The 288,358-nt window shown below is 38.9% G+C and overlaps 1 protein-coding gene and 3 long non-coding RNA genes across 8 annotated transcripts; 3 read left to right on the top strand and 1 right to left on the bottom strand.

Annotated features, from left to right (window-relative positions):
- The first annotated feature begins 26,015 nt into the window (after positions 1-26,015).
- LOC135298078 (uncharacterized) lies at positions 26,016-31,183 on the top strand. Its single transcript, XR_010360049.1, has 3 exons — positions 26,016-26,154; positions 29,120-29,239; positions 30,173-31,183. It is a non-coding gene; the product is annotated as an uncharacterized LOC135298078 (long non-coding RNA).
- Positions 31,184-46,355: 15,172 nt separating this feature from the next.
- Positions 46,356-65,640, top strand: LOC135296572 (uncharacterized). Of its 4 annotated transcripts, none has more exons than XR_010358646.1 (5): positions 46,356-46,574; positions 58,347-58,422; positions 59,530-59,715; positions 63,735-63,885; positions 65,527-65,640. It is a non-coding gene; the product is annotated as an uncharacterized LOC135296572 (long non-coding RNA). The 4 variants fall into 4 exon arrangements; XR_010358647.1 differs by lacking the exon at positions 65,527-65,640 and adding an exon at positions 65,218-65,447; XR_010358645.1 differs by lacking the exon at positions 65,527-65,640 and adding an exon at positions 64,295-64,581.
- Positions 54,885-196,357, bottom strand: MAN1A1 (mannosidase alpha class 1A member 1). The gene is made up of 12 exons (XM_064413031.1): positions 195,530-196,357; positions 159,546-159,642; positions 150,254-150,369; positions 139,876-139,956; positions 116,889-116,983; positions 85,212-85,335; positions 82,868-82,961; positions 76,852-76,967; positions 65,601-65,820; positions 64,581-64,753; positions 59,089-59,204; positions 54,885-58,426 (listed from the first exon to the last, which is right to left on the bottom strand). The coding sequence occupies exons 1-12, from the start codon at positions 196,121-196,123 to the stop codon at positions 58,300-58,302; spliced, it is 1,953 nt and encodes a 650-aa protein (XP_064269101.1). The 5' UTR covers positions 196,124-196,357; the 3' UTR covers positions 54,885-58,299.
- Positions 196,358-256,690: 60,333 nt separating this feature from the next.
- Positions 256,691-266,730, top strand: LOC135296573 (uncharacterized). Of its 2 annotated transcripts, none has more exons than XR_010358648.1 (6): positions 256,691-256,894; positions 257,033-257,345; positions 259,193-259,309; positions 259,409-262,954; positions 263,809-264,842; positions 265,106-266,730. It is a non-coding gene; the product is annotated as an uncharacterized LOC135296573 (long non-coding RNA). The 2 variants fall into 2 exon arrangements; XR_010358649.1 differs by having other exon boundaries at positions 259,409-259,500.
- The last annotated feature ends 21,628 nt before the right edge of the window (positions 266,731-288,358 follow it).

The raw sequence follows: 288,358 nt of genomic DNA on the forward strand, positions 1-288,358 counted from the left end.
TGTGATAATGTCTTTTGACAAGTCTGAAGATGTCAGGAAGTCAGCAGCTTTTTCTGAAAGGACAGTTAACGAGAAATTTGACCTACTGGTCTTTGCAGGTTTGTGGTATTTAATTTGTAACCCTGCAGCTACAACTCTGAACAGAATTCTCAAATATTTCTGCACATGTGTATGAACAAAGTAACTAAATAATTAAAAATACAAAATATAGGAACTAGTTACTTAAAATACTGAGATTCTTTAAAAAACATTTTATTTCCACAAGAATTCTAACTAATAACTTATTATGTACATATCTTCAGTTTATATGCAGGTTTAATTTTTTCATAAAATAAGAATTCTTTATTAATTTAAAATAATATTATAAAATATTCAAAATAACAACACAGCTTAAACATATCTGTCATCCCTGCTTTAATTTTCTGGTCCAAACAAACCTGGTGGAATATAATAACTGAATAAGCCCATGGTGTCCTACTTTAACATAAAGACCTCATTGCTAAGGCTGAGGTTAATCTAGGATGCTGAGGTTTCTGTGTAAGAAATCATGCAAAACCATTTTGTTTTGAAAGTGTACAAGTAACAAAGGCTTCTTCTGTTAGCTATAAATAATTATATACACGGCCATATTTCCACATCTGTAAAGGATCAGCGTACCCAAAATTGTCTCACTGTGGTTGCACATACAATCCTGAAGAATATGTGGGGGAAGGAGAAGAACCAAACAAAAATAAAAATTAAATATTCTAATAGCTTTGAAATAATCTCATGACCATTTCATTTGTGGGTTGGCAAGACTCTGATTTATGGAAGATGAACAATCTGATCAACATTTCAGGATACTCCATCTGAGTAGTTCAGTCATTACCTTCTTGCCTCTGTGTATGCAAGTAAGATTTCAGTCAAAATGACCCAGTGACACAGGGTGACAGACACAGGTGTGTGACTCTGCCTGGTAGATCTTTGGTTTTTACATTTTTTGGTTTTATAATTTTATGGCTCCACACTGACTTGGTCTTCAAAACTTGGAAGACTCGTCTCCTGCAAATCTTGAACTTGTGTGTATATAAAACCTGACATAAATTGAATTTTTTGAATAAGAAAACAGAGAATGGTGAACACCTCTCTGATACAGATAAAGTTGTCTTTGTTATGTCTTTTTGCCCATCTAGGAAACTGTTAGTGTGACAAAATAATTTAGGTCACCAAATCCTAAAAGGACTGATGCCATTTCATGTGTGTGCCCAAACTGGAACTACTGTCAAGATACGATGAAGGAGAGAGTATTTTTGCCTGCAACTTGTGAAAAAGCATGTTTGAAAGATTGGGGTTTTTTGCTGATTCTTTGGTGCACTGCCACATAGAAAGATTCCCATGAGCAACTATCTCCAGATATTTCTCTCTTTCTTTAAATCTACTTATACCTTGTCTTGCACAATATTTTTATCCTCACCTGGAGGATATATCCTCACATGCAGTTAGAGGCATATGGGTTTTTATTAGGAAAATTAACAATAATCCACTCTTTTCCATCAATTGCTTTTAATCAGTAAAGACATTTTTATTATTTTAATTTCAAGCACAAAAGAGTAGTTAAGGATGAAAAAGTCGAAAAAGACCAATAAGAAAAGTGTAAGGCTCTTTCTTCTGATATTGCTCTCACTTTGAATACTTCACTCATAAGTTGTCTGGTTTTTAAGCTTGCACGCACATTTATTTTTAGCAAAGAAGTTTTATTTAAAAAAATAAAAATTACAGAGAAAACTGTTTTACAGACAAAGAAAAAAAAAAAAGAAAAAAAACCACCAAAACCCCAAAGCAGCAGAAGAAGCAGGAACAAAAGTAATGCTTCGGGAGAAACATCTCAGTATTACACCAACTATCCTGTAGAGAGAGAAGTCACACAAAGGAAGTATTGGTTGAATCCCTCAATGCTTTTCTGGAAGTTGCTGAGATACAGCTGGGGAAAAGACACTTCAAGAGTGTACCTAGTGTAAAAAGATTTTCTCTTCTTTTGGAAAAGATCTCATACATTTGTGTTCTCTTCAGCTGCACAGGTGGGGAAGACTGGATGAATCCTCAGTTAAGTATTAATCCTACTGTTTTTGTTAGTTATATCTTGCTCTTTGTTAAGTACTATTTCAGTCTGGTCCCTTTCTAGTTTATCAGGGCAGGAAAGCTTTTGCCAACATCAAGAAAGCAGCCACGCACATAAAAAAACCCAACTCTCTTGCTTTTCCCATTGAAAACTAAACCTACCAGTGCTCACCACTGGACAGAAAATGAATAAAACAACTGGTCATTACCAAGCCAGAAAATTCATGTAAATGGTAATAGTACTTGTATAGAATATTTTGTGCTATCCATCTGCACCAAGATGCAGCATGTAACCCTGTGGAACCTCTCAGTAACAAGTCCCTTCATTTCCAGCTTAGAGACAGTATTTTGAATGACAAAATATACTTTTTGAAGTAAGCCTTCTGACTAAATAATGTTTTATTTTGCCTTTTCTCAAGGTTTTTGAGTTTGCTTTTTTAATACATGATGCACATTTGGTTTAAGTTGTCAATAAAGTCCTTCAATAGGATATGACAGTCCTTGTAGTCTTCCATGTCACCTGCAAAGATTTAACATATAAGCTGGCGCTTCGAGCTTCTTCTTAACAAGGTTTCTCATTTTATGTTGTTCTCCTTTTTTAACTTGTGGATGTTATTCAGGTATTAAAAATTAGACCTAAAACTGGGAAGCTGGAAGCTTAGCCAAGGGGTGAGTACAGAGGAATGGTAGTTGGACAGGAGGAAAGGAACAGAGGGGTCTTAATGTTTAAGTTTGGGCCCTCTGGAGCAGAGTGGGCCTTTGTGACAAGGAATAAGAGGCCAAAGAACATGATTTTTCAAATCAGGCCTGCCCAGCAGAACTCTCACAGAGAATTCAGCAAACATTAAAAGAACTACCACCCTTTCCTGCACAACTTGTGTAAATCAACCTGGCTGATTTCACTCCCTGAAATATGTCAAACCTAATCCTGGCTTTAATGTTTCAAAGAAATCTTTCTAGATTAATACTTCAAATAAATTTAGGGATGCAGAGAAAGTTTCATTTAATTTCTCTGTTAAAACTCAATTTGCAGGCACATTTCTGCACAAGAAAATGCAAATTTATCAACATATGTTAAATCTAGCATACTTTCTATTATGTGGAATTATCTGCTGCAGAGGAGATGTCCAGTCTTGCATTCCACATTGGAATATAAATCTAATCATCTGCCTAAGACATTTTTATTCAAGTAGGTTAGAAGGCGTTTTTTGTTTAGCTCATGGACAAAATAGCAGATAGAACAAAATTTGATGTATTAAGTAAAGTTGAATTTGAAAGTCTTATTCATAGACTGTTAGACTTTTACATTCTTATGCTCCTCTGATAATAACTCATTAAGGAGACTGTTCAGATTAGAAAATGAATACATTTCACTTAATTCAATTAATACAGTCATATTAATCTTTTCTACAATGAAAGCATTCCTATTGAAAGGAGCAGTGACCTTTAGTAGACTATTGGAGTTTCTCCCAGGGATGCATTAAGTAATCTTACTAACTTCTGTAATGTTCCTCTAAGGACATAATTAAATGGAAGGGAGTGCTATAAGTGAGGCTCTCTTGTTTCTGATGCAAGTGCCAGAGTGAGCTCAGAAAGGAGACAAATACAGGGAAATCTGCATGGCCTTTTAGTAGCAACTGGTAAAGATTATTTTGGTATATTAATGTGACTTGCTCAGTTCAATCCTAACCTTCCTTTAGTATGCTGGATTTGTTTTACAGAAATGTACTTATTCTCTTTTTGGAGGAAAAGCAGCTTTATAGGCTAAAATATGAAAATCATTTTAACCAATAAAAATATTATTCAGATTAAAAGTATGTGATAAAAAATCCTAAACAACTGTGATTGAGAATAAGACACTGACCTTCTTGGGAAAATCTGGCTGGCTGATGATGTTTGTTTGATTTTGGCACCATTATTGCCAGTTGGTGTTTATTACATCTATTGTGCATTTTGAGGGAAAAATCCTTGGTAGGAAAAAGCAGCTAGAGAGACTGTCCCCCGTTGCTGAACTATGCTGCTCTCAGCACCTTGATCTAACATAGTGATATCTGTCCATGGTGCTGGAGATGACCCAGAAATGTGCATTCCCAAGCCAGAGAGCCAGCTGTATCCTGGGGCTGCATCCAAAGCAGTGTGGCCAGCAAGGATGATCAGAGGGATGGACCACCTCTCCTATAAGGAAAGGCTGAGAGAACTGGAGTTTTTCAGCCTGGAGAAGAGATGGAATAGGGGTAGCCTAATTGTGGCCTTCCAGTACGTAAAGGAAGCCTAAAAGAAAAACAGGAGGGACTTTATACAAGAGCACGTAGTGACAGACAAGAGGGAGTGGCTTCAAACTGAAATTAGGTTTAGATTAGAAGTCAGGAAAAAATTCTTTACTGTGTGGGTGGTGAGGCACTTGAAACCGGCTGTCCTGAGAAGCCTGGATGCCCCACCACTGACAGAGTTCAAGACCAGGTTGGATGGTGCTTGAGCATCCTGATTTAGAGAAAAGTGTCCCTCCAATGGCAGGAGGGCTGGAACTAGGTGATCTTTAAGGTCTTTTTCAACCCAGGCCATTCTATGATTCTGTGTTTGTAGGAGCCCAGGTACAGAGTTAAGCAGGACAAGGCTTTAGTTCACTATTTTTTATGCTGGCATTTATATTGTCCCTTATATGCACTTATTCAGATTTCAGGATGCCTATTCATGTGCTCTTGCAACAGGCATATTGGATGAAATATTTTTTTTTTTTCATGAGGTCATCAGTGGAAGGTTGGATGGGACAGCTGAAAGCCACACTGAGTGGCATAGTTTAACTACAGTGCATGTAAAGGCACCAAAAGCACCAGGACTGCTCAGGTTTTCCTTCTCCCTCAGTACCAATGGGATCACTTGGAAGCAGCCACAGAAATGCTCCAGCAGGAGAGTTCAAACAGATGGCTGGTGTAGCTCTGATCCTACCCTCAGGGTCATTCTGCTGAGCGACACAGACAACATTTGTCATCTGTATTCTCACTGTGTTATTGGAAATGGAGATTGGTTGCTTGAAGGGTTTTACTTTGAATGTGGCTAATTAATCTCCAACATTGGTTTGGGATTTTCTGTTCCACACACTTATCTATGGTCTATTCCCTGACACATAAGAATTCAAATTGCTGTATCTTGCCAATGTATTCTGGGGGATTTGAGCATTCAGATTTGGAGACTAGAGAGGATTTTGGTTATGCTTCAAGGAGGAAGAAAGATAGACTGGCATATTTCCAGAAAATTGACAGGTGTGCTAAAATTGTGTTGAAGCTCCAAAAGCTGTGCACAAGTGTCAATATTCAAGTAAAAAGGCTTTTGTAAAGGTTTTGTTACCCTCAAATAGGCAAAGGCTTCTTTTGAAATGAAATTTATTGAAAACTGCAATATTTTAAGATTTATTTGCATATGCAGGTTGCTCACTGAAGTCCCATTTTATAGAAGTGTTGCACAGAAATTGTGGTTAAGGGAGAATAAATAAGAGTACTTATAGGTTATTACTGGTCTTCAATTAAGCTGTCAAAATGAAGAAGCATAGCTCTTGATTGTGGTGTAGTCTAATGAAACGGATACAGTAACTAAAACCATCAGGATGGGGGAAACAGAGCAAAGTTATCTGCCCCAAATCAGATAAGCTGCAATTACTCTAAGTTCTAGTGCCCATGTTTATTATCTGCTGACTGTTCCATTATTATCCACAGTGGTGCTGATTTGGGACCTGCTTGCCAGACATCCGGATTTGAACTGAAGGGTGAAGAATTGTCTGTCATCAGTCTGGATTAAAGTGCAGCAGGCCTGAAAATGTCCCATTATGCTCTAATTCAAATCAGCAGCAACACAGCTTGCATTCAGCAGAATGGAGGTTCCCTGTTCATGACAGGGAACCTAACACCCTCAATAATACTTAAACCTTTGGAAGGGATCAGGATTAGTGTTGCATATGCTTGGTTCTGTAAGAGATTTACTTTGGGCAAGGGCTTCCTTGAAAGCTAAAATATATTTTACCCCAAATCAGCATAAACTTGTGTTTCAGTATATCATGCATTTACATTTCATAAATTAATTCATTTCATTTCAGTATGTCATGCATTTACATCATATCCTGTTTGGTGCATAATCAAGCTAGCTTATAAACACCAAAATGTCAGTATTTTTTTATTATTATGGGAAAAGGTTGTAAATGTATTGAAAAATGTTCTTAGGAATAAAACGTACAGATAATTTCCATGACAGAATAGTACTTAAAATTACAAAGTATTGCTTATGAAGTTTAAGAACAGAAAAAACAAATAAGAACTGTATTTTTCCACACAAAGCATAGAATATGCTCATGAGCATCTTTTGAAATTTATAACCACTAGGGAAAAATTGTAAAAATTATATATCACTGATAGTGGTTTTTTACATCATTATTCATCTTTACTTTACATCTTAGTTACAAATGCCCCTAATTATGATAATAAAATTTTGTTTACTTGCTTGTAGACATATCCTGTTACATATTAAGAAAATTATTCTGAAATAATTATTACAGCTCTTTGTAAACTGAGCTAGTTACAACAGTTTGTCAGCTTTCATATAAATTCATTGTTTTGCACATTAAAAGTTTCAAAACTAGAGCTACATAAAGCTAAATAAATACTTGCAACATTTAGAAAGGAAAGTCATAAAACGAAGCATTTGAATATCAAGAGTTATATATCTACAAAGAATTTTTTAGTCAAAGAGTGTGATGGAGCAATGTAGTGTCTCTGAAGTAGAAAACATGAAGGGCAAGGAAAAGAATTCACTTCAAGTCCTCCTCCACTTAGACTGAGCTTGGTGATTAGTGCCTCAATCCAGCAGGTACATTCTTGGCTTTGAATATTCAAGCAGGCTCTTTGAGATCAGCTTTCTCTTGATCAGTCTTGCCACACACTACTGGCCAAATAGAGAAACACATTTCTATGAGGATTTTTTTTCTATCTAGTATTTTGAGCCTACCATAGCTTTCAGAGAATTTTGGGAAGTCAGTCAGAGCAATAAAAAGAATTCAATCTTTTAGGAGCCCACTTCCCAGCTGACCTTTAGTCAAACAGTTTGTCAACACTTCACAGCAGGATAAAAGTTTTTTGATTTTGTTTTAATCAGGAGTATCATTTCTCCACAGTTGAGTTGTCCATGGCATTCTCAAACATCATTCAGGTATGACATTCATAGGGCTTAATATTAGTCCAAAGGGGTTTTTTTGTGGGTTTTTTTTTTTTTGTGGTTTTTTAAAAATTTTAAAATCTTTTTGTTTGTTTGTTTTTTCTTGTGAAGCATATCAGGACAAGTTAATTATTTGAGACTGAAAATCCAAAAAGCACAATAAACTTCATAGGAAAAATAGCACCTTAATCTTTTGGAGTCTAAAAATCTGTAAGCCTTGAAACATAGTATTCAAAACAAACTTTGAAGAAAATTTGGTAATTTAAGATTTATGAAAAGTCCGTTTTATCTTTAAAACACCCTCATTTCTTCTAAAGTACTCTAGGAAGCAGACCTGTGTAATTTCTAGTGCCAGGTTTCTGCATAGTTACTTGAGGACAACCTTTCATTTTCTAAAACCAGAGCACTGTTTAAAAGATGTCCTGTAATTAATAAACCCCATGTCTTTGGAGAGCTCTGTCTTCCTATGGATTGTGCAGCTGGTTTCTGCACTGCTTGCCACAGAAGCTTTTTGATGCTGGACTACACTTAACTACTTAATGAATACCTACTATCTTGGGAAATTTCCTGGGGAAAGAGGTCATATGCTAGTTCCACACTTTTATATTCTAAATCATATCAGCCTTCATAAAGATATCTTAAATCTCTAACACTTGGTTTATTTCAGGGTAAAATAATTTGCCTTTCTGAACCCTTTTTTTCTAAGCCAGAGCTTCTGCTGCAGCAGCACAAATGGGTCCATCATAGTTGCAAGCAGTTCTCAATTTGGCATGCACCCAAAACAGAGTGCAAGGCCAACCAGATATTGAGAAGTAAGCGACTGATTCTACCCCATGTAGCTGTCATACAGTGTGTTCTCTGGAGAGATGTCAAATTTGCCAGAGCAGGAATTGTAATAAAAATAGGCTCAGATCATGTCCTGCAGATATAGTGGAAAAAGCCTTGATGCTAAAAGATAAATCTCTATAATATACTAATGTTAAAGAACACTTCCAGGGTCACATGTAACCCATATATGTAAGGGGGAAGAATACTAACTTGTTCTTGCTTAGGTGGAAAGCCCTGTTAATGAAACAGTGATTTCTATTATTGCTCATAACTACCCTATTTAAATTCACAGATAAATGCAGACTTCCAGTTTAAATTATAACCTACTTGACATGCACAAGAATATGATACTTGTGCTCTAAAATAAAATTCTTGGAGTATAAATTGTGGCACAATTCTTATTCTATTTTTGAGAAACTGTGATATCTAAGTCTAGTACAAGATGTAAGTGATATTTAAAGAAAGAATATAGAGACTTTGTTGTTATCTGGTAGATATGCAAAGTATGAAAACTACTGGAAAATCTATACACAACTGTTTTTTCATTAAAAGAGTGTTTTAATTCTTCATGCAAGAAATTAATATTTATTTGATAATAATACATAATTCAGCTGCTCAGCTCACTTCTAACATCACTCAGGGATAAGTGTCTGATCCAGAAATACTGCCCACCGCTCAAACTCACTTTTCATCACAAACCAGTGCTTTCAGAATTATCAGTCAGCCTTACACGATTATCATGCTCTTCTCTTTGTGTTTGGTTTGTAAATTGTCTTCCGTTTATTTTCCTTTTCAGTCATGAGAATTAAGGAAACTATACTACTGCCCATTTCTGAGTCTAGTCCTCAATTACTTTAGCTAGCCCATAAATATTTAGTTAAATTGATTGGATATTTCTTGTTGGTGTTTTTTTGAATACTTTGGCGTCCACAGCTGAGGGAGTGCAGATTAGTATGCAGGTTCATGCCCTCTGTGTTGGTAAAGGACAAATTTGTTTGAATGGGAATACATCATGGTATTTAATTCCATGCTAGACTTCCCCGAATAATTCCGAACTGGACCTTAGAGAACTTGCTTTGCATTGTCAGATAGTAGTTTTTAGGAAAAAATAAATGAACAACACTAAAAAGAATATTAAGACACTTATTTTCAATTGATTTTCTTATGAAAACATGAGGAAATTCCTAAATATTATGACATCAGTAGGCTACCAATACCTTCAGTTATAAGCTGAATTAAATGCATTTCTTTTTTATTAATAAGGTTTACAGATCTAAAAATGTACAAATTATACCTTTGTACCTGTGTATAAATAAGAATTCACTTCCATGCATATATTTTAGAATTTCTATACTGTGCTATGTAGCCTACTTCTGTCTTCATCATTACCAGGTAGTCATGCTAAGGAAACAAATGCCATGCCAAACACCAAGTAATTTTAAAATAATTTATAATAAATTACTTGAAATATTTTATCGGATGTGCCATTGAAAACATGTTCTTCTCTCACACCATTTTTATAAAAATAAAAAGAGAGGAGAAAGCCATATGTAAATAAAAAAGATGCATTTTTATTCAGGAGAGATTAGTTCCACAGCTCCAAGTATTTCCATATTTGAGAAGCTAAGTATGAAAAATGGAATGTGTTTGACATGGCTGAAGAGAAAAATACTAAGCTCTATTTGAATTCCTGCAGCTTCTGCATTTTATTCTTCCTCAGTGATCACAGTTCTGAAGTTGCCTTCACCAGATACTAGTCCTGGACTAGAGGTATAAGCCAAACATAATTTCATCCTAGGAAAGGACCAAAATAAACTACCAGTATTGTGTTTGATAGAGAGATGCTACAGAATACTGCTGAGAAACCTCCTTAACTGACATCCAGCTCTTCAAAGGATCAATCATTCTAATAGTACAGATCTAATTTAGAATATAGATGACACGGTTATTTTTTGGTTTGGCATGATATCAGAGCATCTAGTGAGACTGAACATCCTCGTTTTTCAAAGGCAGTTTCAGATCTCCAGTTCAACCTGTGTCATCTAGAGAAAACTGTTTTACAAAGCTCTTACAAGTTCTTACTGATACCATTTTCATGTTGTGATCCCAAGACAAGTGTACTGAAGAACATAATACTAATTATGAGTAATTACATAATACTAATGTAATCAAGATTTGACATCCTGACAAGTGAAAAATCCATCTTAATAATTTTACATTACTTGTCAACCAAGTACTGCTACCTCACTGTTATATAATGAAGCAAAGATTTCTCTGATTTCTTGGATCCTTTCCAATTAGTTATGATATTTTCTGTACTTCCCAAACCCTTCAGGTAGGAAGAGTGTCTCTGTACAGCAATGCCTTTGGGATTACTTTTCAGTCTTGCGCACATTTATTAAAAAAACAAAACCAAAACCAAACCTCAGTGGTAACAAACCAGTCATCCGTTATTTCCTCCTAAGATATTTCTTTCATTATTATTTCCTTTCATTTTTCTCCTTTGCAGCACTTCTACTTGGATGCCTCTGTCTCCACTTGAAAACTAACATATTTTCACACAAAATCTATAAATTTAAACTTAAAATTCATGGATCAGCTTTAAAGAAATGCACGGAAAGTTATATTTAAAATAATTTGAGAAATTATACTTGTATTTTCTGGTAAAATGACTGCTAAGAAGCAGGATTACATATCATAGAAATAATTGATATATGTCTATGTTAATCCATTTTAGCATGACTTACTCCTCCATAGTTCTAAGGCAATAGATGTGTCCAAGAAGGAAAGGAATTTCATGCATTATTATATGCAAAACTAATTTCAGGCATTTTTCTTCACCATGCTACTTGGTAGGAAAAGACAGGGTTACACATGGAGGGCCAGGTGTTAGAGCAAACCATTTTTTACTGATGACAATTCCATTCTCTAATAGCTCTTACAAAGTCTTGTGGAATCTTAACATTAGACATGAAGTCAATAGACCACATCAGCTAAAAATCTCTTTATTAAAACACAATTTACTTCAAATATTTTTCAGCTAAGTAGTTACAACACTTAGTATTCATACCCAGACTGGTTTGTAATTATAAGCATTGCTAGAGTAAGTCAGGATAGAGGGAACTTAGGGGGCCCCTGGATGAACCTTCTGCCTTAACCAGGCTCAGTTGTGAGGTCAGGCTGTGTCAGGTTAGGGCTGGAAAACCTCCAGTGATGGAGGCTTCCCCTGGCAGCCTGCTGCTTCTCTGCCTGACTGTCCTCATGGAGAAAGCTTTTCCTCACATGGAGTTTGAACCTCTCTTGTTTCCATCTCTGCCACTGTCACAAATCCTTCTGCCATGCACCACTACAAGTCTGCATCTTCTTGATAAATCCCTTGTAGGTATTAGCACATTGCTGCTGGATCCCCCTAAGCCCTCTCTTCTCCAGGCTGAACATGTTCCAACAATGCATTTGCAAATCCATTCTGACTAGCTTCAAAAGAAAGCATCAGAAACAGCCACCAGCTTGCATTATTTATGGTTTTGGTTTTGGTTTTGGTTTTGGTTTTATTTAAGGGTTATCTGACATGTCCCTCCCTCTGGTTCCTTGATTTTGCTAGAACTGGTTGAACTCTTGGCGCATGGCTGTTGGGTTAAGCAGCATTATATCCTGCTGCAGCATTTATCCTGCAACCTTTAGCACATCTCATACTAGCTGACTCATCATCCTAAGTGATAAGCATTCCCTCTTCCTAACAAAGGACAATATCCAAAACAACAGATTATATTCTTAAAATAATAAAATTAATAAAAGAATAATTTAAAAAAAACATATCTATTGTCTGTGACTTTATTCTCCTAATTTAAGATCTGAAGTAATTCCATCACCAGGGTTTGAGGAGCAAGAGGAGGAGAGCAAAACTCAAAAGATGAGTGTTTTTATTTGTATCAAGTCTTATGGAAAGTTTTTTTCCTTTAATTCTGCCTGTGTGGGAGGTGGAAAGATGATGGGAAGAGTTCTTTCTCAGACGGATATCATGTATATATAACACAGAAAATTGTTATGCAAACAAAATAGTTGCATCCTTCCCAGATGTGCAGGATGACACCAAAGCGGAGCCTGACCAAGACAGCAGAAAAGCTTTCATATAAAGTCATCATATAAGGTGCAAGATGCCACTTTTTGTAGAGCTGTTGCTTCATAGCCCTGTATAATATTTGCTAGACAGCCCAGAATCCACAGGATTAAATTAGGGCTCTAAAATAAGGTTACCAAAATAAAAACTTTCTCATCAAGAAATACTGTCACAAACAATCCTTCACAACAGAGGTACTGGGAAGTCACCTGCTGTCTCTCTTGGCAACAGAAAAGTGCAGGACAAAACTAATAGTGTTTTTCTAACATATTAAATACTGTTTTGGTGAACCAGTTATAGATTGATGTAAACTTTCTCCCTTATTTTTGTAAGGTTTTGGCAGGGGAAATTGTTAAAAATATCAACATTAGGGAGCTGGGATCTCTCTGGTTACTTTGGCTAAGACACCCTGTCAGACTCATGTTCCTAATTCCCATACAAGCAAGAATTAATTCATTCGGGGACATGGAGAACTGTTGTTGACTAAAAAATTGTCCTCTGCAAACGCTTGCAGTAATAAAAACCCATCAAGTTTTTTTCAAGGTGGTATTACAATATTTTTAAAAAGTAATTGCATCATTCGGCTGTCTCTTTCTGTTATAAAACTTCTTATTTACCACTTTCAAATTTCAGTCTTTCTTATGATTTGTCAGAGAATTTTTACTGCTGCTCTGTGGTGAATATATAGGATGAAACTAGGTCACTTCAGTAACCTGGGGCTGTCTTTGCTCTGTCTCAGTGAACACTGTTGGTCCATGGTGAATGAATTATTTCTTTCCTTGACTGACAAGAGGAAAAATTATTTTAGGAAATTTTATGCCCATTTTAGACTGGTTATATATTAATATGTAGACCACTAAGGCTTTGAAGACTGGATCAGAATACAGTGGGCATTGCTCAGTGAAGACTACCTGGGAGAGCCCCAGAAAGGTCAGTCTTTGCTTTACTTTTGCATAATTTTTATGTGAGCAAAAGTAGACAGATCTTGAACTCAGGTAGCACAGAGGTATAGACAACACTTGGGTTCATCTCTCCTGACAATGTACAGTGATATGACAGCCATCAGGAAGGCAAAAGGAAGCAAATTGAATAAATTTTTAGCCACAATGAGCTCTTTGCCCATGACACCCATGAATAATATTTTATATTCTGCATAGAAGAAATTACGGCACTCTGGGTTACAGAACTGACTTAATCTAGAAAACAATTATACTGTGCTCCCACAGGACTTCAGCAGTGGCCTGTAGCCGAAGCCAGCAGTTTAGGAAACAGCCTCATCTGAAACATGCATCGATGACAGTGACTTCTATGAGCAAAAGTAGACTTTTGCTGTTCCTGACACTGGTTTCCTTCACAAAGCCCCACATTTGGGTTTAAGTCCTTATTTTCAAAGTTCTAACATTCAGGAGATGCTTGTGGATATGAAAATTCTTGGCCAGATTTAGAACTTCAAGAGAAACTTTTTAGCACTATGGCAAAACCTTAGTGATCCCTCCAGCCTCCCATGGGAGGCTTGTGCTGGAATAGGCTCTTGGCAGGGACTTGCAGACCTGTGGAGGGGGGAGCCCACATTTGAGCAGGTTTCCTGGCAGGACTTGTGACCCCATGGGGGACCCACTGAAGCAGCCTGTCCTTGAAGGACTGCACCCTGTGGGAGAGTGACCCACGTTACTGCAGTTTGAGGAGGACTGTGCCTGTGGGATGGGCTCACACTGGAGTAGTTCTTGGAGAACTGTCTCCTGTGGCAGGAGAGCCATAGGAAGGGGCAGGGGAAGGACTCCTCTCCCTGAGCAGTGGCAGAAACAATGTGTGATGAACTGACCATACCCCCCCATTCCCTGTCTCCCTGTGCCACTGGGGGGGAAGAGGGGAGGGTAGAGCTGGAAAGAGGGAGGGGTGGGGGGCACGTGATGTTTTTGAAAAATCCTATTTTACTTCTCATTATCCTGATCTTATTTTTTGTAATACAATCAGTTCATATCTCTAATTCAAGTCTGTTTTGCCCGTGATAGTATTCAGTTAGTGATCTCTCTCTGTCCTTAACTCATCAACCCTTTGTTATATTTTCTCTCCCCTATTCAGCCGTGGAAGGGAGTGATAGGGTGCCTTTGGTGGGTGCCTGGCGTCCAGCCAGCATCAACCCACTACAATGGGCATCCTGTAAATGCCAGTGTGCTATGGATAACACGTCCCAAAATGGCTGTAAGGGCTGAAACAAAGCCCCTCTCTGGTCCTGACTTGCTTACTCCAGCTGGGATTGTCAACAATTGTTTCTAAACAGTAGCCACCAGGTCCCTCTGAAATCAGAAAGAAGTGGCCAGATAGTGAGAAGAAGAGAGTGGAAATTTTTATAAATTCAGGACTGTATCTCTCGCTGAGCTGGGGCATCCCACACAGTTTTAGCACAAACAATTGAAGGCTTCCAAAATTTGTTCTTTGATTGCTCATTGCTGTAGTACACTACAATTTAGTTTGTTCAGTCATTACTAAAGCCATCCACCCACTTACAGCTATTCTTATAGAAAATAGCATCCTTTCCCACTGATGCACATAATTTGTATCTTCTGATAATTGTACATCTGATGCATGGAGAGAAGACAATAATAGATAAGGACTTCAACTTGATTTCTGACATGCTGCTGAAAAAAGGAGGCAATGGCTTTAGTTAATGTGTGCATACATTTTGCTTGAATGATAAGAAAGCAAATGGAAAGCTTCAATTGCACTATTCAGTAGAGCCAGTAATGTTCTGAGTTTATGAGTGACTGAAATGTTATTGGATGGACATGGATATGCAGTCACAGGCATAATGATTTTGCCTGTAAGTAACTTGCAGTTTTTAAAAACTAAAAATTAAAAAGCATGTCAGACTGCATAGATGCAGTTAAGAAGCTCCAGTTGTAAAATAAAATGTGGCATGAAATAATCTTTACAAATGTATTTTCTTGTTAAAGGGAACATTAACTTCTATTTGGTAATACTATAAGACTTCAAAAATTTTGTGTTACTTATGCAGTTTAATCTGTTTATCAAAATAAGGAAGCAGACATTTAAAAAAAAGACTTGTGCTAGCATTTGGAATTCAGATGCTTAGAAAAAGAAGGGGAAACAAACATAGAGTTATAAATCACAGGAGTTTGGAGGCTTGGAAGAATTTTCTGTGAACTTCAGGAAGTCCCTAGTGACTTTTGCAAAGCAAATTAAAAATCTGAGGAGCTGAGATACAGAACTTCATAATGAAGGTCTAGAATTATGGAATTATATATTTTAATGTCTACCTCTATCAATGTAGAGTTCTTCTGTGTTCTATATTCAGCTGACACGGCTGAGGATAAAGCAAACTGTGCCTCCCACCTCTCCACACAGCTGCCTGACCACCAGCTTGTGCCTCGCTTGGGGGCTGCTCCTGGGCAGAATAAGGAGGAGTGCCTGACACTGTGCTCACTTGTCAGCTGCGTTGGGGTGACTCCAACTCCTGCAAGCAGCAGGTAGCTCCAGCCAGCCTGAGTTCATGTGTGTAAGTTTGAAGTGTACAGACCTCCTCCTCCTCCTCAGAGCTGCCTTTGGCAACAGGCAGAAGAGGTTTCACCAGAAAATCCTTTGCATCTGTATGTGGAAGGATATATTATGTGTTTACACAGACATCAAGAAAAACACATCCTGTTGTCAGTACATATAATCCCATGCCCTTTGATTTATGCACATTCCATTAAGTAACATCATACAGATCTTTACTGTTCCTGACACAGAAAGTTTAATGTCTTGTGATACTATGGAGTGCTCATGGAAGTCAGATAGGTGGAAAGTACCGAATATGTTAAAATTATATGTGGAAAAAGAAGGAATGAAATTTTTCTGCCAAATATAGGTCACCTATTTGTACAAGTTAGTTTCATAGTTCACTGCTTAACCTCTTGCTTTTTCACCTAAGGAGTGTTATATAGTTAACCCAAAATAAATATATGGTACTTAAGCTGTTCTAACGTTATTTAAATATATTCTTGAGGAATGAAATTGAGAGTAATACAGCTGAGTAACAAGAAATACATCAGACTATTAACATGATGAAGTTAGTGTAAGTATATACGATTAAGTATGCTTACAGTTATAGCAAATGCATAGTTGCATTATTTTACAAATGCTATGTTGTCATGTATTCTAAAACTTCATTTTAATATAGAAGCCAAAATGAACTTTTTGATGCTGTTAAATTTTAGGCAATAGACATTTAAAAATAAAATAAATAAAATAAATAAATTCCTTGTGCATGACAGTAGGGTACTACTTCTATATGTAGCTTTTTGAAGGACTCCAGTCACAGAGCTCTTGCTGTGGATGTTATTTAAATGCACTCACTTCAGAGACTTAGGGCAAAATTAGAACGGTACCAAAAATTCCAAAGCTTAGCAGTGAATTTCCACTTTATTATGAAAAATATATAACACAATTTCTGATAGAACTGAAAAACTGTCTTGGAACCTATTTCTTTTTTAACCTGGATGAGTTCTGTGGTAAGACCCACTGGAGAGCAGCACAGAAGGCCGTGACAGCCCCATGTTGTGGGTCGGTGGTGGCAGAGGTGCTGCTTTCAGTAGCACCGCCAGTCTCTGCTGCCTTAAGGTGTTCATTTACCCACAGCTGGGGTGTGCAACTCCTCAGTGACCGAGGTCAGGCCAGGTTGGTGCTGGCACAGTCCCACAGCACCTCCTTCCTTCCCTCAGCTGAGCACTCTCACCTTCCTTTCCCTTGGCACTGGAATTTTACTCACCCCTTTGAGAGCTAGTTGGGACAGCAAAAGGAGCAGAGAACTATACACTTTTCTTACTGATTTAATTTTCTGCGAAGAGAGCCTTCCAAACAGACGTATCAAAAGGTCAATATGAGCCCTGTGGGTGGCAGCATGAGACCAGTGCTGTGGGTGGGATTGCAGCATCTGACCTGAGTTGTCTTAAATGGTCCTGGAAGTCAAACTGCTTTGTGGCAGTCAAGGCTTACCAGGATTAAGCTGCAGTTCTGTGTTCATTTTCCTGGCTGCACGTTCCTGCAGACATTGGCATACATGGAAATTGCATTGGTCCAGGGATCAGCTGAAAACTAGCTACTCTTTTTTGCTAAGTAAGATTAATTTGCAAACGGTCTGGCTGCTGAGCCAGCTTCCTTTCTGGTCACATACACACCCAACCAGGCTTGTTTAAACTGCTATGGAATTGCATTGCAGGGCGATGTGGTTTATGCACTGAAAGATCTCTGTTGCAGGAAAGAGCCTGGAAGCGAAAGCAGGCAGAGGCAGGAGCCCTGCAATGTGTGAATTGCTCCATCCCTCCTGCTGGCTGCTTTCTCTTCCCAGAGGCGATGCTGGTGTCCACTGAGCCTGAAGGGTAAGCCAGGAGAAGCAGCGTTCCCTGGGTGCCTGCTGAAACACGAGGAACAGCACAAGTTCACCTTCACAGCAACACCTTCCAGCGCCTTCCCGAGCTCCCACCCCAGTCTCCGGGACATGAATGCTGTCATCCACCCAGCAACGTGACAGGCAAAGGGGAGGCTTTGCTGTCCTGGGAGGGAGAGCATTCTGTGACCTGTGTACCTTCTGCAGGCTGCAGCCTGCCCCTGTCTCTGACTCACTGTCCGTAGGCAAAAATATTAGATGCACCCTTGAACATACAAGTGCTGACAGCTGCAAATAAGGCAGATTTTTCTAAAAATCCCATCTTGTGAGCAATGTGGCTTCCAGGTACTGTGAGGCTTCCTTTTGAAAAGTGCCAATGGATATGCATAAACATGATTATGCTAAACATACATAAATAAATTGCATATACAGTAAGTTAACTGTAAATAAGCATAAAATAGAAAGAAAGGAAAAGAAAAGGGAAAATGTGTATTTCTGTCACAAAATGATGTTGGGGAGTGAATCTGATATGTTTTTGCCTTTCTAAGGGATCTAAGCATTTTTCTGGAAAAGCATATAAGATATAGTGAATTTTAAGGGAAAATATTTTCTTTGTATTTACTGCCTCATACATACTGAACCACAGCTTCCCCTGAGGCTGTTTTATTTATAAATTCATAGTTATAATTTCCATAGAGTTACTCTGAAAAAATTACAAGACACAGTAAGAATAATTAAATAAAAATACAGTATTTTTTACAGGAAATACAGTGAAATAATACCTACAATTGCCTTATAAGCTACCCAGTCTCACAGACTGTATTTAGAATATAAATAACACTGAAATTACAAATGTGGGTGTATCAGATTTTACCTTTTTTCAAAACATATTCCCTGGGGAAGGCATGTGCTGCCCTTCTGCTGCTCTTCACAGCCAGGGCTACCTGTGTTTAAACCCATTAATTGGTGTTGTAATGGTGAAGAGCCTGGGGGCTTCAGAAGGAACCAGTTGTTTTGTTTTCAACGAAATTTTGTCAGAAATCTGTGTCAACCCAGAAAAAAGTAATTGCATTTTTGCATCTGCAAATATGTAAGTAGGAACCTGTTTTGTCTACCCATACTCTGTGATATGTGACAAGTGTGACATAGGTGTGTATGTGTCCTGTGTGTGTCATGATACCTGTCTCCAGTTCTAGGCTGGCATTTCTCAGCTGCCCTTTCAGGGACACGTGTGGTGCTTGTGAGGGTCCCAGGACGAGGGAAGAGATGAATCTGATTCCATATTCTCACAAGGATGATATATATTATGTTATGTTATGTTATGTTATGTTATGTTATGTTATGTTATGTTATATTATATCTATACTAAAACAATACTTGAAGATAGAGAAAAGGATACATCAGTAGGCTTAACAAGAATGAATAATAAAATCCCGTGACTGACTCCTCCGAGTCTGACACAACTGGCTGTGATTGGTCACTGAGAAAAAACAATTCACATGGAACCAATCAAACATTCACCTGTTGGTAAACAATGTCCAGACCACATTCCAAAGCAGCAAAACACAAGGAGAAGCAACCAGATAATTATTATTTACATTCCTCTCTGAGGCTTCTCAGCTTCCCAGGAGAAGAAATCCTGGTAAAGGGATTTTTCAGAAGATATAATGGTGACAGACATGCATGGTGCAAATGAGGTGACTGAGGGTCAAAGACAAAAAGGGACACAGGACTGACCCAGTAAGAACCAGACTGTAGGTTTTAACAGGTTTTTAACAGGTTTATTGTAATTTTTGAGGCATATTTTTATTTGCTTTATTGTTAATTCCAGGTAGGGTGCCCACTGCTTGGGTTCATGAAATGGCTTAGGCTCCTGGTCAGGGCACTACAAACATAGACACACATTCTCTTTTCCCACTGCTGCTACTGGAGCAGCATACCCTGGCACAGGGACAGTGCAGTGGCTTTGGATCTCCCTGCAAGATTTGCCAGGGGGCATCTGCCAGAGCCCAAAGAGGTAACAGCTGCACAGGGCAGGGTGGAAAATTTTGAAAGAGAGCAAGTACTGATAAGGAAAGAGGACAGCAAATTTTATCTGCCTAGGGCAGCAAAAAACCTTGCATCAGCTCTACTCAGTTTTATTACAGATTTTATTCTGGTTTTGTTCAGTTTTCCTAGGGAATGTTGTGATGTGCATTTGCATTGCATCTGCTCACCTTACTCAGTTTAGGGAAAGGTCTTCTAAGCAGAATACATTTTAGAGTTGCTTTTCAGAATGTAAAGCACATCAACCTAATGAATAGCCTCTGGAAGAGTCCTGCACCCAAAAAGCCACATACACTGATGCCTAGCAGTTGGAAGGCAATACTTAGGGAAATGAAAAAGGTCACAAGTGTTAAAACACATACCAGGAAAGGAAAGAGATTAAAAAAAAAAAAGAAGAAAATAAAAGTGCTGCTATTATATACTGAGGGAAAAGTACATATCTGAAAATTGCCAGCATTTAGTGGGAAGGTTTGACAAAAGTTGTGCTTCTCCTTTCATACAAAAGCCTTGGTGTTTACTGAATAATTTTAAGCATGTAACTCTCAGAATTACTATAGGATGTAAAACAAGATAGTGCAAGTTCAGTGTAGAGAAGTTAGTGTTGATGATCCTCAAGAAACTGTAGTCTCACAGTACTGCTCAGTAAGTAAAAGGAGCTGTCACTTTTGTTGTTCTATCAATTTGTTCAACTCCACACAGAGTCCTCCATGCAGATGGAAATAAAATCAGATTTCCTCAAGTGGACCTTAAAGATGTTCAATATGCAGATTGGGTTTTTTCTTGAGTGTGCCATGTCAAGCAGTGATGACAGAAGTCTACATTACCTGCAAAGATGCTAATGAAACTTCAGAGCTTCTTAGTTCTCATTATCTGCTTATCACGAGTCTTTCCTACAGCAGTTCTGCAACTCTAATGTGAGGAGTAAGGTGTCCTTGCCTTTCCTTGGAAAGCTCATAAGGAAGCAGCAATGCTAGCTTTTCATCATCAAATATAAATACTTCTTTTCCTGTTTGTTTTTTTTCCTTGTCTAGGCTCAGTGAGAGCTGCTTGCTCCTTATGGGAGGATGACCTGGGTTTAGCTATGCCCTCATGTGCGGGTGTGTTTGACCATAGTGGGCAGAGCTGGGGGACTTCACAGGGTTCAGTGACAGCCCCTGAGATGGATAGTGAAGAACCAGGGCCAGGGACAATCCAGGAGCTCCCATCAGGAGCTAAAGCAGAATGGGCTGGGGGCAGGACCTGAGACAATGCAGTGATGAGGAGTTTGAAGTTCATACAAGGGACGGGGACAGAGACTGGAAACAAGGTGCAACATATGACCACAGAGGCCATCCAGGAAAAAAAAACAGGTCCACATGTTGGAGCCCAGGACATCTCTCTGGCAGCCCTGGCAGGAGCTCGGAGACCCTGGCAGGAAGCCAAAGACACCTGGAAATTCGACCTTAATTCATGGAGCAAATTGCCAACCTTATATGAAGAATTACAGGTCACAAAAGTTTAAGTAGCATAGTAGTAGGAATCACAGAGTGAAGGGAAAAATTTTGCAGCACTGTACAGGGGGGTTTTGTATGTTGTACAGGGGGGTTTGGAATTCTGTACATGCGGGTCAGGGGTTCTAAGATGGAGGGATTTGGGCATGCCCTGTCCTTCTTCTTTCTTCTCCTTGGCATCCATGTTCAGGATGATGTTGGCATGTGTGGATTGGTTCACAGTGAAAGTGCACTTACCAACAAGGGCGAAAAGTATTGGAAATTAAAGGTAAATATCTAATATGTAGTTTTTACTATAAAAAAGACAACTGCCCCGTGGGCGGGAGAGAGTGCCCTTGGCTGCCTTGCTGATCAGACCTCGGCTGGACACACAGAAAAACTTTGTAGATAAGGAACAATAAACTTAACTGAAGACCAAAAAGCAAGAGTCCAGACTCCTTCTTCAAAGCGCGGCCTGCCCAGAACCACCTTTTCCCGTGCTGGGGCAGAAACGAATGACAGCCGACCCCGACATCCACAGACATCCAGATGGCAGGGCCAGAGACAGAGGTGAGAGATTGGCACTGCTTCCACACAGGTGAAGCAGGGATTGTCACGGGCAGGAGTGGAGGAAGGTCCCAGGTGTAGCTGCTCAGGTCCATTATAGCCTATGTATTCCCACAGGACCCTGACATTTCCAAAGGAAATCTTCTTGAATGGTTCTTCCCATCACTCCCAACAGCCACCCAAAAGATGTGGCTACTCTTGTCTTTCATCCTCCTTCTGTTACAGCAGCAGCACTGACATGGTTAGGCAGAGCTCCCAAGTCTCAGTTCCTGCTGGACTCTGTCCTCAGGAGTCACATTGAGGCAAGATACCAAGAAAAAGTAAATTAAAAGCAGAAAGAATTATTTTGGGAAGCATCAACTCCAAAGTTCTGCCAAGTTTCTAAAAGCATGCTTTTTATTCCTTATTATTTGGGAAGCAAATAAGCTGTTGCACCAAAACTCAGAGTGTCACTGGGTTTCAGATTTAGTATGAAATCCTCACTGCACTAACTTCAGCAGCAGTTCTGGGATTGACTTCAATATTTTTTTCCACCTGTTATCGTCTTATACTTAACAGGATGTATTTGGTACTGAGGAAGCTACAAAGAAACCATGCATAAGTGCTGAGAATCAGCTCATAGGCCTGTTTCTCAGCTGATGGATTTAAAGCTCTGTTGTATGATTTCTGAAATCAAACTGGATTTTCAATGCATAAATTGCATTTTGATAAAGCTTTGCATCACGAGTAAGGCACATTAAGGCTCCTGTGATCTCCTGGCCATCAAGAAAGAAAAGGAAATAAACCTAAAGGAAGTTTAAATAGAAATACCCACTGTGCTAGGGAAAATGATAGGAGTGTACATAAGAGGGTAAGGAAGGAGCTGAGGTAAAAGGGAATGGCAAAGACAATAAAGAAACATGATCAATTAACCTACAACAATTAATTTTGCTAATAGTTACCTATAACTAGTACCTACTGGTTTAGGAGAGAGTGGATATGTGTTGCAAATATCTTTAGGCCTGTCTGAATATGACAAAAACTGTATTCCACAGCATGGGCAAATAGAAGTTGTTGGCCTGCCTTTCACTTAAACATGAACCCAGGGCTCCCTCTGTATGAGAGGAAAAAGAGATGAGTCTGAAATTCCCCTCATGTGGGTTAAAATACGAGACCTGATTTGATTAGTGTTTACAGCTACATTGTCTCACTGCTCTTTTGTTTCAGAGATGGACTGAATGTTGCATCTCTACTACTGTAAGTTGTCTCAGAAAAGTACAGAAACAAAAAGGCAGATGTTGAACCAATGAGACAAGCATGTCCTCATAGCCCAAGGCCATGAAACAATTCCATATATACGCTCAAATACACTCCAGGAAAGCACCATTTAGGCTATATCCTGGGGTGAAGCTTTTCCTTGTTCTCCAAGACCACCTTTTCACTAATGTACCCGCTAAGCTGCTGAGTTTAGACACATTCAATTATCACCCTTTTCTTGGTTCCAAGGTCCTGCCAGCACATGTAGCACCTCCCCAGCTCAGTAATTCCTCACAAGCCCATCCCTCACTGTGGCCCATGCACTGTGTCACACCATCTGTTTCCCCTGTGAAGCCAGATGTGGATTGTCTCCCAGTGTACAGATGTTTGGGCTGGTCTCCTGGGTGGCAATTTTGCTGGCTCCATTTTGATTATTATTTATCTCAATAACAGTGTCCTCAGTAGATGTCCCCCAATTGTTTTGAATTAACTAATGAGGCAAGGACACGTAAATGTCCTGTTCTACCAGACTTTCTTCCTCCTGCTGCTGACTGCAGAGCTGCAGGGACTGCTAGAGGGCCTGACAGAAGGCAGGGAGAATCTACAGCCCATGCTCTTTGTCATTTTTTTCTGTGACTTTATGCAAGTGATTGGCACCTTCACTGGGAGAGCTGTCACCTCTCATCATCCTCTGACATTTGGATGTTTCTAAACCATTTTGCATGTTTCTGTGAGCTGTGTAACCTTCTAATTTAGCAAATGTGTTCTTATCTTAAAATAGTTTTGTTTATTTCTAACACAATAGAAAATGTTTTTTGATTCTTTGTATATGGAGCAAAGTTTACCAGGGTTAGACTACAGATATATTTGGGGGTTTGCTGCCATCTGCAGTTGAAACTTAATATTAATCCTAGTTTGCATGAGTGAATCTTCCCTGTCTTCAAAGGCCTTCAAATCTCAGCAAGCAACAAAACATACAGTGGTGAACTATCATTCTATTTTGACTCTGCTCTAGCAGAAGGAATGAGAAGTTAAATAAATTTAACTCCTCCTGGCTGTAAAATTCACTGACAATTTGGATAGATAGTAAACTCTTGTAGTCATCTCTTCAGCTCTCCTTTTGGTCAATTTGTTCAGTTTCTGGTCCATACACGCTCAAGACACAATCCCACTGTTTAAACTTTGAGTGAAAACTGTTCAGAAACTTTACAGCCTTAACATATAACTTGAATGGTTTGGCAGTGAGTGCTGACCATCTGCATTTCTGAACTGGACTATCTCCTTGTTTCATCTCTAAAAGAAAAACAGCTGTTGATATGTGATACCTCTTCCCACACCCCTGTGTTGGGTTTTCTCATTGAGATATATGGTAAGTCTCAGTATAGAAGATAAAGACATTAAAGCTTGCTGTGTAAAACAAAATAAGAAAAGTAACTGTAATAAAATTTACCTCTACAGTACTGAAATCATTCTGGGCACCAAAAGATCCTGAAAAATTTAGATGCATCATGGGATGTTTGAGATAATTAAAAAAAACTAAACAAACACTCCCCAAAACCAACCAAACCAACCACAAAACATCAACAACAAAAACTCCATAAAACTCCCTAAAATGACATAATATTTCTAAATATTTAATGATTTAGTAAATAATGCATATAAAATAGTAGGAGAGTAATCCATGCAGTTCTTCACACATCCTTCAGGTAATTACAGAAACATGTAAATAATTACATAAAAGAATGGGAATGGCACAAGTGGAGTGAGTAGATGTACTAAATTGTTGTGGCATGAACAGCCTTGCATTTTTTTTTCAATTTAATCTACTCAAGCAACTTTACTGAGGTCTTAGTTTAAGAAATTGTTTATCCTGCACTCCACTAAAGGAACTGGTACTGGTTTTAACTCCTCTATTACAGCACATTTGCCAGCTAAAAATCTCTGTACTCATAAGGATATAGTGTGACAATATCTTCTGATTTTCCTATCTCTACAACCCATAGCAAAATCAAGAAGTATTATGCCTGATCCTCAAGGACCATAAATCACTGTATCTCCTTGAAGCCAGTGGAGAAACAGAAGATGTACCCCTAGATTTTAAGTGTTTCATAAACACTTCACTCAAACTGAGAGATATAAATGATGATTCAAATGATAGTTTTCCTTACGCATATTATCGTTTATGGTCTTTTGCCCAATTTGCAGTACTTAAAGTATCAGCAAATATAATAAAGTATAATATAGCAGTGATCAGCATGAAGTACATCAAATTACTATATTTAAATCATGGAGTGGACTGCCAACTTGTTTTTGCAGTCACACAAAAGCAATGTCTTAATCTCTTCTGACAAATGGAGATTGTTACTTATGCAGATGGTGTGTATATGAAACATGAGTGCTAAAATTTTGCCAGCGTATCTTTTCCAAAAGAATGCTTAACAGAGCAATTCTAAAGTTCTCATGATAAAAAAGTATTTCTGTGCTGAGATCTAGGTCAGAAATTGTAACTACTGTCAATCCAGTGTCAACAAATCGTCTGTATGGCTGAGACTTTGTAGTAAGGCATTCCAGGGAATCTGGGAGTATTTCTGTTCACTAGGGAAATGGACTTCATCTTGTTTGCATTTATTTTCTCCACTTCCTGCTCATGGGAAGACTTCACAATCCTCACATGTGTAGAAGTGCTCAGGTTTCTTATTCAATATCTGGGAATCATAGGATCAAGTCTGGGCTATCCTACTAGCTACTGCTGGACTTGAGGCACATCACTTATCTTCTTTTTAGTGTTTAAATTTAGGTGTCAGTTTTTTCACTAGAAAGTCTAACATCACTGTTGAGTCAGAAATGACACAGATAATGAGTGACACACATACATTGTCGGAAGGCGGTAAGGGCAAAAAGCTTTGTATTTGTTGAGACATCTTTTAGATCCTTGTCTGACACAGGTGGACCTGATTGGTCATTTAATCAATACATTTCACATGATTGGCTAATTAAGAAACCACCCTTTGGTAAACATATTTCCATAACACATTCCACACGTTCACAAACACCAGGTGCATTTAATTCTTTTATAATTATTTTCTCTGAGCTTTTCCCAGAATGATGCCTAGGAAACTATCCGTTTCTCTCTCTCAGCATCCATGAGTAATACCCAGGTGACAAATTTATTACCAGCTTGATCATTCTGTTGATGAAAATGTTAAAAGGTATTTTTACTTAGTGTACCTTAAAAGCTCTTACTATGTATTACGTAATTTGTCTATTGATGAGGACATTCAGAATTCACAGATAGAAAAATTATCTTCTGTAAAATTTGGCTACTAAATGAAAGTTTTTATTGTAATGCATTCAGATTACATCTTGGAAAAAAAGGATAGATCAAAAGATGTTTTTGCCAGATTGCATTAGTGAAGAGTATAACCTAAACAAATAGTGAAAATAACCTTAGCTTGTCTGTTTCTTAATTAGTGGTACACTTCAGAGGGCCCTGCAACAGCCTACCAATAAAAGGAAAAGAGGAGACAATACCTTACATTCTGTATTAAACTTCTCAGTGACTAAATGGTGTTGTTTCATCTAGTTCTCTACTACAAAGTCTAAGTTACAAACTGAGAGACCACAAAGGTTTAGTTTGTAGCTTGGTTCAAGATACAGTATCTGCAATAAGCTCAGTATGTGTGGTTTAGAACTCCAGCTTCACTTAGATTTAAGCTTTAGGTTTTGGACATGTGTTCTGACTTTTGAATGTTGAATTGAAAAATTCCTATCTTAGGAGAGATCTATGACTTTAATTTTACATAAATCAAGCAAAGCTCTCCTTTACTTGTTTTATGATCTGGTGCAGTTGACAATGTACATGACACATGGGAGAGAAAGAGGGAATAAAATATTACCAGCTCATTTGATAAAGAGGTGAGATTGCTCCCATTCCTCCAACACTTAACCAAAGTAAAGAAGGGAGGAGAGGAGGGAAATAAAAGGTCCTTAAGTGTCATCTGAATTGCAAGATTAGGAGGGAAAAGTAGCATGAACTCTCAAAATTGTACCAGTGTTCTGGGGAGAAAACACAAGTTTGAGTAAACAGTTTGAAGTAGGATTTGGGAAAAGTATTAGAGAAGGGTGGAGCTAAAAGGCAGATGTGAAATCCTGTAACATAAGTAATGGTGAGACCTTATAATTGAGCGTCAAGGCACTTGGTTTAATGTCCTTGGGAATATAAACAGGCTTTGTTGTGGATCTAGTGAACAAGGAGAATTCAAAAAGCAAGAGAACCAAAATGTACCAATTTGGTTTTATAGTCCTAGGTTTTCAAGGGTCAGGAAGAAGAAAACTGATAGAAACTCACAAGAAACTGTGTCCACAGGAAATCTGAAGACTTTATGTGTAGCCTAGGCCTTTTTAGAACTGGCAGCTCTCTGGAACAGCAGCCCTGACTGTGTGATGGGGTAACTGGCAGCATTTCTTGGGCATGTAGCTCTGCAGCATGTGCTCACCTAGTCTGACACCCCTGGGAGCCAGTGCCCCTCCTGTACATGTGCTGCAGGTGACAAAATACTCTGCAGTGCATGCAGTCAACACGTCCACCTGCTTTTGGAAGCATTATTCTGGCTGTGGAACACTGATGGGTGTAATTGTGCAGAGATACGTCAACGAGAATTACAGAATAACGTGAAGTGGTGGCTACTGCTGATGCCTGCAGGCCTGGACTGAGCAGCCAGGTGGGGGAAGCAGGACACTTGGTCCATCTCTCTGGGTACCCTCTACCTAGGCAGGGAGCATTCTCAGCATTCTTGCCCAGTGCCATGTAATCAGCACAGGGTGTTCTGTTTGTTGTCCTGCTCCAGCTGTGATGATCAAGTGTAGGGATGTTTCACAGGCTCCCCCAAACAGCAGCAGGCTCGTGAGCAGGGCATTGCATCTTCATCTTTCCTGGTCCCCTGTCCCCTGCTTTGTTTCTGGGTGAAGGAAATTTGCTGGTTTGTTGTATAGTCGTGGGTTTGACACAGATTTAGTTCCCTTTTGTGAGTTCTGTGTTATGAATAAACTAATAACCTTGCAGCTGACTTGATGGGACTCCCTACTTTTGCTGATAGAGCTAGATGCTGAGGGTAAATGGGGCAGAGCCAGCTGAGGGAAAAGCTTTAGAAAGTCAAATAGCTGGCAATTACTGAGATGACTGAGGAATAGAAAGCAGTAAATAAGGATGTTTAGAGGAAATTTGTTCTTACTGAAGAGGTAATTATCTTTTCTGAGGGTACACTATTTTATCTCTGTGGTTTTTTTTGCTTAGTTTGTTGATAATTCACACACTATTTGAGAGCTGGATGCTGATGTAAAGGTGGAGCCTTCATAGCTGAAGCATCTGGAAGTATTTTATCTATGATAATAGCTGCAAGACCTGATGAGTAAAAAGAAAGGGAAGAGCTGAACTAGGTAAAAGTAATCAAACCTAAAGTGTAAATAACTACTGTGGCCTATTAAGTGGACTGATAGTTGGACAAAAGTTGCTGTAGCTGGTGTGCTTGGAAGGAGCAGTAAATTAAGAGAAGGAGGGCTGGTGTGTTGGTACTGTGCAGTAGAAACAGGCTAGCAGCTGGTGTTAGCATGGCAGAGAACAGAGGGAGCAGTTTGCCTTAGCTTTTAGTTAAGTAAAGCAATAAAGTACAGCTAGAACACAGTTAAATGAGGCTAAAATCAAAGTTTTCTATGAGAATGTTTGAAAATAGAAGTTAATTTGGTTTAAAAAGCTTACAGTCTATCCTAAAATAATAGGGAAAATAATACATATGTTACTAATCAAATACTTGTAATCCATATTGCTACAGGCTTGTTTGACTGCCAAAATATAGAAGCCTTTATAACCAACTTGGAAACAAGAGTATGTGGGAACTTGCACATAAATAGAAAATGAGATGAAATGTGATGCATTTGTTTACTAACAGTACTTTGTGTCGGGCTGACATGCTGTTTTTTATTAGTCCTCTGCATCACTTGATACAATTCTAGGGTGTAAATAATTATCTGAAAAGACATAAATTAGTAGAAAAATGTGGAACTGGAGTAAGACAGAGCACACCTACAAGCACACAGTGGTAAGAGGGGAGATAAAGGACACACAGTGCCACAAGGGAAAGTCTAATTAGATGTTATTAAGTGTTTTTTCTTTCAAAGTGGGCAGTGTCAAACACTGGATCAAGTTGTCTGGAGATAAAATTCTACCCTTGAAGAAGGTCAGAATTCTGCTGGAGTTGTCAGACCTAATGTCCAAGCTGACCCTGCTCTGAGTGAGAGGTGGGATCAAATGATGTCCAGAGATCCATTTTAAATTAAATTATTCTAGAATTCTTTGAAAGATCCTTTTCTAAGGCAAAAATTATGAATGAAAGGGTGCTATCAATCTATTATTGCAAGCATGGATTTTTGGAGCTCTTCAAAGTGTTTTCACTTTTTCTAGCTGTAGAATTCTGAGAAAATTTGGGAAATACTTCCTTGTACAGGAAGATAAGTGTATAGATCAGAAACAAGTAAGACTGTAGTTATAGCAGTGAAACTCTTTTGTACATTGCTATGTAAAAAGCTAGGAACAATAAGAATTTTTAAGGGATAAAACAGATCAAATGAGGATGTATGAGCTGATTTTCACCTGACTAGGCCACCAGTGCTGATGCAGTCATGGCAAAGGCAGATATGGTTCTAAGATGACAGTCAGGCACTTCCAGTGGCCATTATCAGGAAATATGAGTTCAAACCTAAATAAATTAATCAGGCATTGAGGGATTGGAGAGCTTTTCTTGAAAGGACTTGACTTAGTTTAGAAAGATTAGACTGAATGCTAATATGTTTAACAATTTAAATTCATCAAAGCTTCGTGATAGAAGAAAGCCTGTTTAAGATACAGGATAAGATATTTGGCTCAGAACTGCTAGGTATAAGATTAGTAAACATTGAATAAAGTTACAAACCACCACATTCAGCATTTAACTTCTGAAATAACTTCCCAGAAGAAGCAACAGGGCCTTGACTGATGCTTGATCTGCTGTTAAAATAAATTATTTGATATGGCTGTGGGGAGAGCAAAGGACAAGAGCTGATGACTTTGAAACATAAGACTGGGAAGGACATAGTCTTTTAGAAATATAAGCAGAGCAGTTTGATGAAAAGCTACAGTAAATCACTCTGATTCTTAAATGTCATTAGTATTAAAGGGTTGTTATTTCTCCAAAGGATCTAGGACATCCAGAGCTACTGAAAATGTGAGAGCTATTTATTACCAAGGAGACTTAGACTCAAGAGCTGCCTGCACCAGCATCCATACAGCTGTCATGGCCCTCCACTGTGAGGAGCTGCATGGTAAATGATTCTGTTCTGCCTTGGTCCAGGGGTAAGGTTCCTGCAGCTGAAGAATTGCTCTGCTTGCTGGTGTTGACAGAAGGCAGATTGTGTGCGGGAATCCCTTTGTCTGAAGGACAGACTGCATCTGAACCAGACCTGCTCTAACAGTTGACTCAGCCTTGTCCATTTAAAGCCATTACAAGGGTCCTGCCCTGCCAGGGAGATAGTCAGACCTGTTGACTGCATCCAAGGAAAGCAAAGGCACTTTTGAATACAACAACAACAACAAAAAAATCTGCATTTTGATTGTTTTCATTTAGTCTGAGATCTGGGCACTTGTCAGAAATTATTCTAAATAGATAGTGCATTGAAAGTTTCCCTAAATTTCACTGCTCTGCAGTGCTTGTATTCTTATATACATCTCTTGTTTGCAATGATCGTCTTGACATTTCCTGAAGGAAAATTTCACTTTTCTATCTGACCTCACCATTTTTTAAAAATATAAAATAAACTGAACTTCTACCATGAGTGACTGAAATATGTAACTGTACTGTTTCTGAAGTAGCAGAAACAAAAAACTTTGTTTTTTGGAAATTATTTCAGTAGTAGTCCTTAAGTAAGAGTTTGAAATTGCTCTGCTTAAGAGTTTGTAGATGCTATTTTGAAATATTGTGATTTCATTTATCTCATGTAAATACATGTAATTTATATGTGGTAACACTGAAGCCACCTTTAAACAGGCAAGTATAGAATGCAGGTATGTACAAAGTGTGAACCTGATACATTTGCTGTATTGTCTGAATGAAACAGTGCAAGACAAGATTTTGGTGAGGGATGCTGTGATGTCTTGAATAGGATTATATTATATTTCTTTTTCTTTCAGAATAAATTATAAATGTCACAGTTCTTCACAGCTGAAAGGACTGAATTAATTAGCGTGTCACCTGAGAGTTTTCGCCCTTTCTGGGAAGGAATGAAGTGATTTGAAAGAGCACTGGAAAAGGCCCTCATCCTACTTGACCTTTCCAGAGATGCGGCAGACAGATCGATAGGGAAGTGACTGCACTGAGCTGGCACCTTGCAGAGAGGGTGTACTTCAGAAGTGCCAAAATAGGTTGTAAAAACACAGAGGCTGACTGCTTTGTTTTATGTAGAGCCTCTTTCTTTTGGTAAAGGCTGAGGTAGCATCCAACCATTTTGTCAGCACCCTGACTTTATTTTGTTTTATTTTAATTGCTTGCATCTTCATCAAAATCAAACCCTTCCTCTTTCGAAAAGATTGCTGGTGGGAATTTATGATAGCTAATTGGGGGATGGAGGCAGTGAATGACCTGACAAAATTGGAAACAGGTCACTGAGGTAGAAGTTTTAAAGATAAATTGGGCTTTCTATCATTGTTTTCCTCATCTTTTTTTTTTTTTTTTTTTTGGCTCAAAATCAAAGCTGAATCACACTACTGAATGTCATCAAAGCAGAAATGTGAAATGTGCCTCACTGGTGTTGGTAATCTCAGGATCTCCTCTGGTCTGGTCTGGTTGGGAAGATCCCAAGGTGTGTCTCTGTTAAAAGTCTCTTTTCCCCAACCCAGCAGCCGAAGGAGATGAGAAGTCTTCGGTTCATGTTCTCAAGGTTGTTTATTATTTCTTTATCTCAAATATTTTCTATCTGGCCTGCCAAGGTCTGTTCTGCAGGTTGGTCTGAGGCACACACTCCGCCTTTAGGGCTGGTGCTATCTTTTATACTAAAAACTACATATATGATGTTTACAATAATGTTTCAATACCTACGACCTATGTTAGACAGTGACTTTCTATTCTAAACTAATTTGTGAATGATAACAGCATCTTGAACATGGATGCTAGGGAGAAGAAAGAAGAAGGATAGTGCACGCTTAAATCTTTCTATTTTGGAATGTTTGATTCTTATGTATAGAATTCGAAACCCCCCTGTACAAGGTTCAAAATTCTCTTGTACAGTGCTCTAAAATTTTTTTCTTCACCTTGTGATTGTTACTACTATGCTACTTAAATTTTTGTGGCTTGTAATTCTTCATATAAGGTTGGCAATTTGCTCCATGAATTAAGATTGAATTTCTAGGTGTCTTTGGCTTCCTGCCAGGGTTTCCGAGCCCCTGCCAGGGCTTTGAGACATCCAGGGCATCCAGAGAGATGTCTTGGGTTCCGACAGGTAAGAGTTGGTGATGGCTACAAGCACATGCACACACTGCTGCAAGGCTCATACTCCCTGTGGGCTATTGATGCAGAGGTTTGTTCCTGTGATCCTTGGACAGCTGTTTCCTTGAGGGGAAATCAGTGTGGTTGAAAGTGTGTGTGCTAGATTCTTGGGCTGAGGGTGAATTTCACCACATCAATCTTTTAATCTTCTCTCCCAGACATTTGTCTTTCAGTGTTGAAGCCTGCTTGTGGGGAGTGATGCAAAATAGCAGATAACACGTGGGCTGAGAGTGTGCCACCTGAGATGCTGCTCCTGAATCCCCTTTGATAAGCTTTCATGTAATGACGATTTAAAAATATTTAGTTACAGGTGCCAGGGAATCCTATCCTTCTTCACTTGTTTTCCAACAAGCACATTTATATATTTAATTTTTTGTTGTAATCTTTTTCTTGTATCAGTAGGCTCAGAACAGCTAACTGACCAGGGGGAAAAAATAAGGCATCAAGAGGTGCAATGCAAAACTAAGTAATTATCTTGGTGATGGTAGACAAACCAGGTGTATTTCTCCTAATCACTCCAAAAGGAGACAAGAATACCAGAAATGAGTTAATAAGTGCAATGTGAGTACCTTTCTAAAATTCGGTCTTCCAGCAGCTCAGAACTGTGTGTCTGCTACACTGATCTGTAGTGCTGTGTATATGACTGGCAGAGAAGTGAGTGAACAGGAATCATAAATTGGGCCCATACAGGAACAAGAAGTTGGACACAGTGATTATGAGGATGATTAAGATTAGATTTATAGATAATACAGTGTTCAAATATTGCCAATGTACCTTAGTAACAGCTCTGTTGTCAGTTTTAGTGGATTTAGTAGAACCCATTCCTGGTCCCTCCTGTTGAATCCTGAGCTTTGGTGAGATACCCTCACTTCCTCAGCTTTTCAGAGAAGCCTAAGTGTGGCTCAATCCACTTAGTCTGAGATTTGTTCAGCAGTCTGTGACTAAAGGGCTATGATATAAAAAGTTTGAGCTAGAAATGTATAGGTTTTGCTGTAGATGTGGCTGGTCTGGAACAGTTGATGTCACAGAGAGCAGGCTTTGGCATTATTTACCTTTCTGTGTAGGAGTAGCCATCATCTCTTCTAGATGGGAGACAGGCTGAATCTGATGGAAATAACAAACTCAGCTATTGTCTGGTGTGTATAGACATCAGGTCACTCTTTTGCAAGGTGATGCTCTAAGCTCCAGTCTTTGTTTTGAGGAATTTTCTGTATTGAAATTAAACAATTAGTGGAGAAGGGGAAGAGAATGATTCCTTTCCCCCAGTAGACTGGAACTGTAGCTTACAGTTAATGTAGAGTTGCAGTCTTTTATGCTCTTCTTCTGGCTCATTTAATCTTGATTTCCACTTATTTTACGCTGAGTGACTTGACCAGCAATAATGGAGTGAGTCTTTACTTACAGACATCCTGCTAGACTGGTGATTAGGGCATTTGTGTGAAACAAGGATTCATAATTTATTCATGTTGTGCATCTAACTCTGACAAATTGTCTTGAGGGGTAAAATGAAGGATGAGGCTGAAATTACTGGATTTATAGGCCATGATTATATTGATCAGTTTAAAAGTTCAGTGTTCTGATATTCAGTGTAGGACAGAAAGCTGGATACAGGAGGCCTACAGAAAGACACATGAGTTATTTGTATTAGCCAGCACACTGTGAATGCCACCAGTTATGGAAAATCCCACTTCTGGTGTGGTACTGGCAAAAGTTTTCAGTCTTACCTCTTGAGAAATGATGATCAATGGCTACTGCCTTTCTAGGCATGAAACACTCTAAGGTGAACAGTTCTCATACTCAGAATAATATGGGTACCAAAGGAGAAGGTTTCCCTGTATGTTCTATCTGTGTACCCTCCCTGAGCATTCTATGAACAAAACTGTGACACTGTGTTGCTGTGATTTCTCATCCATCCCATCTTCTAAATAATCATTCTAACTTTGCAATCTGCTGGAGGAGGTTTTAGGGGTACTGCTGCCTAGGAACTTGTCCAACTTATTCAGTGTTGGGCCTTGTTTTTTGCTCTTGCCCTCTTCTGGATGTGAGGAGGGCAGTGCTGAGAATGACTTTTATCTTGAATTCCTCCCCCTTAACAAATAAAAACAAAGATGAAAAATTTTCTTAGAATTTGTGCTTTTCTTACCAGTCTTTCTCTTATGAGATCTCACTATTTGTAATATTTTCTTTTGCATTGAAACAAAATCTTTCAGTTTTAATCATCAACTTGCTCCTGCTGTTCTGTCAGTGAAGGAGATAATCTTCAGTGATCTGTGGAAATTCTGCAGAAACCAGAGAGGTTTTTAATGCTCCTAAAATCCAGGTTATTGCCTGAAAAGGATCTTGGCAGAGAAGAACACCTGGGCTTCAGGTTGAACACTATTATCTTACTTCATGGAAGTAGCAGAAGTACCTGAATATCCTTGTTATAGAGGTTCTTTCCTTAATCAGGCAAAATGGGAAATAACCTGAGCTGCTGTTTTAAATGTAGAAGAGCTTGAAGTTCTGTTCAAAATATAGAGTAAAGAAGCAGTGATGCTTTCTGACCTGCTGGAGAGGAAAACATTTTATTTTCATTTTTCTGCTAGAACTTGACACATGGTCCAATAAAAGGTTAATAACTCCTCCAGGGTGAAATGTAACCTACCTAAAAGTCTAGAACTGCTGCATGAGTACTGCACAGGTCAGTCACTGTGCCTCACATTAATTTTTAACAGGATCTTCTGTATGTGGTGTTCCAGCTTACTTTTCTAACTCACCTGGTTTCAATTTTTCTCCAGGAATAATAAAAAAACCAAACCCCTCTTGGTAAACTGTCAGCTTGTTGTTGGTGTGCTAACAAGCCTGGCTGAAATAATCCAACACGTCCAACATGCTGTTGCATTGGTGACCTTCTGGCAAAAAAAGAAAAGAAAAAAAAAAAGAAGGGAATATTCAACTTGGACCTATGTTCCTAGGCCTTTCAAGTGCTGCACAGTGCCTAAGAAAAGGATTGTTGGGCACCAGTGGGAGAAGCAAGGCATCTAGAAATGCCAAAACTAAGTACCTAATTAAGACAAATAGGTGCCTAATTCCTCATGTAATTCACAGTTGCATACTCTCTTGGAAAGAAGGCTGGCTTTTATCTTTCAGACCATGGAAGAACAAAACTCAGTTCGTTGCAATGTATTGGCCATGGTCAAGTCTTTACTCAGTGGTGTAGAAAACCTGCCAAAGGAATTTCTAAATACTGTGAAATCACACACCAGATGACTGCTCTCTTTTCAGGACTTATAGATTTGTATAAATAAAGTGACCCTCTTTCCTCCCTTCCCAGTCCCCCACCCTTTTTTTTTTTTTCTTAAGATTACATGTTTTGGGGTATTTTTGCCTTGTCAGACATGTCAGAAATGCTGGACAAAAGAAACAGGTATATGACCCAGTCCATATAAATTAGAAAATGAGAGAATTACACTCAAGGAACAAGAAGGCATCCCCTGCAATGTAGAAGACTAAGGTTTGTATCTCCACTAACAAGAGAAGCTCTGATCTCAGGTTTTTCATATTATATGTGAGGAAGCATGACTGGCCTGGAAAGAAAATACTGCAATACTAGAAAACCCACACTAACTCCTGATGTCTGTGCTGGCTTTCAGTGTGATACAGTTAATTTTCTCCATGGTAGCTGGTGTGGTGCTGTGTTTTGGATTTGTGCTGGAAACAGTGTTGGTAATTCAGGGATGTTTTGGTTTCTGCTGAGCAGTGCTTGCACGGTGTCAAGGGCTTTTCTGCCTCTCACACTGCCCTTCAGCAAACAGGTTGGAGGTGCACAAGGAGCTGGGCAAGGACACAGCCAGGACATCTGGCCCTGACAAATTTAAGGGATTTTTCCCTACCATATGGCATCATATTCAACATATAAAGACAGGGAAAGAAAGAGGAAGAGGGGTTGCTCAGAGTGATGGCATTTGTCTTCCCAAATCATCATTAGTATGATAGAGCTGTCCTTTCATGAAGACAGCCAAACACCTGCCTGCCCATGGGGAGCAGTGAGTGAATTCCTTGTCTGGCTTTGATTGTGCGTGTGGCTTTTGCTTTAACAATTAAACAGCCTTCATCTCAACCTGTGAGTTTTGTCACTTTTACTCTGCCCACTCTGTCCCCCACCCACTGGGAGTGAGCAGCTGTGTGGGGCTGAGTTGCTGCTGGCTGTGGTTAAACCACGGCAATGTCTCCTGCCCTGGTTAAATTGCAGTCCCACGCAGTCTTGCTGGTTTTGAGTGGCTGGGAGCATTTTAGGTGTTACTTATTATTTCCAGCTTGTGTCTGCCATGTCTATTCCATCACACAAGTCCCTGAAGTGGCACTTCTCATGGAGCAGGTGATGACTGTGAGAAAACAGAGGTCTTGAGAGATGCATGAAACAACATTTCAGGAACGCTTTGAAACGCTTTCCTTAATTTGTTAAAACCTTTTGCCACAGACAACTTGCCAGAGACATATATTTGGCCATGGGACTTACGGAAACAGAGAAATATAGGGCCACATGCTTGTTTAAAAATAGTTAACAAACACATCAAAATGTTTAAATTCAGTGCACCGGGTTTTTTTCTTTTTTTTTTTCAGGTTGATGTAGCTGAAGTAATGTCCAGTACTAAGACAGCTTCAGCAATCCAATAGGCAAGTGCAGATTGAGTGTTAATTTTTCTCTTAGAATAGAGATCTGATTAAAAAAATCTCTTCTACAAATCAATGTACTAATAAAACTAGAAAAATCTCCAAACTATCTTTCTTGGATCTTGGATGTTTTGTGTTCATGAACTGGATTTTTGCAGCCTGCAGTGCCAGCTCTATGAGGTATTCAATAACAAAGTAGGCAGTGCTCACTGTGCAAAAGCAGTTCTCCATACAGATAAATTACTAGGCTATAGTGTAAGCATGCTTATTCTGACAATGAATTTAAATTATTGCCTCTAAAAATGGTGCATCTGTCCAAAGCTGTGAAACACCTAATTTTTAATTTTTTTTTCCCTGAAAATTTTCATAGGCAAAATAAGCCACATGTAACAAATCCTGGTTTGCTAATTTTTACACTATTCCACAAGAAATCACAGAAAGTTCTTTGGATTCATCTCAGCAGCAGAAAAGAAAAATATTTGAGCCCTCTTTAGATATTTAACCTCCTTTAGTGGCTAGAAGGAAGGATAGGTTTGTGGGTAAAGGACTAATCAGAGAATTTTTCACTTGGCTGTAGCATTCCTGAGTTACTGTGGACAAATCAAATACTTCTTTTTTTTATTATTCCCTGTTGGATTTTCTGTAATATTGTTACCTATCTTCCTATAGTAGGCTATATGAGGTATTCAATAACAAAGAGACAGAAACCATCTAGTATAGGATCTATACAAGATACACTGATGCCAACTTCTAGGCAGGCAACAAACTAGCTTGTTTCTGCTCCTGGTCCTTTTCTAGTATGTTTATAACTTCTCAGGATTTAAAGTTCCTTTAGGTAAAACGTTTTCAATATATATATTGGTGTAACCTGTTTGAAGTTTGTTCCCTTTTTAGTGAAGAGCTGCTTTACTCAACCCTGAGGAATATAAGTGTGTAAAGTGTGAAAAAATTTGTGGTTTTTTTTCTTTCTCCTTTTTTCTTTTTCTCTAAGGTGTGGCTTTTGCCTCTACAAGAAGTTATATTTACTATCATAACCCTTTTCAGTTATCTGCACCATGTCATTAGTATAGAAATTTGTTATATATTCCTTTTTCATCTTCTTCATCTACTTTAGAAAGACATATAATTTTCTAGCCTACTCATGTAATTCAGAGTAAAGGAAAGAGAAGTTTGCTATGACATCCTCAAACTTCCTCGTTGTAAACCTTTTGAATGTAAAATAAGAAATATAAATTATTAATTAATTGAAAATGATGGCTAGAATGGCAAAGAATATAAGGGGACTCTCTGTCTCTTGAAGTACAATGTACAGAACCTTCCTGCTTGTTTTGTATGAAACTGACATCTTTTTGTAGGCCAAACTTTGGGGCATCACAAACAATCTCTTAGAAGTTTGACTTGATTTCTTGGGAAGCAGAGGAAGCAGGAAGGACTTTGCTTATATCTTAAATCCTTCTCTACCACAGAAGACTTTGCACAAAGTTTTTGTTACACTTTAAGGTCACAGTATCAGGTACCTAGATTTTATTTCTTTTTCTGCTATATTTCTGCAAGTTTTTCTCCTTCCAAAAATCAAGACAGAACCTTGTTCCAAACTATTCACATGGGAATTATTGATGGGGCAATGACATAGCTATGTTTAGGATGCTGTGTTTGAATCAAAGATCTTTTAAGAGAAGAAAAACTGTGGTGTCTCTGAATTGTTCCCCACCTTACAAAAGCCCTAAATTTTCCTTCAGTCCTTCTATGAGTAGGGTCTGATCTCAACTATGCCTTTCCCTATCTCGCTCTATCACCAAAGTCTGTCTACACTGATTTCACTGGGAGTTTCATCAGAAACAAGAAGAATCTTTAAGAGTATCAATAGTAGTAATTTGCTTCTACCCACTGACATTCAGAGGCCCTTCTGGGGTTTCCGTAGGCTGAAGGGAAAATACTGTTACTCTGCTCTGATTCAGATTTGCAGCCTGAAACCTTCACTCCACTTACACACTGCACACATTGCATTTTACAGCCATTGTCTTGATTACTGAGCTGCAATTGATTTACTACAGAGCAAATTGAAAAATTATCTCCAGGCTTCTCTGTAAAATTACCTCTGATAGCAGGAGCATTAGACAGTGCCTTAGTACTAACAGGAGGCTGTCAGCCTGTCACTTTCCTGGCCAGCTAACTGACTGCTAGAAGAAAATTTAAGTCCAGTCTCAGAAGCTACAGCCACTGACAGATTGCCTCCTAACAATGGCAAACTATGGGATGGCAGATTGAGAGGGAGGGAGGGAGACACTCACCTTACTTTATTTGAGCAATTGGGGTGCTTGGTTGGCCCTTTAAATAACAGTGATGAAAGAGCTCTCATGCCAAAGTTGGTAGGAAAGAGCAACATCCTTTTTATTTCAGCATCTGTGGGTTGCACACATATCTCCTCTAGTGCACTGCTACTCATGTGCTTTTTTGTCCCCCTCATCAGGAGTAAGAGACACACCATAAAACTCAGGCAGCAGCTTTAGAGCAGAGGAGGCAGTAGTCTTTCACACTGTATTCAGTGAAGATGGAGACCTCATTGTTACAGATGTAGAAGCTCAAAGTACAAATAATTTTACATGGAAATGTGAATTTTTTTTTCCTTTTTTCAATATGTTCATGGGAGATAGAAGATTGAGAACAGATTTTTGACCCACAGGGTTTACTCAACTGTCATGACCCAGTCTGAGCACGTTTATGAATAAGGGTGTAGTTGAACGAACAAATTGAGATGAGGTAAAATAAGTTAAACCAGACCAATACAAACCTCACTAAGGAAGATGCTGTCTGGAATTTCAGGAGAGATTTTGGTACTGAGAAGGATGAAAGCTGAACTGGAAAGAATTAGACAATAAGTATGATAGAGAAATGGTATTGAGATAATAGTTGGAGATAAGACCAGTGGAGCCTCAGGTTTGTGTTGAGAGCCAGAGGGGAAGGAGAATAAAGTCAAGACACTGAGTTCATGGTGGTGATGCACTTTGTGGTTTGATTTGGAAAACCAATCTTTTTGCAAGGAGAAAAGCTGAAGGAGCTGTGTCAGAGGGCCAGGAACGTTCTGTCTTCTAGGAGCTATTTTGAAGTTGCTGTTGAGCAACAGGAGGACAAAAGCAATGTTTGCTTCTTTCTTAGGGTCAATGAATAGAGGCTATTTTCATACAAGGCTGTTTTTTTCCTCTAGGAGAGAGGCTGCCATTGGTGTAAGTGAAAATGATTCCCTTCTGCAAAAAATTTTATGTATTAGTGGGGATGCAAGTGAACACATGCATTACTCATATCTCCTGGGGCTTTCTAAGGTTGTGATTTTAAGATCTCCAAGTGGAGTCACACCTATTACAGTTTTTACAATGTGTTTTTAGCCTCACAAATCCATACACAGCTAGAATGTCTTTAGATCTCACCTTTACCTGTGCACGTGGCTGTGTGTATGTGTGCACACACTGCTTGGTATGGCCCTTACAGCTTGTGTTAAAGTCACAAGCACTCACAAAGGTGACCTTCCTAACTGTAAGATGACAGTGGTTTTGTCATTGTGCTTGGCATGACTGGGAGCTGTGGCTGTGAAAGGGCAATGCTTGCTTTTCTGTCCTTCCCTTCCACCTCCCACCCAAACACAGCTCAGCAGCCTGCTAATGGGAGGCTGGCTTTAGCAACTTTGTAGTGACCCCTGGCCAATTTATGAACTCTTCCCTGCCCAGGAAGGAGAGGCTGACACACTCCCTTGTGTCTTCCTTGAATTCCTTCCACAATTTCTGCTTTCTTTTCTTGCCAGACTCTTTGACACCATGACTTATTTTTACACTTACAGCCGCTTTCTGCTGAGAGCCCTAATGAGTGCAAAAGGGCACTTATGACTTCCAAACATTGCAAAGCATAATAGTGCTGTGGGGGAGACAATCTAAAAATGAGCAGAAACAGCAAAACACTGAAGGGCAAACAGGGCAAAGCCATCTAGAAATAACTACATACCCTGGAATGACTTTGTCCCACCCTGAAGGTCTTTCCCCTCCTCTTCCCTGTAGTTTGCAAAGCTCTGCCTAGGTGTTTCAAGTGTGCCTAAAATTAGGCTTTACAAAGCATTGGGGTGCTGCTAATACCATGTAAAAGTGTCTCCATGTAAGCTTGCTGCTTTGTGGTAGAGCATTGTTAATGCTTGACAACCTTTTAAGAAACAGCTTTCTTTGGACTCCAGCTGTTGTTGTAGGTTACAGTCTGTATTTTCCCTTTCCTGGGGAAAAAGAACACAAAAGAAAAGTTTTATTGGCATTTATCCTTCTTTTCAGCTTAATGATCTGCTTTATGCACTTCTTTCAGAGCAGACAGAATCCCTCAAAAGAGGCATTGTCAGTTATTATGGAAAAGTGAGTTTAACAGACTGAGGATGCTCTTGGGCTGTTTATATTCTGTTCAGGTCTCCAATGTCACCAGCCACAAGGCTCCTTTCCTTGCTGTTATATAGCTAGGCTAGAAAGGTGTGTATTTGAGGTGTGAAGAAAGGCTAGAGGCTAGAAAGGTGTTTGTCAGAGTTTATTAATCTGGTCTTTCTTGTCAGGGTTCTTGATTTCTGGACGAAACCAGCTTAAACGTGGAACTAGAAGAGTTACTTGGCATTGAGCTGAAGGGTTGGAGCCAGGCACTCTCTAGGCAGGAAGGTGGAAGTTGTTTTGCCATTCCTCGTGATTAAGATATTGCTCCATTCCTTTATGGTTTAGGGTCTGTGTTGTTTTTCAAATATCCGTCTATATTAAGAGCTCCACTGCCCCTCACAAAGTCACAAATGTGCAGTTGAAATCCTTAAAAAAGTCCCGTCTGGGAGAGGATCCTGTGGACAAAATATCCTAGCTATCAATTTCACAGAAAATACCCAGGGCCAGTCAGTGCCTGTCAGTGTGGCAGGGAAAATCCTGAGCCTCCCTTTACAGTGACAAGCCTTGCAAAGCAGTGCACCTTTGGGACATTTTGGGACGTGCAAGGGAAGGAGCCTTTCTCCAGTTTCAAACATGAGTCATACTGAATAAACACACACTGAAATCCAGGAAACGTGGATGTAACAATGCCTAAGTTTATTTGTTTCTAAAGGCTATCACGGGGTAAATGTGGGCTAATAAAGCAGACCTGGTGACCTTAAGGACCTAAAGAATATCACCACAGCAGAATTGGTTTGGTCTTTATGACTGTGGGGTCAACTTTGGGTTTTGCTCCTTTTTTGACATGCTGAGTGCAGCTGCAGGTACTCACAAGCTGCTTCATCAAGGCTCTTCCTCTGAGCTAAGACTTTTTAGCACCATTTGTGGTGCTGTAATCACAGTGTTATGGATAGCATAGGATGCTCAGCAGACCTTAATATGTTTGGGAAGTGAAACAAGATTCTTCATGCTCTGATAGCTCATCAGCTTCTTGCACGATGTAGAATTTAACCTTCCCAGATTCCCAGGTTGAGGAGAAGTTAATTTCACCCCAATATTAACTGCTGATACTTGGAGGGCTGAGGACAGAGGGTGGCAGCACAGCCCTGTCAGAGCTCACCCACACACGCTGTAGAGGCTGTGGCAGTGCTGAGTGGCTGTAAAACAGTTCACACACACTTGCTTCTAATTAAATGTACTTTTTTTTGTTGTTTTGCTTCACAACAGGGCAAAAGTAACTTCTGTTTGCTTAGTGTGTTTTAAGCTCTGTCTTATTGTTTGATTTAATGTTATGTGGTGAAGTTTAGAGCCACAAGTTGTGCGTGTAGTGTATGTGCAGGGAAAACCTTGACTCAGAGATCACCCACTGATCTTTAACTTATTGAATGCTCTAACTGATGCTCTTGCTGATTGTCCTGACAGCAACTAACAGGCCATTTCTTAGTGTAAGGCAGATAAGCAAGAAACTGTGGTACTGAGGATATAACCAGATCTAGCTTGGGGGCAGAGTGAAGAATTTTGGTACAAATCATAGCAGTGAGGAATGAACCACGTTTGTAGAAGGAGGCATGCTTCCAAGAGCCCTAAAATGCTTCATTTTTCATTTTGTCTCACTGGAAAAACTGAGATAACAAAGTGCTTAATGTGCTACTGTACCAGGTTGGAATTTTACAGCGCTGAGTGCAGGACTAAACCAACCCCAAACCCAGTAGCTCCTAAGCCTCCTAAAACCAGATCTATGTACCTCACTGAAAAACTGCTGCAATCTTTATTCCTCTCTCACTTTCCCAGATAAGTGCAATGAAGGTGCTGGGCTGTTGATATAAATACATGCCATGCTATCAGAATATGCATATGTTGAAAACCTTTTTCCCGAACCCTCTTTGTTCTTTGATGAAAACAACTGTAGGATTACTGAAGGATCATTCAGAGTTCTTAGCACTAATAAAAGGTTTCCTGAATGAGTGTCAAAAACGATCTTTTCTTAAAGAAGTTAGCAGAGCATTGAAAGGAAACCTTGCCCATTTCCTTCATTAACAGGAATAGTCTTTGTTTTGCATGTTTTGAATGAGAGGTCAATTTTCAAACAGCAGACCAAAGTTTCTGGGGCACACTGGTCAAAGCTCAAACATAAAAGTTTAGTATTGTTGAAAATTGGTGGTGTGATTATATTGTTTCAAGTGTTATATTGTGCTTATTTATATTGTTATGAATTGATTTGGACCTCTGAAATACATTGATGTTGTACCTTGAAATCCCTGTAAATCTGAGATAACAAACCTAACTACCAAAGGATGGTTACTGGAACTCTATGAAAGGAAAAAATAATTTATTTATGACTTGTGCTGTAATAAGAGCTTTGAAAATGAAGAAGCATACAGACAAACACTGGGCCACTTTTACAAATGCTTTTGTCCTCATTCATTTTGTTTAACACTTCAATGTTTTGCTGAGATGAGATATTATGTAATCTATGCAAGCTTTTACATCTGTTGGTTTACTTAATCTTGTCTTGCTGGGCTCTTCTGACTAATCAGGAAATACATCACAATCTGTTTATTTGTGCAGGTGAAATAATTTTATGTCTGCTAATTTCAGGAGAGGCTATTTCAATTCTGAATTGTCTCCAGAAGCCTTAACTAGCTTACTGGGAAATAGAACCAATGTTTATACCTATTTTGTATTGGTCATAATTTTAGATCAGAAGAACATAAAAGAACATTCCTGAGCTGAAGATATAATGTGCCTTTTTTCAGCTGACAGAACATCTGAGTTTAAAACACCAGAGGAGAACATTTTCCATCTCAGCCCTCTTTGGATGTCAGCTCTCTAGATCTATTAAAAAAGACATTAAAAATCCTTGAAAGGACAAAGGTCAGATCTGAACAGGCTAATTTATATATAAAATAGAAAATGGTATTAGACAAGTCAAGACCTGATTGATAGAAGTCACAGCACATATTTTCATTGGAACTCCATCTTTGTAAAAAGAATCTGAAATATTACTGAGAGAACATTTCTAGTTACACCTTTAAACAGCAATTTGATAATGTCATGCAGCTGTGCTAACATTATTGCTGGAACCTTATGCAGTTTTTTGCTGACCTCACATTTCTTAATAAGTACCCTCTGATCCTCACAAATCAGACAAGATGTTGAAAGAAATATTTGCAATGACCCATTTTCTGCAAATAAAGTGTTGTCTGTATTGTCCTCCCTATGAGCCACTGTTTTGGAAAAGCTTTGTCTGCCAGAAGCTGATGAGGGGTGTCTCCAAAACTTTCATAAGGTGTAAATTATATATGATGACACACATTCATTGCCCTTCCATTTCTGCAGGGAAGGTTCAAACAAAGTAGGAAAGCCCGTGATTTTGGGAAGGTTTGCTTTGTAACTGTTTGGTAGCAGTAACATTGTCCTGACTTGAAAGGTGGGATCATCCACCTGGGGAAAAGCAATTTTGAGATGGAAAGGGATGTGAGCTACAGGCTGTGATGTGATAGTGGGGGCCAGGCAGGTAGGTGAATGTGTAAAGCAGCTGTCTCTGTTTCTTTGCTGCAAATAAGATTCGTTTTTAGATAGGTTCACATTGTGCTGGGAGCCAGAGCAGCTCCCTAGAATTTAGAGAAGTCATTTGAGCTGAGTTCAGGAAGACTCAATAATTGTGCCCTTAGGTTCTGAAGAGCAAGAAATGTTTTGAAATAATTATTCCCAGCGGAAGCTGTAATGAGGTTAGGTTAGACACGATGAATAATTCTAATTCCTTACTGTGTAATGACACAATTTAAAATAGCATTTCAGACATGAGCCTCCCAGGTAACTGGGTTAGATCAGCAATCTCCTGCTCTGATAGAAACTCTTCTACTCATTCCTCAGTGTTGTCTCTTTTTGTGACTGACTGAACATAGGCTTCATGGGTTTCAGTGCAGCAATATGACTATCTTATTTATTCATCATATTGCAACCATATTAATTAAGCAATAAAATACTCCAGATGACTTGTTGTTAGGATTATTTACATACCATGTGTGTTAAAGGGGGAGGAGGAGGAGGAATTAGTGGCTCCATCTTGAGAGGTAACTAAACACTAGAGGAAACAATTCCAGGCATTTTATAGCCTTGAATATAGTGCCTACATTTTCTCCCTATGACTGTACATATAGACAAGATGCTTATTTGAGGGCAAGGAAGAATACAGTTTTCAATACAAATATTTTGGTTGTGGGAGAAAAAAAAAAACATCTTTGAAAGTGATTCAGGGGAGGAAGATCCTTTTGAGCAGCTGTATCCAAGGTTAGACAGAATAACTACTGCACCCTACCATATTATCACCCTGGTGGCTGAAAATTTTTTTTTTATTACCAATGAAGTCTCCTTCCTCCAAATAGTCTCTGAAGGGAAATCAATAAAATAGTATTCTGTTGCAAGAAAAAAGATGTGTATAAACTTTGCAATAGAGAAAATAACAGTTTGTCCATAGCAGTGAGGAAGTCTGTGCTCTTAACTACCATAATATACATGTAGGGCTCCCAGCAGGACTGACTCTTCCTCATACAAACTGCTTTTATCTGTCTTCTGTCCTCTCAAGCATCATTCTGCTGCTGATGGTCATGGACACTGAGGTTCCACCTTCCTCTCTCAGCTGTACTTACTCAGGCATCAGTTCCTCATTGCTCTGCAGGGACTGGCTGATACATCGGATTAGGGAGCCTAAAACTATGAAGAAAAGCTCAGGTGGTAATGGTTCATCCTTCTCCAAAGGAAAACAATTAGGAAGTAGTGAAGGCACCTGGAGCACAGATGCAGTTGTCTCAGTAAATTACACAGGTGTGAGGGCCTGACCTGTGTTAGTTCACTGCTTGGGAGATCTGCGGTGTCCCTTAAATATGAATCCAGCTTCAGCACAAGCAGAGTTTATTTCTTTCCTTCTGGAAGAGATTATGGAACTATCTCTGCTAAACTTGAAGAGAGTATGAGGTGAGTGAGCTCTTTTTATGTAGAGAAAGAAAATTACTTTCATATTGCCTCTGTTACCCCAAGTATTCAAGCAAGCACCTGTTGATGAACTCCCTCCTCTCTTTCCTGCTCTTAATTTCTGTTTGTTAAATTTGCTTGTATAGACAAAATTCATCTGTGTCGTGCACACCACAGCTCTGTAATAGCAGGCAGGGCTGGCCAGCCAGTTAGATCAGTGATGTGACCTCTGTTGTGCTCCCTTGGAGGCAAACCCAGTGCCCCCCCACCCCGGGCTCTGTATTTTGCTGCCCAAGGTCGCACATCAGTTATATGGCAGCGTGAAGAGTGGCACAACTTCTGCTTGGGAAGGCAATGTGTTCCTTGGCAGGGCCCCCAGAAGGCTCATCTAGATCTGTATCTGTTTGTCCTCACTGTAGTGATCACCTTGTGGTTGGTGCAGATGCCTGGCTTAGTCTTCTTAGCAGGGTCAGAGAGGGGAAATTTCAGATCTCCTTATTCCTCTGTTTGCCTTGGTTTCTCAGCTTCACAGGGGAGATAACAGCAGCACTGAGACAGCCAAATATTTGCTTGTATGAGTACATATCTTAATTAGCAGAGCCCTTTGAAAAACTGACTGTGGCAAGTGCTCCAACAGCAAAGAGGAATCCTTCATGCTATAAAAAGCCTGGCCTTATTTCCTCTAGACTTTAGACACTTCTCAGGATGGAGATACTAATTTCTTCTCCTCCCCCTTTAACAACCATGGTATGTAAATAATCCTAACAACAAGCTGTCTGGAGCATTTTATTGCTTAATTAATATGGTCTCAATATTCTGTCTCAATATTCTGAATAAATAAGATCACATTCAGATTGTGAGTACAGTAAAGTTAAGGGGATATGATCCAAGAAGGAGTCTCAAATCCCTTCGCATCTGTTCCTCTATTTTGTTGGATTAATTTTATGTTCTAAATTAAATTATTCTTATGAATTTGTTTCCTCTGATGTTCTGCCCTCCTCCCCCCATTTTTTCATCATCTGTCTGCTCAACACCTTTCCTGCTCTCTAGCACAGGGAAATAAAAGCCACTTGACAGCCCAGCTGGCTGAGCAGGTCTGTGCTGTTCCTCTCCATCCCTTGTGGGGCTGCTGAATGTGATGGGTTTGGAAAGCTCTGGATTTATTAGTCTCTGTTTTCAGATGAATGCAGGCTTTCCAACTGGCATTCATTGTTACTTTGATCCAGGTTTTAATTGAAAACTTGGGAATTCTAAATCCATTGAACTGTAGTAGTTTTACTTTTTAGTAGAAGATCCTTTTCTTCCCCTCTTACCTGCCCTTAAATAAAACTCAAAAAAAGCCAAACAACTCCCAGGGCCTTGCTTATTTCTGTTTAGCGAAGGAGAAAAAATTGTTAAGTCTTCATCTTTTTCATATGGTTCTTACAAGGATTTTTTTAAGTTTTGGCTACAGAAATGCTGATGTGACTACAGTTTCCAAGTTATCAAAGGAGGTCAAAAACAGCCTGAAAAAGGTCACAAGACTGGGGAAACAAGAAAAACCTCATAGACATAAGAAACACTTATTTGGTAATTCATTTTCATTTTGTTAAATTTTAAACTGCCAATGCAGAGAGTCTCCTCAGGCTAGGAGAAGGACCTGGCACATTTTGGGCATTCCCTCAAGGGAGAAATAACTTGGTTACAGGTATAGATGCTAAGGAGATACTTGTTCTCTTTGGCTTAAAGAAGAGTCTTTGCTCAAAGGTTCTTCCTTGCAGACCTGAGCTTGCACAGCACAACCTGCTAATTTCCCTTGCTGCTGCCTCCAAAACACTGCAGCTCCTCCTGGGGTGCAGCTGCCTCCCCACCCCTCCCTGATACCCCTCTTGCTGAGAGCAGCCAGCAGTGCTGCATGAGTTACTGACATCTGACTGTGTGGCTCCTATTTTTCCTAAAGTGAGCAGCTCTATATTCCCAACTCATTTATCACCACCACCACCACATTTGACGGGATCAAAAGCTTCATAAATACCCTCTCCCTTTTCTTAATGTTGTATTTTTATGGTGTGTGATTGTTAGTGGAACTGGAATACTTTGGTAAGAAATTGTCTGAAATCAACCTGAGAGGTTAGAGAGCCCTTGGAGAGTACAAACCCACATGGCCAAACTAAATCACCATTGAGAAATAGGTTATGGTTAGAAATCAAATGTTTTTTCCAGGAGTGTTGTCAGGCTATGACCATTTACCTGCTGTCCTGTCTCATTGTGCACAGTAGAAGACAAAGATGGGTGTCTCCTGGTATCCCTTTGAGTAAATCTTTGCACCAATTTATTTATGGTTATTTTTGCACTCTTGTGTTGCAGACTCCTGACTGCACCCAACTGCTCTTGGAGCAATCTGAATGGTGTGTGACTTTTCCTCCTGCCCTCTCAGGGAATGCAAAAAAAGGATGCAGGAGGCTTCCCACATGTTAGTCAGCTCTCACATGTTGAGGGATATGTGCTGTCCTTGTTGCTTCATGGTTCTGTCTGTTTGAGTCTGACTCCTGAAACCTTTTCCCATTTAAGGCATGTTAGCCATAGTCTCTCCACTTCTAATTTGTAAAAAATTTTTGCTTGCTGTTACTACTTACACTTGTCTCTTCTCTGATAGTAAAAGAAACAGCAAGTTAATGCAAAATAAATCATACCTGATTTATGCTTGTATAAACAGCGTGTATCTCTTCACATACAGGTAAACGGAATTATAAAGACATTTGTGAATAAAATTTTGAGAAATGAGAGAGTTCACTAGTAACTCATTTACAGTGACAGGAGATGAATAGAGGTAATTTAGTCTCATAAAAGTAAAATTGGCTCATGTCTTACATGGGGATGGGAAAAAGATTATTGTTTAGCAGCTGGAAAGCCGAGTGGAGCTGAGAATTGGCAGCTGTGCTGAGGGGGTTTGCCTGGCTCTGTAACCTCGGGTGAGTCATTCAGTGTGCATGGTGTGCATGCTGCCTCCTGTAAATACAGATCTAATTCTTGGCTAGTTTGTAGAGGGATTTGCTCTCCCCAAGTGAGGCACCAGGAAATAGGACTCTGGTGTGGTGCTGCTCTATTGCTGTGTTTGAATAAGAGCATTTCCTTCTCTCCTTCTCCTGTGGCTGATATATTTGTTCCAAGTGTATTTCAGTCTTCACATCTTTCCTGGGGACAGAGTGGAAAGTAATCTTGAAAGAAAAGCAAATATCCTTTGGTTTTAAAGTTATATAGTAGTAAGATGAAAAGATTAGGGCCTGTGGGAGTAGGCATTATGAGACTCAGATGAAGTACTTCATCTTCTACCTTGTTGGACAAATAAGCTGGACTGAAGGCACAAATGAAATGTGCTTGGGAACTTCCTTCCGGGACTGTTGCTAGTGAAAATGTTGTGAAAATCTCCAAGTTAAAGGAGGGTCAGGGCTCTGCTCTGTGGTGTGGGCTGAACAGCAGCTCCCTCTTAGGGTTTAGAGGTTGCCTGAAATGAGAGACTTGGGCAAGAATGAGGTAGATGTAAAAAGAAATTTTAAAAAGGCATGAAAAGAGGTAAAGATGTTGCATTGCTAACTTTGGAGAACCTTGAAACCTTGTTCTGCCACTGTAGAGAAGGACAGCAGTGGTGGTGTGTGTTTTATTTTTGAAGGCGGAATGAGAGGAGTTCTGGATTGGCTCTGAGATGGCCTCTGGCTTTCAAAGGTTCAAGCAGGTGCTTTATAAAAATCTATGGGACTAGCAAAAATGCACTGGTTCTGCAGTGTGGGTAATGTTTGCTTGGATTTAATCCCACAAAATGTCCATTTTTGCCTAACCTGGTCACTTTCAGCATTTTTAGGTTCTTAAGAAAGCTAAGCAAGGAGGCTGGCTCATTCCTACTGGTGTTTTGTTTCCCAAGAAGTGTTTGCATCAGTCTTTTTGAAGCTGGGCTATTATACTAGGAAATGGAGTTGCTAAACCTTGCATTATCAGTAATTAATATAATGATTATGTTTCTCTTTTAATTTTTGTGGGCTTTCTGGTTCCTCTGAGTGGTGATGATGTGCAGGCTGCCCTTTCTTAATGAATTTTTTACACATTATGGCTGGTAACTGGAGACTTTGTGTCTCTTTATAACATTCCCCTAAATTACTCTGAAGATGCTGCTGTCTCAGTACTACCACACATGATACTTCTGGGCTTTAAATCAGCTCATCATGCTGCTGATCTGCGAATACTGTTGTTTACAACAATTTGGGGCTCTTGGCTAAAGACTGCAAACAGCTTCAGCCTAGGACTTGCTGAAGTCCCCAGTGATCACTTGAGCCCGAGTGCTAATCCTTATGCTTTACAGCCTGGGTTGGGATTTGCCCCCAGGATTTTTAAAAAAGCCAATTCAAATATAGGAAGCTGTACAAACGCTTGAGGTCTGGGTAGGCAGGGAAGAGCTGTGTGAGTTCAGGGAAATCTCCGTCTCTCCTAACCTTTAAAGGTCTGTGCATCTTTGGGTGATTTACTTGAAGAATGCCTCTAGGTTCCCACCTCCAAGTGAAAGGACAAATCCAGGGAGGAGTTCAAGTGAATGTGAAGTGTAGAAACTAAGGATAAAGAGTTAATAACCCAAGAAAGGAAAGCTATGCACAAATAACTGCAGCTTCTCCTAGTGTCGTGGTTTAACCCCAGGCAGCCGCTCCCTCATTCCCCCACAGCAGGATCGGGGAGAGAACTGGAAGAGTGAAAGCAAGAAAACTCATGGGTTGAGATAAAGACAGGGAAAGCATAAGCTGCACACACAAGCAAAGCAAAACAAGGAATTAATTCACTGCTTCCCATGGGCAGGCAGGTGCTCAGCCATCCAGCAGCCTCCTGTGCCGTGGGGAAGCACAGAGATGTATAGATACACCATGATGAGAAAGGGGAATTTTGGAGTTGTGAGAGGACAGAAGATTATATTGTGGTGCAGGGTAATATTTGAGGAATGGTTTAAAAGTTTTTTTTTATTTCTGGTTGTAGTAAATGTTTTCAATGACTGATCTCAACATGTGATTTTCGAAGTCAGTGTCCCTGCAGATGCAGAATGGGCACATTACAGCTTCCCTCCACAGCATGTCTGCTCTGTGAGCTCCAGTCCTTGAAAGGAGGTGCCATTTTTCAATTCTTGGCTGGTCTGAAGATGATGCTTTTGAAGTGCCTAGCTTGTGACTGATACCCATTGTCTCTGATTCCTTTTCCTCCTCCATTCTGAAGTATCTCACTGTTCTCATGGATCATCCTGCCTGATGTAGTAGCTCCTGTTTATAAGTTAGGTCATTGTTTCTTCGCCATCTTCCTTTCAACCCAATGCTGTGACCCATTTTGTCTTACTCTTTGCCTTTTCACTGCTGATCTCCCTACACCCTTTTTGTGTTTGAATAATTGCCCAGTGACTTAGATTTACCTTATCTCCTATTATAAAAATTTTCAGGAAGAGAATGTGTCTACATAACTTGCTTTACCTTTATGGCACTACAGAGTAGAAATGGTTGTTATTAATAATGCATACCAAAATGGCCTCTTATTTGACAAGTGTACTTCTATTTTAACATATAATATTTATGTCATGCTTGTAAGTAGTTGTCAGAATATTTCATAAAACGAATGGAGTCCCACAAAATGGGAACTCGCTACTGTGTCTGGCTGTAAAATTTTTGCTGGGAAATGGAAAGAGGCTGCAGGATTTTGTATGCAAAATATGAAAGCCAAAGATTTGGCTTTGTGTGTATTTGGCAGCCAGTGTTGGAAACAGAGTGATGTATGTGATATATTAAAACACTTTAGAATGATAGTGAAAAGAAAGCTTCAAATTTTGTTGAAGCTATTCAAGTTAAGACACGCACACTTTCATTAAAGAAGCCAAGCAACAGCTGAATTGAAGCCACTGATTTGTTTTCACTGGGAAAAAAACAGCTCTGAGTGATAAGAAGATAGAGAGTTTGCTTAGTAAGAATAAATTCATACATGATGTTTATTGTCTAAACCATATCTGAGAAACAGATAATCTGTAGGATATTAAAAAATAAAAGAAAGAAAAGATAAACATAGCATAGCATGTCTGCTGCCTTTCCCTCAAGCATTCCTTAAGCTCAATCCACTCCACAAGTCTCTATGTAAAATTCTATGGAACTGTTTTCTCTGAGAGAAAAATTGACTTTGCTTAAATGAACAATTTTGACACTGACTTAAATGGAGCTGGTTCTCTTGCTGTACAAGTTATTTTTAGAAAGAAAAATATTCATTGATGCAAGAAATTTCTCCCTGTTAGCCTATTTTTGGTGACACCACAGATATAAAGATGGAAGATTGCCCAAGCAGGTTTCAGCCGTGACCAGCCAATTAATGCTCTATTGGAAAATGTTAATATACTTTGGTGGGCACTGTTGCCTTGTCTTTTTTTTTTTTTTTTTTTTTTTGAACAGAAAGAAGTGAGAATTAGATACTGAGAACTATCTTACAGTCTATCAAACCCTATGGCAGAAGTGGATAGTTTGTAAGGTTTGCTTAGATCTGTAAATATATCTTAGTATAAAACACAAATAGAGTCTGCATGTTCTCTCACTTTTTTTAGTGAGAAATGGTCAGGTTTGGGATTAAAGATGTGGACAATAGTATTTTTTCTGGACAAGATTGTTACAGTACATTAAAACCACACTGCCAATTGGCTTTTTTTCTTTAATTAACTTTTTTTTTTTAATAACTTTTATTAGCTTGAGGTGCTCAAGACTAATAATAGCTCTGAGCTGCTATGGTTGATGATGTGAAAGCAGCACACAACTGGAATGAAGACATAAAATATTAATAATGAGAGGGATCCTGTAAAATGTCAGCACGAGAATGTGGAAGGTTGTTTGCCTTTTACCAACCTGCCCACAAAGTATGCACAGAGTTTGGAGAGCATGTGAAAGTTTAAGAGGGGCTTCCAGTGGGAGGGTTTATTTGGTGAGTTTACAGGGTGAGTGAGAGCTGGTGCAGACAGAGGAGCAGGTACCTGAGACACGAGGGTCAAAGTGCTGGCTTTGGAATAATGCTGCGTGCTAACAGCCTGCTGGGCTGTGCATGTATGAATGCATAAAGCCAGGAGAGAGCAAATCCCTGTGGTTTGCCTCTTGTTGCAGTATTCAGAGCAGAACTCTTGAATCTCAGTGACCATTTCCTGGGTTGGGCAGTTTGCTTTTTGATGTGTAATCTCTCCTCCTGCATTTGAGATCAGCTAGGACAGACTAAGCCCAAGATTAAGGTGGCTCAGATGAAGGGCTGTTTCCATAGCAGATGCTGCCATGCGAGCACTGAGTTCCTCTTGTGATAGAGCAAGGCCATAGGGCAATGCAAATGGGGCAAATCCTATTTGTCTTTACTAATTGTCAACTCAGTCCTAGTTCCCTTCTCCCCTGCAGAAAACAAACTGCACCAAGCATCCAATTAAGGAGAGTGAATTGGCTGACATTCTAACCCAGGCTTGCGTTTACATCTCTTCTGAATCAGAGTCTGCAGGAAGGTTTGCCTTAGTTCATGTTTGCCTTGTTGAGTAGCAGTTTGTCTAGTCCTGGGGCCAGCTGCAGGAGGGCACGGTCTGCTCACTGCCCCAAGGACTTCACTGTGTAGCTGAAACTGCTGCAAAAAATCTCAGAGCTGCCCTCAAAAGTGATTTAAGCAGGTCTAATGAGTAAGTATTTTGACAGAAATTGATACTACTGAGACTGTTCTGTGAAACCACAGCAGTTTATTTCAGTATCATCCTGGGAGGAGGCTTTCTACTAAACAGAGAAAACAAGGTTATCCAGGAGGTGTAGCTGTTATTTCAATATTTAGATTGGAAATCTTAACGTCCTTCTGAAACAAAATATAGTTACAGTTCCTATGACAACTGTTTCCCTCTCCTCTGGAGCATGGGCTAACGACAGGATTTCATTACATGGTCATGTAACACTGGGCACTGTGACAGCCTTGTCATCTCCACTGTGCTGTTTGCTCCTAAATGGCATTTAGCTTTGCCCACTTGTGTTGTGCAGAGCATGAATTGTAGTGACTGACCTTCACTGTGCTTATTGCCTGCCACCTCCCACTTCCCAGCTTCCCTCTTTTCATTAGCAGGCTCATTTTCTACCAAAATACATGTGGTATGCTGAATTTTGTTGACAGAAAATTCCAAGAAACTTATTTCAGTGGTAGAAATTCTATACGCTGACATTAATTAAGAACAGCATCTTAACAAGTACACAGAGTACAGCAGCTAAACCAGAATATGCAGCAGATTCCTGTAGTTACTTCTGCAACACACGTAAGAAAAACCATAACCAGTTGAACAGATATATTAAAAGACTTTATTCACAATAGAGAAATTTTTACAAATATAAGTTCTTAAAAATTAAGCATCTTGATCTATTATGTATTCCATAATTTCAGTTTATATAAAGATGAAAAGACTAAGTGGAATATGTACAAATCAAAACCAATTTAAATACATGATAGAAATGGATATGTATGAAGTTACCATAGAAACAGTGAGCTATTGGGCATTGCAAAAATCTCTGTATAACCAACACATATGCAATATTTATCTCACCAACAATCAAAAAAATATTTTTTTTCCATGTGAAACAATGTTGGTGCCATTTAAAGGGATCTACCTCCGGGGACTGAACATATGTGGATTCAAATGCATTATTATACTACAAAGGAATGGAAGAAGTGTGGGCAGTGTGCATCTTTATGCAAAGATAATGTGTCCATGTCACTGTCTTCTCCCCCCCTGCCACACCCCCCCACCCCAACAATGAGCAATTTCTTCTGCTCTTATAATGACTGGGAACACAGAGTCACCATCACTAGCCACTTCCATGAAGTTAGTCAAGTGAATGGGAATTACAATGCATGCTGTCTTGTTATCTTACTGATCTAACAAGCAGTGGTAAATATGGACTGTTTTAAAAATGATTGCTCTAACTTTGGTGTTTTGGGGTTATTTAAAAAAAAAAGAAAATTTGATATATTCTCAGTTTATGAAAAGTTTTTTCTTACAGCTGGCAGATCTACACGTTGTACAATCTTCTCGTCTACTTACATTACTTTACAAAAAGTACAGTATAGTGCAGTTTGTACATACAACCTGAATACCAATACCACATCAAATTTGTGCTCTTTCAAATCATCCTAACTCCCACGCTAAGAAAAATTCATAAGAAATGCTGTTTTACAAGGAAACAGCCATGATGCTTATATTTAAGTACATAAGACCCAATGCACATAGAGCTGTGTGACTGGAGCCCGCTTTTCAAAACCTGGAGAAGACCTGTCTGGTTCTCTGCTCATCCCTTCAGCTCGCTAAGTCCCAGCAAGATCACTGCAGACAGCTGGGGGAAGCAAACCTTGGTGAAGAAAACCACATAGAAAGTGGCTTAGAAAACACACTTCTCAAAGACTGTTTCTGTCTGAGCTTTTGTAGTTATTTAACTGAGATGAGGTCTAAAGCAGCACATACATGTGGGGGGCAGTAGCAGCAGGTGACCCAGTAAGCATAACTAAGAAAAAAAAATATTTTTTCATGTTAAAAAGAGATGAAATATTTTGGTTTTATTCCACAGCTATGGTGGTTCAGGGGATGGAAAAAATCTCCCTTATAAATACTATTGATAAAGAAATACAATGAAGTATAATCCTCCAGTGGTATAAATTCTGGAGAATCAAAAGCAGCAGAATTTCTGATTTTCAACGAGGAGAGAGTCAAGACCTCATCCTTGCTTGGTTGGGTTCAGAAACCTGCTGGGCCATGAGGGGAATACATACTTTAAAAAAGAAAATAATAATTAAAAAAACAGTGGAGCAAAAAGTTTTGAGCTGCTGTGCTGGCTCTGTGTAAGCAGGCTTTACCTGCACATCCATTTCTATCCATTCTCCCAGTGCTGGGTGGCCCAGGCTCACCAAGGTACCCCAGTAACTCCCATATAGGAATGCCCAGCTCTGCCAAGCCTGTGCTGGAGCATCAGTGGATCCTTGCCTTGTCCCCTACACCAGTGTCTTTGGCAGCCTGTGTGGCACGTGCTATGTCCTCTTTCAGCAGGCAGTGCTGTCTTTACAGACTTGAGGGCAAGCTCTACGGGTCAGCTTCCAGCTGCTATATATAAGTGTAATTAGTTATTTTTGGCTTCTACCTAAGCAAACCTCCACTGCAGACCTCTATCAGCATAGAAAAAATGTACTCTAAAGCCTAAACAAATGTGTTCCCTCAGCTGTGATTAGCAATGCTGGACATGTGAGCTATCTTACTAAATACCATTCAAGAACGTCCTGTTCAGAACCAGATTTGTTCCACTGCAGTCCAATCAATGGATAATGTTCTTTCTCAGAATGGGAAGCCAGGTATTTCCTACCTGAAATGCATGGAAGTCATCCCATCACTAAATGAAAACAGGTAGACTTAAAAATCATGTAAACCACTTCAAAGAAAGTAAAACAGGAATTAATTGTGCCTCATTTCATTTTCCCTTTGGTGATGCCACAGAGCAAAACATTTTTGGCAAAGCTGTTACCTTTCTTAATAAGCCTCTACTCTAAGGAGTATTTTTAAGCACATTGCATTTCTGTTACTTAAGACAAGACAGTGTTGTCAGAAAGTTATAGTTCAATGCAGGATAACTTCCTCTCTGAATGACTTCTCTTCTTTTGAGGAGGCAGGTTTCCTTCAAGGCATTTGAACGTCCATCTTTATTCATACAGAGACATTAAATTGCTTTGTGACAAATAACCATCAAGTCTGGTGTCAAGTCTGGACCTACCTAAATCTTTGCAAAAGTAACAGAAAAACAAACAAACTGTATCTGATATAATTCTGAACTTCCAGGAGAATGTTGTTGAGTGGATTCTTTTTGCCAACCAACCAAATGAAAGCTACTGGACTTAATATATAAAGAAGGTTAATAGACCCTTTCTTAATATGAAATCATTATCTTATTTTACTCCATAGTAGCTTGACTAAAGACATAAGAATAACACCACCTAGAAAAGGGAGGAAACAATTTATTCTATTACAATATTCTAATCAAAACCTGAAAAACTAAGGTCAGCTAACTAATGTGCTAAATCCATAGAAACTAGTTTAATCTAACTTCAACTTATACTGCAGTTTCAGAGTTGTGTCTGCATGAGATGAAATACCCCTATGTCGACTTCATTGACAGTGAAATACATCAGATACTCCAGCAAGTAATGATAGACCCGCATAGGAAGAGGCTGTCACAGTCACAAGATTTGTCCTGGATGACACACAAAACAAACTAACATAGAACATAAAAAAAAAAAAAAAAGCAAAAAAAAAAAGCTCTTTATACTTAATTCAATATGGCTTTTTGCAACATGGCAAAATATTACAGCTTAAAGCATACATCTCCTCACAGAGGAGAGAAGAATTTTGCAGTCAAATTAAAAGCATAACAGGAAACAAGTAACATGCAGACCTTCTGCTTTTTTTGGTCAAATGATACTGCAGCCTAAGAGAATCTGGGAAGATACCCTATTTCACTTCTAAGAAGGTATTAATCTGAATTAGAGGATTAAGGTTTTATCATAATTAATTGGGTACAGTCATAAAAATTTACCATTAAAGAAAACAGACTGCAAAACACTTGATTAAAAAATTTAACTTAGGAATTTAAAATCAAGTCATGTGCCCAAGTCCTGGAAACGTAAGGAATGAAACAAAGTATAAATCAATCTTCATCTATTTCTGGTTTTCTTCTTTATTCCCATCATCTTTGTGAAGAACAGGAAGAGGATGAGCCTCTGTGTTGAAGACCCAGTGTTCAAATGGAAGAAGATCATCTTCAGAAAACAGCAAATACAGGTACCTGACAAGAAAAAAAAAAGGAGGAAATGAGACCACATCAGGGAAGTGATTTTGAGGAAAATACATAATAATTCATATTTAATTTACTTGAGTACTAAACTTCCTGTTGAGATGGCATGACTGATTTTTTTCTTGCACAGCAAAAAAAACCCCAAAAACCAACCCAGAACTGAAGAGATCAAGACAAAAGTTTAATCTTATTAAAAATTTAGGAGCTGTTGATGGATAATGAAAGCTTTTGTTTTTTTCTCTTAGCAGGCCCTGCAAGCTTTCCATGGAAATTGTTTTGTCTTCTTTTTCTAAAGTTTTAAAATGAAAAATATGCAATATAAGTCTGTTAAGTTCTATGTCTAGTCAATTTGTTTCATTAATGCTTGCATATATAATTAGATCCTATCAAAGACAGGAGATGCAATGTCTCAAAAACTATCAAGTACCTTTATAAGAAGTAAAGATAATTTGCAGAAGTCAGGGAATTTAGTTTATTGACCCAGATTGGAAAAAAAAAAGGCAATTTTGCTTCCTGTCACTTAAGAAGAGCTCTGCTATTTCACTCAGATTTTGTTACGTGAGAGTGTCAAGGGTACTAATAATAAATACTTATCAGTAAAGATTATACACAGAACTACTTCACACTAATGAAAGTCAACTTTCTTAACTTACTTGAGTGTCTCTGAAAGGAAGAAACTTTGCTGCACATCGTCATGGCTTTCATGATTGCTATAAACATCTCTAATGCCAGAATAGCCGCCGTCTACTCTGCAGTGTTTTTCCAGTGCCTGAAGCAGGGAAGAGAACACCCAAATCACCCAAATTAACAAAATTAATATTATGTCAGTTTTCCTGTTTGGCAATAAAACTAGCAAAAAACAATTGCTACAAATCTTTTGATAAAGAGATGAAAACTTGGTAAATGTCTAGACAGAAAACTCTTTAAAAAAAAGACATAGGCATACTGGTCTAATTTCATATTCAGGAAGAGAAGCAAAACAATAAATGAATAAAAAGTGAACACAAACCAGCTTTCAGAAGGAATGATGTATGGGTATAAGGATTTAAAGACATATGGATTTTTACTTATATTCTTTTTCCTCTTTTTAATAGGAGTAACAATAGCCTTTCTCTCCCAATCTCCCAGCCTTTGGAAATTGTGTTACTTATACCTCTTCTGGTCATATTTTGCTACTTGAAATGATTGTGACATAATTGAACACCATACTAAAGATCAGTCTTCTCCTTACCTCCTGCAAATCCCTTCAAGAAAAGGAACAGCAACGCTCAATTTTCTGTGTAAGTTATAACATATATATGTAACTTCTCTTTGCAGTTATTTAATTTTTCAATTAACCACTGATTGGGCTCTGACTGAATTTCTCTTGTGCAGCAGTCATATTTTTCTTTGCTACCTCTCTGAATAAAGCTTTGTCTCTTACACAGGTGTAGACAGAAAGCCAGAACTTAACATAATTCGCTGTAACAATAACAAGGTGTTTTTCTCTAGCTAGTTTCCAAACTCTTTATTCAGTTAAAAGGTGTAAAACAGATGACTGATTCCGATTTCACAACAAAAAGGAGTACATGGGCCACGTAAAAATACAATTTCTTTCTGCCCACACGAATGTCCTATATTTATGAAGAAGAAAAAAGATCAGATGAAGAGTATCTCTAAAAGGGCAAAAAAGATGCTGGAAATGTAGAAGGTATATATAGTGAGATTATTCAATAAACTTTGTTGCTTTCCTTTATCTTAGGTGTTTGCAATAGAAAGGTGGTACCTATATGCATATATATGAGCCATAACTTTTTAAAATATACTGCTATCCAATACTTTATTTGAATATTTGTTATCTTATCACTATTATATTTAAAAATATGAATTAATAGGGTTTTTTCTTTATAATTTATGTATTTAACAAGGCCACAAGTGTTCTTACTCTATTAATTTTTCTTATTCTCTTTTACAACAACTCTCTGGTATCAGACAGTATAAGGAAGGAGTGAAGAGAATTTAAGATGATTATATTTAAAACAACTCATTATTCAAAACCAAATTCAGAAAATGCTACTTAACCCTACATAACTTCTTGCAATGAAAATTACAGTAAGGGTTGTGGATGGCTGCATTCACTCAGGACCACATTACTGTAAAACAAGGTGTTTTCTGTGCAGATGATATTGGAACAACGACTTTCAGGCAGAAATACCTCGGGCTTTATCCCCACCAAGAGAGAGCCAGGAGATAACCATTCCTCCCTTTCTGAAGTTACTACAAATACCACTGAAGTGAGTACAGGATGTGTAGATTTTATTTAGGGAAAGATGCTGCATTTCAAAACACACAAGCTAAAAATCAAGGCAGAGGATATATCTAAACCAGGCAGAGTAAGTATTTTCTGAAGACAGATGGGACTAAGAGTCACTAATAATTACTGAAGTATTCATCATCTTCCCCTGCTCTAAAGGCTCTTTAAGATCTGTGTTTTGCTGTGAGTAGCTATCCTAAATGTCCTTGATTTTGCTGGAGTCCCTGTAGCTGTCTGCACACATTTGGCTTGCACATCAGGATCTCCATAATTTTCACTGGAGAGTAAGCTGCCTATCGTATATTTAAAGGGGATTTTTTTTTCCAGAAGAGATCCTTTACAATATAACAGCCTATTTGTCTTTTTTTATGTGTCTTTAAGTTCTTTAATTTTCCTGGACACTTTTACTAAATGACAAATATACTTAAGTTTAAATAAGTCATTTCCTCTGGGCTGGTATTCCTTCCCTCTTGTCTACTTCAACCTGCAACAAATTCAAAATGCTGCATCTGTGTCTGGATTTTCAATGTCAAACAAAAGATGACATTTTTCAAGGCACAGCAGAAGCAGAACTTGAAGGATAAGGCTACTATGCAAGGAAATATCTGCATTCTATACAGGGCGAGGTATAATAAAAGCAAATTGAATTTACCATTTATATGCTCTAACTTACTTTGAGCATTCTTTGAGTTCAGAGGCATCATAGATACCTGGAGGCACTGCTGTGATGTAAACTAAGGGGTTAACTTGCCCCATGTTTGCCTTCTGGTGGTATCTATCTGCTTGATGCAAATATGAAGCATCTCATCCCTCAAAGCTACTTTCCACCTAACTAAAGGAACAGGACATCCACCTGCAGGATTAATAGGATAAAAAGGCTCTAGGTTGTCAACCATCCTGGCAGTGATGGGCTTTTGTGCCCTTTCCTGCACTTTGAGAGAACAGCGATGTTCACAGCGATAGGGGTAGTGGTGGGCAGGAAGAAACAATCAAACACACTTTAAATAAGTAGTTCTCAGGAAATGAGGGCGGCTAGGATCAGTTATGATACAGTAATGGAAAACATCAAGCACAGTGAAAACTGGCTGACAGTCTCAAACTATCATAAAGGGAAAAACAAAGGAAGTGCTACAAATTTAAAATATGTGCCACATTTATAATGCAAAAAGGGAGGCTTTCATGAGCTAAGCTGATAAAACCTTTCTGACTCAGTAACAGTGGATATTGCTGGTGGTCATAACTGCATTTTCTCCAGTTGCTGAAGTACATACAAAATTATCTTGGACTCAAAGCAGCAAAGCAAATTCACAAAGAAAAAAAGGAGAGGCTATAGCATATTTTTAGTTTATAAAGTTAGAGAAAGACTTAAGAGACTTGTCAGAGAGTTTAGAAGTCACGACTCTAAAACTGCCTCCTTTTCTACTACAAGGGAACTGGGAAAAAACCTAATGAGTTCTTATTGCCAGAGTAATGAGTTAGAAGTGGACATGAAAGACATAAAGAACAACTTTTTTTGGTCAAAACCCCAAATGGTCTGATCAATCGTTTCCTCTTTTTTTCGTGTTTCAGTCTCAGGTTCCCTTTTGTGCAATAAGTACTAGTAACTAAACCAATGACTCCCAGTGGTTGGGGGCTTCCCCAAGGACAGAATGGGTCAGGTGCCCTTTGGGGCAGCATTAAGGAGCAAGAGGGAACAGAATTTATGACATAGTTACAAAGCTAGCATGATATGTGCTGTTACAAAAAAATACTGTATTAGGTAGAGCTGTATAGCTATAAACACCAAGAGAGAACAGGATGAAAAAAGATTCCAAACCTACAACTGACTGCATAAGTTCTGGAAAGCTGTAAGATTTATTTTTGTGAAACACCCAACTAACTGCACGTTAGGACGGTGGAAGACGGGCCCCGGGCAGAACGGGACCAGCTGCATCTCCCACACCCATCTGGCTGTGCTAGAGCCAGCTTGACAATAACCACAGGAATGTTAAACAAGGGACACGTGGGGAGTGAGGAGGAGGTAAACAAGTGTACCAACTTGAAAGAAACAACAACAAACTGAACCAAATGGGTAAAGAATAATAATAAGGAAACATTTCAATTGTTTATAACAATATTATCAGTGTGGGCAGTAACAATGAGTCAGGAAAATCATCTCCTGGAGAAAGAACAGTTGGCATTGCTGAAGCCTGATGGGATGACTTCCACAAACAGCTATTGTAAATATGCCAATTACAACCTGCCCGGGAAGATTCCAGTAGTAAAATGTGTGCCTATGGGTGGTGTTAGCAAAGAAGAAAGTAAGGGAACAGCCCTCTAAATTAGAGGTTTTAAAACCCAAATTGCTTTGGAATTAGTAATTCAGAAGCATATTATTTCAGGGCCCCCCAGAGTCAGCACCTTAGGGAGGCAAATACAATGTCCTAAATAACTGCTCTCTACCTAGCTGAATACAGTGCTCAGGGCAGGCACACAACAATCGTGAATATTCAGGCAAGAAGCTTGAGAGTATAAGCATAGGTAATACTACTATTCTTTTTTTGGAAAGCAGATTTTGCCTTAAATTTAATTCCTGAAGGATATCTAATTACCAGACTTGAAATAACCTCTTTTTTCCATAATGCTCAATGGCATTTGCACAACATTTCTGATAGGATCAATATCTACACAGTGAATACTGAATACATTTACAGATCCTGGTTGCTGTGGAGGGAGTTGGGTTTATGGGGTCATAACCCAGTAACAGCTCTTTAGTAGGGTCCCTTAGGGACAAGAAATTGTAGGGCACAAGTTCTACCCGGAGAGTAGATCAACCTTCTGTAAGTAGTGATGCAAGCCCCTCCAAGAAGATTGTAATCATACACTTCTAGAAGCAAAAGGTGTTAGGTAAACTGACAAACAGGATATTTGTGAAATCCTGAAAAGCAATACCTCTGCACAGGAGAGGTCAGTGTGAGAAAAAACTGCAGAGAGTTTTGACTGATTTTTTTTTTCGTTTTTCTTAAGTACACAGAGCCAGAAAAATAATGTTCTTCAGCATGCTGTACTTCCTATCAGATGTCAGCTAATTTAGCAAGGGCAACATCAGTGTGAGGAGGACAGAAGTGAACTCCAGAGAAGTGTGTAATAAGGACCCATACCTGGAGGATGAAACAAGGTAAATCTAAAGGCTCTCAGCCTTACGAGTAAGAGAGATTAACTGCTGAAAAAAGGGAAACAATGGATTTGGCAAGCTCATTCTTTGCAGTGCAGACAAGCTGCCCTTTTGCAAGGCTTGTGCTAGACAAACACAAATAGCTAGGTTCAGCATCACTGCTTGAAGCTCAAAGGCCAGTGGGACAAAAAAAATTCAAATCTAGAAGAGATTATTGTTTTTTAGGGAGTTTTGTCGATGTAATTTATGTTTCTTGAAAGTAACATGGTTTTATGTTCGGTACTATGCAGTCCTTCATCCTGGCCTTTGCCACCTTAATTAAAATCACCTTCATAGTATTAATTTAATAAAACTTATCTCCATATCCAAGGCTCAAATCTGACACATGTATGTACTTTCCATTCACATGCAGCAACACTCAACATCTGGGACAGTACATGCAAATGTCACCCCTAATCCTAGAAGTATTTAAGATGGAGAAATAACAAGGTGCTTTTCTGTTATACAATATCAGCAATTTTTGGTTTTGTCAAAATGTCATCTATTTGGCAAATGAATTCCTGGAAATCTGAATTGATATGCCTAATTTAAAATAAATATTCAGCTTCCAACTGCTGAACAATGTCCAGGTATCATTCAATAGCTCACTTAACAACATTACTAGGATTTGACAACAAAAAAGTCCAATAGAACATTACCTCAACAGCTTCCCATCCCCACTCCCTGTACTTTGGATCGTGAGTGAGGCGCCACATGTACATGTAGGTCTCTATGACTTCTGGTCGTAGGATGTAGTATTTTTCATTTTGTCTTGTAGCAATGGCCTCAACACCGCCATCAAATCTGAAGGCTTCTGGTCCCAGTTTCATTCCTAGCCAATAAAAAAGCACAGACTAAAATAAAGGCATTAAAAAAGGTTTCAAATTATGTAACCAAATCAAACTCCCCAAATTACCAAATCAACTTAGGCTTTTATGTGGCACAAAGCCAGATTACCCAGAACAATATAATTTATGAAAGATACTGCAGCTCCTCCTGTTTTTAATATTTTATAAATAATTTGGAGTAGGAGAGAGCTGCTCTTCATCAATGCCTTAAATGGCACTTACAGTTTGAACAGTGATGCTAACATTTATATTCTGGAAGACTTCATATAACTAGCAACAAGTGAAATTTTGCCTAAAAGATGAGGATATTTACTTTCCTATATCAAACTGGAAAATACACTCTGGGATCTGAAATGCTGCCAGGGTTATTTCTATAAGAAGATGATAACATTCAAAGAAATTTTCTGTACAGAAATCCACTTTCTTTGTGCAATTCTATTGTTTGCAGCTTCGTATCAACAGAACTGAGTCTAAAATATTCTTTTGTGCATGAAACATGAGTAATACTTATACTGATTCATCAATGAACAGAGTCCCTCTCTTACTTGTATTCAGCTATACAGAAATTGGCATGGTGAAAGCAGCTTGTTAATTACTGTTATGTAACTGTCATGTCAATTACTACAGTGAGGAGATACGCTTCAGGTGCACAGAAATTATTTAAAAACAGAGCATCCATTTTAAGTTATTCTTAAATCAAGGCAGCATTTGCTCAGAAGGGATGAACACTTCTCACTGTGCTACAACTTTCATTCAGCTTGATGCAAAACCACCAGTGGATGCCTTCATGAAGGCGAGCAGTGCAGCCAAACTCTGCAGCATGGTACTCACGTGTACGGTCATAGGATTCATGGCAAGTCCTGGCAATTTCAGCACCCAGCTCGATGTGATGGCCTGTCTTGTCACTGGGGGCTCCATCTGCTCCCAGAGCAAACATGCCTCCAGCGAAACAAGTGAGGTGTCCCATCTTGTGCTCCAGCAATCCGCCCTTCCACTCGGCGATGTATGTCAGGCCCCCGCTCGACTTTCGGATGAGGTGCGTCTCTATGGCCTGCAGAAGGACACAAACAAAAGGCCCATTTGGTAAAGTGCAAAGGACAAAGATTATTGGTTTCTCTGGGTCTGGACTGAAGGCTCTTGAGACGGTAGTTTCATGTTCAGACTCAGCTGTTTATTATTTTTTATCAGTAAAAGAATCTCACAACCAAGAGTTTGGCAGCTTTTCAATAGAAGGCACAAAATGGCTAACAATCTCTTGTTACAAGGTCTTTCAAGACTAAACCATCCAATTAAGAAAGGACGCCTAGATTATTTTCCCTTTTAACCCAATAACTGATCCCTGGAAGCATGCAATGCAGACTTTTCTGTCCAATTACAAAATGCCACCCAAACCCATGAAGAAGGAAGAAGCATAAAGAAGAAACTCAGGATGACAGCCTGTGCCCTCCATCTTTCTTCCATCCACAACATACTAAAAATCCCAAAACCTAAATTTCTCACCAAGTGATAAACCTACACTGCTCTCTATTATCTATTTCACACATTTGTATATTCTAGTCTATCTTGAAGTCTAGGAAACTTTCTCCAAGAATGAGGGTCAAAGTCAGTGCTCCCCTGGGGGTCAGGACACCCCAGAGGAGACAAGAGAAATATTCCTTGTGCCCTGGGTTTCCACAAAAGCTGTCTTGTATGTTGGTTGTTTGCTCTGTATTGCATTTGCTCATAAAATGCAATGGATAATAGTAGCCAGCATAACTTCAAAGTGCAGCTAAACCAAGATGAATATACATCAGTAACGATGACTAATTTTGCTTCAACTTCAAGCAATTTACAGGGTATGGTTTATAAAATGTTAGAAAGACCTACCAAATACGCTTCAAATTTTGAAATATTTTATTTTTCCCCCTTTTACATTGAGTAGTTTCAGGTAATTTAGCTTTCAATAGTAATTTAACTTTCAATAGTTATTAGCCATCACTTCAGCTTCTGTATTTCTCATTTTAATTCTGACTTAAAGGAGGTGGTTATTGATACAATTTCATGTAAATTATATGCAGTCATAACTCATATTCAAAACACATGACTCAGTGTGCAGTGAATGATGTTAGGCCTCTGAGTCTAGATGGCATTTCCAAAGTCCAGTGGGTTTCCCCTCCCAAGTTGAAATCCTCAACTTATCTATCAAGAGCAGGGTCTCACTGACATCTCTGGAAAAAAAAAAAACAAAACCAAAAACAAAACCTAAGCAGAATATAAATACACAAATCTAGAGGGAACTGGAAGTTGATGATGTTAGCAATGTATGGTCACTAATTACAAAATCCAGGAAGGCAACTTGCCATCGTGGGAGGAACAGAATTAAAACAACAGAGGAGATGCAGAAGAGCACATAATTAGAAGCCCACAAAGAAACTAAGGTATTACTCTTTAAAAAAGTACTGGAGAAGAGATAACTCTGTCATACAACCAGAGCTATCCATTAGTACTTGGTTGCTCTGTTGAAATCATAAGATCCAGAAACAGTACTCAACATGCATTATACAAGAGAAAAAACATTTAAAAATATCACTACAGACAACTATTAACAAAAAAGCCAGGATTTAAAAAAAAGTTTTCTAAACAGAAAGTAGTGATTGTAGTTACTTCTCCCCATTTAAGCATTTGTAAAGGTTGTTCCTATAAGCATGAAAAATCCTCTCTAAATTAGAAGCATCAGCAGAAAAACTCCGTTTTTATGTAGGTTTTTTTTTTTCTGCCAAGAACGTCACATTGAAAACTACACCTTATTTTCCAGTAATATGATTGCAAAGCACTTAGTAAGGATGTTTTCTGCCCAGATCCAGAGCCACTATTAGCTCAGAAAACTACTCCACCCCTTGTTTCCACCTTGATTGTATGCTTTTACTACTAGGTACTTACTGGAAAACATACCTAAATTTTAAAGCAGAAGTAAATAATGAAAATTCCTGTGCTTTAAACAAATCCTGCAAAATTTAACCTATAAGAAGAGGAATTAGATGTGAAAGGGGAAGGTGAGTAAACATACAATAATTTTGTAGGAAATAGCTTTCAGACCTATTTGGGCATTCTAACAACATGCTACCCAAAATCAAGTTGAGGAAGGAAAAACTTTAATGATATTTCATTTAACCTTTCAGCATGGTATCTCCTATCTCACCAAAACAACAGTCTAAAAATAGGCAATAACTCTACTGGTCACTTAGCTGTTGGATCAGAATTTATTTAAAAAGTAAGTAACTATAAAAATAGATTCATAAGTAAATTTACCTATGTTGCATTTATTTTGAAGCAATGACTGAAAACCAGAATGAAGTATTACTGTATTTGTCTGACATAACAACAATGATGCACTTTTGAACTATATTAACTAGACCAGAGTTGATTCTGGTCATATAAAAATGGATTTTGTGATACTAATTAGTGTTGGTAAGTTTTTTTTCCTCTCTTTTGGCTCATGATTAAAGTTCAGGCTCAAAAAGGATGACTGCTAAGAGTTTTAAAATTATTCTAACAAACTGGTGTTAAGAAACTAACAAATTGATGTTGATTGATACCAAGAATGTCATGAAATAAAAATATATTTCCAATTTAAGTATTCATGTTTAGTAAAGCAAATCATCTCTGTGTTATAAATGGTGCCTATTAACTAGTACATATGTCTATTAAAAGTTATTTTATTCTGTAACCACCTTATTTAAAGCTATTTTTATGAGGTAGTTATTAGATATATTACAGACTCTCCGATTGCCTTATCATGCTTTGTACAATCCTGGGTCCCTGAGTGCCAGATAATACCTATGCCAGTGTGTATGTCTTTATTCACAGCATGCTAGGTCACTGTGCATTCTTACCTAGATATGAAATCTGTAGTTTAAGAGCAGGATAGGAAGGAAGGGTTATGTTCCTCTAGTGGAATGCTATTTGCTGTGCTTTGGGTGCAGTTCTGGCAGGGAAATCAAGTGAGTAAAACAAGTTTTCATAAAAGGAGAATATATGTAGTGTGGTGACAAAGACCCACCCAAGTGAAAAGATCTGTCTAGTACAATTGATTCTGAATTTCATACTTAAAATAAACTTATTTTTATTTTGATATAATTATGTACTCACTTCAAGAGACACATTTATTTGAATTGCAGGTCTATTTCAACTTGCTCCCCAACTACAAATAATTCCTTCCTGCACTGTTTTCAGATCAGGTGGAGGGATGTAGCACCTCTCCTGTGAGGAAAGGCTGACAGAATTGGGATTCAGCCTGGAGAAGAGGCAGCTTTGAGATGACCTAACTGCAGCCTTCCAGTACCCAAAGACAGCCTACAGGAAAGATGGAGAGGGACTTTTTACAAGGGCATGTAGTGACAAGATAAGGGGGAATGGCTTCAAACTGAATGAGTGTAGGTTTAGATGAGATATCAGAAAAAAGTTCTTTCCTGTGAGGGTGGTGAGGCACTGGAACTTGTAGCCCAGAGAAGTTGTGGATGCCCCACCCCTGGAAGCTTTCAAGCTCTGAACAAGTGAAAGGTAGCTACAAATATATGTTACCAAAGGGAGCAATAGCAGATGCTACCTGGGAGTGGGAAAAAAAAAATTGAAACAAAAAAATTGAGACAACCTGATTTGAGGCTGTAGTGAACAAAAAAGGAGGGGGAAACTAAAGGTAAATAAACATTTTACGGACATTTAGAGAAATACATTTACTACATGTAAAGCTGGTATGGTATACAATATGTCATGTACCCATAAGCTCTTAGAGCCAGAGTAACTTTTTACAGCTAATACAGTTCCTGGCAATTTTTCTTTTTAAGCTTTTACCTAAGGCTTTGCTTACAGACCTCACTGCAATAAAGCCTTCAGCCAAATTACCTTTTTCTCCATCTTGTGGGAAATGATTCCTTCGATGCAACAACTGTATAAATGCTTGTGCACTCAATTAGAAACACCAACAGTGCTTTTTACAGTGTGAATTGTGACTCAAGTGCTCCTTGCATTACTACTGGCATCTTTCTCATGAGTTTGCATGTTAAAATATGCCCTTGCCTATCTGTCACAGTGAATGAGACATTAGGAATGGTTTCAACTACAGGACTGCAAATTGCATGTTTGTGTAATCTCTGTTATTGACAGCCTAAAGGAGAAACTCTTCAGTTTTTCCCAACTTGATTTCCTCCCCCTGCTGCCCTCATTGTTAAGGCAATATATTTTGCGTTCTCTGTTTATCAGTCTGTTCCTTAACCTATACATTATACTGCCAGTTCTTATCCTTGCAAAGTTAAGCAGAATTGGACCCTCCTAATAAATAACCTATTTGAATAATTCTTCTTCATTCAGTTCTTCACGTCTTTAAGGTTTTCACACGTCTTAAATTACGTCTTCACCATCCCCTTCAGTCCATCCCTGACTTGACTTTGTGGTTGCAAAGTCCTTCATTTACCCTTTGAGTTGTTTAGAATATATGGTTTATAGGGAAACGCAGAAGACCCAGAACTGAATCATCTCTCTGTTTAAATGAGTTGAAAACTAATCAATAAGCTTATTTTTACAGGTGTTCTCTTGGTGGATTACACTGACAGGTAACAAAAACACTAACTGAGATGCCTGCAGAGCACAGGTGGAGGCTTAGGAAAAACGATCTGCTGCTCAAGGCTGCTCAAATTCTAAACAGACATATGCCACAGAAGTGTTAACTCTGCTGGAGGAGCTGAGATAACAAATTACAAACCTCAAATGGCAGTGCGACCCCACAGTTATTCTAGCTCTTAGGCATTTTACCTCTTCCTTTACAGTATCTTCTTAATTATGATTAATGAGTTTCAATGATTACTGCTTTTAACAAAACCCAGGTGGTTTCATTTCTTGCCTCAAGATGTCACTGTAGCTGGAGATAAAACTGCTCAGCAATACAGTTCCATATTTCCACACCTTAATAAATTTAAAACTTCAGAAATATGATTCTAAGTTTCAAGGGTTTATAATGTCTGTTTTGGGGGATAATTACAACTCTGCAGGCGTCTTCATAACAAAGAACCATAAATTATCTCTGTTCAAACTTTTAATATATTTTTCTTCCCCTAGGAATTTTCATAAACAGTATTTTGATCATTTGAAGCAACTGTGAGGATGAAAGAGAATTCTATCATTATTATTTCCAATAATTCAAAGATGTATGATGTCAATTGCTTACTTATTTATTTTAATATTTACAGCTCGCACCAGTACATTTTATTGCTTTGAAACAGCCCAGAGCAGCACATCAGGATTACTGCGGGTTTACATTTTGTGAGTTTCTAAGTAAATTGTCTGCTTTCTTGTTACTTTTTTATTTCCCTTACATTTTCTTTCTTTAATTGATCTAATGCAATAGATACTTTTCTTTCTCAACCATTTCAATTAATCAAATTTATCCTTTATTGCAAATTCTAGTGATTGCATTACAAAAAGTTTATTGATGGAATAGGAAGTTCAAGCCCTTGTTACAAATTATTTAGATACATTTGCCAAAGAAAAATAGTGTCTTATGCTGAGGTCCTCACTGCTTACTAAATGAGCTTTAAAAATCAGAACTGAAATCTGAACACAGAAAAACTTTCATTTGGTTAAACACAAAATATAAGAAACATTTTAAAAGCACCAAAGCACTTCTTTTGGACTTTAGACATGTTATGTAGACATGTGCAATGAAATACATGTGCAATGTGCAATGAAATATGAGTGCTTATAATAGAGTGACCTATATTTTTAAAGGGGAATCATTGGCAAACATTTAACTACTGTGATACCTATTCATTTGATCACTAAAAAGATGATTAAGTTCTAGGGGAAAGCTGACTATTTACTTGTGTTTGAAAGTAATTATTTTTTTCCCTCTATAGATCTATTAGCATCTCTCAGAGCACCAATGTTCTAGCTCTAAATGTATTAAATGTTGTGTGTTACCAGAAGGATAAATTTATTAATATTTTAAAACAGTATTAATAGTCGGGCATGAATCAAATCAGGGCGCTCTCAAAATGTTGCATTGTGCATGTTCTGAACACTCTAGGATATCTGTTGATTTTGACAAGTTTGGGATTTTTTTGTTAGCAGAAAAGGGAAAATAGCATGACTAGTAAGGACATGGCTGCTCTGAAAAGAGCAAAGGCATGAGCAAAACCCATACAATTTCTCTTTAGACTTTTCTAGTTAAAATCCTCCTTAAAGACTTCTAACAACATTAAAGCTTGCTGCTTCTCCTGACAGTCCACAAACAAGCAAAAATTTGAATAAACACTTTATCTGGTCCAAAACTTAAGACATTATGCGGTTATCAGTAAATCACTAACAATAAAAAAATCTGGAGAAGCCTTGATGCTTTCTATAAGCATTTGCAGAGAATGTCAAAACTCATGATGAGCGGGGAAATTCAGTGAAGAGAATAAGAAGGAGCAGTGAGTCCTCTGGACGTCCTGGTCTGCTCAGTGTAATGAATCTTGTGTTCTTACATAATGCAGCCATACTATCACTATGTGCAGAACACCAGTGCAGCTGGGTGATAAGTATTTTAAACATGACAGCTGACAAAACTGCCTGTTTATTGATTTTAGCACATTTAACTTACATCCAGTTAAGTTGCCTCCCACCTCCTACACCAAAAAGAAACCAACCCCAAAACAAAGTATGCAGTGGGAATGCTGGGTACCAACTGTTTCATTCTAAGATGGGCTGCTATAGCAGCATCCTGCCTGCCCTGTTAATGCATTTTCTTCAATGCCAAGAAGTGCTCAGTATTGAATACTCAAGACATTAATCACTTTTAGCTTTACCTAGTATGACAAACCATTATATTTGAGTTGTTGCAGTTCTCTCATTGTCCACATCAGTTATGCAGTTTTTAAGACCACTACGATCACAAAGCAAACCACTTCAAGCAGCTTAATGGAGACTGCAGTCAGGAGAAATCTGCCACCAGACTGTCACCTCAGTTAAACAGATCCTCATGAAACTCCAGAGATGAAAAAAGCTTGTCTGCCAATATCATGTTTTCAGTTTGCTAACGACACTTAATTTTCCCTCTCCTTTCAAGGAGAAAGAAGTCTCCATGGATGTTTTTTATTTATCTGAAAGGCTGAAATCAACAGCTCTGAAAAATATTCACTACTTAATGCTGACAGTTAATTATACCCAAAAATCTCTCAATCAAAATGCCCAATAAATACACGCAAAATTCCCCAATCACTACCTTTGTCAGGGTGCAAATGGAGTATATATCAAAGCTAGTCTCCAAAGTTAGCAATGTGCCAAAAAAATTTAATCCCCCCCAAAAAAGTAATTCTATATATTTTCTGTCTGAATCCTGAGGCCAGAAATTACTTTTTCCTCTTTTGACCGAAGTTTACTGCATTGACAGCATTGCTTAATTGTGCAACCCAGCCTAGCAGCAATTTCTGAAATGGTGTTGAAATCTGGCAGAGTGGCCATGGCACTGCTTCAAACACATGTTCCTCTTTGGGCCACTTCCATTGTTTCCACTTCCATGTGCTATGTTCTGCAGAAATCACTTGTTTTCTTGTTAGGATCATCTGAGCAGTTGTTACCCATTAAGAAAAAATAAACAATCTTAATGTCTAAAAGGGAACTAGCTACCCTGAGTCAAGGTAAAACTGCAGAAAGCAGCTGCTTTACCTCACTGAAACCACAGGGCCACCAAGGGCTGCACTGAACTGAGCTGCTTGGGAAGTGCTGGTGAGGATTTTCCCTTTTCCTGTGAAGTTCTTCTGGGGTGAGTTACAATTCTCTTTACAGCCTCTGGATATGCCACTTCTCTAGAACTACACTGAGAAGGGGATGAAGGCAGAGTCAGAGAGAGAGAATAAATATATATGTAAGATGCAGAAAGATTGCAGAAATGGCCATAAATAAATGTAATGGGAAAACCAGGAAAAGATACCTGACCATCAGGCTTGAAGTGTGAGCAACCTATTTACAGGAATAGAAGGAAAATTGCCCTTCAGCTTAGGAAATGAGGCTGACACATTTAAGAGGGGAGGATTTGATGCAGTTGCTTGTGACACTGCTGTTGCTAGACTAGACATAAGTGAACCCACAAGGTCCATTTTTGCTCTAAATTATCATGTTCACTTATAAACCTACACAATTGTGTCTCAGAGATCAGCTTGTTAACTGAGAAGAGTGAGATGATTCCTGTCCTGGATACTTGCAAAGATTGATGGATTATTCTATTGGCAGTTATTTCTTCAAAATATAGCTAAAAGCTGAATACACATTTGTTCTGTAACTAAATGTCACATTGAAACCAGTTTAGAAAGATCTCTTATTTCACGTATTATGTGAAGCAGAACATTATTTGTATTACTTTTCAAAAGAGAAAAAATAACTTACATTAAAAAGACATTCACTTGTCTTTTTGTGTGAATTCTACAGTTTATGAATCCCTCTGATGGCCTTCTACATTCACACTATGCTCTGGTATTCAAAACAAGACTATCTTGGTCCCTTTTCCCATTAGAAATAAACTCCTTAAATGGCTTCAGCCATATATGCATTCTTTTGGCAAGCAGAAGCAGTTTTTAAATATAGCCTGACATCTTAGTTATTGCTTTTAACTTAAGTCATTATATAATCTATAGGTGATACAAAAATTCTAATGGAAAGCAGTCCTTTTTTTAATATGATTCACAGAACAATGTGAAAAATAACCCCTAAGCTCTATCTAAAGAGATTTCAGCTTTTCACAGTGAACTATATAACTCACCATATATTTTCATTTGTGGTTTCTGGATAGCAGAAGATATTGAATTAGGCATCAAGCCTTCACATCAGTCTTTCAGAATCTGGTGGGTATGTGCTGGACTGAATGGCCAGGAATAATCATGCTGTTCCCTTTGGCATAGTCTTAAAAAGATTCTGAGAGTGCTGGGGGAAATTCCTCTAAGAAAATACCAAGCAGCCTCAGAATGCCCAAACCCTGCAGCCTTTAGTTGTAAAGAAAGACTGCAGCTTGCACTGACACCTAAATCAGCTTTAATTTAGATAAGTAATGGTTCAATAGCAATGAAGTCAGTACCAGGATGGGTTTCAAATCAGGATAGCTATCCAGTGAGGAACCTGGAATCTCAGTGGGGCCCAATCATCCTGCAGCTTCTGTGAGGCTGAAGCTTTGCTGCTGCTTTCTGAACAAGCTACTTTACAACATCAAGCTGCATGTGCACTTCCAGCTCTGGTACAGATGTACCTCAGTACAGAAAACAGACAACAGGAATGCCATCAATCAGAAAATACTGGAAATAGCAACAGCCAGCAGCATAACGAAATCTGGTTTTAGTCAGATCCTCTCAAACACTAACATTCTGGTCAGATATGATGCTCAGACTGTTTCTGAGCTGGTACTACTAAAAATGTTAAGCAAATAGGTACTTTAAATACAGTCATATGCAACAGAGCTGAGACCCTGTCATTGATATTGTCACATTCAGTGATGCTGCTGAACAGGTGATTCTGCTCCTCCACCTGAAATCCAAGCAGGGAGAACTGGTCCTTTAATGTGGGGGCTGTCACCACTTCTGCTCCCTGCTGGGACCTCAATAAAAACCTGATGTTTTTAAACTAGCAGAAGGCTAGAAGCAGCTTTGAGGTGCTTCAAGATGTCTTCCACGGTAAGATGAATTGATAATTTCACACACTTTGTTCTCTCTGGCTGACAACCCAATGTCTGAGCTATTACAACAGCACTGTTCTTATGTTATAGCCTCAAATGCACTCAAACCTAATTTAAGATCCACCTTTTGCTCTGAAGTTGAAACCACGCTAGCAGCAAAGATGAGGCTGACTGCATCCAAATCTGCACTTACAAAATTAAAGGCAAGATTTCCTTAGCAGAGGACACTTGGTTGTTAAATTTACAACCACCAGAGATCACACCCTCCCTCAGATCTTCACACTGACTTCCCTCTCTAATGGAAAAAAAGATGGTTGCAATAAGCAACCATGGTTGTGTTTTTTTAATGCCACCACTTTTTGTGTATGGGAAGTAAGAGGAGACTTATGACGTCCCTAGGGACAGTGTGTTTCCAGATATATGAAAGAATAAGCAGATACTACTTAGCATCTCAAAGCCTTGTCTATAGAGGCACTGTAGATACACACAGTTAATAAGAGATAAAAGTCCTGGCCCTAGACAGCTTCCAGTCAAAACAGATGAAAGGATAGGGAAAAAAGAAGTAATATTATCCTCCTTTTTAATATATATCTATATATATGAAAGCAAGGGACTGATAAAATAGGTCATTTGCCCAGGATTGGAAGGAAAGCCTGTAAATATGCATTTAAACTGAATACTTCCCAAGTCTCAATCTGGTGTCACAAACCCATTATTTCTCCCCAAAACAGCATATTAAGGATATAACATAAATAACAAAGCAGATCCTGCAGACCAGCAGGATCATAAATACATATAGAAATGTAAGTATGAACAGTTCTGATTTTATAAAACTTTCTCTTGTGTCCAATTGGGCAGTTTTGCAGAAGCTGACAAGTATATGCTACTGTACCAAAAAGCTAGTGAAATGACACCCCCATTTCAATTTCTAATTTTCCACCATAACACATTGATCCATGTGTGGACCACAGTCAAAACACTTTTTATGGCTGAAACACGTGAGAGAATTGAACACAAGGGAGGAACTCCCTCCTGCATATAAAGGAAAAGGAGAAGACTAATATATATCTAGAGAAAACTCAGGAAAAACAGTTGAATGTCTGTCTGAGAGCTACTTGTAGATGTATTTTTTGTTGCTTATTTTATACTTCTCTCCTCCAGAGACAATTGACTATATTGCAGTAAAAGGAGAAAAATAGTTATGCTTCAAAAATTCTCCCCTTTCCCACAGTATCGGTATTCCTCTAGCACTTCTATTTGAAGAAGTCTTTTTTAGAACAGAAACTAATTCTTTGAAAAAATACCCTGTGGTAGCAAATACATAAATCTCTCATATTGTCCTCACAGCCTGTCTCTTTAGGATTATTATAGATTAGATTATTATGGAAAGGAAGATTTAAATGTCTTATTTACCTGAACAGCATCATAATACATTTTCTTGCCGTCTTCATCTGTCTTGTCTGACATCAGCCATGCCTTGAGCAGATATTCATAAAAGCTATCCCCAAGCCCTCCAATGGAGACATGATCTTAATAGGGAAGAAAGAGATTGAACACAATTTCATCTTCAGCCAGGACAATAAAATACAATTTCAGTTGAAAACAGTGTATTTAATGCTCTATTTCTACAACATCTCTAATAAACATAAGCCTGGAACCTCAGGAAAAACTTTACTGGTATATACAGAGAATTATTTCTTTTATTGCTATATTTTTAATCTAGCTAAAATGCCACAGTTGTTTAATATCCACAATGTGCCGCAGGAGGTTATGACAAAGAGAAAATAATTTATATGTGTCCATTCTAATTCATGTAGTCTATTCCATACAAGACCATGTCAAACTAAGTTTTTTCTTTTTTCATTCTAAAAAAGGTAAAGAAGTAGAATGTGTTCTCTGATTTGATAAAGGATTTCCCTTAATGTGCAGGCATTGCTCTTTTAGTCACTAACATCCCATATAAGTCACTTCATAAAAAAGGCTTTTAGCTCCTTACTGCAGAGTTGAATTTCAGGTTATTTAGTGGTATTTCAAAATGCTGAGCCAGATGTTTAAAAATAATACATTTTAAAACTTCTGACTGCTCTCAGAACTCAGCAGTGGTTTAGCAGGAAAAAAAAAGGACTTCACCTCATCTACAGAGGATTGTTGCTGTGACACTGCTTTATTCTGCCCTATGCTTACTATGTGAAGCAACCTGGTACTACAGCTGTGATTATTCAATTGCATCATTTAGTGACTCTGGAAACACTAGCATCACACAAGCCAGACATTCAACATCAGTTGCACCAGTGATGGGAAATTTAGTGATGTTGTCAGCAGCTTGTACAAGATTGCACTCCCTTGCTGTCCAGGAACCTAAAAGATGGGTTATCATGATTTCAGCATAGATTCCCTAAATACATCAAATACTACAACTATATATACATGTAAAGAGTTTTTCTAAGCTCCATTAAGTGAAGAAGAGTAACTAGAGGTTAGCTTTTGAAACTTGCTGCTGCCTGGCAAAATTAAGTGATTTGGCATTGAGTCTTCAGTGAAAAAGTTTGAAGTGCTTTACCAGGACTTCTCATCTATAACTGTCAATTTTACAGCAAAGGAGGGTTCTGCTAATTCCACTCAAGAAATCCAGGATGGAGATGTCATTACACAGATCACACAGCAACTTTCTGAGTCATACCACAAAATTCTGGCCATGAGAAAACAAAAAAAACCTGCATGGGATGATCCAGACTCATAAAGCGAGATGCAGAAGGGTTAGTGATCCTGAGCTCACACTTCCTGACACCTAACTCTGATCTTAGCTTCAAAGTTATGCCCATGTAGGTAGAATTCAAAGGAACACAGAGAATTTATTTTTATGCCCCTTTGTATCTTTTCTCCATGGAAAGCCTCCCTTCACCTTCCAGACAGTTTGCAAAGACATGCAAATCTTAGAAGATAGATATTTGTCTATTCCAACTACATCAACAGCATCCTTTTCCTCCACTAGCCTGTGACATGCAAAAAAAAAAAAATTTAGTGTTCTGAATGCATCCTGTCCCTTTGCCTACCAAGTATATTGTACCATGGAAGCTGGGTTTGAAAAGGCTTTTTTTTCCCTCTCCAACCTCTTTTGAATGAGATATATTGAAATTCTGGGAAGACTAGACCATTTTTAAAATTAAATGTTCATGATCCAAAAGGAGAAGAGATTTCTTAAAACAATGGGAACATTTCCTGTGATCAAAGGCTGATCTTTGAACAGCAGCATTTAAATGACCTTTACAGTTTCCTAAATAAATTACCATAGAAACCTCTGACATTTGCAAACTAAATAGCACAAGCAGAGTTTCATCAATAATAAGCCCTGTTATTATATACATTATTGCAGTAGACAAATCCAATTGACGCATGCTGCAGCAAATCACTGTCAGTTTACTGTCAAAATAACAAGGGCTAAATGAATTTACAGGAACAATAGCAGAGATCCATCAGTGGCCTTCACAGCTACAGCACTGCTGGAGAAGAAACATTCAGAAACCATTCCTCCCTCTCCACTTTAAGAGAAAATATTTCTGTCTTGTTCCAATTAAAGGTCTTGATTGTTTGGTTTTTCCCTTCTCTTGTAATCAGCTGAAAACAGCCTAGAAAAGCAATCACAAATAATATATTTTTCAAGTCTCACGTTCTGATCTTCTCAGTGGGCAAAAAATTATTTAATCAGTGTTCGTGAATGGAGGCGACTGATACGAAAGCGATGTAACAAGATGGAACTTGCCTCTGCTGCTTCAGCATGCCAGGGATAGACCTGCATCAACATCTGCATCCATCATTCACAGGCATGGGAAGCTATTTATTCATCAACACTGCATGCTATTGGAAAACAAAGCTCTTGCACACTATGAATTTTTCTGTGCACACCAACAAAAACTGGCATTTTGTGTGAATGAGGAGTGCTTAAGATGCAATTATATTAAAAATATGGAAATAACAAAGGCCATAAGGCAGAATAAGTGTTTTGACAGCTTTAAAATATGTAAGGCAGAGCTACTAATTGCCTCAGCCACTAGAAAGACCTGCTCTCATGAAGCATCAAAAAGCTGCTTCTGTGGCTAACAGAAGCCAAGAAAGGAGTTAACTGGATCTGTCTCATAGGCACTGAGGTTGTCTCTAATTAAATCCAGTACCTACTGCTGTAGGATTAACACTTCCAGGGGAGGTTTTTATGTCTTGCAAAGCTGTGGTGAACCGACACATGTTACAATTGCGCACACGTCTCAGATCTGTGAAGGGATGTCAGGGTTTATACCAACATGGAACCACAGTTGATGGTCATGCATGCTGAGCTGCCACAGGCCTTGTGGCACAGTGACCTGCAGGAAGCCTCACAGCATAGCAGACTGAGAAATGACAGGTGTACTTCTAATTCATAAAGGGAAATGGCATTTGCCTAGATGGGAAAATACAACTGAGCAGCACTACCTTTTTGAACACCATTTTAACTCAGAGTGACACAGAACTTCGAAAAATAGATTTTAATCAATAAAATCACAGAAATCACAGAATGGATCAGATTGGAAGTAACCACAATGGATCATCTGGTGGAACCTCCCTGCACCAGCAGGGTTATATCCTAGAGCACATGACACAGGACTGTGTCCAGACAGTTCTTGAATATCTCCAGTGAGGGACACTCCACAACCTCTCCCAGACAAAGGCAATTTGCTCCAGTGCTCTGTCACCTGCACAAAAAAGTTCTTCCTCATATTCAGGCAGAATTTTCTGTGCATCAGTTTCTTCCTGTTGCCTCTTGTCCTACTGCTTGGCAACCTGGAGAAGAGCCTGAAGGTCCTCTCACATCATCTCTTCAGATACTTAAGAGACATTGATAAAGTTCCCTCTCAGTTGTCTCTTCTCAATGCTGAACCAGCCCAGCTCTCAGCCTTTCCTCAAAGGAAGGATGCTCCAGTCCCCAGTCATGTTTGTCACCCTGTGATAAACCTGCTCCATCTGATAGACCTGTTTCTGGTCCTGAGGAGTCCAGAACCCCAGAACTGGATACACCACCTCAGTTGTGGCCTCAAAAGGACTTAGTAAAGAGGCAGGATCACCTCACTTGACCTGCTGGGAATGCTCTTCCTAACATAGCCCATGATGCCATTGGCCTTCTTGGCCAAAAGGGTGCTGCTGGTTCGTGGCTACCTTGTTGTCCACTAGGATCGCCAGGTCCTTCTCCTCAGAGCTGCTTTCAGCAGGCTGGCCTCCTGCATGTACAGATGCCTGAGGTTATTATTCTTCAGGTACAGGACCCTGCATTTATCTTTGTTGAGTTCCAGACAGTTTCTCTCTGCCCATCTCCTCAAACTGTTGAGGTCGGGCTGGAGGGCTGCCCTGCACCCTGGAATATTGGCCATTCCAGGTTTGTGTCTTCAGAGAACTTGCTGAGGAGGCATCTCCCCTTCATCCAAGCAATGGATGGATAAGTTAAGCAATACTAGGCCCAGTATTGACCCATGGGGGCACCACCACAGGCTTCCAACCAGACCCTGTGCCACTGATCACAACCCTCTGGGATCTGCTGTTCAGCCAGTTCTCAATCCACCTCACTGTCCACTCATCCAGGCCACACTTCCTGAGTTTGCCTAGGAGAATGTTGTGACAGTGTCAAAAGCCTTTCTAAACTCAAGGTACACAGTATCCACTGCTCTCCCCTCATCCATCCAGGCAGCTGCCACATCCCAGAAGGCAACTGGGCTGGTCAAGAGGATTTACCTTTAGTGAACCAATGCTGACTACTCTTGATCAACTTCTTGTTATCCATACGGATAGAGATGGCCTCTAATGAGGTTCTCCATCACCTTTCCAGGGTTTGAGGTGAGGCTGAGGGGTCAGTAGTTCCCTGGGCCATTCTCCTTGCCCTTTCTGAAGGCTGGAATTACATTTTCTTCCTTCCAGTCCTCAAGCATCTCTCCTGAACTCTCTGAGTCTTCAAAGATGATTGTGAATGGCCTGGCTATAGTCTGTCAGCTCTCTCAGCACTCATGGATGCATCCCATCAGGTCCCATGGACTTGTGGATATAAAGTTCGCCTAGATGTTCTCTAACTCAATCCTTTTTAACCAAGGAAAAGTCTTCCTTCCAACATTCCCCTACCCTGGGTGGTGCCTCCAACCAGATGGGCCTTTGTGCACATTCTCATTTCCCTGGTCCTCAGATTCCAGGGCCTCATAACTATTGTATGAGGACACCTGAGGTGTATTGGGTGGGAATTCTCCTGCCAGTCTGAGAAGAAACCTGTTTCTGCTCCTCTCTGTCTTTAAGGTCCCCTACTTCTGCCTGGTTGAGAGTGGGTAGGGGATCCATCGCTTCTCGTGATGTGGATGGTGGGTGCATTTGTTTGAGGCACAGTAGGGAACAAACACTTGTCTTTGCCTTTGTGAAAATTATCTATTCAGACTGGTCAGTCCCATAAGGAGTGCAGAACCTCATTTCTCCCTTAGCTACATCCTAAACAATATTAACAAACTTCTCCAGTCCTTTCGCTCTGTTCCATTGCCCTACCAGCTGACACTCTGATAATGTAGGAGCCCAGCTAATCTGCCTCTATCTTTTCAGACCATGACAGCATATCTTTTATTCAGCTTGTTTTTATTCAATAATGTAAGGAAGAAAAAAATAGAAAGACAGAATGTAAGGAAGAAAAAAATAGAAAGACTGAACCTAAGCAGGAAAAGTGGAAAAAGCAGTAAGTTCTCTAGCATCATGATCCTGCACACTGTGCAGACTTTCGACATGTTGTGGGGATCAGAGAAAGCTATGAACAACAAGAAAAGGCTCAGTCATCATGAAGGGGCTAAGAAATTCAAGTAATTCAAGTATTTTATCATCTTTTTCTTCTAATTTTGCTATCTTCAGTAATGGTTCCAAGGGGATTAATGCCATGACACATTTCTGTTTAGTTTGCTTCCTCAGTTGGTGGCATTAAGTTTCAACAGAAATCACAGCTGGGATTAACTGGAAAGACTTGTCTTATTACTTTTTCTTCCTTCACTGGAGCCACACAACTCTGAAAATGTGGAATTTGATTCAGACAAGCTGATAATGTTTCCTTATACAGCTACTTCAGAGAGCACTTTAGATTTTTGAATAAGAGACTTCTGTAGTCCACAAATTCCTTTCCAAAGTCATACATATTCATACATTTCCCTGCCTCCAAAAGTCACACTGAAAGCTCAGAAAAAGTATAGTGAAATGTAGCAAGTAAGATTATTATTTTTATATTTGTAGTATTTTTACGTTTCATAGAACCTCAGATATAAAGTGATTTTCTATACGTTATAAAAGTTCTTTTTACATAAAAACCACGTAACAGTGACTGAAAGAAGTTAACGACTGCAAAGAGAACAGTGATAGACAGGTCATAGTAGCAAAGACTTCAGCTACTTACGCTGGCCCCACTGGCCACTGCTGGGATTCAGGTAGTTGGGGTAAAGGCCCTCTGGTTTATCCAGGCGATTTAGAACTTTTCGGATATTCATTACCTAGTGGAAGGTACAAAACACTGAGCACTTATCTATTTCCCCCACAATATAAAGGAGTGTAAATATGCCTAAAAATAACTCCCCTGATATTATTCAACACATACCCCAAAACACCTCTGTGCAATCATATTACTATTGAAACATTGATATCATCATGCAAAGAAGTTCCTGAAAACCTCTGGAGTTTCTGTGTCAATTGTCAGCCTTGAAACAACACAATAGGAGCAAGCTCCAAAGTTCAGGACTTGCCATGCAGAGTATCCCCCTTCTCCACAGGACACTGAAATCCACTGAGGCTATTTGCCTTAAATAAGCTCAGCTACATCAGCATTTATATTCCTCGTATACCTAAATGAGAAATGCTATTAAATATTAAGCTTATCACCTAGTTCAGATGTGGAAGTGCACTGTAAAGGAGTTTTGCCTGGAAAGGAGAGCACGGCTGGAACTGACTGAGCTTTACACAACCAGCTTGCCCAGCAGCAGGGACCCAGGCAGCCCTGAGTGCTCCGCCGGCACTGCTAAGGAGCTCACTACAAATGAGATGCCCGGGGAAACAATTACAGTCCAGATGTTCAGCAGCTGGAGCCATCCAGCAGCACAATCCACTGCAGAGCGTATGAAATGAGTTATACTGCATTTTAGGATTCACAGAAAAACAAATGTAGCAGCTTGGAAGAACGTGGACCCTGAGCACTGCAGGCCAGAAATTGTAACAAAAAGGTACTGACAGCTTCATTATAAACCCCTGAGTGCCTGGAGACCCAGTGAAGTAGCTACTGAAAAAGAAGATAAATTAACTTATACCAAGCTGCAGAAGGATTTCTGTTGTGGTACACAAACTGCCTCCTGCATCTCAACTCTACTCACTGCCCAAATGCAGGCTGCAATGAGTCCAAGACCTCAATTAATGAGTTTGTCTATGAATACATCCATGCAAAGCTTATTCTACTGTTTCTTCTTCTTTATCAAATGTACCAGCCCTGGAATGGTTTGTCTCTGAGGGCTTTGGAATTGCAATCTCTAAAGGGTTTTAAAAATAGCTTACATAAACAGATTTCCAGCGTCTTGCAGCTAGAGCATGATGCCATTGTGTGGAAGAACCATGAGCTAGGATTTTTAAGATACACATTTTCATTGTCTCTTAGTAGAACAGATGCTATGCATTAAATTATCATAACTGTCACAAGATAATTAACTTATGTTGTCAACTTGTTTCTGGCTATTCCTCAGTGCTGCCATCCCCTACCCATCCACTCCTCCTCCCCAGTTCAAATTTAAGAGAAACTGTCCTTAAACTTAGCCCTAAATACATGAAAATTGCTAGGAGTTCGCTTCACAAAATTTATTCCAATGCTGACAATGGTCCTGCAGCAAAGACACTCAGTCCTTACCCAATAACAATTTTACATTTGACTATTGCTTTTAGACCTACTGCTAAACATTTGGAGTCTCATCAATAATTAGATTATTAAGTTGATAATACCAGCTTTAGATAACATGGAGCAGTTGTAGGAAGAATACAAAATCAAACAAGTGTATGTTTTCATTAGGAAATAAAAGATAAATGATAAAGTGTATTATAAAGAACAGGACTTGCTGGCTATTAGTATATCAAAAAGCAAAGCAAAATTGTTCAGGTGGGAGTTGAGGGGAGAAGGAGTTATTTCCATGGCTCATATATATAAAATAAAGTATCCAGAAGACAATGTTATCAAATTTTGGAAGAATTATATGCAAAACAACTGTTTAGTCTAAGGATGCGATTTCTTTTTTCCTTCCCCAAAGAGAGTTCAAAGTATATTTCTTATAGGTCAGTGCAATGAAAGGGTTTTCTGACTTTGCTGACAGCAGTCATATTATACAGCATTTTGAAGAGCAAACTTGTTGAATCACCATGGTGCTTTGCTTTCTCTAGGCATCAGTTATTATCCTGAATATAATGTCAGGTTTTGTTTACACCCCATTAAGTAAAGAACTGAAGAAAGCTGTGCAGTCTGATTGCTTAATGTGATACTAATGTAAAAGATAAACAGAAATTAAATGTTTTATGGGGCTATATACAAGAATATACATCAGAATAATTTTGGAAGAGACTTTTGACTTTTTAATATAAAAACATGCCAAGGTAATTAGGGAAAATATGACAAATGCTTACAACTGAGGAAAATCCAAATCTCTCCCCATTGATATTAGTCACTGAATACATGCTTTATCTTTTACAACATGATTTTGATGGAGCAGTCTAACCTTTTCAGCAAAGACAGGGTTTCCAGACAGGTGGCTCAAATGTACGAACTCCAGGTGCAAAGTCCCAAATTCTGCCAAAATGCTGCTTCCACCAGAGGCCCATGGCCAATTTCGTCCGATTCCACTAAGATGGGGGGAAGAGAAAGACAGAAAATAATCATGAGCAACTATAATGCAATGCTAATAAAACATATAGGCAGTAGCTATACTGTTATCATGAGAAGATAATTAATCTAAATGTACTTAATATGTATGTAAGGAGCCATGCTTCAGGAGCCTTCCATGACTCCCCCACAGAACCTTGAATTACTTTGGTCCAGCTCTGCTTAGGCTGTACAGTTGCTTCTTGCAACAACCCAATCTTTTAGCTCACAAATGGCTCCATCACCCTTATCACTGTAACAGTGTTTCATTGCAGGATATCATGCTTAAAGACAGGACAAAAACTCACTGACTATAAAAAAGCATTCTCATACTTCACCTGCTCTCCTCTGTACTTAAGACAACACTCTTCAATTCTAACTCTAATGCAATTGTTTATTAACTTAAATTAATGCATATATACAGAATAGGCTTCAAGTTAGAAGTATTGGATGCAGCATATACTCGCATGAGACTTTGATAAGGTAGGATAAGTATGTATTTTCTGTCTGGACACTTGTACCAGGATGAGTAACTTCAGTTTTAATTATGACCTAAAGATACTTCACAGCAAAATTAATCTGAGGATTTGTATTGAGAATTTGTATTGAGAGAAAAGCACATTTATTGCTAAATCCCCACTAGAAACTAATGCTGCTTGAGACTCAGGATGGCAAGTCTACTAAAGTTTCATTACAAAAAAGTGGGTTTTTCCCCCCCTTGAAATTTCCAGCAGCAATATTCAGAAGAAAACCCCCTGAAATTAGATAAAAGCTAGACAATGTTCCAGAGCACCTAGGTGAATAATGAAATATTCAATTGGCTTATTATTAGGATGAATGTTACATGTAAATACACTTATTAGGTACTAGAATGTCTTCCACATTTCCAAGTTATGAAGAGCATTAAACACAAACACATTTGTATATAAATAAAATTTAAATTTTACTTTTACACATAAGCAGCCACTACAGTCATCAACACAAGCAGTTGCACAACCATGAAAATATGGTATTCTTCCTGAGTTAAAATATAACGCAAAAAACCCCAAACCAGCAAAACCCCCAATAAATCAGGATGGAAGTTCTCAGATACATTAAAATCTCTTCTTCAAAAGATCATCTATAACTGAAGTTTAACCAGTGCATGGAAATTAAGACTCCATTAGGTCAATCTCCCTGCTAGCTATATTAAATGGTATTTTGAGACTTCTGCCACACACACAAAATAAAACCAAGTCATTAAACTTCAAAAGCAGAGAAAAGGCAGAGAGAGCACAAAGGAAAGCGTTCTGATGAGGCTCCCCTGGTTGACCATAAAGGTGCAAGAGGCAGGGACACATGTAAGTCCTCTGATGTAAATAATTGCCCAAAAAGTGTTTCTAATCTTCATAGCTGCAGACCAAAATCAATGACACAATGAAATCAGGGTACTGCAAAGATGCACGCAATCCCAATTTGGTAAGGTATTTGAGTGACTGAAACAGAACACAAGTTTTATGGTATCTTAATATCTCATTTTAAGATCTCTCTTACAATGATTAGAGTACTTTTTACAGAGTGAAAAGAAATCCACGCCTGGTTTACAAGCTGCCTGCACTTCAATCTACTGTGGCTTAGAATTTTTTTGGATGGTAATGTAAAAGCATCAGATATTACAGAAAATAGGATCAAGGTGAGTACAAGCAGACAACATGTCTGGAAACCTCCTCTCTACAGTCTGAAGAACTTACAGATTGATTATTCACCCAAGAGCAGACCCCGCCTCTGGTACAAGCTATCTCAAGTTCTAACTGCTGACTTCTAGATTAAGATATTTTATCCTGTTTCCAAATCACCCAGATGAAAAGAGCTGACATAAAGTTCACAGGAAGAAAAAAAATGAAAAGACCCCTCAGAAATTCAAAAAGCTACCATGTTGTGGTAGAAATGGAAAAAGCACATGTGCTTTTTTCTATGAAGTTTCTCAATCAATCTCAAAGTGAAAACATGGAGCTGTTCCTGCAGCAAGGCATCAACCAAAATTGACAGAAAACGTAATAGAGTTCCCACTTGCACTCTACCCCAGTGTCTGCTGATACCAATACAACCTGCCAGAACACTTTGATGTAGTGTGTTTTGTTAACAAGGAAAATTTCCAAACACAGCTGTCAAAAGGTTTTCTGCATGCAGCAATGTGTTTTGCCATGAGTGGAAGATTCTTCTTGTTTAAGATGGTTTGAAAATTACGAACTTGCATTCTTTGATCTTAATGCAAAAAATAAGTAGAAATAAACATAAATGATACATCTTATGTCCTACTAAATGGAGCTTTCATTTTTTTCATTTGGGTCAGGTGGTCAGGAAAAAAAGGCATCAACTTATTTCTGGTGAATCTGCAAAATAACAAGGCTTTGTGTTGGTTTAGCCTCAGATGCAAGCTCTGTCACTGAAAAGCTCATGTCAATAAGTGGTAGAACCCAAGATTTGCACTTCAGTCCCTCCAATATTTTTCATGCAACCTTCAGCTATGGATGTCTGGTATTTTCTCATACCATAGAATGGCCTGGGTTGAAAGGGACAGTAAAAATCATCTGGTTCCAACCCCTCTGCCATGGGCAGGGGCACCTTTCACAGGATGCTCAAAGCCCTGTCCCACCCGGCCTTGAACACTTCATGCCACAGCTTCACTGGGCAGCTGATTCCAGCATCTCCCCACCCTCACGTAAAAAAATTTCTTCCTGGTATCGAATCTAAACCTGATCTCTTTTAGTTTAAAGCCCCTTGTCCTATCACTACCTGCCCTTGTCAAAAGTCCCTCAGCTCTCTTGCAGACCCCTTTAGGTACTGAAAGGCTGCTGTGAGGTCTCTCCAAACACTTCTGCAGGTTGAACAGCTCAATTCTCTCAGCATGTCTTCATAGGAGGGGTGCTCCAGTCAACTGATCATCTTCACAGAATATATTTCATCTTTGGGAGCAATGGAACAGGTAAGTTTTCTATATTCCCTCACACTAACTGGAACAGCCACAGTACTGCTTCTGATTCCATTTAACTCCATCCTTATTTTAAGAAGACACTCCAGTGTGCATTATGCAGACAGTCAGCTCCTGAAGAGAGAGACCAGGAGATACTCAACAAAGCTTTCAGCATGCAGAATGCCAGAGATTTCACACTAATAATTTCTGATTGGGAAAGTAGACTTTGACTTTTGTTTAACAATATTTAGGCTTATTTAAAAAAAAAGGAAATGAAGAAGGTGCTCCTTTTTCAGCCCTGCCCTCCTCACCCTCCAAGTCATAAATATTGTATACTTTTAAACAAAACACAGAACTTTAAAAAAGAGAGAAACTAAACAGAACAAAATAAATGGAAAAAGACATCTGTGTCAGGGATTATAAACAATGAGTACATTTATAAATTACTTGAGGTGACCTAGAAAATAACATGCAATAAATAAATCTAACAGCTCAGTAAATCTTAATAACTAGGCATAGTAAAATACTGATTTCTGCCCATGCATGAGATAACATAACCAGTGCTCCCAACTCAGACATTTTTCAAGCTCTTCACCATTACCATTATCAGGGTGAACAAAAACTCCTGCAAAGTTAAAAAAAAAAGCAATGCTAAGTACCTATTTACCCTTCAGCCATAAAGTCAGTGCTGGGTATCTCATTACTCTTCAGTTATGAAGTTATGCACTGGCTTCCTGAAGTCTTGAGTTGCAAACCTGAGTCTCTGGTGAAAGTTTTTTATTTCTACTCCCAAGTTTTAGCAAACCTACATAATGTTGCAAGTTCCTACAGGTTTTTTGTTTTTTTTTTTTTTTGTCTGGGAATGCCCATTACTTAAGCCAAGAAACAACAGCAGCAATCTGAACCCAAAGAATGATCAAGGGCATTTGGGAGATTCGCAAAAAGTGGTTTATGACTGTGCCAATCTTATTTGCTGATCACTCTTCCCAATCAAAGCAAAACCTGTAAAGCACTGAAAACTTTTTGCATCTTATTTTCACTCAGTTTAATAGTTTAATGTCACAAATGCCTTGTAAGCTGACAAATGCAGTTTTCAGAAAGAGATGGAGGACAGCAAAGGGGGCTAGGTATGATACTTTTTATATTAGTTGCATTCCTCTGTCTTGCTTTATTTTTGTTATTTACCTTGCCACTGAGTTTTTCAATTTTTCTTATGTTGATACACACTACAAACTGCACTGTCAGTCATGTACTCACATCAGAGTTAGAAACAAAACTCCTACTATACACTTCAGGGAGGAAAGAGGGAAGGAGACACACCACTCAAACTACTTTGAAGATCCAGATGAGTACCAAAATAACTTCAGTTTATAGGATACTATTTTAACCTATCTGAAATCACCATTTCTAAACCAGTATATTTTACACTGCATAAAACACACAAAAAATTTCTGTAACATATTCAGAGAACTTCAGGACTTATTATAACTTTTATTATGTAAGTAAGACAAATTTGAAGTGGGATTCTGGATCAGAGATGCATAATATTTTGGTTTATAATATTTCTCACTGATTTAATAAATTTTGTTTCTGAACACTGAGTGCCACAGAATCAAAAAACCAGTGTTTGTAATTCTGCTGTCATTCATTCTTGGGAAACATAAGCCTGATTGACCTGGGCTGCTGGTAACTCAATTTAGTATTTTTCCAGCAGACCATTGTTGGTTCATCTGTACATAAGAACAGAAAGTATGAGATCACTAAGTCTTCAAAAATGTACAGAGTATACCAAGAGAGGGAACCACAGAGGAAATATAAATATTCAAAGGTTGCTTTTTAAAAAATCACTGAAATTCAGAAGCACAACCATATTTAAAAGAATTCTAAAAAATTATACTACATCCCCAATATATATAAAGCAGCAGCTAATTTTCAACTGAAAGGAAAAGCAAATCCTCAGGGAAACTGCACAAATACTTCAAAGGGTCAAAACACTTATCAAAATTCTTGTCATCAGCGAGCAGAACTGTTTGTCTCTGCAGACAACTTGTTTATTATACCCCAACCTTTCCTGGAGGATGGCAGGACAACTCTGCAAGCTGGAGGCAGAGCAAGAAGTCAGAATTTCAATATTTAATGCAAAGTGCACCAGCACAACAGGACAGTCAGTATCCTCCTGCAGCTCTAGCCAGCAAAAAGGTGAAAGGCCAGAATAAAAGAGACACAGCAGCAAAAATGTGATGTGTCCAAGTACCGAGAAAGGTTTCAGAATTAAATATGAAAATAAGTCCCAACAGCCCCTTTGAACTTTACTAAAGCTGATTTTTTTTTCTGTAAGAAACTACCCTGTGATTGTGGGTAAAAATGCAAAAGGCTGTGACAGAGAAATCACTGAGAGGGGTCCACTGACATTCACCAGAGCATGCAGGTTGTGCCTGGTACTTCCAACAGTGCTGAGGGGCCAAGGAGGATCTGCCTGGAAAATACAGATTGTGACTGGAACTGCTTAGGCTTAATCCTGTTTTAAGAGGATTTCTGCAGGAGCAGAGTGCTGCCCAGCCCAGTCCTCAGAACCTGGCTTATGTCCCTCCACACCACCAGCTGTCACTCAGATGCCCAGGAGACAGAGGGACCTTTCCAAATGGAGGTCGAGACAGAGGCAGAGGGTGTTGCAATGGACACACAAACTTTCCTGCAGCTTTCCCCTCCCAGCACCCCAGCATGCACTTCATGTTTGTCCTTGAGTCTTAACCCCCAGGCAAACATGCCTTGAAACCAGAAGTAATGTAGAATTATCAGGGTTTTTTTTTTCAAAGAAAACCACAAATAATCCCCCACTTTTTTCCCCAAAGGAAGCCTGTGGTCCCCAGACAATTTTGAAAGCATAATATGATTGCTTTTCCATGTTTTAGTCTTTAAATGATGACCACATGCCATTTGGCTGCACGGCTGAAACCCCAGACTGCAATCCAGCAGCCACGCTGTGTGCCAGCTACGGGTCTGACCACGAGAGAAGGCGGGGAAATGCGAGAGCTCTGCAACTCCAGCAAGGCCACGCCTAGAAATTCATCTCTTTGGGGCTCCCCTGGTAATCAGTACAGGGAGATAACAGAATTAAATCACTTCAGAGAGGAGATTAAACTGAAGATGGAGTCTTTCCTGTTACAGAGTAAACCCATGGAGACCAGTCTCCTACAGTTACCCCTTGCCAGGTGCCCAAATCTCAAAATTTCAATTAGTTTCACAGGTACCAGATGGGTTTTTAAACTCTCTACAGGCTAATACACATAACAAAAGGGAGGACTGGAGATAAACACTCTGTAATGTTATATTTTAAAATCTTTAATTACATAAAAGGTTTTTTCCTAGCTCACAATTTATCTTTAATGATTTTTTTAGGAACTAGATGATTTTTAAGGTCTGTTACAATCCAAATCATTCTACAATTTTGTCCTTCAATCCAGTTAGAACAATCTCCAAGGGCACAGTCCATTTTGACAGAATTGCTCATTATTCCTGTGTCTTCTTTTTATAAAAATTCAGTATAAATACACAGTGTCCAGCCACAGCATTTCTAATAGTGTTTATATATTGCAAAAGCCTTTAGTGTATAAACTGCCAAAGCCTTTGGTGTATTTCTTTTCTGTCACTACCAGTCTTTCATAATATTTTAATTTAATTAAATCAACTATGTCTCCTTAGAACAAATGAAGAGAGGTCAGAAAACCATCAGGTTTTTAATTTACATACTCAGTATCTATTTTTGATTTTAAACAAAATACATTTAAAAGATGAAGTTTCTCTAGAGTCATAGATGGCACAAAATACATCAAAATGCTAAATAAAACTTAATTGCTTTCAGAAATTCCTAGGCAAATGATTGAACTCAAACCCTAGCAATAATATGTTCTAAATATACACACACACTCAACTTTAAAAGAAGCAAATACCAGGGAAAAAGTATTTAATGGATACTACAGTGACATCCTCTGGGACAGTACTCCAGGATAACCCTGCTGGAGCAGGGAGGTTGCACCAGGTGATCAATCCACTGTGGTCCCTGCCAACCTGACCCCTACTGTGATATTGTGATCCCTTAGGAAAGGGAGACAAGTGGAAGCCAAAAAGAAGATTCTCAGAGGCCATTTTCATAGAGTATCTAATGTTTTATGCATTATTCAGGATTGCCACATCTGAAAATACTTTCATAAGAAGAATTTTTTGGATTGCCCTGAATGCAACCATTTGTCAACGTGCCACCAAAAAAATAAGTAAAAAGAAAAAAGAAAGAAGAGTGGCTTCTCTTCCCAGAAACCAACGTTAATCATTAGACACACATTTCTTCCTAAGAACCTGCTGAGAGGCTAAATCCAATACCACAGACCACACTGGGAGAGTTAAAGGATGAGTCTGGGGGAGTTAAAGGATGAGTTAATGCTTCATAGAAGAGGTTCCCTTCAAACTCCTGAGCTACATCTTTCTTCTTTTAGTACTGCAGCTAAGAATGTTAATAAATTATGCTGTATGATTTGAGTTTTAACTAGAGATTAATATTTTAAAGCAAAATTAAAACCAAACCCAACTATGAAGCACACAGGCAATGCTTGCTCAAAGTTTCAATTGCTCGCTTTGATAAATTAAATGCTAAAAAGATTTTTAAAAAAATTTACTTCTTTCTCCCCCATCCCCAAAAATAAAGAATATAGGAGCGTGGATCTTGGTTTAAGGGCCTGTCTTCACAAGCACTGACACTGATGATTTATTTATTTGTTAATGCTTCAAAGATATTCACTGTGTTTTTGTTTTCCCCCTAACTGGTAAATCATCCTTACCCTTGTTTGAGAGTACAAAGAAAAGTAAAGTACAGAAATCCCATCTTTGCACACATCACTGGCACTCACTCAATTTTTCCACCCAAATCTTGTGGTGGGAGCTGCCAAGGCAGGGTCAAACTGGGGAGCCTGTGACAGGACTAGCACAGTAACCGTGTATTTCTATCCCCAGCAGCAAGTGTGAATATCTTTCTATCCAACTTCCAGTAAATGACAGTTAACTTTCTGGAGGCTTAAGTGGTCCCAGAATGACCCAAGGCATCCAGAGTCCTGCTGGAGCTCTGACTTATCCACAGTATCCTTTCTCAGAGACCGGAAAATTATTATAATCTGGTCAAGCACCTCTCATTCACTGTCTCGACAGCTGGAGACAGCTGAAAAAGAAACTGAGAATTAGCCAGCTAGCCTGCAGGGTAGTTTTTGATGTCTGTTTTATTCCTCTTCTTAAGGAGGATCATGTAGGCAAATTCTAACAGCTGGTTAGTTTTTCAGCTGAGACAATAAATGTGTTAACTGCTGCCCTTGCTAACCACTGCCCAGCTGGCAGCTTCCTGCTCAGCCCAGCTGCCCTCTCTGAAACTGATATCAGCTCTTACCTGGAGAGATGATCTTTAGGGATGCTGACTTAGCAGGAGGAGGCAGACAGTGAATTAGTACCATCAGCAACCCCAGGAGGAAGACCAACACAAGTGGTTACTCAATTTTATGGGATGACAGGGAATAAAAAAGATTTCTACATATGTCTGCAATGTCAGACAAAACATGAATGTTTTTTACCGCTAAAAGTGAGATAATGAAGAGGTATAGCCTCAGAGCTATTAGTTTGAGAACATCAATTTTGTCTATTTGCCTATTCAATGCAGCGTCAGCATTAATATATGCTGATTTCCTGGCCACTTCAGTGATGCCAGTGCAGGAGATGCATCCATTTGTATTGGAGACACATGCATGTCATCATCTGTCTGGAAATGAGAGTAGGAAAATCAGATTGCTCTGGCTAACTGTTCATCATTAGAGAAACTACCAGCACAGCCCCCAAAAGACGCTAATATGCAACATTTTAAATATGCAAAGATTTTAAAACAAGATCCCTACTTTTCTCCATGAAGTTCATCAGGTCCTTCAAAAGCAATGTTTATAGTTACATTTTTCAAGAAGAAAAGTTACCCTTGTCCCAGCATTTTTACCTTTTATCTTTATAAGGAAACACACTCAGAGCCCTCTAAAGCTGCCCTGGAATGGTCACTGTCTCTTTACTGTACTTTCAGGCAAAAGAGTAAAATGTTCAAATGTTATCCAGTGGACTGATCTTCACCAAGGTGATCACCCAACAGGCAATTCCTCTTGAAACTGGACAGAACAGCAATGGAGACTGAAGAGCACTATCAATGTAAAAGCACAAGGTGAGCTGGAGGTACATGAAGTACAAAGTTTCCAGTACTAACTTGTGCTATGGCCTCTGCCAGGACAATTCCCCACCTCCCTGGAGGGTCAGCTGTGGTGGACACAGGGAAGGCAAGAGAGTTCTGTCTGCTCCATGTTCAAGTAATTCTACATGAAATCCCACTAAATATTCTCTGTTGTGAAAGGTATGATTACGTCAGAGTAGTGATGGCTCCTGGGGAACACTTATGTGAGAGAACTACAGTGAATGGAAACAGCAGACATGGAGCAGGAGAAGCCAAGACCCAGGTGGAGACCAAAATGCCAGAGAGAACCAAGGCGAAGAGGAAACAATCTCATCTGCCTCTGGAGAGCAGCAGAGAATAATCAAAGGCCAGTGAAACTGCCTTTGGGAAGACCATGCTTTGCTGTACTCATTGAAGTCTGACAGCTGCTCAGAATAAAAATAAACCACCTCCTCCATGGGCTCCAAAAACGACCAGATACCATCGTATACTTCTTTTGTGGTCTGGTTTTTGGACATCTGGATCTAGTAATACCGTGTCTATTGACACTTAAAATAATCAGAGTATCTTATTTTTATAAAACAGTCCATCCAGACCATTGGGCTGCTTTGTTTACATCAAATTCCTGTAACATTTCTCTGTGGAAAAAGACTGCATTTCTTTAGGATTTTACAGGCAGGGTTCGTACAATCCTTTCCTTCTGGCTGTCTGCCCCATGACACTTCTCACATTACTGCTGCTCTGAGGGACCATCAAAGCTTGTGGAACTGGCACTCTGTGGCAAACCAACAGAACACTGAGCTCACATTTATATGCCCACATGGAGAAAGGGAGGGACAATTAGTCAGGCATTACATGATCTGAAATATCAATATGACACAAGTAAAGTGTTTAAATGTAATTTTCAGTGTCACCATCTAAAACTGTACTAAAACTGTACTTGCTACCATAATAATTTCTGATAAAAGTTATCTGAGCACAGCACAAACCTACATGTCTCCCACAACACAGTAATGAATAAACTAAAAAAATTGTGCTTTCCATTACTTTATATACTAAGGTTTAATTAATCAATTCCAAAGGCTAAAAAAGCAAGAGGGAATAGAACACAACAGAGCAATGCCAGAGATAATAAGTACTAGCATGGACTACTTTTAATCAGATCCCCAAAGAGAAGTGAAAATAACAGGAAATGAAAGTAATGAATGGAATTCCACAGTTCTGCCATCCATGTGATAGGTTAAGACAGAATGAAAGAAGGTGGTAGTAGAATGAAACTCCCTGCTGTAGCAAATGTTGTAACTCAGTGCTACTGACAGTCAAAAACCTTAAAAAGCCAAACCCAAAGAAAAAAGCATCCTAAGCAAAGCAAGCAAAAACGAACTCCTGCTTTCTGAGAAGCAGATTCACTGGGCAGGAAAATAATTAAAAATTTTGGAAGAATCTATGAGAAACAACATTTCTCTCTGTTCTTGTGCTCTCTACCATGCCTTTTAATACTAAAAGACAAACTAACTGTGTAAGTTTAAAGCTTATTTTAGAACTTCACATTTCACGTTAAGGTTGCTTTCTGCCTTAAAACCACTGTAGCCATGGCATTTGGCACTTTTGATATACTTTAGTCAGTACATCCCTCTGTAAGACTCTGCTTCAAGTTCTACATCACTTTTCCAACATTCAACTTTTAGATTATCCTTTTTTTTTCTCCTGAGAATTTGCTATAAATCCCTGCTCCACCCTGATTAGTCCATTAACAACTGACTTCAGTTGTTAATAGATAGTTTCTATCCCACATTTGATTTCCTTTACTAGTAACTAATGTTCAAGTTCTGCTAAATTGTTCTTCTGCTGTATCAGTTGTATTATCCAAGTGCAAAGAAATGTTATTAACATCCTCTGTCTGTAAACTTTGTTATGAGGATGAGTGTTGAGGAGTTTGCATTTGGAGGTGACTAGGTAACATAGAAATAGGGTGGAGAATTGGTGCTAAACTCAGAACTTCCCTATTTCTTTTTCTTCTACTAGATGTGTTTGTTGAGCCTTTGTTTTGTTTTGTGGTTTTTTTTGGCTGCTCTGTTCTTTTCTGGTTTTGCAACTCTCTTCTTGCTCTCCCAGTCAATTCCAGATATTCAATTCCAAATCCCAGATATTCTTTCTTTTACTGCCAGTCAATGGAGATCAAGTTGTCTCCACACATCCTCAAGCGAAGGCAGCGAGATGTGTTTGTCTGGTGGAGACTGCAACAGCAGTCCCTCCAATTCAGGCTAAGGACACTCAAAACCCAATCAAGGGTATTAATATACTGAAGCATTGTGAAAATAATGGTTTCTCTATCAGAAGGGCTGTATCAGTTTTTCAAGAAAAGCGACTACTGATCTTCTGGACAGGACAAAATCCCAGTATTTGATCTTTTCAGTCTGATGAGGACTTAAAAGAACAGGTAAAGATTCAAAGCACCAAAGCACAGATGGTAAATGACAGCTATATGTAATTTCTCTGCCACTAATTTCCCCTTTCCCACTTCCTAGCACTAATTTTTCAATACCCTAAGTAATCTTAATCTCAATCTCAGTCATTTAAAATATATCCGTATCTCCATTCTCTATACAGTTCATATTCATTTCTTATCATCAGCCAGTAAATCTAAAAAGTGGATTTAATATTTTTCTTCTCTGAACCCAAATAGATCATATTAGCTTCTCGTGCCACAAAAATATTTTATGTGGGTTCACAGCCATTCAGGTTAAAGCCTTTCAAAGCACCTAGTCACATTTATTGTGCTTGATGCTGCATGTGGCGCCATTAAATGCTTGAAACATGGAATCAAAATCATGACACTAACGGCATGGCACCATTATTAAAAATAATGGGCTGACAAGTCACAAAGGTCTGTTTCAAGCCGTTTTGTAGCTACCAGACATTGCAAGGAGCCTACGTCAAAGGCTTGCTGACTGGCAGTCAATTATTTCTCCCTCTAATACAGCTGCTGGATCAACAGTGGTTTCCAATACTGGACAGCTTGTCACAGGACCTGCAGCTGTGATATTAATCAGCTATTAACATTAACTTAACTAATGCTGTAAATTACACTTGCATATGGTATGTGTATCAATCTAAACATGTACAATACAGAGACACTGTTGTTGAGGGAAACCTCTCTTCAGTATCTGCTGTCACAGATGCTGTGACAGCTGTATGAAACTCTACTGAAATGGCATTCTGGTTCACTGAAAGGGACAGCTTCCCTAGATTAAAAAAACTTAAGTAGTCTTTTTCAGACTAGTGTTGTGAAAGACATAATCTTCTTTGACAAATGCTTTAAGAAAAGTATAAATGTCCTCTTCTTCCAGTCTGCTTCAATCTTCTTGTTTCTCTTTACCCACACATTGCTGTGTCATAAAAATCCATTTGTTCTGGGATCAGATAAACATTTATTTTGCTCAGTGTCAGTCACTAGGGCCTTGATCCCTACTCACAGCCAATAGAAAGACTTGTGGTTGCTTGAACAGGGTCTGATCGAGCATTAAAATCCTGTAACTCTCATTAAAACTGTTGCAGAGATAATACATTAATATGAATGCAGAGCCAGACAGAAACACCTGTATCAGTGTATGAATCCTTTCTGTTAACATAATTCAGATTCAGGAACTGAGAGCTGGTTCTCTTTCTAAAAATCAGTGATACAACATAAAAAAACCCCATTTCTTTTCCGAGCAAAAGACACATTTGCTTATGCACAGTTGTCCTTCAATGCCTACTAACCACATAAACCAAAATTGAAGTCAATACTTTAAAGAAGTACTTACATGCAATTTACATCTTTTTCCTCATCTTTGTACATTTACAGAAGATACATTTATTCAGTATAATCCAGGCAATTTAACAAGAAAGGGCCATTCCTATTTTTCTCAAAATGACATTAGTTTCAGGCACATCACTAGGCTAGAGGAAGTTATGCATTGTCTTTATCAGAATCTGATTCTGAATGTTATGCTTTTGCTCCATGTTTAATAAATATCAAATTTAATTTTATTTGCTCACATTTGTATAAGTGATTCAAGCTCATTGCTGTTTGCATCATCACAGAAAATCAACCAACGGCTTAAATATGATCGAATTCATTAATTAAAGTAAGATCAAGAAATGTTCTACTGTATAGTAGGCAAATGAAACAAAACCCAAACCCACAAAGAAACCAAAAAATGACACATAATGTAATACACATCTGATTTTCACCTGAGGAAATAACACTATGTTTCCTGTGATAAGAGATGCTATTCAACTGTGTTCTATCTAACCCTGAACTTCATCAGTTATCTCCTTATTATTACTTCAAGCAACAAATACCTTTACACAGTTTCTGTTCATCTTATAGATGGAGCTATTTACAAGAAACAAATGATACTGGCAAGGCACAGCAAAATACAGTTTAATTCCCACATATGCACTAAAAATTATGATCCAGAACAATCTGAAAACATAATAAAGAAAAGTTGAAGAAGAAAAAAAAGGACAAATATTACCTCAGAAACTCAGGAAAGCCAGATTAGTCAAGATTCATATTATTAAAGAAAAAAAATTTTGTTCCATAATCTTTTTGCAGTATTAAATCACAATAATATCTCACTAGAGTAAATATCTTGAAGAAGGAAAGGAGTTTTCCACCCACTTACTTAACATCCCAGTAGAGCTGAAAAAGGCTGAAAAACATTTGTTACTTTGGTAGAGCAGAAAATGAGAAGTACCAAACATTTCTTCTAAAAGTACTTAAAATACATAATCACAATCCATGCACTAATGCTCATATTAGTGAGTTAAGATATTCCTTGGAGGATTTTGTAAACCAGATTATCAGATAATAAAGGACCTGGCATTGAGTAGTCAAATAAGCTTTTCTTAACAGTAATGGGATTTTAATCAATACAATGAAAATAATATAATAAAGGATGAAGTGAAATAAGCATGAAAAGATTACTATTTAAAGTAATAGAACAAAAAGGCTCAGAGAAAAACTCCACACTTCTGGAACCCTGCTGGAGACAATATGTGTACTTTTTGTTCCTGTACCAGCGCACAGTGTTTCACTAATCACCTTGAAAAGGCTTCTGCATATTAACAACATACAGAGGGAAAGTACATTACTATTTTTCTTTTATAAATTATCAATGAGAACAATGATGATACAGTTTTATAAAGCATTTAAGAAAATTGGGTTCCTGTCTCAATTCCAGCAAAACATTTGGTCAAAGGTTTTAAAGATTTTTTGTAATCCCTCACTGCTCTTGATGGCTTAAGTGAAAGAATCAGTATTTCAAGTTTTTTTTTATTCCTGCCTTTTTTTTTTTTCTTTTTTCTTTTCTGTATTTCCAGCTGTAGACTGGAATAATATAGCATGGAATATCTTGCAAGAATTGTCATATAAGAAGTACCCTATTTGTTTTTCCAGTGCAATGAAGACCATGTCTGGAATGCAGTATGTTCTGGATAGATATGGCATACTGGTTTGTTTTTTCTGACACTTCTGAAAGATAATGTCAGTGATAAATAAGTACTTTTGGTAACATGCACAATTGTCTTTTTAGTACCAGAGAGACCTTGAACTCAAAAGACACCAACATAAACTGTCTTTAGGACTATTATGAGTAACTTCTTGACACACTGCATTACGTATTTGGGAATATGAGAGCAACACACTGGCCCAAGTCAAAGTGATCAGAGAAAACAAAAAAATTGACGTGACTGCCCTTTCTCACTCCTGCCTCTTTCAGGAGGGCAGATTTCCAAATGGTATCTTCAAGGGCCAGCAACCAGAGGCCAAATTTTCTTTGATGTGTTGGTGAGTGCAGAAACAGAATGCAGAAGGCCGGGCTCCCTTCTCCTCCTTAAGAGGCAAGGATGAAGAACCACTTCAGCTGTGGTCTCTGTGGACAGCAACAGGACTTTTTCTCATCATCTTAAGTACCTAAGACATGTTTAGCCAATTCACCACCAATTAACAACAAACCAATCTGTCTCACTAACAAAATTTACTCATAAGTAGGCTTTTGTGAACTTGTACTGTTGATGAAAATCTCAGATGCCAGAAAACCTTAACCATACAACAGGCTGAATATTCAAGTGACTTATTTAAACCTTCAAAGACAAACCCAAAAGCTATTAGCCATTAAAAAAATGCTGACAAAGTTAGTTAAGCAAAACTCCAAAGGAAATTCTGGGTAAAAGATAGAGAAAACAGTTCATTTATGGCCTCCGTAGAACACTGAGGCATGATGAGAAACAACATTGCTGAAAGACTGAATGTTCTAATGCCAGTAGAAAATGTTCATTTGGAAAGAATTAAATTCAAAATGATGGTTTTTTTTAAATCTTTGCTCCAGTAGATGTCATTACCTAGAGAGGTTACTGTATGACATGAAATGGGCAACCTGAAAGGTCAACCGGAAAGACTGTCAGAGTTGCTGCACCAACCACAATTTGCTGGAATGTATTTAAAACACATGAGCCTCTCCACAGCTAAGAACTGAATCAAGACATTTACATTAATGGGCCTTTGACAGACTAATACTTAATTTTCTCATACTACATAGAAACTGCACAACATGAGCACCATTACAAGATATATAGCATATGGATACCATTAAAGCTCAATTATAAGGAATACTTGCTCATTTATTTCTCTAAGCACTACTCCAAGGAATGTAGCAGCAGTTTCACAGATGTCAAGTGGAAATAGTAGCCTTTCATTTAATTTGCTGAAAGATTGTTCCCTCCTATTAACTAATTTCCTCCTAAAGATGTGTCGGTGTTATAACAATAAAAACGTCATTTTAACATGAAGTTTAAACCAGTGAAGGCAAATTGCTGGAACAAACTACTTAGCTGTCTTGCTAACCTCTTTTTATTTCCTTCTCAATAGCTCTCAAACTAGCCCGTCATTGTACAAGTCTCATTTTGTCTTTACCTTTTGCTATATGAATTTCTACAGCAACATGCATGTATCTACAGCATTTACTGCTGGGGTTTTACTACTGCTTGTTTAATATAAAACAACAGATTTTTCTGGTAAGTCTTTTAAATTATATTCAGTACCACGTCCTCTAAGCCAGGTCTACTCAGTTAGGTTATGGTGTGCTACAGCCTGCTTATTAAAAAGAGGGAAACACAAGGATACTCAGTTTTTGATGTGAGATTAGAGAGAGAACACCATGAATTTTGGATGTTGGCTAGGCTCATCCACCTAACTCAACACTTAAAAGAGAGTCCACAACTGCCTATTGGATAAGAAGCCAGGCTGAAAGTTTTCCCCAACATAAAGACATGTTAGTGAGCTCCTACTCTTCCTTACAGAAGTCAGTAAGCTAAAAGTCAGTCAAGGCAGAACACAATCACCAAAGTGTTGCTCATTGGGTTATTAATTTTTAAGGTTGACTTGCCAGGCATTAACTCTCTACTCACTTTACTACTTATTCTCTACTGTAATAATTCCAAAATTATATGGCAATATTAGGGAAAAAATCCCAGCAGAGTCAGCCTACACAGCATCAAATTGGCCCTGTACTCTTCAGCATCTTCATAAATGACTTGGACAAAGGTCTCGAAGGGATACTAAGCAAGTTTGCAGATAATACAAAACTGGGAGGAGCTGTTGCCTCCCTTGAGGGGAGGGAGGCCCAGCAGAGAGACCTTGACAAATTAGAGCGCTGGGCAATCACCAACCATATGCAGTTCCAGAAGGGAAAGTGCTGGATTCTGTACCAAGGATGGGGCAACCCTGGATGTACAGACAAACTGGAGAATGTTATCCTGGAAAGCAGTGCTGTGGAAAGGGACCTGGGCGTCCTGGTTGATGGCAAGTTGAACATGAGTCAGCAGTGCTCTGGCAGCCAGGAGGGCCAACCCTGCCCTGGGAGGCATCAGGCACAGCATTGCAGCTGGGCAAGGGAGGGGATTGTCCTGCTCTGCTCTGCACTGGGGCAGCCTCACCTCGAGTTCTGGGTGCCACAATATGAAATAGACATTGAGCTACTAGAGAGTGTCCAAAGGAGGGCCATGAGGATGGTGAATGGCCTTGAGGGGAAGCCACAGGAGGAGTGGCTGAGGTCACTTGGTCTGCTCAGCCTGGAGAAAAGGAGACTTAAGGGCCACCTCACCACAGTCTACAGCTTTATTGTGGGGGAAAGAGGAGGGGCAGACACTGATCTCATCTCTGTGGTGACCAGTGACAGGACCCAAGGGAATGGCCTGACAGAAAAATTGAAGTTTTGCAATTAAGATTCCATAACTTTTAATGCTGTGAGGAAAAACCTCAGATAGCTACAAAAAGCCTTAAGGCATTCATGTACATGACTGAATTTGGAGGAGCTTTTGGACACTAGTACCCATGTCAGTTCTGCAACCACCAATTTCCTCAGCACATCTGAATGAGATACAGCACTGGATATCATTTAGGGTTATATTTTATCCCACATATCTATGAACTAACTCTTTAATGTGTACTCCTTGTCAGTTGTAGTATCTTGTAGTACATGAAAGCACAGAAAAAAAGTGCAGCTGATCTAACTGAAAGTTAGTGTGATAAAAATGATTTACAGTTTGGACTGGACTGCCTAATCCACCACAGAATGACTTCAAAGAATACATAAGACACTTAAAAATATGTCTTTGTCCAAAGGGCTGCATGTCAAGTAACTACTCTTGTTTTGCTATGTGCAAATTGAGCTTTATTAGTGCAAATACTCATGAAAATTGTGTTACATTGGTAACTTCAAAGAAAACAATTAGTAAATTTGAAAATAAAACCATTTAGAAACTTATGATATTGACAAAATGATTTGAAGTAGATTCAAATCATTCAATTATTCAAACAATTCAAATATAAATTATTTGTCACCATGTGTCTAAAGAGAAAGAAAGCCAAATTCACTATATTCTTTATTCATCTGATTAGTTCTAAAGTGATTTGTTCAATATAACTAATACAATAAACTGCAGTGCGGCCCATTTGTTAATTTTGAAGTCCAAGCTAGTTTATTCAATTAATTTTTTTTATATGAAGAACAAAATAGAATATTTCAGGGTCCTAAAACCACTGATATGCTACTGGCTGCAAAACACAAATCAATAGCCAGCATAAGATGGTCACCACCACCATGCATTATTCACAGTCATTAAGGTCAACCACAAACCTCAGACAATTTGCAAGTTCCATACTTAGTGTTTGAATTTTTATGATTGTTTTGGTTGGTTGGTTGGGGTTTTTTTGTGAATCTGAGAGTTATGCATAAAGCAAAACCGCCATGATATCTGCATGAATCTTATTCTCTTCCAATAAACCAACAAAATTTCCAAGTAGGTCCTTCCTAAATTCCAAAGCTGTTATTTGATTAAAGCCTCAGTAACTCACTTCCCCATCTCCCCCAGTCCCTTGTATATTTTATTGTCATTATAGAGCAGTCAAATCTTTCAATTTCTGCTTAAAATATTTGATTTAGCTAGCTCTCTGCTCAGATTGAGCTGGATCAAACAAAAGATATAGATGCCAGGTTTGTGATCCCCACATGCCCTGAGAACAAGCAGGTCAATGGTGCCAAACAAATATCCACTTTTCGGCACTTTTGAAAAACACAGCACAGCAAGTGGGGAACACCAGGAGAGGCACTTAAGAAGTTCAACTCCTGAGCTGAACTAACCTGCTAATGAAGACATCCACACTGATTCCTTGATCTTAATTATGCACAAGCCCTTAGGCATAACCTGCTCACTATTCACCTATCAGTAATATCCGATTTGGACTCTCTAGTTAATGCTTTCTTTTAAAGGAAGCAATAACCTAGGGAGGAAAAGCACATGTCTGAGAAGTGAAAAACCCACGCCTGCTGAATTCCTGGAGAACACCTCAAGTACTAGGAGAAAAGCTCCTCTGGCAAATGCTGTCCATTTTCTGTTGAAATTTTGTCACAAAGAAGTGAAAGGACAAGATTCACTGTACTGAAAACTCCTGGCTTTTGGTCTCCCAGAACACCTTCTCTAATTCATTCCTAATGAAAACATAAGAATAAAATTCCTAAAACAAGACAAGCAAATTCCCCAGAAGTCTTATGTAAATAAATCAGGTGGTTTTAACTATCTGTTCAGTGACAGTGTAAGGATACTGAAGAGTGTTAGACCATCATCAGCATCTGATCTACATAGATGTTTTCTGCTTTTTTCCAATCACTTGTTAAAAACAACACTAAATATAAACCATACTGAGATTACAATTCTTAAAAGATTTTAGTAGATCAGGTTTGATAGTTGCAAAACCAGGCGGTCTGCTTAAGAGCATTTCCTCTTATCAATTTTGCTGCTGGGATCCTAGTTGTAATTTCTGTTCAGTATCATCTAATTTCCTAATAGACAAGAAGCTTTGAGCATGGGGTGACCCACAATAACCTTCATGCCTCATAAAGAAAGCAAGAAGTGCACAAATACTCTCCCCCTCAAGTCACCTTGCCATGCTAATTCAACACACCTAGGTAATTTCTATTTTCTCCTTGCATTTATGAAAAACATATAGGGATAGATTATAAAAAATGTAGACTAGTATGACCATTACAGTAATTGCATTGGTTACATTTATTAATTTGTCAAAATTAAGTCAATAAAAGTTTTAGTAACACTATATTACTTGATTAGTTTTGAAAGTGGTTATCATGAGAACTCTATTTAATTGGAAGCATCTCAATTTACAGGATACATTAAATTCTCAGTAGCATTTTAAGACACTTCAACATATGCAGGTCAATTACCAGTAATCACAGTTTCATACAACTGCTTCAGACAATTTCAGTACAACACTGGAAAAGAATGATAGATGATTCTAAAAATTACAACTGAACCCAAGTTCTGAAAGATAAAGCTGATCTTCAGCTCATATTATTATGGTAAAAGGCCATATCCAACATCTATGCTGTTAAAACCATTCTGAAATGCTAAAGATTATAAAAATCTGAGCAAGGATTAGAGAACAGTTGTCTACCTTAAAACAGATGATGATAATTTGTGAGGACTGCCAAATTACTGAAATGCACTAACTGCACTCATGCCCAGCTGCACATTAATTACTAGATTAGAAAGTTATAATTAATTTTCTTAATATCACTACACTGCTTTTCTTCCTTGAGTTAATAAAAACAGATTGCAATCAATCTTTGTTAATTCACGCTGCAGAACATAACTGCCGTAGCTATTTCCATACGTGAAGAACACCGCGTGCACAGCTCTTGCACTAATACCCTGCCTAGAAGCTGAATCTTCTGACATTTTAATGAAGTGCTGTAATAAGGCCAATAAATTATAAATTATAATTTGACTTAGTGTAGCTGGTAGAAAAACCACAAAAGCTTAAAAATGAATTCTTAAAGAATCTTCTTAATGACAAAACTTAGAAGTGCATACCATGTTCCAATGTCTTTTGAACAGGAGAAGAGGGTTTACTCATAGTTACCTTGTTGAAAACCTTCACTGCTGAGACTTGTAAAATTTCTTAATCAACTGACTTTGTCATTAGAAATCATCAAAGTGCTCCAGACCTTTGCACATATTGCAAAAAATTTTGAGAACTAGCAAAGGAAAGCAACTTTATAGAGATACAGAGTAAAGTTCATCAAAGTTCTCATCAAAAGCATTCAGTTATAAATGCAGCAAAGATAATTAAAGGAGCATTCAAAGAGCATATATTCCTGTGTCCAGATCTGTGTTAGTAACAAAAGGTGTTTTTATAAGATGGAAGGGATTATTCATCTAAAGACAATGCACTGTTTTTTCATTTTCCATTAAGCCCAAAAGTTGGCTTATTTCTCCAGCCTCATTACTGCTTAAAATGTGTATTTTTTCCACTCCTAACTTTCCTTCCTTTGTAAAAGATGAGTGTAGAAATATGAGAATTATGACATTGTGGCATCCAAAGTGTGGCAGCCTGTTCTATTTTGGTCTAATATAAGTCTTCACATGGTCATTTTAAGTGTGAAAAAAAGAAAGGGAAGAGCAAATGTCAGCAACAAATGAAGGCTGACAATATTTGTTATTTTGGTGATTGTGATTTGTAATGTTTATGAAGTCTTCGGGGGAATGGTAAAGAGAAACTTTGTGTTTCTGAAAGACTAGAGATAAGAAAAGGGATTTTGAGAGAATATATAGCCTTCAGCAGCAAAGGCAGGCACAAGCTTTTTATTATGTATTTTTTTTTCTCCCAAGCATCCCTAGAGGAGCCCAATTTGCCTTACACTCCCAAATGTTATAAATACATTTTTTATACATACATGTAAAACATCTATAAGTTTGCGTTGAGGTACACACAGACACCCCTTCCACCCCCAATGTATACCAAAATACACACAGGCTTGATTAGCACTCTTTCCAGAATATTCAAATATTTCAATATATTTAAAATCTTAAGGAACAAGGTACTGGATGACACACTTGGACAAGTAGGATTTATGGATCAACTCTTCCATAAATGATCATACCTTAAAGCAGCACCTTTAGTATGTGTCCCATTGAGGGGCTGCAGAGAGCCAATCAACTAGGTGACCTCAAGAACATTAGGGATGTAGGAAAGCAAGGAGGTAAAGAAGGAAGGATGGACAGGAGGATGGAAGATAGGAAGGAGAGGAAATTAATAACAGTCTGCCCAGAAGTCTCAGAAGACATATGTGGGATAATACCCAGTACAATTCTCAAATATAAATTTTCCCATGCCATCAAACTGAAACATCTGGAAAAAGGCTCAGAGAAGCAGCCCCTAGACTGGGAAAACATGATACATCCAGGATTCAGATTCCTCTTGTGGAGGATGTGGGGGCAAGGACAGAATCACAGTTCACTTGAAAAAAACTACCCGAGCTGAAAATGATCACTGGTTTGTTTCTCTTCCAAAATCAAAATGGATTAGAAGAGAGGAGCAAGCATGGAAGAGGAGTAGCAGGGTTAGAAAATACACAGAGCAGGATCAAAGACAGATTGCAAGAGTTATGATTTACAGAAAGCATTCCACGTAAAGGAACTGGATCATCTCAGAACCTTGGTACTAAAATATTGCAACTTAGATCAAGGATCTGGATGTTTAAGGAACACTATGAGAAACCACGTAGCTGTTTTCCAACCAAAACTGAGCTGTTACAATGATCAACATCTAAATAACTAAAAGTAACAAACACAGCACTACAGGCATCTGTATTTAATGCTGAGATTATTGTTTAAAAACAATTAGGTGTTCTGTACTCAGCTGGGTGTATGAAGCTGGTCATAAAGCTGAGAAAATGCAAGTAATGATCACTAATTATGCAAGCAGGCAAGCAATTAATACTTACATCATACCTGAAAAGAAAGAAGACTCTTGAATTCTCACCAAATCTTAAACATAACTGAACTATTAAAAATAATAAAGTTTTGTTTCTGTTAAAAGGTAAAACAAAAAAATGAATCCGTATGAATGTTCTTATTATTCTGATAGACTGATTTCTAGGGCAAAAAAGATAGCCCATTTTCTGCTTATTTGTTTTAAATGTCAAGTTAAAAGTTTAAATGGAATTTAAAAGATTAAATGGAAAGATTAAATGGAAAATAGTACTGCAAGAGTATCTGACATCCATGAAAACACATATGCCATGAACTTCAGAATAACAAAAGTTGTCAGAAGCAGTTATGAATAGTCATCTTAAAATTAAACATGCTTATAAAAATGGCACAACACACACCCCTCAACACTGGTACAATGAAACCGAAAACCACAAAATTCAAGTTTCATGGTATTAATTAGATTATGAAGTGCTAAAAAGAGAAGCTGAAAAATCAGATAAGTATAACTGTTTGTGATATACATGATGCACTGGAACTGTGTCAGCTGCAGCAGGGTTTTGGCTGTCCAGCTGGGAGGCCATGGCTTGGTGGAGGTTAAGGAAAGAGCCTCTTGTACCAACAGCAGTAAGAAACCAGAAAATGATGAATAAAGACTTACAAATACAAACATCTATCTGTGTGTTTATCTGAAACCAAAGATGTACTTCGAGAAGTATTGAAGGAAATTGCTTTTTCAGCAAGGGAAAAAAAATCAGTATTCTTTGAAGATAACAGCAGAATCTGTTCTCAGTAATGATTTTTGAAAAAATACACTTAGCAACTCTTGCTCATGCTCATCATTTTAGGATGGTAAGAATGCAGAGTAACTACAAACACCAGTCAGCTATTTCCTTGGTCAATCTCAATTCTTACTATCTACCACATCATATAGATGCCTAAACCACTGCAGGAAAAATAACCAAACAACCTAACATAGCTGAGATTTTAACCAGGTGGAAGTATCAAATTCCAGCTAAAATACACAAGCAAAGACTGTAAATGTCCCACTCCCCTTCTCATGGTCATTTCAGGATTTCCCTAATGAGAATTGAGTCATGGATTTTGCAGGCAAAATCCTGCAAAAGTGCATAGATTGTAACAAATACACAAAGTAAACAACTCAAAAGTGGCTTTATAATTTGTTGGAAAATTCTTAGGTGGAATGATCCCTACACAACTATTGTTTTTAGATAATGTGTTTTTTCTGAGGTAAATTGAATTGTGGTGGAAGTGACTTCTGCTCATTTTATGCATTTAATGAAACCTGAAGTCTCTAGAAACTGATTCCCTTCCCTCTGAAGGAAGCCTCTTCTGACAGTCATATTTTGTCTGTTGTGAGATTATCATTTACTACACACAGATGAAAATTAGGTCATACACGGTACAAGCAATTAAAAGGGAAATGATCTTGAACCAAGTGCAAAGATTAATGTGCCTACACTCAGGTGTCAGCATTCCCAGCACAGTCAGCATCAGCTATGGAAAAGTCAGGCCCTGGGCACTTGATTTCAGGGCAGGATAAATGCTCCTCAAGCTGCTTCACAGTGCGTTTTGCAGTGTCCCTCTCTAGCAGGAGCTTGTTCCTGGCAAAATGCAAACATATCTCATCTGGAACTGAGCTTCATCCTGCACATCTTCGCAAACAACTCCAACTTTCAAACATGTCTGGCAATTCAACACTAAGGGTTCCCTTGCAACTCCTAGGCAACAGGAAGGTATGGCATAGAAATAACTCCTGATTATCTGCCAATATCGAGGTGATAACAACACTTACCCAGCTAAAGCAGGAGCACAAGCAATACCCTTAGCCATATGTTCATTTATAAAATCCTATTTTCAAGAAACGCAATTTCAAAAGCTTGCAGGGGAGAAAGAAAGGTTTAAAATCTCAGGAAGCAAACTGAGGATCTGATGCAACTTTCCCACCCTATGTCACAGCATTTCAGTGAAGGACTGGCAGGAAATTGGATGTACATGCTTGGTACCTGCCATCTATTGGCATATGAACTTCTTAGTCCTGGTTTCTTCTAGGGCAAAACACAAACCAGCAGTTCAACCTGCTTATCCTCCCCCTTTCTGGCACAGACAACCTTTATATCTTTATAAATAACATGCCAAAAAAGCAGTTCTCCATTTTTTTTAAGCCATCAAAACAAAATCTGATGATAGTCAGGGAAGGTTTTGATACCCTGGGGAGTGTCTGGTGATGAGGGGCACAAGGTCCATGAAGCGGAGCCTCCAGTAACCAGCTGGTTTCTGTGGGGCTGGCTGGCAGCAGGTTTGTTTGCTTTTGTGAAAGCACATTACCTATTATTACCATTACCATTGTTAGCACTACAGAGATCTATAAAGTGTTTGTAATTGTACATTTTGTGCTGTGGAGTACCATAACTAATACTCACACAGGCTTTTACACAGATAAGTAATATGATAATTATGAACTTGCAAGTATCTATACTCATTTTACATTGCACTAATAAAATGTGGGGAAAGAGTGTTTAAACTTAGAGTCTGGGACTAGAATCTTTCTTCTGGCTATAAAGAAAGCACTTAAACTGAGAAGGATATTTTGCAATAATAATAATAATAGGTCCCAAATTCTTCCTGTGTTATCCAGAGGGCGGCCTCCCACACAAATTCTGCATTACAATATTGAATTGAAGCTGCTAGTTGAATAATAAAGCCTATCATTATAGGCTATCACCAAAATAATATTTTTCTTGGTTCTTTTTCTTTCTTGACAAAGAGCTACATTCCTTGAACTATCTCATGAAATTTTTGTGATATTAAATGAGATTTTTTTGTGATATAAATGAGATTTTTTTTATATTGCTTAATGGTAAATCAGATACAACCACAGGTTATATCTGATTTGAATACAAAGCACTAGTCATGCAATATGGAACCAGCTACTCTTTTCAGCTGAGCTGACAACACAGCAAGGAATTCTGGATGAGGCAAAGACATGGCAAGGAATTTGTTTCCTGTGGTGTTCTAACATGTCCTAAAACATGGAAATTCCTAATTTTCTGTTATTTAGCATGTGTAACTATTTTTCCAGGTTGTTTTGCATTCAATACTGACTCAAGAAATGTAAACTTGTTTATGAATCATGCAATGATCTGAAATGGCTGTGCTAAAAAGATGTACCCTTTGCTGAAATCATCCTTGTCACTAGTTACTTATAAATCAGGATGCAATTAAGCTCCTCATCTCAAGATGTCAGTACTTTCAATTAATTGTGCAAGGTCTTCTTTAGTCAATGGAAAGAGATTGGTATATCCAGACAGCAGATCATTCTATGCAAAATTGGCTGTTTAACACAAAACAAGTAGTTTTTAGAGAGGCAAAGTTCAGCCAGGATTCTCTTTGCATCCAGTGCTAATGCAAATCCACACTGCAATCCAAATGCCTGAAGGCAAAAGTCTGCTTTCCATTGGTCTGTTTTGCTGCAGGGGAAATCTCAGTGTTTAACTCAATATCCAAATCCTTTTTTGTTTTTATTACCACTTTATTACATCAGTGGATTCATTTGCCAAAACCACACATACAAAGCCTTTATAAAGTATGTCTGCTACTTTTAGCTTTTTTCTTAGGTAATTTTGATTTCTTCCTCTAAAATTATGCCAAAATTAGACAGAAGGAATATAATTAAAGATTTCATCTAAACACACCTTCTGCAGGATGCTAACAAACTGTGCAGAGAGTATAAGTTTTTAATCTCTAAACTCCCTTTGAAAATAGGTTTATTTTTGCCAAATACAGTCAAATTTGAAGAATAACCTTTACTTAACGCTGCAGATCTCTGAAAATTCTGCAGATTTTTAAATTTTTTTTTTTTTTTTTTTTTTTTTTTAAAATTTATACACTGGAGTTAACAGTGCAAACCAGAAAAAATTAAATTATCCATCCTGGTTAAATCTCTGCAAGAAAGTGCTTCTTGTGTCACTTGGATGAGTAAAAGCATGAACTTCTAATTCTGTTAAAGAATATAGCATCATACAAAAATTTTGCAAAATAATGCAACAATCAATCACATTTCAGGCAGTTCTGACTGTAAGTGGGAGCATCAAGCTGTCAAAGAACTTACATGTTTGGATCCCTTTGTAATATTCTCAAACTTTCTCAATGCATTAAAACTCCTTACTAACTATAAAGGTAAGTACTCTTAGATGCACTGATTATGATGTTTTGGAGATGTCACAGAACTCAAAAAGAACCATTCTGTTTTTTTCTGAATTATTTCCATAAGAACACTGGAGTTTTTCTAATGAAGTACCACACACACAAGATATTTTGAAGACCATGAGACATCAGACATGTTTTGAAATTGGGAATTACTTTGAAACTTGGAAATATTTTCAAGCAAATTCCATTTTTTAAAGACCAACATTTCATACCTCCAAGGTGGTGTATTGTCCACATTTCCGCCTACATGGAAAGTGCTGAGAGAAGCTTCTTTAAATGCTTGCAACCTAAAACACTGCCACCAGCAGTCTGAAATACCAGAGTGAGTGTCCCATAAGATAACACCACCTGTGTGTGTCATCCCTCCAAATCACTGTAGCATTTTAGCATAAAACCCCTCTCCGAAGCAGCCAGGTTCTGCTGGGCAAGCTGAGATGGTGGGGAGAACCATCCTATTTAGCACTACTGTCACAGAACAGAAATCTTAGCTGGTGGTAAAAAGTTGTTCTAAATAAAAAAAGCTATGGGTAACTTTTTTTTTTTTTCCCCCAAGTGATTTGAAATAAAAAACAGTGTTTGAAACTGTGCTATGCGTGTCTCTCCTTGCTCTGAATACACAGTAGCTGCAAGGGCTCAGAAGTGCCAAGGAACTCTTGTTTCAACTTTAAACATTTTGAGGCCTGGAAAGACCTGTGGCATAACTTAACTATGCTGTAAAAATGTAGCAATTAAAAAAAAATAGGAATTTTGAAAGTCAAAGAGGACCCTGCTTTAAAATCATGCTGACAACATCTCAGTGACATAAATATTGTAGCTCTGTCACTTCCATCCTCAGTTACCTATGAATAACTACTTTGTGCAAACAATTTAGCAAGGCCCCTGCTATTTCACTTCCTAAAATATGTTCTACTGCATACAACTCAGATCCACTATTTATATACAATCAATATTAAACTCTAAAAAGCAAAGAATCCTGAACTAACACCAGACACAGTAAACATTCTACAATTATGTCAAGTAAATCTTACCACTCCCCGTGGTTTGATTTCAATACAAACTAATCACGTGTATTTCAAAATCCTCTTTTTCAACTTCTGTTAGGCTTTCCCACTCTGACCCACTCCAACAAAACCTCACAGCTTTTCCTTCTATACAACACTTCCCATGACCCTTAAGCCAGAAATTATTATATAATCTAGATTTGTCAGTGAGCCAGAAAAACAGGCCACAACAACACTTATGAACCTCCATTTCCAGTTTGTTATGTTTCCAGTATGTTATGTTTCCAGAAATAAAAATATTATTTACTCTAGTTGAAACTTTTTCATTAGGGCAAGGCATAACTACTTTCCAAGTTTCAGATGCACTTAAAGGTTATATGCTACATTGATTCTTCATAAAAAGGCAGGCACTTTAATGCCTAACAGTATTGCTACATCACAGCACACAAAGCACAATAAATAACCTTAAAACTACGCAACTGGTCAATGTATAAAGAGCAAACACTTAATGGAAAATATATTCTTTTATATAGAAATTCTTCTGGGTTCCCTACTGGCAAAGAGTAATGTGGTCTTATCAGAAACAGTGACTAAAAACCAGATACAGGTCTGCTTTTAAAGGGGGAAAAAGTGACATAAAGACAAAATTTCCATCTGAAAGAAAGAAAAAAAAAAGCACAGACTTTTATACTCAGATATTTATTCCTGATTGATTCAACAGAATAACAACAATCTGGGCTCTTTTCTGTATCTGACAGCGGGCATCATCCCATAAACACAAGCCCCATACAGCTTCCCCTTCAATAGTTACAGGGGTAATAATAAATACTTATGTTAAAAAGATTACTTGATCTTGCAAACTTGATGCAAATCTGGGTATTTGTTAAAATTACTTAACTCACTGAGTTATAATTTCACATTTTTTTAATTTCTATAAATCTGAGAGATAAATTACAGAAATACACAAGCAATCTGATTGATCAGTCATAAACTACTCAAAGTTTATAGAGAGAAAGAGAAATGACAGTTTTAGCATGGAGAAGCCAGATTGTCACAACTTACTAGGAAGAAGAAAGAAAGGATCTAGTGATATTTTCAGAAACTGTTGTAGTTGGCATTTTAAAAGTACTGCAGAGGAAACATCTAACCAAAAGACTTGTGTGAAAGAGGAAAATAAATAAGTAAGCAAATAAAAAATAAAAGTGGTTTTGCCAGTTTATGCTTCTTATCCCCCAAAATAAGACTAAAACATGTCTGCCAACCCACCACTGCTTTATACGCTTCCCCATCTACAGCCCTTTCACCCTTCTTTTAAGCCAGAAGAGTCCACAAGTGCTATACCACACAGTTTAATTAAATAAGCAAGTGAGCCATAGAAGGAACTTCAAATTTTGCAGCACAAGCAGAAGTGAAAAATAGATGCTAAAGGTGAACTGAAAATACAAAGCAACATCAGAAATGTGGAAGTGCAACTGAAACTTCAGAAAGAAAGAAAACGAAAAAAAAAAACCTACAAACCACTGATCTAATTACTTAAATTGTACTTTAGAGACCAAAGGAAGTTTTAGAAGCACACATACTCATGAATTGGCAAATATTTTTGGCTGAAGAATAGTACAATGAAGTTTTTATCATATTAGATAATAAGAGTTCCACAAACAAGACAGTAAGTGTCCCATGACTACTAACTGGTGAGGAAAAAGGCAGGATGAACTGAAACAATGGAAAAGATAAAGAGAATAATACTTCAGTTGGATGTCATTGGTATGCAAGGAGAAAAAAGCACACATATATTTTTACACACAGAGGCAGGCAAGAAGTGAGCAAGTCTGGCTATGATGATACTGGATGAGCAGAGAAAACCAACTATTTTCTGAAGAACATTTGCAAAGTTAAACAAATATCCAGCTCATCTCTTAATCCAGAAATAATAATTTAAAAATAACCACTGACATCCATAATCTATTGCGAGTGTTTTCCAATTTGAAGCATAAATCAAAATAAAATCAAACAAAATACTAATCAGAAATGAGGCATATTAGATCCGCAATGTATGCAGGCTTCAGTGGCTTAGCATTTCCTAAGCCTGGATGACAGCATATTTGTTTACTCACAGTATTATGGAAGAGTCATCTACTGAAGGTCAAAGCTAGGCAGATGTGCAAGGATTCAGAATGAATAATCAAGAATCCAGCATTTCATGCCAATTTTTCTGCCACAGCAAAGGAAATTTTCTCAGCAGAAGTCCTCTTTCACTTTTGTGCCAGGTAAGAAAAAATCCCTTTTGCATTACCACCTTGCACTGTTTGCAGCTGACATCTGTAGTGCCTCACAGCAATTGTGAGAAGGTAAGAATAAACCATGAAGATCTACCACATAATTTGTACTATATACAAAAAGAACATTGATATATTAACAGTTAAGGAGGGATTTAGATAAGGGCTATATAAAAGATGTATTTTTAGCCTGAATACTTCATGAATGCTTAAATATACCATGTAGAGCAAGGTATTGTTGTGTTGCAATTACAAACATATGCAAGGCTTTTGTATTCAGAAGTTTCTCTAACAGCTTAAAACCAAATTACCAACATGCCTCAAGCTGCTGCACTACTGAATTGGTGCAGAACTTATTAAAGCCTGTTGTGAAAAAAATGTTAGCATGCATGCCAAAGTCCACGGATCATCACCAGGCAGCAGTTAACCAGCCCCTTCAATGATGAGAAAGTTCAGGAGTCACTAACTCTCTGCTGCTCCCACACACAGACGTGCTTTTTTTGGCTTTCTACCTCACTGCTGTTTGAAAGGAAGGTGGAAGATAAGCCTGTCTGAACTGACATGCCAGAGGGTTTCTGTAGGACTGGCCCTGAGCAGTTTACTGGGAAGCTAGAAGCAAACACAGCCAATCAAGCAACATATCAATGTCCATCCCACTATGGGGAAAAGTTGCACTCATAAATACAGAGCAAGCAAGGGACAGCAGAAGATGCTGACTGTCAAGGAGGCAGACACTCAAAAAACCACATCACCATCACACAACACACACGTGAAATTTTTTTATCCACTTTCTTGTAATGAGTGATGCTGGGGTTTATTATCAGTATGAAGAAAGCTGATGGGTCCTTATGAATACACAAGTACACCCCACTGGTGTAATTTTCAGTGTGCTTCACCAAGCAGTGCAAACAAACCATTTTCTTTACCAGCACAGTATCACAGGTAGCAGTCCTGAGTTGGACCAAGGAATTGTTGATATGTCTGGAGCCAGATACTGGAGGCAAGAGTGACTTCAGGAAAGCAAGCATCTCCTGCAGAGCAGCAAACACAGTGCTGCCTTCAAACCATGACTGCCCAAAGCAAAATCAGTCCTTGGGAGAGGGCAAAAAACAGCGAGTCTCTCGTAGCCGGTATTCCTTGTTTCTTGTTATGAAGGACATACTTATACCACGTTTGAGAACAGGTAAAAATAAGAGTACAAAGTGGCTAGAAAACTTTCAAAGTAGCACATGTCCTAATGCACTTAGCCTACCTAAAACAACACTAAAAGGACTTCAGGATGAACAACATACTAACTGAAAAAAACAAACTGTTCTGAAATGAATAAATATATTTCTGTATTTATCCTTCTGTGTGCAACATATATCCTCTTAAATTTCCCAATTTAAACTATAGAACCAGAAGGACAAAAAACTCTGCAGCAATTGTAATAGTTTTGTGGCAAAGATGGATTCAACAGAATTTTTTATGTGTTTCTAGTAAAAAGAAGTAGTTTTACCTCTTGATATTAAGTAATGCCCAAGGTATCCCAGTGGGAGTGTTGAAAGCAGGTAGCAATTTCTCTCCAAGCTCCACTGCCTTTTTTCGGAAAACCTGGAAGTTAAGAAGAAACCAAGTGTTGGAAAATGCATTTTTGCTCCAACTAAATTAATTTAGCTAATATAACTATTGAGCATGTGGCACAATCCATCTCAGCACAATGAAGCATCCCTGCTCCTTTAGCGTGCCGCCAAAGGGAAGAAGCAGCACAGCCTGCTTTCCATTGCACCTGGTGAGGAGAGAACTCACACAGCAGGAACACACAGTGACAATGCCCAGATGACCTGCTCCTGCCACCACCAGCATCGAGCCAGAGCCACCAATACAGCCAGACCTGACCCTGCAGAGTGGGTCATGCACTCCTGGCTGTCTCTGCAGCACCCTGTGCTCAGGGAAGGGGCTGTGAGCCAAGGATGCTGCTGCACCCTGGCTGGCTGGCCAGCAGCTCCCTGCCCCAAGTGCCATGTCCTCCTGGAGCATGGGGACACAGCTGCAGCAAGGCCACCTTTGCTCTCTGTCAGGTTTATTCACAGGGCTCAGCACGCTGTGGGAGCCTGGGCTGTGTTGCCACATGGCTGCTGTGCTGCCAACCTTGCATGGGCAGTCTGTGGCAAAAACACCCCCCCCCCAACATCGACAAAAAAATAAACCTCACAGATTTTGCAGTGCTACATTCTTTATGGACTCAGCTGGCTTAGAGAGTGTCAGTGCCACAATTAATCAAAAAATTGGAATATAACCCTGTGGCCAATGAGACTTAACTGATACGCAGCATGTAAAGAGTTTCAGCTTCCATTTCAAAAACATGAAGCAGAAAAACCCCAAATGCTTACGATATGCCCACAAGAATGACAGACAATTTAACAAGAGGAACTTTTGTGTCCAGGTAAATAGTTAAAAAGCTGGAACAAAGAGGATTTTGCTTTCCTTCAACTGCCTGCTCAGCTCAGGTTACATTAACCTTACTGTTTGTGCACTGAGTGCTCTACTAAGAGAGTTTTTAATTAGAAACAATATTGTTCCAACTTAAATATAGAAACCTATTTAGTGATTTCAATATGTGGATGTTCAAGGCCTATCTGCTTGGAATTACACTGGGATCTTGTGCAACACTGAAAAGGATTATCCCAGGTGTAGTAGTCAAAATAGCAAAGTCACCTTCATTGTTCTCTCTTTCTAATAATGGTTCCTTTCAACTCGTTTTTTCTCCTCAGACATATTTATGATGGATTTATGTTTATTTATGTATTAGAAATCAGTTTGTACATCTCATGCATCTTGTGGTGCAGGCATGCATATATGTTGATGTGAATATATAAAGACATTTGCTAGGCAAAACAAGGTAATGAAGAAATTTCTTTCCACAAATATAAAATACTATTTGTAAAACACCACTTTCTAAAAGCCAAGCTGAAGGAAGGTTTTTATTATTGAAAAATATGTGATCAGGAGTAAATATAAAACTCTGGAACAATCATGTTACTATAAAGAAGCTCCAAACTCTCCCATGCCACAGTCTTTCCATAGGGTACAGATCTTAAGATTTCTCTGGCAACAGTCCAAGATTTAGAATTACAGTAAAAGATATTTTGAGGGAGGTTAAGTAATTTCAAGCCAAATTATGTCTGGAGTCAGAAAACTTTCTTGAGTGGATTGCATCAGAGTTCTGGGAGAAACTTGAAGCAAAGCAGCAGGGAAAACAATTTGCTTGGAAATCCCTTCACAATCCATAATAGTTCTGACTTCCCCATTTACCAATTATGTGGATTCTGATGAGAATTAGTTATGGATTTGTGATCTTTATCCAGCACATCATTCAGTCTTCCCGAGGCTTAAAGCCTTGGTGAACACTCAGAACATAATCACCTCTTAGCAGATTTCCTTGGGAGGAGCCAGGCACTGTAACCCACCTAGAGTGCACAAGCTTTCCCTTGTTTCACAGCCACGTTTTTCACCTTGGTCTGCTGAAACCAAACCTATCCTTTGCTCTTATAGCACAAGAGAGGCCTTCCTCAGCTTTCACAGCATATGGTGTGATCAACCCATCAGCCTCTCTGCCCTGAAACATTGAAGTACTGACAGGAGAGTGGTTACAATCATCCTCCTAAGCCAGGGGCACACCAGGACCCTGATACTCTGTAGGAGCATCTGCTGCACAGCACAAACCCCCTACTTTTAACCATGCATAAAGGGGCTAGATAGGTATCTCATGGAATGCTGTTAAAGGTGCCACATGTATTCTTTTTAGATGTTTATGTAAGGACAAGAGGAGATCTCCCCTTCAAAACACACACACTAAATCAGTAGAGGCAGCAAGGCTCAGTACCTGCTGTACCTTGTAGGCTGTATCAATCCTTCATCATTAGAAAGATTACATGCGAGCTCAGAATGAGATCTTTTACAATAATTGCTTCTGGACAAAAATTTGATGTAGAGCAATAATGCTTTACTTTGAAGTATTTCTACCAACACTAACATATTTTTAAAATTCTACTGTATTTATTTTACACATGACATAAATCCTCTCAAAATAAAAAATGCCTGCTTTATGGGAATGTCACAAATAATGGCTATCAAAACCCAAACACATGAGATACACAGCAGTAAGTATTGTTCCACGTATGGATATTGAAGGAAAAGGTAATTCAGTCCTGTCACAGCTAGTGTCCTGAATACCAACATTAGAATACACAGTGAAGCCAGGCATTCTAACTTCTTTCTTGTCCAAAATGTACCTCTTCTAATGCACTAAAATTTTTTCATTGTAGGCAATTAGGAACAAATGAATTTAAAAATATTTTTAAACAATCGTACAATTTTGAAACAAGTGCTGAGGTGAAGATGCACTTCTTGTTTTCATGAGAATTTCAACAGGTAATTACTAATGCATGCTGGTGATTTTCCTCCTTCCAAAGCTAAAAATAAAAATCAACTATGGACATTGTCTACTTTTATCTCTAAGTCTTATTTAACATGGCTGAACAACTGACAGGTAAATCACTATGTATGAAGAATGGCATAGACAATAATGACAAGACTACAACAACACTGAATGACTGAGCACACTAAATTGCAGCCTCATGCAGTAAAATTATACTCTTTCAGCAAGGGTAAAAGGGTGAAGATAAATAAAGAAACCCCTTTATTTCTCAATTTGCAACTTTAGAAGTTAATAATAATAATAATAGGAAAAGCAGGTTCTGCAATTATTGCACATCATCCACAATGTTCTGTATTTTTCTTCTGCGGAAACCTACAGTATTGGACAAGAAATAAATATTGTGCTGGGTAAGATTTTTTTGGGTAATAAAAGTAAATAAACAATAGGAACTTCTACTTATTATCTGTGCTTCTGAATTGAATTTCAACTTTTGCCAAGCCCTGATCCTTCCCCACTACCAGCAGTAAAGTGATTGTTTGGTAAGCACAAACTATGACAGCCATTACAAGAAACACAAAACAAAGGCAGAAATGAAAGAGCACAAAAATCAGAGACATTACATATAATAAAGGAAAAACATCCAGGGCAAAATTTCCCATCCCAGTGGTTATCTTTAGAGCCTCAAGGACCTTTCCTGGCATTACCTCATGAATGCTCATCCAGCAGTAATGAAAAATTACTTACATAAAGTACTCCAACTGGGTCAGACCTGGGAGAAGCTGTCACAGTCACATACCTGGACACACCCTTCACTCCATGCTTAGTTTAAATATTTGCCTACAAATACAAAAGTCTACAAAGCACTCCTGAGGCCTCTATCACTTTTTCCAATGCTCTATCATATCTAGACAGCTTACTTTTTAAAGAAGGGGAACTGTGGAGTTACTTCCTTGGCATATTGGCATTCCCTTTACCAGGTGGTGCACAGAGTAAGCCACATCGCCATCAATCCCTTCTTTTAAATTGAGGATTCACAGCAAAGTACCATGATTACCTTTAAGGAGAATGAAGCCACTAAAAATTGCACTGGTATTTAATTCAGCTAAACACCATTCTAGGTGAAGCACTGTGACTCAGAACAGAAAATAATTGAGACCAGTCCCAAATACATGATCAGTATTTAAAACTATAAAGTTGGGCAGGATATGAAATGCTTTCTCAAGCATTTCTCTTTAACCTAATTTTTGCTAGTAGTCAGACTCCAGATGTGAGATAATTATCTTTTTAAACTCTAAGGTGTTACTAGCATTTTTTTAAAGTATAATGCTGATTCACACTGTGTGAAGGTCCTGTGTAAGATGGACTCCTCCATGAAATAAATACAGACTCCTTCACACTCCACAGTCCTACTCAAAGTCAGCATAAAAACAAATTAGATACTTACTATAATCATACAATAGATTAGGCAGAAAACAGAGTTACTATACTTTCTATTTCAATCTCTGTTTATGTTAGTAGGCTGTGAATTGTTACAAACACAAAAGTCACGTCAGACCACCAGCATTACTCCAAGCCAGCAATTCTTTGAAGAACATTTGAGTAAGCACTGGTAGGTAAACAAGAAATCCACCTCACTGCTGCACACACTCGTCTTTCCCATTACAGTCCATAGGCAACACACACACCAAGCCAGGGAACAAGACATTATTTTCTCACTCATTAGACAGCCTCAAATATTTCTTAAATACATATAAGTATTTTTGGTCTTTATAAGAGAGAACAAACTAATTAACTAAGAGATCATATATCCACAACTGTGATGCTAATGTTAGAACACCCAATGCCACAATCAATCAGATCTTGCAGACTCTTCTGTCCATTAACAAATCTTATTAGGGAAAAGAGTGTTCCCACAGAGAAACAAGGCTCTGCCTGCAAAGATGCAACCACAGGGCAAAGACCAGACCTGTCATCTGGTGAGCACTGGCTTTTATTATACTGCAAGAATGTTATCTCCTCTGGATAAACAAAAATGTTTCCTCTGGCTGGAATGACAAATCCCTTTGAAAATGTCAGATTACCTCATTGTAGTTTTAATTGCTATTGCTAATCAGGAAGAAAAGAAAGCACAGGAAACAAATATCTTAGAATTGCGTATGTGGCACATCTAATTTTAAAAAAGGCATAACATGGTACAGCATCATAAATTAAAGAACAGCCAGAATTCTGCCTTAAGAAGTCCTCCACATAAAGGGAACCAGAAGTTAAAATTTAACATCAAAGGAAGGAATGCTGTATTTTAATATTTTTTTCAATTGACATAGACATTTTCTCAACATTTCTAATTCTATCAAATTAAGCGTTTCTCATTTTTGTTTTTATATTTACAGATAAAAACTGACAAGTCACTAAGTAAGATTTATTGCTTTCTTTCCTGTACCTGACTCCCTTTCCCAGCAGGGCAAGGAATGAATATTTCAGTGCAAAAGCAGAAAACGAGAGCAGAAAAATGAACAGGGACAGGCTGCTTTCCTGCTCTTCAGAACACTGAATAGAAATCCTCTCAGCATAACAAATGTTGATTTGGGTTCAAAATGATCAGCTAACAAAAAAAGAACCCTCTCAGAACAACTTGTTCCAATACCTTCTTTACTGATAGATAATCCAGGATTTTTGCTGTATTTATAGTTGTTTTATTTCTACAATGAAAGACTAGAAATGCTACAAAAATTGTGGTACTCTACCTGACATAACAGAACACTTGAAATAGTGTAAACTGAATTCTGCCACTGTCTGCAATACCAAGTGATACCATATCTAACAGTCAAATTATTTGAAACCTATTTCCTATAACACATTTTCAGTGTTTATGGCAGCTGGATAAGTTACCCAGATGCTGGTGTTAATTCATCAGCAACTAGTGCTTTTACAATTACTGTCACCTTGACACTAGCAGGTGCCAGTGAGTTGTATTTTATTCAGCACTCACTTCCAGCTGAGTTGAAGTAATTTATGAATATTCTGTGCTAAAAGGTGAGGAGACAAATTAATAACATTTCTGGAAACAAGCATTATAATGAATCACATCAGTGTGATCATCAGTGCCAACAGAAGAAGCCAAATGGCCTGCAAAGAGAACTTTCACAGCTGTAGAAGTATTTTGTACATCTAGATCCACAAGTGTCAAGAGTGCAAGAGTGTGTTTTGACCATTTTCCCCAGGAAAGAGACTGTTCAAGACCGATTTCCTGGCTTTGGGCCAGCCTCAGTCCTGCTGGACTTGAGCATGTGAAATGCCACACCAGCACGAGCCCACCTCCAGCTCAGGTCTGCACCCCGTCTCAAGTTTTCCTGCCAGGATACAGAAGAGGGGGACAGGGCATTCAAAACAAGTAGCTCCATCTGAGGCTACACCTACAGCAGCCAAAGATCAGCCAGAGCTGATCAACACAATGGCACACACTGACACCAGTCAGCATCACGCTCTTCACCACTCTGAGTTTTGGGAAGGCTTTCCAGTTTGCAAGCAGAACGTCAAACCCAAAGCATCTGCGCCCATCTGTACAACTCTTCTCAAAGCTTTTGAAAACAGTGATTGTAGAAATATGCAAATTACTTACTGGAGAGATTCAGGCAGCTTGTGGTATCTGTGAGCAACCACTCACCTGCAAACTGCTAGAACAGCACGTGTCTTTTTCATAACTACAGGAAGTGACAAACATGAGTAAGCTTTTAGATTTGTACTACCCTTTCCAGAATAATCCAGTATGCTGGTCACCAGCTCGTAGAAGAAAGTTCACATAAAAAAGCTGCTTATTGCAAAAATTAGATTAGATTAAAAAAAAAAATCTCTTCTCTTTTATTCAATTAGCTTTTTTTTTTTTGTTATGGTTTCACTGGTGGCAAGAAAATTAATTTTCTTTTCTAGCTGACTGATGTACCAAAGAAGTCACATAGTACCATGAAGAGTATCCCCTCTCTGGGAAAGACTGTAGAGAACTTAATCAAATGGAAGTAACTGGATTAGTGAGAGATTTCCAGATTTCATGCAAATGCACACAGCAAAAAGCACAAGACCCCTCAAGTTATCAGCAGTAGCTAACGTATGTAATTACTTCAGTTATTTTTTAACTAAAGAATTTCTAAGTAGATATACAGTGTTTGAAAATCTTATTTTAGGAAGGTCAGAATTAATTGGTATAAACTGTCAAAAAAGAGTGCAAGGCACAAACCAAAGAAATAATGTCATGTACAGTAAGTTTTCCATAACTCACTTGTACATTAAAACTTAAAAACGAAGACAGGAATTGCTAGATAACTGCAGAATTCAAAAAAATCATAAAGGAAGATTTGTTCCTGTTATATTTTGTTATCTTCTTTTGTGCTATTCATGTGTATTTAGGACTGCTTACACAAACTCCAAGAACCATTTAAGAGGAAGAACTTTTAGAACACACGAGAAAAAGCTACTGTTCATTTATCTACTAACGTCAAAAAGCATACTTTTTTTAAAGCTTATGTATACTTGAACAATTAGAAGCTTAGCTACAACCCATTAGCACTGGAGAGCTTATGAACCAACCACTGAATAATATCCCTGCTGCAATAATTCAAGAAAAGGCGGTGATGAATGCAGTAAACAAACTGCAATGATTGCCTATAATAACAAAAGGAATTTGTTACTCACAAAAGCCTTTGAGAATTCCTCACCCCAGACTCAGGGCAGCTTTAATTTTTCAAGAGGTGCGATAAGCTGCATGCACAAAGAGTAATGAGTTGGATTTACTGCACACGTACGGATTAACTGAGCGCTGGCAAGCGGCTCCCGAGGCTCCAAATACAGGTAAACAAGACTCACACCTGCAAAAACTGTGCTCAAATCTTAAGACTCTGAAATACCACACCACCCCAAATACATAAATTATGAAACAGCTCAGTGTCAGCAAATCAGTGTCAAAGATTTGGGATGCCAGCTGTGTGTCCTATCAGCAATAGAAAGCCTGGAACTGCAGGTCTCCAGTCAAATAAAGAATTTGTTTCAAGCAAGGACAGATGGCAAGCTAGCAGGCATTAAAAGTGTCAGCAGCCATGATGGAAGACTGAGCCCACATCTAAGAGCTAGTGGAAGTTTGAAATCTATGTTTTTACACAAAATCCACAAAAGAGGAACAGGATCTTAACCCATATGAATTAACACTAGGGTACGTCCTGCTTTGAACAACAGGCACCACTTAAGAGACACCATACAACTGTACAACTAAAGTATGAAGAGACACTAGCACTAAAAAACTCTTTCCCAAGGCCCATCTGTCCCCAATAAAATAAGTCTTCTGCAACTTGTAGAAGTCCAAACATGTTTGGATGCTGGTGAAAGGCACTGTCAGCCCTGGAAGCAACTCGTAAACTAACACCAGCCAAGGATGCCAAGAGTACAGAATGTGTCATGCATTTAGTAGTGAGGTCTTCTACAGTTCAGGAAGATGATACATGCATTTGAAAGTATATTTGATATAAGTGAATGTCACTGAAATTAAAAATATGGCATATAAAATGGAAACTCATTATATTGTGAAGTAATACAGAAAACATCTGGATGTCATCTTAAGAGGTTGGTGTTTTTCCTGATTAAGGAAACAGCTGCCTTAGTAAAATTACTCATATCCAGCAGTAACAAAGAGTATCTTTTAGCTCAATTCTTCTGTTAAGCCACAAGCATCTGCTTCCTAATTTTCTTTTTATTTAATCTTGTGTACCCAGCTCAAGTGCTGTAACAACAAATTTAAATAGCTGCCTCATTTTATATCTTGCAAGCTATCATGACTAAACAAAGAACAGCACTTTGCATATGAAACTTTCCTTTCAAGCAGGTGACCATTGAGGGGTGATTTGCAACACCATCTGTGTGAAAGCAGGGGGTGGGGTGGAGGAGCCTAATAAACTGCATGGGGAATCAATAATTACATCCTCAATGCAGCATGAAGTGCTTTCAGAAGATTCATTCCTAGGCTTGTAAATTTGACTGTATATTTTAATTCCAATACCATTAAGTGATTTAGAGTGATGCCTTCACTCTAAATGACACTCCTAGACCATAGTGGCAGGCACAGAAAAGGCTAAAATCACTCTGTACATAAAGGGGAATTCTATTTTCTTTTTAATGGTAACTTAGCAGCAAATGGGGAGCTGTTTGTTTCAGCCAATGTTATGTGACACTTGCAAGTTTCTTCCAGGCATTAATGGCAAGAGTTTTAAGTGCTGGTTATCAAATATACAAGTATAACAATGTGAACAGGATACCAAGGGTGCCTACTTTATTTGTTCTTCCATTAATTTTTTTCCTAACTTCATTCACTCACTTTAATATTTCACTCCAACACCAGAAAAACAGTTTAATGAAATTACTCTCCTCAGTTTGAATCAAAAAGGTCCTTGGACAAAGCATCCTACACTCAGGACTCCCATATTCTGCCATCTCTCTTGAACCAACCACTAGCAATCCTGAGCATCCTGATGAGCAAACGGAAAAAAGTAACTACTCCCTCTTTTTGCTCTGTTTGCCCTCAAAAAGATGGTCTTCCTCAATCACTACATAGTCTTGATCTGACATCATCACAAGTATTTTAAGTCAGTTACTTGTACCATTCAGAGTCTGGCCCTTAAACGGTTAAAATTTACACAGACTGTGTCCTCAGATGAGGCAGCACAGAGTAGGAGTTCTCCAGCCAGCTCAGGGTTTGTTCTTTCTGGAGTTACTCCCATTGCTCTATAGCAATTGTGCCGGGTCTGCAGCAGTAGTGCAGTACCAGTAAGAAGGAAAAGTTTTCCTTTTCCCTGCTGTTTTCATGCAAAGTGTTCCAGACAGCCAGGGGCTGTGTTTTTATAAAGCTCACAGAAGGATGATTGAGGTTGGAAGAGACCTGTGTGGAAGGAGTTCTGAAGGACATCTGGTCCAGCTGTGCTGCTCAAGCAGGGCCACGCAGAGCCTGTTGCCCAGGAACATGAATGTGTATAGATAGCTTCGGAATATCTCCAAGGACAAGGACTCCCCAACCTCGATGGGAAATCATTGCAGTGCCCAGTCATCCTTACAATAAAAATGTGTTTCATGATGTTCAACGGGAACCTCTTGGGTTTCAGTCTCTGCTTGATGTTGAATATAAATGTTATATTTTGGCATTAGGACATGGACAGGACAGGGTCATAGTACAGGCCTCAGTGACATGCTGTATCTTCAGCAGATGCTAAAACAAGGTATTTATCAAGGGTCTTGTCTTATTATTAGTGGTTTGATTTAGAATGAAGCAAGCAGTAAACCTGTAATAATAGCAACAATAAGAACAACTAATAACTAGTGAATTACATGTAATGCAGGCTATGAAAGGATTAGCACGAGGAACAAAGTATGATGAGAATCCAAACTGACAAGTTTGAATACTGAAGTTTTAAAAAGAAGCCATGATTTTAGGCACAGAATTATGGAGTTCCAGGCTTTACAGCCTTCATTAAACACAAAAAGCCTAAGGAGTTAATTTGCATTACTCTAATGTCCTTTGCCAGAGACCCTATGCTCCTCTTCATGCATAGGCAGTTCCACATTCCACTGCCCATTAGTTTGATATGCTCACGGATACAAGGAGAATAAATTAAATTAAACACTACTATTTTAGAGTGTCTCTTATACTATTTAAACATATATAAAATATAATGAGTATTCAATGGAAATTAGTGTTGTATATTATGGCTGTCCCATGTTTAAACAGTAAAGTGCTTCTTTTAATCTGTATACTAGGATTGAAGTCAACACAGGAATTTTCAGATTTTGTGATCACAGATACTAGAAAAAAGTAGAATAATCACAAGTACAAAGACAGTGCCCACAGTTCTTCTGTTAGATCTACAGCATGGCTCCCTTATGAACAAGCCATTGGATCACAAAACTCTCTCACAGAGCTCTCTCTACCACCAGCAGCTACAGCCTCCTTCTACCTCACTTGTATAGATACATGAGACAGAAATCAACTGTTTTAGCGTTTCAGCCCTCAGGTTTCAGTGGATGCTCAGATTACAAATAAACTTGTTTTGGTCAATTCCATTAAAAACAATGGGATTGAGAATGTGCCACTTGGGTAAGTGAAGCTTGGATTTGCAACCATGTGAACAGCTGGGTCTGACCCCATGACAGCTGAGTTAGGTAGCACCAGCAGTTGCATCGATGCATTCTTAAGTTGTTATTTTTCAAGGGGAGGAACAGGTTAAAATTTAGCTTACTCTGCAGGTTCCCTTCCCCAAAACACTTCTGACACACCATCTAGATGGCTTTTTATATAAGTAATGTAACAATAAAACTTCCTCTATACAGCAAGACAAAAAGATGATGGTTTCCTAATTCAGTGCTTTCTTTCTTATTACGGAGATTTCTCTGACAGAAAATAGTCATTGAATTGTCTGATGAATAATGGACAGGATCAAAATGAGCCTGAATAAAGTGCTTGAATATTTTCCTTAAATTAAATATAAGAGATGTGAACTCTTCTAGTTCTTTACATGTAAGCCAAACAGGAGGCTTCAAGAGGGAAGAACTATGATTTAAGAAGCTCCTTTTATGTTGTAAGTTAAATCATCAGGCAGACCAATTCAATTGCTTTCTGTTTACTGTAAGACTATTTCTCTTACTGGACAAGTCATAAAACTAAACTGTAGTTTAGTTTTACAGTTACTAAACTGCAAAATATAAGAATTTCCAATTCTTAAAGACTCAGAAACAAGTCCTCTGACTGAGCAGCAGGGCTGCCAGCACATCAAATTTATGAACAATTTAATTGCTTCTCTGAATTTCCTGCAGTTAAAACTATTTTGCTTTTTTGAGCTAAACCTCAAAACCATTCCTGTAATTAAACAGCCATAAATTGTACTCTCTAAAGATTAACACTATTTTTAAATGCAGAACATATTTGAAGGAAACAATGGTTGCAAGTATAAATAAAGACTTCAAGTATGTGTATTAGCATGTGGACATTGCTTTCTATGCTCCCACTTGAAACAAGAGGGGAAAAAAAAGGCATGACAACCATGTAAACTCTCTTCATTTTAAACAAATTCATTACATGGCTGTAGTGCTTTATTTTATTCTTTAGCTGAATACTAGACATAGCCACTTCTAGAGAGAAGGCCTTTCAGGCTTCACTAAATTATTTCTATATTTAATAGCATGTAAGTTAAAACATTAGAGTACACTAACTGTTATTTCAAGTCAGACCTAGACAGAAAAAAAGTCTTCAAAGTATGATTTAGAAAAAGGGCATCTTAGTCACCAGCTTCACTCACTCATTAATTATATTACCAATTGTCACAGTCTATCAAGAAAAAAATATGGCTGAGTAAGTCCTCCTCGTTATCTCAGTAAATCTTTACTTTTGACCTTGGGTCAGTTAATAACCATATTAACTTAAGACAGACCCTTCATGCAAATTAGAAAAGCTGATGGCATTTAACATTGAACTAATTCTGCTCAGGCGTGCTGAGAGCCACCACTGTAGTTTCCTGCAGCAGTGTGGCAATGATGGCCCAAAGCATTACAGCAGTTGTAAATCTTGCCTGGAATCAGGAAGATTATTTATTCTTCCCTCTAGAACATAAATGGAAATAAAAGCAACTCTGGAAAGAAAAGGCTGAGCACAGACTGAACCATGTTTGTAAGAGATACCATGCAAACAGCAAATGCTGATGAGAAGGTTTCAGTTATTCACTCATTTTGCATGATAAAAGGAAAAAGATTGAAATTGTCTGTATACTACAAATCGTGTTTTTACTAGCAAGTTGGAGAAAATAGCATCCTTTAAGAAAAATGGCATTGTAAGCTGCTGACTTTGTTCTGCAGCTGTTAGTTTGAATAAAACAACAAAAAAGAATTTTTAAAGAGAAATGGAAAGGAGTGAAATTCATAGCATATCCTTTTCACATGATGATCCTTAGGATCTATTGGACTGCAAAATCATCTAGTCATGCTTGCAAAAATTAAGGACAACTTGGCCCCCAAGGGACAGCAAAACTTTAAAGCAGTAAAAGGACTGAACCAGCTTCCAAAAACAACTAGTATGGTTCTTTTACTTAGCCTGCAAAAGCAGACTATTGCCTAAAGACTGAAGAAAAGAAACAAACAGGGCACATCTAGTTCTTCAGATAGACTAGTTACAGTGTATTTTTGCTAGTTCAATGCATTTGAAACATCAGAAACAACAGAACTGGACCTTTATGCCAGGAAGAAGACAGCTCTTAGTTAATTGAAGGTTGACTCTACTCCAGTAACACTGCTGCTGGAGTGATCTTCCTTGTTTGCTTTAGAGTTATGTCAGTTTACATAAGACTTGGATGTTAAAACATGCTCTTGAGCCTTCATGTAGCTGAATCACAAGAGTCCCCTCGTACTGTACTGTTTTAATTAGCTACTATTTGAAGGAGTTCATCAGGGTTGGGTGAGTTAATGAAAGCAATTAAAGGTGTTGAGTAAAGAATATCAGAGCTAAACGCATAAAACAAAATCCAAATTCTTCAGAATATTTTACCACCTCCTGACCTCTCTTGTACCTTTTGCTTTACTAGGAAATTAAACAGTCAGATGGCTGCCCAGCTAACACCTATGGGAATAGAAAAGCTTGTGTATCAGTTGACAAAAGACTTGCAATGTAAACAGTGAGCTAAGAAACTGAATCTACTGTTTAAGTACACCCTAAATTATTTTTTTCTTAAGGAAACCAAGCAAGATTTGTATGAGACAATGGCACTACATACCACTCCTTCTTTTCAGCTTTCAAATCTTCATGTTCATCCTCTTCTCAGTTTCTGGCTTAAGAAAAGTTTGCAGTTTGCCCAATTCTGTGCACTTAGCCCTGGGTAAAATGAACCCTTACATTTAGTGATTGGAGGAAAACAAATATTTGTTTTTCAAATGTTTCATGACAGCTCTGTTTAGGGGCAATCACCTGCCAAAACCACAAAACCCCATTGGCATCTATCATGCTGGAAGTGGCACAGGATTTTTTTATGTGCACATCTTTTCCAAATTCCTTCTCAATAATTTGCACATAGGGTGCATACACAGTCTGAGTATGGCAGAGACAAGCTTTTGTTACAGATGATACAGCAACTGGACTCATTTATCAACCACAACATTTTCCAACATTATCCAACTGTTGCATTTTTACAAATGGCAGACAAAGCATGAGGCTTTCTGCAGTTTTTGAAAGGTGTGGGAGAAAGCTCCCGACTCATCTTACAAATCTTTCAGATTTCTGTTGCCTGAAAATAACAAATGATCCTGCCAAAAAAAAAAAAATCCACAGGACAATTAGCCGTCACTATAAATTGATCCCAAGAGTTGGTGCTAACTTAAAGCAAAAGAACCTTGTTTGTGTCTGTCTCCTTTGATCTGCCGAGCAAGATATGTTGCAAGTGCAGAGGAGACTTTTAAAAGAGTATCTGTTTCACCTGCAGCAAGGATGCCATCATCTCTATCTATTGCTGGAGATGGGAAGAGCATGCAAGAGCAGCGATGTTGTCTGTCTGTTTCTGATTTCAGGCATTCACTCTTCTCAATGGTCTTCAGTTAGCTTGAAGCAGCAGAATTGGTGGGTGGCACAAAGTGGTGTTTTGTAATGAATTTCTAATCTGATCCTTTAAAGAGCTAATTGGATAAGAAACTTCCCAAATTGCATCAGACATTTCTGTTCACTCAAATTGTATTTATAGTATTAAGAATATGCCTACATTTTTTTTTTACTAGAAGTAATTTAAATTTTTGAAAAGAGATATGAAGATAGAAAGATTCTTTGCTAAAGTCAGCTTTGGGAATCTCATGGAATGTCTTCATAGCTTCCAAGAGAATCGAAAATGTGGTAATCTTCTACTGGATGGTTTATACTTTAAGCTAATAGGAGAAGGATGTTATCACCTACTTAACTCCCAAGTTAATGAAAAATAACCTCAGACTCAGTCTACGGAGACAAAGCACAAAATAGAATCTCCCATACACTAGTTACACATTGTGAAATATTTAGATGAAGAAATGAAGAGTTACTCCACACCTAGAGTAAAATAATTTTTTCATATATCCTTTTTTTTTTTGGTAAAAAAATCATTACAATGATTCAATAACATTTATTATTATCACCTAATTGAACATTTATACCACATCCACAGAGAGAATATACTTCCCAAATATTTCACATATCTCGGAATTTAAGCAATATACATTCATGCTGATCTATTCCCACTGTCAGCATTGAAGGTTTTTTTTGTTGCTTTAATTGCCAGAAAGAATTAAAATTCTTCACTGTAGTATTATACATAAGGATTGTAATTTAGATATGAATAGTATATTTGCAACAATCTAAATGCTGCTTGCAAATGGCTCCACCAAACCCTGTATCTAACCATATGTTGTACACTTTCTATTAAATCTGCACAGCAACTTCACCACCTCTTCAGGCAGCATGTGTTTACCCTCTTTTTACTCTTCTTTATTATTGCAACTGCATTTTGTGCTGCTAAGTGACAGAACTGGAAACTGAGATAAATAAAAGAGAGAAATATCTTGGAAAAAACTTCTTTGCAGGTGCCTGGTGATTCTGGACAGACTGTTAATAGTATGTAATTTCTTCTGTACAGTATATCAACCCACATGCAAATAATTCTTCTTTAGGGTCTATCTAGAGCTGCTGCTCAAAGGGAATGCACTCACACAACTATTTCTGACAGACATTCTCTCTCCAACTGTTCTGTAAAACCAGAATGAAGTGAAACTGTAGGAGCTAGTTGAAAGCCAAATCCTCAGAAGAAACAAACAGCTCCCTCTCAGCTGCCTGAATTCTACTTAATAACATAGCTCATGAGCTTGTGTCAAATATACCAGCTGTTACAATCACAATCCAGTATTTCTTATGTCTCATTACAATCCATTCCCCTTTCTAGCAATTTACCATCAGCCTACAGTAGTGTGGAGGTGAGCAGGGATTTTAGTTAAAAATAATGTAATGAGCAGTCAACTTTTTTTCTATTTCTAAAGTCAACATATGAATGCAAAAAACATGTCAAATAGGTTTACCATGGAACAAAGCAATTTTTTTTGTTGTTTGGAGAAAACTGCCCAAACAAACCCTTTTCTGCTAGGCAAATGGGAAACTACTAAATGTGAAGAACAGAAGTTAGGTACAGGTTAGAGTTCTAAACTCATGTTTCTCAGATCAAAATCAGGGCTCTGATTCCTGGTTTCATAGCAGGCTCAGTTATAGCAGCTGCAGCAGGCTGTCACCACAGCTTCTCAGTCCCCTGCTGTGGGTATTCACACTGATAGACAAACAAAATGATGACAGACAAACAAAAGCAAAACATACCCACTGCTGGACTCCAGCAGACAGCAATTCACTGAATTAAGGCAAATTGCCACTATTCCCACTGTACATTAGCAGAGTAGCCTGAGGGCCCCCATTCTGAGGCACGGAATCTGTTGGTGATGGCAGCAGATTGTGTGCCCAGTGCCTGATTGCGGTGCAGGGGCAGAGTCTCCATCAGGCTGCAGGTCCTGCCACCCCAGAAACAATTCCCTGTCAGTGTACATGTAGGTGGTATCAGCAACCCCACAGCAGAGTGGGAAGAGAAGGAAAACCTAGAAGCAGCATCTTAATTAAGTGCAAGACTGGAAATCCACAACTCTGTTACCATTCTTCCAATTTTCTTCAGAATTAAGTGTGGGGCCAGCTTGAGTGGCACAGTTGCTCAGAGCAGCTGAGCAACTAGCACTGGGAGAGAGGGGACAGAAGTGTTTGGAATGAGAAAACTTTTGGAATAAAGGGAACCTATTTGAGAGAGATGGGTTTCATCAACAGTGACAGTGTAATTGCACTGCAGGAACTTAAGAGACAGAAATAGAAGACTGAAGGGCAGTCTGCTTGCAATGGCAGAACAGTCTACATAAAAGAAAATCTTAGGAGTCAAGGTTATCTCCAGAATGTGAATCCATAGGGATTCTGCAGTACATTTTGATGCAGCTAGCACAGAAAGTGAACAGCATTAGATTTATTAAAGGTGGAGGAGAGACTGAAATAGTAATGGAGATTACAGACTGTGATTGTGAGGAACAGAGGAGATTTTAAATCCTTCTCTGTCCCTGAGTAGGCTGTTAAGTGCTACATCAGAGCTGATATAAACTTTGATTTTATACAGTGTAATGGCAGCTTTCTGCAGAAATTCAAAGTCAATAGGAAAAAAAGTAGCTCTTAACTTAGTTTGACATATTACTGTCAACAGGGGCCACATGCCCCAGTTCAACACATTCTTTTAAAAAAAAGGTTCACTTTGGTAATGTTTAAGTTTAGAAAGAGAATCAAGATGACCAGCTGAAATGAACTTAGAAAGAAACAGCCACAAGGTTAAATTGCTTGGAGATGATTTGGAGAACAAAAGATAAGGTTCACAGTCCAAAAATTCTCAAATCAAAAGGTTCAGATGACTTTTACCTTCTTTTGGTTTCACTGTAAAGAAGGTAATTAAAAGTAAAACTATATTGAGTCCAAGTGAGAATATAGAAACAGACAAGTTAAATGAAAACTCTTAAGTCAGGCTACATGTAATTTTTGAAGAACAAGTGTTTAAAGTTTAAAAAATAAAACAAAAAAAAAACAACAAAAACCAAAAAACACCGAGGCCGGCTAGAAAGCCAGGAGAAACAATAGGAGATGTCTGTTTAAAAGAGCATAGTGCATGAACCAAAGCCTTGCCAAAAAGATAAACTTGCCCCTGTGTTTGGTCTTGAAAAGCCTAGGAATGTTCCCATGCAAGAAGGTTCTCCAAAGAATAAGCCTAATGGACTGTTGCAACATTGAAGGTGGACTAGAAGATTTCTTGAGGTCACATCCAAGTTGAATGGGTCCAGAATTCAATGAAATATCGAGTTAAAAATCATAAATCTATACAAATGAAAGAGAGCATAAAGATAATTTCAGAGCTCTACAGGAACTAAAACATGACACTACTGAAACACTGATGTATTGCTTAAAAGTGGCAGCAGATGGATGGTAGGTGGGAAACAGGACCCAAATCTGAAAACAGGGCTGTAGAAAGCTACAGGCAATTGAAGTCTAGTCTGTACCACACAGGGAATTCTGCTGCCAGTCTGTGAAGATCATTAAGAAGGAGTTTAAGTGGCATTCACAGAGAAGTGATCAAGCTGATACAGTATGCCTGGAGTTTCAAACAGCATTAGAAATCAAGCTTCCATGGCATAAAAGAAAAAGTCCTCTTGTTAACTAGTGTCAAGTTAAGTGAGAGGAAGCAGGAGATAAAACATGTGGTCAGTGCTCACACTTGGTGAGCTCAGATCCCCAAGACACATACACTGGAACTTAATCACAATTTGCAGAAAAGGCAAATGCCTTTGTATAGGTGACAAAACCTTAATTCTCCTACCATTCCAGATTGCTAAATGATGGATAATTTTTTTTGTATTCATGGAATTTAAATATTCTCTCTGAAAAGACACCTTTACAAGAGAGGGAGAGACAGAAAGAATAGCTACAGCTAAATTCTGCAGAATGTCTCAGCACTATATGAAGTCAGCAATCTTCTGTGGTCAGCCTGGCAAAGGCAGTTGTAGATCAATAGCATCTCCATCATTATTTCATGCCTGCTCCTCATTAGGAAGATAGCTTGACAATCACTGAGGGATGGTGGTTACAGTGAGCAATGATTAGGTCTGTCTGAAGTCAGACAGGAAGCCAAGATCATCAAGTGAGGTTGAACAGTGGCAAAGTAACTCCAACTCTAAATGCAGATATAAGCTAATTAAGTATGTCATAACTTTTTCCCCACATTTTTTAACCTCTAATTGACAGCTGGTAGAGAGCAACAGATGATACTCTAACACCTATCATCATGAAGAACAGCTTGGATTTTTTCCTTTGTTAGGTTTTTTTTTTGTTTGGGAGTTTTTGGAGGTAATTTGTTTTGGGTTGTTTTTCTTATTCCTTCACCCTGATCAGAATAAATTAGTGTTCCTTCAAACAGGTTATCCTGCCACAGTAAAAAAAGTACAAATCTGTTATATTTCTGCTTCATGCCACGCAGAAAAATGGCAACATGAGCATATTATGCAGGAAGAACAGCTGCTGCATCCAAAATATTTTAACTCTGCAGGAAAAACAAAGCTACTTATCCCATTCAGAAAACAGAAAAGCTTCAAAGGAATCTGGGAAATTACCAGTTGAATCTGAAACTCACGCACTCGTTATTCACTTCAAAACGTTTTAGGTTAACTGTTTTGCTGCTCACACAAAGAGCAAATTAAAAGTTCCTTCTATTTCTGCCTATGCAACGCATCCCCTGATTGTGGAACCAACCTTCAAGTAAAACAGTCCCCTTATTACTTAGCTTTAGCAGTGCCTTTTAGAGCCAGTTATGAGTAAATCAGAAGACCTGGAGAATGTACCAACCCGACTGGACTAAGAGCAGGGCCATACATTTGGCATGACTTTCAGCACCAGTATCACACAGCTATTCCCAGGAGTAAAAATGACAGTGCTCAGAAGTCATGTTTGTAATCTCCATGAATTCCAAGAAAGATCTTAGTTACTGTTAGAGGGTTCAGTCCTCCAATTAATAAATTGTCTCCTTATATGACTACATTTGGAAGTGTAAATATCTGGGTCTGCAAAACAGAGGACCTTGCTGCATGCAATACTCCTGACCCCTGGTATACCAACATTTAACATCAAACTAGTAAGTACAGCAAGACAGTTGTAAAACAAATTTCTCCCTTATTTTTTATTTTTCACTTCAAAACAAAAAAAATACTTAAATAAGGAATCTTCCAAGATTCTAAGACATATCTTGTATTTAATCAAGGTTTAATTTGAACAAAATGATCAAGAAAGTTTGAAAAAAAAATCTGTCCCAGTCCTGTGGGATAAATCTATCATATTATAGTTTCCTAAAGATACTTTCATACAAACAAAAAGATTTTCAATATTAGCAGTACTTTTAAGGAGCCAGGTTTATTTTTAATAATCCTTTACAGCTAGTGACTTATGGAAAAAATACCAAGAAAAGCATTCACATGCAATATTATTAGGGACTTAAAACCCAAAAGAAGCCAACAAAAAAAACATGAACGAAAACAGAAAAAAGACCAGCAGTTAAACAGTTACTCACTTAATTTTAAGTTTTCTGATATATGTAGCTATTTTACAAATGAAGTTGATATTTGAATGAAACTCTTTTTGACTTGGGTTTAGACAGATACCACAGTAAAAAAAAAAAAAAAAAAGGCATATAACATTTCTAGCACTTCAAGGTATTTCATATTAATTCTAGTAAGATAGAAATTGTAGGAAGTTTAACAAAAAGCATCTCATGGCTCTATTTGCAGGTGAGCAGCACATATAGTTATCAAGGGGTAAAGTAGTCAATTTGTTCATTTTTAGAATGATTCACATTGGTGACTTTATCTAAATGAACTATTATGTGAGGAGGATGTTTTAGGAACTACTCAGTATGATAGCATATTCTTTAATCGTGATTAGTTAGACTTACAAATGATTATGGAACATACAATGTGTTGCAGCTTTGGATCATTACCCATGGAAATGTAATTCAGAAGCACAAACAATAATTATTTCCATCACTCCTTCTACCGAAACATAGATTTCTTTAATTAGAATACTGGTAAGTGAGCACAGCAAATATAAGATTTTTTTAATAGTTAATCTGATAAAGAATTAATTGAGCTTTTAACTGAGGAAGTTTAATCCTTCAATCAGCGTGCATACAGATTGTGCTACCTTTTTAGGAACACCCACTAATGTAATGGACTAACAGATTATTAAAGATATACTTTCTATAGTGCCAGCCAGCCTGTGGGACCCTCAAGCCTTTCCACACCTCTCAGCAGCAGCAGGGAAAAATGACCCACATAATACAGGAGAACCTCACCCTGCTGCATCCCATTCTGTCCATTGGCAGAGGTTGGCTATTGCCACAGCATCTTGGGATTTAGGAGACAAATCATGAAGTTTCCCCAAATCTGATGAGGGCAGAGCATGCTGAATTGCACTCTCTAAGCCACCAGAACAACTGTTTAGGGACATCATTCTATCTTGGACAGCAGATGCCTAACAGAGAATGTGAGAACCAGTGGCAAGAGTGGAGGATGCCCTTCCTGGCCTGCAAGAGCATGGCAGCCTCCTTAATAATAAACCTCTTCTCTGTATGTAAGAGTCCATTTTACTTTCATCACCAAGTCCATCAATTTTAGAATGGGCACTAGCATCGCTTAGCACCAATGTTCCACTGCAAAGAGTTCCATTTAATTATGTGTTGTGTGAAACATTTCTTTTGCTTCAGATGTCTCCTCATTAGATTTGTGCAAGAGTTTTACTGGAACACGAGTGCTGCTTTCAATCTAGCCGGACAGGTAAAACTGCCTCTCTGAGGATGAAGGAATGGTTGAGAAGCAAAGACTGGGTGTTATTTAGGAGGAACTATACACGCTGATTGAAAGTGAGACTGCACATTAACAGACACAGGACATAAACCATCAACATACATATGAAATCACCAGCACTGATGACAAAGGATTAAGGCACTTCCTGGCAGACAAACTGCCACTTGATGTAAAGGCCCATGAACATTCATTTACCAGCTTGTCTGCCAAGAAATATCCTCTGCTTCTGTCAGGACTGGATAATTAAAGTGTACCAATAGGTTATGCTAGAAAAGCCCACACCTGTTTCCCATATCTCCAGTGAAAAGAGAAGAAATATAAGTAAAACAATATCTAGCAAAGATCCAGATGCCTGCTCCCAAGCACCTCTCATTTTTTTTCATTGCTGTTAAGTGTCAGACTGCATTTTTTCCCAAACCTATGCATTTTAAGACATGAATGTCTTTTCCATACCATTTACACTCAGCACAGGTCCATGTGAAATAAGCAGGTTAGTCTATTAAAGACATAAAAGTGTCAGAGGACCACTGTCTCCTTATAACTGCTTTGTCAGGTATATGACCCAGCAGTACCTGCTAAAACAGCTTTAACATAATGATAAATTTTAGCAAAAAATAATCATGCACAGCCATAGAATTTAGGTAATTTAAAGTGACAGGTTCAAAACAGAGCTCTACCTAGAATTTGGGAAATTGACTTATGAAAAAAATTAACTTTCTTGGATTTGTGGAGTTTCCACGAGTAACTGCTTTGGATTTAAGGAATGAGAAATTCAATTTATGCTTAAAGAGTACCAACTTGTGTCATCCTGCAACAAAATACTACTATAATCCAGAGACAGAAACATGTGTTTAAACTAGTAAGATTAAAGACTTTTCATCTGCCAAACTAAAACTTGAAAATATCACAATATGTGCCATTTTAAAGGGTACCTGCGACTCTTTTGGCCTTCTCAAAAAATATTACACAAGTAATTGTATTTAGACAAAGCTCTAAGATGAAACTGCATCTTTGTTTTCTGCAGAAACTGTGACAGGAAATAGAGATTAATGGGTTATTAATGCTTTAATAACATTCACACGTATAGGTTTGCAGCTGCCTTTTCTTTCTTATCATGTCTTCTCCATGTGACTTGAAGCTCAGGTTCAGTGAGGCAAACACAAAGTAAGAGTTTAAAAGAGTTCAAGGGTACACTTGAAATACATTTGGGAATGTATTCCCAGATTCCATTTGGGAAGCAGGAAGCTGATGCACCAAAACTACCACTACCATATAGTAGGAACTCCATAATTACACACTCTAGCAAGAAGCCCAGTAAGACATACTGGGCGTGACTCCCACTCAGGAAAAAAACCAATATATCACTTAACACTTAAATGAAGTAATAGCTTTAGGATTTAAAGAAAGCAGCAGCAATAAAAGCAAGAAGACCCATTGGACTGGTCTCTACTGTACATGCCATTTTCAAAGTTGTAAAAGATGGATAAATGAAATGATTTAATTTGGATAAATAAAATTATAAAACTTAAATTGAATGACTTATCTAGATGATGATATGTCAGATAAACCATCTTACTTCTTCTCCTGAAAGATAGTAAGCTGAAAGTAGTCCACCGACGAATCGAATGTTGACTTCAAATACGGAAATTTCAGCATTCTGTTGAAATAAACATAAACTTATTTATATAGAGGTTTGTTTATACACACACGCACACACACATATATATATATACATACAGCTTTTAAGGCACGACAGCTGTAAATAGCAAAATACTAAAAAAGATGATGTAGGGAATGGTGACATAAGAATTTAAAGCATTTCTTTCTCTTCCTCACTTTGACAAAATAGCCTCTTCATTATCCTCATCCTGCTCAACTTTTCATCTCCTCTGTTGGCTATAAGGCTTTCTCTAAATCCATATATCTAAGTATTTATCATTCCTTGCAGATGATTCAGCATTTGCCCAAAAAGTGCTCTTGGATCACATGTCCCATGCTATCTCCCCTCACACCGTCTCAGATCAGTATTGATCAAAATGTCCTATCAAGTGTTTTCCTACTTCAGTCTAAATGCAGCTTACTGCAAAAATGAAAGTAACATTAGAATGAGTTAATTACATGCTCAGGAAAAATGTAATCATTATGTGTATTCACAAGGAAAATGATCTTTCGCTATTAGAGCTGGTATGTAATATCTTTTACCAATGATAAAGACTTGGTCCAGTCAGTATCTATCTCAAAACTCAAAGCACATTCTTCCCGGCCTTTTGAAATTCAACCATAAATGAGGAATCTGAGTCTCACATGTTTTTGTTCTTTTTTGAGGCAATTCCAATTTTACCCCAACATATACCATTTAACCTACTCAAGGCATTCAGTTAAAAAGTTAATCTAGTGAAGTTTCCTAATTTTTTTTTTATGTAATACTGCTTTTTATATTACTGTATTTCTGCAGAAAAAGGTACCCAAGTGTCCCAAAATTTCAGGCACATAAAAAAGGCATTTGACTTTCACATGTTCTGGGTTGCTCTTGCTTCTACTGAGTCACTTTTCCATTTTCTATTTGCCAACATACACTATAGCTATATTTAATATAAATCAATGCACGGTGGACCTGATGGAATTTCTTCTGAAAGGCTTGCAGGCTTTTTTCATTTAGCTAGGTTTTGTGCTTTTCCAGTTTAAGCATTCAGATGTCAGTTTATGTAGGAGGGAAGAAGTTGCTCCCTGTTTTTTATGGATTTTGAATTGCAGTAAACTGCCTTTACAGAAAAGATAAACAAACAAACCAGCACTGGGCTACTTAACAGAAATATTACTTCATGGTTTTCAGTTTCCAAGGTGTTCTGATTAAGAAAAGGTGTCTAGACATGTTGCAGAGTTCATGAGTTTTTTGTAAAATGTAAAGGTACAGGTTCAAACCACACTCTCAGGCTTGCTACAATGCTTGTTGGTTTACACTCAGAAATTTAACTTTTCTCCTCTAAAAAGTATTCTGCACTTTCCCCTCTAAAAAGAGGATATAATTTCCATTCAGAATTACTCTGATTAATATATAATTAATACAGTATATAGGTGTGTGCCTGTATATTTTTTTTAATGCAAGTGAGCACAATTCAAAGGGGCTGACAAAATAAAGCCATCACGCATATCTTGAAAACTCATACTGGCATCATGTGTTAAGACAGAAAAATTTTCTTGCTGTCTTACAGTGTTCAGAACATAACACTCTTACAAGTTTATTTTGAGTATTCTAGAAATCTGCAGTTTCTCCTCTGTTACTGCTCTCCCCCACTGGTCCTCTCCTTTCTAAGAGAAACAACAAAGTTTAATTTCTGCAGCTTAATTTCTTTTTCCAAAATGCCTTTTTTCCCAAATCTATTATTTATCTTTCCAAGTGTTCAGTCATTGTCTCACTGAATGCAGCAATAAGGAAAATGGAAACAGGTATTCACCTCAACTTCAACATTCCTATGCAGGTTTTTTTATAATGCCATGATCCACGTTAAACCTGGGGAGGGGGATATAAAAACATTGAAATTCTCTAGAAATATGAACTAACTAGGTGATGCATCTGTCCATCTGCTAAGCACTACAGTACATTAAGTACAGAAGTCTACCTTAAAATCCAACTTATAATACAGCTAGTAGAGAACTGGTTTGACTAAAGAAAGGCTGATCTGACCTGATCTGATTGAAGAAATGATGATCAAATGAGTGAAAGGGGTGGCTTCTCTTCCCTGGAGACTGAGCTAGCTGAAACTCCTATGAATAGTATAAGAATATGAATATGTGAATCTTCTTCAGAAATTCAGGTTCTTCCCATTTCAATCCTGAGCCTTAGCACATGTCAAGTACCTTTCTTTGATGTGGGAAGGTTGAAGCTGTAAAGTGGTAGGTGTCAGATGGAAATGAGTTAATCAGATATCCCAGACACTTGTGTTTCCTTTGAGAAGTGAATTAAATTACTTTTTGGTTTTCAATTGCTTGAAGTAAATTGAGTGCTGTATGATCTGAATATTTTGTCTCCAGAACTTTACATTGTGCCTTTCTGGATTTAAATATGACCACTTAACTCACAAAACCATTGCTATCTTTCAAGGAGAGCAAAGCCCTTTAAGGAAGGCTCAGTGTGTGTGCACTGACATCTGCTTCTGGAAATTGGTTACAGACAAGAAGACGACTTGGAAATAATGTGAATAAAGGTTTTACTGTTGAGCCACAAAGATTAATTGCACTGTAATACTGAACATGTGTTGAAGGGGTGATCCTTCAGGACACTTCTTGAAGGCAACGATTGTTCTAACGTTATCAGATTCCCAACAGGTCACTTGAACCTCTGAACTTTCAGTTGAAACACTTGCCTCTTACCAAAATCTTTATGCAAGCCACTGAAGCAGACAAACACTGAAACAGTCACTTCATTAATGGTATATTTGAAAGCTGTATGCCTGATAGTCACTCTTAAACTCATTGTACCAGGTTAATATTATTCTCAGCACACAAGTAAGTGGCAAAACAATTAAAGTTTTATAATTTCACATCAAGAAAACATGTCTATATGTCTTTGTGAAGTTCGTGTGAAGAAGTAGTCTGTTAAGAAAAGTGAACTTGTCCTAAAAGTGGATTTCTGCTACACCAAATTTACCCTTCTTCCTGGTTCGATTTTTAAAATTTTTGTACAATATGACATATTGAAGATGCCATATCCTGACCATTACACTCTTTTCATATATTTAATCATCCACACACAGTTTGCACAAATAAGTCTGTATATTTCTACTCAGCAGTCAAAGTCTAAGTAAGCAATACTATTTTTTTTTTTATTTTGCTCTCAGATCAAGCTATATATGAATACCTTATGATCCATTTAACAGTACCAAAATATATCAGAAAAACTTTCATCTGAACTTCCCAAAATTTCTACTTCACCATCTGTAGAGATGAGAATTATTTTTTACTTTAAATTTAGCCTTCTCCTTCAAACAGTTACTGTATCACCTACATAGCAAGTCTGAGAAGTGGTTGAATTAATTCCACTGCTTCTAACAGAAGTTCTGTACGGTGAAGTGACTGGGCATGTATATTTCAAGATGACTAAGATGTTCCCTTTTTAAGGTACCTAGTGTAAAAGACATCTCTGAACAACTGGATAAATAGACTGTGCTCTGTATGAGAATATCTGAAACACCTTTGTTAGCACACATCTCATCTGTGCTAACATCTAAACATCAGTATGATCTGATATTTGCAGGCCTCCCTTTTAGAAAGGATTCTGAAAGTCTGTAGGTACTTGGAAAAGAGTTATGTGTATTGGGAATAAGATGTTTTTGTTTTAATTCCAGGGCTTTTATGTTAATTGCTGAATGCGAGTAATGCAGTCTTTCATCTTGTATTTATTCAGTAATTTATCATTCCCTATTTGAACCATAAATGGAATATACCAACTATTATACAAGATCCAGAGAAATTGTGATTTCTGATCACTGTACTTGAGAAAACATAGAAAATAAAAAGCAATATATGAATGCAATATGTGGTGTGAGAGCAAAGCTGACAAGTTTCAGGAATTTAATTTGATTTTTTTAATTAGCTTCTAAAGATGAAATTACTTTGACACAGACATACAACATCCTTTACATTGCTAGCTAGACACATAACACCAAAGTTATATTAAAATTGCTTTTTAAGTAGAAGAAAACCTGTAGCTCAGAAACCCTCAAGATGCTGGAGAAAATTACAGATATAACTAGAAAACATATTATACTAACTCCTTTTAAAGAAAAGGAGAGTGACAATGCCTTCACAAGACCCATCTTCAAAAAGCAACAAATATAACCAAATAGGGATGGGACAGGCAGAATAAAGGGCCAAGACACATATTAGCTAGCCTGTGTTACTCTGCTTTTCTATTTTATTTGCAAATCTATGACAGGGCCAATTTGATCTCAGCTGCATCTCTCCACTCGACTTCCCTCACCCTTCCATAAACCAGAGGATTAAGGCTACAACTGGCAAACTACTGAGGCTTCAAACAGCAGGTATATTGAATATTGAAAGAAATGTTCAGACAGCAAAGTACTGTCAACTGGGCTCTCCTGAAGGCCTTTCCCTATTGAACTCCTCCAGCTTCCCAAACATCTGTATTCATATCCTTCTGGATCATTTCCTAATGCATCTCGTTCCTGATAATCTTCCTCTCCACAATTCACAGACCAAGGCGAAAACAATTCCCATCTGTATTTCCTCATGGAAAGTCACCCTCCATTATAAACACAACATTTGAAACACAACACTATTTTATTTATCCAGTGTTAGGTTCCACCTGGCACTCACCAGCAGCACTGGTTACATGTTCTGCCACTCAAAATTCAGCTGGAAAAAATACTGTGTGCTCTTTACACAGATGAATATATTCCCAATAACCAAGGCACCTTAATTTATATTTCATAAAAAGCTTACTGTCTTAGCTTTTATAAAGATTAAAAAAAAACCCCACGAATCAAACATGTAATTTGTTTCAGTCTTATCCATTGCAAAGATTCCTTCCAAAACTTTATTTCCTTTGGTTCTCCTGTTCTTGTATCATCAAGAGCGTACAGAACTTCAGCCCCTCATCTGCATTTCCATCTATTGCTCCTGTGTAGAAGGAATACAGTAACTCCCCCCATGCACACACACCATGGCAAGCAGCCCATACCCTGCAGTTTAACAAGCTGAGCAAGAGAACACCAGGGACCCTGTACTGAATAATGTATATAATTCTAGACTAAAAAGTGGACACAAAGGGCCCACATTTCCTGTGAAATGAGATGAACTTGTAATTATTATTGCTATTAAATAATAATATTCCCCTGTTGAAGCACAAAGGTTGGGAACAGCAACAAATCCCAGCATTCTCAAGCAACTCAGGAATTACTATAGAGTCAAAGATAACTACACTTACTACAATAGCTCACTTTTAACTGTTGTAATTAAACAAGATTTTAATTACCTGCAATTGTGGGGGAAAAAAGTTTCATTCATATTCCACAAATGAAAGTTTCTGGCAGCTTGCTGAAATATTCAGTTCCCAAAGACATGGGAAACAATCTTAGTAACCTTTTTATCACAAGTGTCAAAACCTGGTTATTACATAACATGTTATTTAACCTTGCTGAAGTCCCTGCATGGCAAACTGCAAGATCTTCAACAGGCACAAAAATAAAGTGCTACTGAAGGCATTAATAAACTCTAGCAGCAAAATAACTGTGTTTAGTAATGAATTTTCAGGATCTCCTTTTAGCCCATCAAAATTGGTTCTTACACATAATCAAAACAAAATCAAGTCACTTTGTAGTCTGGCATTTAGAGTGTATTAATAAGTTATGTGGCAAGCTGGTAATCAAATAGTCCCACAAACTAAAGAACCATTTTCACCTGCTGGCTTTCTTAAGATTTCTCTCTGACCCACGACTTGTTTTTTGTTTTTTTTTTTCCCAAATGGGAAAGTTGCTCCAAATACTTGTATTAGAACACTTTCTGATTTTCTCACTTGAAGAGGAAAAATACCAAGAATAAAGAGCCAAAAATCTATAATGTTCCAAGTTAGAACATTAGGTTGTGGACTGTTAAATACAAATCAATCATAATACCTACGGTTTGAGAATAGTAGGATTTAGATTTGTAAATGCTTAAGTTTGAAATAAGCAAACTGAAGTCTGGAAGTCTGTCCTGTTACCCCTTACTGCCACACCACAGATACAGCTGAGTCAATGATAAATGCTGGAAGCCTTATTTATGCAAATAATATTTGCTATTCTGGGCCCTTGCAAAGGGTCTAGTCTGTACATGACAGTAGACAAACCCCCATAACTTCAAATTTCTCCACTTTCACCATTTCTTTTCCAGTTCTCAAATAACAGACATATCACACAAAACTTCTAGGCTGCATGAAGGTGCTGACCAAATCTCTTTGAAAGACACTCAGATTTGCTGAGCTGAGCACAAAGATGAAACTCAGAAGTGCTAAGTTAGCCTTCAAGCTTCAGAAGTGGCATACAAAATCAGATACAAAATCAGTGACTGACTGATACTTAAGAGTATTGGTAGGACACAAGACCAAAGGTACCCTCACCTTCTTCCTTATTGCTTTCTCTTTATGCAATTCCTCAACTCATTACTACCTGTCTTTGAGAGCAATGAAATACTCTTCATACTTTCCCAACTTCCCTCTTACCTGAACAAGTGCATGGCTTTCTGCTCCATACCTTGCTCCCACTGTGATTCTGTCTGGCTACACTTCCATCAGCCAGCCAGCCAGTCAGTTGGTCAGGGTATGAATTCAAGCCCTGTCCTGTGTACAGTTTGATTGCCAGCACTTCTGGTCTTGGTGTGGGCCCCTGTGTTTCCAGTCCATGCCCAGACATGCTTTAGGACACTGTGTGGACCAAGGACTGCTCCCAGTAGGCAGTACAGGCAAGACTGCCCTTTTGCACAGAAGGAATTTAGGAAGGCTGAAGAGGAGGAGGATGGATCACTTGGTCATTCATCCTAAAGATACTGGGCTGTGTTTGGGCACAGATGCAGAGTACCACTAATTCCAATACTTAACAACTCCCAAACCCTCACTGCTGTGCCACGTAGATCAGCTCAGGCACCACTACTCCCCGACACCTGACCCCTTCATTTGCCTCATTAAGATCCCTTTTCCCCTCTCTCTCTTCCCAAGCATGTATTCAATGTTATATGGCTCTTGGACTACAGAGACCAATAGCTTTTTCCTCCCCATTGTGAAGCAGAAGTGGGGTGCTGGTACAGAAACTCCTACAGAAATCTCTGTATGTGTGTGCGTGTGTGTGTGTGTGCAGCTTCTGCAACAAATAAGAAAAAATAAGAGCAGAGGAGCAGGCAGCATGCATAGTTGCAGCTAGGAAACAGTCAAGATCCCTAGAAATCCCATGAAAGACTGGTTCCCTTTTCCTGCCTTGTAACCTGCAGATACACAGCCCAGCCCAGCTGCTGCAGCCTTGGGCTGTGCACTGTGAAGGGGCGTGTGGGCAGCAGCCTGTGTGGGGAGGTCAGAAAAGCCTTGGCTATATTAATTAGAAGAGCAGAGATGAATCCCCCAGAGAGATGAAGAGATTTAACAGAGAACAAAGCATATATCCATTGTGCTACTCAAAGCTAAGACCATGGATTTAACCGCTGCAAATGTCATCTCCTTCCAAAAGTACGTCTACATCTCTGATAATATTGACAGAATCATGAAATGCAACATTAATTCCTGAAGGAATGGCTCAGTTTAGTTCAAACTTCTGCAAGGTTTCAAATTAAAAAAAAAAGTCAGAAGTTGTGACATAAAAAAGCTCCAAGCATTGCAATGTGGGTATTTCAGTTATAAAATCACAGGGCTACCAGCTGTAGCTGTAATGAAAATAGCCTGTGTTACACCCCAAAAGGGAAAGCCTCTAAACATACCCACTGACAAGCCTACTAAAACGCACAAGTCTGCCAAGAAAGGTGCTGCTGACTTAACTAGAGTTTTCCCTCAAAATCAAAACCTATCTTTGGGAAGGTAAAGAAGAGCAACCCTGACATCTAATTCATTGAACTGAGAGATTGAAATCTACCGCATAAAGAGATGTTGCCATTTCCCATTAAGTCATCTTTATTCCATAAATCCTTTCACGTGGATAAACTAGTGCCTACTTTACAAAGTGACACCAGGCAACTTTTATGATCAGGTGTTGAGAGTGGTGTGAATGCTGGCAAAATAGTTTGGTGAGTATCTTCCGGAGTTTGTAAAATTTTCCTATATCCAGCTGCATTGAAAGAACATAAGGAGAAAAAATTCTGCTACAGAATACAGTCACAGCAATTTTTGTAAAGAACATTTTAAAGAAAATTAAAAGATTTGAAAAACCAATTCTAAGAATAAATGAAGAGAAAAATGTATCCTACTTATGCAAATAAAGGCCAAATATGCTGATTAAGCAGTCGCTGCTCAGGAAATGATCAGAAATGTCAAACACAAGTTTATACTACTCAGAAGAAATAACTCTTAAGGATATGTCAATGAGTCAGTTATTCCAAATAAATCACTTTCATGGGACAAAGGTTTCTAAAACAGAAGCAAGTATAATGTACATAACATTTTTGCAGAATATGTCATATAAGGCCTGGTAAATGATAAATGCTTAAACACAAAAGAGAACTGCTGTTCTTTAAACTGTAAGATATAAATACAAAATGGCATTTGAATCTAAAACCTATACTTAAAGTGGAAAACTAAACAAAAGTGCAAGTTGAGTAGCTTCCAACAATCCAGCCATTAAAGAAATGGACGTCCATTATTAAATTTGGCATCACCGTTATTTATTTTAATTTCCTTGTTCCAGTTTGGGAAAATTCATCTACTTGCTGCTGATGCCAATGCAAAATTCAATTACATATGATTATGAAGTATTATGAAAATAATTTTGTGAGGTGTTGAACTGCAGGCTTCTATTTACAGGAATATCAGTAACAATATACTGTTAGTGACGCATGTCAGTGTTATCTGTGAAGTTGCTTTGGTAAATCTGCTTGACTCCTGCATTGAACAACTAGTGGAATACAAAATTTCTGACATTTTCTTAGCTTATAAGCATTACTGAGAAAAAAACAGGTGCATTAAAAATAGGAAATGTAGGCAATACCATCTAAAAGTTTCCAGTACCAAATATAGCAAGATATATGTAAACCCAAAGATTATCATGTTAATAGTCATGTTAAACTCTACAATGTTCCTCCAAATAGAGCTCAGCTCATCCTTTTAAGTAGAGTTTGTTATTTTCTGTTGTCTTATCCTGGTTTTTAAACATCTAGATAATACTAAGCTAATAAGACAGGAATTCAGTATTACAAAAATACCTTTAGGGAAAAAAATTCTTATGCACAAAATAAAATTAGTTTATCTTTCAGGCTTTTGACACTACACAGGAGCACTGTTCAATATCCTCTATTTACATTATAAATGTAAATATAAATGCTAAATTACTGCTTATATAAACTATGTTAGATCCACTCCTATTAACTCCTTCTTAAAAGGATAATTAATTCTCAAGCATGGAAGAGACCTAATTAAAACTGACTTTTGCATAACTTATTAGAAAGAGTACTTTGTTTTCAGAAAGTGTTTCTAACATTAAGCATGTCAACTACAAGAGCTTTGAAGTGCTCAATGTACTGTGCTTACTTCACTACACTGATCAGAGCTGCCTCATCAGCTCTCTGTACCAACAATAAGTCCTCTGGCCCAAAAAAAACCCAAAGGAAAAAATAAGGAAAAATACCAAACCCAGGCCTTTGCCATTTAATTGAAGAGGTTCCTACTTGTTCAAGGCCTTTCTAGAGTAAAAGCTTCAATAATAAACTTTGCCCTCAGCTGCATATTTGCCACTCAATAGGGTGATTTGTATGTGCAGCTGTGAGGACCTGATGCCTCGTAAGACTAAAGCAGTTCAGTTGTGCCAATAGTTCAGCCTAACTCACGATATTCAACTTTACTGCAGGAGACAAAGGAACCTAAGTAGTATGTATGGCATGTGACTTTCAATAAACACAACTAAAATATGTGGAAGATTTCATAAAGGGAAAATGTAAAAGGTTTGCATAGTGAAAAAATCAACGCTTGATGGGTCCCAATTCTTCTATCCAGAAAAGCTGAAAAGGCCGTTTTTTACTTTATAATGGCAAATACTCTATTTCCTTTTTCCTTCCTCCAGTTCAGCTCATTGCCTTCCATCTACCTAAGACAGAAAAAGAGCATATAAACGGAGCAGTAGATTTCTTATCTTCCAGCTTCCTGCTTTATCTATCAATAATCTAAATTCTTTAGCCTTGCATTATGCGTGTAATACCAAGAACACAGTCCTCAGTTGGCCCCTGGAGACTAAACAGAGCATTAAAAGTTAATCAGCAACACTCCTTACCACATTGAAATCCAAGTTTTTTTCAACCCACTCCTTGGCTTCCTTGAACTCCTCTTTCATTTCCATGATGTATAATGTATCAAGGGCATCCACAATTGTCGCTCCTTGTATGTTACCTGAAATACATGAAGAGCCAGTGATTTACTTTCCAACAGAAGACTTTTCAGTTAGATCTAATTAATTTAAATTAATTCTAATTTCAAAATCCAATTTCAATTAATCCAATTAAAAACTGGGTGCATAAGCATTCAAGTGGTAACTAGTAATTCACAGCCCTTACTTTGATTCCCATGCCACAACACAACATCATAATATTTAAGTATTTCTTCCACTAATGAACTTTTGAAGAGCTGTTCTAATATACGGTATTTTCAGCCATAATTTTGCATTTTAAACCATTGATAGAACAGTTCACCGTAAAATGACATAAAACACTGTAAGTCTCGGTAATTGAGAAATTCCCATTCCTTCTAGTTTGGAATGGAAACAATCAGCTGCTTTTTTGTTTTTATAGTCAAAAATATACATAAAACTTTAAGAAGCTGGTGAGTACTGACCCCATTTTAGTTAGGAAAGCCCTTTAAGAAGTCTGCACAAGATAGCACTGGGGGAGGCAAAGCCAAAGGCAAATTTGCACATATGGATTTGTCAGCTCAGGAGGGGCTGCAAGGCACTGGTTTTCACAGCGAGTTCTGCTGGTCTGCAAAAATGGCACCTTTCTACCTCTGTTACAGAGATGGGTAAGAGCTAGCCTTGACCTAACTGCAAGATGGAATATCATCAGTATGTGGGCTTTGGAATGGATTAAATGTTCATCATCTTGTACTGAAAGGTTAATGCAGATGGTGAGGTTCAAGAAAACAGTCACTCAAAATACTTTCCTATGCTTACTCCAAATTTACCTTGACCTTTTCAAAACACCATTTTTGTCTAGGAATAGTTTCAATTCCTATTTATGGGATAATGTCAAAAATTCAATTTTGACCACTCTACTAAGATTTTCATTTCCTAACTTGGCTCCTGCAGTTTTCATAATGAAAGGAAAACCACTGTTATATTTTAGAAAAGACTCTGACACAGAAGGAAACATTTAGAAATACAAAATAATTTAGGTTGCAATCAACAGAGAAAGTCATTATGTCCAATCCCTGTCTCCCTCAGCAGGGCTAATGAGTCAGGTGAATAGCTGAATACTCATTCCGGAATTGATTGTACCAGGGGAATAACAAGATAGTAGCTACAACTAATTAAGGAACTTGATTATCATCTTGTCTCTGAAATACCTGATGAAAAAGTAAACTTAATTTTATAAACTTATCAAGCATCAGAATTTAATTTTTCATATTTAAGAAAGGTACTGCATCAATCAATTCTTGTGTTCACTGCCATCATGGGTTTCTGCTTCCACGTGAAACAGAGAGGCGATTGGAGAGCTCTACATAGCATATATTATATATATATATAATTTCCTTAAATTAAGGTTCCAGGCAGAAAATAATTTTCCATTTCCACCATCTTAAGCAAAATAATATTTGAGGCTGTTACAACAGTTATTTGGTACATTTAACAGAATCAGATACTTTCTCTATTTTAGCAGCTGTTTATACTACCCATTTTTGGAATGTCACTTTCCTACTCTGAAGGAAGGACTCTTCTACATTTTCCCCCAGATATTCCACTAATAAAACTGCAGCATACTTTGGTAAGAAAAACATAATATCCTCCAAGAGCTTATTTGGAACTTGGCTGCCCTTCTCTAATATTAAAGGAAAAGTATTCCTTTAAACTTGGCTAAGCAACTTATATTTTTCCTGAGCTTATGAGAAAGTGAGAGTGGAAAACTGCTGGAGGACATCTGCTTGAGATCACTACTGCATAAGCTCTGGAGATGTCTGGTAACTCCATACAACAAAAGCAGTTCCTAGTGAACCTTTACAACTGAGCTCTACTTACAGAAAAATCATCTATAACATGATTTGCTTCAGTGGATTGTGATAGGCTCACCATGCAAAGACATTCTTTGTGATAATCCTCTTGTAATACAACTAACACGACCACTAAACAGTTAAGCTTTCAATTTTAAGGATTAGTACTTGAGCTGCAATCCACTACTAAGTCAGAAGAAAAAGAGGAGAAAATGAAGAGAAAACTTATTGAGAAATCACCCTTGGAGTCACCTACTTACTATGATTTTTTTTTCCTGAATCTGGCCTATGTGGCCTGCTTAGAGCAGAGGCTGAAAAAAAAAGTTAGAATCTCAAGCAGATCTTACTTTATTCCAAATAATTTCTGCTATTATTCTGAAGGCTCCAGAAAATGGAATAAAACAATTAATGTGATACTTAGTCAAGTTTGTCTCAAACAGCTGTACTTCCGAGCTGTTGATAAAGGACAAAATAACAGAGAAAGAGACAGTTTAGAGGCCAGAATTATGACTTGTGAACAACTGCAGTTTACACTAAGTCAGCCAAGAGAATAACTTAAACTTGAAAGTAGTATGGAAATTGTGATGCTGAACAGTTCATTAATAACCAGTCAGACAAGCCAGTGGTGGGGCTGGGGGAAGGAGAGCAAAGAAATTAAATGAACATTCCTTATTATGGGATAAGACCAAACATTTCACAAGCCTATATAAGCTATGCTTCTCAAAGCACAGCACATAAATTATTAAATACAGTTATCACTGCTGTTCGTTCCTACACAACATTCCCAAGGAAGTACAGAGCAGTCATGGTCTACAAGAAGCAAAGATTATTGCTAGGCAATTACTGTACACACTCATTACACAGAATATTTGGACAAGAGGACTGTTTTCCTATACACCTACAGTACAGCTACAAATTTGACTAACAGTGAGCACTATGTTACAGAGTGCAAGCCAAGCTGCAGTCACCATGGTAGAGTTTCAGAGTTGCCCTAGGCAGGAGGAAGATATCACAAACAATACCTGGATAAAATTCATAGAGCTCAGGTAAATACACATATATTTTGCAGATAACTAAATATATATATATATATATATATATATATATATTCCAAGTAGAGAAAATTAACTTGTAACTCAGAAAACAGAAGCTCAAAGGAAGTAATTTTGATGATAAAAGAGATAACCAGATGTACAAGCCTACCAAAATGAAGAATTATTAGTCTCTACCAAAACCTCCTGACCATGTACTCACATATATTACATTTTACTTCTGTTGTTAACACTTTTATCACTCCTCTTTACTGACAGCATCATTTACTCCAAGGGATTAATAGAGAACACATAAAATAGCCTGCTATTAAGTGAAAAGAATGCAAAAGAAATGAGTCAACACAAAATTTTCAGTAGACTATCAAGAAACATCGACAGAACTTCCTTTCCAGTTTAACACTTAAAATCTTAGCAATGATCTGGAAAAAACAAAAAAATGAGCATATTGCTAACAAGATTTGTGGACTATTAACTACAACAGCTTATTGAAAGCACAGGTAGCCTATATCTCCTCCGGGTTATGCACAGTCAACCCATTTAAACTGCGTGCTTTTTAATATCTAACAGTGCCAGTGGATGCGCATGCAAATAAAAGAAGAGATTACATTAGAGAATGTAGTAGCATCTCAGACAGACTGCGCAGCAAGAGCAGAATAAGAAGAGTGATCAGAGGATGAATAACTTTGTATGAGTTTCCAGGATGCCACTGCAGGGAGAACTGCTCTGGATGTGAATGACAACCTTATTAGCACAGCTCTGTGACTGAGCTTATATGGCCATATGGTTTAAGAACCACACCTGGCTTATGGCCAGACCCTTTGGAGCGTGTGCCAAAATAAGTTCTCACTTGTCAAGCCCAGGCTTTTAGATATGGCCAGATGAATCTGAAATAGAATACTTCAGAATCAATGCATGTTGGAGCACTTAATAGTTTAAAATTTTCTCCCATCCCTTGCACACCAAGCTTGGCATTTGAGAATACATACAGGTTTGACGAAAGTAACATTTTGATTTATGCTGTAGGTTTCTTGGAGCGTTGCTTCAAAAGCTGACTCATATCTTAGAACAGTGTTTTCCTTTATTTAAAGTTCACTGAAAAGGTTCCTATGCAATATCATTAGCAATTTAAAGTGTCAAGAGTGATTAATTATTAAAGTGTACTATGCCAAAACATGAAACTCTTGACTCAAGTACTGGCAAACCCTTAGCAATACCAACACTTTTAATTTCAGTGACTATTCACACCTGGTAAGAGAGGAAAAAGAGCTATTAATTCAAATTTTTAGAAAATCTAGTTTTTCGTATGTGTAACATGAAACAATATAGTGATATTTCTAGAATGCTCTTCCAAATCTGCAGTATTTTATACATCTATGCATTTTATAGCCAGCTCTGGTGTCTTTGAATTTGATAAAGTTTAAATCTTTTTTCCTTCATTGCTTATCTCTGTGCTTCCTGCAGAAGCCTTTGGCATCCACCACGTTTCTGGCATTGTGCTGCTCAGCTACATGTTTTGTTATGAACCACCTTCTTTTGTTTGAACCTGCTGCCTAGTAATTTGCTATCTCCACCCCTTCCTTATAAAGGATATCACTCCCCACACGGAACAAGAAATCCTTGTTCATCCCATCTATGCCACTTTTTATGGACCCCCACGTATTGTTCTGGAAAGTTGTCAAACTTTACTACTTACTATGAGCTCAAGTCTGCCCTTTCTGTGTATTAACTCAGAATTTTATCCCCTGTTTCACTAAAAGCCAGTTTAAATTAGGAACATTTTCTACTTCTTAAGTGCAATTATTGCCTGTTGGGAAATCCTTCTGGGTTTGTGGAACTCTTTGCAGTTTGCCATTGTCAAAGCTACTCCAAATAACTCATTTGCACTGCCAAATTTCACTTTGGTCATTTAATTTTTCAACACCGGGATGAGTAATTTGAGAGTGTGGCCTCAGCAGTAACAGATTCCTGTGAGAGGCCAGTAATAAGCCTGAAAAATTTGTTTTAGAAATCTAAAATGACAATACACTTGTCTTTGTTGTGCAACATGACCTCCTCTCAAAAATGCTGTGTTGAGTAATTCATCCTCTATCCTAATGTTCATCCTAATATCTGCTAATGTTATTCTTTAAACAAGTTAATTTAGTTGCAATAGATGTCAGGCTTACTTCCCAAATTAAAACCACATACCAAAACACAAAATTTCAAGGAATACAGCAGGAAGAGTGAAGACAAACAAGACTGCGGTGGGGGGAAGATTTTGAATCCTTTCAATTTAAATGAATATATTGTTTAAACACATGCACAATTAATTGCCTAGGCTATATTAATAAACTTAGAGTTCGAAAAGACACATTGCTATACACTGCCAAGACTGTTTTGGATATAAATTTTGGCAGGCATTAAAAATATTTATACACCTCAACACTCCATAAAAGAAATTACAAAAAACAGTTCAAAGTGGGAGGAACAGGATCTTACTACATTACAGTACTTTAGGGTTTGCAGATAGTGAGTATTTATTAAATGCCTCCCTTTTTGCCTCCAGAAAAGGTCCTTTTTACTTGCAGAGATTAATTATACTATGCCTACAAGTTACAATATCAAACTGGCAATACTGCACATGAAACACAACTTCAGATAATTAAAAAAGCCCTTTAGTTACAATCATTTAAGTGCAGAAAACACTTCTAGAAAGAGTTCTCTGCTAGTGCAGCAAGACTCATTAGTTTTCAAATTAGTTCAGAAGGCTTAGAGAGGAATAGCTCCTAGTTTGAGGGGCTGGCGGTAGAGTGCTATGAAAAAAAAGCAAAATTGTGATTTTGCCACTTTCACTACAGGAAGGTAGATTAATAAATCTCTGCTTTAGCTAACAATGTTAACAGTAACCTGAAACATGAAAGTTAAAAAATTAAAAACTAACAGCACTTACTACTTTCTACTAGGAATAGTGAGAGAAGAATTAGTACTCATGGAAGAAGTCATACCAGGAGATATGCCCTGTTTTGCTAATGGACAGATATGGTGCAAACAGATGCTGAGCTATTCCAATTTATTTGATTAATCTTGAAACATTTGTACACTTCATGTAATTAAATCGATAAGAGTATTTCTGTCTTTTCAAATCGTTGCTACAACACGGTAAAATCTAACATGGCGTGTACAAAGGAAATAAAAACACTGCAGAGATATACAGAAGAGACATTGCCATTACAGAGGCATGTATGTGGCACTGGCTTCAAGGAGAAATCTTTCAGTGTTTCTCTAAAAGTACATTATTCTTGGTGTGGACACATGAAAGAAAGCACCTTCTGTTCATAACATGAATATATCTACAGTCTGCCAGTCTAAAGACTTTCTCAGCTTATCACATACACCCTTACATGCACACTGCCTGCAGAACACCAGCAAGACTCAGGCAGTTCCTTGATTTCAGAATTTTCATGGCTTGAGTTTAGGACCAAAGGAAAAAAAAAAAAGTAATTTCCAAGTCCAACAAGAAGCCTTCAGCTACAGAATAGCTCTACTACTAGTAGTTTGTACAAGGTGCTTAAGCAGGGTTCTTTTCCTTCCCCCAATATTAGAACCACCAGTTGTCCCTACCCTTTCTCCTATCAACATCCCACTGGCCATTTGCCTCTCCTCCTAGCCCTCATATAGTGTTTCTATTTCATGATGTTATTTCCTAAGCCCATCCATGTGTAATTACACCTCTCAAAAGCCATCTTATTTTTGTCCTTCTGAGAAACACAGCATGACAGTTATTACGTGCCTTCAAGACACAGCAGTCATTATAATCTACCTGCAAAATGGAGATTGAAAGGAGCCATGCATTTATACTTGCAAAAATAAACTTAGAAGCAGTACCACTTGAAAACAACTCTCGCCTTCTGTGTCAGGAGAGCTGTACTGTAACTTTTGCTACATAAAGCACCACACAGCAGTGGACTCTGCTGTTCCTCACAGTGAGGTATAAAAGTCTTTATCCCGCAACAGCCACTCCCAGTACGTGCAAAGTAATGTAAATACAGCAATTAATTCAAAGGAGGAGAAGTGCTTCATTAGGTATCAAACAGTGCCTAATGAAATGTGCTGTATTTTACTGATACCAAGACGATTTGAAACTCATATTTTTAAAACACTTGAGACCTGGCAGCAAGAAGAAAAGACAGTCTTGGCAAATTGCAAATAGTTATGATGGATGACAGTGAACTGAAGGTCCTACTTGATTTCTGAAGGTTGGGAGGAAATTCACAGGACACAGAGCTGAAGGTAACCTATTCTCCATTAATACAACTCAGAATTACCTTAAATTAGTCAACCATTTGCAATTTTTAGTGTTTGGGGTTTTTTTTAATAAGAAACCAGGAAGATAAGGAGACTTGTCCATTCTTTCATGAAGGAATGGGAAGAAACCCAACACACAAACAGATCACCCTTTTATTGTTTTATGAAAAAGGTGGCATTTGTTGAATTCAAACATGATGGTACAGATCAGATCTAATAAATCTGAGGACACTTAGAGAAACAAGGTTTTGTTTGTAAAGAACAAAAGGTAGTTATGGATTCAGGCAAGGGTAGGTTGTGAGGCAGACCTGTTTGCAGATATGTTGCTCTTTGGTATTCTGTAAAGCAATTCAGCAGAAAGGGACCTAATATTTATTTTGATTTGCAGCAAGATCAATAAGATTGAAGGGGTTTCTGAGGAAAACTCCTCAGCAATAAGATCACATACGAGATGACCATGATGAGAAACTGATCTGCATTTAGACTGACTCTGCCTCTTACTCCTTTAAATACAGTTTTATTTTTCAATTCGACACCTGTTCTGTTTGACAGAGAATTGCACCTGAAGTGACTTAAACTTATGCAACATCCACAGAACTCCTGCTTAAGAATTTCACAAGTCAGTGCATCTACAGCTTTTTCTGCAAATCCATGCAATATTATCATTAACTCAAACCTTAGAAATGTTTATACCACTTCTGATTTCAAAGGAAATTATATGAAGTGTTTTAATTGTCAAGAAATTTTATGACATTTTCTTATACTGCAAGAAAGCAGAATTCCATTAAATAGCTCCTCAGCATGCTAAATCACACAACTATCATTTGCCTGGAGACAATAAATAATTTTCATTTTTAGAGAAGAGAAGGAAACGGAAACATGATGACTCAGCCATGAAGTTAACTCAAACTACTCTGGTTTCAAAAACTCAAAAATAAGTCCAATAACTAACTAGATAATAATTACTTATTAACATTTCTGATATTACCTTGGTGTAGCCAAGCAGTGCAGCAAGATCAAAGTAGATGTTGTATTTTCCAACTTATTTCTGTAATCACAACTGCTGTCTCTAAGCAACCTCCAAATATAGTTGGGGATTTGATAAGTGCTCTATTTAGGCTGTTTTAGGAATGTTTCCACTTCAAGCTATCTTTTGCAAACATTCAACAAAGTAAGTTCCTGTTAAAATCAAAATAATGTATTGATTTTGTCTCAGCTATACAAATTAGTAATTTTTTCAGCTTTCTGTTTGGAAAACAAGCTATTTGAATAGAAAAATTGGTGTCAAACAGTTTAATTCTTCATTTTTCTGCAAAACTGAAGATAATAACAGTTCATAGGACTGTATTTATGCTTCCTCAGAATGCTGTTTCTCTTCAGCCACAAGTCCCACTTGGACACCGAGGAAGTCTTGCCTCATTACACTGGATTTCTGCAGTGTGCCTCTCCTACTAGAACTTTTCAGTCCCATATTTGTTCTAGACTGATAACAACTTGGGCTTTATTTAACACCTCCTGTGCAATATTTCGAAGTGCAAACAACAGTTATATTAATGAAAAAGAAAGCCTGATAAGGGGGTTTGGTACAAATGAACACATTTTTATAAGAAATGGAAATAAATGCCTAAAAACTGCACACAGCTTTAGCTACCTTCATGAGTGTAGAGAGTATAGTTTGTTCCTTGTAGAGGATTTCTCCTCCACCCCCCTCCCCCTTAGTTCCCTGTTTATTGAATGTGGCATCAATGATTTCCATAGTAAATGTTTAAGACAGGACAGTATTTATTGCAGCAAAACTATATTTTTATCATGCAGCAATGCCATGCTCCATTTATTCTCATTCAGACACTAATCTATAAAAGTCACAGAAAGCACCTACATTTACTGTTACTTTTTACACATAACAGAAGCAAGAAACATCATGCTCAATGACAGGGAGCAGAAAGAAAACATATTTATCACTTATAAGCTTTTCAGCTGATTTACTGTTTTATGCTAACGTCACTAAGCACAAAAATACACTGTACTCACCAAATAAATTGCTCGAATGTCCTTGCTTAGATATAGGTTTCAGTTCATTTAATCCCCACGCGTAACGCTTATAATTATCCCAGGCGTGCTTCATCATCTGTAGGGAAACGAAAGCAGGATTAAAATGTTGATTTAGCAAGAAGCCACAGCAAACACCAACTTGAGAATATTCTCAGTATTAAAAACATTTAATTCAATTCTTAACCAAATTCCTGCTGTATGCATTAGATCTATGAAATACTCAATAAAGCACAACAGTGGCACTGTTTTCCAGGTGGCAGTGGGACAGCTGCTTTAAGAATTACACGACTGTCCTCTACATTTCTGTTACCTGCAAGCTTATGGTCAAAAATAATTAATTTTTAGGAAAGGAATTCATTGTGTCATATATCAATTCAACTGAGATTTTATTTCCCTTGAGCATACACCTCAGAAACTGAGGGAAGTAACATTTTTAAAGAAGGTTTTCTCCCTAGAACCTCTAGATTCTTCAAGGTGAACATAAAGCTTATAGTAGTTTTCAGATTCTGGCAGAGACCTGCTTACATAAAACTAGCTGGTTCAAGCTCAGCACAGGTAGTAACAATAGAAGGATGGCAAAGTGGGCAGGCAGAACACCTAGAAAATGTTTTGAGGTTTTTACAATACTATCTTTTATGACTATAAATGCATCTGTAGCTACTTTCACACGTCATTTTGCACAGAGACGAAAACCTTTATGACTTAACATATCACCACCAAATCATATTTTGCACGAGAAGAGGTGCACCACAGATAAATACTGCTTTGGGAAATAGCCTTGCAGAGCCCAGCACAGAAGTGCTGTGGTAAGAGCAGGGGGCATCCACACAGAAGTCAGGGGAGTGCGTTGACTCAGGAACAGCTCACACTCTCCACCACCATCACCACACATATCTGGTGTGAACTGTCCTTTTTCAGTGCGGTCCAGGTGCATGTCCAGAAGCCCAAACATGTGGTGAGAAGAATGCACACAGCTCTGCAGGCCTGGTGACAAACCACTGCCACTCCAGCAGGTCCAACACCTCCCCTTGGCAACCACCAGTTTGAACACCTCCTCAGGAATAGTCCTCTTTAAAGGTCACCACAAGCAGCATTACTTTACGTAACAGAAAGGAATATTTTGCCGCCTTGCTGTTCCTCCTCCCCTCTTCCACAAGGCAGAGTAGGGCTGGGAATGCCAGAGGTCATCTTCTAGACAAAAAGTGACAATTTCAGACCTTTTCAGAGATACTGCTTCAGGCTGTCAGATGACAACACTGCTCTGTCCTTGCTTTCAGATCTCTTCTTGAGGCCTTGTGTGTCAAGGATAATTTTGTTAAATAACAGTTACAATCCTAAATTTAAAAGCAGCAGCCTTGGGACATGCTGATAATAGTAATCCTGCACTTTCTCCTTTCCTCTTTCCTTTGCTCAAACCTCAGAGAAATTATGTCAATTAAAAGTCTGCATTAAGCCATACTATAACAAATGACAACAGATTTTCTAGAATACTGCCATAGTTGTGAGAATAAACATTTCTCCACTATTAATGGGAGAAAAAATGCACATCTATCCTGCAGGAAAATTCACAGATGTTAATCTAAAATACATGTCCAGCTTTACAAATATAAAAAACTGACAATGGCAGTTAATATGAGCATTTTCAACTGAAATATTAGAGTGGCTCAGATGTCAGCTGAAAGGCAGCAAGTCAGAGGCCCTGTGGAAATGGTCTCAGGCCATGGATGGCAGTGATATGCCAGATGGCAGGAGCTGTGTCCATTGCTTGACTTCACTGAAGAACGGCTCAGGAGCTCTCCCAGGATGGAGCTTTTTGTCTCAAAGCAGAAATGGTAGTAGGCAGCCAACTGGCAGGCTTTATGATTATGGTGCGTTCTCAATCCCTGGCTACAAGGATCAAGACTGCATGAAACCAATAATTTGTCCACAGCATATTTTCTAATTTACCAATTGAAATTTTCTGGTGATTTTGCCTTATTCTGCCCTGCCATCATATCCCAGACCTGCAAGCTCAGCTTTAGATATCAATGCACAAATTCTCAGAGATTTCAGGAGGCTAAATCCTAAGCTTTGTCAAAGCTTATTTTCTCATGCAATCACATCAGAATCTTTTCATTTGCTTAATCTTAATCAGGGCACACCACACAAAAGGGCATTTTTTAAAAAATAAACTAAACTTGTAATTAAGTGGCCTGAATCAAAGGGCATAAAGATGTAGTATTATAACAACATTATAATTGCTCAAGCCACCACCGACATTGTCCTTCCCTTTTTCTGTCCTTTTTCTCCTAGCACATCTATGCTGTTTCTCTTGCAAAGGAAATGCAGCAGTCATCTATTCCCAAACCAAGTCAGTTCAGAAAACAGAAACTTTTGCAAGTGATATTCTTTGTCTATCAATTTTGTCTTGTCTGATTCCCCAAGTCAGATTGTCACAATTATCAGAGTTACCAAGAGGGAAAGGCAGAAACAGCTCCAGACCTGCTCAGTCCAGCCACAACAGTCATAAAGTGTGTGATGCTACAAGATGTTCTAGATGTAAGCATTTGCCTTTAGTTTTCCCCCATGGATTGACACTTCAATCATATTGTATCATAAATGTATGTGTGATTTGGTAGCAGAAACCACTCTGATTACCCTATAGCTCATCAACCCCTAGCTAGTAAGACAGGAAGATAACCCAGACAGTAGACAATACCTTCTAATATTTATTATTGTATGCCAATGAACATCAGATGGGTTGTTGGGGTTTTTTTTACAAAAATTTCCTCCCATTCTGCTAACTGCTATTCTACTCAGGTACATTTATCTAATTGCTTCCTAGGAAATTCCACAAGCCAAGCAGACAAGAAAAAAAAAAAAACAACAACAAAACCCCCAACAAACCAAAAAGCACTGCTCTGCCTAAACTTAGAGGAAGTATTCCAGTACGAAAAACCCAACCGGAATTTACTGAGCAGATCAAAATCATCTCTTTTGGCTTATCAAAGTGTTCTTTGAAACTCTTCCAGAAAGCCTAGATTTAGACAAAACCACTGAGATTAGTGAGTAAATTTACTCCTAAGAAAACACACCTTTAGGACATCCTTGCTTAGACATTTGGAGATTTATGGACAAACATTGAAAGCAAAAGGCAGCTCCAAAAGCAGTCAGTGAGCCCTCTAGTGTTTCAGAAGAAACGAGTCATTCCAACTAAACGCACCCATGAACTGCTCTTTACAAAAAAGTAAAAAAAAAAAAAAAAAAAAAAAAAAAAAAAAAGCTCATAGTGTTACTGTGTTACTGGGCAAAGAGCCCGCAGACACAGCAGCCAAAGAACCCTGCCTTAATCAACACCGCCTTGCTACACAAGCGACCTTGGGCATCTACCCTATCAAGAAGTCTCAATTTCTAGAATTGAGTACATTAGAAATACTCTACATTCTTTCCCCTCTGTGAAAATTACAAAACCATATTAAGTTTCCCGCTACATTAACTTCTTATCTGTAAATAGCTTAATTTTCTATGTAAGAATGAAAAGGTTCTAAAATATGGAGGAGCAATTTTAATAGACCCAGCTCGCCAAGGTAGTTCTTTGTTTAGACAAAACTCCTTGCACTGGTACTTTGGAAATTAATTTCAACAGTTTTTTGTTTGTTTTTTTTTTTGAGAAATCCATCCATCTTGGCAGTCTTTACCTTTTTGTTTGCATGGGATAGCACCAAATCATTATTTCCTGATTTTTTTTTTCCCGGTAATTCACAAAGAGTCTTTTGATCACATATCTGACTACTTGTACAAGTAGCACTTGTACAAGTGCTGTTGATCACTCAAAATCTCTAAAGGTTACAGTTACTGAGAACACCTGGTATATCAACACAACATTTCTGATGATCTTAAAAAGAGAAATTCCCAATGAAGAAGGCTCCAACAGCTTTTGACTAGATGATTCTTGATACTCAAACTCCTCTACAGTACAACTAATAAAATTATTTTAAATAATTCCATATTAGTCTTCCAGCATGTTAACAGGCAGAGCTACATTTGCATGTAAGCATCCCCCAGTCCTTCCAGTTTTATTACATGTTTAAAAAAAAAATCCCAGAATGGTTGGGATAGGAAAGGAAAGATGATCTGGAGATCAACCACTTCCAGCCTCTGTGCTAAAGCAGGTTCACCCACAGCAGGTTGCACAGGATTTTGTCCAGGCAGGTTTTGAGTATCTCTATCTCTAGAGAAGGAGAATCCACAACCACCAGCTTGTTCCAGTGCTCACAGTAGAGATGCTTTTTCCTCACATTTAGATGGAACTTCCTGTGTTTCAGTTTGTGCCCATTGCCACTTATCTTGTTGCTGGGCACCCCTGAAAAGTCTGACCCCATCTTGACCTTAAGATATTTGTATGCATTGATAAAATCCCATCTCAGTTGTCTCTTCTTCAGGTTCAACAGGCCCTTAAGCCTTTCCTCGTAACAGAGAGATGCTTTAGTCACTTCATCATCTTCGTACCCTTTTGCCAGGCCCTCTCCAGTAACTCCTGGTCTTTCTTGAACTGGGGAGCCCAGAAGGGTTCATTTGAACCTTAAACTCCAAAACAGACTGACAACTCTTTCTCTGTGAAAGCAGAAACCAAACCCTTTCCTGCAGCCATAATACTGGCCAACTAAAAGATGACAATAACGCATTCCCATTTGTTGGTATTTCAGTTACTGTCATCTTTCAAAGCACTCTAACACAACACTAGAGAGGACATATAAGGCACTTGAAATTTGCAAAATACAGTTCTATTCAAACGTTGACAGAAAAGAAAACAACAGCGATGCTGAATTAGCACAGTAATAGTGGTGCTCAGATGGAAACCCTTGCAGTACCAGGTGGAGTGAAAATAATAACTTAATAAGGTTTATTTTTAGCAGTTACATATAAGTGGGGAGATGCAAAAGAGGATGTCAGGAAAAGAATTAAAGCATCTTTTAGAACTGGGATATTAAAGGAGAAAAAGGATTAATTGCATGAAATAGTACCATCTTGACCTTCAACAGAGCCATTTAAATCTTGCCAAGACAGAGGAGGAAGGCAGAAGACGAAGGTAACTGAAAGTTCAAGAAATGAAGAGACAAAAAACCCCAAACAACTCCCTCCCAAATCAAACCTCCTCCTGCAACAAAGCTCTGAAGAAAATGTAACAGTTTATATAGTCTCTATTAACTCCCACCCCTGGCTTAAATAATATTTTGTTTCTCAGTTTATACTGATCTTTCTACACATTGAAGTTATTCTCACCTTTTAAACTCCTTACCAGAACTACTACTCAGGCTAGTCTCCCTGCATCTTCTCTCCTTGCTGCTGGAACTAAAACATCATTTTTCCACAGTATCAGCAAGGGTAAGGAAGTCCCTAAAATTAGTGAGAAACCTCAACAGGCACTCCACTTGAACTTTCCTCCTGTACAAAACAACTTGCATGGCTGAGGACTGCTCTGGGTCTGGCTGGGATGGAGTTAGCATCCATCACTGCAGCCCATATGGTGTTTTGAACTGCTGCCTGAAATAACGCTGGTAACACAACAGTATTTTGGCTGTTGCTGAACAGCACTTGTAAAACAGCAAGGCTTTCTCTTTTTCCAGCTCCTGCCCCTTTTCCACTCCCCTGAGAGGGAGAATGGAGGAGGTGGCTATAAGGTTGAGGGGGGGACAGCTGGGAGAGCTGACTCCAGCTGGTCAGAGGGTTATTTCCTACCATGTTAACATCATGTTCAGCAACAAAAACCAGGGCAGAGGAAGAAAGAGCAGTTTTCCAAGGTGACTGCTGTTCAGCGACTGGGCGTCAGTCTGACTGTGGGAGGATATGAGTGATTACCTTTGCACCATTTGTCCCTGTCCCCTCCCTCTTTCACCTAATAAATGGGCTTTATCTTGACCCACCAGGTCTCTGGCTTTCATTCTTCCTGTTCCCTCCTGCAGCCCACCTGGGCCAACAGCTGTGTGGAAGCTGGGCTGCTGGCCCTGGTGAACCCACCACAGTGGATCCTCAGTGCAGGAAGCTTGTGACCACAACACAACCTTCCAGTCTCTTTGCTCCCATGAAACATTACATCAACATTAGCAAAACCTCAAGTTTTAGAAAGCCTTATATTCTTACTTTCTGTTCCCATTACTGTTAACCAACAAGCTAACTATTCTGTCAACTATTCTGTATAACCTGTTCACAGCCACTGAGAACCAACCAAATTGCAGCACAGCTGAAAAAAAAATTATAAGAATTTATTATTAGCAAATGTAATACTACCTTTGAAATTATTGCCACCAATTAGGATTTCTCTGTGAAATCCTTCAGCTGGTTCACTATCACTTTCAAAAAGCTATACTGGATATATGAAAGCTTTCTTTAATATGCTCTTACTGAATCCACTGATTACCACAGTGAGTAATTTTTGAAAACACACAGCCTTTGTTTCTTTAGTTATCAAAATTATGCATTTGTGTTTCACCGTCTTCACAATGATATTTAGTGTACTATTGCACTTCAAAGAAATACAAGTTATTAACTGAGTTTATTGAGCTTCTCTGAATAACATGCATCTAGAAAACATGAAGTAATAGGTTAGTTTTCTCTTTCTCTCAATACATAACACTTTTTCTAGGATTAGTAAGCACAACTATATTGCAAATTCATTTGACTTTTCCCCTTGTTTCTGACCATGATCTTTGTTACCTTTGTCAATATTCACTGTTATTGCTTTGGTAGTGCTTTAAACCTTTTATTTCAATCTTTTCTTGCAGTTCTGCATGCAATCCTAACACATGCCAATGTCTTTTCTATCTGCAAATGTTTTGATCATTAATAACTACCTTAACCTTTTTTTTAAAGTAATTTTTATCAGTATCACAATGTGTTCAGACTTGCTCTATAGAGGAAATTCTAGGTGAAGATGTAAGGTGTTCTACTGTAGTTACTTCTTCACTGATTAGTTCATAACCTTATCTAAGCAAACATGCAGATCTGACTAACAGTGATACATGTCTGCTTTAGGCTCCTCCAGATACTCTGTCTACTGTTATGCTGGGCTGCTGACAGAATTCACTATAAGCAACTTTCCATAAAATGAAAACTTAAAGTTAATTTTTTAACCGACCACCAAGGTTCACTAGAAAACTAGTAAAAACCGGTTTATATCCAGATCACTGTTTTCTGTACATAGAATTGTGTCTCGAGTTTATTTGCAAACTAAAAAATACCAATTACAGCTGAATTTTATTTTAAACTATTTTCTGTTACTATTTCTTACTTCAGATACAAAGCTGAAGAAATAATCTCAAATGTATGAAGATTCATCTCAGTTTATACTGTTTATTTTTTTCTCTTGAATCTGACAGAAGATGATACAAATGACAGACTCCTTTTCTCTATTGGCAACAGAAATCTGTTTTTCTCCTTTGAGACACGTAAAATAAATCCTGCCACTATGAACCTTCATATAAATAATCACTTCTTATCTGTCAGCAGGAAGATTATGGCAAATCAGTAGCTTGACAGATTTTTGGTGTTTATAACCTCATTTCCTAATGGCTTCATGCTAAGTTAAAAGCAAACCACACAGTGTCAATGTTCGTGTAATAGTCACTGCCGAAGTGTCACCATTTCTAATTTAGCAGGTGGATGATAACCATGCTCTGAAACCCAGGCAGGCTGGAGGAGTTCCCATGAATGCTTCCTGATGGAACTTCCACCCAGCCAAGAAAAGCCACAAAGGAGACTTCAGTATTAGTTAATGGGCCAGCAACAAGGATTCCCAGTCACTGTTTCCCACAAAGCAGCACACAAGGGTTTGGGGAACTTTTAGGTGCTCACAGCTTCCTTGTGCACTGTGATAGGAATGAAGGACTCCCAACAACCTACAGGTTCGTCCAGCAGTGCTGCCCACAGGGCAGGGCACTGCCAGACACAAAGCAGGGGAAATACCCATACCTCCTACCACAACTAAGGTAGCCAAACTGGATGACAGGATTTCCCCTTAATATTAAACATGTACATCATATCATGGGATACTTTATAGGGTTCTGTATTTAATGATCTGCATTAAAGGGATATGCGAGCAAAATCCTCAGCATTTAAGTATCTTACAAATAATTCATTTCTTGCCCACAAGGACAAATTAAAATAAAAAAAAATCTAGCATTTGCATTTAAAAAAGGGAGTAAGAGAAAATAAAAATCTCAAGGCCTATTCTGAGAATTAATTCATCTTTTGTATTGCAAAGCACTTCAAACGCCTCAAATGGAAAGCCTTACAGAAATGCTAAGTATTATTCCCTTATGTGTTAAGTTAGAGATAAACTTCTATTCTTATATTTTCTTTTCCTCACAGTAGCTTGTAAGCCTCCTTAGGACTGTATTAAACTATCCAACTAATATTCATCATATGCCGTTCTGGGCATCATTTATTAACCAGGGACAGACTCTGCACAGTGCTTCATTCTGTTACTCATTTTAAAAGGAATCAATTATCCTGTTAATTCTGTAACAAGAATTCTAATTAAAAGGTAACTAAAGAGAACAGGAAATTTGCAGGTAAAGTATTTTCTACACTTAGTCTCTTTTTTCTTGTGTATTTGTGCATTAAATAAAATGTGCAGTAATAGAATATTTCATGTAAGAAATAACTAATAAGAACAGCAGCCCTTATGCTTTGATGTTGGTGTAAAAAAATAATTTGAAAAATGATTGTATGACATATGAAACTAGTCCATGATAACAAGTCACGTTTTACTCATTTGTCAGACGCACCTCTCTTTGTCAGCTGAATATAATTGAAATATCTCTCTTTGTTAACAGTAATGTACTGCTAAAATTATGAATTTACTGAAAAACTGGAGACACCAGAATATTTTACTATTAGTTTCTGAGAGCCGGGCTACAGTGCATTAACTATTGAATTGTTCATTTTAGTAGAAGACACCAGTGTGATAAGGCAGAGAAACCTGAAGGAAGACCTTCAGGAAGGAAGAGTTTACCTGCATATTCCCATATTAATATAATTCAGTTAGTGTATTATATTAGCCAATATCTACAGCCTGCTTCTTACCTGGCCATCTCACCAGTACAGCTAGAAAAAAACCAAACTATTTGGTGTGGCACAGAAATATCCTGAGACCCTTTCCTTTACTAATAAAAAGCTAAGAAGGCAAGAAAAATGTATGGCCCTTCCCACAAAGAGCACTGTCCTTGCACTTACAGTAACCAAAGGTCTGTTTAACTGCAGCCAAATGAAATCATCTATTTCAGGGAAATAGAAAAAAAGACGGTTCAAAATCTTGCCCATATAGTTACCCAAATAACAGCTTTCATCCTACCTTAAACCAGCCAGAGTACATCAGTTTTAGCTCAGTTTTAGACTCATTCACTCAATTCCAGATGTCTTCCACCAAAAGTATAGAAAACAAAATAGATATGCAAGAAAATGCTATTTCCTTATCAAATTGAGGGGTTTGAATAATCTTTTTTAAAAATTTTATTTCACCTCCTAGGTAAGCTAGGATTTGAGTATGTTCTCTAGCCATTTAAATAGTTTTTCCTGAAAATATCTGCCTTGAAAGCATCAATTAGGATATTGCTCAACTCTTTCTTCCTCCAACTCTCAGTTACTAGTGGGTGAACCAACCACACATTCCCACTAACTACAGGACTAAGTGGGAAAAGAAGAAATAGCACTGAGGTGCAGTATTGTGGAATTACACACAGTATAAATTAATAACGGAAAATCTTCTTTTTCAACTTATGCCACTTGTCATTTATGCCTGCATACATAAATAAGACAAAAATCCTGAACTGTCCAAGTCATCCAGTTCCAAGCAAACAGGCAATCTGAAGAGCAAGCCATACAGCCTCTACCTTACAACTTAGCAACTGTTACCAAGATCTGCATTTCAGAAAAAAAATGAAGCCTACAGTCTGTCACTCAAAACCACTGCATTTCTCCAAGGCTGTTTTCTTCAACACTTAATATAAAAAGTCAGATGGAGTCTTTAACAGATACAGGGATATTTCCTTATCACTAGCACAAGAGATAGATGACGTTTCTTCAGACAACCTATTATTTGAGCAGTTTGGATATTTATTTTTTTCTTAAATCTGTGGTGGATAAATCAGTGATGCTCTATTGTTCTGTTTATCTAAGGCGAGTAACTGCTAGCTATTTTTTAAACAACCGGATCCCAAAAATGTTTTGTGTTCATTAAACACCCATTAAAGGAAACACATCACATTATAAGGTAATGTGGAAGAACTTAGGTCATTGTTCATTACTGACAACAACCAGAAAGAAAGCTCAAATATTTTCACTTAAAACTGAAAAGCACTGAAGATTTGTATAAAGAAATTGCAGAACTAGTAGCAGCCTCTGAAGTTCATGCACAATTTGAATAATGTCATAAAAGGGAAGGCAAAAAGAAAGCAATTTGTGGAAATACTACTATTATGAAGAACAGTGGTATACACAGACTCATCCCACTCAGTGTCATTTTTTTTTTAATGTACTTATGACTTGCTACAGTTTCCAAGAACTCCCAGGCTGAACAGTGTGAACAGCTCAGCTCCTGCACCTGCATGATACAATCATGCTTTTATTCTCTTTTTCCTACTATTCTTTAAGAAATGATTTGTTAAGTTTTACTTCTAATTAGATTATAAATTATTCATGGCATGGACTGTATGTCCTACTTGTTTTTAGGTAGCTGGCACTCCATAGCCATGCTGCTAGTGAAGTTCCCAATCTCAGCAGGGGCAAGGCAAATAAAAAAAGTAAGCAGTACAATAATAAGCAGTGTTATGCAATGCAACACAGACACAGAAAGTGATTAACATCCAAGGTGATTCAAGTTGCTGTTGCAGAGCATGACTAACATACACAAAAATGAAATAAGATACTTTCACACATTTTGAACCTCAATCTCCCCTTATATGCTTCTAAGTTTTATTCTGCTGCTAAAGTCAGTAACAAAGTTTTGGCCACCTCGTTAAATGGAAATTGTCAGTATATCCAGGTCTATCCAGCATGTCTTTTAAGACAGGAACAACAACTAAAAAAAGCAGCAACAACCTTCTTGATGTTTCTCCCCCTTGCAAAATTAGTCTACATTCATCCCACAATCCTGCTTCCCTACCAGGCAATTGGAAGTGACAAGACAGTATCCTTGATGGTAAGAAGTTTCAGTGGTGAGATTAATGGCAAACGTGCATTGAAAGGCAACATTTCAGATGTATTTTCTAAGAGCAATGCTTCTTTAATAATTTTTGTTTTATTTACTTGTATTTGAAGCAGGTATTGACTGAAGCAGGTATTTTTAAATGTCTTTTTAATTGTAGTTTTTTTTCTTAAGAAAAATAAATTAAACAGTGAGCCATACATTATTAGTCGATTTGTGGTCATTACCAACTTAAATTAAATGGCTAATAACAGTAAGTAAAAACATAAACAAGCTACAAAAGCTACTAGAGCTTCCCAGTTAATGAGAAACTTACTAGAGCTTGATGCTGCCCCTGAAATCATGAAGTGCAGGGCACTTGGAGTTTTCAAAAATGCTGGGTACTGACAATAAATACTTCACCCATCCTCAGGCCATCAGCTTTGACAAAAGGCCAGCTCTTCCTCTCCCCTCCCTTCTCTCCAGCATCCAGTTAGAGAAGCTGAAGTACTCCACTGCTAAAGCTCATTACTGTGGCCACGGTGAAACTGCGCTTCCCAAAGTCAGAGAGCCTGTTTACTGAAGAGTATTTACATAGATTAATCAGATACACAGTTGCTGCATGGATCAAGGGCTAAGTCTGCATCATTACCACTACTGTCAGAAAGTCTCTTCAGCCTAATATCCTGGAATTAGGACAAAAGGATGGGACTGATTCCCAGCAGCTGAAAACCAGTTACACCTGGGTCAAGAACAGGTGACACCTGAAGAATATGAAATAGTGCAACCTTACCAAGCTTGTAAGCAACCATGTTGGGGTGGGGGAAGGAAATCCAACCTGGGAGCCAGGGCTGCTGCTGGCAGAGGTCAAAACAGTCTGGAGAACAGGCCAAGAAGGACTTAACGAAATTTAGCAGGGGTCAGATGGTGAACAAGGAAAGGGAGCCAGGGAGGCAGAGATGTGGGCTGCCCAGGGTGGCTGTGCCAGCTCTGCTCTGGGGGGTTCCAGCTCTGTGAAGGCACACACCTAAGCAGCTCTGTCTGACCTTGGATCAAGGACCTTCTCATACCTCCAGACCAAGTTATCCTGCAATCCCACCAAATTCAGTATGGATTGCTCATATTATGCACATTTTAGAGAGCAAGTAAATTGACTTGCTCTTTCTGATCAACAAGGACCAACTCAAATTTCAGCCCAAGATTGTGACTGTTTAAAATACTCCAGATGAAAATAATGAATTGTTAAAGCTTTTTCCCAGTCTTCAGAAATATTTCAAGGTATTTTCTATATTGAAAAAAAATATGCCAACTATGCAAAACACTGCCAGCTCATTTCTGACAGGAAGTAAGAGCTATCTACTTAAGGCATTTATTTAGAAAGATCCAAGAAGAACAATTAAGATAGTCAGACCCTAGCAAAATGTGATAAAGATCCAGTGCCATCTACAAATTCATGATTTCTCCCCATTTCACATTTACATCTACTTATCTTGGTCAGAATTTATCAAACAGCTTTCCTAGGGCTGCATTTGATTTCAGAAAAAAATATTATTTAAAAATATTATTATAAGAACTGTTTATTTCTGTGGCCCTATCTCCAGGAAACATGGGTTGTACAGTAGCAACTTTTCTAAGGTGAAAATTTCTTGCCGTAAATTAATCATCACATCTAGCTGTGCACACAATGAAATAACCACCAAAACAGGAAACGTGTATCAGCTATTTTCCTTCAGCAGTTTTATCACAGTATTCAAAATGGATACTGTAAACTGCCTAAACATTACCATTCTTTGTAGGGCATTTTTTTTTCCTCTCAAAACATTTATTTGATTAGGTGGCCTGTGGATCCTGACAAAATGCTAGTCAAGTTCCCCAAATACACGACACTCAGAGCTCATGCCTTTGTTTAATTCCACTAGCACATGATACAAAACAGCAGCTGGATTGGCAAATTAACTTTCCAGTTCATGTAAACACATCTGCAAAAATAGTAATAAGATACTTTCCCCATAGCCTACAGGTGAGATGTACCTACTGGTATCTATATTTCCTTCTGTCAGGCTGGAGTAATGATGGCATCTTGGAAATAATTCCTTTATACTGAAAAGTACAACTATGCCATGAATCCTTTTGTGGAATGGTGCTGCTTAAGAACAAACATAAAAATCTGAAGTCTGCTTTTATGTACTAAAGTTAATTTAACCCTTGGGTAGTATCTCTTCCAGTGCTATACGCAGCATATTAGTGCTTTACACAGTGTTTTTCTTATATATCCAAATCTTCCTCAGCAATAAGCAGATATAATTGACATAGAAAATCATAGGATGGTTAATAGTTCATCAGCTCCATGTGAGTTTGGGAAGAACTGTCACAGGCTTATGGAGAATGCCTCTGATCACGTTTTCATGACAGTCAAAAGAATTAGATGCTCAGTTATACGAGAAAATAAATGCCAAACCATAAAGCCATTATGAAATAAAACCAGCCACCAAGGATACTAATGGTCTGTTCCAAACATCTCCTGACAGTGGAGGATACAGAAGAAAAAGAAAGGATTCAATTAAAAGGCAAGAAGATATTTTCCTCAATGGAAAGGATGAAAAATGGGCAACAAGATAAAAATAAAGACATGAAAAAAGTAAGAACTGTTCCTGAATGACTTTCTAAAAGACCAAAGAAAGAAATTAAACACACAAACAATTAGGTTTGCTCCTGAAAAGGCAAACACTCAAGAATCATTGCCAGAAGATACAGTGACAACCTAACAGGACACTGAAGGATCGGAGAGAGCAGATGGTCAGAGAGGCCCAAACTTCATACTGCATTTCCTAAGCTGTTAACAAAAAGGGCGTCAAATGCAGTTTTCGCAGCACAAACGGAACATAATTTTAGTTTGCCCTATCTATAACACAGATAATGGCATGATGACTTTTATTAGGATATACCTTCTACCCCACACACCCAGGAGACACTTTAGAGTCATAGAATTGTTATGGTTGGAAAAGACCTCTAAGACCACCAAGTCCAGCCATTAACCCAGATCTCCTAAGGCCACCAATAAAATATGTCCCTAAGCATCACAACTACATATCTTTTAACAACCTCCAGGGATGGAGATTCCCTGGGCAGCCTATTTCAATGCTTGACAATCTTTTTGTGACAAAGTTTTGCCTAACACCCAACCTAAACTTCCAATGGTGCAACTTGAGGCCATTCCCCTTTGTCCTATTGCTTGTTACATGGGGAAGAGCAACCTTACCTTGCTACACCCTCCTTTCAGGCAGTTCTAGATAGAGAGTGATAACATCCCCCTCGAGCCTCCTTTTCTCTAGGGTAAACACCCCCATCTCCCACAATGGGTGAATATTTTAGCTTTACACTGCCACCTAAATTGCAGTTTCTCAGCATATACGGTGCCTCACACAAATACATAAGCTACAATAAAAAAATATAGAAAGTGCAATGTTTCTTCATAATACAATGCATTCAACAGCTACCTGTAATTTCTGACCCTTCCTAAGCAAGAACAGGAAAGCCAGCTACTGAGAGAAAGGAAAAACTGTGGATGTGACTTGCTTTCCAGCCACTCCTTCTTTTTTTTTTTAATTCTCTTGCTTTTTCCTGGCAGGTGTGTAAAACCACACAAGTCTCCCAGGACCTCTGTTGATTCCTCACCTGCATTTCAATATTCCTTAAGAGAACTTAATGTAAACTACAGTACATGCAAGATGAAGTCCTTGCTCTCCCTCAAACTGTTTTGGACAGTTCAGCCTAAAGTTGAAACTTTAGGGGCTTGGAAAGGTGATCTTTAAGGTTTCTTCCAACTCAAATCATCTTATGAAAATAATCTAGGGAGTTTGCTGCAGCTGTTTTCTAAGATATACTTCAAAGATAAGCATAATTATATGGCAAAAGTGAAAAGAAAGCATCCACACCATTACAATAATTTAAAAAAAAAAAAAACATGTTATGTCAGGTCACCAAGCTACAAAGTGTCTGGTAGAGTAAAGCCAGGGATGAAGTTTGCTGTTGAAAATCCACTTCCCATGTTTATAAACAGCTCTCCCTCAATGCAAGGAAAACAACCAACCTACCAAACATATACAAGCAAAAAACACATCAACTTCACTTGCTAAGGATAGAAAGATGAATTTGACAAGCCCCTTCCAGGCAGGCTGATGGTTGAGGAGCAGAGCAGGCAGGGACTGAGCTTCCCCAGTAGCCTACTTGACAGGTCCTGTCAGTTTTCATTTCTGGCTTACTGCCTGCCCACAAGCAGCTTTTGTAAATTCTGAAGATTCTACTTTTGGGTGAAACATTTTTTGAAAATAAATATATTGTTCTTTAGTCTCACATTTCTTCCCTAAATCTCAAATTTTTCCACCAGGAATGTTCTTTAGCAGCTCTGGGCATTTCCAGCTACCAAGTTCCCTAATCTCCAATGCAAAAGTGTGGTTATCCCTGTAGAAAGACTTTAGGAAACCTCCAGATACATAAACATTGAGGTATGTGTGAACTGAATTATTCTGAAACCTTTTTGGGGGTGCAGGTGCAAAGAATTACAGACTGCCAGACTCTCAGCGTGGCAGGGCAGCAGGGGACAGGCGCTGCCAGGCTGGAGGCGCTCTGCCGAGATAACACCACCAGCAAGCGCGAGATGCTGCAGATAACAGAGGGGGAGCAGCCCACACACACATGGCTCACCCTGTCCTGTGGCACCCCGACAAGACAGCAAGGGGACAAAGGGCAGGCAGGTGCTAGAGATAACAGACTGTTAGCTTCTAACAGGATTGAGGCCAGTGAGAAAAGTGAAAGCAGGCTGGTTAATTGGGATGTGATGAGGATGACAAATGGAAAGAACTTGGAAAGCAAAGAATGGGAGAAGGGAATGCAAGGAGAGACAAATCGGGTGTTTGAGGGCACATTATCAATGCAGTGTCCCTTCTCCCTCCTGCAGATGAAGGAACAGCTAGAAAGGATCTCCAGAGGTCTTAAAATATACCAGACGGAGCAGACTTTTCCCCAGGTTCATAGCTCATTAACTGGGCATTTGGGTAATACTAATGGAATTCTGTTCATGAAAGTTATGAATTCTGTTTGTACCATTCTGAAACAATACAAATAACTTTACTCAGGACTTTTTTTGATTGTTTTTCCTGTCTCAAAAATAGATTTCTCTCAGGGCAAGGCAGGCAACAACCATTCCAGTTCTCAGAAGATACTCAACACAAAAAATGACTGCTAGATCAGAGTCTAAAAGGCATATCTACTCAGTTTCCTACCCCTAACAAATGCTTATGAATAGTACAAGCAAATAAACACTTCCTATGAGTAATAGGAGTGTTCAGAGCTTCAGAGTGGAAGACTTTTGGAGCCAGATGTGATGCTTGCATGATTAATAATGCCCAGTAGAGTTTTCTTCCACGAAATTACTCAACTGTTTTCCGAGCTTGTTTGAAATTTTTATACTCATAACATCCTACAGAATGATCTCTACAGCTCTGCAACATAATGTGCAAAGAACGGGTTTGTTCTGGTTTTATCACCCAGTAGTTTCATTTGATGTGCCTTATATTCGACAAACAGGAATATTTCTCAGAATAGATGTAAATAACACCACTAAGTACACCATAAAAACTGATGTCTTACCTTACACCTCTTTCTCCCAATTACAGTGCTTTCCTAAAAAACACAGACTCTAGTTAATCTTAAAATTTTCAAACAAAGTATGCTTTTTATTATGCATTTTGGTAAAGACTGTTGTAGTGGAGAATAGACTTGACTTGACTGAAACATATGATATACCCCCTTCTAATTATCTACTATTTTTGAATTAGAAGAAGCTAATGTGCTTGAAATCTTAGTGCCTGCATTCTAATATAGGGAAGCAATTCTCATCTTCTCTAAAATACTTCATTAGATCCATCCATAAAAACTTTCTATAAAATAGCCATGTGTTAGCACAGTATCCAGTTTCCACACCATATTCATGAGCAGTAATTTTTGACTCACAGTGATGAGCAGATTACCTGCCTATGATCTCAGTCTCCATACATTTACTGATTTCAGGATCAAATTTCAGAAATCCATAACTTTTATCTTTTAGGGACTCAAATATAACATTTAGCATGTTAAATTAACATGCCTTAGAGATGATAGTTTAGGACAACAGAGGTTTCAGTCCTTCTAAAGATATAATATTTCACCCTAACTACACAAAGCTCCTTCTTGAGCACAGAAGTTGAACACATGAGCTATTTAGACAGCTTTTCACAATCTTCTCAAAACTGCAATATGTTTCATTCCTAGAACTTATTCTTTCACAATATCTCTGTTCCAAAATGAAAGAGGAAGAAATAGTTCTTGGTCTGATACTACTTTTTAATAAAAAATGTGAAGCATTTTACTCAAAGAATTTGAGCTTTTCGGTTCAAATGCTCTTCTGCTGCTGTTTGGGACTAACACATTAAAATTACATAGCTTTTTCATTCCGAGGTTTCCATCCTGTAATGACCACTTGAAAGAAAACTATCAGAAAAAAAACAACCTCCTGACACATCAGTTAAGTCTGTTTTGTCTGCTCACTTTCACAAAATGCTGAATCATATTTTCTCCACATGCAAAAGAGATGCCTGACCACACACAGAGATCTCATCTGAACATTGTGGCTTGGATCTGTAATTAGCAATGTCTTTAGATTGTTTGTTTTAAAACCAGGACACATTGGAAGGTTCTGACATAATTTGTTTAGATTAGGACACAATGTATCCTAGTTGTTTCCTGTTAATCATAACAATTCATCATTCCCCCCCCACCCCCCCCCCCCCACCGTGTCCCGTGATTTAGGGCTGCCAAGCACATGGAATAGCAAACCCTTATGTATTGGTGTCCTCATTTTGGCTGGGATGGAGTTAATTTTCTTCTCAGTAGCTGTACAGTGCTGAGTTTTGGATTCAGTAAGAGACTAACGTTGATAACACACCAATGTTTTCGCTGTTGCTAAGTGGTACTTATCCAAGTCAAGGACTTTTCAAGTTTCCCAGACTCTGTCAGCAGGTGCACAAGAAGCTGTGAGAGAGCATGGCCAGGACAGCTGACCAAACTGGGCAAAGGGATATTCCATATCATGGAACATCATTCTCGGTATGGAAACCAGAGCAGTCTGTTCCTGAAGGACTGTACCCCATTGAAGGGACCCATACTAGTGTAGTTCATGAAGAACTGCAGCCTGTGGGAAGGACTCATGTTGGAGAAGTTTGGGAAAGACTGCCTGCTGCTGGAGGAACCCCAAGCTGAGGAAGAGTTTAAGTAGTCTGCTCCTAAGGAGAAAGGAGGAGCAGAGACAATGTGCGATGAACTGGCCACAGACCCTACTCACTGTCCTCTCCACAGCTGGAGGAGGAGGAGGCAGACAAAATTAGCAGTGAAGCTAATCCCAGGAAGAAAAGAAGGGTGGAGGAAATGTATTCTAAAATTTGGGTTTACTTTTCATTACCCTAATCAGATTTGATCTCCCCACGTTGAATCTGTTTTGCCCATGACAGTGACTGGTGAGTGACCTCTCCCTGTCCTTATGTCTACCCACAAGCCTTTCATTCTATTCTCTCTCACCTGTTCAGCTGAGGAGGGGAGAGACAGGGCAGCTTTGGCGGGCATCTGACGTCCATCCAGGGTCAACCCAGCACACTCAGTTAAGCATATTTGCAAACTTTTGGCTGATATGGTTCATTGGGAGTTAAAAATTTACCTGCAGTAGCTAAGGAAGGCAATGAAGTACTGATGTGAATATTGCAGTGGAAATCTTATTGTCCCATCTGTCAGTCGTAAAAACAAACAAGCCAACTCTATCACTGCCTTACCCTGATGAACACAAGAGACTCATTTCCTTGTATTCTACTTGTACCCATTAATAGCCTATATTCTTTTAAGGCTGTCATTTCTTTGAGGAACAATCAGCTTTGAGCTTAGTCCTTTTACACTTACTAGTGTAGTAGCTTTGACAAGAGCTACTAGGCAGTGTGTTCATCTGCTCCTGACTCTGAAATAGGTCACTAACCATTGCTCCAGCTACATCAAAGCAGACCCCTCCAGAAGTGTCATACCAGTCAGGGCCCACAGCTGGAGTGCTGAAGAGCCTGGAGCTTTTTATGTCCCATTCAAGAGCAGCGAGATGTGGCAGGAAAGCCTTTGGGCTGTACAACACAGGAGGGAAGGCTTTGCTCTGGTGCGTGGTACTACTGGAACTGGTCTCACACCATGACCTCTGGCCAAAGATGGAAAGCTGCTATATTTAAAATATGCAGCAGCCCAGGCTTTCCATTTCTCTACCTGACTTCATACCTACCTTTATATACAATGTCTCTGCTACTCGCTAATAACGGTAAAAACTAAAATGGTAAAAAACAGATGCCAGAGCATGAAAATATCAAGCTTAAATACTGAGCAAGTATTTTACATTTTTTGAGGAAGTTATAAAGTCAGCATCAAACGTCAATAATGCCTGCTGGTGCAAGTGAGTGCTGTAATCAGACTGCAGACTAAACCCAAGGCAGTGTCAAGCAGAATGTAAAAGGAAGGGTCTGCAAGAGAGGCAGCACATCAGAAATACATCTGTATTTGAAGTTCTGTGACAGTATTAAATAAACTCAAATTCAAAAACTACAGTCTTCCAAAACACATGCCCTGAAAAACTTTTTTAATATTTGCAGTCTAGTGCCCTTTCCATTGATTTACAGTGAAATTGTTTACTGCTTACTTTTGGAGGAACAGCAGTCTGTGCAGAGCATCATTTGCTATGTTTGAAAGTGACAGATACAGCCATAAAGAAAGGAAACCCACTTTCACTGCAGCGAACCCTCTAATTCTGTCTTCACTCCCAACACTAATGAAGGGACATTAAAATGCTTCAAGAAATCATTGGGAAATGCCAGTTCCATGCCATCATGTCTCAGTTACCTTACAAGATAGACAGTGGCAGAGTTCAATACCTCACCCCAGATGGAGGGATTTCAGTGATTCCATCTCTGTACAATAACACTCTTCTTGGAAGCAAACTACTCTAATGATTTGTTCATGGAAGGTATGTTTTTCACAGATCAAAGTGGACTACAGTTTTTGCTTGGCTTTAGTCCACATTACAAAGTAAATAAAAGAATATATGTTCAACCTATGCCCAAATTTCAAGGAAAAGTACAAATATTCCACAATCTTCATTCACTTTCAGCAACGTTTGCCCCCTGTGCTCCAAAAGGCTTGGCACTAAGTGCACATGCCACGTTATTCTATGAATAACACCAGCACACACACTGTGACTTCAGAGAGAGATGATTTTTCAGGGGCAAGGTGTGTGCCAAAAAAGCAGTGGGGTTTTGGTGAATTCCCTTCCAGCTCTGATCTGGCAGAACCACAGCTGGTTGGAATTTTAAGTGTACTGCCAAAGTCCAGGGGAGAATAAAAAGAACATGAGCTTTTGTGCTGATCTGGGGAAAGTGATTGACTGTACAGATCTTAAAAGTCACGAAAATGCAAAAATATTTTTTTCCTCACAATACGTATTTTCCCTACTTTTCTGTAGAAACAGAAACAAGTGGGTTTAGAGACAGATGCTAAAAGAAATTAAATTCTGTTATAAAACCCTAAGTTATTTCTAAATTTGCCTAGAGGTATTGCTGAGGTCATTGCTACTTCAGTGATACTAACCATCTCACAAAAGCTGGAGAGCACGAGGGAACTGAGTGATGTCCCAAAGTGAGAAATTAACTGTGAATTAACTGTAGAAATTAATTTTTTATCAAGTACCTTGTATAAAAAGCTGATTGAGAGCTGCTGATAAGAATTTTCAGTAAGCTGTAAAATAGGGAATAAAATTTGTTTTTCAGCACATTCTGACTTGCAAGCAAATACTGCTCTTGCCCAAAGAGATCTATATTTAGTTAGTAATAGCCCTTCTGAAGACCAAAAATATTCTTTATCCCCAGCAGTCCAAAGGGTGAAAGGCAAAATATATGAGTAATACAAAATTTAATCAGAGTTCATACAATAGTCATCAGTCTACCTTTATATACAACTCCATACTAAGTTTCAAGAACTACCTTTCATCATCTGAGCTAAACACTTCCTCCCTACTCGCCAGCCAAAACAAGGGCCTTTCCCAGGCTTCAGTCTCACATACAAGCAGGAACAGCTGTGAAATACTCGTACTATAGAAAAGCATGCTATATAAAAATTACAATACCAGTTTACTTCTTTGGCAATAATTCCACGTATCAGGGTATGAGCTTTTTCCCTAGGGCTTTTTTTTTTTTTCATTAACAGACATAGAGATTTATATATCCAGACACATACAAATCTTCCTCCATTCCAAACACTCTTAAATGCTGATTTCCTTGGTAAAATGTATCACATTCACAACATTACTAGCTTTCAAATGAAAGATGATCAAGTTTGCCTTATCCCATCAGAAAATTCTCTCTCCTTCTTATATATAACATCTTTGTGGAATTTAGTAAAGTCCAAGAAAAAGGCTGAAATTGAAATTTGAGTGAGACTGAGGAGGCGGGGAGAAGAAAACATAACATGTAACAAATTCCCTCTTGTTTTGATTACAGCATGTACAATGCCACCCAGGATGCTTCCTAGAAATAGCATATTTGAAACCAGATATTACAGCATAGCAGGAATGTCCAAAAGAAATTATGAATAAGTTATTATCTTCCAGATAACAGCACATTCACAGCCTGCAGAAGTTCCCCACATAACACATGATTAAGGGCAACCAAGCTACCAAGCACAAGAGAATCATTATTGGTGATGCTGCAGTAAAATCAGCCACAAAGTTCTCAGGGAATGTTTCTATATGTGGACACAAGGTAGGGCTGGTAAAATAGACACTTCAGTGTGTTTGGCATTGAGGCAGCTGATCACGTCCACATTTATTTACACTGCAGTGTTCACATGAACACAGGGGACTTTTAAAGCTGGTTTGGAGACTTGTCTTTGGCCTCAGCCACTGGTCCTGTGCCTTTCTTAGAAAACATTCACATTTTGCAAACAGTGGCAGGAATCTGCAGTGAGAAAAACTCCTTGTGAAAAATAAAGAATAAAACTGGCATCACAAAAATACTATGCTCATACAAAAGGTAAGGAAAGACTCAGCAAAATCCCCCCATCAGAGAACATGGCAACTGGTAATTAGCACACCATGAAGCTACTGCAGAGGTACTCTGAAATGAACACATGTAATACCTCACAGTGCACTACTCTGTGTTTAAAATAGCTCCATCGATATTTGTGCCCTTCTAGGTTCTCATGATCAAGACTACAGCTGACAAAAGAAAAAAAGATCTTTCAGTGCCCACCAGGTGATCATTCATCTAAAACTTTCTTTTCACGTGCAAGAGATCAAAATGGTGTGACTTCACTAGCTTAGACTACAGGATCAGCCTTACGTAGGAAAATGCTGAATTTTTGATTCAAGTCACTGATCAAAAATGTGGAAGTGGACAGCTGCAGCCACTGGTCATGGTTTGGATTGCTGAACATCCAAAATAACTTACTTTCTTGATGAAAAGAAACCTCCATACTCGGATACAGTAGAAAATTTTTTTAAAAAATAGCCTAATGAAAATTAAAATAAGCTTCACTCCTCTTTAAAACCTCAATGCCCTTTCCTCAAACTTACTCGGTTCCTACCAAATGTACTTATTATAGGTTTTAAACAGCTACCTTTTCACACTTACAGGGCCAAATAAAAACTATGTATGGTCACTGTTCCCATAACAAAGGACCATAAATTTGGGGCAAAAGGAAGATTATATAGTCCCTGCTATAGCTAGAAGGAGCTTTGCTTCTCACATCACAGAATCAGAATAGGTATGTCAAATTGAAGCGATGCTCATGTATTTCTACAACACTGGAAACCAACCCTTTTAGAAGAGACTAGTGGGTCTGGACACTGATCATGTGGCAGTGTAAAGAAAGACTTCATTTTCAAAACCAAACTTCTGTAAAGCCAGATCTCTTTATGACATCAAAAGTGACAGAAAATCAAATACTGATGAGTTGGACTCTTCTGAATCAGTATGTAGTTCAATAGTACAACCCCACTGTAAAAATATTTACAGTTCCTCCTGTAAACCCCATAGTAAGTCACAAAAAACAGATGGAAATTTAATTGAAAAATACACGTTTATAAGCTAGCAGTTAGACTCTTGAAAAAGAACTGCACTTTAAACCTACTTTAACAGAACCCATGTAAGTTTCAATACGAACTCCAAACCTAGCAACTTTGAAATGACTCTGTTAGCTTTCATGTCCTTAGTTTCACATCTGCAATGTATAAACATCAGGTGACTGATATTATGATCAGAGGTATGCGGAGGAAAGATACTTCAAAACAGCACACAGACCATGTCAGTGTGCTAGTCACCCATCTACAGCCACAAAAGCGGCAAAAGCTGCAACTAAGAGCTTTGTTTTCCATCAAGAGCTAGTATTTCAAAGATTCTAATGGCAAGTCCCTGTATAAACCAAATCTCTTTGTCCGGTAAACATTTCCTCATCTTTAAAAATAAAACTATCTGCTAACATACAGTTGCCTGCTGGGCTTCCCCAGAGAAACAGAGAGGCAGCAAAATAGCCAGGAAAAGCAGCATTGGCATTTTCCTCCACCACTCCAACTCCCAGGATAAAAGCTTGCTTCAAAGCAACTGATGCATGAATGAGAAATGTCTAAACCCCAAGTCTATTTAAATGCTAGACAGCAGAGATTACAATCCTGAAAGAAATGCAGAAGGCAAGACCCAGAACTTCAGGGGAATGAGCTCAGTTTCTTCAGGGACCTGATCTGCAGGATCCTATGGGAGAATCCCCTGTAGGGCAAAGGTGCCCAGGAGATCTCATTGACCTTCAATCTGCCACATCAGGAGAGGAGGGTGGCTGCATAAGCAGCTCAGGTGGAGCACAAGCCCCCAGGGAAGAGAGGGGATGAGAAGATGTGGGGAGATATCCGAGAACAACTCAGAAACACTGGCTGGGCACCAGGGAAGAGGAAGCCAAAACTCATCTAGAAGCTGCCAGAGGACAGGAGGTGCCTTTACATCAAATGAAGGACCAAACCAAACAGGCACTGGTAACTGAGGATAAAAACAAGAAGGAAATTCTGGAAAATTACAAGACAGCTTTATTCCAAACCCTGGGAAGAAAATGGAGCAGAACCTCTTTCACTCTCTTTCCAGGAATATGAAGGACAAAAACATCTTTGCAAATGGCAAGGAAAATTTCCCAAAGGCAAAATGTATCAAATCAACCCAGTCACTTATGATGAAGACACTGGCTCTGTGGATGAGGACAGCACAGCAGACACAATTTCCCTGACAGGCTTTTTGACATACTCCTGCCTTAGCACTAAGCAGTGAATAAGGAATGGACAAGACTCATAAAAAAGTGGCTGGTTTGACACTCTCAAGACAGCTGTAAACAGGACAAAGTCTAACTAGCAGCTAGCAATGAGTGACGTGTCTCTGGGGTTCAATGATCAAAAGAGCAAACAAACACAGTCACCACCTTCACGTGTAACCCAAACTCCAGCAATCAAGAGGGTGGACAAGCGGGCTCCCACCTCAATGATCCCACGAGCTGATGGCCATCTCTTGAAATCAAATAAAGCCAAATGCAAAAAACTTATGCCTAAGTATATAACGGGAATTTACAGGCTAAAAACCAGCTTTGGGACAGATGTCCTAGAGGTCCTGGTGAACACCTGGTTGAACACAAATAAGCAAGGCATCCTTGCAATGATGACGGTGAACTGTGTTAGCATGAGTGCATGTTGGTGATGGGAAGCAATCAACACTTTGCATGTGACGTTGCTGATGTCTCAAATGGAAGCCCTGTTCCTGGTTTTCAGCTCCCCTGAAACAACTAGAGATTTTTAAAAAAATGATGGAGAATACAATGACCTACGAAAAGATGTAGATGAAGCTGGCTGGGTGGCTTCTTAATGACTTAGGGGGTACCTACGGAGAAAAGGTAGCCAAGATCATCTCAGTGGGGCACAATGAAAGGAGTAAAGGCAGTGGCAGTGTCATCAGCTGCAGCAAGAGAAATTGAATTTAGACACAATAACAATTCAAAAATCCTGCAATAAGGGTCTTCAGACATTGGAATATGTTTGTCCAGAGGGGCTGCAGAATCTCCCTCTGCAGAGATCTTCCACACTTCAGTGCACAAGACTGAGCAACTCAATTTTATTTTGAAGTCTGCTCTGCTCTGTGCAAGAGATCAGGCCTCCAGAGGTCCAGTGGCAAGCCTGAACCTCTCTCCTTCTTAAGAACAAAATTCTATGGTAAGCAGAAGGTTGGGAAAAAGAACAAATAGGACTACCAGTGTGCATAAATACAGACCAACTGAGTCTCCATAATGCCTACAGATGATAAGGCTACATATGAAAACTGTTTCCATGAAGTCTGAAAACTTTCTTAGAGAACATCTACTTTCTGCAGTATTTAGATTTATATAATACAAAAATAACTTGAGCAAAGCTGATTATTGAAACACAAGGATTTCTTTGCTTCATCCTAATGTTCTGAATTTTGCTTGTAGCATATATATAATTATATTTTCAATTTATATGATGATTTGTAAAACAAACCCTATGCCTTTAACTTTTTTCAAGGTGTTTTTTCAGACCACACAGAGCTTGCCCGCAGCAAACTGCATTCTCAGCTACAGAAACAGACCAATTGCACAACATACTTCACTTTTATGTAAAACACCCATGTGGAGAGAGATATGAATATATCTATCAATACATGAACATATTTTTTACAATACATGAAACTGCACGAAGATGTGTATGGGCTTTTCTTCAGAAAGGTAATTTCTTTGAAGTGCCCTTCTTGATCTGTGATGTCTCTTCAGCCCTTAACAAGATCACACACCATTCTATTTCAGTCAGTTCAAGTTTAGTGCCACACTTACTCTAGAGATTTACAGAATAAGACATAAAAATATCAGTCAATTTGCAGTTGGTCATAGTTTTTCCCGTGGTGATTCTTCAGATGATCTAACCAGAACAAAGAAAGTAGCATGCAGTTTTGATGTGGTATAACTTTTTAAATAAGTAACATGTATAACTCGTCTACTCTCTAAATGGTAATTAGGTTTTCTGTTGCTTGATAGGGGTGGGGGACAGAAATCCATTACTGCAAATGATTAACATCTATTTCTCTTCTTTAAGCTTTAAATAATTTACTATTACTACCTAGGTCCAACTCAGAATTCCAAGTGCAATTCTTAAAATCACAGATGGGTGGAGAACTACAACCACAGTAGCAAGCAACAGATTTCCCCACAGACAGCAGCATGGGCAAAGCTTTATGAGCAGTACCACCATGCACTGCACCAACAGATGTCAGTGCTCAAAGGCAGTGAGAAAAGCGCGAGCGGAGTTAAAGACTGGGTCTGCATCTGCATGTGTCTATCACTGAATAGTAAAATTACTATCTCCTTAAGCACTACACTTTGAAAGCAAAATGGCTTTTTTTTTAGCTTGATATTCTTTTACACTAGCTACTTCCTATTTCCTTGGAAGAAAGCAGTCCCTGAACAAAAGAAATTTCAAAAGGCAAAGATTCATATTTAGCAGGGAACTAAGTGAAATAAAAGTATGCAGATACTTTTAGAAAATAGTCTCGCAGTGGTCTGAATATTAATTAAGAAAGCAAGCCACACTGATCTAATGTAATTTTACTGCTATGTTTTAAAAGCAGACACTGACTTTTAATAAATAATTGAAAAAGAGGGTTTATGTTGCCAAGCAATATGATCACCCCTACACAAGTGAGATGATGTAAAATTCTGTGAAGAAAGTATCAGACATTATTTCTTTCTACTTTATTCATATGAAAAACACATAGTACTGCCTCTACCCTAAAATGCCAGCATTATATATCTTCATATGGAAATGCAAAGCTGCACACTTTTCCATTAAAATGGTAACTTCTGTTTCTACCCAGTATCAGAGGAAGAAGCTGATTCTTCTGTAAGTATTTTTGAGATGCACACAAATTCTTATAACAGCCAGATGTTCCACAGTCATCAGCTCATTCATTGCATAGAATCTTTTCAGTGTTTTGCACAGTATTGCCTACCATCTCTTCTGATTTTCCCCTACTTTCTTATCTGATTAGAGAGTTGCCCTTAAAAGAAAGGGCCCAAGTTTCAAATAAGTCAGAGTTCACTCACTTTCTGTATTCTTGAAACAAGTTTAAAGCCAAGATACATGCAGCTTCCAAGAAGGAATAGGAAGACAACTGAAAATAGATTTTACACTTGTAGTTACCCTTGCCCAAGAGACTGCATTTCTCAGTGTTCCCACAAGGACTGTGAATGTTTAATTTTAACAGTTATAAGAATGTAACAGCAGGTTATGTGCTCATCCAATCTGTTTGAAAAGCTTTTAAAATCAGAGGCATCAAAATGAGCAATACCTGTATCTTCATAAATACCAGCTATAAAACCCAACCGGCTTACTGTGGAGAGTTATAGCAAGTTGTCATATTATTTCATGCAAGCCTTTCTTGGTTACAACAGAGTTCAAACTGAAGATTTCAAGATGCAAGAAAGGCAAACTAGGAGTTTTACTACTCTACATGCCTTCTTTCATAACAGCACTGGAGCACAGCACTCAAAGTGTTGCTTCAAAAGCTTACAAAGCTGATAATCCAAACACAGAACCAGGAGGTTTCAGGTTTAACCTGTCCCTGCAATAAAACAATGCATTTAGCAGCAGTTTAGTGGTAAAGCAAAGCTGCTCATGTGCAACCATGAATCATACTCCAAAGCTCGGGTTTAAACTGACCCTAATGAACTGACACGTCCATGCTGGAGACCTGCAGCACAGGCGGGAGCAAAGACACCCTTCACCCAGCACAGAGCAACAGCCCCTGGTTTAGCGGGGAACGACCAAACAGGAACCAGGTCTCCACATTCTGCTCTGAAACCTGGCACACTGTGCAACCCTGTGTGAGTCAATGAACCGCTCTCAGCCCTAGAAAAGCACCCAAGTGCTTCCCCTCGACAGCAAAGCCTCCTGGACTCTGCAGGCAGGGCTGCCAAGCACTGCGATACAACTGCAGCTGAAGCACAACCTGTGAAAGGTTTCATTTGATCTGGTTCGGGGAAGCATGCGCTTCATTACTCACCAATTATGTTTTCATAACAGACTTGCAGACACGATTAAAAAGAGTCATGGAAAACAAAAAACCAGAAGATGCCTCTTAGAAGTGTGCACACAGTCTTTATATCACATGCTTTAAAAAGCCCAAACAACTCAGTGAAAAAAAGAAAAACAACAAAAAACAAACAACTCAATAATGTTGTGGATAAAGAAGATTTTCACACAAAAGGAACCAGTATATTGAGCATCTGGTACATTGCCCATATTGCTTAATTCACGGGCCCTCACCCCCCTGCAATTATTTCCCTCACTTGTAAAATCACATGTTTATAAATAACTTAGAAAGAGACCACAAAATCCTTCAAAACTGAATGTCTAAAACCTGCTTTACACAGAGACACATCAGAATACTTGAGTTTGTTACAAAAAAGACACACAGGCAGTGTGTCTCACATCTCTGTACCACCTCAGGTGGCAATTTATGGCCAGAGTAAGTGCTGCACTGTTAAGACAGAGCAAACACTGAATCAAAGCCACTTTCCTGAAGTATTACTCTTACTGTGCCAAATGAGTTAGGAAGACAAATTTGTTATTTGTAAATAAAGGAAATACTTATCAAGATATTATCTTTAAGATGAAAACCGCAGAAATTTCCTCTTATGCTGGCTCCCCAAGCTAGAAAACACCCCAACCTAACCAAAGAGGAAGTTAACATACAGCAACCCTTGGAGCAGTATGTTTCAGACAACTTTAAGAAAAGGTCTGTCCATCCAACAGTCACACAGGTCCTTCTGCAAGCATATTAATTATTTTCCACAAGATGAGCTATCTTCTGCCTCTCCATGACTTCCTTTTCATAAATCCTATCCTTTCATTAACATTCAAAGAAGGTATCAAAGCCTGGCTGTCTACCACTCTTATTTGCTCCCTGAATGAGATAAGACCTTTTTTTTGGTCTTAACAGTAGATTTTAATAAACAGGTAGAATTTTTTCTATTTCAGTTTGTCTGCAGCACAGAACTACAGCCTTAGGCAACTGTACTCACTAACTGTTATGATTGGCTGCCATAGGCTGCTATACTAGCATTAAATACAAAATCATCACTATGAGAATGTAACTTCTGCTGAAGTACAGGAGATATTCCATTTTAAGCTTTACCTCACATGTTTACATCACCTTATTTAGTTCTCATGAAGAGTCCTATGTGTCTGGAATTTACATTTTGCCTTCACAGAAAGATAAAGAATTAATCATGTGCTTGTTTTTGTTTATTTGTTTTTGGGGTTTTTTTTGTGAAAACCAGATGCTTTCCACCCAACATTTAAAGCCTTTTCATTTTCCCCACAATTCTGCGGATCTGGTTATAAAGGACATTCAGTTACTTGCGATAAATTTACCTGTTGAGAATATAGACCAAGTCTGAAGATAGGAAAATTAAATATTATTTACTACACAGAAAACAGGTGCAAGGCTGTCAAAACATGAACTAGCAAATTGGAACACACCCCATTCCAGTCAGATATGCACATAGTCATACAGTGAAACACCCCTCCAACTCATGATCCCAGTTCAAATCCAAGATCATTTGACTGATGGGAGGCGATAAGGTTCTCACTAAAAATCCCCAAACAAACAAAACAAAAAAACCCAAACAAGGCAGCACTTGAAACAACCCACCTGAAACAATGCCCCTCCCTAAAAAGACACTAGGGTGTCTTATCAGGAAGAACATTAATTTGGCAAATATATACCCTATTTCATATTTTGGGGACATAAAGATACCTCAGACCATTCTCCTCCATTTTCCTCTCCTTTGAAATGCAGGGGCTTAGTGGGGGTCCACTGCATCCACTGTGCTCAGACCTGCACTAAACCATTTCAGCTCCCTACCCTGTCAGGCCACAAACCCAACCAAAGCAAGAGTAGCTTCATGTCTGCTTGGCAAGCTGAGCTGCCTCTCCACAGGTTCTGCCAAGTGAGTCACTGAATCATGCTCAGTAACACAGCTGAAGCTTCTCTGCATTCTGTAGTGCCTTTAACCCTAAGCAAGTACTTTAACTTATTGGTTTGTGACATAAGGCAACCCTGGCCACCTCCAGATTACCATCATCATATGTGATTCCCATCTTTAGGCACTTTATTCACATCCTCAGTGACTTTTATAAAACCATAAAAAAAACCCCACAAACAGTATTTATCAGGAAGGAAAGCACTATCAAACACTGAAAAAGAAATAGCCAATACAAAAATACTGAAGATTACAAGTAAATAAACAAAGCTTTGGGTGAGAAAAAACAAGATTAATTTTAAACTTCAACAAACTTAATGACAACTATAACATGTCAGCATTAAGGTCACAAGATACTTCAGGAAAACTTCTTTCGAAATGCATTGATTGCATCATCAGCATGTTGGCAGGACTCACCACACTGCTTACTCATTACATGTCAACTCTTTTCCTTTCACTGAATCATGTTCTTAAAGAAATGTACCATCAGGGAATGTGGCTTTTTCTGTTTTAAATTCAAACCACCCAACACTTAAACTGCTGCATTTTAACTGTTCCCTCTCCTATGAAGGTGCTCACAAGTAAAAGCACTCTGAATTTTGCAGTAGCTGGGGCTTCAGTAATTCCTGTTTCTGTATTTCCTTTCTCCCCTTCTGTTATGAGAAGAGGGATTGGGAGGTAAAACTTCTGAAGGGAAATGCTTCATTCTGCTAAAGATGATTACAGTAGATAGAACCTTTGCTCTGCAAAAGTCTCATTGCAGAGATTCAGTTTTAATGGGGAACTTAGGCAAGAAGACCAGATACCAGGTGCTAAGACACAGCTTCTCAAAGAGATTTCATACCTTTCATCCACCTGTTCCCTCACCACAGCCAAAACCAGCACCAAGTCAACTCTTTCATTTACACCTTTGACTCACCAGCCTGACAGAAAGTTTAGCAGAAATCCATCCAGTTTCTTTTTTTGTCTTGCTCTGACAGTTTTTAGCTGACTTGCTGAGCTGAAGCAGCTTATGGAGGGATGCAGTGAAAGTCACAGAAAGTAGATAGCCGGAGAAAGCAATTAAAAGTGGTATGAAGAGTCTTCTCCTCCTCTTACAATAGCAAGAAGTATTAGTGAGCTCACCTTGTCATGTAAACACCCTCATAAGGAAATAAAACTCCATCCAGCTGGCACTGGACCTTCCCGAGCAGCAGCAGGCAGTGGGAAAGCAACTGGTGGAAGCATGCAGGAAGACACAAGGGGCCAACTGCCCTTCCACAGCAGTGAGTGACCATCCATAATTCTGCCCTCACTCCTTGTTAATGAAGAGATCTGGTTATGCCCAAGTATTTCATGTCAAGCACATATAAGATCTCTGATTAGTCTTTATTTCCATGCTCACAAGCTTTGTTTCCTCAAGATATTGTTGAACACCCCTGTAACATTACTGACACTTCCATCTAAACTGCATAAAAGCCACCATAGGAAATGAAAACTGAGGACTTAAAAGCTTCAGAATTCACACTGCCAATGCCACCTCAATTCATTTCTTTACACAAAGACAGGTAGGGAAGCTGCAGAGTCTGTTTTGCTGACTTGCAACCACTGCCCTGTTGAGCTCAAAGGACTGGCGCTCAAATTCCTCTCGGCAGGACTTGTACTACACGACTGCAACAGCTGAGAGCTGTGCAAGCCCTTAGAGCACTGCATGACCATGCTCTTTAGACATTGATTCCAGTTTACCAGGGAGGCTTTTATCCTGAAAACATGTCCAAACAGCTCTGATCAATACCATGAACAGTTTCCAAGCTAGTTACCTTGTACAAGAACAGCACAGCTGCATTAGTATGGTGCTCCACCAGCACCAATAGCTTGCTGTTCAGCAGGATTAATTAGTCTGGGCAGAGCACCGCACTAATGTGATTATATAGCTTCTAGTACCTGAGCTAGCTCACTCATCGTTTCTATTCTTCTGCTGTAAAATAAAAAGAGCTTAGGTTTTGCTGTTTTCTTAACAGCTAAGTAATTCCAGCACCATTTTTTTCTTGGAAGAGAGAGGAATGAGACTTGGAGAAGACTCAAAATCAGATTTTCCTAATTAAAAGAATGCATCTCCTGCCTTCATAGCCTCTCTCCACTATTAACATACTCTTCTAATAATTTCTTTTACTCGTATCAATTACCTATGCACCTGCAAGTCTTCCCTTGACATCAGGAATAATGATGTCCAGCCACAACCAACAGTGACAAAAGCAAAGACTGAAGACATTGCACTTGTGTGGAATGGAATCATCATTGCCTTCCACTCCTTTTTTCCAGGTAGGGAACAGATACCACAGGAGACACTTGCCACAGGCATACCAGGGACCCAGAGCACTGGAGGAGGACTGAAGAATGTAAGTTCTGGCAAATGTAAATGTGCTGGTATGCTCAAGTGTGCTTCATTGCTCGAGCCTCCCTGAGGCATCCTGCATGAGGACAACACCCAGGGCAGGCAACACGAGGCCATGCAGTAAAAAGTCAGCAGCCACAAGCAACTGACAGCAGCTCAACAGGAAGCACTGGGGAAAGCCCCACTGCTGGCAGTGCTGCTCTTTCCTCTGAGTTTGCCTGTAACACATCAACAGGAGAGAAACAGAGGACTAGCACAGCACCCATCAGTATTGCTGGTCTCTGGCTCACGTTCCTTCCCTGCACACAGCCAGGCCCCAGAGATGTGACACAGCGGGGCAGTTCCCACACACAGACCTTGAGAGAAACCATATTGTTCTGACAGAGTGAGAAAGAAGTGACAGCAACAGGATCTCTACTTCTTCATGTTTCCACAAGTATTTTACTCGCTCAATAAGTATCTAGCATTTCTTTTTTTATTTTTGGTAATATTATGTTGGCTTAAATACTAAGAGAGGTTCAAGAACCTTTATATTTCTTTCCTGGTATAAGTTTCACCCTCTTTGGGTTTTTTTCTAATATAAAAGAGCAGGCTGTAGAAAAAGTGGTTAAAATTTCTGGAACAAAACTTGGCTAAGAAATGCCATAAAGTCACAGCATTTCATTGCTTTGTGATTGCAAGTGATATTGTACTGGCTGGACTTCTGAACACACATGTCAACTTAAAATTTAAAACAGTAAATGGACAAAGCATCTTTAAGGTATCTCCTCTCTCAGCTTTATGTCAACATGTTGGCAGGACAGAGACCTTCTAGAACAGAAACACATGGAAGAACAACCTTATTTTTTGGCATTCTTTTCCTTTAGAGTAGCTTGCTTCCTTCTGTAAAAAGTATCACCAAGACTAGTTTCAAATTTTGAGTTCTAGATATATGACATAAATCATACAATGCAGATGCGAATTCCAGGCTCAAAAGAGTATGAAAGCAGAAAGATTTTTTATGTTTGCATCTCCAGCATGTAACCACTGGGCATAAAGAGAAGAACTTTAAGGGATAATTCTGGTTTCTGTGCATTTACAATAGAGTAAAAAAGTTCATACTTTAAAAAGATAGATTTAAAACTATTAAAAGTTTTAAAACTAAGCAAAAAAGACTGCAGATTAGAAATTCATCGTGACACTAAGGTAACAATACAAAAAAAGGGGGGTCTAAAGCTTGACAAAAGACAAAGAGAACAGCAACAAAAAAGCCAACACATGAAACAATGTGAAGGAAGTCAGCACAGAACAGAAACACTCTTTTATTGTCAATGGAAAAAACATATTCTTCAAAAAAGACAAAAATCAAACCAGGCAAAGTACTGCAAAAAATGCTAAAGCAAGTAAGGAACCAAGATGTTAAGATCACATGGTAATTTAGGAGGAAAAGAAACTCCCAGAAACAACACTTAATAAAACTGAGGTATGAAGGAAAGCAAAGATCTGGAAACCAAGTGCAGTTTCTGCCATCTCCTCTGCTTAAACAGCCAAAACTCCGTCTTGGGGAGGCTACTGTGAAACTGATGCTGTGTGTGAAAGTGAAGGAGAAAGAGAATGGAAAGGAAAGGGAGCAAGAAACTGAAGAGATACTGGCCATATGTTTGTAAGTACACATAGACATGCATATCCACATGTCATAAAAGGTAACTCAGACTCGCTGGCACACGGTGGGGCCAGCAGGACAGCAGTATGTTTAAGTGTTATCTTCCTCCTCCTGTTTAGTTACTTGTTGCAGTCTTCCGTACCACAGAATCACATACATCAGGTCTGGAGCCTCATTACTCCTAAATACTTCTACATGGCAACGTCACATAGCTGGAAAAAGAGTTTGCTGATATTTCCAACTTTCCATATGCCTCAGGGAGGCTGCATGACTAAACTAGAAGACAATATACTCTCTGCACACTTCAAAACGTGGTCTGTACCGTGTACTCTTAAGAGTTTCTCCCTTCAAAATACCTTTGCATTGGTACATGCCGCTTATGACTTAAAACTATGCTACACAATTTGCTGAAATAGTTAAAGTGACACGAGGACTCCAGAGCACAGAACACAACTTGATATTTGTGAGAGCTTATTATATATGCTCCTTGTGATATCACAGCTCACTTTTCAGAGCACTCTGTACAAACACACAATAAAAATAAATAATTTTAAATAAGGCTAACCAGGTTTCACAAATACTGAAATACTCTGTAGTAAGTCTCTCGCCTATCTCATTTCCATCACCACAGAACATGAAAGATATACTACTAATTAATTCATAAACCCTAATCTCTGCAGGCAGCTGAAATTGTCAGTTCGATAAAAAAACCAGCCAGCACTGATGGGAAGTTGAACTGTATTACCAAGGAAATTCTTCTTCTGCTAGAGGACCCTGTCAAGCTCTGCCCACGACAGCATTACCTAGACACAGTTTGGAGAATTTCTGTAATGAAGGATTTAAACCAGCACCTGAACCAGCCGAGCAGCAGAACCGAAAAAAGGCGGTTGAAGGAATTTGTCAAAAGCACACACTGTTCTGACACTTTACCGCTGCAACCTAAATTGACTATATTTCGCCAAATGCCCCCAACTCTTCAGACGGCCGAGTGAAGAGTGAACCGCACGGACCCGAGACAGACCCGACCCCTCTGGAGCGCCGCACCCGCACCGCACCCGCGCGGCGCCGGACAGCCGCGGGCAGCTGCTCTGCCGGGAGCGCGGCGCGGGCACAGCCGTGCCCCGCTGTCCCCCGCACCCCGCGGGGGCACCAGGCGCCCACCGGCGAGCCCGGGACGTCCCATGGGGAGCGCAGGCGGACCCGCGCCGCCCTTTCTGCCCGGCGCCGCCGTCCCCAGCCCTCGGCGCCCCGCGAAGCGATCCATAGCCTGCCAGCCCTCGCGGGGCTTCGCTTTCTCGCCGGGTTTCGGTGCAACAGCTGGGGGAACCCGGCAACGTCGGGAGGGAGGCGCAGCCGGCACGGGGCCGGCAGGAACGCATCGCGGGCTGCGAGGATGCAACCGCGGGCGACGCCGCCGACCTGCGCTGCGGCTACCGAGGGACAGCCGGCCAGAAAGACCCCTTTCCCGCAGGGAGGAGGCGGCAGGAGGGGCCAGGGGTCCCCCAACACCGCCGCCAGACCCGGCAGAGACCTGTTGCCCCGCGCGGGAGTGTCGAGGCGCATCCCCCGGAGCGGGACCGACAGCCGCCACCACCCACCTCTTTGATTTTCTCCCTCCTCTGCCGGACCTCGGGGTCGGCGGGCTCCTGCCCCACGGCGCCGACGGGCTGGCGGAAAAGGCGCTGGGGCAGCCCGGGGGCACCCGCCTCCTTCCTGCCGCGGGCGTCCTGCAGAAGTTTCTCCTTGTCCTGGCGGATGTCTCTGCGGATCTCCTCGGGCAGCTTCTGCAGCGTCTCCTTGGCCTCCCGCAGAGCCCGCTCGTGGTCCGCGCGGATCCGCTCCAGGCTGCCCGCCCCGTCCGCGGCCGCCGCCGCCGCCGCCGGGCCGCCTCCGGGCTGCGGAGGGGCGCGGGGCTGCCCGCCGGGCGGCGGCGGCGGCGGCTGCAGGGCGGCCGAGTGGAAGAAGACGCCGCTGAGAAGCTTGGAGGAGTCGGGCAGGAAAAAGATGGCCCCGAAGCAGAGGGTGATGAAGGCGCTGAACACCAGCAGCAGCACGAACTTCTCCGTCAGCCGGAACGCGCCGGGGCCCGCCGCCTTCCTGCCCCCGCCGCCCGCGCCGCTGCCCGCGGGGCCGCCCAGCGTCCCCGGCCCCGCCGCGCTACCGAAGAGCGGCAGCAAGCTGGCGGCGGGCATGACCCCCGCGCCGCCTCAGCGCCGCGCCGCGCAGGGACCGCACCGCACCGGACGGCTCGGCTCCGCCGCCCCCTCCCCGCCTCGGCTGCACAAAGTTTCCCCGGGCGGACGCGGCAACTTTTCCCTTCCCCGCGGCCGCGCTCCCTCTGCTCCCCCGCCGGCAGCGCTCGGCAGCGTCTGCGGGGCGGGCGCTGTCAGCTCCAGCCCATGCTGCCGCCGGGCCGCCGCCGCCGCGGGTGCCGCTCCCCGCTCCGCCCGCGCGGAACTGCCGGGCGGCCGGGGGCGGGGCGGGCCGGGGCGGGGCCGCCGCCGGCCCAATGGCGGGGGGGGCGGGGCGCGGGCGCTGCCGGACCGCGGGTCCCGGGGCTCAGCCGCGGGATGCGCTTCCCTGGGCGCCGCCGGAGCCCCGCGGCCGGAGGGGAGCGGCGATGACGGCGGCGGCGGGGCGCGCCCGCTTCGGCCCCGTGGGCGGCGGCGGCCCGGGGCGGGCGGGCGCGCGGCACCGGCAGATGCCGGCGGCGCGCCCTCGCGCACCCACGTGCACGCCGCTGCGCGCACCCACGCGCGCGCGTACGCCCGCGCGGGCGCGCGGCGGGGGCCTGCGCGCTCACGGGCGCGCGTGCACAGGCGCGCGCACGGTCACTGGGGGCGCGCGCTGGGCCGGGGGCGGTGCGAGGGGAGCGGGAACACGGCCGGGCCGGGAACAACTCCTGACCCCCCGGTTAGGGCGAGCCCTCATATGTGCTTTGTATGAAAAACAGGGTTTAATCTTATTTATTGGGGAATTTTTTTGTTTGTTTTGGGGGGTTTTGTTGTTTTGTTTTTTGTTTGTTTTTTTTTTTTTTCTGTAGGTGAAAATGCACCTTGTCCAAGGAAGCAGTGTGTATATCTGTGCAATGTGAAAATCCGACTTTTCATTACACTCGTACAAATGAAAAGACCATCATGTGTTGGCACAAGGAAATACCGTGTTTGATAGTGGATCAAATTACTGCATCAAGCACCCCAAGCATTAAGCAAGAGGGAAAGTTTAAAAAAAAACAAGCCAAAAAAACCCCGATATATTATTTTTGCCCGTGTTACAGAGCAATGCAATAAACATCAGGCATGTGAGAAGAATAAAATGTTGTGTCACTTTAACAGAAAAAGGGAACCCAGCCAGCATCCAGGGGTTTATCTCCAACTCTTTTGGAACATACTCAGAGTCTACCTAGAGTTTCACAGCAGTTCAGCACTGTAATCTTAAACATTTCCCCCAAAAGGTTAACCACACAGTCAGAAAGAAAACAGTGAGATATGTTGGTCCCAGAAGTTAGGATGCTGAGGTTTGTTTGCGTATTTGCATGGCTTTATTTTGCAAGGAATTAAAAAAAAAAAAAGCCCACAAAAAACGACAGTAGAGGGAAGTCTATGCTTTAAGCAAGGGCAGGGAGAAGACATTGTGTAAGCCTTAAAGACATGATTTTGAAAATGGGCTTGGCATAGATCTAATTCTGCTCCCAGTGGAATTAAGGGGAGTTTTACCATTGACTTAATAGGAATAAAGCAAAGCTGCTGCCCAGTGCTTTTCCAAATCCCTTTCTTTAGAAGTTAGAATATGTAACAGATTAATTAAGAACAGGTTCAGAGAAGAGAGTGATATAGAGTTATATATAAATGATGGAGTGAGTCCTGCAAAACTCCCCGAAGTATATAAGCAAATTCTTCTGTAAAATTTCGGGATTTTACATGAAACTGAAGGATAAGGGGCCCAACTTCATATTCAGTGAGATCAGTAATTCAATTTAGTTTTTATTCTGGTTTTCTTTTAAATCCTATTTTTTTCCTAAGCTGGATTTCCCCACATTTAGATGTGAAACTATTGCTCAAACCAAACAATGAGCACTCTGACTTTGACACACATTTCCCAGAAATGTTTAACATAGCCTAATAGCTGTGCCAAGACAAAATTGTTTAGGGTTGAATAAATCAGACTGCTTGGAAAAGGAGATAAGAATCCATGGTGATTTTGGTGGTTTTTTTTTTTTTTTTTTTTTTTAGCAACATTTAAGGTAGCAAATATGGGGTTTAGCTGTTGAAAGACAGTTGACTAATGGAAAAGCTTCCTAAATGGTGAAATACCACTCTCAGCTTCAACGAGCATATTCTGCTTCAGTCACTGCATATGTGGGAGTGCAATATTTCTCACAGATTGCCCTCAAAACTCATCACTACTTATATGATAATATTTGGAGGCAGAAGTTATTGCTGGAAGAAATGCCTTCCTTCAGTATTCTGAAGTCATTCCTTAGGTTGCCGTATTTCTATAGCACTTGATGAATGGATGCAGGAGTAGAAAATATCATCACATGGGGTTCTGCTCCTGTGTCTCCTAAAATGAGAGACACATCATCTTTTGCCTTCTTTTGGTGTTCATCCTCAGTTCTAGGGGCCAAGTGTGGATTCATGCCAGGAGTTTCACTGCCATGCTCATCACTGTCTTTTGGGACATCCTGAACATGAGGGAAGCAACAACCAGGATTTGCTATACAAAGATGGAAATTGTGAAATTCTCAAGCCTTTGTGATGAGATGATCATTCCTCCTTCTCTGAGCAGGATGCAAAATTTTGTATGCAGAGTGTTCCTGTTGTTAGCACTTAATGTTACAGTTACCAGTAAGGTCATGTGGAACTATTCAGTGGGACTGTTGAAGCATGTAAAGTTACTGGCATACAGACCTGTTCACTACGTGAGGGCAACAGAGACTGAAAGACAAAAGAACTGCTTCAACCCAACCCTGATATACAAGTTCCTCGGGTTTTTTGTCACTAATTTACTTCAGGCACAAGGTATTCCAAGGACCACGAAAATACAAGGAGTAGCTCAGAGTAAAATACCTTTGATTCTAAGTGGCAAAATGAAGGGCTGTGCAATGCTCATTTTCAACTGGCTGTGTCCAACAGGCAGTTCAGCTATAGAGTTAAATCATGTTCATAGGCACTTAAATAGTGTCCAAAAGTCCAAATAAAATACAAACAAGAGAAGCTTGGTGTTTGCATTAATCTAGAGACAGCAGTGGAAAGCCCACATGCCTGCGCCAGGACTTGAATTGGGAAAGCCTCTTTGTACACAACTCTGTCAGCACATCCACCTAGTGGATATGAACTGCCTGCTACTTTGGGCTGGGTATTTTTTGCTAGACAAGCTGCATTACTTCCTGGATAACATCAGGTAAAATGGGAAAAAAACATCTCTGGGCAGTTGTTTTGCTGTGCTGGGTCCTACCCATTTTGGTTATACCAACAAAACACTGGACTGTATTCCTCCCATGGAGGGAAATACTGCTTCCGTGGATTCAGCTGCAGAATCAGGAGTAATTTTCCAGCAATCATGCACAGGTCAAGCATTTATAGAAACATAGAACTGATACATGAGAGGTGGTCAGAGGGAGATTTGCATAATAAGGAACAAGACTCTTTTCTGTAATAAATGTTCTGAATGGGGAAATTTGTTACATATGACTGAAAGGTCTGGAAAAAAATCAAACTCTTATAATTTTTTTTATATATATATCTACTTATACCTAATTTGTCATGGTTCCAGCTTTAGATCTTGTCTAGTGATACCAGTGATAAGGAATTATCCAGCTTGATCTGAAAGATACATGCCACAGATAAGAAGAGAATTAACAGTTGTCCCACTTTTGAGCCCATTCAGCTGAGGCAGAGATACCTACTGATACATCTTCTTGGATAGTGAGTTTGTAACAATGCCACTCCCTTGAAAGGGGTTGCCAGTGTTATGTTCTAGTTTAGATTACTGTAAAAACACATTGACAGCTTCCTTTTGAAATGCAATACTTTTACACAGCATTCAGAGATACTTTTAATATGTTTGCCTTTGGGAATGTGACTCATAAACCCAATTTAGACATCCAGCTCTTCATAGATTAAGTAACGTGGCACAGACTTAGGGTTCCCAAGGCACACAAGCTGGATTCATAACACCCAGTGAGCTGTTTGGAAGGAGGCTTCGACCATTTGAGGACCAGATGTGTATGAAATACTCTCTATCTATCTGATTTTGGCAGCTGGCTGAAGTTCTGAATTCAGTCTGTGAGGAAAGTGTGATTCACAGACACAAAAACTTTGTTCAGTCTTCAGTGTTTTGAGAATACAGGACTGCCCGATGCTTTTCTTTAAGAGCTCAGAAGAAAGAAGTGTTGACCACTTCTCAGAAGAGAGAAGTGTTGACCAGGAGTTGGAGATCTGTCTTTGACATATTTTGTAGTCTTGGGGGATTCAAATTATCCTCTTTTGCAGTGGAACATGTACATCTCCCACCACTATTCATTTTGAAGTAGTGCTATGACTCAGAGACAAGTGCAGGACTTTGAAGGCAAAGAGGAGAAAGGTTTTCCACTGGGCATTGCTTAACAACCTTGAAGTAAGACTGCTCCACTCCCAGAGGAGCCTACAGCCTAAAGAGCTAGGGCGCTAGTCTGAGAGATGGAAGACACCACACTATCCCCTTCCCAGTGAGATGGGTGTTGGAGATTGGTCTCCTATTTGAGGACAAAAAACAGAAGAAAGAAAATTAAATTTTCTCACATCCTTTCTCAAACTTTTCCTCTAGCCTAACACATGACATGATTGTGGCTAACCAACTCAACTTTATAAATACTGTAGAAATAAATGTATCAGGAACACGAAACTGTAGGCTCACAAACCTTATAAACACTTTTTCAACTCTTTCCTGGCATGGCTGTCAATTCTACAAGAGGTCTCTTTTCTACCAGTATAATTGGAAATATCTTCCACCCCTACCTGAGGGAGAGGATCATTCATTTCTCCAAAAGAAATCTCTTTAGTGCATGCAGCTTTCAGTGTTTGTTGGGAAGCTTTGCTGGAAGCACTCAAGTAAGCATCCAGCTAAGGCCAGAAAAGCTTTGCCCTTTCTCTTCTCCCCAAGATTTCAGAAGGCACAGAAAATGAACTGCAAGAAATCCTGTCTGAAAAAAATATTTGACTCTTGTTCTATTAAAACATCAAAGATTAAAATCATTGTCTTCAGCATTGCAAGAAACCTGAATCTAAAATGTGAACTGTGGCTGCTTCTAGTATTGTATTCAGCAGTAGCATAAAGTGTATCATACTCAGCCTCAGATGGCATCTTTGAGAATATCTCACTTTGGTTCTGAATTTTTATCCTTTTATAATTGTTTTAGTGAGAGACTTTTGCACTCCCTCAAAGCAAGCAGACTTGGTCTGGTTTTCAATGTGCAAGGGAGAGGAATATAGAGGTAAACATAAAAGTAATGGAAAGAAAAAGAACTGCAAACTTTATTCTTCTTTTCAGAAATTTATCGATGTTCACATCCTTGAAGAAAATTTTAGCCATGGAACTAAGAAATGGAAGCTAGCTCTTATGGCATTTTAGCATGTAAGATTCAGAATCTCATGTAATTATTTGCATAGCAATTAAGGATGAAGTTGTTTGGAGACACCTCATGACATTCCATCTGGACCTTAGATCTTTAAGAGATTAAAAGTCATTACAGGTACATATTCTCTTCACTTCTCCTTCAGAAGCGAAGAGCCTGCTGTTACCTAGAGTGTGATTGCTGTTCTTTCCCTTCCTGCCTCCTATTTCGTACCCAAAGTCCCCAGGAAAGGTAAAAGGCCACCAGGTTGGGCATATATTTAAGGGACAAATCTTAGTGGATTGTGAGTGACTCAGAGTGGTTTACTGCTGTGGTTTCCTTTGGACTTAGTTATCTCCAATAGCATTAAAATGTCTTGTGCCAGAACCATGACCGTAGCAACTAAAGGAACTCCCAGCAGCTCTTTTTTCACTGTCATTAAGTTTGTATATCACATTTATAGGTACGGGTTTAGTAGAGTCTGACAAGATTAAATCAAGACAAGAAAGCAAAATTTTTTAAGCCTTCCTGTCCTTTCCAAGGTGGTTTCATTTTCCTGAACCAGGGGGGAGATGTTGGCTGAAAACAAGATATGGCCACTGGAACTGGCGTTTGTAGCCATTTAACAGCTGTTTAGCAGCCACTTGATTGGAATAACTGTATGTCTTGGCTGAAAAACAGATCTGGCTTTGTTAGTGTGTAGCCTCAAGGAAAAGTGGTTAGAGCACAGATTTCTAACCTGATAAATCTTCTAAGGAGTAAAAATATGCTATAATAGATGACTAAAAGTATCAACAAGAAATCTTAAAAGCAAGGGACACTGAAAATTACACATTTATTTTTTTATACTAGCCGTGTTTAATTAGCACAGAATTTTAATTCCCTATTCAATGTCTTCCTGACTATTTCATAAAAACCAATGTTCTTGAGCCTTTTTAACCCTCAACACATGTGATGACACATGGATTATGTAAATTGCCTTCATGTAATAGTTTAAGTGGTGTCCTTGTGCCTCTCCTCCCGATATATTTCCCTAACCAGAGGAGTTAATTCTGCTCAACAACACATTTTAATAGAAGTACAGATGTGGTTTACTGACTGCAGCATTACTATGAATATACTTAATTTTTGAGTCTATTTTAAAGTTTCTTTCTCTTTCTGTAAATCTGTTATAGATTTGGGGTTATAAGCAATATTTAGATTTTTTTTAAATTAATCTTTCCTATTGAAAATATTCCACTGCTTACTGGGTTCATCATCTGGAATACAGTGGTGCACTTTCCCCCAGTATTTGTAATTACGACACATTTTTTTTCACAGGCTTTTGCTTATAAGTGTGGCCAGTTCCATCAGCCCTTGGTGGATTCTCTTACTCCAAGCCACAGAAGCCTTTTGGTGAAAAAGGGTTAATATTTTTTTGCTTTCCTGTCTGTGCCATGTGTGTTCTGACTCACCTTGACACATACAGATATTGCGTCAAAGTGTCCAGCTACCACCTGATGGGCTGCATGAATTTTTTCTTTGCAAAATCCCTCCCCAAGCAGTGGCTGTCAGCTGCAAACTGGCAGATGGTGCATGTGCGCACAGCGCACACGTGACTGCTCAGATCTTACACAGTTGTGAATTATTTGTCTTCCCCAAATGAAATCCAGGAATTTCAGCCTGGGTTCAGATCTGATCCCTTATCCTGCTGAAATGCCTTTGTTTGATTTACCGCTTGGGCTAAATGATGCAGGAAAAAAAAAGATCGGTGCTAATCTGACCTTTGCTCTTGCTGTTTGTCTAGACCAATATCTTACTGAAAACCTTGATAAGAAAAATAGTTTTGCCATTTTTCGTCTGTGTGATGGTGAACCTTAGTTTCCTCAGCTGTAAAGTAAGAACTAATCTATTTCACAGTGAGACCTAATGTATGGAGTTTACTTTGATATGCTTAGGTGAAATATTGTTTTGGGGTGCACAGTCTAGCTTTGTTTTCCTTAGAAATTAAATTCTTCCTCATTTTCAATGCTCAGTTACTTATCCAAGGATTTGTAGTATACCACGGACAATGTATCCTAGGCCAGTTGTGGTTTACTTCACTTTTTTGGCTGTGTTCCTGAAAACAGGTTTCTTTTCTCCCCCCCCCCCCCCCCCCCCCCCGCCATATGTCCAGTTGTCCCTGAGCCTTCTTCTTTATTGACAGCTGTAGAGCTTCAATGTCATCTGATGCTCTGGTTCATTGCTGCAACCCTGAGCTTGCAGTGTATAATGCTTTGCTGAATACAGGGCATCTTTGAGTGCATTATGTCCCGCAAAAGCACCAGGCAATGTGAGATCCCAAACACAAGAATGACCAGACTGAAGTAGCTTTCCAACAGGCAGATTTCAGTTTAAGATGAGACTCAGGAAAATATTTTAGGATGAAAAGGGAAGATAATTATTGAGTCAGAAGCAAATGTTTTTAAGGAAATCAATCTCTCTCAAAAGAGATGCAGAAGACTGAATAATGTATTTTTGACTTTCAGACTGGTATATGAAGGTCTCCATTCATGTCTTGAGAAAAGGGTAAATGTTTGTATGTGAGTCAAATCTACAAAGAGAAGGACAAGTGGTACAGGGTCCTCTAAGATTTTAGTCTCTCAATGTCTCTCAGTGTTTCATGTCTCTCAATATTTCTCCAGTTCTCTTTTACACAAGCTATTCTTTTAATGTCCCTGCAAGCAGGGTGGGATTCTGCCTTTGGCAGAGTTGCAAATGTGGAAAGTAACAGTCTGACAGTGAATTAACAACAATATATTTAGATACTATATCTACCATAAGAGGTAATATCCACTATTTTCTCAAGTTAACCAGTAACTGGTTACATTTGAATAATATACATAGTCTGTTCCTTATTTTTGACTCATCATTGACACTAACTATTTTGCTCAAATGAAAATAATTTGGCTCTTCTTTCCCCTTATATATTCAAATCAACAGATGAGAGACAGCAAAATTAGTTAATTGTTAACATATGTACATGAACACAGAGGACAAATTCCAAACAGAACAGCATGAGGTATCTGGTTAAGGTTGTCATGCTCCTAGAATCACCCATATAATACAGGTTTACCTTGTTCCACCTTTTCCCCCCATGGGTTAGCACAGAGGCAATTAATTTTCATAGGTGTACACCTTATTGTTGAGCTGTATTAGGGAGACATTGATTTGAAAAATGCTCTGAAAAACAGATCTTTAAAATTAGAATTTTTTTCCTTTACCAGTGAGGTGTGTTTCCTGATGGAAAACGAGGTTTACCACATCGCATTTAAGCATCTGTGAGCAATTTGTTCTTTTCTCTAGTTGCAGTGGAAGAAAGAATAAATGCATCCAAGCTAGCAGCAGGGTAAAATCATATTTCTCTAATGGTTTGGGCTGGCATGACCTATCCATTGCCTCTGTGAGAGCTGGAACAGACTGCTTTTGAAAAAAACAGACAGAGTGGTCTTTAAAAACCTGTATCAGAAGTGGTTTGGTGTCATGATGTCTTTTACTTCAATCTCACCATATCTCTTCAAAGAAAGATTTTCTGTCTTGTGTTGCCTCACATTTCCTCCTCTGTTTCGGTTCATAGTGACATTTGATAGTGCAGAACTCAGGTGCACAGAAAAACTAATAGTTAAGTGTTTTGCTCAGAATGACCAACACTATGCTGTTTTGTTCTGTTTTTGAAAAGGATGGTTGCAGTGGAGAAGGCCAGTGCTGACTTGGCCTCTCACCAATCCTGTCCTATTAAGAGTCCAACTGGGGCTGTGGAGGGGCCTCCACAAGGCAGTTCAGCAACCTCACCTTTGCCAACAAGTTTTTTTTGCACCTCTGGCTGTTCACTCCATCGCTGATGTGTTTGTGCCACACGTAGCCATCCTCTGGTCTCACAGTCAGGCAATAGCTTCATGTAAGTCCATTGCCCATCAGCATCTCACCACAAAAGTGGGAGAATAGGAACGTGGGCTGGTGCAACACTCAGGCTACAGGCTTACCTACAGTGTGTCCCTACATCCAGTTGTCCTGAAGGACAATGGACACTATCCCATCATTCTGTAACCTGCACAGAGGAAAACATCTCCCCCCAGCCTGGAGATGGCTCTATTGGTATATTCTGCAATATATTCTGCAAGGTTCATTGGTCCAATAATTTTCTTCTGTCATTTTCTTCTTTCTAGGGGAAACTAGAGGCCTGACAGATGATAATTCAGGATTAAAAACACAAGTATGATGATTTGTCCATGGAATATGGACCATGTGGTAAATGGACTGCTGGAAAAATGACAGCAGAGAGAAGTTCTTAAGGATGTGTTTGTATGGAAGAAAAACAGGGAATAAACACAAAGCAGACTTTTGGGAGCAAAAATATATTCCTGAGGCACCATGTCAGGAAACCAGATGCTGTCACAAGACATTATTAATTGTGAGCTAGAGTCACAACCCATAGTTGGACACGATGTCTTTATAGCTGTTGTTTGCACTAGCCAGGGGCAAGAAGGAGACCTTGAGTCAGCTATCCCTCATGTCCTCTACACACCAGTATTTCTTAGCCTTACTGACCTGTAAGCACCCAGGTTTGACCGTGATGGTGCACAGTAATCAGGGAACATGCAGAAATGGTGCAAGCCTGTCAAAGTTACAGGTTTGGTCTTTCTCAGACCCAATTTTGTGACTGTTGCTCCTGTTAGACACTACCTAATTCTGCCCTATTTTAGTCAATTGTATTTCTTACTGGGATGTAGAAACAATCTGTGTGCTCTGAACCCTTGACTAACAATTCTACACAGGAGCAGAGTTGTTCCCTGCAGTTGAATCTGTTTGTCAGCATTGTTGGAGGTTAAGGCACCAGGGCAGCAGTGTTTCTACCATGCTGGTCTGTGGCTTGTGAATGGTTAATGCAGTGACTCAAATACTGAGATGAATGCCTCAACACATAAATAAAGCAGACATATTACTAAGAACAAGGAAATGTGAATGGGTTGCTTTAGGTTAATGCATTAATATAAAGTGAGTTACTTTACTGTCCTTCCCAAAACAGGATGGGTGGCTGTGGAAAGTGGATCCATAAATAGAAGTTGCTGAGTTGTGTCCTGTGCTGAGGCCTGTCTAGTGCTCCTTATCCTTTGCTCCTTCAATTTTTAGCTGTGGAGATTTAATCTGAGCTGCTTGTCATTGAAATGGAGAAATAGAGCAAAGAGAGTCTAAGCATTTGGAAATCTGGGAAGCAACCAGCTTTAAAATGAAAAAATACCTGCCAGATGCTTTTACAATAGTAATAAAGTCATACATTGTGTTGGAGTGACCCTGTCTGGGTGCTAGGTATCCACCACAGCTCTCTGTTACTGTTGTCTTTGGCTAGACAGGGGAGAAAGAATATGATGAAAAGCTTCTGAGTTGAGATAAGAACAGGGGGAGATCACTCACCAGTTACCATCATGGGCTAAAGAGACTCAGCTTGGGGAAATCAATTGAAATTATTATCAGTCAGATCAGAGTAGCATAATGAGAAATAAAACCAAATCTTAAAAACACCTTCCTCCCACCCCTCCTTTCTTCTCAGGCCCAACTTTTCTACTGAATTCTCTGCCTACTTCCCTACAGTTGTGCAGGAGGATGGAGAAGGCAGGTTGCAGTCAGTTCATCACGTGTTTTTCACACCCCTTTCTCCTCAGTGGGAGGACTCCTCACACACTTCACCTGGTACAGTGTGATGTTCTCTCGTGTCAGACAGTATTCTGTGAATTTCTCCAATGTGAGTCCTTCCCACAGGCTGCAGTTCCTCACAAACTGGTCCAGCATGTGTTCCTTCCATGGAGTGCAATCCTTCAGGTACAGACTTCTCTGGTCTAGGTCCCCCATGGGGTCACAAGTCCTGCCAGAAGCCTTGTCCAGCACAGGCTCCTCTCCACAGGCCCATAGCTCCTGACAAGACTCTCCTGGAGCTGGGGCTTCCCATGGGGTTGCAGCCTCCTTGGGGCATTCACCTGTTCCAGGGTGGGTCCTCCATGGGCTGTGGTGGATCCCTGCTCCCCCATGGACCTCCCTGGGCTGCAGGGGCACAGCTGCCTCACCATGGTCTGCACCAGGGGCTGCAGGGGGATCTGTGCTCCTGCAGAGCCTACAGCACCTCCTTCTTCACCGAGTTTGGTGTCTGCAGGACTCTTCCTCTCACGCATGCTAACACTTCTCTCCAGCTGCAGTTATGCCAGGTGGGTGGAGACTTGAACGTCCTGGTCTACTGCGAGGTGTCCCTGCCCATGGCAGATGGGCTGGAACTAGATGATCTTTCAAGATCCCATCCAACACAAAGCATTCTTTCCATGATTCTGTGACTGGAAACTCCACTGTGTGCATTGAAATGCATAAAACTTCAATGAGCCAATGAATGGACCAGCAAAAATGCTTGCTGCTTTTTTGTTTTGTTTTGTTTTGTTGTTTGTTTTTTTTTCTTTTCTGGGTGCAGAACTCGGGCGTTTGTAAACATAAGCCAAGTCCTACAATCAATTACACTCAGGCTGATTATAGTAATCAAAAGGGATTTTGAGGTCAACCCCTAATGCTCTGTGGATTGTTAAAATGTGTTTCAGTTTCACTTAGGCTCAAGTACTGAGTCAGAGGGGTGTAGCTCTGCTTGGGCCTTGACGAAGATGAATTTTCAGAATGTAGTGCAACATAGGACTGAAATAATGTTGATAAGTGAAGAAACAAACCAAGAAGAGGAAAGTTTATGCTTGAATGTCTTCTGAGTGTTCTTTAACCAAGTCATGGTCTCCCACTAAATTTCCAGGTTCTTCCTTGTACTCAGGTATATGGGTAGACAGGAGCTCCACTCTTTCTTTTACATTAATTGTTTTCCTCATTAGACTAAATGCATTAAAAGGTTACTGAGGAACTTCAGTGAGTGTTGGATGCAGTCACATCTAGGTATCAGAAAGTATTCTACAGTATTCCATAATGAAAAATAGCTACGAGTCATTTTTATATTAAATAAAACCAGTCAGTATAGAATTCCATAAGTGGTCTTGATGTCTTAGAAAAATTTGTCTCCTAAGGTGATATTATACTTTTAAATATGGGCATTAGAATCAGCTGATGCTTCTTTTCTTCTGCTGTAATTTTTCATCCTTCTTGCCCATGAATTAGGAGGTTAAGACACTAAATAGACCAGTAAGTATATGTTAACATAATTTGTTGCTGATAAATATTGTAGAAAACACCTACAAAGCAACATAAATTGAAGTCAGGTTTTCTCTTTCCTTTTCTGGCTCCTTGTAAAGATAGACAAAGTAAGGGGAAAGGATGAACTCTGGAGGAAGGCTACCCTTACTCTGGCAAGTGTCATTTCCATGGACTCCTGTCAGTGGAAAAAGACAAGCCCTTTCAGATTTAATAAAGTATAGCTGCTTTGAGCTTTTGTTCTGAATCTTTTCTGGAAGAGATGATCTCTCTCCATCTGAAACAGAGAAAATTCCTGGAGCTTATAGAGTAATCATTGAATCATTGCCCAGGAGCAGCAGACAAGCACCAGTAGTTTCTTCCAGAGGTGTAGGAAAGCTCTGGAGATTTTATTTTTTGAATTGGATGGGGAAGCAGGCAAGTGATTTAGCTGGTATATAATATCAAGAGAAAGACCACTCTTGCCTGACAGCAGTATGTGCTTGTCTGTATCCTTGCTCATAAAGCATGAACTATTAGTGAAAACAGGCTTTTCTCTCCTACAGTCCTCTCACAAGCACTGAGTAAAACATTACAACATGTATGCAGTTTCCAGTCACTGCATTAATGAAAAGAAACTGAATTGCACTCTGAAAGGTTCCCGTCACAGTGTTGGTTCAAAAGCAGTGGTGACATGCACTGAGCTGCTGTCCATGATCAGTTTTCTTGACTGTAGCGCTGATAAGTGATCTTTTTCTACCCCCAATGAATTACATCCATCCCTTACTGGAGATGCATCCTATAGTCCTGACCATCCTTTGCCTTTCAGCTTTGCAAGGAACTTTTAACCCTGTGAACAGGTAAGAGAGTATCCACAGGCTGATCTGGCAGTGCCCATGCACTCTGGGATGTTCATGCTGGGCACTGATAGCATGTGCTGTTCAGTGGCTCAGGCAGACAGAATTTTGTGTGGGGCGAAACTCCTTCCTTGTGGATGCATCACTGTGAAGAACAGAGATAGCTTAACATGCTTCAAGAGAAAAACTTCTCAGCTCACTCAAATATGACAAGCTAGTAGTTTTTTCCATTAGGGCAGGGGGAAAATTACTGTCTATTGTGGCTGGCATTAACACAAGTCTCTTCTTTTGAATCAGTGGATTTGCAACTGAAGGACTCCCTCTGTCCTTGGGCTTTCTCTACCTTTAGACATGTTCTTTTTTTTTTTGTTCAGGAAGCTGTCATTAAACAGCAATAATCTTTTATTATTGAATTTAGCTGAATTTTAACAGGTGACCTAGAGATCAAAGTTTTAGGCTCTGTTATTTATTAAGAGAGTAATTTGAGTCCCTGATGGTTTTATTATTTTGTACCTGGACTTAGATATTTTCTTTCATTTCACAAAGGTGATTTTCACATGCCTTTGGTGATTTAGAAGCTACCTTTTAATGCAGAGCAAATTTAGTCTGCTTATTCATCACTTTGCCATGATAAACATTAGTCTTCTGAGGCAGGAATTTATCAGCTCTACTGATGTAAGCTCTACTTCCCTAGCTTTCCATTGGGCAAGTGAGATATGCTGGTCTTCCACAGGGTATGAAACGTAGAATAGATATTAGTAAAATATGTCTTTGCTTAATTGTAATTACAACAGCTTTATATGAAAGACAAAATGTAGTTTTCAGATGGGCACATCCTTTTTGTAGCACATGAGATACTCAAACTGCAGGAAGCTGCAAGCTGCAAGAGTATTTGACACAGCTATAGTGGAAACAAGTGAACAAGTAAAGATATATGGGCTGAAAATTGCATTTGAAAGTAAATAACACCCCTATAGCATAATAAGTAATCTCAGCCATCTGAGTGTCTGTGGGGTAAGAAAATACTATTTGGAGGCTAAAAGTAGAATACTAGAACTGTTCAATTTCTTCTTCTGTTCTTCAACAGTGACTGGAAGAACCAGACAGGTAAACTTCTGAGGACTGAATTGGAATCTCATGTAAACATTTCATTTGAGACATTTAGCACAGTTGTGCTCTTTAAGAAAATCTTCTTAAAAGTGTATTATTTATGTTTTTATATGATAATGAATGCACTGCTTGTGAAGGAATGTATTTAAAAACATGCTTTAAAAATAAGGCTTTTAAAACTCAGAAAGTTTTAGGAGTAAAAGTCAGGCCTTGTGTGAAATTTTTAGGTACCGTATTTATGAAAAGCAACTTAATCACATCTTGGCAGGTTCTAACCAGGCAACAGCTTTGCAGGGTTGATTCTACTGCTGAGCTGATGCAACAGGAGCAAAACCTAAAGGCAATTTCAGTGTCAGGTTTTAAATTTGTAACTAATAGGTCAGTCTGTTTTTCCTCTTGCATTATAAATTTGTGGGAAGAAAATAAACTTTTTTTAGAAAGGCTTTTGATGGTGTTTAAGACTCCAGCATCTCAGTCTGCATTTGTTTTAATTTGCCATGTGTTACATTACTGTTCTGAATGAACAGGAAGATTTTTGTTATCCAGGTATTCTGGTAAGACTTAGGTCATAGCTTTTAGTGGAGGCATTTAAGTTGCTTCTTTTACAGTTTATATATCTGCAATTACAGAGACTAAATTTTTCACTGTCAGGCTTAATGTAGCCTAAACAACATCACAGTCCCAGAGAAGTTAAAAAAGCTTTACCTACCAAATTGTTGTTTATTTTTCCTTGTTATCATAAGTATCTGTGAAACTTGTGGAAAGGGCAAGCCCCTGTACCAGGAGCTCTTTCCAGCTCATTGATTCAGCTATGAACTGTGGGGATATATTTTTGTACACAATTCACCCCTCATTGCCGTGTTTTGATTTCCCAGGAAATCACAGCTCTAACATACATGCATTATTAGGGAAATAGGATTGTGGAGCACAGGGCAAGCAGCCATGATGTGTTATACAGGTAGATCCAGGATGGACTGTGGAAGTACAAAATTTACATATCCAGATAGAGATCTGGGAGAAAATAAACTGACACAAAGCAAAGCAAAGCAAAGGATTTGAGCACCTTTTAGTGCAGTGGGACTTATATGGCCCAAGTGAAGAGCATTTGGGGTTGAAATTTACGGGCAGGAGCAAGGTCTAAATTTTGGGGATTTTTTGTTCAAATGTACTGTATTCCTGTATTTCTGCTTTCTAGGAAGGAGTCATAGAGGTGTCTTTGATGCAACATCAGGCAAGAAGCTGCATGCCTACCAGAGCTATTATCTGTGTCTTTAACTACATATGTATTGTTATGTAGAAATATATAGTTTAAATACAACCTTGCAGTAAATAGAAGTCCTGTCTGAGCTAAGTATTTTTTTAATATATTTTCAGACTCCTGAGAGTTGTTCAACTGTTCTGTGGCAATGTAATTAAAAGCAGAGCATTGTTTAGGGCAAATGAGACTGTCCTCATGAATAACTTATATTCTACAAGAGCTGACTTTGTGTCAGCATATATAGAACAGCCAGAAAATAGTCATGGATACTTCATTTGCACAGCTTAAAACCAGTGGGCATTCTTTTATTTTTCACATTAGCTCCTTAACCAGGAAAAATATGTTTGTCTATGTGGTTATAAAAGAGATAGTTCAAAAAAGCAGAGTCCAATGGAAAGAAAATGGCACCAAAAATGAAAGGATAAGGCAATTGGTGGTCTAGAAATAGAGTGTAATTGTTTTCTGCCTTTCACACAGGTGAGATAGAGGTCCGCATAAATATATTTCTAGAAAATATATAAACAAAAGTGTTTCTCTGACTGTCACATGATGCTTAATATTTTTGTTAGTCAGCACTAACAGACCGGTGACTGTACATGCACTCCTTAGCCTGCTGATGAATTTGTGTACATGAGTGTCCTGGTTCTGGCCATTTGACACCACAATTCTAGTTCCAGGTACAGATTTTTTCACCTGTGTTTCATGGATTTTGTTTACTGTGTTGCCACTGTACAAAACCCCCCAGCATTAACATAAAACTCCTTAAGTCAGAAAATACTGATATATGGACATCCCCCTTGACCCCAATGCACATTTTCTGTTTTCCTAACTTGTCTGGAGTACAATTTTATTATTATGAAAGTAAAATCTGTTGCCGGACTAATTTTTCAGCCATTTCAATCTGCCTTTAATATAAAGGTAAAAGTCCTAGAGAATGATGGCAGATGACAGATGGCAGAATGACTTTATATCTTTCTTACAAGAAGACAGATATTGAAATACATAGCATTTATTAAGAAATTTTAGTGAGATTATGCAATTCCCTCTGGATTTTTGATCTACAATTTAACACAAACTTTGGATCAACTTATGAGAGATTTTCATTCAGAGGAGCTTTTCTTCACGTTAGGTTGACTCCAGTGCATGAAGGGACACAATCTGTAGGGCCTTGTAGGCACTATGGTTGTATCCAGTATGGGCAGCTTCCACAGAGCATAGGCATGTTCCTTCCTCCTGATTCACAAGGTTTTGTTATAAGAAAGATTTCGTAATAGAGACCATAATGTAATTCTGTTTTATTTTTGCAGGTTGAAGAGGCACTATGCGTTTTGTTGTAAAACCCCCTGAAAAACTTGTGCTTTTAACTGTGACATAACCCTGCTTTCCTAGAAATGCTTTATTTCCTACAGCACCAGCAGGAAGAACAGAATCTCCTTTATCAGACTGTTAACTACAGGTCAGAGAATGAGGCAGAAGGCCACTTCCTAATTCCCGACTGCCCACAGGTCAGCACCAGTGTGCTAGTGAGCACACTGGTCAGTGCATTTTGGCACAGCTGCTGCACTCTGGTGTCAGTGGGCTTCTTCCTTTTTCCACCCCCCCTTATCATGTATCTGACTGCAGGATAGACAGTATAAAACACCCCATGGTTTGCCCTATAGCTTGTAGGCAGTGCTGTGGGTTAGTCTGGGTGCTTGCAGGGCACAGGAGCGCATGGGAAGGTGCAACAGGAGCAGGTCCCCTTTGCCTGGAGGACCAGAGGCAGGCAAAACTTTTTGACATTTGGTCCTGCAGCCTCCTCCTTGTTGAAAGGCTGATGCAGAAGTTGGCTACAAACTGATTGAATTTCATCACCAGGGTGATATTCCCCTTCTTCTCCCATGCTGAGAATGAAGCAGGACTGGGACTGTGAAAAGCAATCTCTTTTCTATCTGTGTAAAGGGAATTTTTCTGAATCTTTAGTAGATAGCTGGGATAGTTACAGGGTAAAAATGACAAATTACAAGCATAGTACAGCAAGACTAGTCTTAACAAGAAATTGCAGAGATTACCTATAATTTTTACTGAGCAAAAAACATGCTATTTTATCGCTTTCAGTAAACTAGCTCAGTTTCTTTTGAGAAGAGGGAGATTTAGATGAAATGTTATTTGGGTGGAGATGCATTTAATAACATTTTATAGCATACTATTTTTTACAACAAGCGTAAGGCTTGTCATTTTTACTTGTCTACCATAAGAAAAATGACAGTCTGTTTGAACACTGTAGGACTACGGTTAAGGCAAGGCATTTTTACCTCTGTCTGCATTTTCAAAGCAGGGTTAAGGTGAGAGAAGCAGATAACTAGAAGTGAGCTGACAATGTACTGACCATTTGAGCACTTGAAAAGTCATGTCTGAAATTAGAGTGTAAAATCTAACCCAAATCCTTCAGCTACTCCACTCTAACCTCACCTGGTGAGCCTGAGAGCTGTGTTCAGCTCTGGGGTTCCCAGCACAAGAAGATTTGGTATACCTTAGAGCAGCCTTCCAGAACCTAAAGGGTAGCTGGAGAGGGACTTTTCACAAGGGCATGTAATGATAGGACAAGGGACAATGGCTTCAAGCTGAAAGAGGGTAGATGTAGACAAGATATTAGGAAGAAATGTGAGGGTGGTGAGGCTCTGCAACAGGCTGCCTAGAGAAATTGTGACTAGCCCAATCTAGTCCAGGTTTTATGAGGCTTTGAGCAGCCTGATCTGGTGGAAGGTGTCCGTACAAATGGCAAGAGGGCTGGAACTAGATGATCTTTAAGGTCTCTTCCAACCCGAACCATTCCAGTCCTTGCTGCGCTGATAGACTTAACTCCCTCTTTGTTCCCTCAAGCAGATCACCTGCACCCTTCTGCACTGTGAGCCAGTCGGTCCAAGGAGAAGTGATCCCAGTTCAGGGCTGTGGATCCCTCTGAGATGAATGCCAACACTTTCTGGACTGAAAAGTGGATGGAGCACATTTGCTCACTCCTAGTGTCTGTACATGCACTCCTGACCCTGCTGATGAATTTGTGTACATGAGTGTCCTGGTTCTGGCCAGGACAGGGTTAATTTTTGCAGTAGCCAGGAGGTGTCATGGCTCAGACCCTGAGGTTATTCTACACCACCTCACACAACGGCCAGGGCAGGGGAAGGGGTCTCTTGGGGGCAGAAGGGCTCTCTTCTGGTCCAGGTGGCTCCAGTTGGGTGGTTGGGTCTTGGGCTCTGTGGTGAGAATTTTGCAAGTCAATCAGTCTCTCTTTTGTATACTTTTGTTATGAACACCGTTGCTGTTACTGTTTGTTTTCTAATCTCATTGCCTTTTCAAGTAAATTGTTCTTATCTCAGCCTGTGATCTTTACCTTTTGTATCCTCCTCTGTCCCGCTGCAGGGGAGGATGTAGAGGGGACTGAACAGCATGGGGTTTTAGTGACAGCACTAAATTGGAGAATACCTTTCTAAACCACACAATGGGTCAGTTTATGGATGGCAGCAAAATCTGGGATCTCCATTTTTTGTCATTTGCCTCCCCTGCACTGAGAACAACAACAGGTGAAGCCAGGAACCCTCCAAGCAAAGCAGGATGGGGAGGGTGAGCAGGGGTGTGTGCAGGCAGATAACTTGCAGCCAGAAGTGAGAGCCCTTGTGGAAGTGTGACACGGGTGCAGGAATGTGGAGGTGGCTGGTACTAAGGTCAGGAATACTCTCAAACATTTTGTTGTGATAGGGTCAGCTTGTCCAGGCAGTGCTCACTGGAAGCCATCTCAGGTCTGGCCTATTCTGCTCCATGTTATGTCTGGATCACTGTTTGATGTGGACACAGAAGTGTGAAAGCAGAGTGTGACAGGGAAAACCTGCAGCTGAAAGGAAGTGAATATGCAGAGAGTGAGAAAGCCAAAATATCTTCATGTTCCAGTTAACCTCTGAATGTGTCCCAAGACACTATTAGGTTAAACAAGTGATTTGAGAGCCACCAAACAAGTGATTTGTGGAGCCACCAAACTTGACAGAATTAGGAATTGTGTGTTCCAAGGATGATGTGTCCTTGAACAGGTTTTGGGAAGCATTACATACACAAGTGCCATCCCTAAGCACCATTCATGCATTCCTGCTTGTTTGGCTGTCAAAGCACTGAGACAAATGTGTTTTTGTGGTCAATGGGAGAGAACACCAATGCTCGGCTATCAGTTGAGTTCTGACAAATAGTTCTTACATCTAAAGCAGAATGTACTGTTGATTGACTGTGGTGGCCTGTTGCATAGATATGGGTTGTTCTTGGGTTTTGTTTGAGATTTCTCCCCAGTAACAGAAGTAGTAAGACTGTTGAACCCTTCACCATTTTTTCTGGCCTTTAAATACTGAAAACACTTTACAGACAGCATTAACTTAATTTAAATAAAACCTCATTTAAATATCGTATTCTATGATGTAATGAAATCAGTTACCATATCTCTGTCATACTTAGTTTGTGTTTGTTAGAAGGCAGTTGATACTGCTAACTGCTATGGCTTATTATTTGCTTGTCAGAAGCATGATTTTTAAGTTAGTTAGGAAACAATTATTTAAAGAGGCTGTATAAACATTTTTCAAATAGAATTAGGAAATACATATAGAAAAATTTAGGCTCCACCTTAAAAGGCGTAATGGCTATTACATTTTAAGCTAAATTCCCTGTGTGGACATACAACATTATTTATGACAAGGGATAACAGAAATTTGAAGCAGGTCACCAGGTTTTTTCTACAGGAAATTTGAATTCACTTGAATTATGGAAAAATTCTAGCAACAAGTGGCAAGGCTGTAGGCAGCTGTTTCCTTGGATCTCAGTAGGATGGAGGTGAGAAAGAAAAACACAGTGGCCCACCACCTGTGCAGGAAATCTCAGAGAAAAGCACTGTATCAGACCTGGACTTCTAAGATTCCCAGCAAGGAGCTTGTCTTAAAATACGGATTTCCTTTCCTTCCTAGACTATGTTACACTAGTTCATGAATGTGGTGGGATTTCCTTAAGGATATGTCAACAGGAACATCACAGGATGTCAGCTTTTTTTTCTGTGAGTATCTGTTATTGCATTATTTTGGTTGGTCTGAAAAGCACAAGGTACCTACACTGGTGTCCATCACCAGGAGAATTCCTGGCTGCAGCTCCTTCATCTTTGGGTGCATTACAACACGGTGTAAGTTCTCTGCTCAGTGTGTTGGAACCACAAGATGGGCCAGCAGAGCCTTACAACTGGGAAGTGTTGAGTCAAGGCTTCCAAACATATGATTTAATATATCTATTATCAGCAAGAACAAGTTTCAACCTACCTGCTGTAAAAAAAAAAATCACTGACAAGGGCATTAATTCCAGCTCATTATGCTTCTTGCTCTGCCTTGAACACATCAGCCTTTAGTAAGCATCAAGATTTTTCTGTTACCATCTCTTGTTCCAGTGGATGTGAATTACAGCACTGCAATTTAAAATAGCAAACAGATATTATGCAGCCTAAAATAATGAGAAATTTAGAGCAACTGTACGGGCAGATGGTTTTATAGTTCCTGCATTCAGAAGAAGATTTAATGCTATTCAGTCTTGAATTAAAAAAGGCAGAGATCCTTTGAACTCATCCAACTATTGGGCAGTCCTCATCACAAAAAATGAGGTCCATATCTTTGGCAAAGTACTAATATCTTTTTTTCAGAACAGCTGAAATTAAATGAACACAAAGGTCTTATGAATTTTGAAGAGAACTATTTTCATGAAACTACACAGCAAAAATTGATGCTAAGAGGGTGAATAGATCTCTTATTTGTGACAATTGAAAATACATGTGACTGCATCATTTAGAGGTGTTAGATTAATTTTTCTTTAGAGAGACCTTTGTTCAGTAGAATAATTGTAGAACTATGTGTAATATCTGATTAGTTCCAAGAGAATTAACTTTTTCATTATAATTTCAAGAGTGACCAGCAGCAGTGTTTCTCCTGTCCTTAACAGGATACCAGGAACTGAGAAGCAATAAGCAGTTAGAAATCAGAAATCATCCCGTGAATTTCCAATGAGCCTTAGCCTTTCAGTTATGCAGAAGACAATTGCTGCATTTTTGTAACCTCAATGAAGTTCACTAAAGTCATAACATTAAAGAACGTGTATCCTTTTCTGCTTTATTCTGCCAGACCTGAGCTTCTGATTTGCAATACCAACAGGCTTTGGAGGATGACTGAGGGGAAAATGGTGATTAAAACATTCCTTTCCCGGGACAGATTGCCTTGCTTACATAATTGATTATTTGTCAGAATTTAATTCCTGTTCTGTTTCTATGATAACACTGAGGTAGTGACAAAAGAATGATCTATGTGTTTTGGTGCCAAATCGTGCCAGGGAAGACACAGGTTTCTTTCTCTGCTTTGCTCCAGATTTCCACTGTTGCCTTGTGCAGGTCACTAAGTCAGTCTGTGCTTTACTTCTTTGTCTAATAAAGATGAATGCTAAGCAATCCTTAGATCGTAGTTCTTGTCCAGAGAAATACCCAGCAATTTTAGCTCCCCTAAAAGCTGTGGCCAAACAATGGAGTTGAAGGGATCCCCATATCCCAAAATAATTCCACTAAACTGGAAAAGAGGAAAAGGCAAATGATGAAAAAGAGGGTAAGCAGATGTATTTCTTTACATAACAGGCTGAAATATCCTTACACTCCTAGTACATTTTGTTTTATTTTCTGTGGTTACATATAACCCAACTTTTCTCAAATGACTCCATATTGCTTTTTATTCAGCCTTTACAATTTGCTCAGCTTTTCTGGGCATTGATCTAATGAAACCTTTGAGAAGAAATCAGCAAAAAGAGGAAAGCTCTGACCTATTCCTATTTACAGTACCATCTGTTCACTCTTGCTAGTGTATTTCTCATGGCCAACATGTTTTCTTTTCCTTTTACCTTGAAAACTAAATTTAAAAGTCTTCATTGTCAGAAAATATAGGTTTATTGCCAATATGCCCAACAATCAAGGAATATAGCTTCTCTCCCCAGTAACAATTTGCTCTCCTGCACAAATGCCACACTTCGCTGCTAGCCTGGGCTCTTGGAGAGGTGGATCACTGCATCTTCATGAGGGACATTGTAGCAACAAATGGTTGAATTCCTTCCACGGCTCTTTTTACATTAAGAACTGTAGAAATATATTTTCATAAATTCATTTTCCACCCAGGATTTCAGTTCTGTTGGATGTATTCTTACTGTCTTACTGCATGGTCCACAAGGAGCTAGATTCTCTGGGAGCTTTCCCATTGATTTCATTATTTACATTGTTTCACTTCACATTATTGAAACTCCTACACACTGCAGCTCTGACTGAAAACTTCTAAAATATGAAACTTCTGTCAGAAACATCTCATTTTTAATGAGAGTGAAGATTTCTGACACCAGAAATATTACTGTGGCTTAAGTCAAAGGAAAACAGCAATCTATATGTTCCTCTTATTTTGCACATTTTATACCTCCCAGAAAAGACATATGAACACGGATTTACATTTTTATTTAACCATCTTGTAATTTAATCTCTCCATCCTTCAGTAAGCTAAGCACATGTTTTTTTTCCTCTCCTGTTTCTCCTCAATAGCTGTAGCAAGCTAAACATTGGCATCTGTTGCTCCAGCAAATATTTTGTGGTTTTCCTAGTATCTGCAGGTGGCTGCGCTTGGCTGCATCTCCCAGTCCTACTGCTCCTATGTTTCTCTGACAGAAAAATATAGAAGCAATAGCATACAGAAGTATCATGATCTGGGGAAAAAAAAAACAAACAACCTTTTGGGGAGTTCATACCTTCCAGATATAACACCCTGGATATTTTAATTTATATGAAAAATTTGAGATTTTTTTCTATTTTTCTAGTTAATACTGAGAAAAAAAATAAGGTCTTTTTGTGTTCATTTTATTTCTTTATTTTTTTGGAGTGAAGGCACTAGCAATGAGTAGTATGGGGACATTCACACTGAGTGGAAATCCTAATAATCTTTTGTAGCCCAGGGAAAAGACCTTTTCCTACCCATATCTGATACAAGTACAGAACTGTTCAGCTGCAGCAGAGCAGAGATCTTTTGTATTTCCGAACCTGACAATAAAACCCCTAACTTCCTCCGTGTCCCATGGGAGACACTGGGGGATTTTTCCCAATGTCTTTCTACAGCAATTATGCAGGGTTTTTTTTTAACTTGAGATTTATGATTTATTTTCTCCCCTAGTCAGGTCTCTGAATTTGATTTCTGCCTCTGATGGTTCATCATGCACCTTTGAACAGGTTCTTGATTTCTGTGTCTGCTGTCCAGCTGCCTTTAAAAGAAGGATAAAATATTCCCAGTTTCTCTGAAATACTTTACAATTATTGTAATATCTGCATTTTGATGTAAACATGTAAATAAATGGAAGAATACAGAGTACAACTATAAATATATCAAAAGGTTCTTAGCTGAATTTAATTCCATTTTAAATAAGCAGGTATTTATTGCTTCTTGTGACTTTGCTCTCTATAGTGGAGTAAAGATAATACTACAATGTATGTCAGATAGATGGATACATGCACGTTTTTGTGTTTGGAAAAATGTTAAAATTTTTATGTGTTCTTGCAGTGGTTTTTCAGCAGTTTGTTTTTCTTGGTTTTTAAACAAAAACCCCAAACCAAAACCAATCAAATGAAAAAGCACGAGGGGTTATTTTAGAATAGGAAAAATAAACACTCCCGGTAATTTGTGTTTATTTCCCAGATGGCATACTATGAAGTTATTACTACATAAGGTCTTAATATTTCTGCAGTTTATAACTCCAAGTGCTAAGTTTTGGTTGATTTTTCTCACTGTGTTTGCCACCCAGCTTACAGATATTTTTGTCATTTACATGTAGTTACAAATCTCCATGTCATTTTAAGGGATCTTTTTTAAGGCAGGGCTGAACAAAAAGTAAACCATAGCATAGTCCATGTGAATTGCAATACGCCCATGTATGTATGATGTATTTCTCTGCCCACTGGGTTTTGTTGCCTTTAGAGGCTTTGTGTTGCACTTTGTACTAAAAGCAGAGAGAAAGTTAAGGCAGTTTCTGACTGCTGTGTGATCAAACACATTTTAAACTTGTACCAGATGAATCATTAATTCTTTCCTTTTACAATTCCATTTCCTGAGAGAGAAAATATTTTCTGTCTCAGGAGTCGTTGCATCATCTGTGGTATTTCACTTGATGAGGATGGCGAGATCCTCCGATGATACGGAAGAACACCTTCCCTCTGCTACTGCAACACTGGAGCCAGCAGGAGTTTTGCTTTTGGAGAAAAGCAGGCATGGAGGTGACAATAAACACAAACAATGCTCCACTGATCCTCTGACTGTGTCTCCTGGGCAAAGCAGGAGCCTCCTAAATTCACTGAGATGATTGGACACGAGCATGTTTTCCCTGCTTTACTGCATCGAGGGTGTCAGCCTGCCTGCTGTGTAGGACAACCCATGTGCTCTGTATCTCATGTGTGCATGCACGTTTGTGTTGGTGATTACTCAGTTAAGATTTACTCTGTGGCTTTCCCCAAGGAAGACAGTGAGCTCAGAATGAGATGCTGAAGCTGCTCATGGTGCAATTTGGTGTCCTGTCTCCTTCCCACAGTGCCACTGAGCTGCGCTGGGAGCTGCAGAGTGACCAGCAAGTTTAGTGCATGTTGTCACCCAGAAGCATTGTGCAAAGACAGTTCTGGCAATGCGATGAGTTGCTTGCTCAGGTGGGTATCTGCAGACAAAGCTGTCCCCGTGGTTGGCCAGTTTTGACACAAGGTTGGTTACATGCTGTGTTTTTAGCATGCTGCTGCAGTGTGGCTGGTCCCAGAGGTATAATGAATTACAGCATTCAGTTCAATGGTTTAAATTATAGTTCCATAGAAATTCCTTAGTTAAATATGTTAAACATTTTATCTTCTTTTGATACTCTGAAAAACCTCACATCATTTTCATGCTGTGTTTTTTTTGCTGATGCCCCTCCTTTCAGCATTCCCTTTTGGCCTCTCAAATGCTTAGGGCAGTAGAAAATAATAAATACATCAAGGCTCTTTGGTATTGTAAAGATGTGAAACTCTTACCGTGTCCTCATGGGGGTATTATATCCCATCATTCATAAAAAAATCCTGTGAGTAGATCAGATAAGCGTTTGTCTTATTCACATTAAAAGTCAAAGGCATGTCTTTAACACCTCCAGTGATTTTAATGGAGGGAGCTTTAAAACTTTAAAAAAATGCTGTATCATTTCAAAATTTGAGGGTATCTGGTTCTGATTAGAAACAGTTAAAAGCATTTTAAATTTGAGCAATAAAATATTAATTGTGCTTATTCCTTAAGTCAAATGCACTTTATATCTGTTTCTATGGTGATAATAACATAATGCACAGGGAATGTTAACAGCCTAAAGCAGACTGGATTCTGAGGTGATCTGAGCAACTCCTGGGAGGGCTGAGGGTCCTTAGCTCCTGGCAGCAATAGAGTGGAACATATCAAAAGAAAAACATTGCATTTTACAGGGTAAGGTCTTGCAACTTTTGCCAATTAGGAGTGGAATCTGTACAGTACTGCATGATCCTGTTAAAAGCAGCCAGAAGGGACTCCAGAGCAAGTGGAGCAGCACCAGCTGTAAAATCCCAGCCTGGGAGGCACAACAGGGTCTTGGCTCCTGCTGGCGTTTGCACACTTAATGCTTGTCAGCATAGCTGCTTACCTGTGTGACACCCAAACAGCTCCTCAAAGCACTCCAAGCACCACTAATCCCCAGCAATGCATTCCAGTGCTGCTGGCATACAGGGAAAATGAGAAGGACAAGACTTACAGCTGAAGTGTCACTCGGCAAGCCAGGGAGAAATGGATTTTATTTCTGTTTTCACACAGCTGGTAAGTGAAGTGAAGCTACTTCATCAATTCATTCTGTACCCCACTCTCTCCCTTCTCTACTCCCTTCTTCTAGGACTTGTTCCCAGTTTGTTTTCTACCATGGCTAGAATTTGTTTTCAATGAAATATGAACTATTATTTTAATAAATATTAAATAAATGGAAAGAGAAAAGGAAACATAATTTCTTACCTGAGTGGGTCCAGGAAATTTGGGGTGACATACATACTCACCCCAAATATTTTTATGTTTCTTATATACATACCTGTTAGGAGCTCATTTCTTCTTCCTCAGAAAACAAAGTGAGATTGGATAGGAAACATTCAGAGGACCTTGGCTTAGGTGTATTTTTACTTTAGTTCTCTGTTAAATGAAACTGGGATTTTTTAGTATGTTAATTATAGCTGTACCTATACTATTGAAAATTAATTAATATATATGTTATTTTGACAAATTATATTGATATATATGTATTTAATACATAAATGGACCAATGGTCCAATTTAATAAAAACTGAAACTCGATTTATTTAAGAAAATGCTGCAGAAAAATCATTCATCTGAGAGTTTAATCCTTCTGTGTCTGAATGGTTCATTATTCCATTCCCTGAAAGAGATGCCCTGGACCCCAGGCCTACCCTCCAAAGTTGTGTGAACATGACTCAGCTTTTTAAGGTTAAATACGAGGATATTAAAAGAAGTTTGTAGAAGGGACAGTATGGCCAGAGGGGAAATTTTATAAAATTGTATTTCTTTCTTGTGCTCCTGCCATAGAGTAGAAGCAGTAGGAAGTGGTTCTGTTATTCATGAGGGCAGGTTAAATTTCATTCACCAACACAACTTAATTGAAGCACTGCAAATATTTAGAAAACATGATGCCTATTAAAATGAATCAGACTCACCTTTTATGTGCTGTTTTAAATTTTGGTATAAAAATAGAGGTATAAAGAAGTGTGAAGGTTGGGAAAGGTATTTTCTTAAACTTGCCGTCTTAGTGGAAAGCAGATAGGTATTTATAAGCATTTGAGAAAAGTGTTTATCACAGTCACTGAAACAAAAGCCTGTTGAATTCTAAATTACAAACCTGGTCAGGAATTGACTGTTGGACTGTGCCTTTTGAAATCTCTTTCAAGAGTTACAATATGATTTGGTTACTACAAGTGTCAGTGAAAAACATGACATAGGCAACTCTGTAAGGTCCTTGCATATGAAAAACAAACACACATTTAAATCCTCTTAAATGTAATAACATTTTTTTCTGCCTGGGAGCTCTGCCACTCCTCATACAGAACTAAACCAGCACTGGTTTTGTAATTGCCTTGAGCCTATGGCTTCCTGATGGAAAGACCCAGAACAACAAGTCCCGTGCCTCCACATGCTGGGAAAGCCAGGGCTCAGATGGTGCTGGCAGTGAGTGAGTGATGGCATTATCCTGCCCAGTGACAGGTGAAGGGCTCTGTGGCATACCGATGAGCTCGGGTTTTAGGAGCCTCTAAACTCCACATGTAACTAAAGAGACTTTTCATATTTAATAGTATTTATCTTGTGTGTCAGATAACACTTGTTAAAACTCATCAGCTTTTCATTACCAAGATCATTAATACTATTGGTGATGCTGTGACTTGAATAGCTCTTTGCTTGTTTGTCACAGCTGTGGATTGACTTTCTAATGACTAATTCAGTTGTAAATTTGTCTTTTCAAGAACAAAAGCAGAAGTATCAGACCTATTGCTTACCTCAAATTCTTTTATTGAAATTTCCTTTCAGTCTAAGGCAATGTGAAGCCAGTGGTTTGAGGGGGGGGGGGGAAGCTCTCTTTGGAAGGACATATTTTCAAAGAGAGCTGCCCAATGGAGCAGATTTTTGTGCATCCAAATTTTGCTGATCTTCCCATCTGTTCCCCCTGCTGTGATAGGACACCTGGCAAAAGGACCAGATCTTGTTTTTTCCTGCATGTGAACACTTTGGCCTGCTAACCTTTGCATTAGTACTCCTATGCATGATGGAAAGGATAAAATTGTGCTGGGCTGGCAGGCATGAAACCTGTCTGCTCTGTGCCTCCACTTTTACTGGCAGACTGAGCAATGGAGTTACTGAGACTGCTGCTATTTCAGAACAGAAGTGCAGGTTAAAAACTTTTTTTGCATCTTCTTTTAATCTTTAAGTACAACAAGCCCTTAATATCAATTTGATCTTGTACAAGGCTTTAGATGGACAAGTAATTTTAGATTCTAAGGCCCGATGTAGATCAGTAAGTCACTGAGTTTCATGTCATATGGTTATTAAGGTGTTTCTTTCCTGTCTTTAGCCAGATCCAGATCTTTGATTAATGCACAGCTCCCGGAAGACATCAATGAATGGCCATCACCATGTTTTCCATTTATTTATTTATTTATTTTTCATTATTCATCACTTTAATGTTTCTTTTTTTGTATCTGTGTGTCTGTGTGTAAATGCTGCTCCACATTTTCTGGACTTGAGAGACCACTTCTGCACTGAGAAACTGATTTAGTCACTATAATTGTGTGTGCCTAGTGAAGTGCGATTTTCCTGTCACCTGCCAGTGTGGGCAGATATGATTCAAGGAAATACTTAGATTTTCAGGTCTACATAATAAGAGTGCTTATACTGCTTATAATTTCTTATATTGTGAAGTGCTTGTGATAGGCCTGTGTAGATTTTGTTTAACAAAGGAAAAAAAACCCAAAAAAACGCTTAACAGGAAATCCAGAACCCCCATTCTGACAGAAGCTGTTGAGACAGTGTGTTTGTGGGTTGGGAGAAGATGGCAAGGGGATTGCCATTGAGGCAGACGTGAAGAATAAAGTATTTGAAGAGCCTCTGGTTGGTACAGATAAGCCAAAGCATTGTAGATGCAAAGAGTATATCCTCAAAAATGGCTGTACTAGATGACAGATTAATGACAGTACTGAGCCAGGTTTAACTGTTGTCTTGTCAGCAAGCACAAGGCTATACACTGGAAGAAGACTACTTTTGAGGATGGGGTCAAATCTGAAAAGGGAGAACATCACCAAAGTGCATTGTAGTCAGAAGGTGATTGATAGAGGCAAAATATTTCAGCTGAGGTGTGCAGTCCATTTCCTTGGCATGACTGTGAACTGGAGCTGAAACTTCCCCGAGGCATCCTTGCTCAGGGTGAGAACCAAGCCAGAAAGATCATCCAGGCTTGCAGCTGAATCCAGCATGGATCAGCACTGTAGTCCTGGCCCAATAAAACTGTCAGGACAGACTTAAAATTATGGACCTTGGTAGTGCTCTGCTGGGGCATGGGAGGAGGTGGGAGGGAGTGGTGAGCTTTGACTACTGCAGTATTTGCTGTGGTTGTGTTGGTGCTCCCATCATTTTCATCTTGGACAGGGTGCCTAGGTAGGGAGGGTGGAGAGTGAATCTTTTGTGCATCACATGGAGAGCAAGTGAATTTGGTGGCAAACCCTGGGGATTAGGTTTTGTTAGTTAGTTTGCTCACCGAGAGGACTGAGTGTTTGGTTTATGCAGCTGTAATCTCAGTAGTACAGAAGAAATTTCTTTCTCTCTTTGTTGCCAAGACATAGTCTAACTTATTCACAAAGACCCTCTTCAATTAAAGGACTTGGCATTCAAAGCCAGACAAGCATCATTTGGCCATTAATTGCTTTGGATGAGGAGGTAAAATATGATCTCATAGTGTTGCTGAATTATTTATCATGTTTTTTTGTTTAATCCAATCTCCTTGGAGAGCTCTGGTATACTTAATATATCCCTACTTCATACATTCCATGATGAAGTGGGATATTAAGGAAGTGAAATAGCCACAACAGCATGCTGGTGAGGTTTTTGTTGTATATAGGGAAATGGAACTACAGGAATGCCCTGAGGATATAAAAGCTTGAGGATATAAAGTAGGCTCTCAGTGAAAATCAGATTTGATTGACATCTCCTGTGTGAAAACTGAGTGCTTGGTGCTGGAAAATAGAGGTGCACTGGTGGATTTTCAGTCAAAGGCACCTTGAATGGAAAGGTTACTTGTTTTGTTTGGTCACATTAAAAGAATCACAGAAGTTACTAATCACAGAGGTAATGGGCCCACAGAAAATGAACAAACTATATGAAAAACATGGCCTTTACAAGATTTTTTCTTGCAAAACTACCAAATATTGAACAAGTAAATAGCTCATAATTAGAAAAATGCTTTAATAATAATAGTCATTTTAGTCAAGATGAAATAAAATACTTCTAACCGTGATAAATCACCCTGTTACAACCTCGAATCTAGTAGTGTCAGTGGCTTTTTTGCAAGAGACATCCATGACAAATATATAGCAGCCTGATAGAATGTGGCAAATGAGGAGAAAAAGCTGCAACCCCACAGGAAAAATTATCTATCAATAACATTTGCCCTCGTGAGTGGAAATTAGAAAAAAACAACTATACGAACTCATTATGTTCTATCAATACAGAGAAAAGAGCTGCTACCTTCTTGGGTGCATATATACTTGTGTGCAGACAATGTGAACTGTCACAGGAACTTCTGCAGGGCTGTCTTCTCCTAAAAAAAAAAAAAAAAGAAGAAAAAAACCTCCTGGAACTGCCATGCATGCAGTTGAGTAATGGAGTCCTATGCAATCCCACTACTAAGGGTTTAGAGTGGGATTCATCTCCAGAGTAAGATATTAACTGAATATGTCAACGCATGAACTTGGGTAAAATAGTACATGTAAGTATCTTATGCTGGAGACAAGTAATAGAATCATGGAATAATTTAGGTCGCAAAAGACCTTTAGGATCATTGAGTCCAGCCATTAACTCAGTGCTGCCAAGTTCACCATTAAACCATGTCCCTAAGTGACACATTTTCACATTTTTTAAAATACCATTAGGAATGGTGACTGCACCCCTTCCCTGGACAACCTCGATGTTCCAATGCTTGATAACTCTTTTCCTGAAGAAGTTGTTCCTAATATCCAGTCTAAACCTATCCTGGCACAACTTAAATCCATTTCTTCTCATTCTGTTACTTGTTACCTGGGAGAAGAGAGTGACCCCCCACCTCACTACAGCCTCCTTTCAAGTGATTGTAGGGAGCAATAAGGTCACCCCTGATCCTCCTTTTCTCCAGGCTAAACATCTCTAGTTCCTTCAAGCCACTCCTCACAAGACTTGTGCTCCAGAGCCTTCACCAGCTCTATTGCCCTTCTCTGGTCACACTCCAGTACCAAAATGCTTTTCGTGTGGTGAGGGGTCTGAAGCTGAACACAGGATTTGAGGTGTGGCCTCATCAGTGCTGAGTACAGGGCAACAATCACTGCCCTGGTCCCACTGGCCACAGTATTGCTGATACAAGCCAGGATGCCATTGGCATTCTTGGCCACCTGAACACACACTGGCTCACATTCAGCTGGCTGTTGACCAGGTTCTTTTCCTCTGGGCAGTTTTCCAGCCACTCTTCCCTCAAGTATGTGAGATTGTTGTGACCCAAGTGCAGGACCTGACACTTGGCCTTGTTGAACCTCATCCCACTGGCCTTAGCCCATGGATCCAGCATGTCCAGGTCCCTCCACAGAACCTTTCTGCCCTCCAGCAGATGAACATTCCTGCCCAGCTTGGTATTGCCTGCAAGATGACTGAGGGAACACTCCATCTTGTAATCCAGAGCATTGATTAAGGTACTGAACAGGACTGGACCCAGTACTGAGCCATGGGAGACAGCACTTGTGACCACTGACCGCTGGATATAATCCCACTGACCACTGCTCTCTGGTCCTGGTCATCCAGCAGCTTTTTACCCAGTGAGCTGGGTAAAACCACAGCCAAGCCATGAGCAGCCAGCTTCTCCAGAGTAATCCTTTAGGAAATGGTGTCAAAGGCTTTACTAAAGTGCATAAATCATATCCACAGCCTTTCCCTCATCACTGAGTAAGTTACTTTGCCATAGAAGATGGAGTTAGTCCTGCCCCTTTAGCTCTGATGCAAAGTAATCAAAGCCTGATCCTTGGTGTTACTAAAAATTGTGAAGTAACAGTTATGATATTTTAGAAAACAGCTGTAGTTGCAGGGTTCTTTGTTAATATACTGATGGAAATTGAGAAGTCATAAAAACAACAATGTAAAAATATGGCAGGTTATAAAAAAATAACAGGAGCTTTTGTTGAAAACCCCTAATTTCTTAAACTGTGAAAAAATGTTGATGGGGAGAATTTGTTCCTTATTATAGTCTTAACTAATAAAATGCCACAATAATGCTTGGAAATGGAAGATTTTAGCTCCTGTTTTATGAGTCATCTGAGTTTTCAAAGTAATGAGTGTATATTAGCATCTACATTGCTTAGGGCTGGATGGAAGTTTAGATAAGTGACCTTCATATCTTATGATTTAATGCTGAGGATTCTCAACTCTACACTCATAGTACCATCCGTAAGAAGACGTAAAGAAAGATCTTTTTGTCCATATGCACATCCAGGTTAAGGAATAAGATTTCTACCTTGACTTATCTTGGGAAAGGTAAGTTTCTAGTTTCTTCCTGTGCTTCAGAATTCTTGTTTGCATCATGTTATCCAAGATGCCAAAGTCTCCTCTTATAAGTCTGCAATGACTGCCTCGGTTCCTCTCGGCCTTCTACCCTGCATACTAATTTCTGTGAGCAGAGTAAGAAAAACATCAGGAAGAAAGAGAAAAGAAGAAGGGATAGAGTTGGGATAGCTCAAATAACCAGTGCTGGAGGGAAAGAAAACCACACTTTCTCTTGCTGAAGAATGAAAAATCACTGAATCCTTTGGTTTCTTTAGGATGGTCCAACTTGCCCATTTGGAAGAAAGGAAACTCTTTGACTGCCTCGAAGAGTTCCCTGGGGCTCGTGTGTCCATGCTCTTCTCTTTGAGTGGTGCAGGCTTAGGGCTTGTGGCAAAAAGTATTCCATTTCTTGGCCTGGCACCTGTGTGCCTCGGGCTCCCCACCTCAGCCATGCTCAGAACTCAGGGACTGCCCCTGTTTCTCTGCAAAAAGGCATCATCTGTGTGATTGGCAGGATCTCGCTGCTCCCCTCGAGTTTTTGAGTTAGGGTTTCCAATTTTTACTTATAACCCAAGTCTTGCTCAACTGGTCCTTTTCCTTTTTCCTGCTGGGAACATACTGGTAGTGTTGACTGTGCAAAGAGAAATGCACTAGATCATTTCTTCCATAAGTTGCTAAAGGACATGACTGTCTTCCCCCTTCCATGATTTTCCATTTGCAGCATGAATAGAACGGCACCTTGCTTTGCACATATGCACAGATGGTCATAATCTCTCCTGCATCCCATCATTTTGCTCCTCATTTTAAATGTCAATTTTACTCTCCTCACTTCAAAACCTCCCAGTTTCCCAGATATATGTCTCTCTCTTCCCCCTTTTTTCTACCCTGTTTTTAAGGGACTGTCAACATGTACGAACAGACCAACACAAGTGCACAGTAAACCAAGTCATTCTGCAATAACTTCTTGCATGAACAGCCTTCCAGAGAATAATTTACAGAATAATTGTCCTCTTTCCAAAGATACATACTCAAATCTTGAAAAAAATTCTTTGGCTGGATTTCCAGCAATTTGTTTCTGGTTTAATGACAGGGAAACCTAGTAGTGTCTCTACTATGAGACAGATGACAGATGACAGGCATTGCTTATCCTTATGTAGAGCTTATGCAACAGTGTAGAATGTAAGTTTCTTTCTGTCAAAAAGATAATCCTGATTATTTCAGATTTTTTCTACTCCTGGTCTAAATGTATCAATTTCTATCTCTCCTTGCTATCATTTAATTTTGTCATTAAATAGTAATAGCCTTCATAAATTTGGAGGTGTTTATCTCTCATAAAAATAACGATTTTGGAAACGCTACAACTCAGTGAAAACAGTAATGTTTTGTTATGCTATCACAATTGCATCCTTAAATGATCATAAGTTCACTTGGAATTAACATAATTATTCTATAAATGAAATAAATTCATTATAAAATAAATGTGAAAAAGGTTTAATTTTAGCATAAAGCAGGAAATAGATCCTGGAACAGAAATGAAAAATTCTTGGTAGTGTGTTAAACAGCAGGAGATAAAGAAATCACTAAAAAATCCAAAATGAATTAATAAAATGAATGACTGTTGGCTGAAATCTTAACTCTATGTGAAGGATTAATGGAAACCATTCTAGCATACAAAGAACATATTAAACACACTACTTTCCCATTAGGATTATTTGGATTTGTTTGATAAAAGCATTTGATTAAGGAGTATTTTCTTGTAAGTTGCAAAGGGTGGGCAGACTGAGGCACACAGCATCCCTTTAGAAACCATCACACTTTTCCTTCTTGGTGCACAATCCCATGTATTTCATGCTGCCCTGCTGGGCTCCCTGTGAGGCTCTTTGGTACCATCCCTGAGGGAATGTGAGTGGACACACTGCAAAGCAGAACATGTATTTCTAATAACCAGGAAAGCGCAGTGGTTTCAGGGTCCATCACTGCATCTACATTTACTTTCATCACAGTGCCACAAATCAGTGTTTTGCTCTAACTTCTGAAAATGTGAGAAGCTGGGGCTAAATTTAGTCTACATTTTCTGTTATAAAATCTGTCATTCTCTTCCATGACTTTTAGCATTGTCAGCAATACCTCTATCGACCAAAGTGGCACTTAGCAACCATACACAGGTTGAGGTCTCCTGCAATAAACGTTGTTCTCTGATATCTGCCTGAGGCAGAAAGGCAACTGAGGTGGGTGGGAGGAGAGGGAGGACCAGAACAGGGTGAGGAAAGCATAAAGAGGAATATTCTGATATGAGGAACTGAAAACACTGGGTGTCTTTTTTTTTTTTTTTTTTGCCTCACCGGCTCAGCTCTCCGAGTGTGGGAATTCAGAGCATTGTCCTGTGAGTGACGTGGGTGCGTGGCCAGCCCCTCAGACACTGCTGCCATGTGGAGGCCACATGAAGCAGGTTCTACTGCCAACCCTGCTCTGGGCATCTGCCCTGAGAGGCAAAGCTCACCCCTTCTGGGTTGGGAGTTGTGTCTCCTCCAAGGGCCATTTCTTCACTGGTTTGCTGACAAAGATTTCTAGCAAAGACATCTATTGTGAGGAAAAGATTTGGTGTTGCTGTTGTTTTTTTCAATTTTTTAAAAAATAACAAAAAATAAATTAAGATCATCTCTTTTCAGATCACTTGCTGATGTTCATTTGCATTGCACTGCTCTGAAACCAAGAGCAGCTGCACTGCTTACTGTAAGCACATCTGGAAACAGGAGCCATGTACTTTTCCCAGGCAATCATGAAAATAAAACTCAGAGTTTGAAGTTTTCTTATTTATGTTTATTTTTATTTTTGTATTACTTTGCTGCTGATTTGAGTCAAATGACTTTACAGCTTTGATATGGATGCACACATGTTGTGCAAACTGGTTGTCACAGACACTGGATTTAGGTGTCAGCTGGCACTTTCTGAAACAGACAACTTTATGATGGAGCTAAATATCCTTTTTCTTTTAGGTGTTGTGAATGCAGAAAAATAAGTAAATACTTTAAAAATAGTTTGGGTAAAGTAGGAAACATTTATATCAGTATACTTTTTGTAATAAAATGTGAATAAAATTATAGCTAAGTTGCTTTTGAAGTGATTTTTGGATTCTACTCCTATCTTGACAAGTAAAGATTTGAATATGTCTTTTTTCTTCATGGTTTGTTTTATACGGGAAAATGTTATTGAAAAATTGGTAAATCTTCATTTTTTTCGCATTGTGTCTGAGTTTTAGCAAATCCCATTTTAAATTTTGTAGAAAAAACCCCCCCAGATCTAGCAGAGGTGACTTTATGCTCCTGACACTTGATTTGCTGCCTTCAGAAATTGAGCAGATTTACAACAGGGGAAAGCCACAGTTATTCCTGACTGTCTGCTCAACCCACTCTTTTTTGGAGTTTTTCGCCCCTCCTGTTGGATGGCTCAGCTGTTGCTTGGCTCCCTCAGCTTGTGTCCTGCTGTACTGAGGCAATGGGGAATGAGTGCCAGCTCATCTGGTTATGTGGCACAGTGCCACCTGAGGGTCTCTGTCAGCCATAGAGGGGAGGAGGAGAAGGGGAGCAGAAAGCTGGAAGTGGGAACTGCCAGCATTGTCCCAAGGTGGACAGTCCTCATTTGTCGGTCAAAGCACTCAATCCCAGGGAGCTGGCACAGCTATCATCTGCCTCAGGCAGCTCTAATCCAGAAGAAAAATGGTATCTGGAGGTTTTTCTCCTTGAAATTTAGTCAGTGGTAGATGATGGGGATATATTAATTGCTATGATAATGAGGACGAAGCAGCTAGATGAAATGTAAGGAAGGAAAATGTGACAGTGCCTGGGGAGGAGGAATCCCCCTGGCAGAAAGTAGGGTGTGCTTGTACCCACTTACACTGGATGCCTGTTAGGATTTGGTAAGTGATTTCAGGATGGATCAGGCTGGAAGGGGCTGTGTGCTCTCCATGTCTGCCCCTGGGCTGCTCCTCCAGGTCTCCCTGCAGTGGGAGCCCTCCTTGCCCCTCCCTGTGTGGGTTTGCACTTACCAGGCATGATTTAGTGTGGGTACAGAACTGAGTCAGATTTAATTTGCGAGTTTACTGCCAAACCTGAACCAATTTTTAAGCCAGCTGTATAGCACTGATTTAACAAGAAATGGAAACCATTCAAGGCTCTGTGAATTTGGCATAAATTAACAATTTTGGCTGAGCATTACTATGGGATTTGGACTTATTCAAATCTAAGGCTCAGAGTGAAATTCAGGAGGCTTGAATCCATGCCAAGGGAAAGGTTTGCATAGATCTCTGCAAATTGGAAGTGTCAAGGTTTCAACAGCTCTGCTTGATAAGTAAAAGGAGATTTCCCTCTGAAGTCTGTATCTCCTGGAATCCACAATGAATCTGTCATGATAACATACCACACCTGATAACATATCTTTGTTAAACAGCTTTATTTGAATGGGTTGTTAATGACATAAAAAATAGCAATTAGAAGTATTGATATTATATTGACAGGCTGTGAAACAATTTGGTGATTCATTCTTCTAAATTAGCTTTTTTCCCTGCTAGGCACTGTGAATACTGCTATTGCTGAGAGGAAAACAAAAATCACTTAAAGGAAAAAAAAAGGGAGAACTGTCTTGGGGGAACTCTATCTGGGGCAAATATTTGTGTAAGGATTTGATCTAGGTATTGTACTCCTTGCCAATATGTTATGGCTAAAACTGGTCTTCTTTTCTGCATATATTTGTGCATTAATTTCTGTGCAAGTATTTGATAGCTGTAATCAGTTACTAAATGAGTTGGATAGTTGTTAGGTGCAATGGTTGTTTGCAGTTTCTCACAATGAATATTTATGATGTGCAAAAGTTTCTGTCATATGGTATTGGATCTGGCCTTTAATACGGTAACTGAAACAGAGTAAATAGAGGGGGAAAAACCAACAAAACCCAACAAAATTATGATAAATGGAAAACAAATATTGTTCATATACTAATAGTCATGGGTACAGAGAATTGCAGGTATTTGTTTGTAAATCAGCCACTTAGAAAACATTTAAGTAATCTGAGAATTATTTTTAGATTTTTTTGCTAAAAATGGTACCCCAGGTGGCAGGAATCACCTATAAAAACCTTTTTAAATTATAAAGAGATAAATACAAATATAAAATCTGTATTATCCAGGTGGTGCTTGCATTGAAGAACTGCAGCTTTGTGTTTTCATACCAATACAGAAAAGTCAACACTTTAAAAAAAAAAAAAAAGGATTTCAGAGCTGTAGACTCTCACTTTTAAAAATTAATATTTTCACTTCATCTGCAAAGACATTCTCTAGCTAGTATTGGAAAAATACTAGTGCATGGAAGAGAGAATATGGGAGGGAAAAGAATTTATCTTCAGTAAGATTAATGGAGTACAACTCAGCACCATTTTATTGTTCTGCAACCCCAGATTTTAAGACTTGATCTGTGCAACACTCACAAATGGCTGGTTGCTTTATCTTAAATCAAAGTAATTTCTGATACTGCTTTAATATTTATTGCAGTCACATAACCTTATTACCACAGTCCTATCTCTCTCCCTTTCTTGTTATTTTCAGTGTGCTTACCTGCAAGGTTGCAGTGTAGCTGCTGACCTCCCAGCAAACTGTGAGGCACCAAGGCAGGACACCAGGAAATGCCACATCTTTTGATTCTGACCTGGGCCTCACACCTGCAGTTAGCTTTTGTTGCACTTCACAGACATTAATAATCACAATTTAAATAGCTTAAAACTGAGTAATGAGCTCACCTGAACATCTTTGTAAGAATGTTTATCAATCATTAGAGAAATAGTCAAGAAAGCGAAGAATTAGCATCCCAGAAGCCATGTAATAAACCCTGTAAGACTAGATATTAGGAAGATTAAGCTGTTCTTTCGCTGCAGCAGTATATATCTATAATGAGATGCAGTTGCTTCTTGCAAATGTGCCGCAGATTAATTAGTTTCAGAATACTGCAGTTTGTTCACAGTACCTTAAAGGCTCTTGAAAAATATTATGCATGATAAGGATGCAAAGTGAGTATACAGGAGGGACACTGTGAAAAGCAAATAAAAGTGGCTTTTCACATTGTTGTATTCTGGGGAGACAATTTCTTTTTAATGAGTCTTCACTCAAAAATCCTGATAGGATGTTTCAGATGTGACCTTCATCTGTAGCTTTTGAATTTGAATAAGCTAAGGAGAATCAACTTGGCAGGATACTTATTTCTCAAAAAAAAAAAAAAAAGCACACTGTTTGAAGACCCTGGAGCTAATGCTGTTTTCTTTTCTCCTTCTCCTGCTTTATGTATAACTTTTTAAGTGGTTCCAATGCTTTAAACCAGATGTGCTGGGTCAGAATTATTCAACTATTGCGCAGCTTCAGTTGAAGAGAACATGTGCTGTGTGTGCCTGCATAAGTAAGCTCTGTGCTGTGCCAACACTCTCTGTTTGTGTGTTTTTCTCCAATCCATCTCCCTCAGGAAAACAGAAGTGCATTGGACTGGATATGAAACACAGGACAAAAACCCCCAAACCATGCATGATGAATTATGTAAAGGGGAGATATGGTGGTGTAATATAAAGAATTTATTAGCATGAGCATGAGATCCCTGCATTACTCAAGAGAAGCAAAAGCCAAAACTACATTATGTAGGTCATCCCAACAAACACCAAATAAACCTTATGTGGAGGCTGTAATTTGTTATGTGGTACACAAAAATTGTTTACATTTATTATTGCAACTTTCTGCTTTTACTTGTATATAAAGATTATCTTGTAATAAGGTTTATCTCTAGATCCACACAAGCAATTATGTAGATCCAAGTAAATAATATGCCATGATGGGATATGTGGGAGAAACAGAACATTGGAATTCAGAGCCAAAAGAGACAGAAGAGTTAGTCAGGAGTGAGGTGGTAAGACAGTGCCCAGCAGAATCACTTGATTTTTGGCTAAGTGGATACACCTCTCAGAAATTTGTAACTGATCCAGAATGGAATGATTCTGTCCTGGAAGATGTGTATTACTTCTTTGAGGAATAATAATAACATATTTAATTGTCAAGACTTTTTTTTTTGTTGTTGTTGTTTTTTGGGTTGTTTTTTTTTTTTTTTTTGTAGCTTTAACATACTCAGGGCTTTTGTCCTGGAATGATTAACAAGAAGAGTGCAGGTGGTATCAGAGGTGCAAAGTGAAATTATCTTCTGTCATTCCTATGCATGCTCATATTAATGTTCAAACCCTAATTTTGTAGACAGTCCTAAGTAACTACAAGACCATTTTCCCTTTCCCTCAGCTGTGATATTTATTGGCTTAGAAATTACTCCTAATGATTTTGTTCCTTTAGATGTGCTGTTGTGACAACACCTTTGGGCTACAACAATCTCACTAATAGTTGACAGCAATGTGTACAGTGTACCTGTGGACCTGAAGTGAATGTATGACTTGAAGTGATAATATCAAACCCTGGTAAAATAAGTAGATACAGTTTTTCTCATGAAGATTTCTCAGTACTTCACTGGGATGGATTAAAATGTGGATCATTTTCTCCACCCTTGCCAAGGAATTTTCATAAAAGAGATATCAGTGGCTGTGGTGGCCCAGTGGCTGCTCCAGAATTAATGCAGAGGGACACGTCCTTAACTGTATTTGCACAAAGGCACATGGTTAGGGAAACAAACTGGGGGAAATTCAGTGGGGACAAATGCATAGTTAATAACACCTGGAATGTTAATAACACCTGGAAATGGATTGCCCTGTGAGGAGAGGCTGAGGGATGAGGTCTGATTTGTCTTCAGGGACAATTTTTTGGGGTCCAACAACAGTCCCACAGTACCTATGGGGATATGACTGAGAAGAGGGAAGTAGACAGACAAAGAACATTGACTGAACCAAGCAAGAGAAGTTTAAATGAGATATAAGGAAAAGCCTTTCCCCCACTGGGTCAGCAGGGCAACTGCCCCATCAAGGCTGAGTTACCTCAGCATAACTGACAAAGCACTGGCATAGGGTGTTCAGAGGGGTTGTGGAGCCTCCATCCTTGGAATATTCAAAAGCCTTTTGGGGATGGATCTGGGAAATGGCTCTGGGAAACCCAGCTTCTGGAAAAGGCTGAATCAGATGGCCTCCAGATGTCCCTTCCGATCTCAAGTATTCTGTGATTTTCCAATCCTATGAACCTATCTACGGATGCAATTTTAGAAAAAAAGGTGTAATATTAAAGAGGCATTTATTCTTTTTGTTCTAGATCCTCCAACATAGCCACGTCCTTGAAAATGTCAAATTTTCTTCCAAAAATTTCCATATTTGTTCCCAAGTAACTACATTGTAGGACTAGGATTGGTGTTTTCCATCTCATATAATGTGCATGATGAAGCCACAGCCCTGTCGGCTCGTGCTTTATAATCGCAAAAAATGTGTTGCTAAACGCACTCTTGTTGGATGACCTTAATAACAATTCAGTGCTTTTCTGCCAGTTATTCTATCTACTTTCGGGTCTAGAGTCAGCCAGCTCTTTGAATATTGGAGCTAGGGCCATGACACACTCTGAAATTAGGCGTCTTGAAGCTTGCAACACTGAATTGCTGAAGGATCCACTCCTGACTTTCCATTAGTTGGATAGTCACTTGGTTAACTAAAAAACCTACTGCATGTGCATGCTTATCAGCTATGATTATGAAGCATTTTAGCAATCTACTTTTGTGTTTCATGTTAGAATACACTAGATCCTAGCAGAAGGTCTTCCAATTGATTTCAGCTATCAAATCCAAAATCGTGACTAAAACTTATTAAACTGGCTTTGAAATTTCTCAGCTATTTGCTCTTCAGTGTTATTTTCTATTGACGTTTCTGTGTTTCAGTGAATGCTCTTGTCACAATTTGAGAACTCAATAAACTATAATGCCCCATAAGAATACAGATTATAGATGGCAACATTTATTCCATGAACCCAAGGGGATAATTTGACTTTCATCTCTTCTTTCTCTGTCAAAATATAGAGCTACCAATAAATGGCATGTAAAGGAAACCAGAGCAAACTGAGCAGCTGAAAGTTAGCAATTTATTAACTTGAACATGAAAGTACAGAAAATAACTGACTCAAGTTAGTTGGGGAAGAAGTCTTAACCTATTGTATTAAAACATAGTTTGCACTAGTCTAATGAGTTTTCTACCAAATGAGGCATGAAACGTACTGCCAGAATATAAAGTCAGTAAAATAGTCAAGTTACTGGATAATGTCATTATATGTTTTATCTTATTGGGGAACTGGTGCAGAATACATTAAGTTTACACATCCTGCAAAAAGACAAAAAAAGGCCCTTTTTTTTCATGAATGTGCCATTCAGATAAATTGCTAATAATGAGATATCAAAACCTACTGACATCCATAAGAAAACATACACATACAAAATTCTCAAGAACACACAAAAAGAATTGTGTATTAAAGATATCAGTTCAATGTCCTATTTAATGAGACTTATGGAAAAAGGCACACAAAAATAGCAGGTGTTGAATCACACTTAAAATTGTTCAAATAATTAAGAATTGCAATATAATTAATTTAACATTCGCAGTCTGCTTCCAAAGTTAACCTTGATTATTTTCAGAATGCTATGTTTTGTAAATATTTAAAGAGTGAGGACTGCTGTCCTTAATAAGGAATTGTGTTATGTTGCAAGTGGTATTTTTGCATGACTGAAGCAGCTGGTGATTGAAATTTTTAAAAAAGGAAAAAAATCATCTTGAGATTTTTGTTCAGCCCTATTCCTGCTAATGTCCCTAAGGAACCTTTAGCAATTGGAAGACAATTGGATGTTTTTGAAATTAATGGAATTTCTATTACTTCTCAAGAGACTGGAATTTGCTCCAATCTCCTCAGATGCAAGAGTAGACTGTCTGCTCAAGTATTCCCCCTTTGACTACTCCTGAATTCCATTTTTCAATGGTTTCATTACAAACTACACCCAGAAGCTCCCTAGAATTGACTACAAGTCAGCGTACCACATCAATTACTTCACTGTGATGAATTAAATCTTCATTTATCCAAAAAGCCAATAGGCAGCTCTGAATCTTTCCTGCATGGCTGAACACTGCTTTAAGCACACGCAGAGCTCTGCCTATGTCGTCTGGGCTGGTTGACTTGTATTCTTTTGGTGTTATGTGTTGTTAAAACAGTCGTGTTCCCTCTCAACATGCTGTTTAACAGATGACTGTCCATTCACTTCCTCAACTTCCCTTTATTTGCCCAGTGATACCTTGACATTGACAGATTCTAAGTTTGTTTTCAAAGTGCCTCAGGTTTCCTTCTAGGTACCTTTAGAAATAGAAAGCTGTTGAACTCTGTGGCTAGCTATAACATTCATTAAAAATTAATTTCCTGCTTGCCTGGTATTTTCCTGATTTATGTGCTTTTGAAGGCATTTTGATGCCTTCTTGTGCACAGGTAGATTTCCAGGCTTCACATCAGTATTTTAAATTGGAAGTAGGATTGAGAGCCTGTAGATGGCCTTACCAATTAGTAATGTGTTTGCCTTCTGAAAGAAAAAAAATCCTGTCTCTTTCAAAGCATGTAATCTGATTTCTGTTACATGAGTGTGCCTTAAAGGAGCTCTTCAGCTACAGAGATGTCGATGCAGAAGAGGATGCAGGGACTGGGGCATCTCTTCAGAGGGTGAGGAAGCTGTTGTCTTCTGGGCCATGAGGAGAGAGGAAGTTTATCCAAATTAAATTATCAGAGGCCTGGTAAAATGTCCACTCAAAAAAGAGAAAAGAGGAAAACACATTCTCACAAATCTTTAATTTTAAATCTTTAATTTTTAAATTAACTTTTGTCAGAGCTTTAACCCTATCTTGTTTGGCCACAGCTTCCAAATCAGCTACTCTATTACTGGAAAGAGTAGTGTCTTTATTTAAAACCTACTTCTCCTAATGTGCAGTCAAGACAGGCAGTGCCAGTGTTGTGTCTGCCTGCCCTGTGTACGTGCTTGTTTTAACTGTGCAGCTGATGCCAGTGCTAAAGAGAAATACACCCTCACTTGACACCACTTAAAAAAACGACCAAGTCTGCGTTTTTTCTGACCACACAAAGTGTACCTTAACATAAACCCTGATGATGGCAATAGTTTTTATTGGCAAGCTATTTTACTTTAAAATGGTCCAGAGTCAATTACACCACAGGCTGCCAAATACTTTTTAAAATCTTGGACATTTGTGGAATGTGGCTTTTGCTATTGGACAGTATCTCTTTATTTTCAGAACAAAAATGTGATTCACACATCATCTTTTGGATCTAAATCCAGTCTGATCTTCTCTTAGGTTTACCTCAATTACTTTGTTCTATTAATGAACTAACTGCAAAATGCTTTGTCACTGAAACAAGAGTAATAGCTCACCAAACACAGGCATCCCTGAAGGCATGTTTCTTTGGTCTTCTTTTTCTATCTTCCTTCAAGTAGTAGATATAGTGATAGGATAAGGGGGGAATGGCTTTAAAATGGATGACAGTAGGTTTAGATTGGATATTAGGAAAAAATTCTTCCCTGTGAGACAATGGAACAGGTTACCCTGTTGTGGCCAAGGCCAGAATGAATGGTTCAACCTGGTCAAGTGAAAAGTGTCCCTATGCAAGGCAGGGGTGTTGGAACTGATGATCTTTAACTGATGATTCTTCTAACCCAAACAATTTTATGATTCTATGAATATTTCTGGTCTCCTCTAGCGCCACTAGCTGTATTTGTCCTGGTTTAGGGCAAGTTTGGGAGATAACCCCCAAAGGGGCTTCTCTACAAAAACAGATTCAATTGCCCCTCCCCCCTCCAACCGGTTTGGGAGAAAATATCTCCTTGGAGAAAAAGTGGAAAGAAACCTAACAATATTAAACCTAAACAATATTAAACAATAAAACTTCTCACTGCTCCAAAGAAAACCAAACTCAGAACAGTCCCCTCCCCGGGTTGCAGCTCAGCTCACTCAGTCTTGGACCAGTCTCTGGTGTTGGAAACGCCGCGGCCCAGGCCCGGCCAGGGGGGCCACAGGTGGAGCTGTCGGTGCTCTTCTGGGTGTTCAGTCCAGAGCAGGCTTGAACAGGTCCAAGAAAAAAGGAAAAAAATCACAGTCCAGGGAACTTCTTTGCCTCAGCTAGCTAAAACTAACTAAAAGCAAAAAAAAGGGAAAAAGGATCTCTGTCCGGCTGTCTGTCCATCTGCAGACAACACAGTCCAGGAGCAGGAATGTGGAGGAGTGAGAGCAGTCTGAAAACAAACTGCGCGCTTCTTCCCTCCCCTCTTCACTGTCTGGAAGAGAGTCTTAAAGGTATAAAACTTATTATTCAGTATAAATAGAACAAGACGATTGGGGATAAAAGCATCATATAGTCAACCCAGGACACAGAGTTTCTCATTTCTCTGACTTTCTGGAGATGATATAGATGTCCATCCAATACACAGAGGATCTATGTGGCTCTGGGAGAAGCCACACTAGGAAATATTTGCAACTTCTCAGACACCTTAGTGCCAGGAGAGAACTTATAGGGACAAGCCAGTGCTCTCTGAGCATGATGATTTCATGGTTTTGGTCTTGGGGTTTCTATAAAAGACTCTTACAACTGTATATGTGTAGAAGAGTATTGTCAATGCTATGACTCACTGAACCTCCAATTCTGATGGTACCATCATAGATGACTGCTGATATGTAGCACTGCAGATTCATATTTTTAATTTCTTTTGTTTAAATTACAGCTAAAAACAGCTGACTGTTTCCTGGTGTGAATGAAGTCTCTCTGCTTTGGAAGTCCTCAAGAAGCATCTTGTCACAGCATCTCAACTCCTTGGGCATGCATGATTTTAATTTGGGAACTGTTTTTCACTGAACCTAAGGAGTCCTGAAGTTTGATCTGTCTGATTTTCTACCCTCTGTTACTGCAGACATTGTTTCTGAGACACAGAAAGCTATTTTCATAATTTATTTTATATTTTTTGTAAAACTTCTTCACTCTGACCTTCCTCAGAGCCTTCTTCAGCTTTTGTCATTACCACTGGGACAAAGTTTATTGATTTTACACACAATATGCAAGGGCAGTTATCTTGTGCTGTTCCTTTTATTGAAGTCTTATGATGCTTGTCTCTCAACCCTGAATTCTTCCTGTGCAAATGCAGTCTTTCAGACAGAGTTCTCTGTGCTGGAGAAGAGACATGGCAACAAATTCTAGGCTTAGCAGATTATTAAGATGTGGAGGAAATGTCCCAAAATGTTGGTGGTGCTGGACAACTGGGGCTAAATCTCTTGTTCTGCAGCTTTTTCCATCTGTGTTCCCCCATGGAGACACGAATTGAGGTAGCCCTGCTGTTTACCATAACAACTTTTTCTCAGGTACAAGTGTTCAGCAAGATGAAAGGAGGTATCTCCCCATTTAACCAACTGCTGGGGAATCTGACTCAGTGGGTTAAAGAACAGTATCAAATACAAGGCTTCCTTAGCTCTCTGTTGCAGCAGGTCTTTCTCTTCCACTAGCCAAAATTCTAAGGGAACTACTCCCCATAGTCTCTTCTACAGCTGTTTCTTCCCTCACCTCAGAAGGCACTCCACAACAATTTAGGGGGGATTTAATCCATTTGTCATTTGAATCCTGACAACTATTAAAATGTGGAATGCAAAATGAAAACTCTTAGTATACTTTGTCCTTTTACTAAAATATTTCCAGTTGTGGGAAGATGATTTTTTTGAAATTAACTCCTCCAGCAGAATTCCTTATTTTTTTCCATGCTGGTGTCTTAGATGGTAGGTAACATTGGTGCACTTTTCTTGCAAAAATGTTCAAGATTAGTAAGCTGGTGCTGGTACAAGTTAATAGATTTCAAACACAAAGTAGCAAACTGAAAGAGCCTTCAGGCTTTTTCTGGATGATGGTTTATAACAACACCTCTTTTTCACAAAAGCTTATTTTAAAAGATAACTTTTTTTTTTCTAGTCAGCAAAATGTGAATTACACTAGGTAATAACAATAATTGTAAAAAATGCTTCTTCATTTGGCACTGTTTAGCACATTCTAATGAATTGTGGTAATAAAGGCATCTTTCTTGTGCTTTATAGTATATGAAACTAATGCCTTGAAGGGACAATACAAAGGGATACAAAAGCTGGTTGCAAGCAGTATCTTCTGTAAATGCTTTTAAGGTAATTACATAGAAGGCCATAAGGAATACTAATCAAAAAGATAGATACTGTGTTTTTATTCTTAGGTCAAATTAAGACATGTTTAGGTTCTAAATAACTACAAGCATTTTAAAGGAACTATTTGTTACTGGTGAAAGGTTGAACTTCTAATGGGACCAATCTCTCCTCCTCTAAAAGAGATTTGCCTCTGAAGTCAAATGTAGTTAACAGTTAATGAGAACTCAGAGAAGATGACAAAAATACAGGTTGTAATATTTTTTTTACTCCTGTGCTGTATATTGTAGTGGGAAATGGTAATTGGTGAGGAGTAATCAACATTTGTCTCCACAGGATGAAAGGACAGTAAAAGCATAATGGGAGAGGAGAAGGAAATGGGTAGGGGCAGGATCTCACTCTTTCTTTGCTATTATTTTACCAGTAAATGCCATTACATGAGATACTGAAATACATCTGTAGTCAAAAATGTAAGAATACAGAACTTGTTTGCTTATAAAGTTCTGTGCATTGAATAGTTAAAAATTACTGCAAGTATTCTGAGTGTCTCAAAGTTATTCCCAGTGATCTTTTTAAAGATACTTGCAGTCCCAGAGTATGCTCAATGGATATGCATGTTCATAATTCATCATCAATAGGATATTACTCAGTGAACAAAATAGAGTAATGTTATTCCCTCCCAAATAAGAAAACAGAAATATGAAAATTGCCCTAGGAGATCAGACCATCAGTCCAGTATTTTGTCTAGCCCTTGTCAGTGATATTTGATTAAATGCCTAATCCTCCCTCCACCACCAACAATGAAACAGAACCTCAAAGAAAATCTTGACTCAGCATACCTTTTTTTATAACAGCCATTACACAGAAATTGCCCTAAAATATGTATAATATAGGTATTTTACTCATACCACTGTCAGGTAATCCTATGGAGGAGTTAAGAGATGATCTTTTGGAGGGTGATTAGATTCAGTGGTGAAACAGAAGCAACAAACTGAGACAGCAGTGGATGCTGGAGTTGCCTCCCAGCTGTGGAGTGGGATGTGTGGCCTTCAGGAGAGGTAGGAGCAAGGAATATGGGACAAACAGCCTGCATTACTCTCAAATTACTCCTGTATTATGATTTATTTGTTTTGAGGAAGTGTTTTGGGAAGCTGTTCTGAGGAATAATGCTCACACAGTGACCACCAGTTCATTACCACCCATTTAACACTGGGCTTCAAACCCATGAAGACCTACAAAAATGCAGGTTACTTTGAGTAAGGATGTGACATTTGCACTACAGGTATATTATTCATCTTCAGAAAAGTCCCTGGCAACTCTGAAGTATATTGGTATATATTAATGAACAGCAAAGAAGTAGAATTAATTGAGCATCCCACTTTCCTGAGTTTGAACATTTAACCTTTTCCTTTACTCAAGGTCATTTCCATTACTGGAATTTTAGTTTAATAAGAACTTGACTCTGTCCTACTGAAAATTCTATATTTTGTAATTAAATCATCAGCAGGCCCCATGGTGAATTGGTACATTTGGCAAGGAATATTGATGTGGATTTCTTCCTGCAACAACATGCATGTGTATAAAGTTCAGCAACATGAGTTCTTTGTCTCTGAACATTGTACAATCAATATTCTATTACTGCAGTGTGAGCTCTGCTGCATTGTAGCTAAATTAGTGCATAAGACTCAAGAATGCACTGATGGAAAGAATTCTAATTTCTGGATACAAAATGTGTGTAAGCTGTTTGTTTTAGCTGTAACAGCTCTGTTCCAGTACTTGTTCCTTCAGGTACTATTTATGCAATTTAATAGAACAGGAATTTCGGAAGTTTTAATTTATTTTCCTCATGATTTTCTCCAGGAATGATTTCAAAGACATATCATACACTTTTTGATGGTTTTGTTCACATCTTTTCTGTTTGTTTTTCTTTGTATGATGAAGATGTCTGTGTCATCAGGACATCCATTATGCCAGCTTTGCTACAGACAGAAACTCTGCAATGATAAAAAAAATCAAACAAACCCAAACCAAGAGGGTTAAAGACAAGAAGGATAAGCTGCTCCCCAATAAAAAGGGAAGGGTGCAAAGCTCAAAGACTGGGGATTATTTAGGCAGCAGGCACTGCTGTATATTGCCACCACAGACAAGCCAGAGTAGGCTTTCTGTAAATTCAACCTCAGCAGCTGCCTGCAGGAGCAGAGTGCTGAAGGCAGCAACTTCTGTCCTTGTTTCTTTCCTTGCCTTAAGAGACTTCAGCTGCTGTTATTGCTGGCACTGCTAGGATGGTGAGAGGGAGAGATTCCTGCAGATTGCCTTTCTACATCACTTCCTTCATTGCCTTCTGCTTCCAACAGGGGCTATGGCACCGCTGCCCAGACCCCCATGGAGATGTGCAAGGGGACACCCACCGAAAAAGGTGGAGGGGGAGGTGGATGAACAACTATTAGTGGGACCAGGAGAGAAACTTCTGTGGGAGAAGGAAGATTGAGACTCATTTAGACATGCCTGGATTTCAGTCTGGGAAAGTTCCTCCTGGGGAGGGAACAAGAAGGTCTATTGAAGTGAATTGGGAAGTGGGAAATGCAGAGAGAGAAAAAGAAAAGTCTTCCCCTGCTGCCCCTGGCACTTGCCACAATTATCATGACTTGTTTTGTTCAGAGCCTCTAAAGTCTCTTATCCTGCCCAACTCATTCTGCCAATGCTGTGCTGGAAGATTTCACTGATGACAGAACCCATAAATTGTGAGGTTGAGTACCTTGAAAGGCCAATCCCATGCCCAAAGGCAGGATCAGCCACAGCTGTACAGTTCCCAACAGGAGCTTTTCTAACTAATGCATCGAGTCTCCAATGGGAAGATATGATATGGTCCTCCCTTATGCTGTACTTGTATTTTCTGTACTATCATTTTTTAGCAGAAGCATTCATCTATGATGACAGTGGGTGGTCATGCTTCTAGGTCATATCTGCCTTTGGCTTTTACATGCTGCTTGTCTTTCTTTGTGACTTCGTGAATTGCTCATGCAAGTTCAGATTCCAAATTCACAATGCCAAATCCTTTTCTACATGTTGACTGCTGCAGTGGTTATTGTAAACTCTGTATTTATGTAGTGGATTATTCCTACTTAAGCACAGACCTTTATTTATTTGTCCTGACTGCAGTACATCTTTTTTTCTTCATGACCATTTTTTGTATTAGGTAAGAGGCTTTAGATTAGAATTCTAATCCTGTCCCCTGGTGTTTACAACCCTTCCTGCAGCATGCCCATTATGTATTCCTTGATCCATACCATTGGTGCAAGCAAGAAGTTGTGCAAACACAAGACCCGGTGCAGACTCCTAGGCAATCCAGCAGACACACTTCTGTGTTGTGGCAGTGCACCTTCAAACCTGCATGTGCTTGTTAAAGCCATGCTTGTGAGAGTGTCCAAAGCTGCACTGAAATCAAAGAATTTCAAAGGTAGTGCTTGTTGTCCCTTGTCTGTGAGATCTGTTACTCCATCACAGGTGGAGATGAAGATTTTTTTGCCTTGGTTTGTTCTTGATTGCTACTTATTTCATTGTCATTTTTCTAGGAGCTTAGACACTGATTATTTTCTTCAGTTTTTATCCTAAGAAAGAAGAATGCCAGCATTACATTTGCCTTATTTCCTGGAATATGTCTCCATCCTTTGTGAACTCTCAGTGACAACTTCCAATGGTTCTGAGGTTGTCCAGGTACTTGTTTATTATCATGAGAGTGAAACTCATTAGGCCAAACTAATGTGAAAACTTATAAGCCAATTTATAAAAGTATTTTCTAGTCTAGTCTTCCCCTGCTGCATCTGACTTTTTATTCCTTTCTCACTAACTACCTCACTTATTTCTTTCATTATACTAACTGCCTGATAAGGAATGGCATTTTTTTCTTTTTTGGCAGCATTGGACTAAAAGTGCCTAAGAGATACAGAGCAGGAAACTTTGCCTTGGTTTTCCATTTCAATATGCATGTTTTCTCTTGCTTGTGATATCTAATTTTCAGCCACAATCTTTGGATTCTTTTCCTTTTGTCTGTGTAAACTCTTTCAAATTCTGTTGTATCACTCCTGCCTAATTTACAGTTTCCATGTGATTTATCTTTAGATTACTGAAGGACTGATCATTCATCCACCTATGCTTTTTTGGTTTATTCTATTTTCTGCATTAAGATAGTTCTCATTTCTTTAAGGGATTCTAGATTTATTGGATCTTAGCTACCAGTTTTCAGAATTTCTTAAAATTTTCCCTGTACAAATTTGTTGTCCTTAATTAGGTGGACAGTTATGCTTTTTTTGTGTATGCTGTCACCCACTTTGCATTTCAAATGCAAGGTAACATCTACTGCTCTTTTTTCCTGTGCATATCTGTAGAAGATGTACTTAGAAAAATTTAATTGTTTGGGTGGGAAGACACCTTTAAAGCTCATCTAGTCCAACCTCTCCTGCAATCAGCAGAGACAGCTTCAACTAGATCAGGTTGCTCAGAGTTTCGTCCAACCTAGTCTTCTATCATAAAATATTTTTATTGAATGCTGATTTTTTTTTCAAGTAACACATAATTACTAATAGTTAAAAACCCAGGAGAAGTATTAAAAAGTTGTGGTTTTTTTTTTTTTTTTTTTTTTTTTTTTTGGCACTTGTTTAATATAATCTCTCTGAATAATTTGATTTCACTCCTCCTGTGCTCATGCTGCAGATAATGCCTTTCTACCATACCATCATTTATTTATTTTTATCAATTCACTCATTTCACAGAATTACTGGGTGAGAGAAAAATACCTATTTGAAATCTAATCAAGCAAACAAATATAATTATAGCTACCTGGTGTTTTCTTACTTGCAGTTGTCTTATCTGTCTTTGCCTTGATTGTTTTCTTGTTTGCTAATCATAAATTCAGGAAAGTGAAATTGTTTTCTTGTTTGCTAATCCTAAATTCAGAAATGGGCTGGAGCCCCCTCTTCCCAACATGTACTAGACTAAACGCTTGAAATAAACAAATTATAGCAACAGGAAGATCAAGCCAAAAAACCTCATAGTTATTAGCTGGGCACTATCTTTATGTTTTATATCTGCATTATCTGCCACAGGGCACAGGCACTGGCTCATCCGTAAGGGCCACTACAATGAAGTTGATGGTTTAATGTATGTTTAAAACAATGGTCAATGAGTAGGATGGTAGTGTTTCAAAATGTTTCCCAGGGACCCTATGGCTACTTCCAATGCATTTAGTCACACAGAGGACTGTTCTCAGTATCTCACAGCATGGGTCTTATAATTAATCTTACTTCTGCTCCAGAATGAGTTCAGTCTGCTCAAAGTCTCTATGTGGACAAGTCCCAAGTGTGTGCTATCCTCCAAATCATGTCTGTGCCTTACCTAGGAGAGTAGTGGCATGTAACAGAGTGGTGCCATGGACCCTCAAATAGTTAAACAAAACAGATACATGGTCAGGGAAACTAAGTCTATACCCACTTGTTATTCACATGTACAAATCCAAGAACAGGTACCTCATCAAGATGCTGTTCAGTGACATCCTTGCTGAATAGGAAAGCTGCTTTTATTGCTATATATGAAAACTTAATTTTGAATAACTTTTAAAGCTCCAGTTTTCCAAAAGTTTTACCTAACACATAATGATTTTATTAATCATTATGTGATTTTGACAATGGTTTTCCTAAATGAGTGAATAATTTAATGACAAGTCTATATTTTTGTAATAAAATTCAACAGTAAAAACAGTTTTTATTTCATCACACTGAACAAATAAGTGTTCAAAGTACAATTTATGTTTAGAACAACAGCTGAATATGAAGAAAAAACTAGGGAGAGCTGTCAGTTTCTTCTCAGAAAGTGCTTTAAATAAGAGTAGAAAAAACATTAAAAAGTAGGTGGTTCTGTATATTCAGGACAGTGAAACAAAACATGACTGATTAGATTTTGGATTTTTAGCTCTTTTACCTCTGTGATTCAACTCTCAGATTTTGGATATGAAAGCTTATTTGTACAATTACATGAACAGACATGATATTTTTCTGGATTTTTTTACACACTTATGTAGGATTTCATACCTTTACTTGCATGTTTTTGTCATGACACCACTAGGAAGGGCTATTTTTTGGATGCAGGAGTTCCTAGAAAATGTGAACTAATACTACACATTACCTGGAGTAGTTTTCTGTTCTTATCAGATGTTTTGATTATGTGGAACTTTGTTTAAAGTCAAGAAATATTGATGGAAATGAGTATAAGCCTAAAATGAAGCACCAGCTATCACAACATGTAGGGAAAGAAAACAAAGAGCTTTTAGTTAGAAAGGGAAGGACTAGTCAGTCAAGGCAGGAGAGATGTAACAAAATTTCTAAAATATAACAAGTAGCAGAAGCGCAGTAGTTTTGCAGAAGAAATTGTTACACAAGCTCCTGTTTTAGAGAAAAAATCCTGATGTTCCTATTAGGTAATAGATCACATATATTACTAACTTTTATACTATTGGCTATTCAGGCTCACCCTATTCTAACCTGGTAGTGAAAATATTATAAAGCTATGTACACTTTTATATACACATATTTAATAAATATTTCTGGATATACCACATCTGAGGACTGTGCCTCATACATTGCAACAACTTTCCTTGTTTTGGTTCTTTAGCTTGTGATGTATCAAGCCAACCCATTAGTTTAGATCAAAAAAGTTCACTCCTGTTTGGTCCTGTTCAGCTTTTTCTCCTGCCAATGTGACATGGGAGCCTGCCTTGTTCTGCTAGTGACATAAGCCTTGATCATCTGCTCTCCTGCATCCCCCTGGCTGAGGACCCCTGTGTACAGTGTGTTGCACTGGGTACTCAAAGAAGAAAATTCACATTGTGGTTTCATTTTTCCAATGCCATATTCTCCTTTGTCTGTGACTGGGAGTCTTGTTTTTGCCACCTGGTTATGCCTGGGGGTGTTAGAAATTATGATTGTTTGTTAAGGCTAAAGGTACGTGATACAGCTTGAGCCAGTTTGGAGGTTTAGGGATGCCTCCAGGGCAGTTTGATCCCATCACTCTGTCCCATTTCCCTTCTGTTTTACCTACAATTCTTTGCTTTGTGACCCTGACCTCTCTGTTGGGCTGACTGTGTTCTTCCTGTGATCTTGCTCCAAGCCAGGGCAAACTTGTTCAATTAGTAAAAAAACAATCTAGTGAGAAAAAGCATTTCTTTTCTGCTGTGTTAGTGAGTTGGTTATTGCTTTTTTTAAGGTGTGCTATAGAGGTATAATGCTGGGGGCAGGAAAAAATTATGTAGGCAGGAATGTATGTTTGCACGGGGACTTGGACTTGCTTTCTGATAACAGAAAATGTCATCTGCATCACATAACTCCAAACTCAGAACTGATTCAGGCACACACACAATTTACCTAAGGGTAAGACATTATAGTGCACCAGCTGAATGGTGGTAAGCTACAATAAACTCAGCCACAAATGAGACTTCTGTACTAGCTCCAGTTATTTGAATAATAACTCTCTGATAAACACAACACTTGAACTTCAGCTAAATTCCCTTGTTCAGTAGGTTTTTTGGAGTTGTAGCCTTCAGTCATCAGAAAAATCAATGGATGAATTCCAGTCTGTGTAATTGTGCTAACAGCCTTGTTCTTTAACTCAAAAGCCCCTCATGCTTAGGCAGGTAAACTTTGCCACTGGAGACATTAGCATTGTTTTATCGATTAGAGAAAGACCTTTGACTTTCCCATTTAGAGCACTGCAGGAAGGGCAAACTGGTTGCCTAAGGCTGGTGATTGGAGCCTACTCACTGAGCGTGCAAATAAAGATAGTTCACAGAAATGGAGGAAGGTTGACTTTGGGAAGGTACCTTGAGATTTCTCAGTCCAAAATTGCTGCACAGAGTGGGGTCACCTAGAGCAGGTCAGGGCCGTGTATACTCAGATTATGAATATTTCCAAGGATTGTGACTCTGTGACATCTCAGGATAATCTGGTTCAATCACTCTTTCAATTAAGAACTTTTTCTTATTTTTCATTGTGTACTCACTGACTCATGTCTTTTTATGGGGCAATACTGAAAAGAGTCTGGTTCTGTTTCCTTTACAACTTCCCATCAGGTATTTAAAGACTTAATTCATAAGAACCTTCTGAGCCTTCTCTTCTCCAGTCTAAACAGTCCCAGTTCTCTCAGTCTCTCCTTGTATTACAGGTGCTCCAGCAGTTTAGTCACTTCTGTTGCCCTTCACTGGACTCACTCCAGTATGTCCACGTCTTCCTCGGGCTGGCAAGCCCAGAAGAAGACCCAGCACTCCAGATGTGCCTCACCAGTGTTGAGCAGAGGGGAAGGATCACCTCCCTCAATCATCAGGTGGTGCTTTTCCTCATGCAGCCTTGTGAGAATGTTGGCTTTTTTTTGTTGTAAGGGCACTTTGCTAGCTCCTGCTCAGCTTGTTCACCAAGACTTAAGGTCACCAAGGTCACCAGGACCTTGTTCACCAAGGTCCTTCTCCGCACAGCTGCTTTCCAGTCATTTGGTCCCCAGCATGTACTGGTGTAGACAGTCCAGGCAGTTATCATCCATAAACTCCAGAAACCTCCTGGGTTGTCTTTCTTCTCTACCATCCCTCCAGCAGATGTTGGGGTGGTTCAGGTACCCTATGAGCACAAAGGCCTGTGAGAGTGAGGTTGCTTCCAATACCCTGAAGAAGGCATAATCTACTAATTTTTTTGAGTAGGTGGTTTGTACCACAACATCAACAACTTAATTTAGAAAATAATTTAAACCCAGGTAATCTCACTGTGGTATGGAAATATCTTAGATGTGTCCAGAAAGAAGCATCCTCTTGCTAATAATAAAAAAAGTTATAAAACAAAAACTGAAGAATGAAATATGAATACCAAGATTGGGTAAAAGTCTCCTAAGAAATTACGTGATTTAAGTGCATTATTTAAATTATATATATATATTCTTAGTATATCCTAACTACATTGTTGACTAACAATTTAAAAGAAAATTTTTCAGGGAAAGGAACCTGTCTTCCTTTGGGTTTTGTATGGGAATTGCATTGATGCTTCAATCTATTAGCAACTGTTCAGTTAGCTCAGCAAAAAAATGATTGAATCTGTGGAGTAACTATGTATAAACTCTACTTGTCCTTTAATTTTTTCTTATTTAAATATGCTGTGTATGGACGACAGTCTACAGAGGACATGCAATGCAAACACAAATGCAATGCATAAACAGTGTGATAGAACAGAAATGAAAGGCAGGGGCCTAGTATTAGAACCATCAAATCTGATAGAAGGCAGTAAGCAATATAACACAGGACAATAAGATTAGGATGATGAAATACTGTACTAGAAAGGTAAAATGGTTTTATAGGTGGGATGAGTTAGCAAGGCAAGCCTTTGTAATTGCACAACTAAAATATTAGGACAGAGCAATGGATAGAAGAAAGCAGGATGACAGTGAGTCAGAAACCCTAGGAATGAGGCTTTTAATTCTTCACTGTGACACTAATAATCCCTGGCAGATGTTGCCTTGAGATCCATGCAGTTACAAAAATTTTAGCTCTAATTGCTTGGTTTGTGCGGCTTTCTTTTATCTTACTTTCAGAACAGCAACATTATGTCAAACTGGGAGCTCAGTGCCATGAGAGGTTGGCTGGGACAGACCTAATTGCTCTGGTTTAAAACAACAGTGTTGCCAAGCCCTTAACTCTGAGAACTGTTCCTCACCTGTCTGAGGCCTGTAGGACCTGGTGGTCCTATGTAGGACCACCAAATGTAGGTAAAAGCAGTTGCTCTGTGTATGACCAGAGGTCTGGCTGTCTCCATATCCTGCTCTTGGCAGTAGCCAAATTACAGGATGGATATGTGATAGTACCTAATGTCACTGTTTGCATCCCAGGCGGGACAAATTTGCACTGGTCAAGCTCAGTTGCAGCCAGGAGGGAAGGCATTGGGCTCCTTCTTGTCCTTTCATGGGCAAGGACGTGTCAAGGAGGAGCAAGAAATGCAGGGGAATAAGTTGTTTGAAATACATGAGCTTTAGTTTAAAAATAATTATTCCAAACAAGTCTCCCTAAGGAGGGCAGATCATGAAAGAAGATATTACAGCAAAAGAACTACTATGAGTGTAACCTCAAAAGTCAGTGATAAATGGCAATCTCTTTACCTAAAAGTCTATAAAGTGCACATGTTAGTGTGTGGTTAATAACGTGCTTCTGAAAACAAGCAGGGAAAGATTTTAAGTTCCTAATTCCTTTCATATAATTCAAGGAAACTCATTTTCTTAGCTATGCAAGTTTTTGGGATTGAAGCCCAACAGTTTATTACATGGGATGTGTGTTATAATAGTAGAAATGGGCATTTACTCTTATACTTGCATCAATTTCTGTCATGGATGTGTAGAACTGTGTGTCTCTAAAGTCAGAAGTGGTGTGAATACCATGACACTGTACAACAATGAAAAAGGCTCCTTCGGAGTTGAGTAGGAGTTGAGTTGAGTTTGCCTGTTTCCAGGAAAACATGCAGGTTTGATAAAATTTACATGTCAAAAACATTGAAAGTTTACTTTGGAAAAACACTTAAAGAATATGAATATTTTCCAGCCACCTAAGTGGATCCAAATTCTTGTGAGCTTCTGTTTCCAAAAGTGGTGAGCATACCATTAGGACCAGCTTTTCCTTTATTTTGGCTCTGATCTTGTGTATTTTTCCAATACCAGAAAATACTGGAAATCAAATGGAAGTTGAAAACTGAAGGCAGCAGCTTTTTGAATAGTAGAACTGAAACCCAAAGATCTTTTTCTGTTTTGAATGAAAACTTTAGCTTGACATTTTGCATGCTCTCAGTTTCTAGCTCCCTTTCCTATGCTGTCACACTGTATTGCTGTCATTTTGAAATTAAGGAAGATTTATAAGGAAATTTATAAGAAGAGGTGGGTTTTGGGGCTGGGAAACATTTTCTCACATGGTGAGAAAAATTGAGAACTGAGGAGGTGGAGGGTGGAAGCACTGTTTCTGATAGCAATTGAAAAGAGATATTAGTATGTATGGGGAAATTCTCTAGGAAAGAAATTATAAAAAAAAATGTATGGTAATTATTTTCATGATCATGATATGCTTATTTGGAAATAACCAAGTACTGATTATGCAAGTTCTTTATTTCTGTTTGGATAATACTTCTCAGTGAAAGTACAGGGAATGACATAGTTTAGAAAAATAAGTAGCTGGTTGTGATTTGGACATGGTATTGAGTCCCTTCATGGTGACTGCTTCAGGGATTGTCAGTTGTCACAGGAATTAGTGAACATGAAGCAGAAGGACATTCTGGTCTGTATGAGATGGTGTTTCACAGCAGACCCTTATGCCTACAGTGTCATGCCCAGAGCAGCTGGACACCCACATGGCCAGCTGAGTTGCCTTGGCATTGCCCAACCAGTTTTAACCTTGTTTTTGTGTACTTAAATTAGGGCCACCTGTAACATTACCAGATTTTTCTCCAGGATAAGCCTATAGCATAGCATGTAAAAACCTGAGCAGTGCCATCTGTGACTTGGTGTCTGCATGACTAGAGCACTATCCATGAATTTAGAGGATGTGACAACAGGAAAAATGGCAGAGGCTGTGTGCTAACATAAGTAAATAATGATTGCAGATACAACTTATGTACATGGTGCAAAGGCTAAGCATTTCTTACAAGTAGGGATCTGCTGAAGTATTTTCTCTGCCCTTTCTTTGGCATATAAGTAATGATTTCTCTCTTCTGTGATTTCCAAATGAGGTCTTACCCAGCACTGAGGAAAGGTTTGCTTTTATAATCATACTGACAAAATACACAAATGTAGGTGCAGATTTATCAGCAAATGGAGATTTGCTTATACTGTTTATATGAATCCCTTGAAGAAAATAACACTGGCAATCTATCCTCTATCCATGTTTTGATCACTATTATTAAGCCTGTGCTTGGATTTTTTGGCATAGGAATGAGCACAAAATAATGAAGCTTTAGCTGATAATCTATACTGACATTTAAGTTTTGCCTTGGAGGAAAGTGCCTCCTTGCCCTCCCACCTTGACTTCTTAATATTAATTTCTCAGAAATTTAGAGAGAGCTTCCACTGTTTTCTTAACACTTTATTATTAGTGATGGGTGTTGATTTTCCTCATTTTAACCTTCAGTCAATGGGAAGAGAGCAGAAGTTGTGTCTATCCGAACAGTGACAGAAAGGAGGCACAGTGTTGCCTTATTCCTTTGTACTATCAGTCTAACATTTTCTATCTTCTAACTGCTTATTTCAGCTGTGATCAGGAGCAGAGAAAAGATTATTTCAATGTTTGTGAAGCAGAAATAGAGGAGGTATATTTAAAGCATAAATATTTCAGGATAAAGAAAAAGAAGCTTAAAGATACTTACTTTAACCTATCAGTAACTTCTATTTGAATAAATAACTTCTCAGCCTTTTGCTACCAAGTTTATATGTTGCCCAAGATACACCTATTGCCTTGAAATGAACTAGTCATTTATTTTTTGAATAGTGTTTGTTATAGCACCTCTAGGATTTTACAATAAGGACGGTAGAGAAAGCAGAAGGACTTAATCTAGTAAAATCAGAACATCATGTTCTCATGTCCTTTAAGATCAAACATAGATTAGTCTCCTGCATTTGCTTCACCCTTCTATGTAAATATGTAAAAACACAGACTGGATTATTAAGTTTACCTTATTCAGTCACTCTGGTGACACTGATCCATATGCCAACTTCCTCAAGATCACTAAAAGATAAGATTAGTAGGGAAATTTTTATTTACCCTTATCAAAGGGTCAGCACTTTGATAAACAACCAAAGCCGAAGGAAGTCCATGGAGGTGAAATTACTTAAAAGTGATATGTCAAGTAACCATTTAAATTTCAGGTCTTGGCTTTAGAGAGCAAATAGGCAGAGAGGAAAAATGAGCCAGGCAATACAGATATTCCAGTGAATGAGAAGACCATTTATGAGGCTTTTCCTGAGGTCTCCAACAGCTGTGATGCTTCTTTGTCCTTCAACTGGCATTTTGCATCAGGGCTTTTTAATCACTTGGACAACACCTCACACAAGACAGGTGTGTCTCCTACCCTTATTGACAGTCCTCTCTAAAGTATTGTGCTACTGCTATTACATCATGAGTTTTGCTAATGTAGAGCCTTCTAGAGAAGTAGAAGGAGTTGCAGGGATAATACCCATGACTGCAACAGCTGTGGGAGCAATTAGAGCAGTAGATACATCCCTGAAATTAAGGGGAGCCACAGGGCTTGTGAGAAACAAAAAGCAATCAGACACCCTGGCTGGGGTTAGGCTTAACAGCTGCCAAGCTCCACCTTTCACTTTGCTCCTGCTTACTTACCTTGTGTGAGTTGCTTTTCTCTTGACTACCTGAGTAAACTGCTTTGCCCACTGCATAGGCTTAACTTTAAAAACATGAATAAACAGATTTTGGAGAATTGTGTAGATTTTGATCTTTGAGAGAAGATTTTTTTTGAAACACAGGAGCACAGACAGAAGCGGCTCTTGTCAGCACCATGAATCTTCTGGAATTCCTGCTGGTTTAAAAGGAATTGGGGATCATAGGAGGCAAAGAGGAAAGAAATCTCGTCTTCTTTCTGGAGCTGTACATCTCTAATTCCCTTTGATCTTTTGCTCAGCATTTGATTAAATCTTTTTGTGTATACTGGTCTCCCTAATCAGAAGCAGCTTACAATGCCTCTGTCTGAAGTTATGTGCTTCAGTCTGCTTCTGGAATCTTGCAGATCAGAACAAGGGCTTGGTGGAATTATCATTCATAACCAAGGAGCTATTTAAGGTCAGTTTTATGGGGTTTTTTTTAAGATCTTCTGAGGCAATTCTCCAGGTACAATAAATTCTGTATTGGTTCATTGCAGTGAAGTAACACTGTAAAATAGTCCCTCAGCATTAATATTACCTTTGTGGTTACAGTGGGAAAGTACCTTATACTCATTTCTCAAGACTGATGTCAGCAGAGTGTTTCAGTTAGAGATATACTTTAAGCATAATCTCAGATCCAGATAACCTAGATCTGAACATTTTTCAAATGTCAGGATGCTTAATCCTACTGTGACTTTCACAGTGAGTCTCCTTTCCGTAATGAGTCAGACACTCAGTTTAAAGATAGTCCCATATGTAAAAGTCCCAGATCTAACTTCCTGCCTTGCTATTACTTCTACAGATTTAAAGCTCTGATAATCGAGACTTAGGCTGCACCTATGCTGCTGATTTAAATGATATCACAGCATTCCCAGGCACTTGTTGAAATAGACCCTGGCACTCTTTTCAGCCAGAATAATTAGTGTTTTCTCAAAGCCTTTCCAGGATCAGTGTGGGGCTTAGAAAATGCCAAGGACTGTACTTGCTGTGGCAGCTTGGATGACCCTGTTTTGGAGGCTAAGAGAACTTAGTAGAAGATGTGGCAACATGTGTCAGGTGATCTCAGAGCCAGAAAACAGGCCCTGGCACATTTCCTTTACTAGCGCAGATATAGATATGGCCTCAGGGCTTTCAACTTTGGCTCTATGATTTGTTAGGAAATGTTTTCCTTTGGATAAGACCATAACATGAGTCACTTTATCTGTTTATGACTTGCAACTGGGTAGAAGCTAAAGATCTCATGATAATTTTTAAATAAAAAACCAAGAAGAAGTCACATGTAACAGATTATATTTTCTGTCTTGGTTGGTAGTATTTGAAATGCAAACTTCTATCTAACTGTAGTACTGTTGCTGTTTGGTTTTCTACATTTCAGTGTGATTTGCCATATTTGAGGTATGGAAAGCCAGTGGAAAATCCTATTTGATTCTCTTCTGTTCAATTCTGTGCTCACTGCATTTTGTTTTCACAGGATCTTTAATTACAAAATGAATATAATAATGTTGGTGAAGGATCTTGTGAAAGATCTGTTCTTAATGCTCAATACTCACCGACATCAAGCAAGAGATGAAGACAGTTTTTCTCTCTCATAAAAAGAACCACTGAAACATTGGGAGTGATATGTGTATCTGTAGCTCTGAGGGATCTCAGGGCCAAGCAGAGAGTTTTACTATTTACAGTGATGAAGTGGGGCAGTCAAATTGAAATTCACCCTTGGTATTCCACTGCAAATTTGAGTTGTTTCATGTAATTTTGTGTGGATAGCTGAAGAGCCATGGCAATCCCAGCTACCTGGGGGTAGCTCAGGACCATTTTTCTGAGGGGTTTGACCCTATTGATGGAAGCTGATGAGGGATGTGCTGGAATGGGGAGAGAATGACACTTTGGTCTAGGCCATTCTACAGTGGAGGGAGAGTTGCAATGTGAGCTCAGGGTGTGCCTCCTGTCTAGGAAAATCTTAGGTAATCATACTACAGTGCCCCTTTCTCCTCATTTACAACAGTGTCAATCTGAAATTTCAGCAGACTTATACTAGAAGAGAAAAAAACCAGTCCACAGCAAACAGAAAGCTTTGAGTCATGTAGCCCATTGCTCTGTCAATGCAAGATTATAGCTCTTGAACATCAGTCTTGAACAGATTTACTGGCTCAAGTCAAAGGACTTCTATTACTCTATTACTTCTCTTTGGGGAATTTTCCATTGTTAGAAGTAACTTTCATTTGATGTTTCAAAAAATAATAGCTTCATTTTGTTATTTGCCTTTAGGTTTTCCTCCATAACTCTTTCTGTGCCATGCCCTCCAAAAGACACAAGAGAGAGACAATAGATCCCAAACCAGCTACAGCTCAAATCTGGCCTCAGAACAAGACCCAGATTTCACAGGTTTGTTTGAAGTGCTGGTATGTAATTATGTCCTATCTCTGCCATCAGTCAGCTTGACAGCAGCACATAGCTAACTCTTCCTCATCTAATTTTTTTCAGTTCCTTACTGTGTACAAGAAGAAGACAGAACACATAGAATGTTAGATTGTTCAAGCATGATTGGTGGTATTTTCACTTGACTTTGTTTATAGGTAAAGAAAACACATTGATTTAAAACATGAGATTAATGGAAATATTTACAGAATTTTTCAGCTTTGGATTCTATACATTCTCCCTTTTATTCTGCAAGTCTTCCTTCTTCTTTAAGTGCATAACTTCTGAATGACTAGAAAATAATAAACAAACCTCACCTCATTTACCAAGATAAGCAGGAAGTTTTCAGAGAAATTATCAGTTTAAACTAATATGCAAGCATAGTGGAAAGGTAGAGGTCTGCACTGTTGCTTAGCAAGTCATCAAGACAGCTTCGCACTGAGGATTGCCAACCCCACTGAAGGACTCAGAGTCAAGTTTTCACCAACAACCTCATGACAGAAGACAGGACTCAAACAATCAAAGCACTTAATTTTTGATTTTTTTAGAGAAATACACAATCTTTAGGTGTTTTGCTTAATTTTCCTTGGTGTATTTTGCAGTGTTTACAGACTACCAGTGGCAAGCCAGGGGTGATTAATTTTGAGCTGTGTGCTGACAAAAGCATGGTAATGAGCTGTGGGTATTTGGCTTTTTTAATACCAAACAGAACTTTGTAAATCAGTGATTTAGTAAAAGTTTAAAAATTAAAAAAAACCCCAGAAATATCAATGGGCATCAAGTCTCTTGGTGTTGGCACACATGATGCTCTCACCTTCTGTCCGTATATTCTTAGACACCTGCAGATGGAGGATTTACTACCATGAATGCCACCGTGAAGGAGTCCTTAGCCATGTTTGTGATTTCATTGTTTTATCTCTGTTGCCTTTCTGTAGTCTTGTCTGCATATCTGAAAAGATGTTTGTTTATTTTAACTTGTTCTGAAGTTATGCTAAGGTAAAAATCCAACTCAAGCCAGGCCCTTTGCTCTCAGATCCAGGACAAGCACGTAAGCTTACTGCTATACCTCAGTGAGTTCCTCACATTCTGTTTCCATCTAAGTTTCAGGCACCTGCAATTCCTTGCTTCTGAAATACTGTGATACTTGACCAGAATCCTTCTTCATACAGAGTCACTGTCATTTAGCAGTAGAGACAAGCAATAGAGAAAGGTATTTGAGACAGCCATGTGAATATTTTGTCTAACCTAATCTCACGCTTCGCTGCGAGCAAAGCTAGATAAGCTTCCCTTAAAGCACCAGAGCAGAACCTGCTGCCAGCTGCTGAGAAAGGTGTCTATACAGGTGTGAGAGCCTGACTGACTCTCGTGGGTATCTTTGAAAGACTCCGTGTCGTTCCATTCCTTGCCCTCCAGCTATGTTTCTAAATACTGTCTTGCTCAATTTACCCATGTGCTGGCTCCTCTTGTAAAACTGGCTTTGGTGCTGCCAGGGCCACAATGAACTGTATGAAATGACTCCCTGTTTTTACATTTGGTTCTGCTATGTAGGACTCATGCCCAGGCCATGTGCAGCTCTGCAAACCATGTGGTTAGTGATTAATAGGCATCTTCCCCAAACATTTCTTCTTTATCTCTAGTTGAGCTGTCTCCCACTGCTGAAGCTTTTCGGTTGTTAAGGAGGGAAATTAGACATTCAGGAGTGTCCAGGGTGAGGTACAAAGCACTGCTTTCAGTGTTGAACCACACACAGTTTGCAGAAAATCCCCCCCAAAGCAGTTGATGAACAATAAGTTGCAAGGTGGATGGTTCTGAACTCCATTAATCTCACTTTTTGAAGTCGGATGCTGAGGGTCTTCCTTAGATCATGCCACTGGATCAAAAGAGAGCAATTGGTTCATAATTTCATTTGTTGTTTGTTTGCTTTTCCTTTTCTTCAGTGACATAAATTGATGGTCTCTGGAAAAAGGTAATAGCATCAGATAGTGGTAGTATCATCTGATGCTCCCAAATCTTTTGATTATCTGACAGTATTTTGAAGTGCAGCTCTATGCTGAAAAATTATTCTGGAAATGGCATTATGAGGTTTTGTGCCTATCATCTCCAAATTATTTACATATCAGATGTCCTCTGTGAGCAATAAAAAAGACACTTAACTTTGTTCATGTGTGTCAGCCCCCATGAACTTAACCTGAACTTGAAGTTCACATTGGATTATTTTATTCTCTAATGTGATTGCCAGCAATAGAACACTCAATGGACCAATTTAAGTTACACCATAGCAAGTCTTCCACCTATGAACTGGACCTCATTGCCACCTGTAAACGCCTGTGTTTTCTGCAGTTTTACTCAGGTGACTGCATCCTATTAAACAGCTCTGTTGATGTATGACAACAGGAAATACATACCATCTTCCTGTGTTTTTTAGTATGTGAAGAGGAGTTTTTTGCTCAGTATGAACTACTTGGTCCTGATTTTCTTGTTATTCTTGTTCTTTTGTATTCTTTTGTAGCCCCCTCTAAACTTGTCATAGATTACACAACCCATTTGATGAATACATCCTTCCATCTCTCTGTAGGTTGAAGAACATTTGCTGTTCAAACTGTTCTGCACTTTATTTCTTTGCTTGAAGTACTAAAATATATTTTATACATATATACATACAGCAATGCATATATTAACAAAAGAGTGTGCATGCTACGACATATTTTTCTAATAGCTGTTTTCACAAACCAAGTCCCCAAAATTCTGAAATGTTAAAATTGGTAGCAGAACCTGACAGTAGTTCTTCAGCAGTCAAGGAGCACAATATAAAAGGAAGTTTGTGCAATTAGTCTTTCTTTCTTGACAGATAGTTTGACCAGATTGTGAAGAAGAAAGAATACAAATCTCTTAAAAATCAAACAAACCACATTTTTGAAAAGGAAGGATCCAGTAGACCTTGTCTGGCTGCTAACTTGCCCTATTCAGGATGACCAGTTAAACTATTTTGTGTTGATTAGTTCTTTACTAAATTAAGTGCACCTAAGGATGCATGGAAGAAAGAGCAATATGCATCCTAAATTCCTGCCCCCATAGAAGGCCACCATCATTGCATTTAAGAGAGATGAATACAACATACAAACATAAGAAAATAAATGAAGTAATTCCATAAAATCGTAGTTTTGGATTCTAGAAGTTTAGCTCTGTTTCTTCCAAATGATCAGCCGTAGACCTTCCATGGCAGTCTCCAGACTGTATAGTGTCCCAAGCAATCCTTTGAAAGTGGGTCCAGGTTCCCTTTTAACACATGAGATGTAATCCTGGATGTATATAGTGGCATTTCCTTTCAGGTAGGTCTCAGCGGAACTGGTTGTTAGATAACCTGTGTTGTATATTGGCTAGATAACTTGATAAACAGAAAACTTGATAAACAGAAAACCCACAAAGCACAGAGGCCATCAAAGGAATGCAGTGGAATGGTTTCTACTTTGCTCTGTGATGTGTTCAGAGGTACAGTGGTTATGGGAGCAGAGGGATGGTAAGTCTGCCAGCACAGTGGTCACTGCTGTCTTCCTGACTCCTCCTGAGCATGTGTTCATTGCATCTGTGGCGATGGCAACACTACAGGCATTTGTAAGTCACATTACAACTGTGCAACCAAATTTACAAAACTTCCATTATATGAATAACTGCTGAAGGGAGTGGTGATGGAAATGGGTTCTGCTGCTCCTCATATAACAGTGTTTCTAACCATTGCTGTTCCAACAGGGACCAAAATAAGTAAAAATAAGAAAGTCTATCCTCAGATTGCTACATGAGATGGTGTGGAATCCTATAAAAATGTTTATGTTCTGTTCTGCTCCTCTGGCAAAGACTTACATAACTCACTGGTGGCTCCATCACTCATGAGCAAAGCACTCCTCCCAGATGCATGGCCATAAAATCTTTATAGTGTCTTGCAAAGTGTGGCGTGCTATAGAGTTTTATAGCCATGCATTTGGGATGACCACATTACATCATCACATATTTCCCCATGAAGATTTTGGCTTACTGCTGCTCTAGCTAACTAACTTTTACAGACGGTTCCTAGAATAGCTAAAAGATCCCTGCTTTGGTTTTTGTTGTCAGCATGAATTTAATGTACTCCTTCTCTTTCATTAAGTCCCAGAGTCAGGCTGCAGAGGAAGTGGAATAGCACAGTCAATACATGACTGGATTTGCTCTCAAGTTATATCAATCACATTGTCTCTCTCCACTATTAAACATTTATGCTGTGGTAATGTTTTCATAGCGCAGCTGATAGACAGGCCCAGGCCCAGGAGCAGTGTAAGTGAGATGTATGTCCTGGGCTCTGGTTTGTGTGCTGCCAGCCCCTGGGGAATCTATATCTCCTAGAGATTTAATAGTGTAAAGCACTTCCATATCCTAAAGAGATACTTTCTGTCTCAGTTTTTATTTACTCTCTGTTTGTTCTTGCTACTTTTCAGGGAGATGGATTAATGATTCTGTCCTTCTGTGACCCTCTGAGCACAGGAATATGCAATCTGGAGTGAAAAAAGAAAAGAAGGAACCCTCCACTCACAGGCAGCATGAAGTTATTTTGTCCTAGCAAGTTATGACAGTGCATCTTCCAACCATGTTTCACTATCTCTAAGATATGAAACCTTGAAATGTAACCCCTTTAAAACATTTGTGTTTTAAAGTAAAATAAAAGCAGATAAGGCTAGTATTTTTTTAACAAATAACATGTCTTCAGAATAAGTATACTTACAATAGCAAAATATAGAGAGGAAGGCATTGCAAATTTAGAATTAAATTGATGAAAAAAACAGTTTTCACATTCAAGGCAGTCTATGTCAGGGAACAAAGCAATTTAAAACATTTAAATCAGTCTTATGGTCTGAATAATGAACTTTCCTCAGCTTTTATCCATAATTAAATGAATTACGTTAGTTAAAATATTAGTGCTGTTGGGGGAGATAAGGCTATGAATCAGTGCCAAAACGCATTAACTAAACAGGGCAGAAAAAAGTTCCAACTCAGATTTCTACTCATCTCTTAGATTTTTAAATTGTTATTATTTGTTATTATTTTCAAGCTGATTTACCCAGAGAATGTTTCCCTGTTATTAGGTAATTTGGTCTACGAACATTTTGTTACTTCTTATTTCTTGAGCAGTCTTTCAAAACAGGTTTCAGCAGACTTTCAGAAGTCCCAGATTAACTGAAATTTGCAATTTTATGCTTGATGATCATCAGTATGCAAGAAAAGGAAATGGACGTCATCCGCTGTCACCCAATCATTCATTGTCATCCGATTCTGACAGCAGGCAGACTTTGACTGAGTTACTGCCATACATTTTCAGCTGCTGAACAAATGGGAAAACTTGGACTCTCCACAGTGCTAACTTACATATGCAAATGGTGTTGATGTAGTCCAATGAGCAGAATGCAGAGCAGTCTTTATGCCTGATATATTAAATGATCACCACTTTTTCATGAGGAACAGGTCCAGTAATCAAGTAAGTAATACTGGTTGTAACTGAATGAGCTAAAGAGGTGAAAATCTGAGACAATTGATCTTTAGGAAGGAGACTTGCAAAATTTCACAGAATTAATAAAATGGAAGAGAAAGTCATCCTTTGCCATATGTCTAGTGCTGCCTGGTGCTGATGACTGTCTGTAATAGATGCTTGAGTCTTAATGAGTAGCTCCTCTCTATGTTTATTTATACTTTCAAGCTACAGTTTATGTATGTCTGGTAATGGTGAAAAATGTCTTCCAGGTGCAGCATAATGTAAATGTGGAAGACAAAACTCGGAGGAACAGAACTGAGTTTTGCAGCTGACAGCTGCATGTGTGATGTCCCCTGCTGGAGTAGTTTAATACAGACCACATCAATTAATTATGTTTATACTTTGTGGAGAGCACTGCAAAGACTGTTAGGTACAGTAAGAAGAGCAGTTTTGGAAAGGCGTAGGTGGAAATGCATATATTCCTTTCTTAAAATAGCTGCTACTTATATTGCTAATATCTTAAATTATTGGAATGAGAAAAATTATATGCCCTCGTGCACTTTTGCATCTTCCTTCTTTTGACATTTAAGTTGGTGAAAATAATTTGAGTGCAGTTCTTCTGTGAGCAGTGTCTGATGAAAAGAGTGTTTTAGAGTTCACTGCTTGTGTCAGTGAATTCCAGATCAGATCTGATTTAATTTACACAGAAAATGTAAAGATGACTTAATCTGATATAAGCTTATATTATTTATTTTTAGATGGATATGACTTAACACATCACTGTAAATTGAGGAATATAATTCCTGATCTTGGGGGGAGAAAAAATCGTCTGTGGAGTAATATTTTTCTTTCCCACCATATTATTTTCTGCTTATCTGTCAACATCCTTTAATGAAGAATTTTGCAGGGAAAATGCTCTGATAACTTTGCTTTGCTAACTGCATTGAGGGGAAGAGGACACTCATTCTCCCACAGAGGTAGTTCTAATGTGATAAAAGAAGTTAAAATCAGTACAAACAGCACCCAATTTGCAGGCTTTGCAAGCATCCAGCTGAGGAACTAAATCTCTGAACACATGTAGATTTACACCTCCTTTTTAAACAATTTGCAGCTACTGCATTTTGATCTAACAATAGATATTATCTCTCAAATCGTCCCAATGTTAACCTATAAATAAGAATTATTAGATCTATCACTTCTCAATACACTGGAATCAACTGCCAGCATGCTACATTTCCAGAACTGGAGGGTTTCTTTGCCCAAAATGCAGAGACGCAGCACCTGGACCCACTGCACCACACAGAAACCTGAAATTTCTGCATTCCAGCCAGGGCAAGGCAGAGAGCAGGGTGTGCCAGAGGCTGGCTCAAGCAGCTGATTCGGATATTGGCTACTTTGTCAACAGTTGCTTTGGCCAAACTGTCTTCAATAGAGATCTGGCCTTGAGCAGCTATTGTGAAACTGCTTCTTTCAATTAGCTCTCCAAAGGGATGCTTCATACCACACTGAGAGCCCATTTGTGTGGTTTTGGAGCAGTCTAAACTGTCACTCCCCCACCACTCTCAGTGTAGGAAAAGCTCAGAAATAGCCTAGAAAATATGTTGCGCCTATCTGATGTCCATCCTTGACAGCCTTCCAGCTTAATCACAAGGAGGATGGGACAAAAATTCCACTGTTTGAATGTTTATACTTTTCTTATGGATTTAGAGGGCTCCATGTGTAACACAGTTTGAAGCAATGTCAAAATATCAATAAAGAAATTTCCAAACTTGCAGACCCACTTAAATATATATTTTACACTAACTTGTGGCCAGTCTCCAGGCTTGCTCTGGGCTACAGGGTCTAAATCCTCTTGTTTTAAGCCAATTCAGCATTTTTCTCATTCATATTTTATATTTTCTTCATTCACAGTTCTTCCTGTGTTCTACTTTTGTTCCTTAAGGTATCAACTTTGGTACTTAGTTACAGTCAGGAAAATACCAACACTTTTTATCCACTCAGATCTGTGATGAGCAGGAATGAAAAAATGCCCACTAGCAATTTCCCATTTGCTGTGCACTGCAGTATTGCATTCCTGCCACTGTGTACTGTTCTGTGAGACTCTTAAATTAAACTAATTAATGTGATTTAGGGTGATGCTTGTTTACCAACAGGAGTCACAAGAGAGTTTTCTTCTCTGTCCTGTCACCAGGAGTCTGCCTTCCAGGTAAAAGCCTCTCTGCTGCACAAACAGCTCTTCTCTGTGCTTTTTGTAGCTGGGGTTTTGTGAGAGGGAGACAGTTTATTGTTCTTAGTCTGGTGTAAATGTACCTTAAGAATTTGAGAGACCTTGGGGATAAAAGTGATATGTAAGCAAAGTCCCTCTCTTAGTGGTTTTTGGTTGCTAGGTCTCTTTAAAACCTAATTTCTTGGGGCTAATACCCTAATAAATTAGATAGGCCAGTTCAGTTTCTTGAGAATTATTGAACTGAGAGGCCTCCAGGCAGAGGTTTTATTTGCACGTGTTTATCTGTGGGGGTTTTTTTCAGATAGTTTTTTAAGGACCAGGAGCTAAAAGCTCCTTTTCTGTTTTCTTTCACCTCCCCAAATGAAAGCTGTATTTTCTTGAGCCATGGTATTTTTTTGACTCGACCCTGTTGATAACAATTCCTCCTTGTGAAGCTTTCCTGGAGGTCTTTGTTAGCCTTTTTGGTGCTGCTTTTTTGCTTAACCTTTTAACTCTCCCAATTTTGGTTATTCTTTTCTCTATGGGAGTTCACTCTATTTCTGCACTTTAGGCTCTACAACAAAATTGTCCTGGGAAGTGACAAGGCAGTGGCAAGCACTAGGTTATACTTCTCATAGGGACTGTCTTCCATGTCTACATTGCATTTTGAAGATCTGTAGGATTAGTAATTAACCCATCTGCAAACCACTGTGCTTATCAATGATTCCACCATAAACAAGAATAGCATGATTAGTTCATTTGGTTGAGGTTCTTCTATTAAATAGAAGCTTGTTATATATACGTGGATTTTTGAGCATCTTGCAAATTAGTATTTCCATTAGAAACCACCCTGACATTTACTACTCAGGTGACAAACCAGGAAGCTTCTTTCTGTAACTCTTTAAAAATGGAAATGGATGCAAGAACAGCCTTAATTTGAGAAGCAAGGTGCAGGGAAGTGTGTACGAGAGGAGCAAACACAGTGTGATATTTCCTTAGATTTTGCTCTAACATATTGCAGCTCCTGAACCATATCATGTCTTGGGTATTCTCTTCTTTGTTCAATCCCTTTCTAACCTCATGTGGATTTACTGATTTTGTGTTCTCCTGCACATGTTTCTGCCATGTTTACTTTTACCTACCACCGGTTCATCAGCTTGAGCTGGTGAACTCTGAACATTTATTTGTTTCGTGTTCACATCTTCACACTTGCACAGATCTCTTCTGCAATGCACTTTCAGCTGGACTTTAGATATAAGACTAGTAATTTCATTTGTTCTTTGTAATGGGAATTATTCTGAAAAAGGCTTCAGACACCTTCTGTAATTGTTTTCAATGTTGTTTTGCTTCTCTACTATTTTATTCTGAGCTCCTTTTTCATATGGAGAGTGGCACAAGAACAACACAGAGTATTAATGAAGAGATGTATGCAGTGGCATACCAGGGTTTGCTGTTGTAGCAGCTCAGTCCCACTTAGCTGCTTGCTCTCTTTCCTACAGCAGAATGAAGAAAAGAATCAGAAGGGTGAAAGTGAGAAAACCCATGGTTGAAATAAAAGTGGTTTAATATGTAAAGCAAAGCTGTGCACACAAGCAAAATGAAGCAAGGACTTCACTCAGTCTTTCCCAGGGGCAGGCAGGTGTTCAGCCATCCCCAGGAGAGCCATGCTCCATCAGGCGTAATGGTGACTTGGGAAGACAAACACTGTGGCTCAGAACATGTCGCACTTGCTTCTCCTTTCCCCATTTCTGTATGCTGGCCATGATGCTATTTGGTATGGAACATCCTTTTGGTCACTTGGGGTCAACTGTCCTGGCTGTGTCCCCTTGCCAAATTCTTGTGCATCCCCAGCCAACTGACTGGTGGTGCAGCATGAGAGACAGAAATAGCTTTGATTCTGTGAAAGCATTGCTCAGTAATAGCTAAAATTCTCTGTTATCAACACTGTTTTCATCACAAATCCAAAACATACCAGCTACCATGGTAGAATTCTCATAATTCTGAACATTTACTTTGGCTTCTGCTCAGTATCATGCTGATGTTTTCTTTAAATGATATATTATAAGCTGAAGATCTCAATCTGGTCAGGAGTCAGCTCTAAACCCTCTCTTACAGATTTAAAAATTAGATTGTTTTTCTCTATTTGTATCCTTCTATATTTGTCTATACTGAATTTCACTGTCAGTGTTTAAAAACAATACAAACAGCTTTTAACTATTAAACCTGTATGTCAGTGTACCTTTCTATATCAGAACCTCTTTTTCATAGTGGAACCTGCTTAATAGTGGATTGAATAAAGGGACATGAAAACTGGAGAATACTTAGATGTATTCTTCTGAGCTGAATAAATAATAATAATAATAATAACAATAATAATAGTAGTGGTCTTCATGAGGGATTAAGGTGGCACAACCTGTGGGGAGAAAAAAAAGTTAAATAAATGAACCATTGTAGGTAAGTTGTGATGCTAGGAGTATGGAGTTGCCATAGGAGTAGGGAGTATAAGGCCATAAAGATTTCTGGAGATCTGGATACCTTCTACCATTAGAAGAAAAAGTGGCATAGTTTTGTGTTGTGTTTCAGGGATTTTTTTCTCTCTCATTAAATCCTGTCAGTCCCTACTCTGTCATTCTGTGACTCAACGTCCATGTGAGTGTTCTTATTGCCCACAGCCAGGAGGTATTTCCATGAGGTGTTGAGGTTCTGTGACTAGCATGCCTGAATGCTTTGAGGCACATATTCAGGTTCTGCTAGTTAGGCCAAAAAACTTTCTAAGAGCATGCACATCTCCCACTGTGTTGGGCAACAGCTCCTGCAAACATTAACAGGTTTAAAAGTGTGTCCATGTGACTCAGCTTTCCTATATGGCTGGGAATACCTGTGATCATGGCAGAGTGGCATTTGGCTTTGCAAAAGTGAACTTTAAAATAGAGTTAGTATTAGTGACATGGCAACAGCTTGACATCCTACAGACTGTAATGATTTGTTGCTATGTTCTTAGAAGAGGATGCTGCAGACATTGTGTTCAAACCTAGTTATTAACCTGTGTCTCTCCATGATACGATACACAGAAAGCAGTTATGGCATCTCATCTTGGTGCCCCTGATGCCCTTTAGTCTTTCCATCTCAGTCCACGATCCTGTGGCTTGGGGGTGCTTGTGGATAAAATTAAATGAAATCTGCAGGGCCGCGCTGGATCTTCAAGCACGAGAAGATGCAGCAGGCTAACGGGTCTGAACAGAGAGGGAATGTGGTGCTGGAGTATATGTCTGACTTTTGTGTTGTGCCACTGATGCACCTGCATGACTACTCCGATAAAAATGATAAGCAATTTAGTTTTAAAATGTTGAATTGTTTTAAACAAATGAGAAACTATCACAGCTGTTGGGATAGTATCTAATACTCTTGTGTGTAGTCACTACTGCACAAAAAAATCATAAAAGTATGTAATAAAGGGAATAAAAACTTTCCACCTGTGGGTGCCATCTGGTGGCGAATACTCTGATCCTGATCCAGCAAAACTCTTGGATGCATGCCTGTTTCTAAAGCATGAACGCCCCTTCTAAGTATGTGGGTGTGTTACTAAGTCCCACACAATGGGGTGGGCATGTTGGAAGAATAAATCTAAATGCAGATCCTACAGCTGAGATTCACCAGATATTTGCCCTGTGAATGAACAAAGACTTGTAAAAACCCTGGTGAGGATAGAGCAATGCTTGCTCACAGAAAAACTGAAGAGCAAGGCAAGGAGCCATATTCTAAAGTCCCAAGACAGACAGGAAAGCATGGAAGTGCTAGGAATATAAGCACCTGGTCATTTTGATGCTGACACCTTTGCCAAAAATACAAATTTTTGTTCTTGTGAAAACTCAAAATGTAATTTGAAAGTGTCTGAGTTATAATTAAGCAGATGTGTGCAGAGGGAGCCATGCTTAAGTGCTGCATTGGCACAACATTGTGCCTGGGCTTGACTCTCCTTCAGCAGCCCATAGGCATGGGCATGTGTTACTATTCCAAACTGGGCAGGAGTGCTGATCTGCTGGATTGCAGGAAGGATCTGCACTGGGATCTGGACAGACTGGACAGAGGGAGCAAGGCCAACTCTATAAAGTTCAGCATGGCCAGATGCCAGATCTTGCACTTGGGTCTCAACGACCCCATGCAACTCTACGGGCTTGTGACAGAGCCGTAGGAAATCTGCCTCTTGGATAAGGACCTGGGTGTTCTGGTCAACAGCCAGCTGAGCATGAGCCAGCATGTGCCCTGGTGGCCAAGAAGGCCAAAGACATCTGGCCTGTATCAGCAATAGTGTGGCCAGCAGGAGCAGGGCAGTGATTGTCCCCCTGTACTCAGCACTGGTGAGGCCACACCTCAGATCCTGTGTTCAGTTTTGGGTCCCTCCCTACAAGAAAGACATTGAGATGCTAGACCGTGTCCAGAGAAAGGCAACAGAGCTTGTGAAGATCTGACTAACAAGGAGCAGCTTGAGGGAGCTGGGGATGTTTAGCCTGGAGAAAAAGAAGCTGAAGGGAGACCTTATTGCTCTCCACAACTACTTGAAAGGAGTCTGTAGTGAGGTGGGGGGGGGTCAGTCTCTTCTCCCAGGCAGCAAGTGACAGGACAAGGGGGAATTGCCTCAAGTTGTGCCAGGGTAGGTTTAGATTGCATACTAGGGAAAAATTCTTCCAGGAAAGGGTTATCAAGTATTGGAGCAGGCCGCCAAGGAAGTGGCTGGGTCCTTATCCTTGGAAATATTTAAAAGACAGGTAGATGTAGAGCTTAAAAACATGATTTAGTGGTGGGCTTGGCAGCTCTGGTTTAATGGTTGGACTTAGCAATTCCATGACTGATGATTCTTCTAGTGTGGCCTCCTGGTTCCAGAAACTCAGTCCTCTCTCCTCACCGGTCTGTGAAATCTGAACATCTAAAGAAATTCCTACATGCCTTCAGCCAGCCCTCTCCCACCTGTGCTCTGGCTGGTGAGTAATGGACAGTGGGAGATGCTACTGCCTTGTATTTCTCATCAGCATCTGGTGGAAGAATGGCTCTGCTCTCCTAAGGCTGTACACAGAGGAGGTGAGACACTTGAGATATAATGATTTTGTCTGAAGCTATTGTACCAGCCCTTTTGCTGAGGACAGTAGCTTTCAGCAGAGGGACAGCAGGTCAGAGGCTTGGGAGGAGGGAAGGGCAGGATGAGGGCCAAACCCCTAGCTGGCACAGGAATTTGGGAAGGGACCATATATCCAGAGCAATCTTCAGGTTCTTTCCACCTCCCTCATCCATTGCCTCCAGGCTCAAAGGTTGCTGTAAAATGCTGCCACAAAGGCTCTAAAGAAGGTTTTATAGCAAGATTTTTTATAGCAAGATTTTTTACCTCATGCAGACTGAGCAGAAAATGCTAAGATTAGAGCAGAGAAAAAGACTCTGAATTTACTTTCTTTCTTTACTAACAAAACAAAGTTTTATCTTAATTTCAGCCCTACATGCATGAGTTCAGTATTCAGGTGAACGGTTCTCCTGAACTGTATTATCTTGGAGCAGTTCACAATCCTGTAAACCAGAAAGTACTAGATATCATTCCCCCACAGAAAGCACAGTGGGGAATAAGCAAATAAAGTTGGAACAGATAAAGATCCGAGTATTGATCTCTGCTGGTGTTTCTTAATAGAGCGTAACTCCAAAGGAATATTGTAGTCATTGATGGAGGAGAAATCGAAATAATCTGGCTATCACTTTACATGTCTCTGTATTAGAAGGGTCACGTAGGCTAAAGAGTGCTAGGGATTTACACAAAGTAACAACAGATTTTCAGGAGAGCATATGGATTTACAGCTGTAGAAAGCACTTACCAGGGACTCCAGTTGGGCTAACACAAGCAATGGTTTTGTGGTGAACTCATAGCAGCTCCCCCACACTTCTTTGCCTACCTAAAATGTGTGTTATCCCATAGCTGCCAGCTACGGGGTGTCCCCCCAAATGATTGAGCTGAAGTTAACACTGACATTTTCCTCCTAGCAGTCACATGTGAAAGCCAGTAATTTTCAAAACTTTGTTTGATATTTTTTGGGAATACCGCTTTCATTGCATAAGTAATTCATGGTAGTTCCTGGAGTTGCAGTTGTATCTGAGAAACAAGAATAGAAATTATATTTTCTCACTCAGCATTGGTGGTCATCGCTCTCACAGATAAAAAGGTTTTATTACAGCCTTATGTCTGTTCAAATCACAGAACCTGTGGTTGTAGTAAGGCAAAGTGGATTCTGCTTGGCTCATACTCTATCAACAATTGATACCAGAGCTCCAGACACAGGACAGATTTCCAAGATAGAAATGAACTCTTTGAAGAAAAATACAGTTTCATACCTATAATTTAGAGGGCATTTTGGCTCACAAAATCTTTGCAACGTGCAATAAACGTAAGCATTTCAGATCAACTTTCAGCTGAAGTTTTCAGAGCCAGCAGCTAGGAAAAAATAATTTTGTGCTTGTTCTTTGAGAAAATTCTGATCTGAAAGCCCGCTGGACACTTAGAATACTGGGTAAGCACGATGCTGTTTCTTTTCACTGTGCACAAACATCACCCTGATGGTTTACATTATTCATGCAAACAAGACGCTGTAAATGCTGTCTCCTCCAGAGCCTCTTTGAGAGGAGGCTTCAATTATGCCTAGGAACCCTGCAGGCTCTTCCTCTTGGATTTCATTTGCAAGGAAATTTTAAGGGGCTGCCTCACTTTTGAGTGAGGACATATTCCTACAGTCACTTGCCCTGTTGAAGGCACAGGAAATGTGTGTGGGCAGGGAATACTGAGTACAGTGGAGTAGTATTTCAGAACCTAAAAATATGTTTAACCTTCCAGCCACAGAGGCAGCATGCAGAGTTGAGATGAATGCCGTTTCAGCTCGAGAGGCTTATGAGAAAAACTCACAAGTTTAATAATCTGAATCACATAACAGGAGGCATATGTGGTTGGTGTGCTACAAGCTGATAATTCTGAATTCCTATATATTTATAAATCTGTAATTCATTTAGGGCACTAGAGTGACATCCCTGTTCTGAAAACTGCACTTTCCAAGTTGACCCTGTGGTGGTAGCGAAGATAGGGCAGGATACAGAACAAACAGACAAAGATTAAGGATAATTAAGTTGCAAGGCAGGAATAAATTCCAGTATCAAATCTCAGGCAAAATTCTTTATCAAGAAAGTCCTTTCCTGTCCTTTCACATGGGTTTAAAATCATTAGGGTTTTTTGTTTGGTTTGTTGGTTGGTTTTTTTTTTGTGCCAATAGTAGCATTCTAATCCTATCACTGGCTATAATCCCTGAAACAGCTTCATACCAAGAAATGTGAACATGGTACCTCCATTTTGGTATTTTTCTGAATGTGAAAAGCAGTGGGCTGTAAATATGAAGTGTTTACTGAAAAAATGTTAGTGCTACTGACTGATTAGGGACCTGAGGAAGCACTATCAAAACCTTAACTGTAAATTTCTGCTTAACCCTCGTTGTTTTAATATGTTTTTAGGTATTGATATTTATTCCTGCATTAAGGCTTTCCTTGCTTCTGACCCTATAGAACAGCCTGAAGCACCAGTTGCTCTTTTTTCACTACTTGAAGTCAACTTGCACTGCAAGAAAGTTAAGTCTATTTTTTCCTAAGCTGATATTGAAACATAGGTTATGGAATAACCAATTTTTAAATTGTATTTCATACACCATTGACTAGAAATTCTCATGGCTTCATTGCAATCCAGATCTCTTTTATTAAAAGGCATTCTCTCAGTCCCAGTGTGAGATCTTTCTGTATTGTGAGTTATATACTAAATATGTGTGCTAATACAAATGAAACCAACTTCCCTTGAGTAATTTTATAGCCTACAGTCAGTTGAATCTGGGCATAAGGTAGAGAACCTGGATTAATGTACTGCTCTCTTTTGACTAAAATAAATAATTCATGTAGTCTTCTTCAAAACAAATGTATTTATCCTTCAAGAGCAGCTGGAAAGGATTGCTTTTAATGAATCTGCTAGCTTTTTTCTAGTTTCCCTTTAAAATAATGATTGGATTTTTGACTACATGTGTTCTGTAATGTGATGACACACTTTTGTCCCTTACACACTGTAGTGAGATTTCTATACCTAATCAAAGCCACTAAAATGTTATGGGCATTAGATTTGTGTTAATGATCTGATCATGAATGTAAGGAAGAACAATAGCCTGTCACTTCTTCATGAACTCATCTGACAATTTTGCTGTGCTTGGGGTATGAAACAAAAAAGCTTTAGAGATGTTGTCATTAGTAAGATTTATGGCTGCAAAGGCTGTGCTGACATAGGCCTGTTAGGATTACAATTAGATGTAAATGATCATCCAAAAGAGTACAATTGCAGGGAATTTATCTCATTAAATATGGGGAAGGTACAAATTTCAGAGTCACACTGGCAGAAAAATTTCTGTTCTGCTACAGTGCAATTTACATGTGGTGCTAGTGGTCTTGGTGACTCTTCCATAAATCCAGACATACTTTGTTTCTCTGTAGCATATTATTTTTTCACCTTTAGCCTACAAATAGAATGCCAGTGTATATGTTAAATGTGTGAGAATTAGTTTATACTCTAATTTATATTTCAAGATGACTTAGTCTCGTGTGGCTAGAGTCCTTGACCAAATAAGAGAGTTCACATTCCACAAAATACTTTTTAAGGGTAGGTGTGCTTTTATTCATAAGGGATGCGTTATGACTAAAATTATGTATTCTGTCATGCTGAGTAACAATGCACCTCCCTGAGAGCTTTAGCATATACACTTGACATTCCAGATGTAGACAGGAGCATCTGATTGTCACTGAATCTTGAATATTGAAATAGTTTTTGTAATCCAAGAAGATTAATTGCTTCTGTGAATAATAAGCTAAAAGAACTAAGACCATGTTAGAAAACAAATCATTCAATTCAGTGACATTTCATAATTGGTCTCATTTCACATAGTTTTCTTTTTGTTTTTGTTTTTGTTTTTTTTTAAACACTCAGCAATGGCCAGTACTGAAACATCAGTCTATTCAAACTTCAGGCTTGCATGAAGACTGCTTTTTGTCATTTTGCGTAAGGAATGCATATTCTTCACTGCCTGTATATCTGAAAGCTATGGATTTACAATAATTGCTTGTGAAATAGCTTTTCTAATGAATAGTTCTATGGATTTATGTTCTTTTTGGATGAAAATAGAAGGAAAAAAAATGCAGCCATTTTCTTCCAAAATCCAAGGACTGTGTACTAAGTGACTGGAAAGCATAACAGTGGAACACAATCCAATTCAGCTTCAATCATAGCAAGCAAAGTTTTTCTCTGTCTCATTGACATTACCTTAGAGAAGTAAAACGCAGGTATGAAAGATATTTCTGACTGAAGTACTGCAATCTGTGTTAAATGGGACACCAGACTCCTTTTGCATTTTTAAACTATGAAACTGCGAAAAATTAATTCACATTCCACTCCAAACTGCGAAAATGAAGGCCTGCAGGTCTGTTTTCTCATCCAGGAATAAAATTTTGGGGAGAAAATATATATCCTTTAGTCAAAGTGCTCTATAAGACTATGCATAAAATGGCATCCCTTGAAGGTATAGACTACCCATGATGAAGAAGCCTATAAGGCATCTACAAGGAGTTTTAGTGTGAGCTTGAAACTTAGAAAATTGTCATTCATCTCCTTTGAGTTACTTTGTAATTCCTCCCATCTTTTCTTCAGACCTATTTTTTTTCAAAGGAGTTATGCCAATAAATTCTGATTCCTTGTGTGAATACCCATGCCATTCTATATGTCTTCTTTTTCAGTTCCATTTCTAATTTAAACCTCTTTTCAATTTGCATAAGTTGTGAATAAAACCATTTGGTTTTATTTTTGAAAAACTGCCTATAAAATGTCATATTGCTATATATGTTTGGCCTACATTCACCTCTTAGTAGTTCTGATTTATACAAGCTCGCCAGAATAAGAAAAATGTTGGAAACTGGCTGCTGGGAGATGTTTTAATCAGAGAACTTCATATTTCAAAATTATCTGTAGCTCTGTGGACTCCATAGACAATGAGGGTGAGTTTTTTTCTCTCTCACTATTAGCCATTTAAGTGCTTGGAGATGAGCATTTCTTCTTTAACTGCACAGAGGTTGGCCTGAGGTTTTTTGTAGGCAATGGAGAAAGACCAGGCACTTCCAGCAAAATGTGTATCCAATTCATTTTCTGATTAAATGAATCACTCTTGGGAACAGACCTGCATTCCCCTTTCTAAATTGCAGAGGGACCATTAGTGTCAACTAGAAGCCTACGTTTTGGATTATGAAAGTGAGAGGAGAGGAATCTCACACATAGTGTCGATGTATTTCTCAAGGCACTCAGTAGGCATTTCTGACTAGATCTTGTTTACCTTAGGGTTATCACCACTTCAAGACTGTAATTTTAAACAAGGGTTTTGGATTGCCTAAAAGAAAAGTCAATGCACTAAAAATTGTTAAGGCATAACCTGCCCTCAGCAGGGAAATGTATGGAAATCACAGACAACATAAACTAATGGAGATCCTAGCATTTCAGCTCAAAATCTTAGACATTTGCATTTATGACCTATGCAGCACCATCCTTTTGAAAAATGACTTCCCGTTATGTACAAGTACCTCTTTTGACAGTGGTGATAGAGAGAGACCACCAAACTAAATATAGTTATTCTGTCTACATTATTTTATGTTTCACATTTCTACAGGTAGTATTTAAGGTTGTTACAGAGAAGTAGTCACTTCTTCCCCGTTTTCTTACACCCCCTCCTTTTGTTTTGTTCTTAAGTCCATGTTTCCATTGCCTGTGTCATGCCTGTTATCACAATCAGTTATATCCTAAATCTCTGCTAACTCCCTGTGATCCTAGGGGTTTCTCTGTGTAAAGGTCTCTTTGCAGGGGAGGAAATATAGGGCTCAGGTTTTTGGGTTTTGTTTGATTTAGAAGGTGATACCTAAACCTACTGTTATTAAATGTGACAGGTCCTGACAGAGTCTTAATCAGTTTCTCCTCTTGCCTTTTTCCACGGTGATCAGTGAAAGAGAAAAAATTTAATTGAAAACTGTGGTCATAAAAGTCACGAAAAGATGAAATATATCATTAAATTTGTTTTAATTCCTGCTTTTAGGAGTAGAAATGGCCAAACTTTTGGTCAACAATCGTCTTTTAGTATTATTTCCACTGCATGAGTGAAAAATAATACCCAAGTGATAGCCTTTCAATGTTCTGTGTTATGAAATATAGGCCTTTTGACATAATGATAGTTCAATAAGTCATATACCCACATAAAAATGTTGTGCTTTGTAATTCAGTTCTTCATCTGCCCTTATGAAACCAAGTGTTTGAATTTGGTAATAAATATTTTCATTATAAAAAGTTACCAATATCTTCCAGCCTGACTACACTGATTAGGCACAAGTGAGAGTTATGACTGGCAGGTAGGATTATATTTAATATAAATGTATATGTGAGAGACATAGGCTGCATATTTTCAAAGCGTGCAGTAAGGAGGCCAGCTCTTGAAACATCATCCTATGTAAAGTTTGTATGACAGTCAGTAGAGGCTGATTTTCCCCATCTTTGGCCACCATGCAGGTCAGAGTTGCTTTCTGAGAGACTGACCCATGAATACCAATGCTTTCCTGCCAGGGCAGTACTTGGTAATCCCTGTTGGAGGAAACTTGTAGCTCTTGGAAAAGGTTTCTGGCTTTCTCTGGTTGCCTTTTCTGCACAAATCTGTTCCAGACCCAGGCACAGGTTGTCCAGACATAGGAGCAGGATGTTCTTTTTCTGTATGGAGTATCCTAATTTATGTTCTCCCATTCAACAGTGATCGCAGTTCCCTCTTGTAGTATCCGAGTTGTAAACTGTGAATGTCTGAGTTGCTGATCGTACTGTCTCAATAGCATTTTGTTGCATGTACAGTGTATGAATGGGATGTAATATTTATGTGCCTAATCTTAATTGACATTATACATTTGATTTGTGCCTCTCTGCCCACAAATACTTCCCTGCTGGATTTATCGGTACACTCCCAGAGCAGCTTCCAGAATATTTGGTCAGACAAGCCCATTACAAATGCTGTGGCTGGCGTGTTTGATGCAATCCTGAACTTCATAAATGACCTGATCTGCATGAAATCTGCTTAAAATTAACAGTAGCATTTGTCACAGGGAGGGACTATTTTAATAGTGGTATAAATCCCACTTTTGCCTAGTGCTCCAAATTCTTATAGGCCAGAAAATTATTAGGTAGGTGAGATTCCCAGCAGGAGTTAACTTCTAGAATGGAATGGTGCTTGGCTTGAACAAGGTTCTATTTTAGGAGTTGCAATTTAATTTTCTTCTGAGCCTCTGTTAGACCTGTTGTGCTGAGGAAATGCAGCAATACAGGTGGAGAGATGCAAAAGTTATTGGTGTCTTGGGGCATGGCAGCCTCATTGACACCCAGGGTGACCTGTAAAATTCTCATGAGGCTTTGTCACTCATGAGTAATGTAAGCCCTTTCAAAACCAAGTCTCACAATTCTTTTATATGCATCATGGATCTTTATTTTTTATGCTTACCTTCTGTCATTTCACTGAACAATTAACCTCTTCTTCACCTGGAAAGGTTTCAGTGATGCTTATTGAAAAATTATATGTAAGAGAACTGAAAATATGCATCTATAACACAAAGTTTTAAAGATCTTGGTCTTCATTGTCTTTGCTGATTCAAAGTTAACAAGTTTTTATAATGAAAAAAGGTTGGTTTTTTTTTCCTGAAGTGCAGTGTGTCAGTGAGTATAGTCCACTTCTGTATTTGGTGTATTTTAATACCTCCCCCAAGTGTTAGTCAGATATTTAGTATACTATGAGTGTTTCTGTCTTAGCATCAGTATCTCATCTGACCTCACATTGGAAAGGCTCCTCCATGGAAATGTGAAAAGGCTGGAAGGCTGATGCTTAAAATAAAGAAGATAGAACAATCTTTCTGTAATGATTGCAGTGCCCATCAGTGCTGAGTGAATGAGAATGGCATTACTAACAGCAGCATTGAACATTTGCTCTAAGGACACAGTTCAGAGCAGACAGCTGAGTGACTCTGCAGATGGATAATACAAGGTTAGGTTGCTTCTTGGTTGCTTCCCACCACCGCCCCCCCCCCTTTTTTTTTTATCATATGGATAATCTCTTCCATAGCTCTCCTGAGAATAATTCAGCTAAACTTGTGCCATGCCTGAGGCAGAAAGGAGCTACAGTAAAGCATGTGTATTGCATTGGTTGAATCAAGTAATTTCTCTTTTATGCCATAATAAAGGTTAGGCAACTGGGCAGGAAACACGCAAAGAAATTTTACTGCCATTTTTGGAAAATGGGAAAAATGGGAAAAATGGCCATTTTTCCCAGCTTTTATTTTGGATAGGGGATTGGCTGATGTGTAAAACCCAGCAGTTAAAACATTCCTATCTGTACTGACAAGAGCTGCTGACTGTTACAGATGCAGAAGGAAGATGCCCCTCTTCAGCTGCAATGCCTCAGCAAACTTGCTTATCTGTAGCTGGGCTATATTATAAAGCACCAGTGTCAGTTTTCAAAAAGGGAATATCTCTAATCTCCTTTGAAAAGTTTTTGGTTTCATTGTTTGAGGAAGATGATCACAGAGCTGTGTGTCTGTGGTTAGGCTTTTGTTCCAAGCCCAGCTGTGCAGAGCAAAGCTAAAGTCACTTAGAGTGACAGTGACAAAAAATGGCAATGCCTGATTTTGTCCTTTTATAAATATTAACTTTAAAAGACTTACTAATAATGTCCCTAGTTAAATATGAAGACAACCCCCATCTCTCAGCAGTTTTAAATGAAATAAAACAACTAAGCTACTTCGGCAGTTACTTAGAGGTAAAAGAAAATCTGAAATATTTTAGGTAATAACTCAAACTTTCTTATGGTTTTGTTTTGCATTATCCATCCACTATCCATGTGCACTAATCAGTGGTAGAAGGAGTTGCCTGTGCATTGGAGAGAGCTAAAGGACCTGCATGTGGTTGAAACAACCTCTGCTGTGACAATCTCATGTGTAAGCGTTTCAGTATTCACGAGTATAGTGAATGTGTGGTCTGTGCTGCTCAGGTGGCCTTGGCAGGGTTGCTAATTGATCTTAACTCATCTGGGTGCCCATGTACTAGTCAGCGATGAGAGCAAATGCAGGAGGAAGTGCAGGAGGTGTAGATTTTTGTTTAAAATGTAGCAGCTAAGAAGAAAGAGTGGTGTTCCTCTTCTATCCTTGGAAGAGGAAGATGCAGGTAATTCCTTCCTCAGCCTGGCAGTGTTCAAAGACGTCTCTCAGGAGCATTCCCTGAGCAGTGGGTGTGGGATGGTCATGAGAGAGTTCCCCAAAAGTTGAGTTGCTCTTAGATTTTCCTTTCTGTTTGAGTGTAAAACGAAGACCAACATGTGTCTGGATTTATGGACCATTTGTTTGCAAGGTCCATAACGCAAGAGTGTGAACAAGCACAGGAAGCATCTTGGTGCCAAGGTTTCTGAGAGAGGTGAAAGACATAAGTTCAGATCCTGCTCCCAACTTCACAGTTGCTTCACACTTTACCAGTGATAGTGCATAGACCAATCTTGGACGTGACACACATGTGCCCTAAGAAGTGAGGCAGAGATTGTGTATGACAGGAACAGCCAAGGGCAGCAGGCTGGCCCTGGGGAGAGGTGCTCTGTCCCCAGGGGACATGTCCCTCCAGCACCAGGACTCAACAGGGATGTGAGCACAGCAAATGACCACGAGGGCTGGTGGGGTGCTTGTAACAAGACTCCTTCTGATTGTGCTGCAAAAGATTTGTTGTGTTGCAAGAGCTTTTGAACCTCTTTGTGTCAGCAAATATGTATTAATAAGAAACTGTGCCTTGAATTATGAGTCTTTCTCTTCCCAGCCATGTAGTTGATGACTCTTTCTTTGTATTTACGTGGCTTTCTTTGATAGTTGTAAGGATTGCTTACAAAGAAAACAAAGATTAGGAAGACAAGAGTAATGACGTGTGATCTAAGCTCACATATTCATGCCTTCAGGATATGGTCCAATATTTAGGAGTTTGGTACTTTATTTAATGAACATATAACTTTTGAGAACACAGTTAATACTACAATGTATCCAAGCAATGAGACCACAGTTTTAGCTGATCACATTTGTCATGTTATAATGAAATTTCCTCTTCTAATGACATTATTATTTGCATCAGCATAAAGCATGTGTAACATTTTTACTTAATGCTTGTAATGTTTTTTCCCAGGGGCCCCAGTCAGGATTGGGAACCCCACTGTGCTAAGTGCTGTATAAACATGCGCAATTTAAGGAAAGATGTGACCTGAAAAGAGAGACAAAAGAGAAAATAAAATAAATCTGTTTGGAGATGAGACACATTTACACTGTTTAACTGTTTTTATAATTTGGTGGATGGCATAATTGTGCCTCAAGTTGACATTAACTATATGACTTCTTTTTCTAGGCAAAACAGTAAAGATGGATTCAGAGCAGTGACTTAGATTAAAAAAAGGATGTATATGTGTATATCGATGAGGGAACTCGATGTCAAAGTTGTTTCTGGGCAGGAAGCTCAGAGTCTTCTAGAGCTTCTGGGAGAATGATCTGCTAGTAGAACAGGAAAGCAAGGGAGGACCATGACAAAATTTAAGTCAGGTATCTAATGGAAACATCTGTTTGATTTACTGAAACATTGGGACTCAATTGAAGATTTGAGATATGAATTCCAGTGTGCTGTAATCAGAATCACAGAATAATTTTGACTGGAAAGGATCCTTAAGGGTCGTCTAGTCCAAGCCCACTGCAATAAGGAGGGACATTTTCAACTAGATCCTGTTGTTCAGAGGCTTCTTCAAACTGACCTTGAATGTTTCCAGGGATGAAGCCTCCACCACTCCAACTGGGAGGATGGGTTAGAAAAATCACTTTGAAATATGATATTTTCACTTGGTTGGACAGATATTGCACAACACACACAGATCTCTCCCAAAGGAGTGGATAAGAAAGAAGGGCTCACAAGTCTGCTGTCACTGTGTTACCCAGTGCATGTCTGGTAGACGTGAAGACCTAGTGATGCAGCCTGCAGCAGCATCACCGGAGTGACAGGGAGCGTTGTGTTGAATTTTTAACAGTGCCAGCTAACATGGAGAGCACTGAATTTTCTGTTTTTTGTCTGCTTATAGAAGATGACGAGACATCCAAGGCAAAGTAGGTAGGGAGATAAAAAATAGTTCTTTTTCTATTAGTAATGGTAAGCAAAAAACCCATTGCAATGCTTGAGAGGTGGTATTGTATTGAAAGAGAAAATTAAAACCACTGGCAGATCACCCACTGATAAACCCACCAGATAATTGATACTCTTAATCATTAATTTGGGATTTTCTTCTAATAGGCCAAGTACAAGCGAGATAATTAAGTCTGGGAGGTTGTTACTTGATTTTCAAGAAAAATTTTAGGCATTTTACTTAGATTTTGGATATGAAAGTACATGCAGATGAATATCTGCTGAAAGTAGGGACTAAAAACTTGAGAGCAAAATTTGGAAAGTTTTTGCAAAAATGTTTATCACTGTGATAACTCTACTAATCACAAAAAAAGACAGGGGTTGTTTTGTCATGGTGACTTGATTTTCAGTGCTACCATACCCTGCAATTTAATTTCACTGTTTTCTGCCAGCAACAGAGACTAGTTAATTTTTTATTTTGTTCCATTTTTCCTTCTGGATACAAATACATCTCAGGGGGTCTGCCAAAGTTTAAATGATCATGTTGTTGGTAAGTGATTTCTTATTAATAGATGACTTTTCTTTTCCATTTGTCTATTCATTTCATTTAATGAATTTGTTTTTGTGACTCGTATGTTGATTTGTCTCAGTGACAGGGGAATAAATAAGGGGAGAACCCAGAAATATATGGAGTGTCTTTCTGGAAATGTTTGAGAGGCCAAGATGCAAGCACAACAAATCTCATCATTCTCTGCTGTTTCATCTAAAGAAATAAGGCTGAAATACAGAGTTTCTAACAGAAGATACTCTTCCATTCATTTTAACATTTAATAAAGGACAATGAGTCTGAAATAGGAAAAGAAGAACTTTGCTGTAAAATTGACAATATTGCTGAAAGCTGAGACCCAAAGCAGTAATGAAGAGAGACACTGGTTATACAAGAGCTCTGCTATGCCTAAACTACTAATTCTTCCTTTGTCTGATCTGTGCCACCTGGCAGAACTGATAATTGGTATTCTGTACAGAAAATAACTTTTTCTGGAGAAAATGAGAAATGCTGTCTTCTGTTATTTTAGATGAAGATGCAACAAACATTTCCCTGACAGTGATGGTGTGCAAAGAGTCAACTCTGTGTTAGAAATACTAACAATGAAAAATGTACAAGTGTAGTACTTTACTTGTATAAGTTCATACTGATATCACTCCAGTTATCCTCAGGAATTTCATGTATGGGAATGGACTTGAAAACACAACACTTTCATATTTTTTAAAAAATTATTTCAAGCATTATCAGAAATTTTCTTATGAAAATAAGATTCATAAGAAGTACCCTCATTTTTTAAAAAGTCAATGGCATTTAACTCCTCTTCAACGTTGGAGGTTAGGATGAAGAATTTATTTGAACTTTCAAAGGCCATAGTGTCTCATAAAATTGTTAAAATGCTCACCTGAAGTGCCATAATGGATCACAAATGGAAGAAGACAAATGAAAATGAAAATATTAATTTTCAACATGACAAAATGTAATCAATTGTTTGTCCTGGATACCTCTAAGGACAAATCAGAAGTGGGCAAAAATAAAATATAAAGCATGGCTTTGTGAAAAGAATAGTACAGAGAATGCAAGTGATAGCAATGCATTACCTTTCATTGTTGATTATACTGTGTTTGTTCCCCTTTTATAAAAAGGAACTTTAGAAGTTAAGGTGAAGAAGCAGGAGATAAACCTTATGAAAGAAACTACTTTTTCTTCTTGTGGCTTAGACCTCTAAAACAAGTAGGAGATATTCTTCTCTTCTTATAGTTTAAAAAGGAAATAAACCATGTTTTTGAAAAAGAATGGTAAAAACATACCCAGTAATTTATTCCACAGGGAAGATAAATTTGTAGCTCAAATGAAAATCCAGGTGGGATTCACTGCTGTAAGCAACACTCAATGAAATGAACAAAATCCTTGTCTTTACAAATATTTCTGCAAATAACACTGTTGTGAAGCTTTTCTCTTACTCTTCCTCCACAAGGAAGTTCTTTCCAAACCTGATATTGCTGAAGTATATTTCAAAGAAAAGTGAATTTTTAGACCTTATTTTTAGAAGAGTCACGTAACCTGCTTTTAGCTGTAGTTTTTGTCCATCTGATCACAGCAAATTCTGGTGTATTTGCCCATAAAGGGTGTTTTGTTTCTCTGAAGCATTTGGTATTGGCCACAGCTGGAGGTGAGATCAATGTTTCTCAGATTCAGTTGTGCTCCTTTTGAGCTCAGTGGGGTTGTGGATCAGGAAGCTTATGGTGCCTTACAAGTCAATAGTCAGCAAGGAGTCAATTGTCTCTGGCTTAGCAGCATCTCAGCTTCTCCAGGACACAGGACCCACTGTGGTGGTTGGCTGCTCACATGCTGAGTAGCCAACAATTGCAGAATTTATGCCAAGCCCTGGTGTACATAGACAGCAGGGTTGACCTGGTTTTACAGGAGGATCAAAATGGAGTTGGGCAGAGAACTGAAAAAAGTATTCTTGGTGAGGAGGGAAGGTCAGAGAAAAAGAGGTGGGCTCAGTTAAATCCAGAGGCAAAAGTAGAAAGAGAGCCACAAAACGGAGGGAATTAACAGTCCTGAGGAAAGTAGAATAGGAAGGCATGAGGCTAGACAAGAAAAGTATCAGGCACTTTGGAGGTAAGCAATTATCTTTCAGTGAATCCATTGTTTCCTTAAACACTCTCCAATATCCTAGGACTTGCTGCTTGAGTGCTTTGAACACCTTTGTGTAAGGTGCAGAGCTGAAACATGACCTAAGCTGTTCAGATATACTTAAAAACATTTGAAGCACTCAGTCAGTTGGGTCTTAATTGATTCATCAATAGCTTGTGGCTCATGCTTGGTTCAGTAGTAATCGGCAGTTCAAGGTCTAAATTTAAGATGAATTGTTGGTGAGATTAGTTCATGAACCATTGTACTTTATTTTGCCTGTTACTCAAGAAGTCCCAAGATCTATTGCTTATACAGAGTCCTCAGTGAGCCTGTATTTGAAATTACTTTAAAATATCCTTTCTGCCTACCTGTATTGTGTGGCTTTCAGATACTTGTTTATCTTGTAGGTGTGAGTGAATCAAGCGAATTACTGTAGCTGAGAAATATATCTCACAAAACTTGCAGATTGTTGCATTGCACTCACCTTTGCATCTGGTAAAGAAGAGAGCAGTAGCAGTATTTAATATACAAGGGGGTGGCAGAGGACTGTAACCCTTGCTCCATTTCTTCTATTGACAACTCAGTCATAAATTTGAATGATGTCTTCCCGTTTAACCTGGAACCTACAAGCACTTAAGATGCGCTTGTGTATTTTTGATCTTGGTTTTGATATCTGCACAGAAAGATCTGTATTTAGGGAGATGGGAGAGGGACAGACTCTATGAAGAGCTAATGTGATGATGGGTGAATAGTTGCTCAATGTCTTCTTTCCATTATTCAGCACAATGCTGACTCTGCCTGCAAAAGAGTGTAAAACAAGAACCTTCTAGGCCATTACTGCCTAATATCCTGAGCAAGAGTTCTGCCTCTTTGTTTTGACTTCTGTTATAGAGGAAAAAAAAATTGAGGGAAAGAAATTTCACTGGTATAAAGCCCGTAAAAATGCAGGCAGGTGTATTGACCCCTGGAGCTGGAATGGAGTGATGGAATAAGCTGGTATCCCCAAGTATGGAGAAACATGGAGGGATATGAACTGGCTGCCTCATTAAGCACAGCAAGTGCCTTGTGGTGCCTACAGCTCACGAGCAGTTAGTTCACTGCCATAGCAGTGCGAGGTCCATTTCCCAGCTAGTGTGGATTGTTTGTGCTGTAGAATTGTAGCTGTGATTGTCGGCTAAACCCTTCAGTTTACCAAGACGACTTCTACGTCATGCAAATGCTTTTGGAAATTATTCTTTTTGCATGGATGTTGTCCTTCCAAATGATCCACCTCATTTCATGGTATTGGTTTTTGTGGCTTAATGAACTGCATCCACTTGATTCAAATATTTTCCTCATGAACTCTGAGCTGTATGTTGATAGCTATCTTTTGATGCATTAAAGTATGCCCTTTTCATTGTTTGCCTCACAGTCATAAAAAATAGCTTTGTATTATTTTGCATTTTAATAAAGGGTGTGAAAAATTGAGAGAGCCCTCTGTATTTCTGTAACATTAGTAAAAAGATCTTGAGAATGTTTCCATCAACAGACTGATAACTACTTGCATGCCCATTGCTATTTCTTCCAAAGCATAAATGATATGAAGTACATGCTAACAATCACAATTTTAAATGAAAAATAAGTAATTATAAATAGTTTTCTGGCTGGCTAGTAGGTTGAAGTCTGTGTTTGAATTTGTAAAAAAACCTGTCTAGTAGAACAACAATAATCACAACCAATTGCAAATGTTTTGTGAAAAATCTGGGACTTCATCATGTACCATGTTCATAATGAATAAATCAATTGGCTCTAGTGTTGTGAGGCACCATAAACTGATTTTTATAGTGTAGAAGCAGTTCTCACTGGTTTGGATTACTTTTTGCTTGCTCAAATCTCTGTGAAAGATTACTGTCTAAGTAGCTGTAGCTATACTGATACTTTACAAGAACAACATAAAAGAGTAAAAGGGAGAAGCTTAGATAGAAATAATAGGCTAAAACTGAGCCAAGGACCAAGGATAAATATGTGCAATGTCTAGGCAAGTTAATTAAAATAAAAGGTTAGAAAGATTATGTAATGCAAGGAGGCAAAAGAAAGTAGGTAAATGTTAAATTTGTTCAAAGAAGTTACCTGCTATCATGCTAACAGATAAGGAAGAGTTTGTCAGGTTTTGATCTGTTAAAAGTAGGTGATAACTTACACATTATAAAATTAATTGTTTTGCTGTCATAGAACTTGTGCTGTTCTTTGAGCTAATTATTTGAGTGAACAGAAAAGTGAGATAATTTTAGAGAATATTAGATACTGTAATAAGAAAGAACTCATTGGAATATGCTCATAGGTCACTTCAAATATTTTCC

The sequence above is a fragment of the Passer domesticus genome, chromosome 3 (genome assembly GCF_036417665.1).
Source record: "Passer domesticus isolate bPasDom1 chromosome 3, bPasDom1.hap1, whole genome shotgun sequence".
Classification (NCBI taxonomy): domain Eukaryota; kingdom Metazoa; phylum Chordata; class Aves; order Passeriformes; family Passeridae; genus Passer; species Passer domesticus.

Excerpts from the sequence above, each read along its gene's own strand:
- MAN1A1 (XM_064413031.1), bottom strand. The coding sequence starts at position 196,123 with ATGCCCGCCGCCAGCTTGCTGCCGCTCTTCGGTAGCGCGGCGGGGCCG. Across the intron at positions 139,957-150,253 it reads AAAACTTGGATTTCAATGTG|AATGCTGAAATTTCCGTATT; the intron begins GTAAGGAGTGTT and ends TTATTTCAACAG. Across the intron at positions 76,968-82,867 it reads CAGTGGCCAGTGGGGCCAGC|ATCATGTCTCCATTGGAGGG; the intron begins GTAAGTAGCTGA and ends TTCCCTATTAAG.